General features: G+C 50.1%; 12 protein-coding genes and 1 long non-coding RNA gene across 26 annotated transcripts in view; 5 read left to right on the top strand and 8 right to left on the bottom strand.

Moving 5' to 3' along the window:
• The window catches only part of SPATA20 (spermatogenesis associated 20), a 37,492-nt gene extending 7,617 nt beyond the window's left edge, over positions 1-29,875 (bottom strand). The window contains exons 1-17 of one of the 4 annotated variants that reach the window (XM_050920500.1): positions 29,773-29,857; positions 27,900-28,024; positions 26,148-26,285; positions 25,607-25,671; positions 24,605-24,759; positions 24,303-24,446; positions 23,622-23,823; positions 23,393-23,523; positions 23,142-23,246; positions 19,998-20,072; positions 18,388-18,600; positions 17,614-17,806; positions 15,356-15,524; positions 12,818-13,026; positions 11,856-12,055; positions 11,110-11,237; positions 7,100-7,338 (exon numbers count right to left, since the gene is read on the bottom strand). In XM_050920500.1, coding sequence (XP_050776457.1) covers positions 7,149-7,338; positions 11,110-11,237; positions 11,856-12,055; positions 12,818-13,026; positions 15,356-15,524; positions 17,614-17,806; positions 18,388-18,600; positions 19,998-20,072; positions 23,142-23,246; positions 23,393-23,523; positions 23,622-23,823; positions 24,303-24,446; positions 24,605-24,759; positions 25,607-25,671; positions 26,148-26,257 — 2,289 coding nt within the window. In that variant the 5' untranslated portion in view covers positions 26,258-26,285; positions 27,900-28,024; positions 29,773-29,857 and the 3' untranslated portion in view covers positions 7,100-7,148. Of the gene's footprint in view, positions 1-7,099; positions 7,339-11,109; positions 11,238-11,855; positions 12,056-12,817; positions 13,027-15,355; positions 15,525-17,613; positions 17,807-18,387; positions 18,601-19,997; positions 20,073-23,141; positions 23,247-23,392; positions 23,524-23,621; positions 23,824-24,302; positions 24,447-24,604; positions 24,773-25,606; positions 25,672-26,147; positions 26,286-27,899; positions 28,025-28,065; positions 28,154-29,772 lie in introns of those variants that run through there. The other 3 variants (XM_050920498.1, XM_050920499.1, XM_050920501.1) reach the window with 3 other exon arrangements.
• A 9,330-nt stretch (positions 29,876-39,205) lies between these two features.
• On the bottom strand, positions 39,206-59,903 carry EPN3 (epsin 3). 2 transcript variants are annotated; one of them, XM_050920502.1, is made up of 10 exons: positions 59,265-59,903; positions 58,964-59,029; positions 52,861-53,565; positions 51,747-51,865; positions 46,330-46,437; positions 45,380-45,464; positions 44,621-44,935; positions 43,025-43,135; positions 42,064-42,294; positions 39,206-41,019 (listed from the first exon to the last, which is right to left on the bottom strand). In XM_050920502.1, exons 3-10 carry the CDS (start codon positions 53,432-53,434, stop codon positions 40,703-40,705), a joined length of 1,860 nt encoding a protein of 619 aa, XP_050776459.1. In that variant the 5' UTR covers positions 53,435-53,565; positions 58,964-59,029; positions 59,265-59,903; the 3' UTR covers positions 39,206-40,702. The 2 variants fall into 2 exon arrangements, with proteins under 2 accessions (XP_050776459.1, XP_050776460.1); XM_050920503.1 differs by lacking the exon at positions 43,025-43,135.
• Positions 59,904-65,514: 5,611 nt separating this feature from the next.
• On the bottom strand, positions 65,515-80,822 carry MYCBPAP (MYCBP associated protein). Of its 3 annotated transcripts, XM_050920494.1 has the most exons (20): positions 80,658-80,755; positions 78,756-78,847; positions 77,467-77,594; positions 76,671-76,830; positions 76,388-76,494; positions 74,818-75,001; positions 74,315-74,430; positions 73,471-73,621; positions 72,968-73,083; positions 72,669-72,784; positions 71,640-71,748; positions 71,108-71,297; positions 70,374-70,561; positions 69,641-69,787; positions 69,085-69,429; positions 68,221-68,342; positions 67,295-67,410; positions 66,602-66,735; positions 66,196-66,378; positions 65,515-65,667 (listed from the first exon to the last, which is right to left on the bottom strand). In XM_050920494.1, the coding sequence occupies exons 2-20, from the start codon at positions 78,772-78,774 to the stop codon at positions 65,566-65,568; spliced, it is 2,733 nt and encodes a 910-aa protein (XP_050776451.1). In that variant the 5' UTR covers positions 78,775-78,847; positions 80,658-80,755; the 3' UTR covers positions 65,515-65,565. The 3 variants fall into 3 exon arrangements, with proteins under 3 accessions (XP_050776451.1, XP_050776450.1, XP_050776452.1); XM_050920493.1 differs by lacking the exon at positions 78,756-78,847 and having other exon boundaries at positions 80,658-80,822; XM_050920495.1 differs by lacking the exons at positions 76,671-76,830; positions 77,467-77,594; positions 78,756-78,847; positions 80,658-80,755 and adding an exon at positions 76,056-76,212 and having other exon boundaries at positions 76,332-76,429.
• A 10,252-nt stretch (positions 80,823-91,074) lies between these two features.
• On the bottom strand, positions 91,075-105,636 carry RSAD1 (radical S-adenosyl methionine domain containing 1). Of its 2 annotated transcripts, none has more exons than XM_050920515.1 (9): positions 105,438-105,636; positions 96,564-96,697; positions 95,926-96,130; positions 95,260-95,625; positions 94,663-94,726; positions 94,333-94,480; positions 93,375-93,429; positions 91,527-91,630; positions 91,075-91,449 (listed from the first exon to the last, which is right to left on the bottom strand). In XM_050920515.1, the coding sequence occupies exons 2-9, from the start codon at positions 96,620-96,622 to the stop codon at positions 91,341-91,343; spliced, it is 1,110 nt and encodes a 369-aa protein (XP_050776472.1). In that variant the 5' UTR covers positions 96,623-96,697; positions 105,438-105,636; the 3' UTR covers positions 91,075-91,340. The 2 variants fall into 2 exon arrangements, with proteins under 2 accessions (XP_050776472.1, XP_050776470.1); XM_050920513.1 differs by lacking the exon at positions 105,438-105,636 and adding an exon at positions 98,928-99,072.
• A 178-nt stretch (positions 105,637-105,814) lies between these two features.
• Positions 105,815-111,393, top strand: LOC127032916 (uncharacterized). Of its 2 annotated transcripts, none has more exons than XR_007768951.1 (4): positions 105,815-105,878; positions 107,951-108,359; positions 109,591-109,686; positions 110,513-111,393. It is a non-coding gene; the product is annotated as an uncharacterized LOC127032916 (long non-coding RNA). The 2 variants fall into 2 exon arrangements; XR_007768952.1 differs by having other exon boundaries at positions 105,830-105,878; positions 108,094-108,359.
• A 671-nt stretch (positions 111,394-112,064) lies between these two features.
• ACSF2 (acyl-CoA synthetase family member 2) lies at positions 112,065-163,366 on the bottom strand. Its single transcript, XM_050920504.1, has 16 exons — positions 162,864-163,366; positions 150,300-150,495; positions 148,606-148,734; positions 147,474-147,527; positions 143,518-143,636; positions 142,827-142,989; positions 142,272-142,367; positions 141,725-141,873; positions 141,140-141,231; positions 140,049-140,125; positions 115,194-115,301; positions 114,918-115,069; positions 114,139-114,280; positions 112,759-112,869; positions 112,409-112,477; positions 112,065-112,309 (listed from the first exon to the last, which is right to left on the bottom strand). The coding sequence occupies exons 1-16, from the start codon at positions 162,953-162,955 to the stop codon at positions 112,259-112,261; spliced, it is 1,800 nt and encodes a 599-aa protein (XP_050776461.1). The 5' UTR covers positions 162,956-163,366; the 3' UTR covers positions 112,065-112,258.
• On the top strand, positions 127,368-138,581 carry CHAD (chondroadherin). Its single transcript, XM_050920522.1, has 4 exons — positions 127,368-128,261; positions 133,216-133,379; positions 133,607-133,752; positions 137,547-138,581. The coding sequence occupies exons 1-3, from the start codon at positions 127,482-127,484 to the stop codon at positions 133,746-133,748; spliced, it is 1,086 nt and encodes a 361-aa protein (XP_050776479.1). The 5' UTR covers positions 127,368-127,481; the 3' UTR covers positions 133,749-133,752; positions 137,547-138,581.
• Positions 163,367-176,775: 13,409 nt separating the features above from the next.
• LRRC59 (leucine rich repeat containing 59) lies at positions 176,776-185,079 on the top strand. Of its 2 annotated transcripts, none has more exons than XM_050920523.1 (8): positions 176,776-176,859; positions 178,654-178,762; positions 179,342-179,401; positions 179,978-180,136; positions 180,507-180,611; positions 181,873-181,945; positions 183,308-183,481; positions 184,286-185,079. In XM_050920523.1, exons 2-8 carry the CDS (start codon positions 178,658-178,660, stop codon positions 184,528-184,530), a joined length of 921 nt encoding a protein of 306 aa, XP_050776480.1. In that variant the 5' UTR covers positions 176,776-176,859; positions 178,654-178,657; the 3' UTR covers positions 184,531-185,079. The 2 variants fall into 2 exon arrangements, with proteins under 2 accessions (XP_050776480.1, XP_050776482.1); XM_050920525.1 differs by having other exon boundaries at positions 176,807-176,859; positions 178,651-178,762.
• Positions 185,080-186,889: 1,810 nt separating this feature from the next.
• EME1 (essential meiotic structure-specific endonuclease 1) lies at positions 186,890-196,371 on the bottom strand. 2 transcript variants are annotated; one of them, XM_050920506.1, is made up of 9 exons: positions 196,317-196,371; positions 195,027-195,892; positions 194,814-194,944; positions 192,289-192,378; positions 191,746-191,867; positions 191,306-191,444; positions 190,197-190,312; positions 188,703-188,892; positions 186,890-187,390 (listed from the first exon to the last, which is right to left on the bottom strand). In XM_050920506.1, the coding sequence occupies exons 2-9, from the start codon at positions 195,850-195,852 to the stop codon at positions 187,214-187,216; spliced, it is 1,791 nt and encodes a 596-aa protein (XP_050776463.1). In that variant the 5' UTR covers positions 195,853-195,892; positions 196,317-196,371; the 3' UTR covers positions 186,890-187,213. The 2 variants fall into 2 exon arrangements, with proteins under 2 accessions (XP_050776463.1, XP_050776464.1); XM_050920507.1 differs by lacking the exons at positions 186,890-187,390; positions 196,317-196,371 and adding an exon at positions 187,397-187,880 and having other exon boundaries at positions 195,027-195,919.
• MRPL27 (mitochondrial ribosomal protein L27) lies at positions 196,361-202,610 on the top strand. 3 transcript variants are annotated; one of them, XR_007768950.1, is made up of 5 exons: positions 196,361-196,435; positions 199,490-199,612; positions 200,414-200,481; positions 200,948-201,325; positions 201,935-202,610. XR_007768950.1 is itself a non-coding variant. In XM_050920529.1 (4 exons), the coding sequence occupies exons 1-4, from the start codon at positions 196,390-196,392 to the stop codon at positions 201,152-201,154; spliced, it is 438 nt and encodes a 145-aa protein (XP_050776486.1). In that variant the 5' UTR covers positions 196,361-196,389; the 3' UTR covers positions 201,155-201,452. The 3 variants fall into 3 exon arrangements, 2 of the variants coding, with proteins under 2 accessions (XP_050776486.1, XP_050776485.1); XM_050920529.1 differs by lacking the exon at positions 201,935-202,610 and having other exon boundaries at positions 196,361-196,429; positions 200,948-201,452; XM_050920528.1 differs by lacking the exon at positions 201,935-202,610 and having other exon boundaries at positions 200,948-201,452.
• Positions 202,611-208,182: 5,572 nt separating this feature from the next.
• LOC127032914 (uncharacterized) lies at positions 208,183-221,043 on the bottom strand. 2 transcript variants are annotated; one of them, XM_050920526.1, is made up of 4 exons: positions 219,731-221,043; positions 217,417-217,538; positions 210,453-210,551; positions 208,183-208,815 (listed from the first exon to the last, which is right to left on the bottom strand). In XM_050920526.1, the coding sequence occupies exons 1-4, from the start codon at positions 219,825-219,827 to the stop codon at positions 208,528-208,530; spliced, it is 606 nt and encodes a 201-aa protein (XP_050776483.1). In that variant the 5' UTR covers positions 219,828-221,043; the 3' UTR covers positions 208,183-208,527. The 2 variants fall into 2 exon arrangements, with proteins under 2 accessions (XP_050776483.1, XP_050776484.1); XM_050920527.1 differs by having other exon boundaries at positions 217,417-217,535.
• A 4,676-nt stretch (positions 221,044-225,719) lies between these two features.
• On the bottom strand, positions 225,720-248,302 carry XYLT2 (xylosyltransferase 2). Its single transcript, XM_050920497.1, has 11 exons — positions 248,129-248,302; positions 237,316-237,787; positions 236,441-236,616; positions 233,481-233,683; positions 232,713-232,793; positions 232,134-232,350; positions 230,612-230,788; positions 229,599-229,861; positions 229,308-229,503; positions 227,784-228,117; positions 225,720-226,757 (listed from the first exon to the last, which is right to left on the bottom strand). Exons 1-11 carry the CDS (start codon positions 248,261-248,263, stop codon positions 226,435-226,437), a joined length of 2,577 nt encoding a protein of 858 aa, XP_050776454.1. The 5' UTR covers positions 248,264-248,302; the 3' UTR covers positions 225,720-226,434.
• A 6,590-nt stretch (positions 248,303-254,892) lies between these two features.
• Positions 254,893-270,411, top strand: HEATR9 (HEAT repeat containing 9). Its single transcript, XM_050921057.1, has 15 exons — positions 254,893-254,989; positions 255,347-255,396; positions 256,595-256,764; positions 258,090-258,204; positions 258,467-258,523; positions 260,194-260,250; positions 260,883-260,943; positions 265,203-265,645; positions 266,092-266,184; positions 266,806-266,925; positions 267,453-267,526; positions 268,499-268,550; positions 269,451-269,537; positions 269,624-269,715; positions 270,123-270,411. The coding sequence occupies exons 1-15, from the start codon at positions 254,893-254,895 to the stop codon at positions 270,205-270,207; spliced, it is 1,653 nt and encodes a 550-aa protein (XP_050777014.1). The 3' UTR covers positions 270,208-270,411.
• Positions 270,412-280,283: the final 9,872 nt, after the last annotated feature.

The following is a 280,283-nucleotide window of genomic DNA, read 5'->3' as shown; positions in this document are numbered from 1 at the left end:
CGATTGCAGCAGCCGGATCTTCGACTGCCCCAGCCGTCGGCAGTATTTTGGGCGCAGGATCTTCTGCCACCTCGGTCGGGGGTGCCATTTCGGGGGCGGGACCTTCTGCCACCTAGGGCACCAAAAAAGCTCGCAGCGCTCCTGCTGAGGCGGGAAAAGGCAGTTTGGGCCCAGGCTGCCACACGTCTTGTTGGACAGGAAAGTTGCTCTGGGATCTGAGCATGTCCAAATACTGAGCAGTATGGCTGGAAGGCTTTGCCCCTCCTCTCCTTTAGATGGGGAAAAAGTGACAGTTAACTGCCAAGACGCATAATGGGCTCCACACAGAGGGCAAGAAGCAGACAGGACAGGCAGCAGCGCTGCCCAGCACATCCAGGGGTCCCAGGGGAAAGCCGTGCTGGTGCCCCAGCTCCAGCCCTTCTGGATTTGCCCTCCCCATATTCAACCATGCTCCTCAGTGGGGTTCCACAGGGCTCATGCTCCCTGCTTGCCCTGGGGAGAATGGAGCCCTCCAGCCCACTCCCTGGATGAATCTGGGACTCCGCTCCCACTTCATGGCAAGCCTGTACCCTGGACTAGCTCAATCCTCCCTGCAGGAACTCTCCTGGGGCTGGTTCTCCTTGCCCTGCACTTGGGGCAGGCACGGACACTGGTGCAAAGTGGACACGGACTGCACCCCTTGGTAGTGTTTGCATGGGGGCCAGAGACGGCCTGAGGTGCAAGTGTAACCTGGGGCTCTGTCCCCCTCTAGTGGGCAAGGGAGAGACCGGCCCCTTGAGTCTGCAACCTGCGGCCAGCATAACATCCCATCATTAAACATCTCAGAGCCTTTCACTGCCAAGTCATTCCGCTGAATCCAGCCCCAGCTGGTAATGACTGGAAGTGGCTGGGAAATGAGTTGATGGTCTCAGTCCAGTTCCTGTGGTGACCCGGGACTCACGGGGGCCGTGGAGACTGAGTTAGCAGCATTTCTCTTGTCCTCAGAGGTGGGTTTCTGCAGATCACACCAGAGGCACATGGGCAGGATGGCGTGGGGGAGCTTGGACTGCTGCTGCCTGCACTGCCGATTCTGGGCACAGTAAGAGGACGCCAGCCCTAGGGCTGACAGTCTGGCACCTTTCAGCAGCACAGTGTGTCAAAAGCCCCAGGAGCAGCAAACCCTATCACATCCATGGGACCCAGCAGCATGGAGGCATCTTTCTTCAGGCTCCTGCCTGGAGTTTCCTCGGCACTTAACCTCTCAGCTGCAGCAAGGACAGAGCTGCCTCTCTCCCTCCAGTGGCAGCAGAGACGCCGTGCCTGGCCCCTGCTCTGGCCGCAGCCCCGAGCTAGCAAGTCACAAGGGACTTCAGCTCCGATTCTTCTGCTTTCAGCCCCATTTTATCAAAATGTGAGGGGGCAGCATGGCACCAGATAAGCCCTAGTATGACAATCCAGGAGGTGCTTGTGTTCAGCAGCTCTGTCTCCTTGTCAGCGTCAATTACATGTGGACGAGACAAGATCTTTCAACCTCAGATGGGTGCAGGCCTCTGACATCCTGTCCATTATAGATAGGCTGAGCAGGGCACGGTACCTTGCTCGCTGAAGACACCAGCACTGGGAGAGTCCTTCATGGACCCTGGTCTGTGTAACTTGAGATGTTCTGATCGAAATTTTCCCAAGCTTCAGGCAGGTTGGAATCCAGGGTTCTGGTTTAGGCCCATCCCTATGGAAAACTGACAAGAGCCCCTCTCGCATCCCCAACTAGTAAGAATAGCCAGACTGGGTCAGACCCAAGGTCCATCTAGCCCAGTATCCTGTCTTCTGACAGTGGCCAATGCCAGGTGCTTCAGGGAGAATGAACAGAACAGATAATCATCAAGTGATCCATCCCCTGTCACCCATTCCCAGCTTCTGGCAAACAGATGCTAGGACAGTGGTCCCCAACCTTTTACGTGTGGTGGGCACTGGACCGAGGACTGTGGCCGCTGGACAAGCAGCCACCAAAATCCACAGAGAAGTGGCAACGTCAAGAAGCATCGCCGCCAAAATGCTGCCAAAAAGCAGCGTCATCAAGAGGCAGCATTTTGGCAGCAGTGCTTCTTGACATTGCCGCTTCTCGGCGGCATTTTGGCATCTGCTTGTCCGGCAGCCAGTAGGCGGGTGCACATAGATGCCCCAGTGGGCGCCATGATGCCCACGGGCACCACATTGGGGACCCCTGCGCTAGGGACACCATCTCTGCCCTTGCTGGCTAACAGCCATTGATGGACCTATCCTCCATGAACTTATCTAGTTCTTTTTTGAATCCTGTTACAGTCTTGGCAGTCAGAAGACCTTGGACAGAACCATAAATTCCATTGGAAAATGAAGTTCCATCAAAATCAAAACACTTCACAAAATCATGTTGATTTCATAGAAATTTCATGGTGGAGACAAATCTGGGAAAAAAGTTCTGCCAACGTCAAAGAATCCTGTTTCAGTGTTCTCAAAACAAAAAGTTTTGATTATTTACCCAGGAAGAACTTTTTGCTTCAAAATTTTTTGATTTTTAATTTTATTAGAGATTATGAAATTCAAACAGAAATAGAAACAAAACGTTTCAACTGATCTGAAATGAAGCTTTTCTTCATGGAGAATTCTGAAATTTTTGCATTTTGTTCTGAGTAGAACTTAAACCAAATTTCAAAATCTCGTAATCCTCCTGAAACAGAGTTTCCGTCCTCTGCATAGTGCTACGAATGATATGATCGACAAGTCAGTGCCCCATCCTGATGATGTCACAGTTCACTTCCTGTTCAACAGGCTGTTGTCATTTCCTGTGTGTTCTCCTACATGTCACTGTTCATATCCTGAGTGACACAAGGCTGCTGCCCATTCCTCTGCTTGCATCTCAGCAATGCCATTGGTCTCTTCACTGGCTGTGCTCAGGAACTAGCAACTCATACCTTGCTGTTCTAAAAAGCACTGAACGTTCATTTCAAAGCACAGCCTCTCTGCTGAGGCTGTCCTTATCTCTGGTTTATCAGTCAGTCAGTCTCCAGGGCTTCTCTGCTCTTTTTACTGGAATCTTTTATAGACACATGGAAAGACTCCAAAGCAAGTTATTTCTTCCTGCATTCTGCAAAGTGATTCTAGAGACTGGGATGTGATGCAACAACAGGGAAATAACACATCATGTCAGAGGCAACATTTATTTAGAAGGATAGGGAAGGAGCCTTTTAGTGCCACAATTGTCACTAGGACCCAAATGGGAACCATGCAACAGAACACTAGCTTGTAGTTTAATTCAATATCCATCAGCAAGACTGGAGTCGGATAGAACCACAAAGAGAATAACCCAAATCCAACCCTGCTCAGGCTCCTTTCTATAAGGCAGGAAAAGGGAAGGCCCCAGGAGATCAACAGGAGCACAAGAGCAACAGCTGTTGTTAAAGGATCGGAGGAGGGCACCTGCTCTGGTTCTGCTAACCGATCTCTTAAAAACAGAGATGGCTGCTGGGTTCTTCATGCACTAGTAGTTGCGGCCGACAAACAATTGGGCAAAAAATTCTCAACCTTCCTCCAGTCATCAGCCAAAAACCAACTGTGGTTTCTTACCCTGCTCCCAATCCCACAATCCTTTGAGGTCACAGCCCACAATCCTTTGACAACCCCAGTGACTAGGCCAAACATGGAATGCTCGGGCGGTTGCCAAGGAACCCACACTTTGGTATTTTAACTATCTCCACAAGTCCAGGCTCTGACATGAAACCCATTCAAGGGATCAATGTTCCTCCTGCTCTTTCTTGTCTGGTACTGTGGGGAAGGCAAACCCAAGAGGCAGGGGCACTGGAACGGGTGGAGAGGAGCGAGCGGGGGCCAGGGTCTTGGGGGGAAGAGGCGGCATGGGAGCAGAACCTTGGGGAGAAGGGGCAGCATGAAGGCCGGGCCTCAGAGGGAAGAGGTGACATGCGGCAGGGCCTCAGAGGGAAGGGGTGACATGCGGTAGGGCCTCAGAGGGAAGGGGTGACATGGGGCAGGGCCTTGGGGCAAGGGGTGGGGCAATAGAGGAAAGGCGGTAGGGCAGGTGGGGCCATAGTTCAGGCACAGGTGGCCCTCCCACTTTTAGGGAGCTTCCATTGCCCTGTACCAAGAGGAACAAGAGATATTCCCTCGCCTATCTCTGCAGTGCTGGAGTGAATGTCTCGAACAGCTGGTCTTTGGCTTGCAAAGCTCCATGCTGCAGTTGGAGGCAATTGAATTAAACAGCTAGAAAGGAGGTGAATTTCCTTGCCATTTGATTTGCTCGCGCTCCCCGGTGGGTTTGCCGTCCGAGTCCCCCTTGCAGAACCTGCTCAGGTTGCAGAGAACAAAGGCTGGCACAGCTGTTGAACAGGGAGTAATTTATTAACAGTGGCACCAGAGGACTCCGCCTCCCTCTGCCAACACAGTAGGTTCAATTCCGGCAAAGTGGGTCACTGGCTTTAATCCTTCCAAGGGAGAGAGGGAGGAATAAAGCTGGAACGGAAAGAGACCCTGCAAGCAGAACAAGGACTGGCCCAGGGCACACTGGAGCCATGGGACAGGACAGCCTGTCATGAAGCCAGCACCAGAGAGATGCTGGAGCCAGCAGGAGAAGAACAGGCTCTGGGCAACAAGGAGCCACGTTCCCTTCATTACACCTCCCCACCTCCTGTGCACGCTCTGGCATGCGGCTGGGCATGTGACTCCTGCTCAGGCATGCAGCTGAGTGTGCAACACCTGGCACTAGTGCACCGGCGTGGGGCTGGGCGTGCAACTCCTGGCACTACTGCTCTGGTGTGCGACTCCTGGCACTAGCACTTCGGCGTGTGGCTGGGCATGCGACTCCTGGCACTAGCGCTCTGGCATCCAGCTGGGCGTGTGACTCCTGGCACTAGTGCTCCGGTGTGCGGCTGGGCGTGTGACTCCTGGCACCAGTGCTCCCGTGTGCGGCTGGGCGTGTGACTCCTGGCACTAGTGCTCCGGTGTGTGGCTGGGCGTGTGACTCCTGGCACTAGTGCTCCGGTGTGTGGCTGGGCGTGTGACTCCTGGCACTAGTGCTCCAGTGTGTGACTCCTGGCACTAGTGCTCCGGTGTGTGACTCCTGGCACTAGTGCTCCGGTGTGTGGCTGGGAGTGTGACTCCTGGCACTAGTGCTTCGGCGTGTGGCTGGGCATGTGACTCCTGGCACTAGTGCCCTGGCATCCAGCTGGGCGGGTGACTCCTGGCACTAGTGCTCCAGTGTGTGGCTGGGAGTGTGACTCCTGGCACTAGTGCTTCGGCGTGTGGCTGGGCATGTGACTCCTGGCACTAGCGCTCTGGCATCCAGCTGGGCATGTGACTCCTGGCACTAGTGCTCCAGCGTGTGACTTCTGGCACTAGTGCTCCAGTGTGTGGCTGGGAGTGTGACTCCTGGCACTAGTGCTTCGGCGTGTGGCTGGGCATGTGACTCCTGGCACTAGCGCTCTGGCATCCAGCTGGGCATGTGACTCCTGGCACTAGTGCTCCAGCGTGTGACTTCTGGCACTAGTGCTCCGGCGTGCGGCTGGGGATGTGACTCCTGGCAATAGTGCTCCGGCGTGTGACTGGGCGGTGACTCCTGGCACTAGTGCTCCGGTGTGCAGCTGGGTGTGTGACTCCTGGCACTAGTACTCCGGTGTGCGGCTGGGTGTGTGACTCCTGGCACCAGTGCTCCGGTGTGTGGCTGGGAGTGTGACTCCTGGCACTAGTGCTCCGGCGTGTGGCTGGGCATGTGACTCCTGGCACTAGTGCCCTGGCATCCAGCTGGGCGTGTGACTCCTGGCACTAGTGCTCCAGCGTGTGACTCCTGGCACTACTGCTCCAGTGTGTGGCTGGGCATGCGACTCCTGGCACTGGCGCTCCGGCATCTGGTTGGGCATGTGACTCCTGGCATTAGGGCTCTGAACTGCTGCTGTCAGAGATGAACCCAGTCCAGCTGTTCACAGCTACAAACTTTCTTCTCCTTTGGCACTGACCCCGTCCCTTCTCTTCTGCCCTGTTTTGTTCAGCTCGACATGTTACCAAGTAAGCAAGCTGTCAATCAAAGGGGCAGAGACACTGCCAGCTGAATGTGACAGCTGCCATGGGGTCCAGCTGTCATGCTGTTCGGAGGGATTTATGCCTCTTCTACAGCAATCCGACAGCTCCACTCCCATCTCCAGGCAGCAACGCTGCGGCTCCTCCAGGGCCCCAGCCGGGGTGCTCAGTGCTCCTTCCCAGCCACGGCAGGGCTGACATAGCCACACAGCCCTAATCAGGAGTGATGAATCAATTCCGTTCCACTGGGAGAGCAGAACATGAGGTGAACGATGGGAAGATGTTACACCTCGTACTCACTCTCCACAGGGGAATGCCTTAAAATACAGTCACTGCTAACTGCAAGGAACAGCCACGCGCCAGGGGCTTGTTTAACATCTAAAGGGATTGCATCCAACATGCGGGTGAATGACAAACCCCCTGTCAAAGGCAACTGCTCCGCGCAGAGCTGACTGCCCTCAGCCCATAGCATGGACAGCACAACGCACTTGGGGGTGAGGAAAATGGGGGCAGCATTGGGCTCATGGGAACTCCTGGACCTTAGAGTGGATGCATGGATCTTGGTCTTGGGGGCTGGGGCTGAGGGAGGCTCTAAGGGAGGTATGGGGATTCGAATGGCTGGAAGAGGACATTAGGCTCGGGGGGAACGGGGGTGTTCCTGGCACAGGAACTGAGGGATCAGAGGAGCTTCTGGGGGAGTTTGCAGGGTTCCAGTTGAGGGCATGGGGCTGAGAGCGAAGACGATGTTGCACTTCCAGGCCGAAGTTGTGTTGCTGAATTCAGTAACCTAGATACATGTGCAATTCAGTGCTGGCAGCTGGGCCAGGTACGTCCGCCCTGGAACAAGTGTCTCTCTCTCTGGGAGCCCCGTTTAAACACACATGCTGCATTGTAACAATTCATTTCCCGGGAACGGGCTGACAGAAAGAGCCTCTGCAGCCATTTCTCTGTGTCAGGAGAGACGCCCGGGGAGTGGTATTCACGCTCCTTGCCTCTCAAGCTGATAAACAAGGCACAGCATCTGGAGGGCGTGTGGAGAAAGTAGGGCACCCCTTTAAAAGAGAGGCAGGGATGGCGGGGGGGGAAGAGTGGGTGGGGGAGAAAAAGCATCAGGAATCCAGCAGGCTGCAGAGAGCCAGCGCCAGGTGTGATGAGAGGCAGGGAAGCAGAACCAGCCTGTGTGCCCGGCGGCTGTCTGGCAGGTTGTGGAGAGGGTACCTTGTTTGGAGTGAAGACGGAGTGGACACAGCGGAGCAGATCTTTAGTATCTTCTCCTTCTGGGGCGCCGCAGATAACAACCTGTCCACAGAGAAAGGAATGCAAAGGTAAATGGAACCAGACTGTAAATGGAATCACATCAGGATGGCTCCCCACATCTATTTACACCAGCTGCAGATCTGCTCCACTGGCTCTTCTCTCTCACTAACAGGATCCCAAAGCGCTTCGCCTAGGAACCGACAGACAAACTATTCAGGGATCGCTTCCCCCATCACTGAAATGCAGCCACTTTTGGGGCGGAACGAAGCAGCTGTTTAACATCACTCAGCAAGGCTACCGCAAACATTTCGGGCGAGCCACGAAAAAGATCTCGTTCAACTGAACCTGCAGGAGGAATCTGGGCCACAGAATATAATTCCAAGATAGAATCTGGTCAGGAAACTGGAGCCACCACGCACAAAGAGCCCTTGAGGGCATCGCTGAGCACAAAGGGGAGAGGGATAGCTCAGTGGTTTGAGTGTTGGCCTGCTAAACCCAGGATTGTGAGTTCAATCCTGGAGGGGGCCAGTTGGGGATTGGTCCTGCTTTGAGCAGGGGGTTGGACTAGATGATCTCCTGAGGTCCCTTCCAACCCTAATAATCTAAGAGATCAGGGCTCCCATTGTACGTCTCACCTGACAGACAGCACCGTCAGTAGCAAAGGGCCTCTTAGCCTGGGGCTGTGGGGACACTGGTTCAGTATTGACTCAAGGGGACGGCATCCACTACTGAATCAGCAACACAGAATCTGAGGGCTGGAAGGGACCTCAGGAGGTCATCTAGTCCAACCCTCTGCTCAAAGCTGAACCTTGGGTTCCCACATGCTAGCACTGGCTTGGCTTAGCCAGGCAGGATCACCCCATAAGGTGGGGTAGGGTGTGCAGGCCAGATGGAGATGGGAGAAAATAACATAAGAACAGCCATACTGGGTCAGACCTAAGGTCCATCTAACCCAGTATCCTGTCTACCGACAGTGGCCAATGCCAGGTGCACCAAGGGAAATGAACAGAACAAGTAATCATCAAGTGATCCATCCTGTCGCCCATTCCCAGCTTCTGGAAAACAGAGGCTAGGGACACCATCCCTGCCCATCCTGGCTAATCCTCCATGAATTTATCTTGTTCTTTTTTGAACCCTGTTAGTGTCTTTGCCTTCACAACATCCTCTGGCAAAGAGTTCCACGGGTTGACTGTGCATTGTGTGAAGAAATACTGCCTTTTGTTTGTTTTAAACCAGCTGCCTATTAACTTCATTTGATGGTCTCTTGTTCTTGTGTTATGAGAAGGAGTAAATAACACCTCCTTATTTACTTTCTCCACACCAGTCATGATTTTAAAGACCTTTATCATATCCCCTTTAGTTGTCACTTTTTCCAAGCTGAAAAATCCCACTTATTAATCTCTCCTCACATGGAAGCTAAGCATACCCCTAATCATTTTTGTTGCCCTTTTTTGAACCTTTTCCAATTCCAATATATCTTTTTTGAGATGGGGCAACCACATCTGCATACAGTATTCAAGATGTGGGCGTACCATGGATTTATATAGAGGCAACATGATATTTTCTGTCTTATTATTTATCCCTCTCCTAATGATTCCCAACAATCTGTTTGCTTTTCTGACTGCCGCTGCCCACTGAGTGGATGTTTTCAGAGAACTATCCACAATGACTCCAAGATCTCTTTTGTGAATGGTAACCGCTAATTTAGACCCCATCATTTTATATGTATAGTTGGGATTATGTTTTCCAATGTGCATTACTCTGCATTTATCAACACTGAATTTCATCTGCCTGTAGTGGGGCAGTAACCCGCCTTCTGCCCTGAAGGGCCTTAAAACAGTTCTGAAAGAGGGCTGTGGCAGGGAACCAGTAAGAATAGGCTTACTGGGGGAAGTAGCCCAAGGCTGGGCGTTGAACTACATCAGCACGGAGCAGGCAGGAATCCAAGTCACTGTCATTAAGAAAAGCAGGATACCCTGGAGCGAGTGGCACTGCCTTTTGCTCGCCTCTCCTGTGTGCTTGCTGCCGGGTCAGTGTGGCCCCAGGAGTGCCGGCTCCCCTGCTCGAGAAGGCTCTCTCCCTACAGTGAATTAGCAGCCCCAGGTTCTTCTAAGCATTACAAGCGAGCCAAGCAGGGGGGTCAGTCAAGACTGACTTGATACCTGTGTACACATGCATGCGCCCTCTGCTTTCAGCCTGCTCAGCAAGGAGGAGTCTCCTGCACACTAACCTGGGGCGTGACACGAGCATATCAGGGCTCAGCAGCCTGCTCTGCCCTTTGGAAGGAATATCCTGGATAGCAATGCTCAGCCCTCACCCAGCCCTCAGCACCACCACAAGGTCTTCTGCTTTCTAGCTAGCCCACCTGTCTGCCCTGCCCCTTATTAGAGATCTCAAGGAGAGAAAGGATGAGGGGAGGGCAGGGTATCAGAGAGACCAGGGAAGGGGAGGGGCGGGCAGGGGGTAAGACAGATACCGGGGGAGAGGCAGACCAGAGGAGGAGAGGGGCGGGGAGGAGGTATGACAGAAACCAGGGGAGAGGCAGACCAGGGGAGGGGAGGGGCAGGAAGGGGGTATCAGAGACCAAGGGGTATCAGACGGACCATGGCAAGGGGCAGTTCTAGGTGGGGCCTACGTATCAGAAAGCAGAGGGACACAAGGAACTGTAGCGAGAGGAAGGCATCCAAGTCTGGTGACTGGATTCATGCTGTTTCAATTGTTCTTCACTTCCTGTCCCAAACTGCTTTGTAGTGCTGCTGAGTGCTGTCTCCCTGCTGTTGTGTGGCACCCCAGAGGTAGCTGCATGTCAGTGATGGGGAAATGACCCTTTCCTTCCCCTGCGGTAAGCAGCATTTTGGGATCCCCGTGCTATGGGCTCGCTCATCCTTGTGATTCATTCATCTCCGCCTTGCCCCTCCCCTCTCACCCATCTAGTCTGCCTACAGGCAGAGAGTAGAAAGCCTGCAAAGGACCAAACCAACCAGAAACAGATGGAGAAGCAAAGGAGTTCATGGAACGGTCACGGGGCAATTTCAGAGTCACTCCTAGTCAGTCACTTATGGTACCAGCCTAATCCGACTCCTGGGGATACACACAGCAGAATTGCCACCAGTTGTTCCCGAATGGGGAAGCCGTGGCCCGTGGCTGCACACACGCTCCAGCCAGCTAGGGGCTCCGAAGGGCACTGCTCTCTCTCCCCTCCCTCCCGGGGGCTTTCTGCGGGATGCAAGGGTATGTCCTACAGCCCTATACACCCTAATATCCCCACAGGAGCTGCCAGGCAGACAACTCCATCCCTTCCCCAGGGTACATGCCACCAGCCACAAACCAATGTGCCTCCGCTGGGGAGTGGCTGCCTCGCCACCCAGCCAGCCCAGGGCAACAAGGGCACCAGCAATTCAGACTAAGCCTGCACAGCTTCTCGCACAAGCCCCCAGCCATTCAGACACTGCCCTCCCTCACCCCTGGCGATCTGACAGAGTGGAGAGGCATGCCTAAGGACCCCTGTCTGCACAGAGAGGCTCGGTACGTAGGCTGCATAACTGAAGAGAGGAAGCCTGGCTCGTGTTTAGAGGGCGGGATTCCTGGTTTGTGGTGACTTCACCACTCTGGGACTCAGCGTTCCCCTGCTGTGGACTGGGGATGGTGGTCCCTTGCGTGGGAGCAGTGAGATTCCACGACTGCTTGTATGGTGCTCTGGAATCCACAGACAGACAGCACAGTGCATGGGTAATACTCCTCTAGCGAGGCTTCAAACCCAGCCATCCTCCCGAATCCTAACCACTCCACGGGGCAGCGGTGCCCAGAAATCACCTGGAAGAGGGCAGGAACAATGGGCCCAGACACACAGCCAGCCCTTCAGAAGCCAAATCCAGGCAGATCTCAGTCCCTCTGCCTTGTGCTGTCACTTCCCAGCACTGCGGGATTCTCCCTTGTAAGAGCTGGCTTGGAACACAGCAATTCAGCAGCACAAAGAGAGACACAATTAAAGCAAGGGAAAGCAGGAGGGAGAGACGCCGCCCCCGATCTGCCCATGACCTGCATTCGATCCTAAAGCCACTTAAGGACAAGGATGACAGGCATGTTCTTACCACCGGATTGCTTTCATCTGACTCTGCCATACACCAGGGCTGGGACAGCGCTCCAAAGAGGGCTATCTCCGTTCCGGCATCTCCCCTCCCAAATACACACACGTGCACAGCAACACTCGGGCATGCACATGCACAAACGCACACCGCAAAACCACCAGATACAGAGGCACACATGTGCATGCATTCGTGCCCAAACACACAGGCCCATAGATACACAAGCGCACACATATGCACAAATACACACAACCGTGCATAAACACACACACAAATCCAGATGCACACCCAGACACAAAGACATGTGCCTATGGGCAAGAGCAAACTCACACAGACACCGCCATCCCCTCTCTTAGATCCCCCGGCGCCCCGAACATATGAGGGAGGGGCCTCTACGCTAGGACAGAGCAGGACGTGCTGGGGGAGCAGCAGGTGAGTCTCTGACTGCAGAGATCCACTGGCCAAACTCCTTACCTGTTTGAGAGTGCGGTGAAAGGCCACGGTGGCTTGGGCCATCTCTGGCAGGGCCACGGGGATCTTCAGCAGCCTCTCCGAGAAGGCAGCCAGGATCTGCCCGGCTTTCTCCACCCACTCCATGTTGCCAGAGTAACAGGCTGCCCTGAGCAGGTTAGCAACAGCCACGGAGTTGGCACTGGGCTCCACGCCATCTTGATCTACAGGGAGACAAGAGCCTGTCAGCCAAGCCACCCAGTGACCCCTGGGTGCAGCACTCGCCATGGGGACACGGCTGCCTGGCATGCCAGCAGGACGCCGCTGAAGGAGCATGTCAGCATGCTAGGTGTCAGGGCCGGGCACCGCTCAGCCTCTCCAGGGCTGCTGCTCTGAGATGCACTCTGGGCAGATGTCTGAGAGGCTGCTGCCTTGAGACCTAGGCCACAGACAAAGCATGAAAGATCCCGGGGCTGGGAAATCTTTCCCTGGGCCCTGTCTCAACTTCACCATGGAGAGATCAAACCCAGGCTGCTTGTTAAAAGACATTACCAAGGCCCCCAGCAACTCACGGCAGCAGAGTAGTGGCCTGCACTGCCACGCTGGAGACCCAGGCTCCAAGCTGACTGGGATGGTCACTGTCTAAGCTGGGAAAGCTACAGAGAATTCCCATGATAGCCTGCAAGGACCTCTGCAACCAAGCAATGACTAATGTGACGCTCTGCATATCAGCTCCTCCTTGTGAGCCAATGCCCGGCACCACCACACAAAGCACTGCTGGAGTAGGACTCTGCTGCTTCTGGGGTATCCCACTCTCCGCTTCTTGATGAAACGATGACTACAACTAAAGAAAATGACAGCCTGGCTTCTTGTAGGTCCTACACATAAACACCACTGTGCCCAGCATGACCTTATGATGAGTTCTCAAGACTTCCTCATTCTCAACTTGAGTCTAGGGGCCCAGCCCGGCTCCACGAGGCACTTACCATCCTTCAAGCGGAGGAGCAGAGAGGAGTCCCCAGCCTCGCTGGAGAAATACGCAAAGCCTTTGGAGTCCCAGAAGAGCTCGTCTTGTTTGCGCTGGAGCTGCACGGCCCACTCCAGCCAGCCCTGGTTCAGTGAGGCCTCGTAAAGGTCAAAGAGCGCCTGGATCACAAAGACATAATCCTCCAGGAAGCCCTGAATGGGAACAGCACTGCAAAAACAGTCAGGGAAGGGAGGGACAGAAAAACATGAGATCCACCACACTGGAATGGGTCTGTGGTCCCTGTAAACACTGGAAGGCAGATGATCCCTCCTCCCGTGGAGCACGCTGCTGGGGAACACTGCCCCATGCAGTGGGGGGTCTTCCGAAGCCCAGCTTGTGGTCAGCTTATGACCTGAAGGATATTGGGCCAGATCTTCAGCTAGTGCAGACTGACTTTACTGGAGCTAAGCCAGTTTACACCAGCTGAGGATCTGGCCCGTCATTTGTAACCTGATACCCTCTTGCTGGCACATGGCCCCCAGCCATCTCCCACATGACTAGCAAAGTACCAACCTGGATATGGAAACAGATACAAAGGGCCGGATCCTCTGCCTTCACAAGGTCAGATCCCCTCAATTCCCGCTGAAATCAGTGAGAAAGGAGGGTGCTCAGCACTGCTGAGGACCAGACTGTCTCCCAAAACAGAAGCCCCAGTGCTGGGGAGGGTGAATGGAACATGGTTAGGGACCCATCTCCCTGGCCTCACATTCACACTCCAAACCGCCTCCAAGCCTGGAGCCCTGCCAGGCAAACACATGTGCAGTCCGTCCCACGCTGCAGTCAGTCGTTAGCCAGGCAAATAACCTTCCATTCAAACTGTCTTCCTCCCTGTTGACACACGCCTAATTTGTGTTTGCCCAGGAGAGCGCAGTGGCAAGGAAGGAAGAAGTGAAGGGGGGGCAAGGGGCTCATCCAGATTGTGGAGCTACTGGCGTCTGTTGTCACAGTTGTCCCATTGTTTCATCGGCGCTGCTGACAAATATTAAGAAAGTGCCCATCGCTGGGGTGCTGTGCAGCTCCGAGCGTGCAGCAGCTCCGAGCGTGCAGCAGCTCCGAGCGTGCAGCAGCTCCCTTGCGCCTGGACTCCAAGGGGGCCTGCATGTACTTCGTGAGGGTCTGTGCAGGTACCATGGCCACACTTGTATCTGATGTGCATGGTCCTTGCACATGTGTGCACCGTATACACTGACGTGTGTGTGTGTGCTCGTAGGCACGGGCACATGTGTGTGTGTGTGTGTGTGTGTGTTCACGTCTGGGCCTGCCCCTGCCTACACTCTCTGTATGTCTACACCATGTGTTGGGGTGTGCGTCACTCTGGAGGTGCGTGTAACAAACACAACAAGGCCTCCTAGATGCCAGTAGGGGTCGCCAATGGGATGATCTGTCACAAAAGCACGTGCCCCTCCTGCATAAGCTAAACTAGAACCTTTTGCCACCAGTGGGTGGCTGAGAGGGGCCAGCCACTAGAGGGAGGCATAGTCAAAGGTACGGCACACGGTGCGGGAGGCTAGCGAGGTAGTAGGGGATTCAGCAGAAGCTGTTTGGAGCAGGGCCTTTGAGTGTTTCCCTCTGGGCAGCAACTAGCGCTGGCCCTTGATAAACGGAGCTTTGTTACCGATCCTGTCCAATCTCGATCTGTGCATAGACTGGCGCTTACAGTGCTCAGCCCCAGCTGCCATTCTGCAGGCAGCAGGGGAAGAAGGCATCTTCAAATGGTAAAGATAAGAAAGAGCCGGGAGAGGATTTGACCTTAATTCCTCTGAGCTCTCTTGGGAGCCCATCTACCCTGAGCTGAATCAAGCTAACCTCAAACACAGATACGGGAAACAGACCTGCCCCAGGCTCTGGCAGCATCTGCCCCTCTGAGCAGAACCCCAGCCCCGAGGGGGCAGGCGGACTGAGAGCTGAACGGACCCACAGGCAGATGGCTGCATGGCCATACGGACAATGGACCAGACAGACCTCCGGACAGAGGGTCCCTCCAGCTGTGCAGAGTTGTCTGGACTTGCCACGCCAGCGTGGCCTGGCTGGGACCCTGCTTCTCAGTCTCTCCTCTGCTCTCTTGTTCCAACGCTGAAGCCGACCAGCCAGTCCGCGAGACCAGTGGCAACATCCTGCAGCACCAGCCAACGTCAGCCTCCCGCTCCCTGGCAGCAGGGTGGGGGGAAACCCAGAAGGGCCGGGAGTGCAGTCCACGAGGCGTGTAGTCATGGCGACCCCTTTGGCAGCCTGCAGGCTGGGCAGCGTGAGGGCTCCCAAGGGGAAGGCTGGGGGCTGTGAACGGAGTGGAGGACACTCAGAGGGACGCAAAAAACCTGCTCCTCACGGAAACCGGAGCCTAGACACCACAGCAATGGCCACCTTCCAAATGCAGCAGAACAGATGAGGCAGATTAAAGAGACAGACAGACTGACTGGACAGACAATCGGCCTCCTTAGTTCTGTGCCGATACCCTCTCCCACCCAACGCCGTGCTGAGCGACTTCTCCCGCACTCACTTCTGCTCCACCGAGCTGCCTTTGCCCCGGTAGCAGCTCCGCAGCAGCCTGCCGCTGCTGACATCGAACAGGTGGCCTCGCAGGAAGTCAGCTGCCCGCCCGGCCCGGCTGACGTACTCCTCCTTGCCGAGGATCATCCCGCTCTGAGCGAAGCCCGAGATCATCAGGCCTGCACGGGTCAGAGAGAGAACAGAGCCTCACTCAGGCTGCAACTGGGACCGTTTACTGACCAACCAGCTCCACCCCTTTGTTTAAACAGCCCGCCTGGAGCTTCGCTTTGCTGAGCTCGAAGCCAGGCTGAACGCAGGACAGGCCACAGCCCCTGACAACCAGCGTAAGCCACTGAGAACATCACATCTCATCAGAGTGGCACCTGACAGGAAAAACGCTCCGAAATGCCCCTTTGGTGGAATACGGAGTCTCTCCCACCTGCAGTACCCCAGCCAGGCCGTGCGGTCACGACAGACAAGCACAGCAGCCCTCTGACTCCAGGAGAGCTCACATGCAGCCTGATTCATTGGGAGGGAACGCCGGTCAGGACAGAGGTTACTACCTACCATGGGACCCCTGGGCTCGTACCAGCCATACACAGACACCTGGCCCCTCCACCCCCATGCCAGCCAGCAGTCAGTGCTGGCCGTGGGCTCTGATCCTAGCCTGAGACTTGAATACGTGACATCTCAGCCCCACTGCGCCACACAGACACTTTTGACAGTTTACACGGGTTAAGGAGCCTCTACAAAGGCGGCCCTGAAAACCAGAGAAAGGTTCTGCTGTCCCCTGCTGGCAAATGGGAGAAGCGTCTCGGCAAGCAGTCCTGAGTGCCCCTTCCCTGGGTTTGCTCGGTTATAACCCTGCCACTCTCAGAGAAACACTCAGGGCTGGGAGGCGGAGAGCCTCAGAGAGGGAGTATCTCCGCAGCACCTGGGAAGAAAGGCGATGCCTGCGTCAGGCCTGCAGGAGAGGCGGGGCACTGTCCTGCCAGATGCCTTCCCAGGAGGGAGACTGCACCTTGCCCATGCTCCCAGGAGGGCCTCTCAGCTTGACCCAGGGCGCTGGAGATGCCCCAGAGGTGAAGAAAGGTCACAGTCCAACAGACGGAGAGCAGAGCCCAGCAGGGACCATCAGCAGGAGAAGGGGTCTGAGGGGTGGGTGGAGGGGAAGCCATGGACAGTCAGGGAGGGGATGCCAGAGGCTGGGGAAGGGGAAGGCGGGCTAGGGGCTAGAGGGGAGGAAAGAGAACAAAGGGCAGAGGGCCGGCCGGACGTAGCCCTGCCTGGAATGGAGCCGCCTTGCTGCTGAGCTACCAGCCCACGACGTCTTGGCAGGGTCGGCTCTCGGCTGTGAAGTAACAAAGGCAGGGACCCCTCGAGCAATCGCCCCTCACCTGTGTGCGCCCAGGATGCCCCAGCAGCCTGACATACCTCCCACCCCCACATTGGAAGGCTCTGCAGGTCCCCAGACCATCCCCTGCAGGGACTGGCAGGCCAAGAGGCAGAGCCGAAGGCCAAGCCCAAACAGTGAGCAAGGGAGGGAATTCAGCCATGACCGTGGCCTAAAGGCACTGAACTCGGGGTCCAAAAGGGACTCTAGGCTCTGCACTGCCTCCCGCTGGCTGGGCCCGAGACTGCTCTACGCCCTGGGTATCTCCCCGTCTCATTTCTTGCAGCACCTCCTGGTGTCTGGGACAATTCATTCAAAGAGCCCTCCCTCAAACCACTCTCTCAGCTGATCTCAGTATCTGGATGGGCTGCCCGCTCCTGGGCAGATGAGACTATAGCAGCGCAGGGTTAGAGCACAAGGCCCCTGCTCCTGGAGTCATGTGATAACAGCCAAATCTCAGCTTTCATTTAAAAAAAAATAGTAAGCTCCTAGCCCTTGGGGTTGTGGAGAAAAGCTTGACCATGTGACCCAAGTGTGGCTGACGCTTGCCTGAGTCTGCACCCAGCCTGAAACAACAGCTCAGAGAGGTGTGAGCTGGCCCAAGCCCACCGAGTGAAGTGTGGAGCCATGTGGTGGGGGCAGTGCCCCAGTGCAGTGGGGGGCAAGGGAGGTCCCCTGTCATGGGGTGGGCCTAGGACCTCAGATTCTGTAATCCAGCCCTGGACCATGGTTACTCTCCAGAGATTTAGACAAGGCCTCTTGGCTGCTTCTGTAGCCAGAGCATTTGGGGACGCGAGCCCAGCACTGGCTGCACGTGACTCCCCGCGAGTCGTGTGCACCTTTCATGCCCAGCAATTCCCCTGAGCCCTTCTCACCGTTCCAGGACGCCAGCATCTTGGTGTCCAGATGTGGGCGTGGTCGGTGACCCCGGGCTTCGCAGAGACGCTCTCTGCTCTTCGCCAGCATCATCTTGAGCTGTTCCAGGCCCAGCCCGAACCTGGCTGCCGTCAGCTCCAGGGAATACTGCACAATCAGCACGTTCTGCCCCCTCAGCTCCTTGTGCGGGTCCTGAAACGAGGAGCCAGCAGCATCACACCTCCCACCTCATGGACCAGATGAGGCTGCACCACTGGCCAGACCTACACTCGTGCTCTCCAGGAAACTTCCTATCACACTGAGGAACAGCCAGGACGGCCTCCCATCACAAACTCAAGTAGGTGACTGTGTCCTACCCCCAGGGTGGCTCTCTCCAGGGACCCCTAGCTAGCAGTACCTCCCTCCCCAGGCCCCAGCAGCCAGCACCACTCCCCCCCCCCAGTATCCCCAGCCGCCAGTGCGGATTCCTCCCAATAACCACAGCTATCAGTGTGACTAACAGCCAATATTTCCACATGATGTCTTCCCAGTATCCTCAGCTGCTAGAGACATTTTCTCCCAGTACCCCCAGTTGCCACGTATCATCCCCTCCCAGTCTGGCTAACTGCCGATATCTCCATACACCTTCCCAGAATCCCCCTGCAATACCGTTACTTTGGAATCCTTCTCGCTTCACTATGCCTGTCCGCACAGTTCAGAGGCCAGTGTCCCCTGTGTCCCCTCCCCTCCTCCATTTCCCTCCCCATAGCCTTAGGCCCCCTCTCTCAGCTCACCTTCGCTGGGCTCACGTTCCCACCTTCCTTCACCCCATAGTGATGCATGAACACATCTGCCAGAGTCTTCCTCTCTGAAGCCCCCTCCACAGGCTCTGGAAGGAGGCGCCGTATTTCCTCTGCCGTCCACACGCAGAACGCCCCCTCCCGCTTCTCTTTGGACTTGGCTGTCGGATAGGAGTCTGCATCCTCTGCACTGTAGAATCCTCCAGCCTGAAACAAGCAGCAGCACCATTAACACAAACACGCCGGCTGGTAAGAGCTGCCACCCCCTCACCACACATGCGTTAGCGATGTACAATCAAGCCTCTGTAACTGATCACCCTGGCCAACGGGTGGCGTTGCAGTGAACAGGGCAGAGGGGTCTACTTTGGACACAGAGAAATTTCCACCCCAGCCAGCAGAAGGCGCTGCAGGGAACAGGGCAGAAGGGGATACTCCAGGTGCAGCTTACTGATATATCAGTATGGTCTGGGGATGCAAGAGATCTGGGTTCAGTTCATGTCTCAGCTTCTTGTCTGACCGTGGGCAAATCCCTAAATCTCCTCGTGCCTCTGTTCCCCCTCCATAAAATGGGGATGGCACTTCCCTCCCTACCAGGGTGTTGTGAGGCTAAAATCCATTACTGATTGTGAGGCGCTCAGGTAGGACAGTCGTGAGGACCATGGAAATACCTAGATAGGTCAGTGTGACGAACTAGGAATGTTCTTAATGTTTGCTCTGAATACTGTGTTGGTGCCTCAGTGTCCCCATGGCAGTTCTTAAGTATCTGGCAGAGCAAAGGGACAGTGCACCTAAATGCCTGACCCTCTGTCTCCTAGCAACTGATGGCCTGGGCCCCTCCTCTGCAAAGGTGCCAGCTGAAAGTGTTGGAGACAAAGGGATCAGGTGACCTCCTGGCCCGGGAAAGGGGCTGAGCAGAGAGGAGGGGCTGGGAGGGGTTGTTAGTCTGGAGCTGGCTGGGGGCAGACGTGGGGGTCTGGCTCACTGACCCCCAGAATGGACCCAGCCGAGGGGTCCGGGTCTCTGTACCTACAAGCTCTGTTTTAGACCCTGTTCCTGTCATTGAATAAACCTCTGTTTTACTGGCTGGCTAAGAGTCACGTCTGACTGCAAAGTGGGGGTGCAGGACCCGGTGGCTTCCCCAGGACCCCACTGGGGCAGGCTCGCTGTGGGAAGCGCATGGAGGGGCAGAGGATGCTGAATGCTCCAAGGAGAGACCCAGAAGGTGAAGACGTGTGAGCTTCTTGCCCTGAACAAGTCTGCTCCAAGGGAGAGGAGGCTCCCCAAAGTCCTGCCTGGCTTGGTGGGGAGCAGTTCCAGAGCATCGCCCAGGAACTCCGTGACAGTCAGGCATAGACCTCTCTCTGTCCCAGGCAGAGAGAAGCGCCGCAGGGAACAAGACAGAAGGAGACAGAACTGGCATAGACCAGTCTGTTGCAGCCAGCAGAGGTGGGGATACACAGGCACGAAGGAGCCTGGGCACCGGGAGCAGAGCGGGTTGCCCTCGTGCCAGTGACTTTGATCGCTGGCGAAGCACAGGAGCCGCTGGACGTGATGGCAGCAATGAGGCAAGTGATTCCCGCACCCGTGCGAAGGTGCTGACTTACCCTGTCGCTCAGATCTCGGGAGACGTAGAGCAGAACGTCTGCAGCAACATCTGCAAAGAAGTCATCGCCAGAAATCTGTTAAAGACACAACAAGGATTCCATTCCAGTGATAACAAAGGGAGGAACAGCGACGCTAACAAGATCGAGCAGGGGCTCCTACTTTAAAGGCTCATGCAGGGAAACAGCAGATCTGTTGGTTCAAGGATTGCACACCCAGGACTGGATTGGAGGGTCGCCGTCACACCAGGGAAATTTGCTGGTTTCTGTGAGTTACCCGAGATCTACACCAGGGTTGCTGAGAGCAGATGTCCTTTGGACGCTTACACAAAGTCAAGCTCAGAACGTCCCACCCAAAGCTCCACTCTTGCTTGTGTTTGAAACCTTGGCAGCAAAACCCTTTGGAGGCTAGCAGGGTGAGGCAGGAATCCCCATCTGGCCAGAGACCGGCAGAGCATGGCCAGAGTCCCCGGCTTCAGACAAGCTGAATTTCCTGGGATGATCTCAAGACAATAGATAGGCCAGTAATTTCATTTGCCTCCACCGCAGGTGACAGGTAACAAGGGTCCTCAGATCCATCATACTTGGGTCCTACACTTAGAACCCGTATTGCTCTGGTGAGGCCATGCACAGCCTCTCTCCTGCTGATTCACACCCGCTGCTCTGGGAAGCAGGATCCCCATGCTGGGGGAGTCGAGCTCCCAGTGGGGTCTGTGTCCACCCTCTGCCCTGTCCCTGTGGGAAGGCGTCTCCACGGATGCTCAGCTGAGGGATCTTCCCACCTGTGCCGTGCTTTTGGCTGATGGCTCACAGGTTCGATAGCTTTCCTCTTCCCCCTCTGCGTAACAGGGAGGGGAACCTCAACCTGCAGGCAGCTCGTGAAGCCAAGCTAATGCCAGCACTTTCCTCTGGGCTCCTCACTCCAGGCAGGTTGGGGGCATAAGGAATGCAGGGGCATCCTTCATGCCTGCAGCCCAAATGCATGACTCCGATGCTCCTGAGACTTTCCTGCCCCGTGCTCCTGGCAGAGGAGTTGGAGCACAAGGGGGTCCTTCCTAGGTCACATCCCAAACATGAAGTTTCCCATCCCATCTGCAGCTCTCTGCCCCCTCCCAACCCCTGTACAGTTCTCCGGCTCTCTGAGACCAGGGGTTCACACCTCTCCCACACGCTCCCCTCCCCAACCTGTCAGCAGAGAGAAGGAAGAGGATGGCGTTACTGAGCCAGAGAAAGGGTTAAAACCAAGGAAAGAGTGTTGAGATGGGACAGAGAGCCACTGGGGGGCTGGTGCAGGGAACTTGACACACGTGAGAAGATGCTGAGACACCCATGTATAAGACACCTGCTGTAACTCCAGTTCACTGACTGCTGGTTAACCCGAGGTGGCTAACAGCTGTGTACATCCTGATCTACAGACTCCCCCAGCGTGCATCAACAACCCATGCTTGTGCCCTGGGACACACACTGGTGGAGAGTCTAAGTGAGCGTTTCCGAAGGCGTTCGCTAATGGTAGTTCAGAGGGAACCGATTAACTCTCAAACAGTGTTGAGACATGTGGGGAGGGTGGAGGGACCCTGACACACAGGGGTGGAGTAGTTACTCTGAAGTATTCTGTATTCAGAGCTTCTGTATCTGAAACTGCTGCCAGATTCCCTCGGCCTGTCTTTGGTGGGAAAGGGCTGAGGATGGGCAAAGGGCTCAGGCTGGCTGGGAGGACCCAGTTCTTCCCATCTGCTCTCCGCTCAGCGGTCTGTGGGGAACGAGTCCGTGGTTCCTGGGAGAGATGCTAGCAGATCAATATTTCCATCACAACAATATCCGTTGCTGACCATGTCCAGTGAGGGCTGGGGCATGTTGGCAGGGCTGCACGGGGGAGGGGTGTGCTGCCCTTGCCGGTGCTGTACCAGTGCTGGGGACGGGACGCCAACTAGCTGCCAATTTGACACAAGTGCTGCTCTTGCTCTGCAACATGCTGGGATTCTCCAGAGCCACAAGGAGCAGGGATCCCAAATGTCATTGAAATGATCTGGCACCTAACTGCCTTCGGCGTCTGTCAACAGCCTGGCCCAGAGCTCCCTCTCATCCTGCCAATGCTTGTGCAGCAGCTTCTGTGCCTGGCTGGCACAAAGCTCAGACAGACTTCCCCTCAGTGCTATGGACAGGGACCGCCAGAGGGTCGGGTGGAGTTTTTGACTGGAGCCAGTTGTCCTGGGGATAAAGTAGAGGTCTGGGGGGCTAGTCCTGGCTCTGTCACTGACTTGATGTGTGACCTTGGCCAAGTCACTTCACCTTGTTGTGCCTTAGCTACCCCACCTGTAAAATGGGCCAGTGCTACTTCCTCACCCCCCCTCCCCCGCTTTGTAAAGCTCTAAGAGGCCCCTGAGTGTGGCATTCACAAAGTCACAGCGTTACTCTAACCAGGTAGGGTTAGGTAGCTCAGGGGCTAAGCCTGGGATCTCAGTGGGGACACAGCGAATGGAGCTGGGGAAGAGGATGTTGGCAGAGCCTGCCAGGAGGGGGAGGGTGGTGGGTATGTCCCAAGATGCTGGGAAGACGTTGCCTGCTGGCTTGGTTGGAATTCCCTCTGCCTCAGGCAGCCCGTGTCACCAGGCTTTGCTCTGGCAAGCCAGCTCTTGTTCTCCTTTCCCTGCGGAAATCCCCAGCCTGGATAATGCCATGTAAATCCAACTGCTCAGCAATGTTCTCTCCTTGCCGCCCGAGGCTCTCCTATCAGCTCTCATCACGCTCCTGTGGAACTAAACAGCCGGTTAGTGCCAGGGGAGCATCTCACCAGGGAGTCCCGGCTGCACTGCTGCTGCTCCCCATCACCACCGACATTTTGTCAGGGACAAGCCTATCAGCAGCCCCTTTCCATCCCAGCCTCCCCTCACCTGAGCAGGAGTCTTGGGACGGGACACGGAACCGGGCTGAGGCTATCCGTGAGTATGGTATCTGTCTCTCTCTCGGCACCAGAGGACAGCTGGCAAGTTTTCCAGTCCTCCCCACACCAAGCACACTCTGCAGTCTAGACTGTCCGAAATGAGCGGCTTCTTGCTGAGATCAGACCTCTGCTCAGGGGCCAATTCTTCTGAGTCTTGATTCAGAGCTTTAAGTTATCACCAGAGCCAAGAGTTAAAGTGGGCCTACCTGAAACGCCCTGGCATAGGCCACGGCTAGCTGCCCCTGATCATACAGCATCTTCTCAAAGTGAGGAACGTGCCATCTCTGGTCGGTGGAATAGCGGTGGAATCCCTGCAGAGACAGAAACAGTACACGTGCACACAGGTTGCCCCTGGTCAGCAATGCGATTATACCTCCAGGGTTTTCCTTCATGCTACCCAAACAAGATGCCTCCAAGAGCCATCACTCCAGGCCATCTAACACCCAGCCCCCGTTACCTGAGCAATGTGATCATGAATCCCACCATAGGCCATCATCTTGAGAGTGTGCAGCGCCATCTGCAAGGCCCGTGCACCATCAGGGGATGCCCGGTGTAGGGCCCAGTATGTGAACAGGAAATTTAAATTGACTGCAATACAATAACAAAGCCGCGCACCTGAGGTCAGTTCCATGCCCTGCGCTGCTCCCTTCTGCTGCGATGGCTCAGTTAGGAGACAATGGACTGACCTGGCGTGGGGAACTTTGGAAACTCTGAAAAGCCGCCATATTCCTCATCATACGATTCAGACAGCTGCTGGAAACACCTGGCCATCACCTCTGGAAAAGGTGGGGGTGAATCTTCCCCTTTGATGCTGATCTCAGCCCTGGCCAGCAGCGCTGACATAATCCTCTGGCTATTCTCCAAAAGGGCATTTTTGTTCCGCTTCCACTAGGAGGGAGACCATGAAAGAGCCGGAAGGTCAGTCTTGCCCCATCAGCAGTTCATGGCCTTTGTCCCCTCTTGATGAGGTTCCCTGTGTTATTCAAATCCAGATTCTGTCTTCAGGCCCCAGTCCAGGTCTTTGGTCCAGCACCCAATGATTCCTCTCCCCAGATAAATTCTAATCAATCTCTAACCCATCCAGAGCTCTGTGCCTCTCCCCTATGCAGAGTCCATCAGCCGGTGTTTTTTCTCACTAACTGGCCCCTCTCTTTTCCCCACATCCAGTTTGCTTGTCCCCCAAACACACATGTCCCCACTATACCAACCCCAAATCCCAATTTTCCACATCAACCCTCCAAATCAAACAATAAGTGCTAATAGCAAAAGCTAGTCCACTTCCCTGTCCCAGGTTTCTGTGCTGTATTTTTCTGATGAGGACCCAAAAACCTACCACAAAATCTCAGGTCACAAAAATGTATATATACCTGATCGGCAATTCGGAGCAGCACCGTTCGAAAGCCGACTTGGTAAATTCCATCTTCGGGAGGGAAATACGTCCCACCTATGAAGGGTTTGAGGTCAGGAGTAAGCCACACACTCATTGGCCAGCCTCCTCCACTGCTGGTAGCCTACAAGAAAAACCATGGATAAGTAATCATCTCTCGGCCATCGCTTGGTATCACAATGTGTGTGTCTAACCCAGGGATGGTGGAGAGGTTCTTTCCACACCTCTTGTCATGCATTTCCTCTTTCTTCTCATTGTTCCATGTCAGACCCACCTCCTCACCTGCACAAAGGTCATATAAACTTTATCCACATCTGGCCTCTCCTCACGATCCACTTTTATGCACACAAAGTTGTCGTTCAGAATCTTGCCGATCTCTTTGTTCTTGAAGGACTCCTGCTCCATCACGTGGCACCAGTGGCAGGTGGAATAGCCGACTGAAAACAAACACTGTCAATTAAAGAAAGGTTCCAAGCTGATTACTGGGACAAATGTCCTACTAATGAAATCTATTCACTGTGGAATACTCTCCCAAGGGGATCCCCATTCAATGGGACAGTTACAAATCGGACTGGAGAGTAAACTGCAGAGAATGAGTCTGCACTGGGGAATGCAGGTTAGGTCACTCTGTCATTTCCATTTCTAACCCCTAGGATTTTGCCCCATAGGCTCTTGTAAACAAGAAGGAGCCCATTGGATAATAACATAAGAACGGCCATACTGGATCACATCAAAGGTCCATCTTGCCCAGTAGCCTGTCTTCCAACAGTGGCCAATGCCCGGTGCTTCAGAGGGAATGAACAGAACAGGTAATCATCAAGTGATCCGTCCCCTGTCGCCCATTCCCAGCTTCTGGCAAACAGAGACTAGGGACACTTCAGAGCACGCTTTTGCCCAGCTTAAACTAGTGTCCATTTAAGGACTAGTCTGCATGTGGGAATTAACCAGAATTGATCATGCTTAATCCATTTTGGAGGTGGATTAAGCAAAACCTGAAAACAGCACTCTTGTTCTGGATTAAGTGTATCCACACAAAAAGGTATTCAGGAATAGCTACAGTTATTTAAATTCAGATCCTATCTTATTCTGGAATAACTTCTGTGTAGATAAACCCTAAAACTATCTGATCCTCACATTCTGATACCTAGTACAAGGTTATCAGACAATCTTCTCGGAGAATCTCCAGTGCCATTCACACACCAGCCTAAGACAAAGACACTTGGCCTATGGTGTAATTTACATAACCCTGCATGGGAAAACTCAGAGCATTTGCCCTTGGGTTACCTGACAGAAATATCAGCTTGTTTTCTTTCTTTGCTTTATCAAAGGCTTCCTGGCCCCATGGGTACCTGGGAGAAAAGAAAGAAAGGGGCTTCTGCCATGAGCGCTGCTGGGTTTTATAATGATACCTTTTACGCTGGCTGAGAACCTGTTATAAGATGGGAGGCAATCAGTGTGCTTGTTGTGGATAATCAAATCCTATTCCGGGCTCTGGCCTGTAGCACATGGTCACCTCCTGCCCCACAAGATTATCACAAATCTGAGCATGCACGACATGAAGGGAAGAACTCCATAGCCTCAGGGTGACACACACAATTCCACAGCATCAGGGTGATACCCAGTCCCCACCCCACACGCACCTAAAAGTCTCTAATAGAAAACTCTGGCTATACATTTAAGCCAGTGGTGGGCAACCTGCGGCCTGCAAGCCATAGGGTACCCACCACTGATTTAAGCTGTGCTGCCATCCATCCCAGATCCCACGCACCCTACCCAGCTTCACTGCTGGCAAAATGAAATGGGAGAGGGGAAGGCTCTCTCTCACCAGTCCACCGGATTGTGGGCATGCTGGAGGAGGTAGGGAGACTTCTCGTTAATCAGACGGTTGGTGTAACGATGGATGCTAGATCGGCTGCTTTTCCCTCCTGTGGCCATGGCTGGGCCCCCTCTCAGAAACACAGTCCTGTGACAAGGAACACAAAGGTTTGTTAGCATCACTCATCCCCGCAGTCGAGTAAGATACCAAAGTCCCAAGAACTGCTAAGGACTGGATCAGCATATGGCCCAGACTTCTTGAGGTCCCTGTACATGCCCGGAGTGATCCCCGGTGGGCTGGCTGCGGCAGCGTGGTCAGTCTGTATCTGTGAATGCTGCCGGTTCCTCATTGCAAACCCCAGGCTGGAATCATGAGCTGTGACACTAACCTCTTGGGTTACTGCAGGGGTCTGGGTGGAGGTGACTTAGGCCCCGCCAGCACAAAGCTAGCTCAAGAACGCCCCCAGTGGGCAGGGGAAGGAGTGTTAATGCTGCCATTGTGATGCGGGAGCTGTGTCATAGCCTAGCTGAGAGCGGCTCCTACAGCCCAGGTGCACAGCTGCAGCAGGGGAGGGCTGTGTCCTCTCCCTCCAGCCAAATACCAGCTCCTTAGCCATACCCAAGAAGGCTCCCTGCTCAGCATACACATGGCTCTTCTCCCTGCAGCCCCCAGCCCGATAGGTTGCTGCTCCTTTGAGCACACTCCAAAACGCTTCCTTTTCTGTCCAACACAGACCATCCACCTATATAAAGCTCATAACTGCCACCTCATTCTGCCGCAGGTACCTGTACTCATTCCCACAGTATGTGAGTGCCTCACAACCAGGGCCGGTGCAAGGATGTTTCACGCCCTAGGCGAAACTTCCACCTTGCGCCCTTCCCCCCGCACCCCTGCCCTGAGGCGCCCTCCTCCCCGCGGCAGCTCCCTCCCTCCACCCTGAGGTGCCCTCCCCACGGCAGTGCCCCTCCTCCACCCTGAGGTGCCCCCCCTGCAGCAGGGAGAAGTGAAGCAGCTCACTCCTGCCAATCAGCTTAGGTGCCGCAAGCCTGGGAGGCGAGAGAAGTGAAGCAGCGACACAGTGCTCGGGGTGGAGACAGAGCAGGGGTGAGCTGGGGCGGGAAGTTCCCCTGCGTGCCACCCCCCACCCTTACTTGCTGCAGGCGGCCCTCCCCGCCCTCCCCTGCCCCAGTTCCCTCCGCCAAAATGCTGGCAGTGACCAAGGAGGCTGAAGATCCGGCCGCAGCGGTCGCGGCCGAAGAAAATGGCTCCCCCCTAAATCCTAGTGCCCTAGGCGACCGCTCACAACATCCCTGCGAGATAGGGAACAGTTATCTTCCCCACTCTTCCAGCTGGGGAACCAAGGCACAGAGACTCACTCCAAGTTACACACAGTGGGGTAGGCAACTGAATCCAAGTCATAGAATCATAGAATATTAGGGTTGGAAGGGACCTCAGGAGGTCATCTAGTCCAACCCCCTGCTCAAAGCAGGACCAATCCCCAGATTTTTACCCCAGTTCCCCAGCTGGCCCCCCTCAAGGACTGAACTCCCAACCCTGGGTTTAGCACGCCAATGCTCAAACCACTGAGCTATCCCTGGAGTCTCCAAAGTCTCCAGCCAATGTCCCAACCTGGACCACACACACAACCTCCTAGCACCCCAAGAAAACTCAGCCCTCAGGATCCTCTGTGCGTACCCCCCCTCCCAAAAAAATCTCTCCTTTTACCTCCTAACTGTTCTCATAGACCTTAAAAGGCCTCACCGCCACAGCCTTGACTCACTCCACAAGGAGACCAGAAACAGGGACCTTACATTTACACAGCTACAAAATGTGCCAGGTGCTCCTCACACTGATCCAGAGACAAGATCCTCCTCTGAGTTCCCAGCCTAAATAGGCAGAAGCCAACAAAAGATAGGAAGTAACATACACAAGTAATTCAGTGAGCTGGGTGGGGTCACCTTGTCTCTTGGGTCCCACACTTTTTGTGAGGCTCATCTTTTCTCACTCAATCTTGTCATCAAGGAGACCAAGGACCTGGTGGGCCTTGTGAATGGAGTAACTCCTAAAATGGGACATGAAGGAGGAGGAGAGGATGGAGACAGGGTGGAGCAGGTCCAGAAGGGGGTTCCAGGTGTAAGGAGGGGTGTGGGAGACAGAGCAAAGACAAAAGCAAGAGAAGGGAATGAAGGGGAAGGTTAACTACAAAGCTTAGGCCAAGAGAAGACAGATAGGTAGAGTAGACACTTATATGGGGGATTAGTATCAAGTGATCTTGACATTACACAGCTTCTGGGATCAGCTCCAAAGACTGCAACCCACAAATAATCAATGCTGCACCAGGCAGATGTACAGGCATCAGCACGGCATCGAACATCCTAACAGTGAGGAATGGGGCTCAGATTCAGAGACAGGCAAATGAGGCAGCTGATCTCTCCCTGGTCATTACCAATCTGAACAGAGATCAGTGGCAGGCTGAACAAACACATAACCCCCAGGAGCAAAACTGGGTCAGATCTAGCTGTAGAGAACACTTACTCTCATACTGCGATGAAGGGAACATCTCAGTCCTAGGGGTGTCTAAGGGGAATAGGGCTATACTGGGGCTGGTGATTTTTCTTGACTGGCAGTAGGACAGATAGGGAACCTTACTGTAACCTTGTATAACCTCCACCCATTCAGTTTTTTGAATCCCCCAATTGTCTCTTGTCATGCACTCAAGTGTAGTGTTTAGCACAACAGGCCTCCTAGGGGCTGCCAGATTCAGAATACAAAACCATGCCTCATAATAACAGCAGCAGGCAGGACAACACTCTTGGGTGTGGCAGAAATTCTCTCTGGGCTAGACTAGGGGGAGCAAAAGGATCATAAACTGTCAGCGCCAGGGACAGGAGCGGTGCCAGGGTTTTTGGCGCCTTAGGTGCAGGGCCGGCTCACCGGTCCCACTGCTCTGGCGTGTCTGCGGATGCTCCACCGGAGCCGTGGGACCAGCGGACCCTCCGCAGGCACGCCTGCAGGAGGTCCACCGGAGCTGCCTGCCGCCCTTCCAAATCCTGGTGCCCTAGGCGACCACCTACGTCGCCTAAATGGAAGCGCTGGCCCTGGCCAGGGACAGACAGAGGAGAATGCCGGGCTGGACAGATGACTGCCCCCCCAACGGATCAGTACCAATGACAGACAAGGGGCTTCTCCGCCTGGGGCAGACAACATCTCCCTTGGATCAGTATCCTAGACAGAGAGGGGGTCAGACAGAACCACCCAAGGGTCAGTAGCAGCAGCAACCCAGGGTGCTCCCACCAAAACACAGAGCCACACTTTCTCCCCCGCCTTTCTCCGGGGCTGGATCAAAGACAAGCCAGGGCATCTCCCTGGGTCAGAGAACCACACGCCCCCTTGGGACGGCGCCAGACCGGGGGGCGGAGGGGGGCGGGTCCTATTGGGTCAGACAGAGCAGCCTCCCTCCCCCAATCCTGTGGGGGGGCAGGGGGCTCCCCCTGGGGCTGACAGCACCCCCCCCTTTGGATCAGTCCCGGGAGGGCTGCTCCCCGCGGGGCTGTGACATGTCAGCAGTTCCCGGACCGGGCCCAAGGCCTGGCCCGGCTCCGTCCGGGCTGTTCCCTGGGCTCGGCCCCGGTACCTGCGAGTCCAGGCGGCTCGGTTCGCTCCGGCCCGGCGGGACAGCAGGCAGCAGCGGCGGAGCAGGGGGGCGGAGAGCATGGCCGCCGCCAGCGACTCGCTCCCGGGCTCGGGCTCGGGCTCGGGCTGCGGGGAGGAGGGGAGGCCGGCAGGGGGCGGCAGCGGCTGCCCAGGACCAGGAGCGGCCGGACAGCCCCGGGCCCACGGGGCGGGACATGGGCTCTGCGCCGGGGGGAGGAGCCGGGCTGCGGCTAAGGGATCCGCCTGCCTGCACTCCGGGGGCGGCCCTGCTCAGGCTTGGGGGTGACTGGGGCTGAGTCCCCAGGGTGGGGCTGACCCGGACTCAGGTTCTGGGGGTGACCCTGGTTCTGAGTCCCCAGGACGGGGGTGACCCTGGCTCAGGCTCTGGGGGTGGCTCTGGGCTGAATCCCCAGGACAGAGGTGATCCTGGATCGGGGGGTGGCCCTGGCTCTGAGTCCCCAGGACAGGGGTGACCCTGGCTCAGGCTTGGGGGGTGGCCCTGGCTCTGAGTCCCCAGGACAGGGGTGACCCTGGCTCAGGCTTGGGGGGTGGCCCTGGTTCTGAGTCCCCAGGACGGGGCTGACCCTGGATCAGGCTTGGGGGGTGACTGGGGCTGAGTTCCCAGGTTGGGGGTGACCCTGGCTGAAATTCTGGGGGTGACTCTGGGCTGAATCCCCAGGACAGGAGTGATCCTGGATCTGGGGGTGGCCCTGGCTCTGAGTCCGCAGGAAAGGGGTGACCCTAGCTCAGGTTCTGGGGGTGACCCTGGTTCTCAGTCCACAGGACAGGGGTGACCCTGGCTCAGGTTCCGGGGGTGACCCTGGTTCTGAGTCCCCAGGACAGGGCTGACCCTGGCTCAGGCTTGGGGGTGACTGGGGCTGAGACCCCAGGACGGGAGTGACCCTGGCTCTGAGTCCCCAGAACGGGGGTGACCCTGGCTCTGCGGATGACCCTGGCTCTGAGTCCCCAGGACAGGGATGACCCTGGCTCAGGCTCTGGGGGTGACTCGGGGCTGAATCCCCAGGTTGAGGGTGACCCTGGCTCTGGGGGTGACCCTGGCTCTGAGTCCCCAGGACAGGGCTAAGCCTGGCTCTGGGGATGATTGTTGGCTCTGGGTCTGAGTCCTGGGCCAAGGCAGCTCCAGGCCTGAATCCCATGGAACCCTGCTAGGCTTTGGGGTTTGTGGCCCTCTTTGCAGTCCTCTATTCAGGCTGGGCCAGGGTCCTCGCCTCTGCTCCCGGGAAGAGCCAGATGTCCCGTTACAGGACTACATGTCAACACCCCGTCTGTGAAACTGGTCTCTGCGTGAAATTAATAAGCACCAGGTTTAAAACAAACAAAAGGAAGTACTTCATGCAACACAAAGTAAACCTGTGGAACTCATTGCCAGGGGATGTTGTGAAGACAAAAGTATATTTGGGTTCAAAAAAGAATTAGATAAGTCCATGAAAGTTAAGTCCATCATAGGCTGATAGTCAAAGTGATACAACCCCATGCTCTGGGTGTCCCTAAACCTCTGACTGCTACAAGCTGGGACTGGGTGACAGGTGATGGATCAGTAGATAAATTACCCTGTTCTGTTCATTCCTTCTGAAGCATCTGACACCAGCCACTGTCAGAGGACAGGATATTAGACTAGATGGACCGTTGGTCTGACCCGATGTAGCCATTCTTAGGTCATCACTGCTGGAATACAAGGCACAGCAAAGCCTACACTGGATACCACTTCTGGGACATTAGGCATCAAATGAGGGAACGGTGATCATCCTGCACTGCACACACAGTCAAAGTCCCTGCCAGTATTGCCAACACCAGGCATTCAAAAAGCAATGAGTCACAGCTCCCCAAACCAGGAGATTGAAAGCAATAATAAAACTGGGGGCTCTTTATTCACCTTTGTGTAACTCCAGTGTAGTCTGTTCAGATGGAGAATAACCATTAACTCAACAGAGCTAAACACCAGGGATACATTTGTGCTGGAGCCTGCAGCGTCGTAGGATGTTTACTTTTAGAGTGAATATTCGAACCCTATCAGTTTATATTCACCCACACGGTACATTTTGACTGAAGAGAACAGAGTAGCCCTTGTCTATGTAATTTCTTCACTTTTCCTGTGGGCAGCGAACTCTAATGGATCTCTTGTGTGAGGCCTTCTGCCTTTGCTGTTTCCTTCCTTCGTGGAGCAACAGATTCTAGTTTTAGAGAACTGAGGTGGGGATTTTCAAAAGGACCTTAAGCCTTGGTGCTACTACAGCATCACCCCATGGTGTAGCTTGATTGTTCCTGGTAACTCAACTCCCAGTCACACACAAATTCCTCACCCATGCGCAGTAGTGCCAGTAACGTGACTAGGCCATCACAACTGGAGGTATGGGACAGCCCTCACAAGCTTGTCTTCACTCCAAAGTTAACTCCTGTTATAACTCAAGTGTTGCCCCTTAACTTGAGTCACTTTCACACACAGAAGCCCTTGAGGCAATGGTACCACTGCATTTGAGCTAAGTTGGCTGGGCTCATCGCGGGTATAGGCGAAAGCTGGAGCCAGCACCTACGTGTCAGCACTAATACAACCATTCTAGTGTGGTTGCTGACTAGCTCCATTAAAGTGCCACTAGTCCTCCAATGCCTTCCCACAATTCCCACCCCCACCTCACCCCATACGCAGAGAGGACAGATGACTTGTCCCACAGTTTACTGGAAAAGAAGCCACAGAGTGGCTCCGCTTTCCGCAGGCCAAGGAACTGTGGGCTCTGACCCCAGAAGTCTTAATGACTCACATGAGTGAGTGCAGCGCTAGCAGGGATATAATGTTAATTCAAAAGAACAAGTGTTAATTCATAAGAATGGTCATAATGGGTCAGACCAAAGGTCCATCTAGCCCAATATCCTGTCTTCCTACAGTGCCAGGTTCTTCAGAGGGAATGGAGAGAACAGATAATCATCAAGTGATACATCCCCCATCGTAGCATGGCTGCTTTCGCTCAAGTTCAGCTATCTCGACAGAAGTAACTTGAGTGTTGATAACTCAAGATAACTTGATATCAGTGGGAGTCGGGCATGTAGGTGCCTTTGAAAATCCCATGAGGTGCCTAGCTGCCTCTTTAGATGCCTAAATAGCTTTAAACAGCTGCCCCTTAACTTCTCTGATTCATTTATAAAATGGAGTCATGATGGTGACCCACCTTTGTGCAATGCTTTGAGATCTATGGATGAAAACCACTCAATAAATACTAAGTATTATTATTTATAAGTTCTTCATGATCCTGAAGGCCAGGGAGCAATGAGCAGTTTGACCTAGTCCCTCTTAGGTTTGGTATCCAGATCAGGATGCCCTGGAATCCAAGGTCTTTGGGGAAACCAATGGAGAACTATGTTCTTGTCTATGAGGTCACAGTACGGTCCAGGAGATGTATTTGCCTCCTCTGGATGCTCATAATGGACCACAACATGAATTATGCACCTGCAGAACAGCTCTCAACCATTTGCACTTACTCCTCACTTACAATAATTTGGTGTTTCACCCAGGGAAACAATGAGGATGTATTAATAAAATTCATCCAGGACGTGAGAGAGGACAATCTACCAGAAAGTAGAGTGCAGCAGCATAGAGCATTTCACACCCTACATCACATCACACGCCAGCTCTGCGTGGCTGGTTCCTCGTTGTTTGTAGTTCCACGCCGGATGGAGGCCCAGCACTCGCTTGTCATCACGCCTAGAAAAATAACAAGGCTTGATGGGTTTATTTTGCCTTTTTTCCCTGGCCAGCATCAGCTTTTCTGAACCAAGGAGGTTGCTCCACTCCAGGCTCCTTCTGCAGCTGCCTTACTATTCAATTAACTGCTCGGCATTGATCTGCTTTTAAGTGCCACTGGATAACCGACACACCTGCACTCCCCCTTGCCCAGCTCACACCAAAGAGAAGGACTTGGCCACATTAACCTTCCCCCTGCCTCTTGTTAGCTCTTGAACATTGATTTCCTATTTGTGCGGCAGTGGGGAGAAACAAGACGCCTGCGAAAGCACAATACTGTGCTTTTACTGGTGTTTATTAATGATACTGTGGGAGGCAAAGCACATTTTTGCTAAGAGGGTTGATTCAGTGCTGCAATGGATTGGCTTCCCTCCCCCAGGCGAGTCCATGTTTGTTTGCTGCAGGATGTGAAGAGAAGATGGTCTTAAATATTTGTTGTCATGAAGGTGTGAAACAAGTAGTGCTGCTTGGTAATTGCCAGATGAGTGATCATTCTCCCAAACCCCAGTGTCAGCGCCTTGGTGAGCTGATTTGAATTTCCAAATGCTTGGAGTCTGAAGGGTACAATGTAGCTGCAGCGCCCGGAACACAGGATGCCTGACTAAATTGATTACCTGCTAAACCCAGGTAGATTGTTCCTATTTTGTTCCTGCTGTGCCTTTTGGGGTGGGGAAGGAGGGGTGTTATGTAACGCACAGAAAAAGCTTTTGCAGCAAAATACGATCCACGTGCAAAGCAGATTTCAGGACTGCAAAGGCAGGCCCCTTTAAGAGCTGGAATATATGACATTTACTTCTTCCCAAGGGGATGGCTTTTTTTTTTTTCGCTTTATGTCTTGGCTAGATTGTTACTAAAAGATCAGCTATAACAACTTGTTGCACTGACTTCTTTTCTCTGAAGCTATGTCAGCTTTCCCCCTCACCCCTCCATCCTGACCCCTTAAGAGAGGAGACGTCAGGCTCTATGTTCATTCATGGTTAGCAGTTCACCACCGCTTGCTATGCTCTGCCCCCCTGCCATGGAGGGCCCATTCCAGCCTTGGGTAACAAGGGAGGTCAGGGTCTGTGTTGGTTCAACTCTGCCCTAGAAGAACCCTTTGTGCAGAGCCCCCTAGCCACCCCTGTGCCTAGGACACGGACATGCTGGCTGCTTCCAAGAGTCATGTGGACCCAGGGCAGGCAGGAAGCCTGCCTTAGCTCCAACCAGGAGCCACCTGAGGTAAGTGCCGCCTGGCTGAAGCCTGAACCCTGAACCTTCTCCCACACTCCAACCCCGTGCCCCAGGTTGGAAACCAATCCTGCACCCCAACTCCCTGCTCCAGCTCTGAGCACCTCTCACACCCTAACTCCCTCCCGGAACCCACACCCCATACCTCCTCCTGCAGCCCAACTCCCTGTCCCAGCATTGAGCCCCCTCCTACACCCCAAACCTCTCATCCCCAGCTCCACCTCAGAGCCTGCACCCACTTCTGCACCCCAACCCCCTGCCCTAGCTCTGAGCCCGCTCCCGCACTCCAAACCCCTCAGCTCCAGCCTGCAGCCCCGCACCTGCACTCCAAACCGCTCATCCCCAGCTCCACCCCAGAGCCTGCACCCCCTTCTGCACCCCAACCCCCTGCCCTACCCCTCAGCCCCCCTCCTGCACTCCAAACCCCTCCTCCCCAGCCCAGCCCCACCCCAGAGCCCGCACTCCCAGCCAGAGCCCTCACCTCCTCCTGCACCCCAACCCCCTGCCCTAGCCCAGAGCCTGCTCCCACACTCCAAACCCCTCAGCCAAAGCCTGCAGCTCCCTCCTGCACTCCAAACCCTTCATTCCCCAGCCCCATCCCAGAGCCTGCACCCCCTTCTGCACCCCAACCCCCTGCCCTAGCCCTGAGCCCGCTCCCGCACTCCAAACTCCTTAGCCTGCAGCCCCGCTCCTGCACTCCAAACCCCTCATCCCTGGCCCAGGCCCACCCCAGAGCCCGGACTCCCAGCAAGAGCCCTCATCTCCTCCTGCACCCCAACCCCCTGCCCCAGCCCAGCGCCCCAGCCCGCATCCTGAACCCCTCATTTCTGGCCCACCCCAGAGCCTGCACCCCCAGCTGGACCCCTCAGCCCCTTCCGCACCCCAACCCACTGCCCCAGCCCAGTGAAAGTGAATGAGGGTGGGGAAGAGCAAGTGATGGAGGGAGGGGGATGGAGTGAGTGGGGGCAGGGCCTCAGAGAAGGGGTGGGGCAGGGCAAGGGTGTTCGGTTTTGTGCAATTAGAAAGTTGGCAACCCTATAAGGTAACTATATTGAAAGTCTGCTTCATGGACTGGAAGTAAAAGTTAATCACCAGGGGATAATGTGTCTCAGTGGTAGCCCATTCAAGCAGGAGGGAGTTGTCTCCCTGCCCTAGTAAGCCACCAATGTAATACCAGGCACATTTGTCTAGCCTTGTTCCACCCCCAGACTTTCAATAAAAAACCATCAGAGACAACCGCAAACAATCTAAATCGCTTGGAGGTAAAAAAAAGGAACATTACAATAGATGGGGGATCACCCTGGTTCTGTATAAAGACAAAAGACTGTATCAGTATAACACAGGGTGGGGAAAGGCCTCTGGATCCATTCACTGAGCAGAGATGGCACGGGGCAGCATGCTCATGAAAAATCGGATACTCGTTCCCGGGAAGCCAGCTAGCCAGCCCTGTACCAGACTGAACTTTGAGGGGAAAGCCTAATTTATTAGCTAGGAAAGGTAACTGTTAGTAAGTGTAGACCCAGTTTGCGTTCAATGATTTTGTTTTGTATTGCAACCATTTATTTCCATCCGTCACGCTTGTTTCTAGGAGAATCACTATCCTTTCGCAAATAAACCTTCTTTTGTTTTATTGCAAGGGGTGTGTGTTGAGGGTGGGGGATGTTAAGGTAAAACTGGCTCACTGAGACACACTGCTCCTTTGGGGCAGGGGTGTGGGATTTCTGTGAGTAGCCAGTGGCAGGGAATAGCTATCTCAGGGACTCGGGGACTGGGCTGCAGGTATCGTTAACCTGCAAGGCAACTCAGGGCTGGCGTAACCCGTAGGAGAGTGGTCGAGGGGCTGACAGGCTTAGGGAGCGGACTCCCTCTGACTGGAGGCAGGGGGTGACAAGGTGACTCGGATCTGGGGACCCCATGAAATGTCACACACACAAGTGGGATCTGATTTCGTCTTGGGAGGAATATTGGGCTTTCCATCTAGATGACATTAAACAGCCCCTCATGCTACCCAGTCACTTTTGCCCCTCTAGCGCACTATCACTGCCTTCAAGATGGGGAGCCCAGTCTGGGCCTGCTTCCAGGCCATACATGGTGCCCTCTCTGGCTCAATGCCAAGGCCGCCTGGACAGACGGCTGTAGCTGAGACTGCCTGTGAGCTGACAGCTGTTAGCCATGTTTATTGTTCCATAGGAGTAGATGGAGTTGACGTGCCCACGTCCCCCATGCAGGCAAACAACAAACCATCTCCAAAGAGCTGCCAAGGGAACGTAGCTCGGCAAGACAGCGAATGGCAGAAATACACCCAGAGCGAAGCTAGAACTGAAATCCCCTGTCTGCTCCACGGGCAGAGGATCTGCAGGCCAGCAGTGAGCAGGATGCTCCTCGTAAGGACCTCGCAGAGGCCTGGCTCAGTCAGAAACAATTCTTGTCCTTTCAGAGCTCAAGGCAGCAAGTCCCTGGCTCATTCTTTTAAAGAGACAGTCTCCTTTGCTTTGACACTGGAACTTCTTAAATGCCTGCTCGACAAACTCATCCAGAAGGCCTGGCAAAAGATACCAAGTGGGGGCAAGCAGCAGCTGAGAGGTCAGGCAGACTGGGAGTAATGCCATGCTGGAGAGAGTTCCAGGGTGGGAGGAGGATGTTCACAACTGGAGGGGAGAAGCAGAAGGGCATTTCTCAGGAATGGAGAGTAGAAAGCCCACAGCACTGGTAAAAGAAAAGAGCAGCAGTGCAATTCTCATCCCTGCTCCAGACTCTATGTGCCTCTGCACTGGTATGCATGAGCCAGAAACAGCCTGCAAATGGCTGGGGGGAAATGTCCCTGGTACAGCCACTGTAAGCATCTCTACGCGCTGGTTCCCTTCCCAGGCCTGGTGCAGGGGATGGCCCAGGAACATGGGGTGTTGCCCATTGCACCAGGGAGTCTAGGCTGCAGCAGCCCAGGGCTGCCCAAGGTGATCCCTAACTGCTCTAATTTACACCAAGGACCATTTTGTCCCTTGTAGCAGGTCAGAATTGGGAGGGTGCAAAAGTGGCTGAAAGCCTCCTGGAGGCACAGCACAGACTCTCATCCCAGATATGGGGACCAAGATGCAGGAGTTCTGGGAGGAAACCAACATCTTGGTGACAGATACTTTATAAATCCATCCAGGCACATGCATGGCTCCCATCACCATAGTGTCAACGGGCCTGTTTCCACACTGCCCTGCCCTTCGTGTGGCATTTACACTAGCATGAAGTGGGTGAGAAATGCTGGCAAATCAGAACAACAGCATTGTAAACCCACTTGGCAATGGTGTAAATGATGACCCAAGGTGCAAGGCAAGTGTGAAGGCCACAGATAGGGCAGCTATCAAGATAGGGATGGGTCCGGATCCAGAGGCCAGGCATTGCTGTGACGAGTAGACAGTAAAAGACAGAAGGGGGAAGCAAAGCCTTCTTCAAACTTAGGAAGGGAAATAAAGGGTAAAGCCCAGACCAATTTTCCTTGGAAGTCAGAAGCCCCACACCGAAATACACTGGAATATTTTATTGTTTTATAGTCAGTTCATGTTTTCCTAAGTTCGGTTATAGCCACGAAGTCTCCATTACTGTACTGCTACTGCTGCCGCTTTAGAGAAGTGTTAAACGTATGCACTAAAGAGCTAACAATTGCATGGCAACTCCCTCTTCCTTGTCCGGTCACCCCTCCCTCTGCTGTGTTAGTGTCTCAGAGTCATCCCCTCCCTCTGCACCGGGGTCTAATGGAGTTGGCATGGAGTCCTCAAAGTAAGACACAGCTGGATATTAACCTCAAACTGTCCCCACCCTACAATCCCAGCTCATTAGCCCCTCCTCCCCCACTCCAATATATTTCCCACACAGCACAGCAGTCCTGGCAGGAGGGCTTTGACTGGCTGAAACTGGGTCCAGTAGCTGAAGCTATCCAGGCCAGCGTAGGTTGTCTCAGAAGGGTTTTGTCTCTTGCTGAGTTTAAGGGAGATGGGGTCAGGCTGTGAGGATCTGCACCAAGGTCAATGAACACATGGGGAACATCCACAAAGGATCAGCATTCCAGAGGTCAGCACCCCCTGGAGAACAGTACAGATGACAGCATCAGCAGAAAAGGTTTCCAAAGACCAGCATCCAAGCAGAGTAACATCCAGGTGACAGCAGCAGAGAAACAGGGTTCCCAAGAGTGACACCCAGATGTGGGGGAGGAAGACATCTGGATAAGGCAGGCAGAGAAAAGGGTCCCAAAGATTAGCATCCAAACAGAGGAACATTTGGGTGACAGCAGGAGAGGAAGAGGATTCTCAGGATCAGAGTTCAATTATCCCCAGGTCCATGGGGAAAAACATACAGGTGACTAGCAGAGGAAACGAGAAGTCCAGTGGCACCTTAAAGACTAACAGATTTATTTGGGCATAAGCTTTTGTGGATAAAAAAAAAAAACTTCTTTAGATGCATGGAGTGAAAATTACAGATGCAGGCAGAAATATACTGACACATGAAGAGAAGGTAGTTACCTCACAAGTGGAGAACCAGTGTTGACAGGGCCAATTCAATCAGGGTGGATATGAGCCACTCCCAATAATTGATGAATGTGTCAATACCAAGAGAGGGAAAATTGCTTCTGTAATGAGCCAGCCACTACAATGTCCCTATTCAAGCCCAAATTAATGGTGTTATGTTTGCAAAAGAATTGTAGCTCTGCAGTTTCTCTTTGAAGTCTGTTTATGAAGTTTTTTCATTGAAGGATGGCTACTTTTAAATCTGCTATAGAATGTCCAGGGAAATTGAAGTGTTCTCCTACTGGCTTTTGTATGTTACTATTCCTAATGTCTGATTTGTGTCCATTTATTCTTTCACGTAAAGACTATCCAGTCTGGGCAATGTAGATGGCAGAGGGGCATTGCTGGCACGTGATGGCATATATCACATTAGTAGATGTGCAGGTGAATGAGCCCCTGATGATGTGGCTCGTGTGGTCGGGTCCTCTGATGGGTCGCTAGAGTAGATATGGGGACAGGGTAGGCAATGGTGTTTGTTTCAGGGATTGGTTCCTGGGTTAGTGTTTCTGTGGTGTGTAGTTGCTGGTGAGTATTTGCTTCAGGTCGGGGGGCCGTCTGTAAGCGAGGACTGGCCTACCTCTCAAGGTCTGTGAGAGTGAGTCAACACTGGTTCTCCACTTGTAAGGTAACTCCCTTCTCTTCATGTGTCAGTATATTTATGCCTGTATCTGTAATTTTCACTCCATGCATCTGAAGAAGTGGTTTTTTACCCACAAAAACTTATGCCGAAATAAATCTGTTAGTCTTTAAGGTGCCATCGGACTCCTCGTTGCTTTTGTGGATACAGACTAATAGGGCTACCCCTCTGATACTTGGCAGAGGAAAGGGATTTTAAGGAGTACTCCTCCTGTGCCTGAGAACATCCTGACCTCCAGTAGGTGTTGGGGCTGCAAGTCTCAGCATGTGATTGCACCTTCCATGCAGATTACAGAAGGATTCCTCTATCCCACTGACAGGCCCACGATGATCTCCAAGAGATCTATGGCGACTAGAAAATGTACCAGCATATGGTGCTGGAGAGTGGAGGGCCCTAGATAATTAAAGCCCTTTCTTAGGGACCCTCCATTTACTCTGCAGATCACGGGAATGCCAGCTGATGACAAGAGTGTCCTTATTGCCGTCAGAGGCAGATCTAGCCGTCCTTTACCCACCATGCTGGAGCAAATACTTCTATAGCACTTCAAGCAAGGAGATTCATGCTAACTGTGTCTCTGTGACCTGGGCAGGTGTTGGGTTAGGAGTTTTGGGTGAATGGTTTCCTCCATCACAACTAATGAACTTGTGCCCACAAGGCCTTTGCATGAGAACATGCAAAGATTTCCATAATAGCTGGGCGCGAGACAAGACAGACTACACGTAACACAGATCCAGAGACTTCAGAGGAAAGGGTTCATCACCCCCTGTGAGGCAGGGGGAAGAGCAGAGCCAGTCAGTGGCAACAAAGGCTGAGGCAGGTTACTGGGTAGCTGTGGAAACGGCCCTGCTCCAGCCTGCGGGAAGGCACTCATGGAGACGGGGAGGGTCATTGGCACGCTGCTGAGCGGAAGAGGGAGTGAAGCACTGTAGGTCATGGAGTTCATGGTCATTCCCATGGCCATGCCTGGCACTGGGGAGCTGGTCCTCATCTGATTGAGTGTTGGTTTGATCTGGTCACTGGTGCTGAATGGGTTTGTGGGAGAAGGTGCACTGAGACCTGTCAGGAGAAAGTACACAGCATCATCAGGGATACAGTCTACTAGATAGGAAGTTAGGGGATAGGGTTAAAGGTCAAGGCTAGTCACTGGCCACAAAACATACTGCTGTTAAATTCAACTGCTAAACCGATGATTCAGGAACATTCAGGCTTTGACTCAACCTCAGAAATTCAGACAGAAGACTGAAAAAATTAGCTTGAGAAGTTAAGTTAAAACAAAAGCCTCTGTCGTGAGTTTCAGGCTGACCTCCGTTTCCTGGCCAGGATCAGAACTTCAGTGTGGTTTTGTTTTTCATTATGATACTAAGGGCAGAGCTCAGTCACTGTAGGTGCTGCAATTCATTGTGAAAACATTCCCAAGGGTCCGCACACCATCCTTCTGTGGCCTTCTGATTCACTTCAGCTCATGAGCCACCCGAAGGTCCCACCTGTCATCCTTACATAGCCCACCAAGAGCCTCAGGGTACATCTACACTGCAACGTAAGCCCGGGGTTAACAGAACCCAAGTTAGCAGACTCTGGGTTTGTTAATTTAGGGCCTGAGCATCTACACTCATTTGTAACCCCATCTCAGGAATTACTGAACCTAGGGCTTTGGCACCTACACTGCATCGTGCAGGCCCAAGTTCAACCACCCTCATCCTAGACTTCCTAGCACCCTCCCCATATGTGGCTGCTCTAGCCTTTTGTTCGTGGTGTAGTGTGGGAAAATATGACTGTCCACCAACTTGGACAAAGAAAGCTGCCATGGGACTGTGGGATACTTTTTGCAGATTCCCAGAGCACGAGTTCTATGAGGCTGCATTTACACTGCAAAGCAACAGGGCTTGAACCCTGGGTCCCAGGTTGACTCAGGCTCGGACCCTTCATCCCTGTGGTGTCCTGGGACCCTGGGTTAGTGCAATTTGTGTGTAGACAGAATGGGGATTAGGCCTGAGCCAGAGTTTGAACCCTAGACTTACGCTGCAGCATAGACATACCCTCCAAAACTGCACAACATCCTTCAGCGGCCTTTTTGACTGGGCCTTGTGCCCCATGACCTACCTGACAAAAATGGATTATGAGTCTTCAGGGTTGCGGGGGCAACCACCAAGGAGTCCAAATTCACCAAGGAGGAGGCAGTTGGGCCAAGAAAGGACTCTGGAGTTTTACAATCTTTCCTTTCTTTATTGGGGTCAGTAAGAGAGTCTCCTAAGCCCGCAAGATCAAAAACATCTGTGTTTTTAACTCCATTCTGCTTGGTGCTGGGAATCGGGTCGCCAAACAGGTCCAAATCTAGAACAAACAGCAGAGACTTAATAGCATAACAAAGATGAGACAATGAATGTCAAGAGAACAACAGCCAGAAGTGTGGATTGCCACATGAGAGAGAAGCAGAACAGTGCGTCCTGCAGACTGAATGCACCATAAGCCAAGTGACGTTGCCTCTCTGCTAACTGTTGTGTTGTGAAGAATCAGAAAGCACACGCTTGGATTGTCTTCACAAACGCTTCTCTTTCATCTGGGACAAACTCTCCTTAACACAGATTGTTGTTGCAGGGAGTCTAGCTCAGAAGTAGCAGTCTCTGCTTCACGAAGCTGCGTCCTCTGTCTGCTCAGCGGCAGGTCGCGGCATGCATTGTTGCCAGACTCAGAAGACAAATGTCAACGGAAGTTTGCCCCAGCTGTTCCCAAGTATTTCTAGCTAATGGAAAAACAGTAGCTTGCACGGACTCCATCTTCGCCCATATGCAAATACTTTGGGATAGTTAACCCTTTTGTCAGATGTCTAACACAAAGATGAAATTGTACAACGCTATGACAGTGAGAGACTTTGGGGCCAGTAGCCATATGCCATGGTGAGTTATAATCACGCAGATGCATGCCACAATATGAAACAAATACACCCTCCCACAGAGCCCCAAGGAAGCTCACTTGCAGACACACCCGCCGACTTCCCCCAGTTCCACAGTGCCCTATTTGCCCTTCCAGCCCGAGCACCCTTGATCTGTTCAGACTCTCTTACCAACAGGGCTGGTAGGCTTGACAGAGGATGGGGCCTGTGAGCTCTCATGTTCCAGCTGCTCTGTTGGTTGTGGTGGTTTTGCAAACAAGTCAAAAGTGACATCAACTGAAGCTGAGAGGAAGAAAGGAGACAGACAGACCCAGAAGGGAAGTGAGGAGAAGGAAAACAACAGAGCAAGGACAGAGGGAATCAATTTTTAAACGGGTCAAAAACAAGGCAAGACAAGCAGAGATGGGGAGTTAGGGGTTAAGGAGAACATAGAACACCAGAGAGAGGAAGAAAGGAATGAAATAGGTCAGTGAGTCCTGAAGCTACCTGTATGAATGAGCCACCGAGTCCAAATCAGTGACCCATTGACCAACCAATGCCAGTGGACGAGACAGAGAAACTAAGCAGGCAAGGGAGGGCCCACTTCATACATGCCATCCTCTGCAGCCTGGCAGCTTCCCCAACTGTTAGTGCCTCAGAGGGCAACTGGAAGGTGTGTTCAGACCAATTGCAGACCTGCAGGGACAGGCACGCCCCATGACTCCGGAAACCCGTCACCCTTCATTTCTATCCTAAGGCCTGCCCAGAACGAAAAAAGCTAGCAACCCAAAGAAGTGCCAGTGAACTGAATTCCTTTCTCTAAAGTAAAGAACCATTGTTGAGAAATACTTAAATTCTGAGCTCAGTTGGGCAGGGGACATCTTTTGTGTTTGTACAGCACCTCGCACAGGGGGCCCTTGGTACCATAGCTCCAAAGCACAATGGCAATACAAATAATACATAAATAATCATCATTAATTAGTAACAAAGGCAAGGAAAAGATATTCACTAGGGGCCAAATTCTGATTTCATTCACATGCATTTAAATTCAGAGTCATTTCACCATGAATGTATGCTCATGTAAATGAGATCAGAATCTGGCTTCTTTTAAATATCCATTCCTCCACTGATTTCAGCCAAGTTACTGCAAGTTTACACCATTGTAACTCAGATCAGAGTCTAGCCCTAAGAAATTTGTTCTCTCAAGTATTCTTTGTCTGCAAATTTGTGCTTCTACACATTTGTGGCTCTGATTCCCCCATGTGGGCCTTACCAGCACTGGTATCACACTGTGTAGTCCAACTCTTGTAGCTTTTTTTTCCCCAGTGGGACTAATGTAAATTCCTCTATCACACACTACTGTCCTCCTGGGGGTTTCCCCTTTGGGCATTGCAAGGACTTTCACCATACACTGGACAGACCTGATCTGTGGTTGTGTTATTCTTCTCCCAGGGGGCTGTACTGTTTTCACAACAACTCTCTTTTGTGTATAGACATGGCTAACAGTGGGTCTAGGTCTCCCAGTGTGCTCAAGATTTAGGTGAAAAACTGCTACAATTTCCTCCTCGGCAGAGGGGATCAGAGTGGAGCTGGCAAAGTGGACCATCAAAGATGTTCCCTGGTAAGGAAATACAAGACGCAGGTATTGGCTGAGATTTATTAGAGGATCAGAGGAAACTGGATCCCAAAAGAAGGGATGTGATGATAAGTATAGTGACGATGTCAGCAAGAATAATCCCAAGCTTCAAGGAGCAATGGAAACTGACAAAGAAAATGTGCTTCTCTTACCCGCCCTGGGAGGACTGTCAACGATACCTCCCCAAGGATCAGCAGCAGAAGTAGCATCAGCAGAACCTTTAGAAGGTGGGGATGCCTTTACCCAGGCATCTGCTGATGACAGACTTGAAGAGAGGGGGGTCTTCTCCCAAGGGTCAGAGGAGGAGCAGGAGACTATGGGAGGAAGATCCCAAGGCCCTGTGGAGGTCTGGTTGATTGATGCTGCCATCTGGCTTAGAGGATCCCCGGAAGCAGCAGGGATTGGAGCCCAGGGGTCTGCAGAGGGGACCCAAGAGGCTCCTGCTGGTTCCACATTGGACTTTAGACCTGGAAGACACACAGGAAGTTGTGGAATCCAGGCAGGGAACCATTCAAAGGCATTGCAGAGAGAACTGAAACACAGCCAGGGGTGGGACAAAGGGGCAAATAGGTTAGAGAGGAGCAGGAGAAAGAAAGAAAAGAGCAGGTAATAGGGAAAGAAACGCGTAAAGCAAAATGAGGCCAGAAGGCAGGACGCATTTAGTAATCAGCCCATGTTTACCATTTGCAACCCTTCTTCCTTCATTTCTCGGTTCTGTTCAATAGACGGGGTGTGGTTAAAAGCTGCTATGAGAATGCAGTGAGTGAGCAGAGGATAAGGGGAAAGGGCAGACAGAGAACACAAGCAAAGATTCTTACTGTTAGGTTCCCCAGAATTGGACAAGGACAGATATGGACAGGAGAAGGTTCTGCCATTCTCCCAAGCATCAGCAGATTGAGAGTTGCCCCCACCTGGAATATCCCATGGGTCAGCTGAAACACGGGTTGAAGTTACTGGCGCTGGTCCAAAAATGTCTGCCAGCTCCGCAATAGAGGACTAGAATTGTAAGGAGAAAAAGAAACAAGTTAAGGATCAGGGATACCTGCAAGGCCTCGTCCGATATTGCTCCTGGAGTGAAAGGGGCTACTAGAGCGGTTTTTCCCAGGTAACTCCAGACATCTCCCCATACAGACACTCCCCGCTTACACAAGAGTTCCGTTCCAGAACCCTTGCGCAACTCGAATTTTGCATAAGTCGGAAACGTATACCCAACCATTACGTAAAAAACAAAACAAACCAACAAAAAACCTCTATTTCTAGCTTATGGAACTTTTTCCGTAAGTGCTGATTTGCATTAAGTCGGGTTTGTGTAACATGGGGGGCGTCTGTACTTCCTGCAGAGAAGCAACCTAACCTTAGATCTTAGAGCTGGGCAGGAATGCTCTGATCTGGCTTCTCTCTGTAGTCAAGAAATACGTCATTTAAAATCTATTTCAGCTAAAGCTTTAAGTGAATGCAGTGCTCATGCACAAAGCCAGGGGGACAGCAAGGCCAGCTGAACTCTTCTACTTATGCACAAAACAAATACAGCAGAGCAGAAACAGGGCAAGTGTCTCCCAGCCCGTTCAAGCCCATCCTGGAGGGACAATCCAGGGGTAATTCAGTTTTCCTGGTTAGGCTGCCAATGAGGTGTGAACTGTTATGAAGAGTCTTTTTTTTGTTTTTTAAATCATGCAGACATGAAGAATTACACTGAGATCACCAGATCAAGTCACATACACCAGTGAACAGCCATCAAGTAATAATCCCTTTGCTCATTACCAATCTAGGATAGATTTGAACTAGAGACCAAGAGACGGAATGTTCTGTATCTCATTATATATCTCCCCAGCCCTCCAGACCACCAACTAAAGCTTTTCACCTGACTTTTCTTCATCTTATCCTCTTCTTCCTCCTCCTCAATACCCATGTGGGTCTCTTCCAGTGCCCTCTGTAGCAGTGAGTTCTCTCCTTGGCATGCCCTCACTTCCTGCAGTCAAAATGGACAGTGCATATTGCTGGGATGTGAACGGTAAAGACACAGGATAAATGATCACTGATGTGCACTGACTCTCTGCAGAGAGACCAAGGGCAGAGGTTGCTCTGCCCAAAACTGTAATGCATTAGCCAGCAGCAGCCTTGTTTTATTTTACTGATGTACTTGCACATTTCATGATAAATCCACTGTTAGGAAGATGCAGCACACAGCTTTAAGAGCAGTGAAAGTAAGTTTACAGCCAAGCAGGCACCAGAAGCAGAAGGACTGGGGTACACCACTTCCCAGGAAGACACCAAGCAAGGCAGAAAATTGTACAATGTTTAATACTCCAAAGGTCCATTTAGAAACTCATGAAGTTAGAATCCAAGAAGAGGAAAGTGCCCTTTGATCTGCTGGGTGTGGGGTACCTTCTCATGCTCCTTTTTGCTCAGGCTGAGCGCTATCTGCAATTGCAATTCTTCATCTGTGCTGGTGGCTGGAGGAAGCGGCTGCTGCCAATGAAGGAGAACTGAATGAAATTGCTTCTTTGACCCTAGGTCTCTGTATTTGCTACCAAATTATCCCCTTTCTTGTAACCATCTTTTTTTCAATCCCTTGTCTGTTATATAGTAAGTCATTTTATTCAGCCATTTATCCATTCAACTGTTGCTACTCTTTCTTCCATTTAGATAGTCAACCATGATCTTAATGTCTATTCTTTCATCCATCCATCATCCATGCACCAATCAATGTGATCTTTCCTCCATATACTCATCAATCGGTTTTTCTTTCCTTTTCCATCCAGCCATTCACCCACCCACTGTTTTGTCTGTTCATCTACTCTTCTAGCACTCTGCCCGTCAATCCATTGCTGGAGAGGCTGGTTTAGAAGCTTCTGGGTTGAAACACCACCACCTTGAAACCACAGGTTTGAATCCTGGCACAGTTGACTTCGCCCATCACATTTTATATATATATATATATATATATATAGAGCTTCTTATGCAAAGTCTTTGAGGTGAGGCCCTAACACCAACATCCCATCTGTACTATGTGAACATAAAAGATCCCATAGCACTTTTCTTAAGTCCTCCGACTGTGGTGCCATCAGCTGGCTGCTGCACTCCACCTCAGAGGTGGCTGCACTTCAGTGACATTGTCTTGTAAAGCACTGTGGGATCCTTCAGGATGAAAGGTGGTATATTAATGCAAGGTGTTGTGTGTCCGCTAGTATTTGACATACAAACACCTTGCCACTTCAGGCTCATCTGTGCCCTATAAGATTCTGTCTTGCATTGTGTTTGTGTTTATAACTTTTGTTTAGACTTTTAGCTGCTTGACTTGTCAGGCCTCTAACCGTACAGCTTCCCAGTGACATTTCTTCCCCTTGCTGAGATCAGAGCATATCAAGGGCAGCCTTTGCAAAAGCTAAACACTTTGCAAACTGCTCAGGAGTTCAGTGGATGTTTTTGCTCTTTTATCTATCTGGGAACATCATAAGCAGATCTTCCATTAATAACACTGATAAAGAATAACAACAGCTCCTAGCATTGCTATAGCAGTTTTCTGAGAATCAGAGAGCTCTACAGGTGTTACCCATTAATCCTCAACACCCTTGTGATGACAGCATTATCCCCACTTTTCAGATGGGAAAACTGAAGTATCGATAGGTTAAGCAAAGATCTTATAGTGCAGGGGTGGCCAAATTTACTGATCCCCTGAGCCGCATACAACAATCTTCAGAAGTTCGCGAGCCAGGGCACACCTGCCAAGGCTCCAGGCTTCAGCCCTGTGGTAGGTTCCTGACGGGGCTTGGGGCTTCAGTCCCACTCCTGCTGAAGTCCTGAGCCCTGGCAAGTGTGCCCCACAGGGCTGAAGCCCCAAGCCCCCCCACCCCACTGGGCAGAAGCCCCTATCCCACCACCCTGCTGTAGGCAGACATCCTGAGCTTCCCCCTCTTCCCTAGTCTGGTAGGTGGAGACTGCGGGGAGGGACATGGGAGGCTCCGTGAATGGCACTTTGACGGTAAAAGAGCAGCATGAGCCACAGTTTGGCCACCCCTTTTATAGCGTATTAGTGGTACAGCCCATAGGACAACCCAAGACCTTACTCCCAGTCAACTATGGACCATGTTTCTTCTTTCACCCAATGATAAAACTAAACAGATTTATGTGCTGCAACAAACTCCGTCCCTCCTTCCATCTCATCACTAACTGCTGGACCAGCAGGGGTTCCAGCTTCATCCAACAGGCACACAAACAGCCCAGTGAATACTGCCACATCGCATGTTGGAAAATATTCAGATCTTGTCTTCGGTGTAAAACGCTACCACATTGGGGGCCCCATTATACCACGGATCAGTGGGAGCAGGACCAGGCTGCATTTTGACTATGTCCCTTCATGCTGACAATGTCGATTTGGTGGACATACAGTTTGGGCCCTTCTCCACTAAAAGGTCAAACATGCAGATGGGACCACAACTACCAGCGGCAACAATTCACATCTCTACAGGATCCTTCAGCAAGGCCTGATGGTCTGTGAGAACTCATGAGTGCTAAAGGAGCCAGGAACAGTGGAAGAGGGCTATTCTGCACGAAGCAGTGTGACCTAGACACAAAGGGTGGCTCTAGAATCCCATTACTTGGAGTAGGGGGCAAGTAGTCTGGGACTCTGGGAAGCCACGATTTTGGAAACAAAACAACTTTCCAGGAGTCCAAGGGCTAGTTAGACCCCTGGAAACTCTTGGATTTTAAGAGTTTAAAAAAGGAAAACTTGGCTGATGTGTCAACAGTTACCTGTGAAAAGGTGAAGGCTCACCAGTCTGCTGCTGTTCCATTGTTTAACATTGGATAACTTTGTACATATTTTGGCCTTTCTGACCATTATGTGAGGCCTCTTGAAGACTGTTGGGCAGAGGGGGAAAGAAATGTCCTCTTTGCCTCCCCCATTCCCTGGCTGTGCCTGGCCTGCCTAGATGGGTGGTTCTAATGGGCTTCTCTTTGACTGGAATGTTCCTTCAGCACTAACCACAGTAGCTTCCTTGATAAGGTCTGGGAAGCTATAAAGAGCCACATTTCTGGGACAAAAATAGGGACACAAGTTCTTTGAAGTCCATCAAAGAGCTTCCAGGAAGGGAAGGGTGGGAAATGGAGACTATTTTGCTCAGAAACAGGGATGGTAGCCTTGTAGGTAGCAATCCTATAACTAGCCAGGCACTCAGCAACTGTGGGTGCGTCTACACTACCCACTGGATCGGCAGGTAGTGATCAATCTATCGGGGATCGATTTATCGCGTGAAGTGTAGACGTGATAAATGGATCCCCGATCACTCTCCCGTCGACTGCTGAACTCCAGCTCAGCGAGAGGCAGAAGTAAAGTTGACGCGGGAGCTGTGGCCATCGATCCAGCACTACGAGGATGCGAAGTACATAATTTTAATTAGATTTGAATACGTCGACTTCAGCTATGCTATTCTTGTAGCTGGAGTTGCATATCTTAGATCGATCCCCCCACAGTGTAGACCAGGCCTGTGTGTGGCTCCAGAACAAAGAGGAATGCTATGGCCTAGAGCCAATCCTGGCACAGGGACAACCTCAACCACCAGAGGCTAAGCCAGGAGAAGGCATTTGAGAGACATTTTGGTCCAAGCTTCATTTAAATATAGACTCCAGTGAGGCGGGAAAGTCCTGACCCTGGAGGTGTCACCCAAAGGGTGGTGGTGTCCCTTAGTGGCTTTGTCCTCCTCAAATATCATCAGTATCGGTAGAGAGAGGCAGTGCCAGTTGGTGTTAATCTCAGACTGTGTGTGTGTATAAACAAACAGTCTCTGCCTGGAAAAGGGGAAGCAGATCAGCTGATAAGAGCTGGGGAAAGTACATGAAGGACACAGGCTCTAGGCTGGGATTTTGGGGCTGACTCTAAAACGATGAATATAACAGCAAGATGGGAAAGACCCATTAAGTTATCTTGTCTACCCTCCACTCCTCTCCCCCTGGCCAAGGCAGAATTGCTTTCTACGATGTCTTCCAGACCTTTGTCTAGCCTCATTTCAAATGATCCAAAGTGACTTAATTAAACACAGTCATGTGAAATGAACTTAGTGATCAGATGCACACACACTAGCACAACCGCATTCAAATGACAGCTAGAGTCACAAGTACACGGACCAGTTCTCCAGGACGTTTGCAATTCCTGGTACAGAACCCATTCTCCCCGGGGGACACAGGTTCTCCCTGGTATCTGTCAAGGAAATAACAGAATCATTCTGGGGACATCAGCATAAAAACTTCATGGTTAAAGTAATAGACTCAGAGTAATTTATACATGAAAGACAGTGGGTGAAATCTGGGCCCCATTGAAGTCAATGGCAAAACTTCCATTAACTTCAATATCATCAGGATTTCACCCAATGTATTCAGAGAAGCTGGATTACATATGAGCTGTAGGGAGTCCTGATTCCACATCTCCAGACTGGACTCTATTTACCTTCTTTGAAACCATCTGATGGCACATGGAAAAGGACCATTCATCTTCAAGACAACCACACAGAAGAAAGGATTTAGATGCACCACATCTATCTTTCTGAGACCGTTTGGAATTGATTTAAGATGTACTGGTACAGTGCACGCACCAAGTCATAGTTTCACTTGCATGCACAGGATATGAAAGGGGCAACAACTGTGCAATAAATCCTCATCATGCCACGAGATGCTGACGTGCTGTGTCTGCATGTAGCAGCCAGTGAGAAAACAATACTGTGCACGCTAGCATGGGGATTGACAGAGCCTACAAATCTCTCTCTCATGCCTTGCTACCACAATCCCATAGACTCATAAACTTTAAGGCCAGAAAGGACCATCATGCTCATGTAGTCTGTCCTGCATATCGCAGACCACAGGACCTCACCCATCCATTCCTATAATAGGCCCATAACCTCCGGCAGAGCTACTGACGTCCTCAAAACTTGGTTTAAAGACTTTAAGTTACAGTCTCGTACAGTTACATTTATTCCAGTTCAAACCAGCAAGTGACCCTTGCCCCACACTGCAGAGGAAGGGAAAAAATATCCAGGGTCTCTGACATTCTGACCTGGGGGAAAATTCCATCCTGATCCCAAATAAGGCAATCAGTTAGACCCTGAGCATGTCAGTAAGACCCAGCAGCCAGACCCCTGAGAAAGAATTCTCTGTAGTGACCCAGAGCCCTCCCCTGCATGCGTCCCGTCTTCAGCTGCTGAAATATTTGCTCACAGCAGTCCTGGATGGGCCATGTGACATTGCAGGCAATCACACCACCCCACAGGAGGGGGCTGCAAACATTACCTTCTCAGCCTCCTCTCGACTCATGGCTAGTGCAAGCTGTAACTGCAGTTCCTCCTCTCCAGTCGTCTGGGGTCTTGCCTGTTCCAGGTCTGAGGTGTGCTGAGGGGATGAGGAAGAGGCTGAGATAAAAAAAGAGGAAGAGTTCAGATTGAAAGAGGAGGAAGAAAAACAGAATCTCTGGAGCTGGGATGTTTCCAGGAGTCAATCCACAATGATCACCCACCTTCTCCGCCTCGACTGGCTTTTCTGCTCTCCCCTCATTCCCACCACCCAGCTCAAGCTACAGGACCTTCATACTTAACAACTGCCCTAAATGCTTGGGAAGCTGCTCCTAGTGTCATGGACATCACAGAGCACTCAGAGAGACAGTCTGCCTTTAAAGAGCTGGAGTTCGACCACAGGCCTGACTAAGGAGAAGGATGGGGATTGGGGTCAGAATGCAAGTGGAACAATTACCCCTCAGTGTGCTAGGAATAAAATTGTGTTTGTTGGCAGGGACCCTGCTAGCACAAGAATCTCTATACAATGGCAGGGGGACTCCACCAAATCAGGCAGCTTGGTGGGAGGATAGGAAACTATCGGAAAGTAGTTGACGCTAATATTAAAAAAAGCAGCAGCTAGAGAAACATTTTAGAGTTGCAACCTCCTAAACAAGCTCCCGGTGTTCGAGATTGCATCTGTGTGGTGCTTCCTTCACTTCTGTGTTCTGAGTGCCTTGTTTACCCATTAATTAATAATGCCTTGAAGACAGGGAGAAATTCAGACTCTGTGAGATGTAGAGTCAGAGCCTTTGCTTTTACTATCCAGAATGCCAGCTGCATATGAGGATGGCCCAGAGGAAGACCAAAGGTCACCTACCCCATGATATTAAAACAGAAAGAAAACTATGTCTGCTTCACAGTGGAGACTATTGGTGATGTGGCTAGAAAGTAACTGATATGAGTTTTGAGCCACTGCCCTAAAAGACAATGTTATGGACTGGGCTGTCAAGATAGATAAGAGCAAGCCCAAAATGTTACTTCTGAAATTCAGACTCCCAGTGATCCACTTCCTTTGGATCAGAAATACCCATGCTCTCCATACCATGCACAGTCTGTAGCACTGCAGCACTTACAATTAAAGGATGATGGAGACCCCCTCGGCCTGCCATAGTCTTCTCCATACTGCGATGTCCGCCTGCCATAAGAGAGCTGCTGGCTGCTGCTGATGCCCGTGCCCTCAGTGGACATGCGCTCTTTGGTTTTCAGGGCATGAGCCCTTTCCTGCTTCAGCTTCTCCTCATCCTTCAGCAGGCCCATGACCTGCTTGACTTTCTCCCGTACGTTTATACCTTGGTCCTTGCCGTCACGGTCTGTGTACTGGAAGTCTTTCAGAGTCTGAATGGTGTAAAGGTTCTCCCGGCACTGATGGGCCACCTTCTCTGATCCGGTTTTGATGAGGTAGTCCAGCAGGGTCAGTGCCTTGTAGACATGGCGCCAGTTCTTGCCACTGTCGTTCAGCCGCCTCCAGATCATCCCCATGATCTCTGCGAAAGCCACTGTGTTGAAGGTCAGATCTGCAATCTCAGACATCAGGGAGCTGGGTGGACCCCAAGAGTCATTGGAGGTCGCCTCACGCACCTTGATCTCTGCCTCCGAATAATTGTGCACAATGTTTTTTACCTGCCGGCGCAAGGCAGAGGTAGTCATGGCTGAGCCTTGCAGAAAGTTCACAATGGGCAATGAAGAACTAAGGAATAAACAGTCTGGGACTCAGTGGGAAAGTCACCGTTCCAGCTTCACCAGTGAAAGAGCTCTAGCTCACCAGGTTTTATGCTGATCTGGAAAACAGACAGAAAGTGTTAAATACAATCACCAGTGAAAAAGGGACCCAGTTTGCATTCCCAAAGCACTTCTGTTGCTCTCTGGCAGCACCTGCAGTAATTTTCACCTTTAATGCATATCATCAAGACATAGTAAATGTAATATGAAAAATTATAATAGTTCTATTTCAAACATCCTTGTATTTTGTGACTTAACCTTGCTACTTACTGCAGCTAAAGGCAAACAAGTTAAATTTTTATTTGATCAAGATGAATCCAAAGGAAAAATCACATAGAAAATAAATAGTCAGTTCTTATAGTTTCTCCAGATATCTCCTCTTGTATTCTGCAGAAATAGTTGGATCGGATTTTACCATGTGGTTCTGCTCCTAAAAGTAACTGTCTAAAAATGGTACCTTCTTCCCCCAAAGATCTGCTTCCTTTATGTACTGTGCCTCACATAGTGGTAAAAATAGGTGTATACTGTTTTCTCAATGGAAACACACTATGGGAGAGGGAAATGGATTCCATCCTGTCGATTCTATGCATCATCAGAATTGTTAACTAAGCTCCAGATGCATCTGCCTTTAGTCAACAGGGATTTTTATACTGCTGCTGATGTCACAGAAGGAAAAGAAAACAAGCGTGACTCTTAGATCCCAGCCACCTTTTTACAAGTAAACTCAGCAAATGAGCTTCTTTGAGAGGCAATAAATATGGAATCCCCTGCTGTTGTTTTCCCAATCACTTGTCGAACTGTGATTCTTCTCCTGGAAATTATCCACAGCCTTCTCCTGTTAGAGAACAATCAGCTCAAGCCTGAGGATTAGTGCATCAGTTTGGCTAAAATAAGAAACTTTCCCCCCAACAAACCTCTACCCCCACACTCACTCAAACTGACAATTCTCTGAGCTTGTAAGCTGGTTCTGGATCCCAGCAAGGGAAGCAGGTGCTGCAATGCACAAGAGAGCCTATTCTCACGATATTTCCTATCAGAAACAAAGGTGCTAGAGATGACAAGATTTCTGACCCAGTTCCGTGCACCCAGCCATTTTGGGTAATCATCTCAAACTCTGGAGTGCTTAGGCAAGTCAAACTGATCCTAAGAATGGTGAGGTTGAGAATGCTGAGATTTTGAGAGACTCTTTATGCACCAGAGGCCAAATCATGGCTCCGCTGAAGTCAACAGGAGCTTTGCTATTGCCTTCAATAGAGCCAGGGTTTCACCCCAGACTTTGGGTTCAGTTACAGTGCGATGCAGGAATTTTGTTCAGAGTGTATCTCCATCCTGCATCTCTGTAGAGAAATGACCGGCAGGTTCACCAAACCTCTTCCTCTCTTTCCTAGTTTCTCTCACGGCATTACTAAGGTAACCCCTTGTTCTTGGAATGGACACTGATGGGGGCCAGTAAATCTGAAGGCAGGATACACTAAGCAGTACTCCCCCTCAGGGTCTGAGAACAGGCATTTCACAGAGCCCCTGTTGCCTGAAGCACAGGAAGATAAAGCCTGGACTTAGTATTTAGTGGTGTATCAGAAACAAGTGTGGTGGTTTCAGTCCTGTTCCTGGGTGTCCACATCTCACCCGGTGCTAACTGACCCCACTGTTATCAGTTTCAGCGGAGAAGCTGAATGCAGACTCGGTCATGGAGACTGGGTTACTGTCCAGCTGCCCTGGTGGCTTCTCCCAGTCAGGCTCGGGTCATTCTGGTGCAGGAAACTTGCACTACTCTTGCCTCTCCTGTAACAATAACCTCGAGCACTTCACACACATTAACTCAATTAGTCCTCACCGCAGCAGGGAAAGGTTGCAATCCTCTGTTGACAGAAGGGATAAGTGAGACACAGAGGTCAAGTGACACCTCGCTAGCCAACGGGGCAGATCAAGATGAGAACACACAAGGCTCTGGCGCTGGCCTTGGGCTCAGCCCACCAGACCACATGGCCTCCTGCTGCCACTGTGCCTGTCCTGCAGATAGAACAGAAGCCTGCAGCACCTTTCAAGAGCATGACACTTGCTACACGATCTTTTTTAAACAAGTGCATTCCCTATGCGGGGTCTCTGTCATGTTCCTGCCACGCTGCAGCCCACCTAACTGCTAATGTTATATTCAAGCAGAGGTAGCAAGAAAGAGGCGGGTGGAGGAGAAATTAATTTGATAGAGGGTGGAGGTGGTGGGTGCAGAAAGATGAGAACATTTTACTTTGAATTTTCTTTCAAATGAGCACAAAGTATCTCTCTCTCTCTCTCTCTCACACACACACACACATACACACACACACACAGGGGTGCGGAGCAGCTAAGCCATCCTCCAGAGTCTCAGGGACACGATTTGCATGTGTAGAAAGTAACCCTCAGCCCAGTTGCGATGAAAAGACTATGCATGTTACAATCAGGTTTTCAAAGATGTATCAACAGAAAAGAAATTGGGACCCATGACTCTCCACCAATGGTAGTGACAATGACGGCTGCAGTGTAGACAGGGCACTGATGTTTTAAAACTGTCATTTAAATCTATTCTGAGTAACCTGCGGGACCCCAAGCTTCTGGAAGTGGGGGGAACAATCAGGGCAGGAGTTTCCCCTACTCCAGTTCTCTGGTGATGGAGGAACTGTAAGGATCCTGTGAGTTGTCTCCTCCTTCCTCAGGAGAAGGGCAAACCACGAGTTGCAGAGCTACCCCAATGACCTCTTGGATTGCTTGTGCTCAAGGCCAACCTTTTCTTTCTAGGCCCACCTCCTTCACTTCCCTGCTTCCCTTCTTGTGCTCCAGCTAATGTACGGTTGGAGCTCACTGCACAAGCACTGCCCGCACTGCCCCAAGGAGGAGGCATAAGTCTGACCTGTGCTAGAGATCCTCTCCCAATTCCACACTCTGACTGGGTTTGTCTCCCAAGAGTGCAGCAACACAGTAGTTTCCGTCCTCACCTCCTGGCTTGAGAGGGAACTGTTGGGAGGTGACCGCTCCCTGGAATTCAGTTGCTACATCTTGTTTTTATCCTTACCCTTCCTGAGTGACTCAGCTATAACTTCCATTAGGGAACCTCATTTTCTCCATGATGGAGTCGGGGCTGAAAATAGCTTCACGCGAACACACCCACGAAGAGCACGCATCTCCCACCACCTTCCATTAAACCAGTCATGTCCTAGAATTGCTTAGAGAACACCTGAGATGAACAGGCCCTGCCTCTGCCTGGGTATGGCCTGGTTAACCCCATGGCCAGTGGTGAAGAACAGGCCACCCACCCACCCCACCCAGCCAGTGTAGGCATCACACTCACTGAGGCAGAGAGAGAGGAATCCGCGGAGATGGCTTTGGGACTAAAGAAGTTTCTTTCAAGACATTTCCCTGTATTGATTTCCTTTCACAGTGCAGCTCAGCTCAACCCGCTTACTGTCTTTAGATCTTAGTGCGGCTAAATGTCAGTAAAATGACTGCAGAGACAGCAGTACCCGACGGGGGTAGGGGGAGACATTCACTCCTTACTGCTTAGAAACAACTGAGCTGATCAAGTTAAGTCCTTCAGGATCAAGATCAGAATTTTCCCTTCTGACTGCAACAAGGTTATTGACGAAGTTCCACCTTCCCTGCTGGCGAACACTAGGCTTTTGCTGATTAAATTCTCCCTTGTATCAAAGCCTCAGCTCGGGACATTCCCTTCTAGCTCCCAGCAGGTTCCCTCTTCAGTAGAAGCCCCAGATCCGGACATTCCCAATGTGCCAACTGGCACCAGGATTGTCCCCAGTCGGCAACGTGAGCTGTCCATGTAATTATTCACCTGCTTGCAAAACTTCCCAGAAAGTTTTCAGTTTTTATGATGTCCAGAGACACAGGAACGAAAGAAGGAGAAAAAACAAAAGTTGGACATGAGTGGCAGCACGGAGGAGGCAGAGTGTTTGTGCCTGGAGCCCTGCCAATGGTGCTAAAAGGAGTGAGTTTTATCGAACACAATATCCCCAGGAATATAAAGGGAGTGAAACAGAAACCGTGTGGTAGATAAGGCAGCACCAGGCAGCCTCATATGGAATTACTGCAGTGACCTTGAGCAAAAAGCAGTCAGGTGGGGAGAAGGACACAGTAGCTCAGCACTGAACCAAATTGCAGGGTCTCCACCAACCAGGGAGCTTTAGTGATCCCAGCAAAGGGGAAAAGAAAGGGCCTTGAGAGGCAACGAGAAAGAGACCAGAGCAAGAGGAGACAGGGAGAGAAAGGCAGGGAAGGGAGAGGAAGAGAGACAAGTAATGATTGGGGTAGAGTGGTGGGGGGCAGACTGATAGGTGAGAGAGATGAGGAAACAGAGGAAAAGACTCAGGGAGACAGACAGGGAAAGGGAAGATGTCAGCAAGATGAGGATGGGAGAAGAAGGAGAGACAGATGGGGAAGAGAAAAGAAAGATGGGAAAAGCCTTGTTAACTTTAGCAATGTGCACGGTCCTCCCTCTTGGAGAGAACGTTGCCCAAAGCAAAGAGAAGAAGCAGATGAAATCCAAACAGCAATCAGAACAACAGTGCGAGGAGTCAGCCTTCAGCAAAGGCTCCATCCGTAGCTGCTTTCCCCTGTGCCAGAGATGCTCCTAATAAACCCGCAGCCAGGTTCCAAAAGGCCATTGCCTGCCCCTTCTCAGTACGCCCCACTGGGCACCATGCTCACAGGAAAGTACCCAGCGCTGAGGGAGGGGGATAAGTTACAGGAACTAGGAAGGGGTTGGACTCTTCTTACAGCTGACAAAGATAGAAAGGGAGGAAAAGACAGAGCGAGAGACAGGGAGGGAGGGAGTCTGGCTGTGAGACCAAGGGTGAAACTTGCCAAGAGCCCAACCAAACACTCAGGTTCTGAGGAAAATCCCACCCAGCATCAAATCAAAGACAGGGGCCCACCCTGACATGTTCAGGTAATTACATGCAAGCACACGCAAAGCACACACTTACCCCCTTGGCTGTATATGCCTCCATTCAGATCTGCAATAGCTTGGGGGAACTACATAATCCCCTGGGATCTTCTTTTCCCTTCCCAAATGTCTGGAACTCCAGGTCCTTCTCCTGTGTGGAGGGTGTTTCACAGGCAGAGGGGCGCCACCACTTCAAGAGAACAAGGGACGTCCCAGGGCAGGTATCCCGAGGGGAGGCCTGAGCTGAAGTCGGCCAGCCAGCCCAGGGAAGTCCATTGTACTGAGTGGAAGTGGCCACAATGCTCAGACGACCAGTGTGACACCAGGGAGGGTGGGGGAGGAGACACCAAGGGAAAGAGTTGGGTTTAGGAGCTGGGGCTACACTTCAAGCCAGCCCCTGATCCTGGGAAGGCTCCCCTGTGCTGTTCTATCCATATGGCGCTGCACACCGTGTGAGTGAACATCCGCCAGTCGCCACCATCGAGTACCCTGGGGAGGTTGGGGGAGTAGGGGAGGCTTTGCCCTACCTCAGTCATCCTGGAGCAGCCTCATCTCAGAAACTTCAGGCCTTCCTGCAGGGGGATGCCTGAGCTCTGTTGGGAAAAAAAAAATCCTACAGCTTTGCCAAACTAGTGATGCAAATCAAAATGTGCTTCACTGCAGTCTGAGATACTCCAGCGTCCAGAACCTTCCTCCCCACCCCCATCCTCCTCCAACCTGCCTCCCCTGCTATCCAGACACCTTCCTGCTTACCACAGGATAGCTCCTGTCCCTGCCTATGGTCCCCAGACATCCCAGCTCAGCAATGCACAGGGAGAAGAGTCTTACCTCTGGCACTGGCTTCCTCTCTGGTCACTGTGACTCCGAGCCGCTTGCCCCGCTGGGCAGAGTGCGATCAGCAGACGGTGCTCCGATCAGTCCTTGTACTGTTCCCTGCCGATGGCTGTCCAGGCTTGGTGCAGGTTCAATCCCAGAGTTCCTAAATCCATCCAATGCAGGAAGGGCTACATCCCCTCCTCGCTGCTCCCCCGGGGACCAGGCAGTGTGCGCTCGGAGGTGGATGGGGAGAGCTATGCTGTAGTTATTCCCTGAGACTGTCAGAAATCTCTCTGCTCCTTGCGCACTGCACGCACGGTGTGAAAGTTGCTAAGCTGGCTGGGCAGGTCTGTCTCAGCTCTAACAGGACACAGGCAGGATTGGCTGCTCTCATTAACCCCTTCAGGTCCACAGACTTCACAAAAGCTCCCAGTTCTTATTGTCCCAGCAATGATATGCCCCTGGGGAGCTAGCAGAGAAGTCCCAGCTCTCTTTAACCCTTCAGTCGCTGTATGCAATAGGGCAATGATGGAGAGACCCCTTTGCTGAGAAATGCAGACTGTGCACAGAGGATGGAGGATGTTTAAACGCTCAGTCACTGTCCCTTTTGGCTTCGAGCCAGTCACTTTTTTTTTAAGCCAGTGTTCTACTGTAGTCCAGAGCTGCAGCTTCCTCTCGACTCTGCCAGCTGATCACAATGCCCCCCCAATGGCATCCCAGCCCCTTTTCAGTCGCCTCTGTTAAGATTCTACAGGATCTAAGTTTGGAACAGCTTCGCCCAAAGGAGCAGCTCTTCACTTTCAGTGTGTCTCATGGCCTCTCCTCAGTTGTGGGAGCGAGATTTTCGGCTTCCATCTGTAGTGTGGTGGCCCTTCCCTGAAGAACTACCAGACTCTGGCTCAGGGAGTGAAGCACTGAATGACATTCAAGAATAAGTCAGATCTCTTGCTGTCATCATCACCACCCACACACTCCCCCAGCCTTGGCCTACTATTTTAATCACTGACAGGATTTCAGGTTGTTTTTTTCAATATTAGAAATCCCTAACATTGTCTTCATAGAGAATACATCTTCTGTGCAGAGAGATTCTTGCGGGTAATCAGTAATTAATTCCCTCCCATGCCCCCTGTATATGATGCAGAGAAAGAGGGAGCTTTGAAAGCAGTCCCACGTATGCCCACTCCAAAGCCAAGTCAAGACACATGTAAGCAGGTTACTTATGCTGAACTGAGCCATGGAGCCAAAGGTTCTGCCTCAGGCTACACCAGAGAAGGTAATCTGGGAAGATACCTAACAGCCACCTCCTGGGCCACTCTGAGTCTCCTCAGGCTGACCCTCAACTCAGAGTTTGTTGCTGTCTGAAAGACAGCCTACCAGGGGAAAGGGAGGAAAGGCGTATGCCAGATCATGCTCCTGCCTGGGATTAGAGCGTCCACTCCCAGCATGAGTGGAAAAGACCACCACCAGAATCTGCTCGCATGAGCTGGCCAACAGAATCCCCCAGTGGAGATAAAGCAAGAGGAATACCATCTGGCCAGTCTAAGGCACTGTCTTTTCTTTATTTTCACTTTCTGTTTATGAGGATGTCTGTGTTCTGATGTTATATGGGATACAGTCATATGCTACCTATAAATTATTTTTCATACACCATGCTATAAATTATTAAATACTTAAAAGTAAATGCCAAAGCATGGAGGAAAGGGATCCTTCCTGCCTGACCTGTATGGCTTGGCAGCTTGGGATCTAGATCACCCATTATCCTTTTGGCTAAAGAAATGACCCTCTCTTGAGGGCTCATATTCCAATGGAAGGGCATGCATTGGGGATCTTAATAGATTTTGTCATCTGAACACAGCCAGGCCCTACAAGGGTGTTTTCCCCTGAAAGGATAAGTACCAAGCTACTCTGGACAGCAACCAAGTCTGCAACTGTAGAGCAGATAGGATGAAATGGACACTACCAGAAGGTAAGTGGAAGCCAAAAATCTAGTTCCCATGCCTGTTAGGAGAAAATGGGACACAATGAAAATGAAGGGCTGCTCCTTGCCCAGCCTGCTCAGCAAAAGACACATACCTTCAGTTCAGTGCTGTAAGGAAATATAAACTGCTCCTTGAGACAACATGCTACTAAAAACTACTAGCAAATGCTGATAGACACCAAAGGCTGGAGGAAAACAACTCAGCAAAAAGAATGGCTACTTACCATGCATTCACTGTGGGTCTTTGAGATGGTGTTGGCAGTGAAGATCCCACTGTGGGCATGCATGGGGCCCAAATGTGCAAGATCCAAGTTTTTGCACAGTGGTCACCTCATGCTCCCATGCAAGGGCATATAGGACAAAATGGCCATCACCCTGCCTCACAATGCAAAGCCTAGGGTTGCAGAGGACTCTGAAAAGTGAGGGATGGAGGGTGGGTCATGGGATCTGCACCAACTACATCTTAAAGAGCCACAATGACTGCACAATAGATAACTGTTCATTCTTTGAGCATATGTCAGTGGGAATCCCACTGTAGGTCACTGGCAAACAGTGTGCCCTTAAGATGGTGGGAATGAGGCGTCTCAGCTGCATAGCTGAATAGTGATTGTAGCACTGTTCTCCTGAGGTTAGCATCCAACCTAGCAGCTAAGTCCAGTGTGTAATGTCTGACAAAGGTCAGTGAGTTACTCCATGCTGTTGCCCTACAGATTTAGGATATTGCCACATTCCTGGAGTAGGTGGAAGATGTCACTTGAGCTCTGGTGGAGTGAACCTTAACATCCAAAAGGAGAGATACTAGCCAACTAGTAACATATTGAGATGGCATGTATTATGCTCTGGTATATTCTCTGTGATGAATCACTTGATTTTATGAGTGGCTGGCTATGGCTCCAGATAAACAAGGAGCCAGTCTGGATGGGTTTGTTCTGTCAGTGTAATAAAGTAAGATTCTGGCGACATGCAATTTCTTTTTTGGTACAGAATGAGGTTTCAGGAAGAAGATAGGTTGATTAACTGATTGGTTCAAATGGAATTCCAAGACCATCTTCTGGATGAACATAGAATGAGATTTCAACCCACCTTGTCTCTGAGTAAGGTCATAGGAAAGTTCAGCCATGAATGCTTGCAACTGACTAACTCTCCCAGCCAGAATTATGACAATTAGAAAGACTGCCTGGAGAGTGAGACAGTGTAATGAGTGTTCTGAAAGAGCCTCAGAGGGAGGCTCCATAAGATTCCGGAGGACAATATTGATTTCCCATGCAAGGTTCTCTGACCTATGGGGAAACATGTAACAGGCTTTTGAGACACTTTGATCCTGTTGGGTGCAAGATGACTGAGCACGACTATAAAGAACGATGGCAGCTAAAATTGCTGCCAGGTGGAGCTTAACAGAGCTGAACAAAAGGCAAAGTGTTTTAAATGCAATAAGTAGTCAAAGATCTTCAACATCAGAACCTGCTCTGAGTCCAGGTTGTGTTGGGTTATCACATTGAGATTCTTTCCCATTTCAAGGGGGGAAAGTCTTTCTTGTAGCCTTCTTCGTACTTTGTATCAGGATCACCTGAACCTATAAGGAACAGTCTTTTTCAGTAGTACTCAGCCAGCCAACATCCAGTGACTAGCGGGGTCTGGATGAAGTATCTGACCATGGTTCTGAGATACTGGGACCAGGCGGTCTGGGAGCTGGTTAGGAGGCCAGATGGGCATCTGTAGTCGGTCTGTCAGCCATAACTGTCTCGACCAGTAAGGAGCTACAAGAATGAGTGTGGCTCTATCCATCCTGATCTTGGATATCACCCTATGAATCAGTGGGAAGGCATGTAAGAGGCCTTGATTCTATGGCAGAAGGAAGGCATCTCTTAATGATTCAGGGTTCATGTGCCTTTTGCAGCAAAAGTTCTGACTCTTGGCGCTATCCTTGATCTGCGATCAGAGTCCCCCATCGATAGAACACTGGCTCTGTGATGAACCTTGGCAGTGATTACTCATGGTTGGTGACAGACTGTCTGCTTAGGTAGTCTATTAGATTGCTGCTGACTCCCAGGAGATGAAGAACAACTAGAGTTATCCTGGGCTGGTGACACCGCATTCCGAGCTTGGTAGCTTCCTGGCAGAGGGGTGATGAGCTGGCACCTCCTTGCTTGTTTACTTAGTATATTACAGTTGTGTTGTCTGGCAGAATCTGCACTGTTGGATTTTATAGAACACCTCGGGATACCATATAAGGTAGCCATATGACTCTGATTTCCAGGATGTTTATGCCCAGTGGAAAGGGGCAAGGCAGCTTCCGAAGGTCATGGTAGGCTCAGACATGGCTCTGGTGTGGCTCCTAACATTCCCATCAAACCTGCTGCCGCTAGGAGGATGCTGGGTGTATGACCGAGGAGGATGGGTGCCTCCTGAAGCAAGAGAGTCTCCTTCTAAGTGGGCAGTCAGCTCTTACCACTTGTTAGCTCTGCAGATAGAAGGGTGTTCTCTGCCTCTGTTGAGGCTAGCACTTGTAAGGGCTTATGTCAGAAAAGGAATTTATTCAAATACAATGAATCATCTCAGATAATACAGGTGTTACTGTGTGCACGCATATATAATATTAGCTACAGTGCATTTAACCTTTCACTCAAGAATCTCAAGGCATGTTGCAAATGTAAATTAATATAGATATTGATATATTTTCTTCATAATGCCAAAGCCTTTTCTAGTGCACAGAGTCCAGCTGCTTTAATGGGGAGGCTGCACATTTCTGAAACAAGGTGCCAAGCTGAGAGAGACTATATCCCAGCTTCCTTTGGATTTGAAAAAATGTCCTGAAGCCAAGGCTAAATGGCGTGGGTGTGGCATTAAGACATGATAAGTTTCCACAAAAAGATGCCATGGTAACTGACAGACACGCCAGGAAATCCAGACAGAGGTGGCAGCAGGGGAAACAGGCAGACACACATGGAGAACAAACCAGCACACAAGGAGAGAGGATGATCAGATAGAGACTAACAGGGCTAAGTCCTGCTCTTTTCACTCACAGGGTCAATTCCATTGATTCTGATTCCAATGGGACTAGCTCTGGGAGTAAGGGGAATAAGAGTTGCCCCCTTGTGAGACACTGATACATTGAGATGGCCAAAGAGAGAGACATATGTGAAGATCAACAAAAGGGAGAACACTATATAAACAGGAGAAAGAAAGGGGAAAAGGCAGGTGACTGAATTGTAGCACTTTTACATTGGAATCCTGTCTCACTCCTGTGTGAGATGATGATTTCATACCCAGGCAGGGGAGTGCTGCTTTTATCTCCACTAGCAACGTACTACTCCACTGAGATGGGGAACAGTATTATAAAAGGGGTCCACTTCTGCTCCTTGGCTGGAGAATTCTAATTACAGCCAGGCCGATGCTGCAGGGAAGGATGAGGATGCTCCTGCTTAATAGTGAAGTTTTAGGACAAGTCAGGTAGGAAGGCCAGATACAAGAAAGAGGACGATCTTTCCACAGGAGGCCACGTTCTGTCAATTTGACCAAATCCCTGGCAGGGATAACACAGGAGAAAAGGCCAACCCAAGTCAGAAGATTAAAGTCTCACTATGTAAGCCCTGGATTCCAAATCCTACCCTGTTCAAGCTACTCCTGAAGAGCTCCACTGTTGAGAAATCACAGGAGGAGGCATGACAAGCAGCTGTGTAGAGGCCTCATGGTGGAAAAAATGTGACCCCCAACTCTCACACACACAAAAAAAGAGAGAAACCGCACCCCCCCCGCCCCCCAGAACTGAAATAGTTACAGAAAAATGAACAGAAAGGAGCAAACTCATCCCTTTTAACTCTCCCAATTTCAATTCAGCTCCACCAGATAGAAATCTGACATAAGGAGACAGATGACATTTAAAAAAAACCATGGATTTCTAATGATATTTCTCTGTGTTGGTGTCATGATGGTTGGGTTCAGGAACACTTGGTGCACTCTCTCTCTCTCTCCTCATTGACTTCAGAGACAGGAGACTGAGAAACAAAGACAGGCAATGTGCCCTGAGCTATTGGAACTTTTCAGCTCTCTTCCACAGGCAGAATTTCTCTAGTTTCTTTTAGTCTCAACCACTTCTGAGTCTGTGACACCCCCATGCACTGAACTCTCCCGATTCAATATTTTTTTTGTCAAAATAACAGATGACCTAGGAATGTCTCCCCGGATGGATCTCCAATAGCAAAATGTGAAAAGAGGGCCATCCTGGTTTGGTGTTTTTTAGTCACTTTTGCCAGGTTCATACAGAAAAGGAGACTACACTGGATCTGTAAAAACATGAATATTTATTTCTTTAAAAAGAACAGCAACAATGCATTTTTAGACAGAAAATGCTTCACTCTCCTGCTCTTGGGCATCTCTCTTTAGCTGTTCAAACAGAAAAACCATATTGCCCACCATTGACTCCAGAAGGCCATAGACCTAGAACAGAAAACAATACAAAGACCCTTTTAATGAAAAGATAACAAATGTTGGTGAAAGGGACTGATTGAAGCAAAAGCATCTCGCTTATATACAACTCCGCCGCCAACACAATGCTTGTAATACTCAAAGAAATATCTGGATTTTACACATTTTTATCTCTAACAAGAGCTGTCTGAACTAAAGGAAAGTGTGTTTAACGTTATCTGACATAGAATTAAGTATGATGATCCCTCAAGAATCTGTAAGCATGCTGAAGAAATTCCAGGTCAGAACTGGGGCATGCAGCTGAATACATGATGGAATCATTCCAGCTTGGGGATCGGTTGACATAGCAGCCCATGCTAACATTTGCTGACAATTTGTTCATTAGGTTTTCTTAATCCGATAAAATGCTCAGCTGTGCACCTACCTTCACGCTAAACTTAAAAGCAAAGAAGAGGAGACAGCAGAGAACAAAAGCAACTGAGAAAAGGTGACAAAATACACAGGAGAACGAGAAACATGGAAAGATAAGACCAGACTTACTTCAACATAAAGTTTTTCACGGTATTTCTCAAGTACAAGGGGATCTACTGGTTCCTGGCGAGAATCTACTTGGTCTGAATCTATGCCTTCCAGTGGTGTGAATTCTTTCACCTCCCGTGTGAAACTTGGAGTTCTGACTCTTTTCTCATCTTTCCCTTTTGTCTTCCTGCTGTTTGAACGTTCCTGATCATACACAGAAAGACAGACAAAGGTAGGACCATAGCATCCTTCAAATTGCAGAGCATGCTGCACATCAGAGACAGCAGTTCATTCAAAAGAGAGGAAATCAACTCTTCCACAGGAAGATGGAGGTTTAGAAACCCAATATACACACCCTTGTAATCTGTCACATACTCTCTCAAAAACCAGTTAATCACTTTCCATCTTCTAGATTGCCACCACATACCTCTCTATCTTTTCCTGTTGACTTTATTGCTCCTTTTTTGTCCTCTTTTTCCTTTCCCCCAGCTGTCTTCTTCTCTTCTTTCTGCAAGGTTTTCCGGTCCTCCTTTCCTCCTTTTACAATCTGCTTCAGATCCACTGCAAACAAAAAATTCCAGTGATCCCAGAGCATTGTTTCAAGATCCAGTACAGAGCTGCAAATCCAATGCCACTGTGCATTATAAATGAAAATACATTGTAATATAATGTATTTTCCTCTTTCTATCTATCTGATGTTTATGGAAGCATACTGAAAATTCGCATTCGTACAATACACTGACTTCTCAGGTATAGTCTCATTTAAGGATGGACATAAGAAGCAATAAATATACAGTACGGCTAGCATGTAAAGGAGCAATAATGGTAATGTTTTTATTAGTATGGGTGAGAAATAGGCCTAAATGCTAATAGAAATACAAATACTAATGCTAAGCCAACAGGTTTCTGTATCTTTGAGAAACCGTGAGTACTATAATCTGGACTACTTTTTCTGATATATTGCCTCACAAAGGGCTCAGTGGGGGAAGTGCTCAAGCAGTCATTTCAGTTGAAGCTCAGTAAATTACCAGAAATTAAATGGAACTGAAATCCCCTTAAAAGGCCCAGGAAAACCTGCTTAAATGGCTTACAGGCTGGTGTACTCAGACTATAAATTTACCTATTTCTTCTGGAACAATTTCTACAGAAGTGTCCTTCTCAGGCATGCCGAGCAGGGATCTCAGCATTAGGGAGCGGCTCACCAGACCATCAACTGCTTCACGCCACAGCTGGAGACTGAGAAACAAAACCGTCAGTATTTGCCATGGCCAGAAGTTGTGCAGGAGAGGATTTGTATGCACATGGGGGAGGAGGAGGGGCAGGACAAGGCAGGGTTTTTGCTTCTCCCAGCATCTTGTTCTACCCTGTGCCCATGAACAAAAACACCTTAACCAGTAAGAGCTATTGCTGCTTCCAACTAACTCAATGTGCTAACATCCAAGGTCTGACAATTGTGCATAGATGGCTTCAGAAGAAATTATTTTATGAAGTTACAGCCCCCATGGCTCTCAATAGTTTGGGAAACAGAGGTCTGCTGGATCCATAAATATAGTGAAATAAGGTTTATTCCTCTTCAACATAAGTCAATGTGGCTCAGACTCCCATCTGCATCTTGGAGTTCCTGTGTCCTTCTGATTTACAGGTGAACAGAAACTTTCAGTGCGTTTACAGCCCTAAAGTAAGAGTGAATGACAGAATATGGGATACAACAACCTTTTCAAATACAATGTCAGATAAAACTGCCTGCCAGGTGAGGCCCTCATAAAGGTAACACAGAATATTCTGCCAGATAACAATCTCGGAGAATGAAAAGATCTCAAGTATTCTCCAAAGCAGCACAAGATCAATATTCTGACTTATCTCCAGAGTAAAATGGGATCTACGACTTGGACAGCTGCTATCCCTAAGGTGTAGAAAACCTTGCATGCAGAGGACTGATAGAACTCATATTGCTGGACACACTTGTCTACTCTCTGCTGGAGTTTGCCAGTGCTACTAAGCAAAGTTATTTGTATGAAAGGGCTTTTCTCTGCAATGGTAACATACCATGTTTGGTACAGGAGGTCTGACTGAGTTGGTCTCTGTTCCACACAAAGTGCCAATGCTGCCTTATTGAGCTGGGTCAGGGCCGCTTCTCGTTTTTCCTCCTCAGGGATTAACTGCAAAGCCTGATGGGATAGAAAGCTCAGTGAGCAACTCCTCAGCTTCAGAGCTAGAATGAGGACCCTGGGGATCCAAAACGGCAGGGAATGGGGAATAAAACTATAAAAGCAATGGACAGGTTTCCAAAAGTGCGCTGCAGCAAAACTTGCACTGATAAGCTAGGCAAGTCTGGACTCTTAAGTCCAAACTAACACTGCAGTGAGGGAGAGAATTGGAAAATACCTCATCTGGACCCTGTTGTGAGCACTAGGCCCCCAAGTCCTCTGATGGATAAGGAGAACTTTTCAAGCGCAAGGGAAACAGAGGGGGCTGGACCATGACCCCACCCCTCACATTCTAAATACTGGGATAAACAGCAAGCGCTTCTCTGCCATACTAAAAGCTTTAGCTTTCCAATAGCTAAATACTACTAAACACAGAACATGTACAATGTTACCCAATTCTTCTTCCTTCATCACACAGGAGCCGCAAAATCTCCCTCAGGAATCTCTTCACAAGAGAACCCAGGACACGGTCAGCAGTGCTGAAGGATGATTCATTCCCTGCTAGGCTTTTGCTGACATACTCAGTGAATCACCCCTCTCACCTCATTGCAGTGATTTACTTAAACTTCTGATACACACATGGCTTCATTCGTTTGGGAGCTGGAACATACCAGACTATTCCCAAGCAAGCAAATCTCAAAATGGTTACAGCTCCATTCCTTGTCAACCCATCACAATTTTAACAAGGACAGAGGGGTAGAACCTGTTTAAAATCCTCAAAGGAAAGGTTCCACTCTGTCTGGCTCACTTCCTCCTCCTCCACATTAATCATCTGGCTTAGGATCTCCTCCACAATACTCTTCTGGCATGGGATCTCCTCCCTAGTACTCTTCAGCTGTGGGATCTCCCCGGGAATGCTCTTCTGAAAAGCAACGTCCATAGCACTCTTCCGGCACCAAATTTCCTGTACAGTGCTCTTCTGGCCTGAGACTGGCTGTACTATGCTCTTCTGGCGCGAAATCTCCTCTTCCTCTGAAGTTGAGGGAAAATTCATGTGTTGCCTCCACAATTCATGAAGCTCCTTCACCACTTGGTGCTGATAGTGCAACTGTGACAACAGAAAAGGAAAAGATAAATAGAGAGGTGAAACAAGTCTTACTTTGAAACTATCTAGAACACCATCGAGTGCTTAAATCGACAAGCTAGACTATTCTATCTTCCTGCTTAGAAACCCTGGGATGCACCGTGTAGGCCACGGCATCATCATTCCCGAGTACTTATGCTCAGTTCAGTGTAGAATATCTAGTGGCAAACTGTACCTCTGGATTCTTTCTGTGGAATAACTCTTCCTCTGTGATGTAAGCATCAACAGGAGATAGGACTCGCTCCGGTGTCCGAATTCGATCAAGCAGCTCCTTCAGATTCTCCTTCACTATGACAGCAACTTCTCGTGCAGCCAGCTCACTCTGGGGCACCACAGTAACCAAAGAGATTTGATTCCTTGATCCCTCGCCCCCGCCACACTCAAAACTATAGGCATACATTAACATATATGCTCAGTCGCATGGACACAAATACACAGATGTATTTACATCCAATATGGTGGTCATTAAAATCATCACACAAACATCTATATTTTACAGATGTTGGCATAATTTTAAAATTATTATTTAATTTGACTTTACATAGTAGGTCATTAAACTCCAAACATACCAGAAACTAAAACTTAAAGGAAAAAAGGTAGAAGGATTTTTTTTTAAAAAAGGACAAAGTAAGTATTTCAGGACAGACATCATTAGATTTTATACAAGAGGCATGAAAATAGATTGAGGTGATGTGGAGTGCTGATGCCACTTCATTTGGAAAACCTGTATAACTACCTAATTAACTAAAACTAGAAAAGATAAACAAAAAACAAGTGCTATATCGGAGACTGATAATCTTACCCTTAGTCCCAATTTTATGGCAATAAGAACATTGCAGCACCCACATCGTACTATATTTACACATTGAGTCTGAAGCTTACATTCACATAGCTAACCACTTGGTTACCTCCAATTCATCTCTGAGGCCAGCCAACTTATCCTCATACACAGCAATACCCCACAGGGATACTTGCAGGACAGCCCCTCCTAATAACATGGGATGAGTACCAAACTCCCAGGACTCACTGAAGATTCCTGCCTTCCCTGACTTGAAAAAGAAGGAAAAGTTTCTAGTTTCTCCAGGCAGAATGACACCTAAGAATAACAGAGAGAGCACATCAGTCACCTGAGTACAAGAGTTCTCTTGTCCTGTTGAATCCTCTTCCAAATACTTCACAAATCTGCTTATTTTCTGGTGTCAGTGCCTGTTCTTCAGCCAGATATCACAGCTAATATCGACATCCATCTTCCAGGTTTACTCTCATCCATCAGATTGCTGAATGGGTTTTTTCTCTTCACCCTTTCAATCCCTAATTTTACCTTGATCTCAACACTCTCAGTACATGTTCTGCCCCAATTTTTCAACAGAAAATCATGCGGTTTTAGATATTCTACCCATACAAATTCTGGCTAGGACTTATCCTTTTTCCTCCAACCACCCTTGAAAGGGATCTTTCTCACACATCTCCTCTGGCATTAATCTGACCTGGGAACCCCAAGTAGCTTCTTAAGGAGAATCACCACATATGTTTGCTTTGGCAGTGGCCTGACTCAGATAACCCCCTGAACATGTCCACCTCACGTTTGCTTTGGCATGGGTATTAAGCCTATACGGTAATCTTTAAGAGAGCCACATCTCACCTGGTCTGGTGTTAAAGTAAAAATACTGCATCCCTTTCTCCTTAGTTTCTTCAAAGGTAACCGGCTGGGCTTGCCTCCGCCAATCATACCATATGGCAGCTGTGCCATCATTGCTTACTGTCAGGTAGGATTCAGCTTTCTCACCCGCCAAAACTTCAAAGGTGACCCGGGCAGCAATGCCAATTTCATCCTGCGTGGGAGAAAGAAAGAAAAAGGTAACCACAGGATTTGCCTTCCCATGACCAAATTAAGTGATACTACAGCTGGCTGCTTAAACTATTAGATCCAGCTTGACAGAAAGTGGTACAAGGCACCCACCAAGTTGCCACCATCAGGAGGTGGACTGAGGCTGAACAGAAACATAAACAAAACTCCCTGTCTCTGTTTCTAGATCCCTCCAAAACAAGTACAAGTTTAGCAACCACTCTATGATGTCCAGAATAACCCTGCTGGTTACACTCAATATACAGCTATGACTTGGGAAAGAAAGAAAACTTAGCCTTATCATATTTCAAAACAATTGCAATTTTACCCTATGAGAAGTGGTGCTGTTGATCCAACGAGCTGGCTGTCCACAAAACTGCAAAGATGGACCCAATACTGGTTCTGGAACCACATCCGGATAATCTTCTAAGGGATCACTGTTAAACAGAGCAATGGCCAATATTCTCTTGGGACTGTTCAAGCAAGTTATTATCAAGCACTGAGGAACAGAGTGGTAGTTTAGAACACTCGCATTAACCAAGAAACAGAGTGTTCATTTCTGATTAACCATTTCATCTGTAGGGTTCCACTGTAGCCAACAGACTGAAAACTCATCAAATCACAGAGTCTTCTGATTACAGACAGTGCATTAGACTGCAGCTTCGAGGGTCTAAACTTGAAGGAACTCCAAACATAGACTGATATTGTTACCACCAAGAATGGGCAGGATGGAACTCATACTTGATGAAATGGACAAAGATACCCGCCTAAGGAAGGCTGGGGACAGGGTATTAAGTGAAGAGGCAGTACCTATCAAAGAATGGACCAAAGGTAATGCCTACCATGGGCAGAAAAAAAAATCTGAGGAAGATGGAAGACTGAAGACACCTGAAGGAAATGCAGAGTCTGGAATAACTAGGGGAAGATTCTCCACTCTGCTTAACCTAGGGTAAAGTGAGTGGAAAAGGGTGGGCCACAAGAAGTTGGTTTCAGCTCCTTGATCCTCAGCCATGAAGCCCCAGTGCTAGTTCAGAGTCACACAGGAGCACCTCTAACTCTGCCAATGGAGAACTGCCATACCTCCTCCTCTTTCCACCTATGCTGCACCCTGGAGCACTCTTAACAAGGCCCCTTACGTTGGGATGAGGAGGGCAGTTGGTACTGGAGGCACTGGAGCTACCTCCATCAGGTTTCCACCAGTGGAGAATTCCCCCTGCCCTATCTCTGGCTTTCTTAAGGCCACTTCCCTATCCTCTGTGGAGAATCTGACCCATTCTGGATAAGGACAAGTGAGAAATCCTCAAAGACTGCTGGTCAGTATCCACAATTCTTATCACTATCATCAAACATAACTTACAGGCTCACTCTCTCTTCAGTGGTGCCTTCCTTATTTTCCTGGCACAGCTGGAAATACTGTGCTGAGACAGAAGTGAAAGGTTGCCCTTTACCAATCACTTCCAGGCCATCTAGGTCCTTCACAAAAGGTAATAGACATAAAAAAAAGAAAAAGGACATCTATTAGTTTTTCTTCTTATACAGAAGTCAGACGTAGTCAAGCTAAGCTATAGTATATCCTTTGATAAGGAAGGAGAGAAGCACAGTATGCTGCCTTAAAAAACAGTGTCTTGTGCTTAGGAGAGAGTCCACTGGTCTTACAGGGTGATTAAAATCCAGCTCCTCTAGGACGGATTTTAGCTCCTGTCGTCGATACCTCAGGAAGAGACTCTTATCCCAGGTGAGACGGAAAGGGGACTCCTTTGCAGATCTGGAACCTGTGGAATTAATCACATGTGAGTTCAGGGTTTATACAGCACATGCCTATTGGTTTCACTTTCTCCCCGACAGTTGATCTTGCAACAGTCCAAATAACCCCAACTGTATCTCTGAGAAACACAGTTCCATCAGTGTGAACTTAATCTTAGGAGTGCCCTGGCAGTGTCACCTAGGACTGCAGTAGTGCAGCCTTCAACTTGGCGGGTCCCTCCATGTGATGACTAGATGCTCGACAGTGTAAGCTGCTTCACATCAATGCCTTTCCACTGCCAGAAGGGATCCTAGCAATACGAGCCTCCTCGCAGCAATTTAAAACTACTGGCTAGTTAATCTTCACTGTTCCACATGCCTCCCCATTAAAGTTGTGCCTCTACCCATTTCCTCACCCATCTCCATCTTGACACTCTGAGGTTTCCCTACATGAGTGATAGGCTCTGGGTAGCCTTGCTCCCTCTGGGTCAATGTCATCATCAGACCAGTGAGTTCATCTCCGATACACTCAGGCTGGCTCCAGAACTCACTTCCTACATGGTAGCCCTACGGAGGAAAAAGAAGGTTGCCACCATGCAATGATAACCTGTCTCTCAGTCTCACAGGAACTAAGCAGAAGGCATCACAGATTGTTTATAAGAAGATTTAAGCAATTATGACCTCTCCTCAATCCAAATGGACACTCTGACTGAATGAAAGATCAGATGATATTAACACAATATATTCCCATTGATGTGAATCCTTTTTGTAGTGCTGTAAATACACAGCAAATGACTCCCTTGTTTTAGCCCAGGAACATTTCCCTTCAGAGCACCTTCCAAATGGGAACCTCTGCATCTAGCCCTGATGCCATTAGATCTTTGTTGTCTGGTAATAGTAATTTCTGGCACACGACCATGCCATCTCCCCAGCCTGTGCTGGTCCTTAGTAGGAGGCTCACTGCATGGCAGTGCCCCATGCACTAAAGCTCTTTAGCAAGGAGCCCACAAGAGCAGCACCAGTTAGATCTAACCAATACTTGTTACATCACCACCATTTTTAAATCAAATGATGTTTCTCTTTGAAATAACTGGAAGCTCTGTAATTCATTTCGGACCTGCAGTGGATATGGTAGATGCCTAAAGATGGCGCCTCTATGCCAGTCCCAACAGTATTATTCATGACACTAACATCCTAGCCCAAATGACCCCCTTCCACAAGACCAGAATAATCAGGACTCTGAAGAAGTGGGGCTCTCACCTTCCCATAGTGCAGAGCAGGGAGGCTCCGGTCGATAAGATACCGCTCTTCCTGGACTCGTCTGTAATCCTCTGAGAGATTCATCAGTAGTTCATTTTCTGGTTTCTGAAGAAACTCTAAAAAGAAGCAAAACAGAATCACCTTTTTTACCAACCAGAGTCTCCAGAAAATCAGCCTCACTCCTTCCAGCTACCTGCCTCTCCAGCATGGTAATTCTCTTCCAGTTACACTCCCCCCGTCAATCTGCCTCACTGCTACTTCCAGCCACAACCATACAAGCCACCAATGCCATCCTCACAGCCTGAATGTGCTGAACCACCTCATTCAGCACAACTAGGGTCTGGGGACCACTGAAAATGTGTGTATTGCTGCGCAATTATCCAATTTCCCAAATCAGCCAGGCCTTGGTTTGCCTGGGGCAGTAATAACTTACTGTGATGGTGTTTGGTTCGCACAGTCTTACATGGTGTTCCACACAATGAAGTTGTCCCAGCTTTACTCACTACTCAGAACTCTCTGCTGCTTCTTCCTGAGTGCCACATTATGATGCCAGTTCTGGAGGGCTCTGTGCTGTGACGGTGGGGCCCAGAGACACTTTCTCCTCTTCCCATCCCCATTTTTCTCTCTGTACTTCTCTAAAGCTGCCACTGTACCATCCAGATGTGAGTCTGTAATCAGCTCAGCTAACTGAACAGAAATTAAAACGTTTCAGAGTGGCAGCCGTGTTAGTCTATATCAGCAAAAACAACCAGGAGTCCTTGTGGCACCTTAGAGACTAACAAATTTATTTGGGCATAAGCTTTCGCGGTCTACGGCCCACTCCATTGGGAGCATGCAGTGGAAAATATAGTAGGAAGATATATATACACAGAGAATATGAAAAAATGGGTGTTGCCATACCAGCTATAACCAGACTAATCAATTAAGGTGGGCTATTATTATTAAATTAAAAAGTTAGATTAGCCTACCCATCCATGCACAGGCACCACAAAAACAAATGGAGCAAAGAGGTAAAGAAAAGAGCATTCTGGATTGGCACTGTCTCTACGCAACCACTTCTGTATCAACAGTTTCTGGCATTCACAGCATCACTCACAGACTGTTTAAGACTATGCTACATTGAATAGTCAGACATAAGGAAAGGCACTATCTCATCACCTCACTTCTCTATGTGCTACTCAGTGCTGGTGCTCTCAGCAAAACTGCTGATGGAAATGGAGCCTGGAACTGTCCAATTTCTCTTACTCTTCTCCAGACAGGACTTACTAGGCCTGGCATTGCAGCTACTCTGCAAGCAATTTCCTCCCATATGGGCAAACCATGTCTCAGGCCAGAGAATTTTCTGAAGCATTTTCAGTTAAACCTAAGTCTACTGCACTCGTCACTAGGACTGTGTGAATAACAGATTTTTCGGTTCACTACCCAAACAAAAAAAAAATTTTTTTTGGACTGATCCAAAACTATTTTTTTCCAGTTTCCATGGCGGTGGTGACCCTAATAACCCTGTGGCGATACCTGGGATGCAGGAAACCCAGATTCCAATCCCTCCTCTGGACTAGGGACCTGAACCAAGGAGTTCCCGCTCCTAGGTGAGTGCCCTAACCACCAGGCTATAGAATCTTACTTCTCTCTCTTTGTGACCCAATGAACATGTCAATATTTCATGAAAAGTGGAAAGCTTCAACAGAAAAGCCAGAGACTTCCCCAGAATATCCAATAGCTTGGTGGTCAGAGTACTCACCTGGGAGGGCAGACACTTGAGTTCAAGTTTCTGCACCAAAGGAGGAATTTGAACCCAAGTCTTCCACATCCATGCTGAGTGCCCCAACCAGTGGACTACTGGGCATAAGGGGGACACCCTCACCACCTCCTTATGCCACACAAATCCCCTTGTGAATCTAGCCAGAAAGAAATTTAGGGTTGAAAATGAAAAGTTTGCAAATAGCTTTGGCTCAGCTGGAAGTCCATTTTTCAGTGAATAATCTATTCATGCAAAAATTCATTCAACTCTACTCACACTCTACTTTTAGGACAGCATTTGATGGCAGCCATTTCACAACTTTATAAACCAACCTCAGCATTTCCTCTAGCTAAGGCTTCTCTCTTGAATTCCTGGAGACTTCCTAAGATACTATGGGGGAGAATCTGTTCACAGTTATCAACAAATGGTCCTTCTGGCCCTGCAATAAAGCAAGACAGACTGTGAGATCACAGAGCGCCCCATATCAAACACAGTGGACAGAAACAGTAACAGACTACAAGAATTTCAGGTTCATTTCTGGACTCTGAAAGGTCTAGCCACAGGTAGTTCTAGCAAAACCAAGAGTAACAGGTAAGAGCTGAAGTTTAACCCTACCAGAATAACTCAGTGGTCTCTTGGATGCATCAGTATCAGCAGGATATGCTACCAGGAGCTGTGCCTTCTTCCCAGCCTCTTGGGGTTTGTGTCTTCGAATGATGAACTTCCTGGCAACAGGAGTTTTCTCCCCTTCTTGGGGAAGGCGAGGAGTATGGAGCTACAGAAACAGAATACACAGTCCCAATGAGGTTAGGTACAGCACTGCCACATCTCCACCCTTCTGATCTTGCTGGGGAGGGCCTGGAAGTAAAGAACTCACCAAGGTCTGTCTCCACACTTCTGGTCCTCCTCAGGAAGGTGTGGCGTATAGAGCTACAGTTATCAAATTAAGTAACATCCTATTTTGACTCTGCTGCTTTGATGAGGCAGGGGAATGAACTCTGAGTAGCCTCCCCAAGAATTTTCTGCACTATAGCTTAGTGGCAGATGCCACCTCTTAAGTAGTTCAGTTTGGGTTTCATAAAGGTGCTATATTTTTTTTTCAAAACCATAGAAACCTTAAAAGAGACAAAATAGTTGGAAGTGTGATTCTGAACGCACCAGATGGTTCATCCTGACATTTAAGATCTTAGTATAAAATTAATCTTCCACTTTCAGCAGCTTTTTCACAAAGACTAGTTAAAAATTCTGATGATTTGACAGGCCATCAGAAATAGGACAGCGACAAGTGGAACAAGAGCAAAGCTCCTATAGTTTGTTTTGATGAGACCCGCCGCCCCAAACCCCCATAAAGAGAAAGTTTCAGTGAAAGCAGCTACTCCCTGTGACAAGGGACACAAGATTTTATACTCACCTTCTCTAGATCTTCCACCTTGATTGCCAGAGCCTGGATTTCATCTCCTTGCAGAACAGAGCTGACAGGCTCAGGCTCCTCTTGAATTGGTGGGGAGGGCTGCTCAAGTGTCTTCACTCTCTTCTTATCTGAAACACAAGCACAGAAGTAAAAACACTTTGTCTCTCTCCCCCAGGGAAACCCCTTCTTTCTTTTGGACAACTGAGAAAGCCTTAAAGGCAGTACTAGTCTTCAAAGTGTATGGAAAACTAGAACTCAGTATTGTCCGTGCTCAGCACATCATGGTATCCACATGATTTGAACATGGACAGTGGGTTTCATCTGCCCCATTCCCTTCACCCTGGCCTAGTCACAATGCAATACATTTTCAAGTAGTACCTTTCCAGCAGGCAACAACCCAGAATGGAAACAAAGAACTTTTACAAAAGTTTCCTATTTCAAATGGAAATGGAAATAGAGAACTTTAACACAGTTACACACTCAACTGCATGATAGTCCTTAAACAAAAACTCTTATCATGTGTGCATAAATATCAGATTTGTATATTCAGGGAGACATTTTTGCTGTTCATAAAATGCATATTGATCATCACGGCTTTGATAATTTGATCTGCTTATGTCCTGAGTTGTGGCATTCTCCTCATTACCTTGTGATGTTATATCTTCCTTGTCTCTCCTTTTGGTCTTAGATTGTAAATTTTTCAGGGTAAGAACTATCTTTTTGTTAGGTGCCTGACAGCACCTAATACAATAGACCCTGGTTGGGGCCCCTCAGTGTTACCACTATTCAATAAGAAATAATCCGAGCTTTAAAAGCCTTTCTCCACCTTTGACTCAAAGCAACAAAAGTTTCTCCAACCAGAAAGAAAATCAGTAGTAAGAGTCTGTCATTTTTTTTTGAGACAGGTATGTTAACATAATTAGGAATATGCAGTATTATATTTCAATCCTTCCAAACATTAAAAAGAATATCAGGGTGAAACCTCTTAATTTTATGTAATACGTATTTTGAAAACATATGAGAGCACTGCACTACTCAGAGGCAGATTTAGCAGTCTTCTCACAGACTATAATTGGTATTTGGAAATCATTCTCCCTAGGACTCCAATATTTATCTGGGTAAGTGGATTAGATATGGATATAATGTGTGTCTGTGATAAATCACTTGGATGTATACTGAGGGTAGGGCTAGCCAAGCCATCCAGACCTGCCCAGTTATTTCTGCAATCTCATTGGAGGCATATATGTTCCTTTTCTGTCACCTGCTGAAAATATTAAAGCACATCTTACCATGCACCCAATTAGACATACTGGAGTTGCTGCTACCTCTCCAACATAGGTGCAGCTTTTGGAAAATTTAACCTGCTGAGTCCTGCCTCCCTCTAAAAAAAAACAAACAACCACCTGGTAAAAGTCTAGATAAGGGCAGGCAGGGATGAGATTTTCTTTTATAAAGTTAACGCACAGTAGGCAGCTGGTAACAGTATCAGAACCACTTACTATCCCAGTTCAGCGTGTGGTCCTCAAGGTGCTGTTAAAGCAAGGTCAATTTCACTTGGATACTCCCAGGCCTATGTCCCAACAGGTCAAAGGCAGGATTGTCAAGGCAATGCAAGGTCCACTCAGACACTCCATCACCATTTCATGCATGGCTGGCGGTGGTGACAGCGGGCAATGGGAACATTGTCAGGGCTCCCAGATTGTCCCGGTGGATCTCTGGCTACACTACCTGGGCAATGGCAGGATGTGCAGCCTCCCAATGCGTTAGGGACCCCGAGGTGGTGCCAGAGCCGTGCCCCAGTGACTCCCTGGCAGTGATACCAATACCTTTTAGCTGTATGCCAGCATGGCAGGGCTCTGGAGCTGGTGCCAGTGCTGGGCCCAGGACCGGCGCTAGGGTTCTGGGCGCCCTAGGAGGACGGCAATTTCGCCACCCAGCGCGCTGGTCCCGCGGCTTCGGTGGAGCTGCCACGGTCGTATCTGCGGGAGGTCCACTGGAGCCGCGCGAACAGCCGACCATCCGCAGGCACGACTGCAGCAGCTCCACAGGAGCTGCCTGCCGCCCCCTCCGGACACCCTGGGCTGCCAGCTGCCACGGCGGCACCCTGACCCAGGGGACACCCTGGACTGCTGCCTGCCGCGGCGGCAGCCGGCAGCCCGGAGTTTCCCTGGGCCAGGGGACCCCCACCCCTGGGCTGCCGGCTGCCATGGTGGCGCCCTGACCAGGGGACACCCTGGGCTGCCGGCTGCCGGGGCGGCGCCCTGACCAGGGGACACCCTGGGCTGCCGGCTGCCGGGGCGGCGCCCTGACCCAGGGGACACCCTGGGCTGCCGCTGCTGCCGGCAGCTCAGACTCCCTCTCTGTCCCAGCAGCAGCGGCTGCTCAACCATTTAAAAAAAATTGGGGGCACTTTTTGGCGCCCCCAAATCTTGGCGCCCTAGGCAACCGCCTAGTCCGCCTAAATGGTTGCACCGGCCCTGGCTGTGCCCTGTCAGGGCCTTCCCCTGTCACTGTGCCTGGGAGGGTGAGGTCCCTGCAGAGGTGCCTGGACTGTGTCTCTGTGCCCAGGGGGAGTCCCCAGACCCCCTCACTGTGCCCAGGGGTCTCTGTTCCGGGGGGACTCCCCGGGCCCCCTCACTGTGCCCGGAGGGGGGTCTCTGTTCCGGGGGGACTCCCCGGGCCCCCTCACTGTGCCTGGAGGGGGGGGTCTCTGTTCCGGGGGGACTCCCCGGGCCCCCTCACTGTGCCTGGAGGGGGGGGTCTCTGTTCCGGGGGGACTCCCCGGGCCCCCTCACTGTGCCTGGAGGGGGGGGTCTCTGTTCCGGGGGGACTCCCCGGGCCCCCTCACTGTGCCTGGAGGGGGGGGTCTCTGTTCCGGGGGGACTCCCCGGGCCCCCTCACTGTGCCAGGAGGGGGGTCTCTGTTCCGAGGGGACTCCCCGGGCCCCCTCACTGTGCCTGGAGGGGGGGTCTCTGTTCCAGGGGGACTCCCCGGGCCCCCTCACTGTGCCCGGAGGGGGGGTCTCTGTTCCAGGGGGGACTCTCCGGGCCCCCTCACTGTGCCCAGAGGGGGGGGGTCTCTGTTCCGAGGGGACTCCCCGGGCCCCCTCACTGTGCCCGGAAGGGGAGGTCCCTGCAGCCATGCCGCGGGGGGGGGGCGCTGTGGGTCCGGTCCCAGCGCCCCGCCCCTACCCTGGGGGGTTTTGGTCCGCGAGTCCTTCTTGCTCGACTTGTTCATAGTCTCGGACACGGCGACGAGCGAGGGGACCCTGCGGCCGCCCCGAGCCTCCTTCTTCAAGCTCTGAGGCGGCGCCGCCGGCGGCTGCATCCCGCAGGGCCCGGGCAGGCAACAGGCTTGGGCCGGTCTCCCTGGCAACCCCTCCGCCACAGCCACAGCGCCTGCGCGAGTTCCTCGGGAGACAAGCTCCGCCTCCCGTCCTCTATGGTCCGGGGAAGCGAACTCCCCGCACGCAGGGATGCGATTGTGCGCATGCGCCATCCATTCAGGTGGCAGAGTGCGCATGCCTTAGCAAGCCGGTTGAGCCTGCGCGTGCGCAGTATCAGTCTCAGAGCTGCTTGCAGCTGGGCAAGCCTTGCTTAGCCCATAGGTCACAAGGGCAATGGGGCTGCTGGGGACGTTGCTCCGAGGACTGGGACAATGAGAGAGGCAGCGGTGCACTGTGAGAGGTGGTGCCCGTGCTTTGCCCCATGTCCTTCAGGAGCCACCAGCAGTGTCTGCCTCTTCCTCCTCCTCCCATGCCCTGCTGGGCTCGGGGGCTTGCCTGTCCATGCCTCAGCCTCCCGCTGGCACCTCCAGCCCACTGGGCCTTTCTGCAGGGTTGTGATTCCTTCCCTCCAGGGCAAATGCCTCTCAGCAAGGCGGCTTCCCTGCCCTACACGAGGCTGAACCTCCCCCAAAGGGGGTTGTTAGAGTGATGGAAAAACAGCGCAAAATGGAGATGGGTCTAAACCAGGCCAAGTCACTGGGGAGATCGGGCCCACAGCCTTAGTGCCTGTCAATATTCGCATCCCCTTTGACTCTGCAGTAGCTTCACAGCCCCTCAACACTCCACCCAAGGTTTCTTCTGGGCCACAAAAGAACGTTCTGGTTCTTGGCAGCTCATCCACGCTCTTGTGTGTTCCAAAAGGAGCATTCTGCTCACTCCCATTTCAAAAGGAACTTCCCTCTCCTCTCGCCTTCTCTGCCCTTCAAACAGGAAGGCAGCGTCTGGTCACAGAAACTGCAAGCACAGAATGCTATGTTCCCGCTTGGCAAGCTCTATGCGGAGGCCTTCTCAGCAGACACTTTCTTACCAGGGTTGCACACATCCTGTCTTATAGCAGCAGCGTGATGCAGCCACCACTTTTCAGTTAGCTAAAACATGGTCAATCACATTCCCTCTCTCCACACTTCAGCTATTGGAACAGTGACTACTACTCTGTGGCCTTAGGGCTACTATTAAACAGCTGAGGACAAGCTAAGAAACTAGAGAAAACACCTGCAACACATCTTATTTCAATGGGAGGGAGGGACAAAAAAATGTCCAGGGAGGGGGCAGTCCTCCTCATGTCCCCCCTGAGCTACAGGGCTGGATCCCAACATGCAATGCTTTTTGCTTTCCTCAAGATGGTGCAGTGCATGCTGGGACTTATCCTTGCTGTGGGCTGCCTTCTCAAAGTCTGCCCCATCCCCCCACATTAAAGATGGGGGATTGTATTCTGGGACCTGTCATCTCCCTGGTTTTAAAGTGCTGCTTGGCTCATAACTGATCACTGCATGCTGAGATCTTCCAGAACTGTGGAATGCACAGCACCCTCCATAATAAAGTGCCACCTGGATCACACTGAAGCATCGCGTGCTTGGCCCAGTGATTTCCCTGGGCCTGACCCTATGTTTAATTATGAGGGATACCAGCAGAGCAGATTGCAGAATTCCTGGGAGCTGGATTTGATTCACCTCTTCTTCATAGCACCATAGTTCTTGACCACACAAAAGGATGTAGCTCTTTTGTGCTCATTTTCATCCATTTTAGGCCATGCTTTAGCTCCAATTTTACCTCTCCTCAACCCATGATAACAAGGCGTTATTAGTGCGTTATGTTAAGAGATAAGAAATATTGATTTTTCAAACCAAGGTGATATCAAACTTTACACCAATTAAATTAATGGCACATTGTTTCTTTCCCTGCTTCCTCCACTGCTATTTATTGCTGTGCCTTTTTATTATTTCCATCTTCTTCATCATACATTTTAAAGGTGTCACAGATTCGGCTTTTGAGAGCTTTGCATTATATCTTACTTCCAGCACCATTTGGTGACCCAAAATATAATTGCTTTAGTTTATCTCATCACAGTGTCTTGCAACGTGGTGCTTTCCAATATTGAGAAACAGATTTAAGATAAAGCAAGAGGGTTACAGCAAATTCTTGGCGGGTTTTGATCATGTGTCCTGGGGTTCTCTGACTAATTAGTTTGGCAATGAGCAACCAATCAAGAGGCATCATTTCTGACAAATTAAAGGAGAATTCAAAGCCCAATCCTGTAAGGTGTCGAACACTGTAGTCTCCCCAATTCCCACTGAAGTCAACAACATACAGAGCTTAGCAACCCACATGAGCCAGGCCCTAGTTCATAAAACCTTTCCTGTTGAAAAACCTGTCTTCACCATGGCAGGTTTTGATACTGTCACTCCATGTTAATTTCATTTGAGAGGATGTGAGTAATAATGAGGCGTTCCTAGACTGAATGCCTTCAGGATATTTGCAGAAAGAACGAGGAGTACTTGTGGCACCTTAAAGACTAACAAATTTATTTGGGCATAAACTCTCGTGGGCTAAAACCCACTTCATCGGATGCATGCAGTGGAAAATACAGTAGGAGGATATATACACACAGAGAACATGAAAAAATGGGTGTTGCCATACCAACTCTAACAAGAGTAATCAATTAAGGTGGGATATTATCAGCAGGAGAAAAACAAACTTTTGTAGTGATAATCAGGATGGCCCATTTCAAACAGTTGATAAGAAGGTGTGAGTAACATTAGGGGAAAAATTAGCATGGGGAAATAGTTTTTACTTTGTGTAATGACCCATCCACTCCCAGTCTTTATTCAAGCCTAATTTAATGGTGTCGAGTTTTCAAATTAATTTCAGTTCTGCAGTTTCTCATTGAAGTTTGTTTCTGAAGTTTTTTTGTTGAAGAATTGCGACTTTTGGGTCTGTAATTGAGTGACCAGGGAGGCTGAGGTGTTCTCCGACTGGTTTTTTAATGTTATAATTCTTGACATCTGATTTGTGCCCATTTATTCTTTTGCATAGAGATTGTCCAGTTTGGCAAATGTACATGGCAGAGGGGCATTGCTGGCACATGACAGCAGATATCACACTGGTAGATGTGCAGGTGAACGAACCTCTGACGGTGCGTATGATGTGATTAGGTCCTATGATGGTTTCCCTTTAATATCTATGTGGACACAGTTGGCAATGGGCTTTGTTGCAAGGATAGGTTCTTGGGCTAGTGTTTTTGTTGTGTAGTGTGTGGTCGCTGGTGAGTATTTGCTTCAGGTTGGGGGGCTGTCTGTAAGTGAGGACTGGCCTGTCTCCCAACATCTGTGAGAGTGAGGGATCGTCCTTCAGGATAGGTTGTAGATCCTTGATGATGCGCTGGAGAGGTTTTAGCTGGGGGCTGAAGGTGACGGCTAGTGGCGTTCTGTTACTTTCTTTGTTGGGCCTGTCCTGGAGTAGGTGACTGGAGTCGGATATTTGGATCTTCTGCTTCTCCTCAAAGAAATCCCAACTCTAATGCAAATGGGCACACTGTCTGGCTACTTGGCTGATGAGCATGAACAGAAGACCAAATACTCAATATTCTCAAAATGGTGGGTACAAACCCCCAACTCATGACAACAGCTCAAGAACATGGCTGGAGGAAATGTCCCCTTCTGAATATTTATTTGCAATTTATTGCATGAAACAGAGCTGCTGGTGTGGATTACTCCACCATCCACAAAGCAGGGAATGCTGCCAGAGATCAATGCAAAATGCCCTTGCAAGCATTTATGTGCTACCAGGTCATGGCCAAAGCAAGTTACAACAGGAAGCTTGCTGCTCATTCCAAAGATATTTGTTTTCTGCCCAAGGCACCTAAACTGCCCAAAAAGGAACTACGTTGGCAGCCTGCTGGAAGCCCAGGGGCCCACCAATGAAGCAGATGGCATCGACCCTTCTTTATAATTTAGCGGTACAGCCGAGAGTGATTAAAGGTCCCAGCATGCACTACGTGCTTGTCAGACAGAAGGTTCCTCTCACCTGCACTACTCAGCAGCATCATGATAGACAGTTATTGTAAAAGATTCTCCAGGCAAGTACATTCATCTGGCTCAAGGGCTCATCCCTGTTTTGCTCATCCGGTTGTGGAGCAAACACCTGGAGGAAAAGAGCAGGCTGAGGCTTAGGCTCAATTTCCAGTGATGAGCACAGTGTGGTTGTGATTGACCTTATGTGACTGATCTGCTTGGTCAAGTGAAGCAGTCTTCAACTGAGAACGATGGGACAAATGTGGCGTTTGCCTTCCAATAGGCTAATTTCTGCTCTGTTCAAAATTTCCTAAGGTAACAGCTGTAGTGCACCAGTTACAGCCCTTGAATGAAACTAGGAATGTCTTCAGGAGATTCATGCTTCTCAGTGCCATCACCACCACACACATGTATGTGCAAATTGAGGCCTTGCATCTCCCTATACACAGAGCTTCCTCATGTCAAAGGCACAGAGCACTGCAAAACTATTTCTCTGCAGTCCAGGCTGAGGGAGAGTCCATGTTCCCACTTCAAAAATGTCCACCAACAAATCTTCAGCAACTAACCCAAATGAGAATTTCTTGGATTAGGCTAAAAAGGGAAAGGGAAGATTTATATTAGGGAAACAGAAACAAGTCCCCCTATATTTACCTCAGAAACCTTGTACTGGCTCAGGCTAAAGGGTTTTCAGCTCAAGGCACCTGGGTTTATGCAGCGTTTGAAGGCCTTGGGTGACATGAGTTTGGGTGGCCTTATCTTAGTCCCAGATATGCACTGTAAGTTGGGAAACCATGTCCTCTGACACTCTCTCCCTCAAAAAGAGTTGGGGCTGACGGACTCAGGTTTTTTACTCTTTCTAGCAAAGCACTCACCCTTTAATTCCAGCATATGTCACCCTCTACTGTCCCCATGGTTGTTCCCAGAACCACACAGAGCACATACTGAAGGACAAATTCAAGGATTGCTCTTATCAGCACTGATGGAAGCTTGCCAGCCCCGAGCACATTCCTTACCACTTCACAGAGCAGCGCATAGGTAACTGGCCCCTTTGCCTAAAGCAAAGCCCAAATGGCATCCAGCAGGCTGATAATGAGGGGAACGTGCCAGAGACTGTTACCATGAGTCACTGCTTCTTAGGCTCAGTGAGACTGACTCAGGGAAGGCTTACTCATGGATCTCACCTGGATGGCAAACTCCTCCTCGCTTCAGGAAGCACCAGTGGGGATTCATTTGAATCAGTGGAAGTGGGTGAAATTACTAGTTCAGCCTGTTAGGCCACTAATTAATGACAATCAAGGTGTCAATGAGGAATAATTGGGCCCTTGCACGTCATCACCTCACTGCATTCCTTTCGGGTGTCTTATTTCCCCTTCCTTAGTGAGACTGTGCTAATGCTATGTGCTTCCACTGCACCTGTCCGTTGGGGATCTCAAAGCACTTTGGTATTATCCCCATTGTACAGCTGTAAAACTGAGGCACACCATGGGTAAGTGCCTTACTCAAGGTCAAGCAATGCATCAGTGACAGTGCCTGGAACAGAACCCAGCTCTCTTGGTTTCCAGTTTCCTTCTTTGTCAAGCAGATGACGTCGAATCCCATAACAACAACTGTAATGATCTGAAACATGTTTGACTGATTGTGAATTACATTAAAAGATTTTAAAAATAATGTGCCCTCATGTCAAGTACTTCTTCTTCTGTGCCATCTCCATTACTGGAGGTTTGCAACAATGGTAGTCCATTCTGTATGGTCCTCTTCTAACCTCTTTGTGGATGAGCAGTCCTTTTAATCCACCCAGGATATTATCTCACCGCTCAAAATCTTCTTTCTCTGCCTCATGTTCTGCCATTAACTTTCCCTTCCAGTGCCCATAAACATGCACTGCTGCTTGAACCTCTTAAAATATGCTCTGCAAATCAAATCTTCCTTTTACTCAGATCTCTCACTAGCATTTGTGGAGTTCCAGTCATCTGCAATACTTTTTCATTGGTTACAGTCTATCTGTGATAAGTTTCAGAATTCTGTAACACCATAGTGTAAAGGATTGTAGTTTATTATCAATTGTTTGAATGTCCATATTTCACAGCTGTAATTTAACATAGACCAAATGTAAGTTTTTAAGAGCTGGAATTTAGTCTTCCTATTTATGTCCCTTCTCGTCAGATGTTTATTCTTCCGCGGTGTCTTCTCTCACTGACTCTGGTGTAAATCAGGAATAGCTCCAAATCAATGGTATATACTGGGATGAGTAAGAACAGCATCACTCGATGCATGCTTTTGTTTCTCATCTGCCAACAAAGGGCTCTCTTGCCCTTTTCAATCCTGATCTACAACCCACTGACATCGATGAGTCTTCCTACTGTCTTCTTTGGGCTTTGGATCAGGCCCTGAATGTGGATGTAGAATAGTTATTGGTAACAGGAATTTTCTGTGCCCATAGTATAGTAGATCTGAATGTGAATATATTGAAATTGGCTATAATGGATTTCACAAAAACAGTAATAGCAATCCATACAGTGTGCTTTCCTCAAAGGGACACGGTTCAAATATTGGCATACTGATTTTACTACTCCTTTGCATATAGCTTCTTCTCAAAGCCTCAACATTTCTTCCCCTACCAATTCTGGACGCATCTGGATTCATTTACGCCCATTAAAGTCAAGAGGATGGTGGAGGTGTAACTTAATGCACAATATTTGTCTAGTTGCATTTGGCAAACTCTGTTCCTGTTTCTCCCACTCATACTCCTACTGGAGGGGAGGGGAGCTTGCCTGATTTTGGTAATGTCCTTATTTGTTCATTAGCGTAATCAATTACATCAACGCTCTTGGAAATCACCAGGAAGAACACTATTTTCTCTGGATCCCACCGCCATGGAGGGTAAAATGTTAACAAAGTCACTTCTTTGCCACAGCATAGTGAGGGTTGATCTAGCCTTAGCCAACTGATAGGTTTTTTTAAAAGAACATTCTGCCTCCTATGGAATCCATTCAGAGGTGCCATACACCAGATGATCAGCAAATGTGAAAAATGGCATTTGTTTTCCAAATCAGTCAAAGCGAGGCCATCTGACAAGACCAACAGGCCATGCAAATTTCTTATGGGGAAGATAGTTTAACTTTGCCTAACTCACATCTGCAGGAGACTCCTCAGCAAAAGCCACAGATGGCAGCAAGTGGAATTTCCTATTAATTACACTGGACCCTCACTAGAACGCGGGATTTGGGATCCATGCACAGTACCGTGTTAACGCGGGGACTATGTTAAAATGAATTGTAATTAAAGTAATTACATTTGGGATCCATGGCCGCGACTGCGTTATATGCAAATTTGTGCTATATAGACACGCGTTCTAGCGAGGGTACGGTGTATTTCACTTCCGATCTCCCACCCTTTATCTGTCACATCTATTTAGCTTATAAATTCTTTGAGGCAGGGTCCATCTCTTACTCTGTGTCTAGACAACATCTAACATAATGGGGCCCTGATGCCAGGCATGTTTCTAAGCACTTGTGTAATAAAAACAAATAAATCATAAAAAATTCCTTATTTCTGTAGTAGCACTCAGAATTTTACTTTCTAGGCTATGTCTACACGACGCACCTTTTAGCAACACAGCCATGCTGCTACAGTCGTACCGCTAAAAGGCATGCAGTGTAGCTGCTGTCTCTCCTGCCGACAAAAAACTTCCACCCCCCAATGAGCAGCCGTAGCTTTGCCAGCAGAGAGCAATCCTGCCAACAAAGCGCTGTTCAAACCAGTGCTTTTTGTCGGTAAAACTTTTGTTGTTCGTGGAGGAGGAGAGGTGTGTTTCACACCCCTGAACGACAAGAGTTTTACCGACTAAAGTCCACTGTAGCCAAAGCCTTAGTCACTCTGAGCTAAGAATAGCAGTGGAGGATGGGAAAAGGCAAAACAAAAACATCTGAAACATAGATCTAGAATTCGCAATGCAAAATAATTACAGCTGTTCTGGCACATGGCTTACTCATAATCCCTGACACAGGACAGGCCCTCAGCTTGTATGGATGCAGAGAGATTTTCCCCATTGATTATAACAATGAAGGTGTCAGGCAAACTTCGGACCTAAATTTCTTTAGTATCTTTAATAACACCTATAAAAAATCTAAATATAGTTCATGCAGCCATGTATCTAGGGTAGAGCCCCAGGATTTAATCTGATTTTGGAACCGCTGACTGCACAACATAAACTTTTGTTGACACTGTAGCATTCTTGTCTGTGGGCCAGAAGGTCAATCAAAATGTTCCATGGCCACACAAGGACTTCTCCTTCCCAAGGCTGACGATAGCCCGACGCTGCGGAATGAAAGGGGCGGTAAATTCAAGTTGTATAAGCTACGATCCCTTCTACCCATCTCTGGGGGCACAGAACGATCACATTTAACCGGAGCGTCTCAGCTTTCACATCCTCTCTATTGAAAGCAGGTTCTATGATCCAGGACTATGTACAAGCTATTGTTCATTGCAGAACGGCTGGTGCTTTTGCCCCCAGAGCTGCTGCCTAGCCAGTATGGAATTGAATCCATTATAAAGCACTCAGAGAACCCTTGTTTGGTATTGATTCTTGTCTGCCAGGTAATCTGCTTTTCTGTTGACCTCTTCATCTTCCAGGAAGTCATGACAAATTGCAAATCAAATCAAGATCATATTTTAAAATGATTACTCTCTATTTGAACAACTGGCACCAGGTCTTGAAAACTGCATGAGTAATCTATCACGGGATCCAAATATTGACCTTACAGCTAAACTGCAATTACCAGACTAAGTCAGAGACAAACTATTGCAGGCTGGTTTATTTAAAAAAAAAAAAAAACAAGTTCTTACTCAAGAATGTAGCAATCAGAACACCCAATTAGATCAGCAAGTGTGCCCGAGCTCTTCACTCTGCATTCAACAGAGATCAGAGGAACGTGCAATAGCTGCACAGCTCTTCACCAAAGCTAGGCATAATATAATGGGCCTGAATCTGATCCAAGACATGTGGCACTCACCTCTGGGTCTCCTCCACATGGGGAATGCAAGGATCACAATGAAACAAAAGTTTCTGTGCAGTAATATCTGTATTTGCTTTGGTGTAAAAGGGAAGTGATATCTAGGCTGGACACTTGCCCTGCAGCCTGGACTAAGACTCGGCAGACTCAGGTTCTACTCCTGGCTCTGCCACTGACCTGCTGTGTGACCTCTGTTTCCGTTCCCACTTTTTGTCTGTCTGGTCTGATTAGACTGTAAGCTCTTCAGGGCAGGCACTGTCTCTTATTATGTGTATGTACAGAACCTGGCACAATGGGGCCTTGATCCTGATGGCAGCCTTTAGGTGCTACTGTCATATGAATTGCCATCTAAAGACAGGTCTCTAGCAGTGAAGCCAAGGGGTGAAAGGGCCACTGAAGACAAACTCTCCTCTTAGCACAAAGTCAGGGCTATCGCGTGTTAGCAGGATGGGGTAGGCGGGCCTTGGCCTGCCAGTGCCTGTGCTGTGGCTGTTCGGTGGGCAAAAAGCACTTCATTCCCCAGCGCTGTCACGGCAGCACTGAATTCCCTCCAGAATTGAACTGATACCCCAGGCGCTAATGCACCTGGTAGAAAATGGGGCTCAATAATGTCTTATTCTTGGCTGCATAATCTGCACCTTCCCAGCTCTCCGGCATTGGGGGAAGTGTGTCTCTGTGATACCCCCTCTGCTTGTGGCTCCGGGATCCAGGCCAGTAAGGGAAAGACGGAGTTAGACTTGGGGTGCCCTGCTTCTGTACTGAGTGGCAGCTGCCGAGCCCAGCAAGCTACTCTGCAGAGTCCAAGGGAAAGGCAAAGAGAATAACCAACAGCCTTTGCAAGGGAGCCCTTAGCTCACCTGTCCATCTTACTAAAGAACTACAGAGCTAGGCCAGGGGGACAGGGAGCAAGGCGCACCCACATGCGTTATTAGTGGGCATGAAGCAGAGGGATTCCGAAAACTCAGCCAGAATGAGAGGTAGCTCTAGCTGGTCCTGGTTACCTGCGCTGACCATGGGGAGTTCAGTCCAGAGCCTCGGGCAGGAAATGATCTGCTCGCCCTTCCACGGGGTTTGACATTGCAGTATTTCTGCTTCACTCCTCTCCATCTGCTGGACGGAGACAGTATCGCATGCTGCCTGCAGAGAAGAGACTGACTTTCCTCATTGAAAGAGCTTAAGTCACTGAGACCCACACTATTATGTATCTTTTCATTCAATCTAAAATTAAAATGCTTTTACCCTATTTTCTGCAGCAGCCACTGAGCAAATATTGTGCACATAAAAAAAAAATACCAGCGTCCTCTCTGCTATAAGCAGATGCAAAACCCACCAATTTATTCCAAGCCTGGATTCGGCCCTCGTCCTGGATTTTGCAAACCGAGGGCTCCAAACTGACTTCAGCCAAGAGCCATGTTGTTCCTTTGGACACTTAGGATCGGCCTCCCCTGCTGAAATGCTTTCCAGATTGGATGCAAGATCTGTCCGTCTTCGGGTCTGCCCTGTCCATCCAGGACTGCTGGAGTTTGCTGGGAAGGCTGCTGCTTCTTGGTTGACAGCTGCGTAGCTTCAGATCCGATGGGCTGTTCTGTCTGCCCAGGACTGCTGGAGCTGGTTGAGAAGGGTCAGCAGGAGAGAGTCCAGCACCACCAAACCTTTCCAAGAGCACCTGAGCCCCCTGGAAAAAAGCAGAACATGGATCACCCCGCCCATCAGAGAACAGGGCCTTTCCCACCGCCACAGTCCGTCCCTTACCTATCGTCCAAAAGTAGCAAGCCCTGATCCTCCAGCTCTTTCACTTCCTCTGAACTTCCAAACATGTCCCACAGGCTCAGGCTGGTGGCAAACTGCTGCCAGTGCTGGTAGGGAAGCGAGGGAGAGACTAATTGCAAATACTGACTTGACACACTTTATTGGGGCTTTGATCTTTTATTTTGTGGGTTAGTTTCACCTGCCTAATAACAAATTCCACACAAAGCTCTAGAGGGAAGGGTGTGAGCCTCTCGGAGAGGCCCAGCCTTTCTCGGGGCTGCCTGCCTTTCTGCATCTGCACTGCTCCTGCAAAAAGGCTCTCACATGGCTTTGCACCCTTAATTTAGACGGTTCAATCCCTGATCGTGCCTGATGCTGCAGTGACGGGGGCCGTGAGAAAGCTACGATCGCACAGAGAAATCAGAGGTGCCAGCTGCCTAAATGACAAGATTTGCATCTCCAGGTGCCCATTAAAAAAGGAGGCTGAACAGCAGCCCCTTTAAAACTCTGGCTGTAGCATGCAGTCCAAGGAGCCGGTTGCATGGCCCAGTGGGTAATACACCTGCCTCTAACGGACCAGGGCTGACTGGTCAGTAGAGACTGAACTCCTCCTTCACCCCTAGAAGTCAGGGCTAAAGGGTGGGAGAACTTGTCTGCCAAGTCTCACGCACCGGGACTCAGGTTCCTAGCCAGGGCTGATGCTGCACTCCCTGGTGGTAGGGATGCAGTATTGAATGTGCTGCCCTTTGGGGGGAGGCGTTAGACAGAGATACCTTCTGTCTGTCTTTGCTGGGAGTTCAAGAGCTCAGGATATTTCATGACAAAGACTAGAGACAGAGACAACTCAGGAGTCCTGGCCAATGAACAGTTTCTACCATTCAACTGTGGGAAAGCGGCTGCTAAGCACACGATGGTTCACAATCACTGCACTGTCAGTGTCTATTATTGTAAACTGCATTTCCAGTCGAACCTCAGACTTACGAACCCCTCCAGAATGGCGGTTGTTCGTAGCTCTGAAATGTTCATAACTCTGAACAAGATGTTCTGGTTGTTCTTGCAAAAGTTTACAACATTGACTTAATATAGCTTTGAAACTTTACTATCCAGAAGAAAAATGCTGCTTTCCCTTATTTTTTTAGTAGTTTATGTTTAAACACAGTGCAGAACTGTTTTTGGTCTCTGCTGCTGCCTGGGTGCATACTTCGGGTTCCAAATGCGGTGTGTGCTTGGCCGGTTAGTTCGTAACTCTGGTGTTTGTAACTCTGAGGTTCTACTGGACTTTGTATACCGTGCCCAGCAGTGTGTGATCCAAGCATGAGACTGGAATATCAAAGGCGCCACATACAATCAAATCCTGTTCTACCGCATGTGACTGGGACTGGGACCTGTATCCTGACTGTAAAGGTTTGTGGAATTACTGAATTCACCATTTGAACTTGATGACCTTGGGCCAAACTTTCAAAGGCATTGAGGCACTTAGTGGGATTTTCAAAAGCTACCAGGTACATAACTCCCTTTGATTTCAAATGCCCACCTGCATCTGTAGGCACCTAAATACCTCTAAACATCTGCCCCTTGGGGCCTTCAGCCAAGACCAGCTGTACTGGGCCAGGGGGTGACACCTTGGCAATTCAGACTAAGGGAATCCCTGGGAGAGTTCCAGAGCTGCTCAGAATCCCAACAGAGAACAGACCACTCCTTGCCGAGCCAGTCCACATGCAGCTCTTGACCAGAACTCTCCTTGGAAATGGTTTCTCTTACTGGCCCTGTCCGCTGCCAGCTGCAAAAGCTATGCTTGGAGAGTTCAAACCCCCACAGGGCAGGCTGCTACAACGAAGAGCCAGCTCTCACCTGGTGTGTGATTCCTGTGTCCGTGCGGAGCCCCAGGACCAACACCTCCTCCAACCTACAACACAAGGAGCGATGCTGGAGGGCTGCGGGGTCTCCAGAAGGCAGTCCTGCATCTGGGGCTGAAGGTGTCAGGAAGGCAAAAGGGAGCACCTGAGTGCAGGTGGGAAACGGCTGTCCACACTGTTCTCCTTCAAGGGTCTGAGACTGCAGCCCTGCTGGCAAGGCTCCCAACATCTTTCATACTTCAGCCAGCAGGAGAATGGCAGGATCGGGCTCCCGCTCGGTTAGAATCATAGAGTTTAAGGCCAGAAGGGAGCACCAGATCATCTAGCCTGATCTCCTGCAGGTCACAGGCCACCACTAGCACCCAGGGACGGCTTTAGGCCAATTCCCCCGAATCGGGCCCCATGCCTAAGAGGGCCCCGCGCCCTAAGGAAGCGCGCCTAACTTTTTAAATTGTATTCACCCAGCGGCAGTCCGGGTCTTCGGCAGCACATTGGTGGTGGGTCCTTCACTCGCTCTGGGCCTTCAGTGGCATTTCGGCAGCGGGTCCTTCAGTGCTGCGGAAGACCCAGAGCAAGTGAAGGACCCGCCGCTGAAGTCCCAGACCGCCGCCAGGTATTCGAATCAGGCCCCGCAGTTCCTAAAGCCGGCCCTGCCGGCAGCCGCACACTAAACCCAACAACCAAAACTAGCCCAAAGTCTCACAGTCCACAGGAGACCCAATATGTGCCACAGGCAGAGAACGGGCAGGACCAAGGTGCGTTAATGCTCGAGGCCCTGCAAAGGCAGGGAAGTGATGGTGAGATATACCCAAACAGTCCCGGCAAGTGACCTGCACCCCAGGTTATTGTATCTCAGTAGCTTGCAGGAAAGGGCACATGCACCAAGATGCTGAGGAGGAGGAGTCAGACACCACCTGGGGTGAGCCGACTGCTGGCCCTGCCCCAATACGCACACCTCCAGCTGGCTCAGCACAGTCCGCTTCCGGGTCCCGTGTCCGAAGGCCAGCACCTCCTTCATCCAGCTGTCCGGCTCCAGGGTCTGTATCCTGGCTTCCCGAAGGCTCTCGCCATGTGCTCGTGGCACAAACCTCCCATGAGCTCCTAGGATAAAGACAGGCATTTCTGCAGCATCCCTTCCCTGCCAGAGTTCATCACCCCCAGGGCAGCACTACCCCTTGGGTCAGAGCCATGGGGCTGTTGGATGGGGGGCGAGAGGTGGTGCCTGCAAGGGTCAGTCATCACCCAGAACCCTGAGAGGATGAGCTTCCTCAACTGGACCTCACCTGGCCCGATCCCTATGTACTGGCTGCCTTGCCAATAGGACAGGTTGTGGGTACTGAGGGCCCCCTGAAGGAGAAAACAACACACAGTAAGCTAGAAAAAGGAATCAAATCTCTTTGGATCCATTCCTGCAAGACGCTCAAGGCTTCCAGCACGGTGACTCCCTATTGGACTCAACGGGACTCACAGGTGCTCAGCACCTAGCAGGATCAGGCCCATCATGTGAGGTTCTGGGTTTATCTTCCTCACAGCGTGCAGAGTAAGCAGGGCTTTCCCTTTCAGTGCTGGGCTTCCCATCTCTCTTTTGGGCTGAGAAGACAGTGCAGCTTCCTTGCCCACCCCGGCTCCCTGCTGAGAAGGAATCTCAGCACACATTGCTAGCAGAGGGAATGCTCAGCACTTGCCCCCACTCCCAACATCCAGAGAGAGGAGTTCCCCTGGGCCCGCGTCTGCTCCCCCATATCTCACCCCGGAACACGTCCCCTGCTTGGGGAGCTCAGATCCTCTCACCAGTTGAATTCTGAATTATTTGAGTTTATTCTCCCCCACTTAGATCTGGGACACACCACAAAAGGGACAGGCTGAGGAGAGGGACTCACATTCCTGGCAAAATTGGAGACCTCGTACTGCCGGAATCCCACGTCCCGCAGCATCTCCCGGGCAGATTCATACATCTCTGCCACCACCTGCTGCTTGGGCACAGGCAGAGAGCCCCGCTGGACCTGCTTGAAGAGGGAGGTGCCCCTCTCCAGTGTCAGCTGGTACAGAGACACATGGTCATCACACAGCTGAAGCAGCTCTTCTAACCCTCTGGCCCACGAGGAAACACTCTGGCCAGGGAGGCCAAAGATGAGGTCAACAGACGTGCGGCCGGGAAACAGCTTCTTTGCCTCTTCCAAGGTCCCCAGAGCCTCATCAACTGTGTGGTTCCTCCCAAGGAGCCTCAGCTCCACATTGTCCAATGACTACAGAGAATGAGAATGACCGGCAGCGAGGTGCTTTAGGCTGCCTGGTATAGAGACGATGGGGGGCGGGGGGAAGAGGGAGCACAGGGAAGCCCCCGAGAGGGATGAGAAGGGCACGTGAGGAGACAGCAAGAGAAAGAAAGAGAGTGAAGGAGGGAGCGCAGCAGGGGATGAAGGAAGGAGCAAGATAGAGCAGGAGCCTGTGGGAGAAGGTAGAGAGTGTCCCTGAGAGAGGAGCATAGGGGGCAGCAGGGGAAATGTGCCTGAGGGATAAGGAGGGGTAATATCCTGCTCTCTCACCTGGATGCCAATGGAGAGGCGATTGACGCCCGATGCCCGGAATCCTGCCAGCCGCGAGGCACCTGCCGAGGTGGGATTGGCTTCCAGAGTGATCTCGGCATCTGCCGCCAAGGGGGCGCAGCGGGAGACGGTCTCCAGGACAGCAGCGATGGTGAGCGGGCTGGCCAGGCTCGGGGTGCCCCCACCAAAGAACACTGAACTGATCCTGCCGGGCAGAGGGGACAGAGGCCCAGAGTCTCACAGGGTGAATGGGCTGCTATGCAGGCTACCTCCAGACTCACTGCAGCGAAGGAATCCCCCTCCCACGGCCCAGGGGACACCTGCTTTCAGACAGGACATCCCCACCCTCGTACCTCACTGGACCCCTAGTGCAATGACCCAGCTTCCGCTCCTGCCACAGCGGGAAAGGGGAACAGTGTGAAAGAAGCCACGCCCAGCCCTCCAGCCACTCTGGGTCGGGTTCAAAGCTAGAGGCCGGCGCAGCCTTTGTGGAATACAGCAGGGCGGATTTCACAACCTCTGCCTCCCACATGCCCCTTTCCCTGGCGGCTGTTAGGGCTCTGGTGTAAAGCCACAAAGAACCACATTACCTCCCCTTCCCCCAACCGCCGCTCTCCCCTTTCTTGCCCAGGACCCACCTCTGGACTTGGCTGAGGCGGATCAGGGTCTGGGCTTCCCGAGTGAGACAGCTCCTCATGGACTCCTCATCCAGGCCCCGGGGGATGTACTTGTTGAAGTTGCAGTAGCTGCAGCGTTTCTGGCAGTACGGCCACTAAGAGACATGGGGAGCAGGAGTCACAGACTCTAAGGCCACAAGGGACCACTGTGACCATCCAGTCTGACATCCGGCACGACACTGGTCACAGGGCTCCTTGAATTCATTCCTCTTTGTATTATTAATATGTTTACAGGAGAACCTCAGAGTTCTAAACACCTCGGGAATGGAGGTTGTTCGTAACTCTGAACAAAATGTTCTGGCTGTTCTTTCAAAAGCTACAACTGAACACTGACTTCTTACAGCCTTGAAACTTTACTAAGAAGAAGAAAAGTGCTGCTTTCCCTTAATTTTTTTTAGTAGTTTACATTTAACACAGCACGGTATTGTACTGGGATTGTACTTTGTTTGTTTGTGCTGCTGCTTGATTGCACACTTCCAGTTCCCAATGAGGTGTGTGGTTGACTGGGGTCTAGGGTTGCCAACTTTCTGACTGCAGAAAACCCAAACACCCTTGCCCTGCCCCCTGCCTTGCCACTTCTCCAAGGCCCAGTAGCCCCTGCTCTTCATCCCCCCCCCCCCCGTCACTCGCTGTCTCCCACCCTCGCTCATTTTCACTGGGCTGGGGCAGGAAGGGGGCTCAGGGCTGGGGCAAGGGGTTGGGGGCGGGCTCTGGGAGGGAGTTTGGGGGCTGGAGGGGCGCAGGGCTGGGGCAGGGGAACGGAGTGCTGGAGGGGGTGAGGGATGCAGGCTCCGGCCAGTGCTTATCTCAGAAGTGGTGGCATGTCCCCCCTCTGGCTGATAGGCACAGGGGTGGCCCAGCAGCTCCACGCGCTGCTCTGTCCACAGGCGCCACCCCCACAGCTCCCAGGTGCTGTGGTTCCTGGCCAATGGGAGCTGGTGTTTGGGGTGGGGGCAGCACATGGAGCTCCCGGGCTCCCCTGAACCTAGGAGCTGGAGGGAGGACATGCCGCTGCTTCTGGGAGCCATATGGAGCCAGGGCAGGCAGGGAGCTTGCCTTACCCTGCTGTGCCACTGACCAGACTTTTAATGGCCCAGTCAGCGGTGCTGACAGAAGCCACCAGGGTCCCTTTTTGACTGGGCGTTCTGGTCGAAAATTGGATGCCTGGCAACCCTACTGGTGTCGTAACTCTGGTGTTTGTAATTCTGAGATTCTACTGTATTACGGCAGTGCCCAGGGATCAGCCAAGATCAAGCCCCACCGGGAGCTAGAGGAGAACTTCTAGAAAAACACCCAGTCTTGATTTAAAAGTATCCAGTGATGGAGGATCCACCCTTAGTACGTTGTTCCAACCGTTAACTACCCTCACTGCTAAATAACGTGTGCCTTATTTCTAGTCTGACTTTGTCTAATTTCGACTGCCAGCTATTGGACCTAGGCTATAGATTATACCAGAGACCTCACTGCAAATCCAGGGGAAGTTATCTTCCCAGTAAAGATGGCACCATCTTACATTCCTAATAGTACGGAAGTTAAGACCCAGAGGCTCATACAGGTCAAAGCCTTGTCCTGACTAAGGATACGTCTACACTGCAACCGGGAAGTGTAATTCCCGTCTTGGGTAAGCGGACGTGTGCTAGCTGTGCTCCAGTTAGCGCCTAAAAATAGCTGGGTGACTGTGTTGGCAGGGGCGGCTTGGTCTCACCACCTGGGCACGTGCCCTAGGACCTCAGCTTGCATGGGGGTGCTGGCTGAGCCTGCATGGCTATTTTAGCACACTAACTTGACCAACGTTAGTGCATGCACACCTGAGCTGGGCATTACCCCAACAGCTGGTCCCGTGGAGGCTTGCAGTGCCCAGGCGTCAGTCACACGCCCCTCCTCACACCTTCTAAAACTCTAGTGCGGACACAGCTGCGCAGCCCTCACCACCTGCTGCACAGGACTCGGGCCAACCCACCTGCACACCCGGACTCCAGCCCAGGTGGCCAAACGATACAGAGCAGGATGGGATCACAGGAAACGGGCTGGAGCCGCCCCACCCAGCCCGTCCCACTCCCTAGAGTGATCGGCCACATTCAGAGGGGCCATCCCTCGCCCCTGCCCTGTGCCTCAGCTCCCCTCCGCACATCCCGCCACGCACGAGGTGGCAGGAGCCCCCTCCCCGGGCCCTACGGGCACCAGCCGGGGCGCGCACACGGGCACACGCAGGGCATAGCATGCACCCGGGAGCGCGCACACGTGTGCCACGGGCATGGGCACGCGCACTCACACGGGCACGGGGCGCGCCCCCCGCGAGCTCGGGCTTCCCTGGCCCGCACTCACGTGCACGTAGAGGGCCGCCTGGACCGGCTCCGCGCGGGGCGCCTGCTGCCCCCGATGCTTCCAGTTGCGCGGCGCTCGGACGCAGCGAAGGGCCGCGGCCAGCAGCACCCGAGGGCGCCGCCAGCTCGGCGCCGCCATAAGCCGCCCCGCCCCGCCCGTCAGAGGAAGGGACCGGCCGGCTCCGCGGCTGCCCCCAAGCGGGAACCCCCCAGTACCGCTCTCAGGCCGCTCTCCTCCCGCACAACCGGAACCAGCCACCCCTTCGTCCCCCCCTCCTGTCTCCCCGTTCCCACCACCGCAGCCCGATCTCAGCCCTAACCAGCCCCCCGGCCCTACCCACCAGCCCCATCTTCCTCTCCCTCCAACCCGAACCAGCCACCCCTTCGTCCCCCCCCTCCTGTCTCCCCGTTCCCACCACCCCATCCTGATCTCAGCCCTAACCAGCCCCCCGGCCCTACCCACCAGCCCCATCTTCATCCCCCTCCAACCCGAACCAGCCACCCCTTCGTCCCCCCTGCTCCTGTCTCCCCGTTCCCACCACCCCATCCTGATCTCAGCCCCCCAGCCCTACCCACCAGCCCCATCTTCCTCTCCCTCCAACCCGAACCAGCCATCCCTTCGTCCCCCCTGCTCCTGTCTCCCCGTTCTCCACTGTTCCTAACACCCCATCCCGATCTCAGCCCTAACCAGCCCCCCAGCCCTACCCACCAGCCCCATCTTCCTCTCCCTCCAACCCGAACCAGCCACCCCTTCGTCCCCCCCTCCTGTCTCCCCGTTCCCACCACCCCATCCCGATCTCAGCCCTAACCAGCCCCCCAGCCCTACCCACCAGCCCCATCTTCCTCTCCCTCCAACCCGAACCAGCCACCCCTTCATCCCCCCTGCTCCTGTCTCCCCGTTCCCACCACCCCATCCCGATCTCAGCCCTAACCAGCCCCCCGGCCCTACCCACCAGCCCCATCTTCATCTCCCTCCAACCCGAACCAGCCACCCCTTCGTCCCCCCTGCTCCTGTCTCCCCGTTCCCCACTGTTCCTACCACCCCATCCCAATCTCAGCCCTAACCAGCCCCCCAGCCCTACCCACCAGCCCCATCTTCCTCTCCCTCCAACCCGAACCAGCCACCCCTTCGTCCCCCCTGCTCCTGTCTCCCCGTTCCCACCACCCCATCCCGATCTCAGCCCTAACCAGCTCCCCCCGGCCCTACCCACCAGCCCCATCTTCATCCCCCTCCAACCCGAACCAGCCACCCCTTCGTCCCCCCTGCTCCTGTCTCCCCGTTCCCCACTGTTCCTACCACCCCATCCCGATCTCAGCCCTAACCTGCCCCCCCTTGGTCCTCCTGTTCATACCCCATAGCTCCCCCACCAGCCCCTCTTTGTCCCCCTCCAACCCGAACCAGCCAACCCTTCGTCCCCCCTGCTCCTGTCTTCCCGTTCCCCACTCTGTTCCTACCACCCCATCCCGATCTCAGCCCTAACCAGCCCCTCTTGGTCCCCCTGTTCCTACCCCACAGCTCCCCCACCAGCCCCCCTCGGTCCCTGTTCCTACCCCGCAGCTCCCCCACCAGCCCCCCCGGTCCCCCTGTTCCTACCCCACAGCTCCCCCACCAGCCCCTCCTTGGTCTCTCTGTTCCTACCCCACAGCTCCCCCACCAGCCCCCATTTGGTCCCCCTGTTCCTACCCCACAGCTACCCCCCAGTCCCCCTGTTCCTACCCCACAGCTCCCCCACCAGTCCCCCCTTGGTCCCCATTCCTACCCCACAGCTCCCCCCCAGTCTCTCTGTTCCTATCCCACAGCTCCACCAGCCCCTCTTTGTCCCCATCCAACCCTAACCAGCCACCACTTTGTCTTCCCTTCAACCCTAACAAGTGACAGTAAACTGAGGGAAGAGGTAGATAACGCTGGAGGATATGGGTAGGATACAGAGTGACCTAGACAAATTGGAGGATTGGGCCAAAAGAAATCTGATGGGGTTCAGGCAGGACAAGTGGAGAGTCCTGCACTTAGGATGGAAGAATCCCATGCACTGCTACAGGCTGGGGACCGAATTACTAAGCAGCAGTTCTGCAGAAAAGGACCTGGGGATTAAAGTGGACGAGAAGCCAGATATGAGTCAGCAGTGCGCCCTTGTTGCCAAGAAGGCCAATGGTATATTGGGCTGCATTAGTAGGAGCATTGCCAGCAGATGGAGGGAAATGATTATTCCCCTCTATTTGGCACTGGTGAGGCCACATCTGGAGTATTGCATCCAGTTTTGGTCGTTCCTCCCTCCCCCCACTGCAGAAGGGATGTGGACAAATTGGAGAGAGTCCAGTGGAGGGCAACAAAACTGATAAGGGGTCTGGGGCACACGATTTAGGAGCACAGGCTGAGGGAACTGGGCTTATTTAGTCTGCAGAAAAGAAGAGAGGGGATTTGATAGCAGCCTTCAATTACCTGAAGGGGGGTTCCGAAGAGGATGGAGCTCGGCTGTTCTCAGTGGTGGCAGATGACAGAATAAGAAGCAATGGTCTCAAGTTGCAAAGGGGGAGGTCTAGGCTGAATATTAGGAAACACTGTTTCACTTGGAGGGTGGTGAAGCACTGGAATGGGTTACCTGGGGAGGTGGTGGAATCTCCCTCCTTAGAGGTTTTTAAGGCCCGGCTTGACAGAACCCTGGCTGGGATGATTTAGTTGGTGTTGGTCCTGCTTGGAGCAGGGGGTTGGACTAGATGACCTCTTGAAGTCTCTTCCAACCCTAATCTATGATTCTAACCAGTCAGCCCTTTGTCCCCCTCCAACCCTAACCAGCCACCCCTTTGTGTCTCCATTCCTGTCCCACAGCCTCACACCAGCCACCGCTTTGTCCCCCTGCAACCCTAACCAGCCACCACTTCCTCCTTGTTCCTACCCCTGGCTTCCCATCCCCTGATCTCAGCCCTAACCAGGCACCCCTTAGTCTCCCATTCCTAACCCACAGCCCTCCCTCCACCACTTCCTCCCACAGCGATCCCTTCCTCCTGCCATTCTTACCCCACATCTCCCTCATTCCTGACCAACCCTTTCACCCCATTCCCACCCCCACTCCAGTCTTAACCTCAGCCACACACACCCTCCCGTTCCTACCCCCACTCTTGTAGCCCTCCCCATTCACACACAGCGAAAATGGACAAGTAACCGAAAGAGCCTTTTTACAGTGTGATGGTTGAGGCTGGTTGGGATGCAAGAGGGCTGGGTGCTCAGCTGAGCTTTAGAAGGGGACTTTGGGGTAGAATTAAGTCCCAGTCTCTGAAACAACCCAGCTGGAGGTTGCCACACGCTCTGTGTGCAGCACAGACTCTGTTGAACGGCAGCACACAGAGGAAGCGGGCTCCTAGCTAGTATTGTATGGTGCCATGTGCCCATAATTCTGTGCATGACATTGGTCAGGGTGTGATAAAGTTCCTGATTGAAACCACACAGCTCGTCTAGAGAAGGCAACTTCATTTTGTCCTGGGCACGTGGGATGGACTTTCCACTCTCCTATTTTTCAGGCAACTCTCACTTCCCCAACATTTAGTAGTAAAAACCAAGCTGTTTCCTTAACAAAAAGTGTTTCCAGGTATAATTAAATGACTGGAACATTCTCAAGAGGATATTGTGTCTCATTAATTTATACCCGCTAGGCCTGGACTTTCTAGTCAGGAAACTATCAAAGAATATGGTACTTATAAAGTATGTATGCAGGCCCTTATCCTGCAAACATGACAGGTGAGTAGCTTAATTACCAGGGCAACTTTCCCTCTTGGCAGCAGCGAGTCAGTGAGTGCATTTTTCAAGCTCTGTTGGGAGGCCTTGCTGGTCACGTCCTTTTCATTAACTCCTCAGGTGGTATTCCTCTGGTATGCCCAGTGTGTTTAATTAGTAACACCTGCCTCTTAGTCCGTGCCTTTCAACCACAGATTTCAAAGTATTTTCCCAATTTACAGGTGGGGAAACTGAGGCCCAGAGAGGGAGAAATGACTTGTCTGAGGTCAAAGCTTGTCTCCCTCACCAACAGAAGCTGGTCCAATAAAAGATATTGCCTCACCCACCTTGTCTCGCTAATATCCTGGGATCAACATGGCTACAACACAGATAGCTTTTATACAGTGCTTTTCATTGGTAGATCTCAAAGCATGTTACAAAGGAGGTCAGTACCATTGTCTGTATGGGAAAACTGAGGCACAGGCAGGTGATGTGACTTGCCCAAGGTTATCCCAGTGGACCCGTGGCAGAGCAAGGAACAGAATCTAGGTATCATACGTCCCAGTCAGTTGCTATCCATTAGACCACACTGCCTCCCCACACGGCATTGCTAAGCCCATGGAGCGTGTTATATCTGTTCGCCAAAGCTCACATTAGCCTCTAGCTGCAGTTCAAGGAGTTTGCGTTGAGCTTCATATAGCTCACTATGGTTTGGGGCCTGTCTGGTTCCTCACAGAGTCTTTGCCATGGCTAGGATCTGCTGGGCTGCTTTTGCTAACAGCACGGGGACTGACAGCACCTGATTTTCTTGACCTTCAGGGCAGGGGGCAAAGCTCAGCTGTTTACTCAGAATGTTGCCTGTTGCGGGGGACTGCCTAGGAGAACTAAGACAGTGCTTTGGAGACCAGTGTTTGTGTAGACAGTGTACTGAGCTTTTCATCATGGGTGTGCTTTGATAGATCTCTAAATAACATTAAAAGGCTAATCCTATCAGTCCCGCCAGTAATTCCCACAGCCAAACAGCAGGTGGCACATTTGTAGCAACCAGCTGAACTAACAACGTGTAATTATGCACTGGTGAAGAGGGAGAGATGGGCCTGCCTTGATGAACTCTTCATTCCCACATCTAAGGGGTCTTCTCAGCGCTGTTTTGGGCTCACACGTCTCCTGCTTGGCCTTGGGCCAAAGGTGAAGTTGGAAAGTCTCACCTGCCAGGAAAGTGCATTAATATCTGCCAGGTGTGCACAGCGAAGTGAAGGCAGCAGTTGCTACGTTTGGTGCCCAGAAGAGCAAGGAGCTGGAGCATCCTTTGTGAGGAGCTACGGGGAGGCAGCACCTGCTGTGTTGTCCTGGGTTTCATTTGCCAGCGAAATCTCTTTTCAGCGTAGTTTCAAGTGAATTGAGCACTGGAGCTGCTTCAGCGTGTCAGCAGTAAGAACAAGGTAAATTTATACTGGGTCTTTCAGCTCAGTGGAGCCCGAAATGCTTTGCAAGCGTCTGAACCACTCCACCCACCATTGAAAAGCTGCTGGCCACGGGCAGCTGCCTTAACAGAGCACTTCAGCATCATACAGCCATCTTGGGCAGGAAATGAAGAACAGAGTAGCCAGCTAAAACAGCAGAGGGAGTTGGCTCGGGCAGAAGGAAAGATCCCAAACCTGGACACTGGAGCTAATTCCCCCTCTCTTACTTAAAGTGCCATGTGATCTTTAATGCCCAGTCTCTATGACTACAGCTGCTAGTAGCTCCTTTTTACATCTCATTTGAAAGATGGCACCAGCTGCAGCATACCACTGCCGCAGCCATGCGGGGAATCTGGTTTCGTGTTGGCTGAGACTAGCGCCACCAGCCAAGTTGCCAGCACCAGTTCCTGCAGCAGCCTGGTCTTACTAATGGTGTTTATTGTGCTAGTGCCTACGGGCCGGCTAAGCTATTGTGCTAGGCACTCTACAGGGTACTAGCCAGTCCCTGCCCCAATGAGCTCACAGCAAACAGACCAGACAGACACGGAGGGAGAGGTAGTGCATACAAGCGGAGTGACCAGGGGGATGGCAGCAAATGTTGTGTTGTTTGGTTTTGGTGGGGTTAGTTGGGAGGGAACGAGCTACATGGAAAGAAAAGGGAAGGGTGAGCGGTGCAAGGGCAGGGCTGGAGAAGGGTTGAGGGGCAGAGGTGGAATAAAGCAGCGGGGAAGAGATTGGGGGGTGGGTAATGGTTGGAGCAATCAGCAGAGAAAGTCCAGTTGAAAGGTCTTTGAATGTTGGAAGGTCCCTCCCTGCTCTGGCTGGTTCTGCAACTGCTCATAGTGAAGCTGGGGCCTCGATGGCTCCTTTCTGCAGTTTTTCCAAGGCCAAGTGGGGAGGGAGGTATCACATGGGTCCTAATGCCCCCAGAGTACATGTGTGAGTCTCTCCTGCAGAGTCGCAGGGATGCTGGGGTGAAGAGTGGCCCCATCTGGGCCCTATTTGACCCCCTGTTCCAAGTGCAGCAGGTCCCTACTCTGGCTGGTTCTGGCTCCTACCATCCCTCTCGTCCCAGAGCTGACCAGAACCAAACACACTTTGCTGATGCAAGTTGATGAAAGCAAGGCTGCGGCCCTCTCCCCTGAACTCACGCACATAGCACAGGCAATACCAGTGAAGGCTTCCCCCAGTTACTCTGCCAAAGTCCACACCCTTCTTGTGGGAGAAGATAAGTCACTCAATGCCAGTGTAATCATACAGAAAAGCCCAGTGTGTTGGAACAGGAGGTGAAACGCTGCTGGAGCACCAGGGCTTGTTCCTGAACCTTTAGGAAACTTACCAGGCTTTGGGTTTGTTGCTCCTGCTCTTCCCAGCTTGCTCCATGGCTAGAGTAGCAGCACAGCCTTTGCTATGGCTGAGAGTCCACCAATGCCACTGCCTTCAGTCCACTCTATCCTCCCACTTCTAACGGCTACAGCCCCAGGCTGTGTGTGGTCACATCACTGAGCCAGCCCCTGAGAGCAGCTGTGTGCTTATCTATGCTGCAAGACCGATCAGGCTGTTGTGCAACACCGATGCTGCTGGGCCGGGGCCAGAGGGCAGGGCTTTCCTCACCTCCGCCCCAGCAGAGGCCTTTTCCGGTCCTGGTTTCTAGAGACACACACATGATGAAATTCCAGCCGTTCAGTCAATGGGATTCTGTGCTGTGTCCTGCCCAGTGCCTGAGGGTCACTCAATTAGGAGGAAAGTGTCTCAGGGAAGAGGAATATGATGCTGGAAGGTATTAATGGCAGCCATCAAGCTAGTCTTTGATTTATAAACATCGCAGACACGGTTAAAGCCAGTGGGGCATCAACCAGCTAGCTCAGGGCTTGGCTACACTCAAAACTTCAAAGCGCTGCCGCGGCAGCGCTTTGAAGTGTGTGGTTGCAGCGCCAGCGCTGGGAGAGAGCTCTCCCAGCGCTGCAGGTACTCCACCTCCTCATGGGGATTAGCTTGCAGTGCTGGGAGCCACGCTCCCAGCGCTGGGGCACTGTTTACACTGGCGCTTTACAGCGCTGTATCTTGCAGCGCTCAGGGGGGTGTTTTTTTCACACCCCTGGGTGAGAAAGTTGCAGCGCTGTAAAGCGTAGCCAAGGCCTCAGGCTAAATGGAATGAGCAATTAAGTTCTGGCTGGGGTGAGAACGCTGGAGACATTTGATGCTACTGCAAGACAATTGGCTGCACCATGAAGCTTGAGTGAGGCTAAGAGTGTCCTGAGGGATTTCCCTGGGACTGGGTGCAAAGGCAGGAGCCAAGATGCATTTGTGTTGGAGGAGAAACCCAGCAGAAAGGGAGAGAGGAAGGCATGAGAGAGCCACAAGGGACAGAGCTCCTGGGGCACAGGACTGGCTGGAGGGAGGGGCAGACTTAGAAACAGAGCAAGAAAACTGCCTACTGCTGTTTGTTCCCACTGTGCTCAGGCACACAGGGCTCTGGGCAGCTTCTTGGGACATTACCAAGATTGGATCAGAGAGATACTGGCTCTGTATCAATATAATCCATGTCTCCTGATCGAAACCTGCCGGCAAGACTTGGACAGGGGCTAAGCACGTGGGCTAAAGCGGCAAGAGCAGATCCTGTTTGCTGGAGGAGAAGGGAGTAGGATGGGCAGACACAGGGCTGGCTCCAGGCACCAGCAAAGGACGCAGGGGCCTCGGGCGGCCCATAGAAAGGGATGGCACTCCAATATTGGGGCAGCACATCCGTGTCTGCAGTGCCAATTTGGCAGTGGGTCCTTCACTCCCTCTCTTCCTCTTTGGTGGCACTTCGGCAGCAGCTCCATCACGTTTTTCCTTTTTCTTTGCCGCTTGAGGTGGCAAAAAAGCTGGAGCCAGCCCTGGGCAGACACACACAACACCCCCGCCCCTGACGCTGTCTATAAAGGAGTCATGCACTGAAACGGCTGCCTCCTGCCCTCCTCACACCCTCAGCTCGTGTGTGCCTTCAGCTCCGACGGCAGAGCTGGGGAGGGGTTAAGAAACATGAATTCAGGCCGTGCCATCTTGGGCATGTGCGCATTCGTAAGCACTGCCTAGCAGCCTTGGTGTTTGCGCTCACACCACCAGCAGGATCGGTGCCCTGCACTGCCCAGCCTCCTCAGGGGCTCCACGCAGCATCTCTGGAGTCACTTAGGCTGGTGTGTGCGGCACCAAAGGTGGCGCTTGACAGTGGAGGCAGCTGTGGCCTTTGTTCGCTGAGGCACTTCCCTGGGCAGCTGGCCGGGGCACAGGGACCCTGGGAGTTTGCAGGCAGTTGGTGAGTTCCTGACCCACCTTCCCCGAGGCGGGCTCTGGCTGAAGGGCCATGGCAGTGAGATGGGTTTGTCAGAGCAGCTCCCAGCAAGAGTTGTTAGCCACGCTGAGAGGCCACCAAAAATGTGTTGCGAGAACCCCTGCTTCAGCTCCTTTTGTGCCTTGCCTACCCCAGCCCTTCTTTTGGCAAGGACTGGCCTCCCTACGGTCAGTTAACAGGGCATCACCTCTTCCTCTGTCTCCTTTCCCTTGCCCCCAACTTCCACCTCACCCACTGGTAATGCCTCCATCAGGCAGCGGAGTATCCCACTGGTTCCCATCCATGGGGTGCTGCGAACACCTTTAGCTCACCTCCCACCCCTCACCATCCACCGGGGTAGCACTAGCGTGACCAGACGTCCTGATATTGGGGGCTTTGTGTTACAGATGCAATTATACCCCCCCTCCCATGAAAAAAAGGGTCCAGAATTTTCACACTTGCTATCTGGTCACCCGAGGCGGCCCCAGCCCCTGACCCCTGCTCCCCAAGTCACTGAGTATCTTTGCTTCTGCCCTCAGTTACACCCAGGACATTTCACCCTGACTCAAGGAAGCATGGCATGAGGAAGTTTCCCAGCACCCATGGCACTTGCGTCATATCCTTTCCTCAGTGCCAGCTCAAGTAGTTGTGCGGTTGTTTTTCAGGCTTGTTCTCTTAATAGCTCTGGAGAAATTAATTATTTCTGTGGGAGAGGGGAAAAAACCCTTGAAAAAGAGAAGTTGCTGCAGGATCAGATCCGGATGCCTTCAGCCTATCTGTGATGTGACACGTCCCTCTTTGACTCAGCCTGAAACTGCTGAGGTCAGCTTGGAATTTCCTCCTGCGGGGTTCGCTCTATAAAAAGAAAAGATGCACCCAACAGCTGGAGAGGGCAAGAGAGAAGAGATGGCAGTGCTTCAGCCTGAGATCTTCGTTGCTTCCCGCCGGGTGAGTGTATGCTGAGAACTGGGCTCTGACCCCCGGGGGGAGAGGGAGACAGTGCAGGAGAGGACAAGGCCTAGTGCACTCTCCTGGCATTTGGTAATCTCAGTGTGCTCACACAGAGGGGAAGCTTCTGGACGGGGAGGGGATCTGGAGATGGGTAACAGCACTCACAGCCTTCAGCTCTAGGCCTGGGTTAGGATCCAGCTCAGGAATTAGTGACAAAATGCTGCTCCTTGTAGTGGCTGGTGGGAGGCCTATGTGGAAGGAGCAAGTGGTCTCTGTCTAGTTCCCAGGGAACAGGTCTCCACTTCAAAGGAAACAGCTTCACAACTGGCAATGACAGCTGCTGTTGAGTTCCTGATGGCGTGAGGGTCTGGGTCCCGAGCCCGGGCGGCTGCTGCACCCACCCCACTGCCCAACAGCTCTGCTAGTGGCTGGAGAACTGGGAGCCCTAAGGCCTTATGCTCCACTAATGATCTTCCCGTCCCCAGAAGCTGAGTGGAGGATTGGGCTGGGTGCGCTAGTTAAGCCAGAAAGAGACAAAGCAAGTTGTCTGTGCAACTGGGAGAATTCCTAGCTGGCTGCTGCATCGGACCCTGCCTACGGTGCCTGATTCCTGAGCTCTGCTTTCCCCACTTGGCCCTGTTTCCCTGCTACACTCCTGGTTCTTGCCTTCCTGCCCTGTCCCTGGTCTCTGAGTAGCCGAGCCCACCTCTGACCTTTGCCTTGCCTCCGGCCTCTGGTTCCTGCTCTGACTGCCCCAGTTGTGGTCAAGGGCCAGGGACTAGGACCTAGAGGTGGGCAGAGAGCGGCCCACTGGGAAGATGCTCTGGGAGGGCAGGCATTGCTGCTGCCCACTCTGTAGCTGGTCTGTAGGTAAAGAGAACTTCCATGTCTGGGTCTACCAGGCTGGCACTACAGCCTCAGAAACACTGAGGTCCACTTGCTGGAATACCTGAGCACAGATCACATGGCACCATCTCGTGGGAGAAGAACAGTGTGCCAGTGAGGGAGGGTGTTGTTAGATGCTGGCTTCAGATGTAACTCATACAAACTGGCACCATGTTAATGAGGCTCCTGGCAATGCCGCTTTGCTGCATAAATATGAAGGCCCATTTGAGATGTCCCAGGCTACGGGGAGAAAAGTGTGTGTGTGTGTGTGTGTGGCAGGATAGTGGGTTTTACAGGTTGCTGGTTTGCCGATTGTAATCAATTATTGATGTATTTATTGCAGGGTAACACAATGGTTCCTCGTTTTCCTTCTTACCGATGCCATGATGATCTTTTCTACCCTTTTGTTCTGTCAATCAGCAGGGGCCATACTACCCTAGTGAGTATACAGCGCGCTTCCATCAAACATGAGAACTGTGCCAAAAACACTGCTATGAAACGGGCCCTGGGGAGCACTCCTCTCTTGAGCTACCTCCTTCCTCACCACCACGTTCACACTGGGAGAAGGGAGTTAAAATGTGTTTCCTTTGACTGTTTGAACTGTTGGTGTCATCGTGTTGGGCCCAGGGTATTCAAGAGACAAGGTGGGTGAGGGAATATCTTTTGCTGGACCAACTTCTGAACAGTTTGTCTCTTTCACCAACAGAAATTGGCCCAGTGAAAGACATTAGCTCACTTCCCTTCTCTCTGTTTCCTGTGATGGCAGAACTGTAGATCTGCCCTATCTTTGCTAGGATGTTACTGATTTTGAGTCATTACCATCTTGGGTTATACTCAGCCCCCTTTGTGTAACACACACCCAAGCCAATGAGTTCTGTTCACCTACTATGGGAACGGTCTGACTTAGGAACTAGGGATAAAGGAGAAGTGAATCTCTGCATCCAACGCCACTGTCACAGGTTCAGTGGGGGAGACTATTCAAATCTCCTTGCCCCACAGGTGACACGCTACAGAGCAAAGTGAAGGGAGCGCATGCTGCACGTCAGCGCTCCCTGCTGGCCAAGGAATGCAGCAACAAGAGCAGGCTGGAAATGGCACGTTTCACCTCCAGTTAAATGGGTGGAAACACCCACAAATAGTGTTTATTTATTTGTGGGTGTCTCCATCCATATATACATATCACACACTCACACACACTGCTAGACCCAGAGCACTGCCAGTCCAAAGCTTCTGGGTTTGAAACTGTCATATTTGTTTTCTTTCAGATAAAAAGCAAGAACCTCAGATATTTCATTCTGGGGATCTGCTTCCATGGGTAGAGCCCACCCTACAGCTGTAAGACTTAAGACCCCGGTAAACAAACAAAGGATCCACTGACCTATCTCCCTTCTCCTGCTCTTGCTGCTCCTCCCTGCGTGTGTGTTTCTGACACTGGACTAGGGAGAAAGAAGAGGTTAAACTATCCTTGTCCCCTAGCAGAGTGTTTGGGCATTGGGTAGGCCAGTTTCAACAGGCATTAGCTTTGCCCCATCAATCCCTGCAATCAGAGCAAGAGACTGCACCTTACAAACAGCAGCGACTCTGGATTTCTACACATTCTGTGAAAAATGGGAGCTGTGAAGGGCTGACCCAGAGGCTTCCTCCTGTGACCAAATCCAGCAGTTCTGCTCTCTCTTCCACTGCAGAAATGCCTCAACTTTAACAGCAAAAAGAACTCGGGGTCCTTTCTGGAGCATGTTTTTCTCCACTCTACATTTCAGTGTGCTCCAGATTCAGGTGGGAGGAGTTCAAGGATGGCCCTAGCAGAGCTCTTTAGAAAGTGTTAGGAATCCATACGGCTCTGCCACAGCAGACGCCCAGCAAGCAGCAGGGAGACGGGAAGGTCAGTGGTGCAGGATCATCGTCATCGGTCGTCTAACTGATCTCCAGCTGGAGTGGGACATTGTGAACGGAGCGGAAGAGGAGCTTCAGCCCGCTGCCCCTCTGCTCAGTGTTTCATGGTTGGGAGGCGCCAAATAACTCCCGTAAAACCACCGTCCCAGGCACGCTCTGTCTCGTGCTTCCGATGGGACGGATCCTTTGGCATTTCTGTACCATGTCTAATGAGCTTCCTTTCCAGGCAGAAATAAACGGTTGTGAGATCAAAGAGAGTTTCATGTCATTTCAAAACACCCAAGGGAGGGCTGGGAACAGAACCAGTCCTCGGACTCCATCCCTTCCATTCAGCTGCAGGGAACAGGGCCCTAATCCTCACATGTAGCTCAGCTCCTAACCACCATTGCGTTCAATGGAGGATAGGAGCCTAAATACCTGGGAGTCTCTGGACATCCCCTGAGCGCCAAGGAAGGGCAGACAGAGGCAGAGCTTGGCTGGCTCTTCCTAAAGCCCTTTCTCCTGATCCAGATCCTCACTCTTTGGACAGCAGCAGGTCCAGGGCAGCATCATATCACAGGAAATCTAGTCCCACCTTCCTTCCGAGTGATGCAGCTACGCTGGGATTTTCTTTGCCAGGGAATTGAAGCATAGGTGGCCTACAACAGCCTCAGGCCCTTATGGGGCAGAACCTTTTAAATATTTAAACATGAATCATTTGTATTTCTTTAGCCCCGCCCACCGCAGGATCTCAAGCACTTTGCAACTCCCTGGAAGGTAGGGAAGTCGCAGCGTGAGACATACACAGATAAGAGACCTGCAGAGGCCATATCAAAGGAGTGGCAGTCAGGAGTAGAACCTAGTCATCTGGATGCCCCCTCCTGTGCTCTACCCTCCATCCTTCCTCCCTGCACTGTTCTGATTCTTTATGAAAAAAATCTCAGCTGGAAAAAAAAGGGTTTTCTTTGTTTTAATTGACAGCATCACCAGGCTGACTTCAGGTAGCCAGCAGTATAACAGGGTGGTGGGGGCAGGGATCCAGTTCCCAGCTGCTGTTCTTGGCTTGGTGTGGATGGAGAGACACCAGACTGGCCGAGGTGGATCCATTCGTGCTTCTCTTTGATCCTCCACCTTTGTGTTCAGAACAGAAGTTGTTTCTCCATCTGCTCTCTCAACTTGTATTTCTGAATCTGGAGTTGGAGCATGGAGGAGAGAGAGTCAGAGGAGTGACAGCCAGGGGAAGCTAGTCCCCGGTGCCCCAGCACCCTGGCCCAGAGGCTGTCCCTTACCTTCCCTGAGACAGTGAGTGGATATTGCTTCATGAACACTATGTACCGAGGGATCTTGAAGTGAGAGATCTGAAAAGAGAGCCAACAGCTACAGCCTGCAAGTAACAGCAGGCAGGGCATCGTCTATCACCCCTGGTTACAAAGGGCCGCGTTATGGCAATCACTGCTCATGTCAAGAATATGTGGGACCGGTTTCAGGCCTGATCCCCAGCGGGTGTAGAGGACTTCACTGACTTCCATGGAGCTGTGGCCATTTACACCAACTGGGGATCAGGCCCTTAATGTGCTGAGTTACTGAGAAAAACAAAGCAAACATGGGCACAGCCTGGGAATGGATGGGGAGATCCTACCTTCCCTTTGCAGAAGGCTTTAATTTCCTCCGCCGTGCACTCCTGCCCAGCCTTCACTCTGACGCAGGCACAGATCTCTTCTCCCATTCGCTGGTCCTTCACGCCAATCACCTGGTTGGGAGGGAGGGAGGAACATATCAGTTCTAGGAAGTGCTCGTCTCTCAAGAGTCATCTGGTCCCTTCTCTTCCCTCATGGAAGCTCTTTATCCCTCCCTCGGGTCAGTGCTCTGTCACCACCCTTGGCCCTCACTTTGGCCTCCTGGCTGAGACACTGTGCTCCAGGCATTAGAAAAGTGGACTCAGAGCAAGGCCTTCTGGGTTCTATTCCCAGGCCTTGGGCAACCTTCTCTGTACCTCCATTTCCCCCACGTGAGGTTCCCTGCCTCAGAGGGAGAGCTGTGAGGCTTAATTAATTGGGGTGCTTTGAGATCCTCAGATAAAAGGGGTTACAGAAGGCCAAAGCTTATTAATATTGTAAACTCAGTTCCCTACACAATCCCCAGCAAAACCCTACCATGGCTAAGGTTACAGGCCTACTCCGTACCGAGTTAGGAAGATCAGATCATTCCATGTAGGAGCTGGATTTCCCCTAAGTGATTCCCCTCGAGTTTGGTTGCACAATTTCCCTGTCTCCCATCCCACCATTCACCATCCCAAGCCAACATCCTGAAATTCCAGACACACAGAGATCGTGCTGACTCCCAAGACAGTGACCCAAAGCCCCGGAAAGTGCAGCCCTTCCATACTGGGGTTACTGCACTGAGAAGCTGGAGCAAACGGAGCAGTAATTAAATAACTGGATTATTTATGGGTTAAACAACAACTGGTCGTGCAGCCAGCACACCCAGGTGTGGTTTGTCTTGAGAACTGGATGATGTTCCCAGCAGATTGGGAGCGGCTGGCCAGAGCTGCATCCTACTTCTTACTGGCTAGACAAAGGAACCTTCAGTGCAGCTCCTCCCCCGGTGACTCAGCACAGGCAGAGAGTCTGTTCTGATTTCTAGGTTCATAATTTGTGGTTAATGATCATGTGCCCTTCCATAAGGCCTTCCCTCGGCGGATCTCACCGCACTTTGCAGGTGGCTGTGAGTTTAGAATGTGAGGAAAGGAAGAGTTACTCTCCGGCTTGGCAGATAGGAAATTGGAGCGCAGGGATTTTGCCCAAGCTTCCAATGAGTATGTGGCAAAGACAGGAACAGAACTCAGGAGTTCTACTCACTCTCTTGGATTTTAAGCACAAGTCACCCTCTCCCTGTATATGAAATTGCCAGCTAGGGGAAAAGCTGAGCATGGATGAAAGCAAACAGGCTCCTGACAAAGTGTCCTGGATGGCAGCATGCCCATTACCCCCACTCCACCATGCCTATCCATCCTACTCACCTGCACCTCCTCAATCTTGGGGTGAGTGTGTAGAAACTGCTCGATTTCTGCTGGGTAAATGTTCTCCCCTCCACGGATAATCATGTCCTTGCAACGACCTACAATTTTGCAGTAGCCGTACTTGTCCAGGACAGCAATGTCCCTGAAATAACACCTGAGTCAACTCCACAGCCCTCGGTCCAGATCTCCCAGCTGGCTGGAGAATGGCTCATCCATCCAATCAGCCCAGAGGGAATCTTCCCACTGTCATGTTCAGAGCCTACAGCTCTTAATCCTGATCAGCAGGTTAGACTTTCCACCATCGAGTTCGTAGAGGATGCATCCCTCTTTCTGCAAGCCCAAGAGGAGACTCCCATGCAGGGATCAAAGGGTTCCCAATAACTCTTACTTCCAGGAACCTGCATCAGAACTCAATCTAAACTGGAATTCCTTTCATTCCCCTCCCTTTCTCTACGTTCCCCACTCCACCCCACCCGCATCTGCATCTGGTTATTCCATGGAGACAGCGCAAAGATCCATCTAGTGCAGTGTCCTGTCTCCAGTAATGGTTTGTAATAAATGCTATGGGCTAAATTCTGCCTGTGTGTAAACTGGTCCGACTCCACTGAAGTTCATGGATTTGGCCATGCTGCCACTAGGGCTGATTCTGGCCTGTTACTAGAAGTTATTGCTTCCCACTCGGACACATCCATCCCCAGCCAATGCCATATACCTGCGCCCTTCCTCCAGAACCGAGGTAAAGGGGGAAAGAGCAGATTCTAGGTAGTTGCCAAACTCACCCAGTCTTGTACCATCTGTCATCAGTGATCACTTCATTGGTTTTGAGGGGGTCTTCCCAGTAGCCTAGCATGACGCAGTAGCCTCGAATCTGGAGTTCCCCGGGGCTGTCCAGAGCGGCAATCTCCCCGGTTTCAGGATCCTCAATCTTTGCCTGCAACACAAGAGAGCCAGGATCTTCAGGCACAGTGCAAGCCCCATGGAGTGAGGAAGGGCAGCAGCAGTGGTGCTCTGCTGGGGACTGTAAAACTAGGGTAGGTGGGGAAGACAAAGTTCACCTCTGTGTGGGGGAAGATGCACCCCACCGTCTCAGTTCTCTGAGAGATGCTGTCCTGTGGGAATCCCATGAAGGTGACAGGGCTGTTCTCTGTGGTCCCGTAGGCAACCTGCAAACACAAAGGAGGGGGGATATGCATCAGGGACTCTGCTGGGAAACAGAAACAGCCAAGTTCTACTGCGAAGGTGGAGGAAACTAGCAGTCAGTACAGGGGAGGACATCGGGGATGCAGAAGTTCTTCACAAGTCATGGGTCAACAGGCAAACGCTCCCATCTTCAGGTGTACGTCAGGGCAGCTCCAGATATTACTACCACCGAAGACGCTACTGAAAAGCTCCCCCCCAGGAGACAGAAGGCAAAGAACAATGAGACTGGATGCACTTGCCACGGTCCTGCCTCTGCTCCACCACAGCAAGCCAGTTTGGTATCATCTGCAAACTTAATAAGCGTACTTTCTATGCCAATATCTAAGTCGTTGATGAAGATATTGAACAAAGCCGGTCCCAAAAAAGACCCCTGCGGAACCCTGCTTTTATACCTTTCCAGCAGGGTTCCCAATCCAGCCAGTTATCCACCCATCTCATTATCGCCCCATCTAAGTTGTATTTGCCTAGTTTATTGATAAGAATATCATGCAAGACCATATCAAATGCCTTTCTAAAGTCTAGGTATACCACATCCACTGCTTCTCCCTTATCCACAAGACTCGTTATCCTATCAAAGAAAGCTATCAGATTGGTTTGACAATTTGTTCTTTACAAGTCCATGCTGGCTATTCCCTATCACCTTACCACCTTCCAAGTGTTTGCAGATGGTTTCCTTAATTACTTGCTCCATTATCTTCCCTGGCACAGAAGTTAAACTAACTGGTCTGTAGTTTCCTGGGTTGTTTTTATTTCCCTTTTTATAGATGGGCACTATGTTTGCCCTTTGGCTGCATCAAGCCCATAACTTCTGTTTGAGCTAGAGCAAATCTAATCTTGACTGGAAGACTTCAAGCAATACAGAAATCACCATGTCCCTAGGAACCTTTGCCTTGAAGGGAGCTATAGCGAATACAATAATATAATATAGCTGATTGTAAACCCTGCTAGGGCAGCATGGGACCCATCAGTCTTCAGCAACCTGATCACCCCAGGATTAGCTCAGAAATGCTAAGTGCCATTTTAAATTACAGCTTCACAGTTTGTTGGGTGACAAATGCTGCTTTCTCTGTGAATTCTGAGTCTTTGTCTAAACTGGGAATGAAAACTCCTGTACCTTAGCAGACCGGTGCAGTGTTTAGTTTTAAACAGGGTTTACAAACATTTCCAGCTAACACTCTATAAATAGTATCAGAGGGGTAGCCCTGTTAGTCTGGATCTGTAAAAGCAGCAAAGAGTCCTGTGGCACCTTATAGACTAACAGACATATTCACCCATGAAAGCTCATGCTCCAAAACATCTGTTAGTCTATAAGGTGCCACAGGACTCTTTGCTACTCTATAAATATTAGCCAGTGTGGATCAGGCAACGCTGTTTAAAAAATAACAAACCCTGCTCCAGTCTCAGCAGTGAACATTTGAGAGGCAGAGTGGTCCAGTGCATAGAACTGGGAGTCAGGATGCCTGGGTTCTTTTCCCGGCTGGGCAACACTGGGCACATCAAGTTACCTATTTGTGCCTCAGTTTGACCATCTGTACAATGAGGATAAAAACACTCACTCCCTTTTGCCATCAAATGATGCTGATAGGTTGCAAGTACAGGGCCTGATTCATCACTATGTTACTCAAAATGGAGTTCAATTGGGGTAGGACTAGAGTAGAGATCAGGACCCTAGAGCACCAGGGGAGTCCTCAGATAACAGTATTCTGTAATTGCAACCTATTATTCTATTGGTTGGGGGTAAATGGAGGGACAAAACCATTGTGTTTCCCCTGCTGGCTCTGCAGCAGTTACACAATAGTACTGGGGCTGCACAATGATGTTGGGACACCAACAGAACTCCGAAGACATGCTCATTTCAGTTCCCTTAGCAACACAGGGAGACATTCTTGGCCTCAGAGAGATGGGAGGAACCGGCTGGGAAAAGTAGTGATTTTCAGGCGTCAAAGAGGGTGTAACAAACAACAGAAAGTCAAATAACAAACCAAAGGAAGTGCTGAAGGCTCTCTTGCTGGCTCTGCCAGTCCAGCCCCCTGTGACCCAGAGGATGGATTTCATTATCCTAAACCAGTGCCAGATGTTTTGTCTAGCTCTGAAGATCTGAACTGAAGTCGATTCCAGACCCTCCCTTGGCAGCTAGCTCCAAACAGTCCTTAACTCATTATCCTTCTTGTCTCATTCAAATGTTCACTGGGGAGATGGGGTCTAGCTCTGCTGGCCTCAGCAGCTCTCCGGAGTTGCCCCTCCATCCCAAATTTTATGGGACCGATCTGGATTTTCCAGGTTGATTTTACTGCCCCACGACTTCTGGATATGTTCCAACTTGCGTTACACTGCGATGTCATTAGCCGCCAGAGCGACATCTCTATGCCGCAACATCAGGCAGCAAACAAGTTTGCCTTGTAGGACAATTCTCCAAAGTTGGCCATATTCCTGGAGATCCCACCTATCCAGATAGTCACAATAAGCTCCCAGTCTAAGCCAGCTTAAAGAATCCCCCAAATAACCAATGCAATGTCCTCGCTGTGGCATAACGGCTTTGCCCCAGAACAGCTGTTTAGACTCAACACAGGCGATTGCTGCTTTCCTGCATTGCTGAAAATCAACCTCCTGTTATTTTACTGTAGGACAAACTGCTCCTGGTGGTTTGGAGTTCAAGCTGTTTCTCCTCTTTCCAGGCCAATTAGCATTCTTGAGGCTCGTAAGAATTTCTCCAGCCTGGCTAGAGTTTCAGAAACTCCCGCTCACTGGCCAGCAATGAGGCATGTGACAGTTACTTGGTATTTTATTGACGCCTTGAAAAATGCCTTCACTATGCAACTAACCCACTGGCCTGACGGGGGGAGAGGACAACCAGGGGTGGGGGAATACAACACACATCGAGAGAGAGAAAGCACACAGAGACTGAGGAAGACAGAAAAGACCAAGAGAAACCCCTTGGCTTGGAGGGTATCTGAAGGCTCCCAGCTGCTGGCATCCCACAAGTAAAACTGAGGACAAACTGGGCAAAATCCTGCCCCTGCTGAAGTCCATGGCAGCATTCCCATGGACTTCACCTACTGCAAGCATCACTTTATTAGTCCAGAACCTTGACGATTAGATGCTCTATTAATAACCACTGTCCTGAATGTACTCGGCCCCTGGGACCTCAGGAACAGAGCTGCCTGTATAGCCTGTATGGCCACTCACCATTCGGATCCATCTCTCCTTCCCCCTTCTGCACAGCTCAGCGAAGAGGGCTGGGGGCGGGGCAGGGGAAGAGGAGACTTTGGTCCAGGACACCCAGTTAGATCACTGGTCTCGAGAGCTTTAACCCCACTCCCATTCCTAGGCACGTGTGAGTCACATTCAGGAATGAAAAGGGGAGGATTTGGGCCATCAGAGGATAGAGGGGGTTGAGGGTTGTGGCGAGGGGACAATGGGGCACTCAGTGTGGGGAGAGCAGGATGGGGGAAGATAGAAGTGGGAGATGCCCCACAACATCTGTGAGGTCCAGGCTGACTACCACACAGGCGCGTGATGGGGTGAAGGATGGAGTGAGAGCTGGGGCGGGGGGTTCCATGGCCGAGGCAGGGAGCATCAGGGAGCTGTGGAGAAGAAAAGCCGGAGGGGTGGCCGGGGATTAGAGAGGAAGGCAGCTGGGTGGGTGGAAGATGCCAGCAGGAAGCTGAGCTGGCAGAGTGTGAGTGGATGGGGTGTGGGAAGAAAGCTGCCTTGCCTACAGCTACCAAAAAGCGGCAGTCTCATGGCGGCTGGCCACTAACTGCGGGGCGGGGAGCTCTCTGTGGCAGGCATTTGAGGGTGCCCGACGCAGGCCCTGAGCCCCAGGCACTGCAGTGAGGGGTGCCCGACGCAGGCCCCGAGTGCTAGGGTGCGCGACGTGGGCCCTGAGCCCTTAGCACTGCAGTGAGAGATGACCTACGCGGGCGCCGAGCCCTTGGCACTGCAGTGAAGGGTGCCCGACGCAGGCCCTGAGCCCTAGGCACTGCAGTGAGGGATGCCTGACACAGGCCTTGGGCACTGCAGTGAGAGGTGCGCAACGCAGGCCCCGAGCCCTAGGCACTGCAGTGAGGGGTGCCCGATGCAGGTCCTGAGCCCTTGGCACTGCCATGAAGGGTGCCCGACGCAGGCCCTGAGCCCTTGAGCACTGCAGTGAAGGGTGCCCAACGCGGGCCCCGAGCCATTGGCACTGCCATGATGGGTGCCCGACGTGGGCCCCAAGCCCTTGGCACTGAAGTGTGCCCGACGCAGGCCCCAAGCCCTTGGCACTGCCATCAGGGGTGCCTGACGCAGGCCCCGAGCCCTAGGCACTACCATGAGGGGCGCCCTATGCAGACCCCAAGCCCTAGGCACTGCCGTGAGGAGTGCCCAACACGGGCCCCGAGCCCTAGGCACTGCCGTGAGGAGTGCCCAACATGGGCCCCGAGCCCTTGGCACTACCGTGAGGGGTGCCCGACGCAGGGCCCCGATCCCTAGGCACCGCAGTGAGGGTGCCTGACACAAGCCTTGGGCACTGCAGTGAAGGGTGCCCGATGCAGGGCCCGAGCCCTAGGCACTGCTGTGAGGGGTGCCTGGCTTTGGGTTCTAGATGCGGTGGTGGCGGGCACCCACAAACACCCAGACAAACCCCCTGCTGGATTCTGAACCTGTGAGTGCTGAAGGCCCCTGGAGCCAAAGCTCAATCATGACTAAAAGCCAGGTTCTTCCCCAGGCTGGCAGGGGACTCTGCAGCACCTGGGTCACTAAGCAGAATTGTGGCTGATGGAGCCAGAACTGCTCCAAGGAGCTCCCAGACAGCACACGCTGTAGTGCCCTGCAGCAGGTGCAGCATTCGCCCTGCTCCATCGCTTGCCCGTTCTCCTGGCCTCCCCCACTTCACACCCCTGCTCTCTCTTGCCACTGTGCAAGGGTGTAAACTGTGGGAGGAATCCCCTGTGCATCAACACAGAGGCTGGCAAGAATCTGTCCCTATACTATTCCCCCCAGCTAGAGACAGAGGGCCTCTTACACCAGAGTAATCCTACTGGTGTCAGCAGAGTTATTCCTGATTTATACCAGCGAGAACGCGGACTTAGAGCCGAATTCACACAGGGGACACTGGCTTATGGGACAATCAGCTCTTTTAGTGCGGGGTGTTTCAAGTGCAACAAGTTCTACGCAGGAGGATACTCTAATAAAAATAAATCACTGGGGTGGGGTGTGGGGGGGACACGACTGTCTCCTTGAGCTAAAACAAGACACCAGAACAGCCCTGCCCTGAGACACCAGAGAAAAACCCTAAATCTATATTTACGCTGTTTCTAAAAGCTGTATATTTACTGGCGTAGCCCATAAAGGCCTCTGAGGAGAAGCAGAGGAGAGTCACACATTCATAAATTACTAGGCACCAGATTCACGCTCTTTGTAGAACAGCAAATGTTTGCAGAACTGTTAATCAATTAAGCAACAGGGGAGTGCGGGATAATCCCTCCTCTTCTGAGTTGTCCCAGCAGCGCCAGTCCTGGGGGATCTCCGAGGGCCAGGGCTGAACAGTGGCCCCAGCAAAAGGAACACTAACATTAGACCCGTTGTCAACACCACACCACATACCACCCATGAGACACTGGCATGCACCAGGCAAGCTGTGAACTTCTGTGGCTCGTTGCCCATTTGCTGCCCAGTCCTTACTCATTCCCAGTCAAGGGCTGTGAAATTCAATGAGTAAATACCAGCTCCTGCCTGCTTGGCAGCAAGACACTCAAATACAAACAGCTGTGAGACCATGGGCCCCTCCCAGCAGCTGGGCACGGTGCCAGCTTGCGCAGGATGCCAACCTGCTCCAAGTCTCCCGCAGGAATCTGCTCACTGAAGCAGAGGAGTCAAAAACATTAGCAGAAAGAATTTTCCTTTTATTAAACTTTTATATGCATTGAAGTGGAACGTGAGACCAGACTCTGTTCCGCTGAAGGCAGTGTCCAGGCCCTGTCCCGCAGTAGGTGTGTTCCGACGGGAAGGCACACAGCATCCATTTAACCTCTGCTGGGCAAAATGGGCTGTCTGAGGTGTGCTCAGCACTGCGAGCCCATCCTTGGGGAGGAAATAAACCCTGCTACCCAGACCCCTTGCATCTGCATTACTGCCTGGCCCATTGCGTTCAGGTCCCCATTGTGCTAAGCCAGTGGCCTTCAAACCTTCGTACTGGTGACCCCTTTCACATAGCAAGCCTCTGAGTGCGACCTCCCTTCTACATTAAAAACATTTTTTAATATATCTAACACCATTATAAATGCTGGAGGCAAAGCAGGGTTTGGGGTGAAGGCTGACAGCTCACAATCCCCCATGTAATAAACTTGTGACCCCCTGAGGGGTCCCGACCCTCAGTTTGAGAATCCCTGTGCTAGGTCCTATACATATAGAGAGGGAAAGGCAGTCCTTGCCTCAAAGTGCATACAATCTAAAGAGACAAGACAGACACTGAGTACGTCTACACTGCAAAGAGAAGTGGGTGTTCTTAACTCATGGTAAAACAGCAGCGAAGACACAGTGACTCGGCCCTGAACTCAGGTTAGCAGCTCGAGTTCAAACCTATAGAGCTACTAACCTGAGTTAAACGACGAGCTGCCAGGTCTTCGCTGCTATTTTAACCCAAGTTAGCTAACCTGAGTTAAGAACTCGCCTTCGTTTGCAGTGCAGACACACCCACGGGGTGGGAGACAGGAGGGACTAGTCCAGTGGTACAGATGGGGAACTGAGGCACAGGGATAATGAGTGTCTTGCATGAGGTCACACAGGGAGTCTGTGGCAGAGCCAGGAATCAAACCCGGGTCTCCTGAGTCCCAGTCCAGTGCCTGAACCCTATGATTATTTATTTCCATCTATGCATTCAACCCCTGCTCTGGGAACCTCTCATGAGACATTAAAAAATATAAAGCGCAAAAATAGCTGCAAATCCAGCAGGCAATCTTCATCCCATCCCCCCGCCCCCAAACACTGTCACAGCCCCCTCCCAGAAGACGGTGGAAACAGATGGCGCTTTGCAGTTTCCCCTAGACTGAGGAACAGAGATTCAGGCTCATTGGGACAGGGATGTGAGCACATTCCAAAGCAGGGGCCTCACATGGAGAACATCCTCCTAGTGGCTCAAACGCAGCACCTCAAACTCCACTGCAAGTGAGTGCAGGAGGTGCAGGGAGGGGTGAAAGAGCAGGGAGCACAGCTATTGCAGTTGTGCTCCTGATGAGAAAGAAAGTATCAGAGGGGTAGCTGCGTTAGTCTGGATCTGTAAAAGCAGCAAAGAGTCCTGTGGCACCTTATAGACTAACAGACGTTTTGGAGCATGAGCTTTTGTGGGTGAATACCCACTTCGTCGGATGCATGTAGTGGAAATTTCCAGGGGCAGGTATATATATGCAAGCAAGCTAGAGATAACGAGGTTACTTCAACCTCCCTGGCCACACAATAGCAGACCTTAAGGTGGCCATCCTGCAGCAAAAAAACTTCAGGACCAGACTTCAAAGAGAAACTGCTGAGCTTTAGTTCATCTGCAAATTTGACACCATCAGCTCAGGATTAAACAGAGACTGTGAATGGCTTGCCAACTACAAAACTAGTTTCTCCTCTCTTGGTTTTCACACCTCAACTGCTAGAACAGGGCCTCATCCTCCCTGATTGAACTAACCTCGTTAACTCTAGCTTGCTTGCATATATATACCTGCCCCTGGAAATTTCCACTACATGCATCGGACGAAGTGGGTATTCACCCACGAAAGCTCATGCTCCAAAACGTCTGTTAGTCTATAAGGTGCCACAGGACTCTTTGCTGCTTTTACTGATGAGATAGAGCCTCTCAGCAAGCAGGCTGCTGCACTCCATGCTAGTGTCCATTTCTGAAAGGACTGACGGTGCAGCTCCATGCACTGCGGGAATCTAATCTTGCAGCGACAAAGGCCTGGATGATGATAGCAGGGTGAGCATCCAAAGAACAGCTGCAATCTCTTGGCCAGATGGAGATGGAAAAATGCTATTCTGGCAACTGCTGCTACCTGATCATCTAATAGCAGCTGGAGGTCTGATCAGGCTCCAGCTGGCGAACCTGAGATGCGCACTCTTTGCCCAAGGGACACATATACGCTCTTGGCTCTAGCGTCTCAGCCTGTGCTCTCTCATTCTCGCAGCTAACTAATTCCTTGCCTAGTGGTGTCAGACAGGTGTCTGGCCAATGGGTACCCACTGGCCTTCATCGGGGGACAAAGGTTCCCATCAGCATATGCAGCGAATTTTGGAATTTCTTCCTGTTCCTTCACACCATCGTGTAGAGCTGGGTCAGACTCATGCAACACGTGCACCACTTCAACTGGGGTTTGTGATGGGGCAGGGGTCAAAGTAAAGGCTCTGTCCCTGTTTGGGAGCTCCTTAAATCCCAGCATTGAGACAGGACAACAGGGAACAAATCTCAGAGGAGAGCTGGGTAAGAACAGTAAAATTATGAAAAATCCTTTGAATTCTGAAGTAAACTCGCTTAGATGGCAGCTGTGGCCCTTTTGCGTTTGCTTTTGATGACTATCCTTGTGAACAGTCAAGCTCACTGGCAGGAAAAGCTCAAAAGCAGCCAGTCTGCACCAATAGGCTGAGCTGGCACTGCTCTGAGCCCACTGTCTCGTTCTATAAACCCTCAGCCTTCATCTGAAAACATCTCTAGCTGTTGTGGTTGTGAAGAGACGCTCCAAAATGTCAGGGATGCAGAGATAAGGCTGCAGGGAGCCTGGAACAACAGCTCCGAAAGGTGTGAGCTGCCTCATTCATCTCAGGGAGGGGTTAACTCAGAGGTCCAGTGACGATCATCTAAGTATCATCACTGTTAACTATTTTATCGCTGGTGTGAGAAAGGAGAGGGAGGGTGACAGCTGCATGATTTAAGTGTGGACAACGCCTCATTTTGGTGCAGATAGCACCATTTGGGAGGTAGCACCTCTTTATTTCTTCCCAGCTAGGGAGCAGCCAGGCCCCAAGAGCCTAGCAGAGCCCAGGGGATATGCTCAAGCCCCACTGAGGGGGAGTCATACTCAATGAGCCCACTGGAGCCTACAGTGCTGCGGGAGCCAGAACATTTCAAAGAAACAAGCCTGAGTGGTCTAACAAAGCTACCCAAAAGCGGGGTGGGGGGGCAAGGGGAGAGGTTGAGCAGTATGGGGGCAGGGTTTGCATCATCACGGTGGCATGGGGCCAGGGTTTGCATCTTTGCATCATCACACGTGGTCCCCCCCAAAAAAAATGCACAGGAAAAATAGTAGCCCCAGAGCTAAGCGGAAAAACCATGAGCCACAAGTGGGTAAAACACCCCATGCCATCTTTAAAGGGTAAACCCAAGTCTCCCTTACTTTAAACCACTTGGCAACCCACAGGTGACACATATGGGAGACGTTTATTTTATGGGTGGAGTTTGGAAGAATATCACTATCTTTATTCTCAGTCTGACCCCTGCTGGCAGGCATGTCCATGGAAACCAAACTGTTAGTTAACATTATTTGTGGAGAAGAGGGAGAAAGTGAATGCTGAAAGGTACAATGCCAACTATTTACCCAGGAAACCTAACTCTGAGAGCTACGTTTGTCCAACCAAGGAACAGAGATATACCATGTGACCTAGGTGTCCAAACAAAACAACCGCATTTCAAATGCTGACTATGAACTGTTCACATACAAGATACAGCTCAGGTATTATTTACAAAAATTATTCAGTAAATAACTTGGAGTAAGTCTGAGAAAGCCACAGTCTGTTCACAGATAGAAAGAGAAATATGAAATTTTTGAAATTGCTTTACTGATCATTCCCATGCTGTATGAGGGTTCTCACAGTACGATGGAGCTCCCAGCCTGCACTGGGCCAGCTCAGTGGAAAGCCCGGGAAAGAATGTCTGGGGTGCCACTTCTTTAGTTGCTCCAAAGTCCTGATCAAGATTCTCAGAGAGACATTAAATCTGGTGGACAAGGTGGGTGAGATAATATCTTTTACTGGACCAACATCTGTTGCCTCACCCATCTTGTCTCTGTAATATCCTGGGACCAATATGGCTACAACAACACTGCATTAAACTAGGTGTCAGAGTGGTCAATGCCCTCGCCATTCAGTTCTGGAAACCCCAGTTCCAGTTCTTATTAGGCCACAAACAAACATGTTTTGTGGCATCCGTTTAACAGATGTTTGACCACAGAACAGCTAGCTCGAAAACCCAGGGTTCCTCTATTGTTCCATCTCAGGAGACAAGTCAGTTAAAACTCCTCACATACCGAGGATGGAGAAGAGGATCCAGGCTTTGAATGGCAGCATGTGGCCTGGTAGGACTGAGGAGTACTGGAAGAGCTGCATGGCAAGGTTTGCACCAGATTGTCTATATTACATCTCCATTCAGCCAATGTTAGCTGTCTCTACGGTTCAAGAAAAACAAAGTTCACCCCCAAAATGAAAACATAAAGTGAACAGCCTCAGTAAAATGTACATCTGCAAAACAGCAGCTTGGATGCTGTCAGCCAGTTTGCATAACACCCTCTGGAGCATGCTCAGGAGGGATGGCTAATTCCACATCTCAACAATGGAAAAACCCAGAGATCCCTGTGAATAAGCCAGTCTCTGTGTCCTAAGTCAGCCCTTGGATTTCCTCCCTTTCTTGAGACTGTCTCACCTCCATAAACACTCCGTCGGGGCTTTATAGCCAGCTTCAGAGGTGGAACCCTCAACAAGCTCCCAGTTATGTGCTCGGCTCTCAGTTGTTTGCTACAGCCAGGAACTGGCTAGAAACCAGCTCAAAATGTTCCATTTACCACCTCCACACCACAATTCCTCCCCTGATCTCTCCCTCTCACACTCAGAAAGGGAGAGAAACCTAGGGATCCTCCTACCTTCTCCCCTTAATTCCCCTCCAGGAAGACAGCAAGGGGCACCCTCCGGATCTTTAATTCACCTCCTTGTTGCTATTCTTTGTAACCCCTTATCCTGACCAAAGCACCCAGTCCCATTTCCTGTGATGCCATTAGCCTGATGTGACATGAGCCCCTTCACCAAAGTCTGAGCCATCATGACCTCCCCTCTCCCCCATCTCTGTCTCAGAAGCCCCAGGTGCTACCTGAAAACCACACCGCACCTTAGCCACTGCTCCTCAGGGTATCACATCAGCTGGGTCACAACCCCATTATTCCATTCTGGCTACAGTTCTCCCTACTGAGGCTTCAGCCAGTCTCTGCCCCCACCACGTCATGGAGGTCTCATCACCAAACGGCAGGGTGTGGTAGTGTGCCAGCCACTGTCCCCTGTAGCTCACTCAGATATCACCACGGGGCTAGCTCCCCTTCAGTCCCAGACTGGTCAGGAGGAACTAGGTTTCTCCCCACCTCATCTTTCTCTGACCATGACACATCCTGAAGTTCTCATCCATTATCAGCATTGCAGTAGCACCCACAATACACTCGGTGCTGTCCACACACTGAACCTACCCCCAACTGTTCCCAATCTCACTCAATTGTCGCCCAGGAAATAAGCGGGAGATGGACAGAATAAGGATGCCACAGTCTGTCCCTATATAACAACAGGGAAAGGTGCCTCCCTGTCTTTAAAGCCTCTGAAAATAGTTCAAGATTCCGCCCATGTTAAAATGTCACCAATAAGCACTTGGAAAACATCAGTACAGGAGAGGTGGGCCCTGTACCAGTTAGCCTGGCACTGAAGGGGGACAGGTTCTGTGTTCCTGTCGATGGCGTTGTGCACCCCTATCCCTGGACTTGGTTCTCCACCTGTGAGTCACCGAGGGTTTTATCACCATCTGTTTCAGTGGGGAGCGAAGAGACCCCCCCCAGAAGGCAGATGCGCACACTGTTTTCTCTGCCCATTTACCTCCCTGCCCCGTGGGGAAAACTGCTCCAGCCTGGTGTCTGCAGCAGAGCAGTGGAGGTTTGAAGAAGCCCAAAGGGGTTAAAGTCACACTGAGCTCCCAAATTCAGTCGCTTCCAAGTCAGTCTGGCTGCTGCCTGCGGTTTGTGGGAAGGGATTTCATTCTTTAATAACAGCATTATAAATAGGGCTGTGTTCAGTTTGCTGCAGACTCTCACTCGCTCGTCTCCCTCCTCCTCCTGCCACTGCTGCTGCTCTTCCCTCCCACACAGATCCCAGTGCTGGCCATGGATCGGTCAGTCTTCTTCCTCAGCCTCCTCAGCTTGCTGGTGTGCCTCCTCCCCATCCTCCAGGCATGCCCCTCGAACTGCCACTGCCATGGGGGAGAGCTCCAGCACGTCATCTGCGACAACGTCGGGCTGAGGAAGATCCCCAAGGTGTCCGAGCAAACACGGCTCCTCAACCTGCAGAGGAACAACTTCCCCATCCTGCCAACCAATGCCTTCAGGGAGATGAAAGGGCTTGTGTCCCTCCACCTCCAGCATTCCCAGATCAAGGAGATCTCCAGCGGCGCCTTCCGGGGGCTGAAGCAGCTCGTCTACCTTTACCTGTCCAATAACGATATCAGCGTCATCAAGATGGGCGCCTTCGACGACCTGTTGGAGCTCACTTACCTGTACTTGGACCACAACAAGATCTCGGACCTGCCCAAGGGGCTCCTCTCCCCGCTCATTAACCTCTTCATCCTGCAGCTGGGCAGCAACAAGATCCGAGAGCTGAGATCAGGGACCTTCAGTGGTGCTAAGGACCTGCGCTGGCTCTACCTCTCTGACAATTCCCTCTCCTCAGTCCAGTCCGGGGCCCTGGACGACGTGGAAAACCTCGCTGTCTTCCATTTGGATAAGAACCAGCTGAGCACTTACCCGGTGGCTGCAATGAGCAAGCTGAGGGTAGTGGAGGACCTGAAGCTATCTCACAACCCCATGAAGGTCATTCCCGACTATGCTTTCCAGTCTTTCGGGCGCTACATGGAGACACTCAGTCTGGACAACATGGGCCTGGAAAAGGTAGGCTCCTCTTCACCCTCTCTCCTCTTTCAAATTGAAACATAGGGCCTGGTTCTCTTCTCACTTACAGTGCTGTCACGTTTCTGTCCTGATCCGTACGGGTGTGAGGGAAAAGGAGAATCAGAGTCACAGTTTTGGCAGAAGGGTGAAGGCTTCACTAGCAATAAAAAAAGGCACCTGAATCTTTGAACATCCATGTGATGAATAAAAACAAGAGGACCCCTTCCTCTTGTGCTATGAGACGCTAAGCTCTCCTGGGCTCACTGCGCCCATCGGAAGGGTGATGGGTCCCGCTCCAGCAGTTGGTTGCACCACTCCAATGGGAAATGTATTCTGGTGCTTTAAAATAAAGGATCGAAGAGCTCCTAGCCTTGGGAGGTAGGGTGGGGGAAAGGAGAGGCAAGGAGCTGCTCCGTGCTCAAACGGCAGGGCACAGAGGACTGGTAGAACTTAACTGCCCTGTTTCCTGAGCTGCAGCCTGGGTACCTGCTGTCGGTTTGAAGTGTGTATGGGGGGGCGGGAAATTCCTCCAGAGGAGTTATGAATAGCAGCAGTTTCTTCCTAGTGCAGCACAGACAGGTACCCAATCCACACATGTCCATCTTCTACCTTTTTTTTTTTTAACTTCCAACTTTACACTCTATAAAGAAAGGTTTGTCTATTGATGAGCTCTCAAGAGAAACTCTTGCAGCCTTTTACAAAGAAGCCCTGTTTCTACCCAGAGAGCAGGAGGGACATTCCGGTAACCCAGCAAAATACCCCTTTTCTTCTCATGGAAAAAGTCAGGACCATAGGTAGGAGCATCACGCTGAAGAAGCTACTTGCAACAGGACCCCTGGAATACCAGGCAGGGGTGCAAGTAAAGGAGCATATCCAGCTCAGGAAGGACAGCACCTCAAAGCAGCAGTGTCCCACAATGCTTTGTTGGGATGCAACAGGATGATGAAAGAGCAGCTCACAGCATCCCAGGATATAGTGCCAAGAAGCACAGGGATGGAGCATATCCAGGGGAAACAGGATAGCACCTCAGAGCAAGGCAGTACCCCATCATGTGGTGCAGAGGGATGGAGAACATCCCAGTGAAAACGATGAATGCCTTGTAGCAACACAGAGCCAGCATCATACTGTGCTGGGGGTGTGCAGAGCATCTGCATTCAGAAGGACACAACCCAATAGTAGCAGAGAGCTGCCAAACAGTGGTGGAAGTTAAAGCACATCCACGTTTCAAAGGTAATACAGCATCCCAGAATGCCAGGCTAGGAAGCTGGAATTTATCTAGGTTGAGGATGACAGTATCTATAGCAGCACGGTGTCCCTTCGTCAATATCTCATCTCGAGATTACAGTCCCTGTAAGGACTGGTGTAATCAAACTCATTCACCTGGAAATTATCTGCTGACACATCTGTGGAAGGATTCCACAGATGACGAGCACATTGTCCTTCAGTGATGCTGCCATGTCACTACTGGGGGCACCAACTCAGATTCTATCTGGTCTCATCATGCACACATGGAAAGATACAGGTTACATGTGATACTAGAACTAGATGGAGAGACACCAGAGACAAGATGAGATTTAACTAGTCCAAGATGGTGGGATGCTCTACAGATGCAAGTGCTCTTTGTACTGTCAAGGAATTAGCTGAACAAACTGGAAGTCTAGGAATTCAGTCTAGCTATGCAGTGACCTCGTTAATCTGGAGAACAGTATCTTGGGCATAAGAATCGAATTGGACAACAAACAGATGTGGAGTCAGTTCTTTCATCTGTTTGATCAATAGGTTGCTAGCTAGAGATGAAGGGTTTAGTCACTGCTGACTTACGTGCGTGCATTGCCTGAAGTCCTTAGAGTTATGTTTATTCTCACCAGTGGTGAACTTGCTCAATGGATCAATGGTCGTTGTTTGTTCTGTATATTATCTTATGCTGCACTGCTGTTTTAATATAGTTGTCTCGGTGTAATTCTGTGCACTGACTGTCCGTCATCTTTCATACTTTTTGACATCATTTTAACAACATTCCAATATAAAAAACTACCTTTGATATCATCTCACATCTCCTGCAGATTCTTTCAGATTGGACGGATCCGACCATGTGTTACTGGTAGAAAAGCTACATAAAGGAACCATTTCATTCACCAATGTAGTCCCTTCTGGGGTAGAACACAGCAGCTCTTTAACAGTGCACACACCACTTCTTTGTATGCAAAAGTGGAAAAGTATACCAGAGCCAACCTAAATGGCAGGAGTTTAGCTAGGCAGAGCAGAATCATACAAATTAGCCAAGACACGAGGGTTAACATTCCTAGTTTTGCAAAAAAAGTGCTCTGGTCTCTTTAATGACCTACTAGTGGTCAGTAATAGAAAGGAACTTTGAGGTCTCATATGAAACATGGCACTTCCTGCAGCCAAGTGCCCTCATAACAAAGTCTGGACCATTTGATTAGTACAAACGAGAGAGGCGTGCCACCAGATGATCATTCCTATTTCTCTATGAACATGGTCCACCATGGTTGCTCCAGGGTTTTCATTTTTTCACTCTAAAGGTATGTCTACACTGCAGTCAGAGGAGTGACTGCACCCATGTGTAGACACACCCAAGCTAGCTTTGATCTAACTAACTTGAATAACAGTAGCAGGGAAGCCATAGCCCAACACATGCTGTATGAGCCCACCTGGGACGCTGGGTAATTATTTGAGCAGCTAACCCATGCTGTTATGGCTTGACTGCTATTGGTTTTTGAACTAGCTAGATCAAAGCTAGCTTGGGTACGTCTACACATGCTGCAGCCACATCTCTGATTGCAGCCTAGACACACCCAAATACATTTTCTCCTCACACTTGCCAGAAGCCTTGCATCCATGTGATCCATATGTATGTATGTGAGTCTCCCTAGACATAATGGCCATTTGATGGTGGTATTTAAAGTATGCAATGGTGATAATATCTGAGTTGCAGTCACACACACCCCCAAATACCATTCTCAGCTCCTCTTCTCTGATAGGGTTGGATTCTTCTGTGCGGTTTCAAAACTCTATAGCCACTTGGATGTGCGAAACAGTTCCAGATGAGAAACCCTGTCACTGCTGCAATGAACATTACCATTGTCACACCAGAAAAGAAAGAGATCTTAAACAATTTTGCAACTCTAGTATCGGGAAGTCCTCTCACACGCAAGGAAACAAAGAGACCAAACTCTTCTCCGAAGCTTTAACCAAAGATATTACGATAGCCATTTCTAACAGGGCTCAGGACCATATTAGCTACGTGCCACAAAAAAAGTGAACAATAAACACCTTGCATCTACATAATAACCTTCATCTTGGAGGACCCCAAAGTGCTTGAAGCTCGGAGATAAAGCACAGCAGCTGTTTAACAGCACACAAACAATTGGAACAGGAAGTGAAACAGAATGCCATATTAGATTGAAACCACAGGGGGAATGTAAGTGGTCAGAACAGAATTACCCAAACTGGAATTTGGCCAGGACATTGGCATCAAACACCCCTGCTGCACAAAGCACCAGAAGTAGTCAGGACCTTGCTTTCACATCTCATTGGAGAGACAGCACCGGGAGCAGCATAGCAGAACCTGCTGGGATTTATTCAGTGCTGAACCATAGGGGACTGTCCCCTGCTGACTTCCCAACATTACTTGCTGCAGGACTTTGGAGGTTTCTTACACAAGCACTAATCCAACCCAACACTGCTTGGCTTGTCAGATCTCACAGGTTTTCAGCCCGAGATGGCATAGCTGCAGGAGCTGGGACTCATGCTGAGGGGACGTGTCTGGGGAATGATCAGTGAGACATGAAAATACACAGATGAGTATTTGACACAGAGCTTTCTGATGGACCCATGGAGATAACAAATCTTTTTTCTCCCCTCCCCAGGGTTCTGAAAAGAACAGGGAAGTGGGAAGAAAACAGGTTTGTTATTGCCAAGAGCAGCATGCCTGTGGAGGGTCCGCTGGTCCCGTAGCTTTGGCGGACCTCCTGCAGGCGTGCCACTGAATCCGTGAGACCAGGGACCTCCTGCAGGCAAGCCCCGAAGGCAGCCTGCCTGCCGTGCTTGGGCCTGCTTGCCTAGAGCCGCCCCTGGGTAAGAGAACCCCACCTTGCAGTCAACAGTTTCCTCTATAACTAACGGGCTCCAGGGAAGTTTGCGTGGATGGGTTTGCATTTTACACAAATTCTTCCAAACTAAGTAAGACTGGGGTGGGGAAAAGGGGAGACAGCTAACAGGAGGTGCACAATTGCCAGTTTTATCTCTCCAGTACACCGCATTTTATTCTCAGGTGCGTGAACGGGGCTACATTTTAAAGCCTGCCCATAGGCCATGAACACCCAGACTTGCAAACAGCCCATCAGGGAGGGGAGGGAGAGAGGTGAGGAGGCCAAGGCACTGGACGCCTGCCCTGCTGCATCTACAGTGCTCTGAAGCCAAGTGTAACTTTCCACTCAGAGTCCACGGGGCACTGCCAAAGCCTACAGGCCCTTCAGACTCCACAAACACTCCCTCCAGCAACAGTTTCATGAGCAGGAACACAACAGGCCCTGGAAAGGTTTGTACCCAGGGAATGTCTCGGCTCACTTAGAGAGGAGGAACGTGCTTTAGAAACAAATGGGACTGGCCAGACCTCAGCTTTTCTTTGGGCTATATGGAGGCGCCTGGGGAAGGCAAGGAGAAAATGGGGAGGGGCTCGGGCTTTAGCCACCCTGAGGTGGGAGGAATTAAAATCCGTCACTCAAGAAGGAAAACACCTTCCATGCGTCTGCCTCCTGAATCCCTCTAGGGGGCCATGGAGGAGATTCCTTGCTCCTTACCCTCTCCCACTCTCTACAGCCCCACTGCTGTCACTAAGGCCATGAACACAGGCAGCCTGGAAAGGAAGGGAATGGAGAGCATCTCCCACTCGCCCGAGGCACAGCAATCAGCATCTCCCCTTGTGCTTTAGTTTTCAGATAAAGCATTTGCTGGAGTGACCACACTGAAGACTGTTCACATCGAGAACAACAGACTTAACCAGCTACCTGGGAACTTCCCCTTCAGCAGCCTGGAGAACCTCACCCTATCCAACAACCCTTGGCTCTGCTCCTGTCAGCTAGTAGCTCTGCGCAAGTAAGAGACACTCACTTCTGCCGCTGCCTTACTCAGTCTGGTGCCCACTGACCAGGCACAGGGGGAAGGTCCCGGTTAGTTGTGCCTGGTGAGGAGGAAGAGGCAATACCAATAACCTGACACTTGGTCAGTAATGCAGTTTCCGGTCTCCCCTGGCAACTCTGCCCAGGTGAGCAGTCGTCTGTTCCCTTCTGGAGCTTAGGGATTTTCTGTTTGCCCTTCCCCAGGTGGTTGGAGTCCAGCCGCTCCCGCCCTGATGCAGTTTGTGCCTCACCATCTCAGTACCGAGGGCAGCAGATAAGAGACACCGCCGCACTCCGCAACTGCAAACTCCCCACCAAGAGGCCCAGGAAAGGAAACCGCCATTAAACAGGTAAGAAACTTTTCACAACCACACCCTGTTCTTCTTCTTTCTCCTTCCATCTCACACAGACTTAAGCCAAGTCCTGGTTCCCCTGAAGTCAATGAGACTAAGGATCGCTTCCAAACCAGTTAATCCATTTACCTGCCCTGACCTAAATGTATAGGTCACAAAGCCAGAAGGGATCATTTTAATCAGCTAGTTTGACGTCCTGTATAACAGGCCAGAGAACTCTCCTGGGCTAATTCCTGTTGGAACTAGAGAAAATCTTTTAGAAAAACATCCAGCCTCGGTTTAAAATATTTCCAGTGACGGAGAATCTCCCACAACCATGTTCCAATGATTAATTACCAACATTGTTAACAAATTGTGCCTCATTTCTAGTCTGAATTTTACAAGCTTCAACTTCCAGCTATAGGATCTTGTTGTACCTTTGTGAGCTAGATTGAAGAGCCCTTTACTGCCAAAGTTTTGTTCCCCACCTAGGTACTTACAGACAGATCAAGTCACCCCTTAATCTTCCCTCTGGTAAGATAAATAGAATACATGCCTTAGTCTTTCACTATAGTAGAACCTCAGAGTTATGAACACCTCAGGAATGGAGATTGTTTGTAACTGCTGGAGTTGTGTAGCGTAGATTGACTTACCGCGGTAGTGTAGACATAGCCACAGATTTACTATGACCTTCTTACTCCCACTCCATATTCTTTTTATACATACAAAGATCACAGTTGCTCTTTTGGCTACAGCATCACATGTTCAGCTGATTATCCACCACAACCCCTAAATCCTTTTCAGAGACACTGCTTCCCAGGATAGAGTCTCCCATCCTGTAAGTGTGGCCTACATTCTTTGTTCCTAGATGTATGACCTTATGTTTGGCCACATTAAAACATGTATTGTTTGCTTGCACCCCGCTTGCCAACCAATGCAGAGTGCTCTGTATCAATTACCTGTCCTTCATTATTTGCCACTCCTCCAATCTGTGTGCAATCATCTGCAAACATAAAATTATTGCTGATGAAGTTTTCTTCCAACTCATTGATAAAAACGTTACCATAGAGCCAAGAACTGATCCCTGCAGGATTCCACTACAAACACACCCACTTGAAAATTATTTCCCCATTTATACTTACATTTTGAGATCAATTATTCGGCCAGTTTTTAATCTATTGTGTGCTGTGTTAATTTTGTATCCTTCTAGGTTTTTTTTAATCAAATGTCACGTGGTACACCAATTCACATGCCTTACAAAAGTTTTAAGTCTATTACATCAATATCATGACTTCTATCAATCAAACTTGTGATCTCAAAAAAGATATCAAGTCAGTTTGATGGGATCTATTTTCCATAAATCCATAATTCCATTGATTGGCATTAATTACTTTCCTTTAATTATTTATTGATCAAGTCCCATATCTGCCATTCCATTACTTTGCTTTGGATTGATGTCAAGCTGACGTACCTAGAATTACCCGGGTCATCCCGTTTACCCTTTTTAAATATTGGCACAACTTTAGCTTTCTTCCAATCCTCTGGAACTTTCCCTGTGTTCCAAAACTTACTGTTAATCAACATACATGGTCTAGAGAGCACCACAACCAACTGTCTGAGAACTTTGGATGAAAGTTATCTGGACCAGCTGATTCCAAAATGTCTAGCTTTAGTAGCTGCTTTTTAACATTCTCCCAAATTACTGTTGGAATGGAAATTGTTTAATCATCTATATCACCTAGTTTTTCCCCAAATATGGAACAAATATTTGTTGAACAGTTCTGTCTTTTCTGCATTATCACTGACAATTTACCATTTCCATTTAGAAACAGGCCAATCTCTCTGCTAGGATTCTTTTGCTCCTAATATACTTAACTCTGCTGGCCATAGAGTTTGCCTTCTGTCCTTTAGCTTGCCTTAACAATTTTCTACAATTCCTATCTTTTGATTTATATTCACAACTATCAACTTCCATTTTCTTCCATTTGGCTTGGGTGTACAGAATTATTTTATAGCTGCTTTCATTTCCCCTCTAAGCTAGTTTAGTTTTTTAACCAGTGTAGCCTTCTTTATTGAATGTGGCTTTTGGGGTATCTTGTAAAATGGTCTCAAACAATTCCTAACGATCATTCACATTTTTCTGTTCAAATTCTCTCTTTCAGCAGATTTGGCTCATAATTGTTTTATGAAACTGGTCCTTTTGAAGAACCAAGTATATGAGTTTGGACTTTATTCTATTTGCACATAACAAACGTGAACAAATCATGATCATTTGTGCCTAAACTACCATTAATTTTTAGTTATATGATCAAGTCCTCTTTGTCTGTCAAGACGAGGTCGAATGTAGAACTGCCCCTGGTTGGATGCAACACTTTTTGAGGCAGAAAATTGTCATCTGTAATATTTAGAAATTCTGAGGATATTTTAGTTCTGTCAGATCTCCAACAGGCCATCAGATTGAGGACCTCCTCCATAATGCAGTTTCCACACCATATAAAATACAGATAAGTGCTTATGGAGCCTTTGTTTTCTTCATTCATGGATAAAGAGATGGTGAAAACAAAGTTTTATGTAGGGTGACCAGACATCCCGATAAAATCAGGACTATTCCGATATTTAGGCATTTGTCCTAACCGACCTTTGGTTGGGACGCAATTTTGTCCCGATATTTCACGGTACTCTTTTTTTTTTTTCCTTTCTCTGCTGGCAACACTCGGTGCTTTTTTTTTTGTTGCTCCGCCGGTAACCCCCGCACCATGTGTCCTGATATTTTCTTCCTCTCATCTGGTCACCCCAGTTGTATGTCCTGAGTGCCCGAAGAGATACCAGCTCTTCTACCCCTTCCCAGAGTGATGCTATTTCTCCTGGACGGCTGGCAGATGTTATGGATTACAAATGGAAACACCAGCCATTCCAGGCAGGGCTGGTAGACTTCCACACTGGAAGTGGAAACTTCACTTTTCTAAACCACAGTGCTTAATTTAGCGTATGTAGGAGTCTCTCCCTTCACGGGCAGGAAGAGGAGAAAGCCAAACCCCCATTCCAGAGCCCTCTTCCAGGAGGGAGGAATAACAAAACAATGACGACGATGATAATACTTTGCCTTGAGATCCTCACATGGAGGGTGCTCTAGAAAAGCAATTTCCGAACATCAGTGAACTGATTCTCACAACTTGTGAGTCGGAGAATTTATTCCTGTTGTACAGATGTAAAAACTAAATACCTACAAGCTAGGCACATAGATCCATTCTAAGGCACCTAAGTAAGTGACCTGATATTTACAAGGGTCAAATATCTTCAGCTTCCAGTGCTTGCACTGAGAGTTGTGGGTGCTCAGCACCTCTGAGAGGCAAGTCATTTATTGAGATTCCCATATATGCTGATTTAAGGTGTAATCTCTTGTGCCTTTTAGGTGCCCAACTTGAAATATTTTAAGGGGGTCTGATTTCCAGAGGGAAGGTGCTCTGAGAACCAGGCTTCTTTGCAGTGTCTCAGCCCGGGCACCCAAAATCACTTGTTGCTTTTGAAAATCTAGGCCTCAGGTGTCTGTGTTCTGGCAGCCAAGTTTAAAATTTTAGGTAAGTTACTTAAGAGTCACATGGCAAAACAGTGGAAGAACTAAGATCACAGAACCCACTGGCCTGGTGTCCAGTGGAAACTGGGGTTGTTTGGCACCTCTAAAAAGGAGGTGAGGTGTCTCCCGACTCACAGTTGTGTATGCCATTCATGAGACCATGAAAAAGGCTCAAGTCCCTGTCTGCTTGAAAAACTTTTAAATGTAGATTTATTTTCTCCCTCCCCCGCCCTAACAGGCCCTGGTATGGCTTGTCCAGGTGACTGGCCAATTCAACCAATCAGAAAACTACTGACTCCATCCAAGTCCACCTGTAAGCTTCTACCATCTGTCAAGAGACATTTCTGATGCATCTGATCACCTCCAGCCTCCTCACAATCCTCGCCTATCTGCTGACTGCAGGATGGAATCCAACTTTTCAATCTTTTCTGACATCTATGTATTTTAAAAGAGGCATTTTTTTAAACTAAACTATGCATGACAATGCTAAGACAAGCTAACCTAGATCCTGCCAGTAGAACACAGTCATCTTTCCAGAGGCAACCTAAACCCATGTCCCCTGGTGTTTGTTTTCATCCTTCTCGTTCCAGTGGGATGCAAGTGAATAGAAAACCATAAGGGTTCCTCCCTCGCCCAGCCCCCGACTGCTCCAGCAGGAAAGCCATCCCGTCTCAATTCATGCAGACAGAAACCTCCTCCCAACTGAAGAGGTGATCCCTGCAGGTCAGGGCAGAGGACCACAGGTGAAGCAACGTCCAGGGTTCAGTGGGCCTGGAGAGTGAGTTTCCCTTACAGTCCAGCAGGGGGCGACCTCTCTAGGTCAGGCTGAGGTCTGCTAGTGTTGGGGAACCTCAACACTGAAATAGCTTGGAGATTGGATTCTCTTCTCACCCCGCAGGAAAGTGGTCTCACAAAGCACCTACACATACAAGGGGAGAGGTATGCACCATATCAGCCTATATCTGGGGAGCGATCTTGCTCTCAAGTCCTCCTCCTCCTCCTCCTCCTCTCCCTACCCCTAACCCAGAAAGCCTAGCGGGAGCACAAGATGACTGTGGTTTATCATCATGGATTTTACAATACCACAATTTCAACTTAACTGCATTTTTTTATCTAAAGATTTATATAAATATATATATATATATTTATTCCTCTGTAACTGAGTGTAAATGACTCTTAGAGGGATGAAAACTCCTCTTACTCTTATATAGAAAACAAATTGTATATTTTCTTATGTACATCTTCTGTATAAAGCTCTCACTGCAAAGATGAATCAACAGGTTTCCAAGTTTCTGCCTGAGGCCTGGTGACTCATGCTGCAAACTGGGTGTGAGTCCAGCTACACAGCTCAATCCAGACCCTAGTCCCCCCTTATCCTGCCCGCAGGTCCAGAACAAAATCATTTTGAAGAAAAGAGTTTTATTATCAGCCTTACTACTGTGAAGGAAGAGGTGACTCACACGTTCCAAGTACTGGCTCCCTTGTAATAATGGTGGGGAACATCTTGGGAAGGCCAAATATAGAGCTGCTGTAAAGTAAATGGCTGCCACTCCATTGAAGTTCATGGAGTTAGGTCACAGCTGAGTTTGGCCCTTGGTGTTTTAAACTCAGCCCTAACAGCTTCACACAAGAAGCAAAGCCGCAGAGCTCCCATTCCAGGGCAGTTGTCCCACACTCCCTTCGTGCTGCTCCGTTCCAGAGCGCACAGGAGGGCCAACAAAACTCTTGGTGCCGGCACGTTCTGAAGCTGCCAGCAACAGAGCAGAAATCTGACGCCTAGTCCCATGTGGTTAACCCACCACATCAGTTTGTTTCCTTGGCCTTCACAGGCAGCTTGTTACTTCCTTTAAAGCAGAACAATCAGGCTGTGCACACTCGCTCGCCTTCAAGTACTCCCAGATCTGTTTTTCAAAAAGATAATGAGGGTGAGATCTGGGGCCGACTACACAGAAAGAGACAGTGCTCCACTATGCTAAACATACTGCAAAATGCATCAGCTAAACCCTACGGGACCCACTGAATGATGGATGGAACAAGGCTGGACGTTCAGAACACCCCGTTGTTCATGCACAGGAATGAGGGTACACATGCATGCTTAGTGACGGAGTGCAAGTCCTGCTCAGACACTGTGTGTGTGTGAGAATACACAAGAAGGGCTGCAGCGCGCATGGCGCTGGATCTGACCCTCCACACGCTCAGGTTCAGAGCGTGTGCACGAATCATGCCGGAAACTGAACATGTGAGTGCCATCCATGCTGGTGAAGGGAATCAGCTAATTCAGCAGAAAAACACAACACCGTTCTGAGTCAGCCAGGTGTCTTCATCAGTGTTTATACTTGAGGATTCAGAGATAGCATGTGCAATACGGAAAAGAGAATTGGTTGCTGCAACCAGAAAATAAACAGAGACATGTCCCAGCCTGGGGTACGACCCAATGTGGCCACGCTGGGTGCAATGATCTCCCTTCTCACCGTAGCTGTCCTTGTAGTTTCCTGTGTCCCTCCCAAGATGGGTTGGGCTTCTGATCCCCAGCCCAGTTACTCCACCCGGTACCCCCTTGGAAGCCTGGAAGGCATGAGGCCTCTGTATCCCATCACGCATGAACACATTCATTCAGGGAGCCTCCAGTTCCATTGCTCTGTACACAAGTCACACATGCTCAGGTTCCTGGTTTCCAGTGGACGGTGGGGGAGGGGAGACGACCCAGGCAGCCCAGGCCCAAGCATGGAAAACGACTCACCACAATATCCCGCATATTCATCTTGGTTATAATCTTTTTCATGATCTCAGGGGGCACAGGGGATCCTGCAATGACTCCTGGAAGAGAGACAGCAAGAGGACTACGTTGGAGACTCTCCTTCCCCAGGAAATCCCACTGAAAGGGGTCGGTACAGTTAGATCTGATGGCTGACAAAGCCTTTGGGAGGCACTAGGTCCTGTCTACATGCTTCAGCATTTCCCTAGCTGTGGGTACTGATTATTCCCAAAGCACTAGCCTGGCAACAAGAGCTATGCATTTCTCGGCCTGGGTTGGGGGGTGGCCTCATTTACTTGTTAGGAGAGTTAATTCTACAGCACAGACCTTCAGGATCAGACTGACATTGCACAAGCGGAGACATTACAATGTCGATTTTCAGTGTAATCAACAGACTTGATAGGGTTAGGCCCCTTCCTCAGATAACAGGGAGTTTCAGATGTGCTACCCAGGTACTTCTAATTCACCCATCACAGCAGTCTCTGAATGCCAATGCTGCCCATAAACTCTATACCACTTGCTTCAACTGTTGCTATAGGACATTTCTATCACTGATGCTTTGGGAGGGAAAGTAAAGCTGCAATACAAATGAGCTGCACATCAGCTACCTAAAAACATGGGTAGCAATTCTAAACAAGCAGGGAATTTTACATGTAGGAAATTCACTACCCATTGCAGCACTGCCCATTGCACCCTGGGGAACGTGTGTTTGCTGCCACATGTTGGTGGATGGAGGTATGGAAGTCCAACAAGTACAATCCTTCCTGCACATCCCCTCTCTGCTTCCATAAGACACAACAGCTGGATAACTCCCCCCCTAAATCTTCAAGTCATCAGGCCATTGCTCTGAAGAGAGGAGAAGGGTGCTAGAAACATGGAAATCATGAGCAGAAGATTGTCAAGTAGGAAAGCACACCAGCAAATTAACAGGGCGATGCAAAGAGCTTGCAACACACATTTTTCTTCCTCACTAGTGATTTGCTTGCACAGCCTGGCCCATGAGCATCTGCCTGTCCAGGTGGCTTCCTCAAGGAGACCCAGCAGAGGCCAGTTACCATGGGTCCTGCTGCACTTACCTCCCCGGAGAGATGAGAGGTCATAGCTGTCGAAGTCGGGCTGGGAGAGCATGTCTATGAACATGGTCGGAGTGCCGTGTAAAAGGGAGCATCTTGAAGGGACAGGAGAGAAAAAGCAAAGTTGAGGAATCAGAGCCTGTGGCAGTAAAGCCTATGTAGCCCACTCCTCACTGTGCCTGGGTCAGGCCTTTGCGCCCGCTGGGCAGGCCTGGGAATAATGGATTTATCATGCAGCAGCAGCACCTTTGCTTTACACACAGCACCTCGGCAATGCAGCCAGCGCTGGGGTGGAGGGGATGGTGGAGGGAGAAGGCAGCTGGTTATGTATAGACTCACACCAGTCACTAATCCAAACAAGGAGAGGCCATGCCTTCCAGGCAAGAGTCAGCAGTGACGAGGGCACCTTGGGATGGGCAGTGGGGCATTTCACAAGTTCCTGGGCACGACAGGGCCAGGGCTAATGCAAACAAAAGATTATGCCTCTGCCACAGCAGGGAGGCCAGAGGCCAGGGGCAGGAGCTGCCTGCCAGCAGAGCTGAGCTAAGTGACTCCTCCAGGTGACATTCCAGGGCCCATGATCCTCACTTCTCTTGAGCCACTGCCTCCAGCGCAGCTTTCCCCTCGAAGCTCAAGGACGGGAAGATAGCGGGGGCGCCATGCACAGCCATCACCATACAGCCTCCAACAGAGCCCAGGCAGTGGTAGAGGGGGACGGGGAGGGCAGTCCGGCATTCCTAGGGGCAAGCCGAACAAAGGCAGCAATGAGGAGATAGGAACCATTGTGATGCCTGGCACACATGGGCCTAACACAGGGTTCTCCCTGAACCACTTACACCCATAGGGTAAGAATATGAGATATGGGGGCTGGATAGCAGGGGGAAGGAATTGCTTGAATTGTCATTGTGCCTCAAACCCAGTCTTGTGGAAGTGCCCTCTGCTGGCACCACCGCAGCACAACATTGCTCCATACGCCGTCCTGAGGGCTCCTCACTAACAGCGCTCTCAGCTCCCCTCACCCACAACTTGGGGGGTCTTTCGCTGCGTCCTGCTGCGGAGTCATCCGCCTTCTCCATGTGCTCGGTCCCACTACGGCCGGAGCACAGCCCATCCCCCACTGACTGAGCAGACTCACCTGCTGATTGACTCCCAGCCTCAGCCCAATCAGGTTTGCATTATTCACAATGTTTCTATGAGAGAGGGTGGCTCCCTTGGGGCTTCCAGTCGTGCCCTGAAAGACAGAGAGCATTATGAGATTCTCTGGTATGACCGTCCTTTCAGAGGGGCAGGTGCACAGCTTCTCTGTGGTGATCCCTCCCCTCCCCACCCCACAGATTTCTGCTCTGCACTTGTCCTCTAGTCTCCCTCCAGATCCGGCAGCCTCTGATCCGACAGCCCCACAAATGATATGACACAGACCAACTGCAGCTGGAATCAGAGCTCTGTGGCATGCAGGCCCCCCATCTCATCCCTGCTGTCAGCTCCTGGGGAAGGGGCAAGCCATGGGAGTGGTGGAGAAAAGGGGAAAATCCTAGATGACCTCCTAAATCCTATTGTGAAAGGGCCAGGGAAGATGGGACAGTATCCACGCAAGTGACCAGCTGTCAAGGGGAGCAGCCTGCTTAGCACTGGCCACAGGGGTCACCAGATCTGGTGTCCGTTGCAGGGCAGAGCAGCATGTGGTACCTACAGAAGTGAACTGGATGTTGATGGGCTCGTTGCAGGACAGAGTCTGCTGGACCTCTCGTAACTGCTTCATATGGCTGCTGTCCCCAGCCTGCATCACCTCGCTCATCTGGAACGTGCCAGGTAGCTTGGAGTCTAAGGTGATTACAATGGATAGGTCTGGCAGCCTGAGACAAAGCAAAATACTGTCAGCAACAGTGGAGTAAGGAGGACAGACTGCCTCGGTGCTTGTGCGCTGCTAGGGGCCCAAGGGCCCCTGTATCACCTGGACACAGGAAGCAGGAGCTGATTAAGGCAGCTTACATGGGATAATGCCATACTAGACTCTTCTTCCTTTCTCCTCTTTGGCATGCAGGTTACATGGGAGGAGCTGTGTATAACAAAGGGCACTCAGCTCCAGCCCAGGTAGGTCTAAGCGAGATCTCCTCTGTTTGCTGGGGAAGGATAATGTCTGATTCCTTACTGGAATAGGGTGCAGGTCCCAGTTGTTATCAGCCAGTGATCTGGAGTCTATTTGGTGCTCAGATAACAGGCTGATGGATGCCATAGGGTATAAAAGCCTAGACAGAGATATTTGTGTGGGACTTCTTTTCCCTTGGGTTCAGTAGTAGGTTTGTCACCCTGCAAGTGTGAGGACCCAGTGCAGGGCACAGCCCTGGGGAACCACAAGAGGATCTCTGGTGTTTCACACTCACCTCTTGCTCTTTATTCCCCCTGGACTGGATTTCTCTAGCTCAGGACAAGCTTGCTTCAGGATCTCATAGTATCTCTGGGTTTTAAACTGAGTGGGGAACACCAGGGCCTTACAGCCAACCTGTGTGGGGAGAAAGAGGGAAGTCAGGCTGGAGTGACACCCGCTGCCCAGGCAGTAATGAACAGTCCCTGGAAACCTGACAGCAGGGCACCTGCATTCACTGATGATGGAAAACCACCACACACACCTTGAGAAACCTTAACACTACCTGGGGCTCCTCCCAGGACTTGTTCGGCTATGAGTATGTGTTACAATGGCCCCTGTCTAGACTGAGCTTTCAAACTCTTCCTAGAAGGAACCTCTTGTAAGATGGCTTAGAAGCAGGGGACAGCTCCTACACCACACCAGGAGACATTTAAGGAGTCCAACTCTCCTTGTGCCTTGCTGCCCTCATGAGCAACCCCATTTCCCAGCAGAACGGTGACCCCAAGATCCCAAGCTCACACCCACCTGCAACGTTGGGTTTAATGTTCAGCATTCTAACACTTCTCTTCCCAGAGCAGACATCCCTGGTGTAGGCAGGTGCAACTCCACAGACTTCAGCAGGGCTGCACCTGTTTACAACAGGCCTGAATTTGGCCCAGAGCACATAAATTGTATGTTCCATTTAAGATACCATTGCTGAATCTGATGCTGGCAGGAACAGCCTTCCTGAAAGTGACACTGCCACTGAGGGACCCAGCGTCAGATTGAAAGCCATTTTACATCCCATTTTAGTATTGGGTTGACAGAGCTTAAAAATGGTACTGTTTACCCACCAAGGACCTGATTCCCCTCTCACTTCCACTGCTTTTACTCTTCTGCAGCCCCACTGACTTCAGCGGTGCTACTCCTGATTGACACAGATGTATATGCGAGAGGAGGCTCAAATCCGTACAGCCACATTGTCAAGGCAGGGAGCAGCGTATGTGCCCAGGAGAATTCAGCTGCACTGCTGTCACACACCGATTTGCAGGTGCAGCTGTGGGTTTCTGTTGCTTCCTGGACCCTTCGCATTTTGCTGAAACTCTGCAGTTCCTTTTCCGATTAGCATGAAAACAGGACAAATGCTACCTGCCGCCCCAACCCCAACCCCAACCTCACCACGTCAAGAGGAGGCCAACATATGCCAGTTTTAACCAAGAAATTATTTGCAAGTACTCTGTGATTTGCAATGGGAGAGAGCAACAATTGCTTTCCCTTTCGGAAAGGTCACATTGAATCCACCAGAGGCCTCATCTGTACAAGGAAGTTTGGGGCTTTGTAACTTAGAGTATGTCTACACAGCAAAGCAAAACCCAGGGCTGGTCCACACCAGCCGACTCAGGCTGGTGGGGCTGTTTCATTGTGGTGTAGACTGCCTGCGCTCTGGGACTGCCCCCCCTCCACAGGTCCTAGAGCCTGGGCTCCAGCCTAGGCCTGGAAGTCTACAAAGCAATGAAACATCCCCACATCCTAAGCAGGCCAGCTGTGGGTGTCTAGTTGCTGTGTAGACATAGCCTTTAACTCCAGGGACACCATGATCAGGGTTAGACAATTAAAGCCACAATACTAATCTGAAAACTCCAAAGCCCCTTGTCTGTAAAGGTAGTTATGTGAGGAGAGGAATTGCTACAGGAGGGTCCCTCTTAACAGACGTGGCAATGGTTAGCAGTAGATCTTTCTGTAAAGGACCTGCACTGGGAAAGCCATGATCAGTTTGTATTTACAAAGCTCTGGAAATCTGGTGCAGGAAAATGATCGAAGGGAGGAGCAGGTAGGAAAACTGGCTATTTATTATTGTGTGCTGGAAGGAATTATTCTGCAGTGGCAGGAAAAGGATGAGGCTGCTGGTGGGTTCTGTGGTGAATCTATTTCAATAGTCCAAGCCCATGAGGGAAGGGTTTTTGTTTTGCAGACTTCCATTAACAAACAGCAGCAATCTAAGGAGAGACAAGGCGCTGGCAGGAGATGAGGATAGGCAGACAGCCTTAATGTCAAAGCTACAATACCATAAATACCAGGGAACCATTTCTCCTGCCACAGCATACAAGTGACTCCCACTGAAATCAAGAGGGCATATTCTGCTCCTGACCACACCTTCGTAAACCCAGACAGATTCCATTGACCTTAATGGAGTCATTCTGAATTTACACCAGTGTAAATGAGAGCAGAATCTGAACCAAGGAGACCAAGATAAAAACAAAAGCCAAGTCCTGGAGGAGGAAAGGGAAGCTACTGTTGTCCCTACGGAGCTAATCAGAATGGAAAGCACAAAGCAAGCCAGAGTGGCGCAGATACAGGATACCAACAAAAGCTGCATTGGCGCTATGAAAACCCTCCGGTGCCAACACTCAGAGCTAACACAGGCCTCAGAATCCAAGCTCTAGAGACCACCTTTCCTTTCTCTCTAAACGCAGCCATCTGTTCCCACTCCTCTGCTCAGGGTGGGCACTAAAGAAACTTTGGGGCAGGAACAGACAGCCGTTTGCTAGGAAAAGCTCTGTCTGACTCTCAAAAGGGGAAGCCACCTTGGTGGGTTTAACACACCAGATTTAACAGGATGACAACTTGGGCCATCAAACTGAAGGGCAGGGGCTGACCATCCAGGGACTGAGGTGGGCGAAGGCTCACTCAGTGCTGCTGTGAATTCTCTATTTCAATCTCCTGATGGCATAGGGAGTGGGCTGGGAAAATCCAGACTGTATTTTGGTTCCGTCTCCTCTTGTACTAGGGTTACAGATTTCCAAACTGAACAAATTCAAAACAGGAGCGTAAGTGGCCCCTTAATCCAAGAAGGATTAATTTTATTCATAAGAGATTAAATAGCTTTAATCCCTCATTACTGGGGATTAGAAACTGGATCTTCCTCTGCATGTTATGACACAGAGCTGAGGAACAGTCCCATGCAGCTCTGGAACCAAGGCAGGCATATCGGGATTGAAGCACAGCAGCATGTGTCACGTGGGAACAGAACATAAAACATATGGACAAATGTGTAAGAGCCCAGCCAGACTGGGCAGCGCACTGGAAAATACATGGTTGGGAACAAACCTGCAGTGATGGACGCGGCTGGCACCTCCAGAGGATTTTCCCCTCTCTGGTTTCAATAGGTTAAATCCTGGCCCCACTGCAGTCAATGGGCATTCTGCCATTGACTTCAATGGAGCCAGGATTTCACCGTATGGTTCTATCATACCTAACCACTGCCACCATACACACAGAACTAACAGCCCAGCAAGGCTCAAGGAAGGGACGTTCACAGGGGATTCCAAAGTAGGCCGGGCTCCTGCAGTTACTGACAGGGGCCTACTACAGGGGCAGAGTCACTTGGATCAGTGTCTGCTCTGTGGTTTTGCACTCAAAAGCGCAGACTGGTGTTAGTTCCCAGGCGCCAGTTGAATTAGAACTGGCTCTCGGAGGAATGCTGCCCCGTCAGCCAGCTGTCACCCCAGCACACAGCTTCTGAATGATCAGTCGCTCCCAATGCTCTGCTGTCCAAGGTGAGTAGAACCGGCCCTATGCTGGACCCTCGGCACCTGTGTGGTTTCCTTAGCACCTAGTCTAGAACTGACGGCTGGAGACAGAAAGGAGGGGACGCAGGAATCTCCTTGTGGAACAGGCGAGAGGGTGGCCACAGGGAACAATAATGGAGGAGATTTACTTCTAGGCATTCACACTCCATAGGGCCAATTGCTGCACCGTGGGGCCCCCTGCATATGTGGCCAAATACCCCCCCCCCCCGCCCCCCAGCCCTGTTCTCACAGGCTGCCCCAAAAAGAAGTTTTTCTGCTGCCTGCATTTCCCAAGTGCCCTCCCTGATCAGAAGTTCTTTTGCTGGTGCAGTTCCCATGGTTACCCTCTGCCTTTAATATCGCCACATTTCAAAGTGTTTGTGGGCAGAATCAAGTGGCATTACCCGTAGGTGGCCTACAGTACCTTCTTGATCACAAACTCCAGCTCCTGGGCCTGATATGCAGGGTTCACAGACACCTAGAATGGGGAAGAGACAGGAGAATTAATCAAGGCTCTGAAAAAGCCTCAAAGATCCCATCTTCTAACCATTTAGTCTAAGAGAAAGGTGCTTTGGAGGGGAAAAAAACTCAGTGAAAACACACTTGCAGCTTCTTCCTTGTATAGGACACCAGGATTAGGAGAACCACTCAAATTTCATGTTAACTAGGGAAGCCCATTTATCCCCATTTTTACATATAGGGCCTGGAAGTAAAATTACTCGCACACGGTCAAATGACATGTCAATAGCAAAGCTAGAAATAAAATCCAGGCCCCCTGACTCCTAGCTCATGCTCAGCCCACTACACCACAGTAATTCACATTTGCAGGGACAGTCAGAATCCTTTCTGGGTAACACAAACAGTGAAAACTTCACTATCGCACATGGAACACCATAGAAGCAGTTCTGGCCACTGAAGTTGAGTTGAGCCATCAAATTTAGACTTTTGGTAGCCCACTAAGCTAAACCCATCTATTTACCCTGTCTAATGTTGTATCTGTTGAATGCCACCACAGTGGGTGATGCTGTACAAAACTTCCAGGAAGACACACTGCACGCCTTGCCCCAAGGACCTCATGATGTAAATAAGACAAAGCCCTAATGGTACTATCGGGTGATGGCTGAATCTCCGGGGGGGGCGGGCAGACATCTTAGTATATTACATTTTTAAATGGTCACTTTCTGCGAATGATTTTCATCCAGAGGCACCATGGAAAGTATTAAGGGGCAATTTTAATACTAGTTGGTCCTTTGGGGGCACCAGGACTAGATATAAAAATGTGTAGCCCCCCTATACATTCCCTCATGCCATCAACAGTTGTAAATTATGTCCCAGGGTCTCCCACTGCCTCTCACCGGCTTGGCGTTGTGCTTTTCTGGGTAATGGAGGGTCAGACTAATGATCACTGCTCAGACCTTGCATGACATCTGCTCCCACTCTTCACTTCAGCTCCCTTACGCAGCACATTATTCAACTTCTCCAAGATCTCCAGGCTTCCCCTTTGTCTCCCCCTGGCCCTAAAAAATCCAGGTGCCCAGACAGACAAGTCTCCTTACCAGGATAATTCCTGCCTGGGCTGTCGCAAATTGCATTAGAACCCACTCATACTTGTTGGGACCCCACATGCCCAGCCGGTCTCCCTTTTTCAAGCCAATAGCCAGAAGTCCAGCTGCTGCCTGGTCCACCTGCAAAACACATATGACGCCAGGTAGGGAGAGAAGTTACCTCGCAGGGCACATCAAGGCATTTCAATCTCTCACATGCTAACCTGAAGGCAGCTGAGCTTCATTTTAGCCCCCAGTTTAGGAAACAGAAATCAAGCATTATACAGCACTACTGTGCAGTCCGGCAGCTTATTGCTTGGCGCTATTTGTTCTATAAACAGCAGTGCCTAGTGGACGTACAAAGAACAGATCGCCCACACTTATCCGGTGACTGACGGCACGAGAGGCGCAAACTCAGAACATGCGTACAAAGGCAGCTAGGATTCTGGTAAATCAGACATGTATAGGTGACATCATTCCTGTGCGGTCAAGGCCTATGCATCCTTTAACTCCTACATAGGCCCTCAAAATAGGACTTATATGGTGCTGCTGGATCCATGTACAGGGTGAATTTTAATCATACGGGCTTATTGCTTACTTTGGAAATAATTCGGATTAAGAACACAATTTAACGAGAAGTCTGACCCATCTCATTTTTGAACCCTATCCACGTGAATCAAAACCCAGGCATTATATTAAGATCATCATTTATCTTGCATAACGGCAAATGTATTTCAGCTGGGGCTGGACATACACGGTCCAACTTCCTCAGTAACGTTTCATTAACTTTCTGACATTCTCTCCTTCTAGTGTTTCCAAGATGAACTAAATTTCAGTCCACATAACTGTTTATAAAATCTCTTTGTAGGGTTCTCTGTTTAAGAAATGGTATTTTCCAGGTGAGTCAGAAAATATTTTAAAAATTAGTGAGTTCTGCGAATAGGGTTTATTCTTGTAAATTAACAAAACTCTAGCAAATCTACAAAAAGCAATATCTGAACACCTTGGATTATCAAGGCCATCCATCACATCTAGGATCATTGGGCAAATCTAGTGGAAATTCCCTTCCCCTCCCACTTCCAGATGGAATATTGTATGCATATTCAGAATGCCAATTCATACATATTATTATAAACAGGCCAAGTCCTGCAGTCTTTACTCAGGCAAAACTCTGACTGATTTTAATGAGAGTTTTACTTACGTAATGACTAGGAAGCTACAGGTGCTTAGTACCTCTGAAAATCAAGTCACACTGATGCCAGTGGGATTTGGATTAGACTTCAGGACTTGCCCCAAGATAAGTCAGATAGATAGAGAACCACTTCCTAAGTGCAGTAATGCAATCTAGGACATGGATTTATTGCATTACGCATGAGTACTTCCTCTGGGCACTGCCCTCTCCCTTTGCTCTCATGCCTTACAGAGCAGCCCATGAAGACAGGGTAAGTATGCACACACACACACCTTATCACGCACATCAGATGATAAATCAACATGCAGCTTTGCTATGTATTCAGAGCCAGGATCAGAATCCAAACCAAACAAGCCCAACCTCTGTTTTCAATCCAGGGACGAAATCACTTTTTTTCATTTCTCCGATCTATTGATCAAGCCACCCACTCATACTGTGATTCAGCTGCATTGCAAATTCTCAAGGGTGGTGAGATAAAGGACCAGACTCTGTAACAGGCACATCAGCCACTCACTTCTTGTATGAATTGGGCAAACGTTTTCCGAACTCCATCTCGACAGAACACCAGGGCCTCCCGGTCTGGAAACCGATGGACTGTCTCCTCCAGGCACTGACACACGGTTTTGGTGAGCAGTGGAATGTTTGTGGTCCCTTGGATGTAGCTGTTGGTTGATACTGGTGTGACAGGGGCCGTGTCTATGTGCAGGGCACTGTAAAAGAAAAGACGAGGATCAGCAACAGCTGGGAGACAGACAGTCACTAGTAAGGTCTCCCTTTTGATACTCAACTCACACAGCACTCCTTAGGCTACTGTCCTTCCTTCTTTTTGCATCTAAAGAAGTGAGATTTTTTTACCCACGAAAGCTTATGCCCAAATAAATCTGTTAGTCTTTAAGGTGCCACCAGACTTCTTGTTGTTTCTGTGGATACAGACTAACATTGCTACCCCCTGATACTTTGCTTCTTTTGGGGCCATCTTATACTCACATTGGCTTCACTGCACTATAATGTAGATACAAAGGATTTACAGGTCATGGGACTCTCAATCCCAACAAGACAGAGGTCTAGTCACTAGAGTGTTTTGGGATATATGTAACCCACAAACCTCCTAGGCGTGGTGCTCTGTCCCATCTAGCGGCACTGAGACCACTTGGAGAGATTAATGAGTCTGTTCTACAGCCTTAGCTAACAGCCAGTTGGCTTTTAGCTCATGCAGTAGAGACTCATGCACTAAGCTCCAGAGGCCTGAGGATCGATCCCACTGACGAGGGGTCTGTTAGTGTTACATATAGTACAACAGAGCTACTAGAGCGCTGGACCACAGCCATCTATCTATGGTACTAATATAGCCCTCATTAACATAGTATCTGAGAACCTCACACTCTAATGTGTTTGTCCTCCCAACACCTTTGTGAGGTAGGGAAGTGCTGTGTGTGAAAGATATAGCAACTTATTGAATTAAGTGTATGTATCATTGTGGGCCAGGGATTGTATGTACTTCCCTGGGGGAGGGGGACCATAGCCCCTCCAGGAACTAAGAACAGTGTGTGTAGTGGGGTGGGGGGTGATTAGGCAAATTCACTCAGGTTGTAACACCTCGCAAGAGGTCCCACCACCCGGAGAGATTCACATATACTGGTTCAAACCGGATTCTCTAGAGACCACCGGACAACAAAAGGACTTTTGGAACAATAAGCTACGTTTAAACTGACTCCGGAGTGGCTTCTGGATCTAGCAAACAGACAGCAACTTCTGTTCGAGGGGGGCCCCAATCCTTTCTGGGACAGGTTGGAGGGACTTGATCTATTCCTGGGGCCACTTGTTCTGAGCTAACAGCTGTTATGGACTTGTGACCACAGGACAAAAACGCTGGTGGAGTCTGAAGGACTGGTCACCTGCCAGAAGCCTTGTTGGGGTTGGGATGATCTCTTCTCAGGTTATCAGAACGTGTGCAGGTTCTTTCATTGTTTGTAATGTTTTCTATGTGCTGTTTTCACCTTAACAACCAATGCACTTGCTTAGAAAGGGCTGCATGGTAACTTATACAGTGGGCAATGATGCTACTTATAGCCTCCAAGGAGAAGGCAAAGCAGACCTGCTGAGGCAGTCTGACTTGCTGGAAATTCACAGGGTAGGCAGGGGATTGTGCAGCCTGGAAAACCCCTGGTCTGGAGGAAGAGAGGCACATGTCTCCGCCTGAGAGGTGATGGCACAGAGCCAGAAGTCTGAGCATGAGTGCCCTAGGTGGACCATAGAGGGGGAATACAGGTGCAGTTGCCCTGTTTTGTGACACTGTTCCCGTTTTACAGATGGGAAACTGAGGCCCAGGGCAGCTAAGTGACTTGCCCAAGATCACACATGAAGTATGTGGCATAGCAAAGATCTGAACTCAAGTCTCAAGTTCCAGGTGGGCAGCCTAACCATTGGACCATCCTTCTCCATGTGTCCTTTCAACCATCCCCGCCAGTCTGGTACCAGCAGAAAAAAAACCTTGCATTTTATTTGGCCAAGAAGACATTACAAGTCCTAATGGCAGGTTCATCTTGTGCTTTCAGATCTCTGGAATGTGAGCATCAGAGAGCTGCGTGCTGACCTTCCCACGTTACTCTGGGCAGGAGGGAGGAACAAGGACATTAACCTCTCTTGTGTGACTATTTCTACCAGGCTTCAGCTCACTCCCTTGTGCATTTGCCACATAGGGCCTGATTTTCAGAGCTGCTGAGCCCCACTTCAGCCCCTGACTTTATCTGGGATAGTGGGTGTTCAGCATCCCAGATCTCAGCCTCATCTACCAGAGTGCAGACAAGTATCTTTGCTCTCCATTCTATTGGAAACAATGAAGTACCTGAGTGAGCAAAAGGAAAGAGAAGGTAGAGAGGCTGCTGTGTGCACAAGAAAGGGTGGCGGGGGGAGGGGGAAGAAGGAGAGAGAAAGCATCAGAACAGAGTTACATTTTCCATCTTTCATGGCAAACATGGAAACCTTTAAAACAAGCAGTGTGAGAGGTTAAATTCCCCAGTCATTTGAAACCAAGACACCAGCGTTAAGTTGGCAGGCTGATGCAACCTCAGCATAACTCAGGCACAAACAGTTTTCCTCAAGAGAGAACACACCAAATCATCAGCTTATGCACATGGGAGTAGTTCCATTCCAGTGAACAGAGCTGTACTGATTTACACCAGCTGAGGGTCTGACACAATGTTTATAGCCAGAATTAACACAAATTAACCTAGGCTAAAGAGTAACAGAAAATTCCTCCTCCTGGGCTTCAGCCCAGTCCCAGTCAGGATATACAAGCTCCACCGTCTGTCTCTCAAGCAGCTAAGTTACAGTCCTTCCTCTGAGCACCTGTGGAAGGGGAGGGCACGTTCACCAGGGAGCAGGTAATGTCCCTGCAATCTGTCACCGTCAATGCAGGACAAGAGTTCTGAAGGCCAGCTATACACTGTATGTACACAAGGAGTGCGGGTGCCCAAGTGGGCCAGAGATTTTATTGCTCTGATACAACAGCAGGAGCTTTTTTAATGCATTCCTCCCCGCTGAACTGGGAACTGGACTCTGGATAGTTTTTGAGGCAATAAAGATACTTTCCACCCTCCAGAGACAGAGGGATGGGTCAGAGTTACAGGTGAAAGGTCCTTCTCCCCATCCCCTTACAAGTAAACATCACAGTAGATGGCGTCCTTCCTAGTCATTAAAAGGTACCTGGATATTACAGCAATTGGTGCTATAAAAGTGTCTACGATGGACACATACCCTACCCTCAACTTCCTCCTTGCTTGCGAGGGCCCTGTTACAGAAAATTTCCCTCTAGTAGAAACCCCTGGACCCAGTTTCCCACAGAGTCAATCAATGCAGCTCCTTCAGCCAAAAGCAACCATGGGTTTTATGTCGCCTCCAATTCTGACTGCCCATTGTTATAGAGCCTGACTTTCAGAGTTGGGGGATATCTGCACTGCCATCAGAGGTATGACCACAGCACGCATAGACATATGCAAGCTAGCTCTGACTTCACTAGCTCAAACCAAGCATCTAGCTCTTGCTGCTATTAATACACACCCAGGGTCCCAGGCAGGCTTGTGCAGCCCCTGCTCCTACAGCTTCACTGCTCTTGTTATTGGAGCTGGATAGCCTGGATACATCCATCAGTGTGCATGCACAACTCCAGCTGAAACCAACAGGAGCTGGGAGCAGGCAGCACCACTGAAAATCAGGTCCTTGGTGTCTCAAGCACAAAGACAGAAGCATCCAAAAATTAAGAGGACACTCTTGAAAATGTAGCGATAGGCCTAGGAGGGGCCTCCCGGAAGCGAGACTCCCTTACTTAACCCATCCCAGCTCCAGAGGATGATCCACATCCAGCCACAGTGTGCCTAGCTCTGCTTTCTTAGAGCTTGAAATCCAAACGGTGGTTTCCCACAGGGCAGGACACTGTGCTAGTCCTAACCCATTGGTCCAGCCCTGATGTTCTTTGTGCTGCAGATATTTTGTTTGATAGGCAAACTCTCTTGAAACACTGCTGTGCGCTTTGGACAGCTAATGGCCCCTGCCTTCTCCTGTGCGAAGCAGAGAGAAGATTAACGACTACTGAGTTGCCTGGGAAATGAAAAGGTGGAAATTGCCCTGAAGTTCTGGAACAAAAACCAAGAGTTTGTAGGAGAATCCCTTATGTTGGATTATCTATAAGGGGTAAAAGCAGATAAAAGAGGGACAAAGGGGGTTAAAATAAAGCCAGATAAAGACATAGCATCTGTCTCTCAAGAGGATTCAAAGGACAGAAGGTTTTAATTAGGCAGATTAAAAACTTTGTGGGGGAAGATCAAACAAAGTGAGGCCACAATAAAGTGGCAATCTCACATTATGATCTGTGTATAACACACCACAGATGTGGACAAGCTCAGGGGGAGGAGTGTCCGGCCCTAAAGGGCATATAGTCTTGTAGCTAGTAACAATGAAGAGCAGGAGTTGCTGATCTGCTCAGCAGAAAGATCAGGAAGGAAGGCAGAGCCAAAGCAGCTGGCTGTAAAGCAGAGAGGAATGCTGCTGCTGCAAGCGTACGGGGTAGCATGAAATTGAAAGCAGGGGAACTGGAGGGCCTGGAGGAGGAATATAGGATAGAAGGCCCAGTTGCAGGAGGAAACAAGAACCTAAGCAGTAGCAGGCTGCAGAGAGAACTGAAGGGGACAATGAGGAGCTTGAATTTGATACCGAAGGAGAGAGGAAATGGTTCTTGGAGAGGGGGAGGGCAACAGAGCCAAAGCAGTGAAACAAGAAGTACTTGCGATTATTTTAACCCTTCCGGTGTAATACACAGCACTGACGACCAGAACACCTTACTTGATCAAAGGGTTGTAACGCCACCATCAAGCTGTGACCCTTCCAGATCCTTTGAGCCAACTCTGCAGCCCTTCTTCCCAACCCACCGACTAGCACACAACCACCGCAGTTCTGGGCTGCCAGCCCAGCTGCACAGGGCTTGCAATCTTCACTTCACTCCAGCTCGCCTGATTCCTCTGTTCCTTCTTTCCCATCTCCTGCTTTGCCTCTCACCCCACCCTGTTCCTGAATGAAAGAAACATCAGGAGAGAAGGGGTTAATAAATACCCATTGGGTTCATCAGCTTATGGGACTGCGGGGCGCGTGTACAAATTCCTTGTAAAACATAAGGAGACTAATGTCTTTAATGAGACTTCTTCTTAGAAAGGAAAATAGATCAGACGGAGCTCAGATTTCCATCATTTGAATCGTGAGGCATCGCAAAAGCAATATTCTGCCCAGTATTTGTCTTTGACTGGCACAGACGTGTTCTCCTGCCGCTGGAAAAACCACCTCCCCGGAGCCCATTTCTATCCTAAAACATAGAGGGGCAAGTTCTGCTATGCTCTGCTATGCTCATATTACTCAGTACAACTGACTTTTACACCCAGGACACAATGAGGGGAGGATGGCAGGTGTGAGGGAGTGTGAGAGAGAATGGAGGAGATAAAGTCAGGCCTATGTTAGTATTAACTTTTATTGTCTGGAAACTGCAAGGCAGGGCATGTAAATAAACTTGGAGTGAGAGAAAAACAAAGATAGCTGCAGGAGAGAGGAGGTTTTATAAGGAGCTTTTATTTCCTAGAAAATTTCTCCCTCAACCAAGGAAGCCAGGGTGCCCCTCTTCAGATATACAGGAGAAACTGCTACAATGTTTCTTGGCTAGACCACAACTTCAACTAAAGAGCAGGTCACTGGCTGCTCAAAAGTCTTTATTTCCAGACCCCTGTTCAGCAGCTTCAAGTAAATGGTCCAGCTGCTAAGAGCAGAGCAGTCTTAGCATTAGCACTGCTATTAGGCAGAGAAAGGACTGAATGGACTGAACTCCATCCATCCGGGCACTTTTATAGCCCACATTCACTTTAGCAGAGGTCCCTCCGGGCCAGGCTGGAGGAATATAGGGAGGCAGTGTACAGAAGGTTGCACTGAGGTGTTCACTTGATACAGGACTTTAGTCCCAAAAACCAAACCTTAGTTCCACCCCTGTGGTAAAAGGCAAAGTGATCATGGGCTTTAGTGGGAGAACTTGATCCTAACGGCTTCAGTTTCTTCTTGACCTCAGCTGTTCTGGGAGTGCCAGCTTCTTGCCTAAGCAGTGCATTCACTTGCAAAGACTTAGATGGAAAGGAGAGACTGGCTTGATCAGGCAGCCACTGCTGAACAGGTTATACAAGAGTCCCCTGCTGAGCGCCCGCAACTCCGCTGAAGACACTGGGAGTTGATGCTCAGCACCTCATAGGATCAGGCCTGAAGAGTGCGTGAAGCCACCAGCATTCCATCTCCTCTGCAGTTTCCATGGGGACTGGGTCTGAGGGAACAGCTCTTAACTGGGTGGGAGGAGGGGGAATGGCCTGGCACATATTCCAGCATCATGTGCTCAAAAGAAACAAAGGGACGCTGAAGAAAGGAGAGGTGAAGAAACACACCTAATCCAGTCCCTCCTGCTGAGCCACACCCCACAAAAGTGTCCACTTGCCCTCAGGCGGTTAGTCTATCTTCTTTCAAACATTGTTCATGCTGGCACTGCCCCATCATTTGGTGCACTGCCTCCTTCAGGAGGGGTTGGAAAGTTGGGGCTTTATGTTCTTACCCTTCTTTTCGCTTTCACCATTTCTTCAGTCCAGCTCCATTTTACAGATAAGAAAACTGAGGGGGCAGAGGGTGTTTAGCCAACATTTTCAAAAGTGGCTACTGGTCTTAGGTGCCCAACTCAAGACTCCTTAAGTCCGATTCTCAGAAGGCCCAAGCATCCACATCTCAAACTTAAACTCAGCAGCCCTGAAATTAAGGCCAAAGTTATCGTGTGTTGGGCACCCAAAAACTGAAGCAGTCCAAATCACTCTCACTTTTCCCAACAGTGGCCCAAATGACTTGCTCAAGGTGTCAGAGTCACACCAGGGATCAGAAACCAGGACTTTCTGAATCTTTGCTTACCACTAAATAGAGGATACATCTATCTTAATCCAGCTGCCCCCATGCACTGCATGGTTAACCTCTCTGTGCCCGCAGGCTAAAGCTGAAATGAAAGCAGTAGGAAAGAAAAGGGAGCGGGCAAAACAAGACTTCATTTGTTTTCATGCCTTATGAAGCGGATACAGAATCCTCTGAATAAAAAACACAGCATCTTGGTAGCTCTCATAATGTATGAGATCCTGACATTGAGAGAGACAAAACAAACATGGTAAGTTAGCAGACTGTTTTCCTGGTAGCTCCCAGCCTCCCTAAAAATGACCAAGAAGGATTATACATACAGATCTTCCCCAACAGCTTGTAGTCGAGGAGGGAAAGACAGTCTGCCCACTAGAAAGAGACAAAAGGGATTTTTACCCAACTCATGTATCTGGGATCCTTCTAAGTATCCAGCTTTCTCCAAAGAATGGAACTTTCCTCACAGCACAAGGACGGCACTAGGGAAGAGAGGACCTCAAGGTGGTAATGTTTGTTATTTTATCATTATAGCATGTTCATTCCTTCTCCCTCCACTCTCCTCATACGACTGGATAGAAAACCCTCTAGTTCAAATACAAACCTGTGTGAGCAACTGTAACACCACAGATTTCAGTGTAGGCTGAATCTGACCTAGGGTGACCAGATGTCCCGATTTTATAGGGACAGTACCAATTTTGGGGTCTTTGTCTCATATAGGCTCCTATTAGCTCCCACCCCCTGTCCTGAATTTTCAAATTTGCTGTCTGGGCACCCTAATTTGGCCTTCCCTTTTTCAATTGTTGCACAGAGCTTGGATGTTAAGGACAGGCAAGGATCCTCAGGAAGTCATGGCAACTTTTATAACATTATGGCTATGGAGTTAGGAAACAAAACGTAGAGGGCGTGGAGGAGGTAAATAGCTCTCGGAGAGTAAACTGAACCTTGTTTAAGCAATGAAAAAATCAATAAAGAGAATGATCACTCTTGAGCATGGACCATTCTATAAAAACATTTATTGCCAAGGAGGCAGCATGCATTTGGGTCACTGATCGATATTTTCCACAATTCTGGACTGAAAAAGGCTGGGCACCATTGGTTTTGTTACCCAGAGTTCCTTCAACCCCAAGCTCTTGGTAACGTCTACTCTGTGCAAGGTGGTGTCAGGAAATAAATCCTTGGAGGCACGGCCATCCGACCGATAGATGGCTGGCACAAACAGGACAACACAAGAGTGCTTTCACTTACAGCTAAACTTTACTTAGCCTCAAGCACTTACACACGTCCGCAACAAGTTAGTAAAACACCCCCAACCCTCAATAATTACCAAAACTGAGCATGGCTTTCGAGTGGCACCGTGACAGGCTTCAGCTGGCCAGGCTTCCGTCTGCCGGTGGGGACCCGAGGATGCGTCCAGAGGGAGCGTCTCTGAAGAGCCCCTCCTGAGAAGTCCAATTGCCTCAAACTTTTTCCCTTATTTATACATTAGTAATACAATGACATATCCCTTAAAGGAAACTTGCTAAACAAGCAGGGTTAAAAGGTCAAACACCTTATGATGATCAGTTGAGCAGAGATTTTTTTTTTTCCCCAGAGTGTCCATGCCTTTGGGCCCTGACATACATTCCTGGGGACACATATAAACAGACTTCTTGTTTTTCTAAAATGCATGCATCAGCAATTTCAACACTCTGAGCAGGAAGGGCACAGGGTCAAGCTGCCCTGTCTATGGCACCGGAACCCCAAACCTTCCCCACCCCCCCCAAGTCTGGTTACACTGAGGCCACTGCATGAACAATTTACGACCTGCTGATTTGGCTACTTTTAGCAATAAGCCAGAATGGTTCAGTTTGGCCTGCTAACCTGACTACTGTTAGCAACAAGCGATAGTGGTTTAGGCACTTTACTGGTTTGCCAAAATCTCCCCAAACAGTTTAAGGACTGAGTTTGGGACTGGGGACTAGCAACTCCTGAGACCTAATCCTGGCTCTTATACCAAGTTACTGTGTGGCCTTGAACTAGACAGTCTAGTTTTTCCATCTCTGAAATTGGGACAGTACTTAGTCACCTACCTCATCGACATGTTTGGGGATGGACTGGTTGACATCTGAAGACATAAAAATCACTATAAGTGTATTGAATAGGAAGGACAACCTCGGGGCTGAAGATTGACAGCCAGAAAGTCAGGGCTCTGTTCCCAGCATTGCCCCGACCCACAAATTGCTTTGTGATCTCAGAAGTGTCATTTTCACATCTGTAAAATAGGAACAATACTACTTGCCTACCTCTCAGGGGGCTGTATGGATTACAAAGAGCTTAGGACATACTTTGAGATTATAGGAAGGAAGGAACCAACATGCAAAGTATTAATTATCACTAATGCCATACTGAAATTACACACTCAAGTCTCTACACCCTCTGGCCAATGGTGAATGCACCACACAGCATGAAGGAACATTTCCGCAGGGAAGAGATGAAAAGAAAGGTATGAGTTTTGGCAGGAAGTGCTCCAATTACCTTCCCCCAGCCTCTGTCAGGGCAGGACAGAGGAGTTGATAGACCGCAGGTCTGACCTGCTATGGCCGTTCCCTGTCAGATGTGTGGAGCAAAGGAATCTGAGAGCCAGGAGAGCAGAGTGGGATGCCAAATGAAAGCACTCTCCCCGAGAGAACATACATTGCCTTAGCAACAGATTCTGGTGCCAAAACAGTCTCTGGTGTCAGATAAGGAGTCAACCTCAATAGCGGGTCCTGAAAAGAGGAGGCCCTTGCTACAGGTCTGTCTGAGGGTCAGAACAGACTCTGCTGTGAGCACAGAGCACAGATGTATCAGAGACTTAGAGATGTTTGTTCGATGTCTGCACCAAATAAAGAAAAGGCCCCACCTCCTCCTGCAGGAGCAGGGCAGCTAAATCCAAAAGTTCTCCTCCCAGGTGGGGACATGCGGGAAGCATGGCACATACCCAGGCACTCTCAGCAATGACAAAGAGCTGCGCTGCATGTATCTATCTTTGCACAGCCTCAGCCACTTCTCTACACTTGTTGATTCAAGATAAGTAGCTTTCTCTCTCAACCTCTAATATTTTCCCCTACCAGAAATTACTACAGAAAGGGAAAGGATTTGGTGCAGTGTGAATGGGCCCTGGGGAAGCAATGCATTTACGTCACCCTCTGCCCCCCGCCCCCATGTGAAGCACACGAGAGGGCTCTGGCTACTCAATCACAAAGGTTATTATTCCCCTGTCTGGCATCCTCCCCTCTGCCTGTCTGGGTAGCTCCTGCAGGCCAAGTGCACAATGGGGAAAGCTCATGGACTCCTCCTCAACCCAGTTTCCACCTGCTCTGGGGAGACTCCTTCTGCCCTCACCATAGCAGTTCATGACTAAGGCGTTAATGTACCTAAATTGAAATTTTTGGCAGGGTGGGGATGGGAAGGAAAATTCACCCCATTCTGCTGTTTCCTCATATCTTCCCCATTCTTAAAGACAGACATTTTAGACACACCCATCTTGAGTTTTACTCCCCAGAAACTAGTTTTGAACTAGGGGATTTTTAAACCAAGAATGGATATTCTTCTTAAAGATATTCTCCAATTCAAATAGGAATTAATTTAGGGCACTCCTATGGCCTGTGTTATACAAGAGATCAGACTCCGGGATCCTAGTGGTCCCTTCTGGCTTTATACTCTATGCATCCAGGACTTGGAAGTTTCCCGAGCTTTAATGGAGCCTTCGCATTCTGAATTCTGGTAGAATTTTGGCTTAAAGTTTCCACTACCCTCTCCCTTCCCGACAACAAATCTGCTCTGAAGAGTTTCAGTAAGACACCCGGAACCTTGAACCCAAACCCACCCTTATAATTACAGTCCTGGGTTGGCTTCCAGACCACAAGAGAGCCTATCTCCCCATGCAGAGGCAGCTGTAATTGCATAAGAACAGTTTGTCTGGTTTTGTTGCCCTTGAATGCACTCCCAACCCCAGCCTGGTCTCTGAGCCACAGATGAACACCTCCCTCCTGGCCCCATCTCTTGTTATAAAAGAACAGGTAGAAATTATACAGTGAAAAAGAAAATGGGTATTTCCTCCCATTTGCTTCTGGGATGAACTTTAATTTCAACTGCACTGACGGGAATTCACCTGAGTTCATGAAAAAGCCATTCCCTTCCTGCAGGGCAGGTGGGATTTGAAAGCTCCCTGCCCTTTCCCACCACCTGTCCCAGAGCCAGCTTTAAGACCAAACAAGTCAAAGAACCATTTCCAGCTCCAATACAGCAGCTTCATCTCCCAGCGAACTGCACAGGATTAACTTACCACCCAATGCCCCCTCCACCTTTGCCCCATAAAGCTTGGGGATCCACACACTGTAAGGACGCTTCCGTCTAGATCCCATGCTGCACTCCCAGGGGGCTCCTGTCAGGGGTGACTCCAGGCACCAGCACACCAACCATGTGCCTGGGGCAGATAAGCCACGGGGGGCGCTCTGCCGGTCGCCACGAGGGCGGCAGGCAGGTTGCCTTCGGCGGCATGCCTGCGGAGGGTCCACTGGTCCTGCAGCTTCAGCGGACCTCCTGCAGGCATGCCGCCAAATCTGCGGGACCGGGGACCTCCCGCAGGCAAGCCCCCGAAGGCAGCCTGCCTGCCATGCTTGGGGTGGCAAAATACGTAGAGCCGCCCGCGACAGAGTCAAGCAAAATCAGCCGCTGGGATCAGTAACACAGAATGAGCTGGAGAAGCCACTTGAGAGAGGTTTTCACATGATCATCATCAAGAATACATGATGGGGAAGGAAAGATTGGATCTGGGGCAGGAGACTGCACTGAGATGCCCTTGCTCCCTGTGAATCCCCCTGCACCCAAAGCCACAGCCTCCAGCCAGTGTTTAAAGGGATCTGAAAAAAGTGTGGGGGCGGGGAGGAGGGTCTAGCATAATCTGACTGTAGCAGGTTCTGTAAAGCAGAATGTAAAGTGGGCCCCTCACAGACCCAACTCAATTTAAAAAAAAGCCAGGTCTGTGACCCCTTATAAGCACCCCTTCCCCACTTTAAGCACGGCCTCCAGCCCCTCCATGGGGCTCCCAAGTTGTAGGGAACTGCCCAAGGGACAGAGCACCACACACTCACTGCTCTGGGGATACAGGGTGAGGAGCTCTCCCTGACACAGTGAAGGAAGACAGCAATCCGGTCCCCGTTATCACAAAGGCTGAGAACCCCTGAATTAGAAGAATCAGAGAGGGATGAAATACAGAGCACGAGAACTTCGGCAACAAATTACCTGTTCTTCGCACCCCTCCCCTGGCATCTGCCCCCTCTTCCTATTACCCCCATTGGTGCATGCCCCCGCACCTACCTTCTCCAGGCAACCTGCCCAACTGCATCACCCCCCTGCACCTGCCCGCTACCCTTCCCAAACCACCCGCCGTGCGGGGCATCTTCTTCACTGCTCAGAACACCCCCACTGCCACCCCTCCTGTCCCCCAGGAGCCCCCCTCGGGCACCTGCCTCCCCCAGCTAGCCCGGAACGACCCCTCCCCTCCCTCACTCCCCTGGCAGTCCCCCTCCCCCGATCCCTGGGCATCTCCCCTCCCTCCATCCCTGGGCATCTGCCCTCCCCCCGGCTTTACCTGACCCGCTGAGCGCCCCAGAGCCCAGGGCGCTTCCCAAGCGCAGCCAGCACCTCTCGAGCCACCAGCTTCAGCCAGGCTGCGCTAGCCATGGCGGGGTAGGGGGGGCTGCGCCCCAGAGCCCAGCCCCAGGCCAGCGGGGATAGCAGCCAGCGGCGGGCACCGGCTCGGCTGCAGCCTGGGAGGGAGTTTGGGGAGAGAGGACGGGAGGAGGCGGGTAACGCTCCGAGTGCGGAACAGCCAACGGCTTCGCCCGGCGAGGGGCGGAGCACGCGCCGGGGTGCGCGCAGGAGAGTCTGTGTTAAAGGAACTTCTGCAGGCGGGGTCTGTCCCCAGCGGGCTCCCACGCGGCCCTACACTGCCCCTGTGACTTCTGCAGGCGGGGTCTGTCCCCAGCGGGCTCCCACGCGGCCCTACACTGCCCCTGTCACTTCTGCAGGCGGGGTCTGTCCCCAGCGGGCTCCCACGCGGCCTTACACTGCTCCTGTGACTTCTGCAGGCGGGGTCTGTCCCCAGCGGGCTCCCACGCGGCTTTACACTGCCCCTGTCACTTCTGCAGGCGGGGTCCGTCTCCAGCGGGCTCCCACGCGGCCCTACACTGCCCCTGTGACTTCTGCAGGCGGGGTCTGTCCCCAGCGAGCTCCTGCACGGCCCCAACCCTCCCCAGCGAGCTCCTACACTGCCCCTGCCACTTCTGCAGGCTGGGTCCGTCTCCAGCGAGCTCCTACGCAGCCCCAGCCACTTCTGCAGGCAGGGTCCGTCCCCAGCGAGCTCCCACACGGCCCCAAACCTCCCCAGCGAGCTCCTACACAGCCCTACACTGCCCCAGCCACTTCTGCAGGCGGGGTCTGTCCCCAGCGGGCTCCCACGCGGCCCTACACTGCCCCTGTGACTTCTGCAAGCGGGGTCTGTCCCCAGCGGGCTCCCACGCGGCCTTACACTGTCCCTGTCACTTCTGCAGGCGGGGTCCGTCCCCAGCGAGCTCCCACACGGCCCCAAACCTCCCCAGCGAGCTCTTACACAGCCTTACACTGCCCCTGCCACTTCTGCAGGCGGGGTCCATCTCCAGCGAGCTCCTACACTGCCCCAAACCTCCCCAGCGAGCTCCTACGCAGCCCCAGCCATTTCTGCAGGCAGGGTCCGTCCCCATCGAGTTGTACACTGCCCTACACTGCCCCTGCCACTTCTGCAGGCGGGGTCCGTCCCCAGCGAGCTCCCACACGGCCCCAAACCTCCCCAGCGAGCTCCTACATAGCCCTACACTGGTCCTTTCACTTCTGCAGGCGGGATCCGTCTCCAGCGAGCTCCTACACAGCCCTACACTGGTCCTTTCACTTCTGCAGGCGGGATCCGTCTCCAGCGAGCTCCTACACTGCCCCAAACCTCCCCAGCCAGCTTCTACGCAGCCCCAGCCACTTCTGCAGGCAGGGTCCGTCCCCAGCGAGCTGTACACTGCCCTACACAGCCCCAGCCACTTCTGCAGGGGGGGTCCCTCCCCCTCCCCCTCCCCAGCGAGCTCCCAAACTGCCGCAGTGATCTCCCAAACAGCCTTACATTGTCCCTGCCACTTCTGCAGTCAGAGTCCCTCCCTAGCGAGCTCCCACATGGCCCCAACCCGCCCCAGCGAGCTCCTACACTGCCCCTGCCACTTCTGCAGGCAGAGTCTCTCCCCAGCGAGCTCCCACATGGCCCCAAACCACCCCAGCGAGCTCCAACACAGCCCTACACTGTCCCTGCCACTTCTGCAGGCAGGGTCCCTCCCCAGCGAGCTCCTACACAGCCCCAAACCACCCCAGTGAGCTCCCACATGACCCTAAATGTCCCCTGCCACTTCTGCAGGCAGGGTTCCAACTTCCTCCCCAGTGAGCTCCCATGCTGCCCCAGCCACTTCTGCAGGCAGGGTCCCTCCCCAGAAAGCTCCCACACCAGGCTTGAAAGGCAGTTAGCGGTGAGCCGCCCACATAACCCCTGGCACCTCCACACTCCAGTTCACAGCACACTATCTCTTCCCAGCACAGGCATGCTACCCACAGCCACCACTCCCAGGGATGGCAGGGGAAAGACTCTTTAAGAGGTAGTGTCCACAGAGGAGACAAACTCCAAACCTTCTAGATGCAAAGGTGGTGGGGGAAGGGGGAGGCAGGTTGCAGGGAGGCAGGAGAAAAAGAAAATCTGTTACCTCAGGGTAATAATTGGGCCAGGAAAATGGACAAATGAGCCTGTGTAAAAACAGATGGCAGAACATAAGAAGCGTTGTTCTATCCGTTCTGCATAAATTGGAAACTCTTTGGGACAAGAACCTGTCTTGGTTTATGTCCTGAAAAGCAGCCAGCACACACTGAGGTGCAACATGTAAGGTCAAGCAAGGCAGCAGCCTGCTTCGGTGTCTGCAGTAGCTTCAGCAACTCCCACACCTCTCACAACTTCACTAGATCAACTCCACTCTCTCCCACTAGCTTGAGCCTTACCAATTGTCCAGCCAGCCAGCTGCACTTCTGTACAGATTCCACTGCCCTTGTTCAAATGGAAGGGGGTGGCGGATGTCTCTGCCTCAGATAGACACACACACACACACTTTCTCTCTCTCTCTCACTTCTCAGAATGCTGGTCAATCATCCTGCCAGAAATGGCATGTTACTGATTTGCCTTTAGAATGGGCTAGACTGCACCAAGGGAGAGGTAATTGGCAGAGGAGAGGAGAGGAATGTCTTGGGGGAAGATTTACCCCTCCGGAACCTACTGCAAAGTCTCCATCCCTTCCTCCCCATGTACAGTCACGCACCTTGGATTATATCAACATACTCTGAGTATTTCTTGGAAGCAGCACATGGACACTTACAGCTGCTTCATCTCAGTTTGTTAGCTGAGTGGTGCTGCTGCCTCCCAGCTTGGTTCCTGTTGTGACAAAACATAATTTTCCCATTAAAACAAAGAACAGATTTCCCAGTCTGGGACATGGAGTATTGAACAAGCTAAGAGGGAAATGTTTGTGTGAGCTGGAGCAGCAAATCACTACTCCACACACAGACAGAGATCAAGGGCAATTTTAAATTAATTGAAGGGGGGAGAATAGAGAGACTGAGAATTTTGAAGCTCATTACTTGTCCTGCCACTGTCTCCTGTTCCCAAACCGTCCCTCTTCCCTGGATTCTACCCCACCATGCACAACCTGGTATCTGTTCCTTTGTTATCTGCTTCCCTTATCTGTTCTCCAAGCTGCCCCATTTGCATCCACCCTCTCCAACCCAAAACCTATTCTCCAAACTACCTCTCCACTAACATCTGCCTCTCTCCAGATAACCTTAAATTGCCTGCCCACAACTTGGCCTCTTTTTCCCGGAATCACCTTGCCCCCTTACATAACTTATCGAATGCCCTTCAGCTTCGTTCACTTTACAAGTACAGCTCCCACCTCCCAAATCGCTAGCTTCAAACATGCCATAATGATCATGCATCTCCCTGTCCTAGGGTGAATCTGGGCCTCGGAGCCCAGCTACCCACATTTCTTCACGGGGTAGGAAGAGCAGCTGGGAGCTGCACAGCTATTCCAGAAACACTGAATTATGATCACTACACCTGAGAGACCAAGGCAGATCCAGACACCCAGCCCCAGAACAGAGGCACTCAGCTCTATGCAGCACTCAGATTCAGGGAGAAAGCAATCCTGAGCCGATCACAGCAGCACTGAACCTTAGGGACAAAGGGGACTGGAGAAATTACTCTGATTGTAAAATGACAACTGCCCTCACTGGACACTGAAATGCTAGCGCCAACCAGCACCATACGGACATAAGACTTGCCAAAGCCCAGGCAGCATTAAGACATATTTAGGATAGGTTTCACAACAGTTTTTTGGAGGAGTTGGATGGGGTTCATATGCAGCAGCCTGTTTGGTATTACTGCCCCTTTCTGATTCAGTCACTCAGGCTCGCTCAGACTGAGAGGCTGCTCCTACCTTCACTTTCCTCTAGCAAACTCCGCGATCTGCTGGCACAGATCCCTTGAACTGTAGGCCTGAGTTCCACTTTATGTAACTGGAGATGCTGGAAGCAGATACCTTAAATACACGCTTTGATAAGGTAGGACAGAGCTATGTGAGGACAAGTGACAGAGATGCCATCTATACCAGCCTGCCTACATTTCTGATGGCCTCAGCACACTTAGCAATAGTAGTGAACACGTAGCAATTATAAAAATATTTAATCCTGGTGCCAGTGCTAGGAACTGAACATTTTACGTCTTTAAAGTCAACATCACATGTCAAACTATGCAAAGGTCATATCCTTAAATCAACAAATCATACCATATTCAATTGCTAGTCCATTTGGAACAAGTATCATTCACTGGATTTTGACTAAGTTCTCAAGCATCACAGGCATAAGGTCTCACCCTGGCTTTCACAAACCTAGTTACTCTTTGGAGGGCGACACCAATAGCTCTTCCAGTCACAGATCTCCCTAAGTTCTTAGTGACCAGACATTCGGACTGTTCCCCTCTAGTACGTCAACCCCGAAGGTGTGGAACCAGCCCCCCAGGTCCTAGCTCACCTTGGCATACACACTCCACACAGTTTGCATCCCAGAAACTGGCTTGGTATAAAAATAAACAACGTTTATTTAACAGAAAAAGCAGAGATTCGGAGATGAAATGGTTCGGGAAAGCAAACATATACAAAGTAGACCGAAAATAAATATAAAGATGCAACCTCAGGCTTTATACTCTCATATTACATCTAATCCCTTTTTAAGAAGTTACCTACCATCTTAAAACCATTTCCCAATGTACCCCTTAGCTACAGTGTTCACAGACAGCCTCCTGCCTTAAGGTTGTCAGGGACTCTAACCCCGTCACAGACAGCCTCCTGCCTTAAGGTTGTCCCCCAAGATCTGGATGGTCTCTAGTTCAAAGCCCTTCCATTTTAAAAGGGTTTGTGGGGGGTTTCTTTAGTCTCTATAGATATTAAAAGTGGGGGAAACGTCTTCCTTTCTTGGTTTCTGAACACCAGGGTTTTGTTTTCAGGTTCAAGCTGTTCCAACTTGCATTGATGTTCCTCCTCATTTTTTCCTGGGATGGATAAGCCTAGGTTCTTGAAGCTGGTTTCATCTGGTTGGTGAGGTAGCCCTTTCCTGCCTGGTTGCTTCACTGCCCTCTTGTGAGATGAGGCTGAAGTCACAACATACTTACAATTTTCTATATGTACAGACACACACCCCTTCATAACCTGTATACATATCTGACCTTGGCTATTCCGTTCCGTGCATTACAAGCTTTCACAAATGATCTTACTTGACGTTCTCTTACAGTAAAATAACACAGTGTGCAATCAGTTGGGTTAACTGCTTATTTTGCTGGGTTTAAACCTGCTGCTCTCCTCTGGAACTTCCAGGACCCTGATTGTTGTAGGCCTGGCTTCACATGAGTAAGAGATGAGGCCTCATTTCCTGAGTGACAGATTAGGGAGGTAAATGGATTGGCAGGCTGTAAACAGACTGTCTGTGCTAGCTAGATAAGGGGGAATGCTCAAGGAGCCACTTACAGTGGACAAGATAACGATGGATAAGATACGTCAGGAATGTAAAGATGAGATAAAGAGAAAGTCATACATGGAGAGCATATGGATGGCATATGCTGTACTGGGATTGGTTCCTGTGAAGTGCCTAAGCCAATTCCACAACGTGTAATGCAATGTATAGTAAATGTATATAAAGGAAGAGGTTTGCAGTGTGATTTTGGATGTGTGGTATGCCCTGTACCCACCCCATATGCTTAAGCCTGATCAACTCAAGTGTAGTTTGACTGTATGCCAACAAGGTAATGAGTTCGGAGGTGAGTTGAGTTCTTGGGAACCGAGTGGATAAGGTCTCAAAAGCCACCCTAACATACTCCTAAGTGGATACGGTCTCAGAGGCTACCCAACATATCACTACTGTGACTCGGATCTGCTCATCTGGAGCAGATAACGTAGAAACTCCTTAGCATGAGGGTCACAAGCGAGCATTAAGGGAAAATGGCATTGGAAGGATTAAAGGGTTTAAATATAATGACGTTAGCTGAAGAGAGAGGTTAAATCTAAGGGAGGATCCTATGGGAAGTATTAGGGGTAGACTGGGATTAGGTAAAAAAGGAACTCCAGAGAGTGGTCTGGGAGGGAAAAAAGAATGCTTGGCAGAAGATAGTAGAGGTCCATTGAATGCCATAAATAAAGTATTGGCTAAGCACAGCAAAGGTCTGTTAAATGCCACTACAATTAAAAAAAAAACAGGACCCATTGCCAGCCATAGAAAAATAGTACCTAATTTATTTCCCCAAGGCAAGGAACATCCAGATCAAGGCAGCAGTTTCACAAGGATTGTTTCTGGTGGCTAAAACTTCACAAACAAAATATGCCACCTTAAGGAATGAACGTAAAAAGCATAAAGCGCAAAGGAAAGTTGAAAAGAAGAAAAACTAAGTGGAAATAAAATCCTAAAAGGTCAAGGAGAAACAATGTCTGTTACCTATTTGCATAAATCCAAAGTAAAAAGGAATTGTCCTTCAAGGACTGTATTTAGTGAGTACAGCTTTGCAGGCCAAGTGTGCTAAGTTAAATAAGCATAAAAATAAATAAATTCTTTAAAAGCTGAAAGCTGCCAAAACAATTTGTCTAAAAATATCACGCTGGGAAATAAGTATGTGATTTTTTTTAATTAAAAGTAAGAAGTTAAAAGAAGCTTTTGCACAAATAAACACTGCAAAGTTTGGGGGTTGTGAAACTGTGAACAGGATTGTTAAGTGTTAAGGAAGAGAATGCTTGGTTTAATAATAAACCGGGTTCTGGCAGTATTATTCTGTGCAGTCACGCCTGTGAAAACCTTAGCAATAAAACAAATTATACAAAGGGGAGGTCAGGTGATGACAGCTAGTGTCACTAGGTGCTTTCTTTCCTGAGAAGCCTTTACAGCCATTCATTCTGAAGAAAATGGGCCTTTCCCAGTGAGTGTGTCTGTAAGTGATCAATTTGTGCTGGCCGCTGCAGGCAAAGGAACAATCTAATTTAAATTATTGACCTATAAACGATTTAGTCAAAATCACTAAAAAGGAAATAGGGATTTCTGTATGGCTTGACAGCTTCAAAATATACTAGTAGAAGTAGAACCTGGGGACAGGTGAGTTGGGTGTGTATGTGGGGGATTTAAGAGCAATGCAAGGGACATTAATCGGCTCAAATAACAAACTGGTTCCCCCTCCCCTTTTTTTTTTTTTTTTTTTTTACAATTTAATTCTGCCTCACAAGAGTAGGCTAGAATCAGAGCCCATAGAGGGGGTATGCCTCTGCCAGAAGCTGGAAATGGGTGACAGGGGTTGGATCACTTGATGATTACCTGTTCTGTTCATTCCCTCTGGGGCATTGGCCACTGGCAGAAGACAGGCTACTGGGCTAGACGGACCTTTGGTCTGACCCAGTACAGCTGTTCTTATGAACTCCTTGGGAAAAGTGAGGTCCAATTTTTCAGAGGTTCTCCATGTCCCTACACAACAGGGGACTGGGGGCAGAAGAGGACCAGAGGAGGTAATCAGGCAGGGGTGGTGGATAAACAGCTGTTTGGATCACCCAACCATTGATCCCCTGATGGAGACAATGATTCCCTGTGGCCCTCAAGACAAAACAAAAGGACAGAATTGCTTGAGCTCCCTGCCCCAAACACCAGCACATAGTGTAGATTTAGCCTGGAGCGGTTAACAAAGTGGTTTAGAATAACTCTTCTAAAGGTAAATAAAACTGTATCTAATCTCCCCTGATACTTTAGAAGAAGCTGCAAGTTCCAAGGATCATCTCTGACTGCAGCATTGCCCTGGGCCTAAGATGACTGACAGCCAAACCTGCAGGGCACAGTACAGTACGGCATCTGAGTATGACCTCGCCATGGGCCATATTGTGGGTCCAATCCTGCTTCAGGTGCCAGACCTCTCATTGACTTTAGTGGGATCAGGAGCAGGTTCTGTATCTGTAAGGAAAGGGCTTGTCTCATTTGCTTTGCTGCAGATTGCCAATAATTTTTGGCATCCAGACAAGTGTCCGTGGACTTTGGGTTCTGGGTTTAAATCAGGCCAGGAGCATTTGGCTTTTACCGGCAGGAAATGAGAGCACAGGTCACAGCTGCACAGCAGATCTGCCAAGTTGCCCCATTTTGAATGAATTTGGAGGCAGATTTTAAGACTTGTGCCTTAATTGGAGATAGTTAAAATCTTACTCAACCCTAGGCAAGATTTCACTCATTCATACTGTCACTCTTCTGACAGCCTTGACTGTGTGCCCTCATTTCGCCAGAGGGGTCAGTCGCAAGGATTTCTGCATATTACCTGGATTAATGTGTAACTGGGATTCACCCATGTAGGCTGATACTCTGAATGTGGGGAGGTTAGACTGACACCGAATTTATTATTATTAATTATCTTACTACACTTATTGTAAGCTCTTAGGGTCAGAGCCTCTGCAGGGCTGGCTTTAGGAAGTGCGGGGCCCAATTCAAACATTTTCGGTGGGGCCTTGGCAGGGATGACTTAAAAAAAAAAGTGGAAAAAAAAGCCTTTCATTTCTTTCATGTATTATTTACTTTCCATAACTATATAAATAAAAAAATTATATATTATGTACATTGCATCATATATGCTGTTGATTGGTTATTAATGACCACCGTTTCACATGTGTGGGTCCCCGCCAGTCCCTGGGGGCGTGCACATGTGTGGGTCCCAGCTGCTCCCTGCCCCCCTCATTGAAACAGGTGTGCAGGGTTACTGCCCTGGGAACTGCAGGGCAGCAGTGGACATGGGGCTGGTTGGAGGCAGGGCTGGGGCTGACTGGAGGTAGGGTCTGGCTGCAGGCAGGGCAAGGGGTGCGGGGTTGGTTGGAGACAGGGGGTGTGTGGGGCAGGCTGGCTTCAGGCAGGGCCGCAGGGAGGTGCAGCAGGGGTTGGCAGGGCTGGAGACAGAGGAGTGTGGGACTGGCTGGCTTCAGGCAGTGGGGTGCAGCAGGGGTTGGCTGGAGACAGGGCAGGGCGTGCAGGGCTGGTACAGGCAGCAGTGTGTGGGGGGCTGGCTGGCTTTGGGCAGGGCCACAGGGGTGTGTGGCAGGGGTTGACTGGGGACAGGGCAGGGGGTTTGGCAGGGGCTGGCTGTGGGCACGGGGTGCAGAGCTGACTGCAGGCGGGGGGGTGGGGCTGGTGCCAGCAGGGCAGGGGGTGCAGCAGAGGCAGCTGGAGCCCCAGCCCTTTAAATAGCCCCCAAGCCCCCTGCTATCCCAGGGCTTTGGGGGCTATTTAAAGGCCCGGGGCTCCCCAGCTTCTACCTGCCCCAGACCTTTTAAATAGCTGTAGGAGCCCTGGGGAACGCATGAGGGTGGCGGGGCTCCGGCGGCTATTTAAAGGACCAGCATGGCAGAGGCAGCTGGAGCCCTAGCCCTTTAAATAGCTCCCATAGCCCCTCGTTACCCCAGGGCTCTGGGGGCTATTTAAAGGGCCCAGAGCTCCAGCCAGGAGAACGGGGCAACGGGGCTTGCCGCGCTCCGGCTGGAGCTCCAGCCGGGAGAGCAGGGCCGTGGGGCTTGCCGCGCTCCTGCCTGCACTTTGGTCAAGGGAGTGGGACCACAGAAGACCCTGGAGCAGACTGCAGCCAGGGACCCAGGGTAAGTGTGTGTTTAAAAAAAAAAAGCCTAAGACGCGGGGCCCTCTTAGGCGCGGGACCTGAATCCCGGGAATCGGGTGAATTGGCCTAAAGCCGGCCTTCAGCCTCTGTGGTTGTAAAGCACAAGCACACTATGCATTTGGGATGCTGCCTATATAGCACTGACAGTTAACATGGGGCATTATCGACTCAGATAAAAATACATTATTTTTGCCCTGAATACCTTACAGTAAATATAACAAGGCTCACCGACAACAGATGGACTGCAGCTGTCGCCGAATGGTACCCATGGGAACTGAAATGACCACTCCGCTGCCTTCCAGTGAGATGGGAAGATTTTATCATGAAAAGACATGGCCACACGTGGAGAAGGAAGGCCAGGATACGAGAAGAATGGAAGACATGTTGTGATTGGTGCAATCTACATGAGAGCTGAAGGACCAATCAATCAGGGTGACTTTACAGTCAAAGGCTCCGATCCCACAAACACTTATGCACATGCATAAAGTTACTCCTGTATTTACATATTGATTTTAATAGGACTAACTCACATAAGTTAAGTAACTAACACATGAGTTAGTGTTTGCTGCGTTGGCACCAAAACAAGAGAGACAAACAGAGCAGGACTACAGTCTGAGGGCAGGCGGATGGAAGGACTATCAGTGAGGAAAGTGGAGGTGGGATTTGCTGCATGAAGCTACACTATGGGCCGAATTCTCTGCTCTTTTACAATGGTGTAAATCAGGAGTAACTCCACTGATGTTGGTGGCATTCCATGAGTGTGAGAATAGAATCAGACCACTGTGGCTTAGGGCGCTTCCATTTTTGGATGCCCAACTTGAGACACTCTCAAAGAGCCTGAATATCAGAAAGTGCTGGGCACTCACTCTCTGAAAATCAGGCCTGGTTAAGCTGCCTCTGGTTGAGCACCTAAAATCATCAGCCTCTGTTGTAAAATCTGGCTTCTGTATTTTAATTTTCCAGCCTTTATTCACACTGTGCTGCAAGGAGGGAGGATGTAGCTTGTGGTAGGCTCTCCTCAAGGCTGAGATCGGGGCCCCATTGTGCTAGGCACTGGACAGACACATCATAAGACACAGTCCCCCCCCCCCGAAAATCTTGCATTCTGCTTGCACAAGCTGGACAAAGGGTGGCCAGGAAACGGAAGCACAGTGAGGTAAAATGACTTGCCTGAGATCAGTGATTGAGCCAGAAATAAAACCCAGGTCTCCTGAGTCACAGTCCAGTGCCCACTGGTAACATTATTTAGTTACTGTGTGCAGTAGTTTACATTCTTTGGGGTAAAGAGAAGGAAAGGACTGACAAGGCAGAGGAGATATTATCAGCTCCCTAAGAAACAGATGATACAGCTGTCCAAAAGAGTTAAACTTTAAGAAGTTAACCAAAGCACAAGTGGTTGACCTGCTACATAAAGACAATCGGGCAAAGAACCTTGACCCTAGGGTGACCAGGTGTCCAGTTTTCGACTGGAACACCCAGTTGAAAATGGACCTTGGTGGCTCTATTCAGCACTACCGATCAGACCATTAAAAGTCTGGTCAGCGGTGATGCGGAGCTAAGGCAGGCTAGTCCCTACCTGTCCTGGCTCCGCGCTGTGCCCCGGAAGTGGCCAACAGGTCTCGCTCCTAGACTGGGTGGACATGGGTCTCCACACACTGCCCCCACCCCAAGCCTTGGCTCCACACTCCCATTGGCCAGGAACCATGGCCAATGGGACCTGTGAGAGCAGTGCCTATGTAACCCACAGGCCTCCTGGGTGTGGTGCTCTGTCCCATGTAATGGTACCGAGATCACTTAGGGATTAATGGGTCTGTTCTACAGCCTTAGCTAAGAGCCACATGGCTTTTAGCTTATGCAGTAGAGGCTCGTGCATTTAGCTCCAAAGTTCCCAGGTTCAGTCCTGCCCACCGACAATCAGGGTCTGTCGGTGTTACACCTGCAAGTGAGAGCAGTATGCAGTGTCACCAACTGTGCCTCCGACTAGGAGCCGGACCTGCTGGCTGCTTCCAGGGTGCAGTGCAGTGCCAAGACAGGCAGGCAGCCTGCCTCAGCACCCCCGCTGACTGGGAGCTGCCAGAGGGAAACCCGTGCCCCAACCCCCTCAAACCCAGAGCCCCCTCCTACACCCCAAACCCCTCATTCCTGGCCCCACTCCAGAGCCTGCACTCCTAGGCAGAGCTCTCACCCCCTCCCGCACCCCAAACCCCTGCCCCAGCCTGGAGCCCCCTCCTGCACCATAACCCCCCCATTTCTGGTCCAACCCTGGAGCCCACACCCCCAGTTAGAGCCCTCACCCCCTCACACACCCCAACCCCCTGCCCCAGTCCAGTGAAAGTGAGTGAGGGTGGAAGAGAGCGAGCAACTGAGGGTGGGAAAATGTAGTGAACAGGAGGCAAGGCCTTGGGGAAGGGGCAGGGCTAGGGTGTTTGGTTTTGTGTGCTTAGAAAGTTGGCAACCCTACTTGATCCAGATCCTGACAAGGCTGTGGGATGACAGCCTAGTTCACCAATGTCCCAGAAGTGCCAACTGAATCCAAGGAGGACAACTGCGATGAAGGGTTCTCTCAAAACAGGTGGTGACTTCTTGTGGCTGCTCTGGGGAATCAGCTCTCGTCCAGTCTGGCACTCTCTTCTGTCAGTTACTCAAGCTGTGACCCCTCGCTCTCCCGTCACAACTGAGGGTGTTCTCTCTTCGTGACTCAGCTCTCTAGCCAGGTCACTATAGAGTCAATATAGAGGCCTCCCCTCCGGGGTAATAAAGTATCTCTGGACCAGCTGTCCAGTGGGCACCTCCAACACACCCAGGCCCACCCTCTACACTGGGTTCCAGCCCAAGGATCCTATAACAAGCAGCCAAGAGCCACACAATCCTACCCCTTGCTGCTGTTTCCCTAGGCTTCTTCCCACCTAGCTTTCTCAAGCTTCCTTTCGCCATAACTCCTCTGGGGTTGACCCGTCTCCCAGGGCTAGAACCCCAGGGTTTATTCTCCCTCTTTGGTTTTCTCCTCCCCTCCTCCTTGCTCCCAGAGAGCAACTGCGGATTCTGTCCCTGCAGCCTCTTTCTGCTGCAAACTTCCTGGCTTTATACTCCTGGCCAACCGGGTTTCTTGTTCAGTTAGACGTGACTCTCCCTCCAGATGCACCCAGGTAACCTAACCGGCCCCTCAAACCCACATTAACCCCTTCACAGCCCATGGGGTACACACCACATCACAGAGATCAGGAAATTGAGGCACAAGCAGCCCCATGGCAAGATAAGCAGGGAGAGACCACAGAATACCAATTCCACAGGGAGCATAGATGCTAAATAATTGCCCCAGTTTGAGGAGACATGGCACTCCCTTGGATCCATGATACTTCAGTTACATCAGGGCTGCAAGGCTAGCCCCTTGGGTTTATTTTAGCACCCAGGCTTGTCATGTAAACAGAGATCAACACATGTGTGCAGAGAGATTTAGCATCCAGTATCTCATGGGCTCTCTGATTCACATGGGGAGCTCCCAGCTGCCCAGAATAACAGGGCTTGATGTATCCTGAAAAAAATGGATCTAATAAATTTAGTAGCTGGAGGATGAAGTTGTTGCTTTGGAGGAAGGACCAATTTCAGGGAGAATAAACACCTGGATTTGAGTGAGGATCTGAGGAAGATTAAAAGTGTCTCAGAAGTGACTTATGGCAGAGATCACAATGGTGACAACTGGAAAACTCTTAAAACTCTCTGCATGGGAGAAATCCCAAAGACTGAAACAGAAATTCGAGCAGAGAGTCAGATACGTTAGAGCACTGTAGCTCTGGTACAGGTTTAATAACGGGGCTTCAGAGCCCCTATCAGACACAGCTACTAAAGGGAAACAGTGTCACCCGCAACTGTGTTAAACAAAGCAGTGCTAGCAACGGCCTTCTCCTCCTTGCTCCCACCTTCACCTTTCCCCTCTCCCCTGCTCCCACCTTCACCCCCCCTTTGTCCCCCTGCCACCTGCCCCCACCTTCACCCCTCCCCTCTTGCCCCCACCTTCACCCCTTCCCTTCCCTGCCACTTCTGCCCCCCTCTCACCTTAACCCTTCCCACTTCCCCTCACTCCCACCTTCCCCTCTCCCCACTCGCCCCCTGCTCCCACTCTCAGCCACCCTCCCCCCCTTCGCTCGCTCAGCTGAGAGCCGCTGGCCCTGCAGAGGGCGCCGCTCTGCCCCTCCTCCTCCGGCCTGAGCGTGGGGCCCTCTTGGCCAGCGGGCCGGCTCGTTGGCGCTGGTGGGCTGGGGCTGAGACGGGGACGTGGATGCGGAAGTGGCTGGCAGCCTGGGAGTGGGGCCGCGCGGTGAGTGCGGGGCCCGAGGGGAGGGGTCGCTCCGCCTGCTCTGGTCGGCGCCCCTGGGGGTCCCTGTGTGGGGGTGGCCGGGGAGTATTGGGATGGGGGGGATCCCTGTGTGGGGGCGGCCGGGGAGTATTGGGATGGGGGGATCCCTGTGTGGGGGCGGCCGGGGGTATTGGGATGGGGGGATCCCTGTGTGGGGGCGGCCGGGAAGTATTGGGATGGGGGGATCCCTGTGTGGGGGCGGCCGGGAAGTATTGGGATAGGGGGGATCCATCCCTGTGTGGGGGCGGCCGGGGGTATTGGGATGGGGGGGGATCCCTGTGTGGGGGCGGCCGGGGGTATTGGGATGGGGGGATCCCTGTGTGGGGGCGGCCGGGAAGTATTGGGATGGGGGGGGAATCCCTGTGCGGGGGCGGCCGGGGAGTATTGGGATAGGGGGGATCCATCCCTGTGTGGGGGCGGCCGGGGGTATTGGGATGGGGGGATCCCTGTGTGGGGGCGGCCGGGGGTATTGGGATGGGGGGGGATCCCTGTGCGGGGGCGGCCGGGGGTATTGGGATGGGGGGATCCCTGTGTGGGGGCGGCCGGGAAGTATTGGGATGGGAGGATCCCTGTGTGGGGGTGGCCGGGAGTATTGGGATGGGGGGATCGCTGTGCGGGGGTGGCCGGGGAGTATTGGGATGGGGGGATTGCTGTGCGGGGGCGGCTGGGGATATTGGGATGGGGGGGATCCTTGTGCGAGGGTGGCCGGGGAGTATTGGGATGAGAAGGATCCCTGTGCAGGGGCAGCCAGGGAATATGGGGGAGACCTGTCAGTCTGAGACTCGCTCTTGGTCCCTTGGGGGGGAAGCCCTTGCTGGGCTGGGGCACTCCCACAGGGGATGGGGTTGATGGGACCCAGGATCGCCTTCTCTCTATGCTGTGTCTGTAAAGCCCCCCCGGCTTGAGGTGCCTGGGGATACACCCCACTCCAGCCTTTGTGCTCCCCGCCCCCTTTACCAGAAGCAAGGGAATAAAAGCAGCAAAGTGGCAGCAGGATGTGCTGGGCCAGAGTCAGGGAGCTGGGGCAATGCACTGTTCAGCATTGCCTCCTCCCCCTCTATCCAGTCACCCCCTCCACTTGGGTTCATGTTACCCCTCTTGTACTTCTCCCCTTCAGACAGAGAGCTCTCTTCACAAACACCCTGGGGACCCCAAAACCTCAACCCTCAGACAGTGGGACAAACAGAAACTTCACGATGTTTTCACTGGATTATTTCTGAGAAAATAAAACTCTTGCTCAGTCAGAAAAGCCTTGAAGGTGCATGCTGAGACACACACTAGGGATCTCTATCAGGCATCTCACGTTGAGGTTGCCAGTCCATTTCCAGCTTGAATTGGTAAAGAGGAACAACCAATAGTTTTCCCATTTGGTGGGCTGCTCAGTAACCTCTGCTAAATGAGTTGGTGGGCTGTCAATCCAGTTCCCAGTAAGCAGGTTGCAAAAACCACATCCTCAGTTAGCCTGAACTGGAAAACATTTGCACCTGGACCAGCAAGATCTGAATGGCCCAGGGGGACTAAAATATCCCTGGCCTCTAAAGGAGGTCCTTAAAGGTTACAGTTGAGGCATACTTGCAGGGCATGACAGCTGTCATTACTCCTGCTGTACTTGTTAGGTAGATACAGATTAAAAGAAAATCTGGAGGCTTGCTAAAATGTATTGGTGCCCCCTCCTCCATTCCTTGTCTTTTTCCCGTTCCAAGAATGAAGGCTCTTTGCTGAGCCACTTGAGACTCTGAATTTATCTTTCAACAGGATCATGGCAAAAGCTGGAGGAAAAGGAGTAAACCTGAAAGACAAACTTGATGGCAATGAATTGGATTTGAGCCTGAGTGACCTGAATGAGATACCAGTCAAAGAACTGGTCAGTATCAGTCTTTCCTGGGGGATGTAAGGTATTGCAGGGGAGCTTCTGAGATTACACCCGGTCTTTGTGAATGTACTGATCATGGGGGATGGAGGTGGGGTGATTCCTGGGAATGCCTTGGGCCCTGTGTAAGTTTTTTGGATTTTATCAGCTCGAGGTGTTGCCAGTTGTGCGTTTGGAAGACACACACTCTGTTTCTCCTGGTTTGAAGAAAAGGGGAAGAGAAGGATACACAATCTTGAACTCTTCCTGTCATCCTGACTTTTGGTGGTTGCACTGACCTGAAGAAGAGAAGGTTCCCAACTGATATAACAAATCTGATGGATTGTGGGTTAAACTGATGCTTTGGGTGAAGAACTTGTTTCAGGGGGAGCAGTGTTCATAAGCCCCTGAATTTGAGTGAGATGTAAGAGTCTCAAAGATAACTCAAATGGTAGCAACTGGGGAGTTCTTAAAACTCCATGTATGGGAGAAATCCCAGAGACTGAAACAGAAACTTAAACAGCAGAGTATCAAATGTATTAAAGTACTGTAGCTTTGATATAGGTTTAATTTGGTTCCTTGGCTCTTTCTCAGGGTGCCCTTCCAAAGGCTACCATATTGGATTTGTCCTGTAACAACCTCACTTCCCTACCGGTAAGATGAGAGAGAAGCTTTGTGGAGGAGGGAGGGGTCTGTTTGGAAATATCTTTGGAAAGGTACAGTCATCCTCCTTCACGGGAGGACCAGGCGGGAGTGTGGTAACTAGCAGTTGTCTTAGCTTCTTGGGAGGATGAGTGACACTGCCACCATTACAGAGGGGTCAGTATAAGTGATTGAGTTTTATTGAGATTGGCTGGCATAGCATATTAGCTGTGCTTTCTTATAGAAAATGAGAGTGTACTCAGTGAAGATTCTAGCAGCTTTCATTCCAAAGTGTTCTACCAGCTGGATACCAAAAGCACCATTGTATGTCTTATTTTCATTGTAATTATATTGCTATGTCTAACCCTGTTTAGAGTATCCACTGTTCCCTGCCTCACAGTCCGAGGGTAGAGGGGGAAGAGAGTAACTTTCCTTCATCACACAAGCAGCTCTGTAATGAGTCCAAGTCCATGTAGATCTTCCTCAGCTCCCTGCACTGTGCAGCTTACGCTAGCTGCTATATCTATTATTCCTTAGTAAAGATGATTGACAAGCTTGTAAACTTCTTCACTCCTGTTTGGGTTCTAGTCGGACTTCTGCAGTTTGACCCACCTGGTGAAACTTGATCTGAGTAAAAATCAGCTTCAGCAGCTCCCCTCAGACTTTGGTCGCCTGGTTAACTTGCAGCACCTGGACCTCCTGAACAACCGATTAGTTATGCTACCAGTCAGTTTTGCACAGCTCAAGGTAAAACCCCTCTGCTAGGCAGTTTACGTAAGGCCTTGGAGTGCAGCCCAGAGTCTCATGATTCTTCTGAAGTTGATTTCTCTAGTAAAATGTCAGTCTCTCTGCCAGCAGACCACTGTAAGCTCCAAAACGCAACTGGGATCTGCAGCACTGCCCTTGACAAAACTTCTACAGTTTTGTTACAATTAAACTCCTGCCTGAAATGTGAACTTGTTTCCCATATCTCTTTCATTCACGTGACAACTAAATAGCTCTTTGTTTCTGCTTTGAACTCTCCAGAATGAGCACAGCCTTGTTTGTGCTCTTTATTTATCACTGTGCTGTTGTGTGCCTACTCTAGCCTGGTCCCATTTGTGTTTCCTTCCTGCAGAATCTGAAGTGGTTGGATCTGAAGGACAATCCCTTGGATCCTACCCTGGCCAAAGTGGCAGGAGACTGCCTGGATGAGAAGCAATGTAAACAGGCTGCTATCAGAGTAAGGAAAATTGCTCTGCATTTTATTCTTGTCTTTCTACATGGATTCCATGGCTGTTCTTTCTCCTCCTCTTGCTTGGAGGCTCTCAGCACGGCAATTTTTAAGGTATCGGTCAGGAGGGCAATGAGGGACAGGCTAATCCCATTCAAAGCCAGTATTAATCCTGCAATGATTTCATAAGTGCCCTGACCATTGATCTAGGAAGTAAGCTAAGGAGGGTGCTCAGCCTGAGGTGGCATTAAGAATGAGCATTTAAATGTTGATCACTAGGAAAAAGATGTACTGAGAAAAATAATCCATATCCAGCTTTGCGCTTCTGAAGAAGTGCTGGCAATCTGTAGGCTTGTGTGAAGAATTACTGTTGGGAGCCACGGAGCAGGGCTGGAGCAGGTTGGAGCCTATGCTGCTGCAATTCTCTGCCATTCCTGAGGCAGGGATCACATACCCTTTTTCAGCCTTAGAAAAACCATGTGATCATGGAGCAGTGGATACACTTAGTACCAGCGCACAGGCTGCAAGGAGGATTTCTCTTTTTAATGGAGAGATTTTGTCTGACCCTGAAGCAGCAGTTTTGGGACCAAAGCTGAGACAGTGCTCCAAACACTCAGCAAAGTCATGGAAGTCTCAGTGGAGCTGCACAAAATTGCACCAGCTGAGGATCTAGCCCAATGCAGATTTTATTAGACATTCCTTTATCAGACGTGTATGTATCCTGGTAGATGACATCATCGGGTTGGGGTTCATCTCCTGTGTAGAAAAGTCAAATCAGTGTCTATTGTCACAACTTTCTTCATCATTAACGTGTCTGTTACCTCACTTTCATGGTCAAAGCCCAGTGTACTGTGAGGCAAGTTGGACCTAAGCAAGGGCTCGTGGAGTCTGTGGCAGCCTCACTTAAAATTAAGTGGTTGTTTGTATTATTCATTTTCATGTTTAAGTCATAAAAGCAGCATGGTGTCTCCTCTTGTTAAAATAAACTAAAATATTAGCTTGTCCTAGCACTGAATGACGGCGGGGGGTTTGGTAGTGACGATGCATGCCTTCAATGTGGAGCTTGTGGGGTAAACCTGAAGGTTGTGGCATCACTGTAAGAGCCACTTGGGACTCCCTTGTATTCTGCTACATAGAATTAGAAGTCAATCCCAGAGGAATGTAATCCTTCTCCCACTTAATGGCTGCATTCTAATGCTGTTTCCATATTAAGAGGATAATGCAATGAATCTGCTGCATAGATCTCATGCTGTTGTCTTGGATCTTGAAGGTGCTGCAGCATATGAAAACTATCCAGTCTGAGCAGGATCGAGAAAGGCAACGAAGGCTACAAGCAGAGCGAGGTAGGCACATGACACCCCCCACCCACTTACCGGTCTAGGCTCTTTTCTGAGTCCATTGATTGCATATCCAAACCAGCTGATTCTGCCCTTCCAGGGCAGCTAACAAAGACTGTTCCAAATATCTTGGCACCGAGGACGTACAGAATATTTGTATTGAATTGGAGGTGGAGGAAGAGGTCCCTCAATAGCCAACTGCTTAATCCTGTGAAAGGGGAGAGATGCCTGGTCCATTCTAGAGGAGAGGCATGGGCCTCTGGAGGATCAGATGGGTAACTGCAAAAAGGCCTGATGGGTTGTGGGTTCCTGATATGTCTTGGGAGGCCCACTAAAACCTAAAGGCTGATTTTACTTCAGTAGATCTTGGAAAATGATTTCCATGCTGATACACCGTACTGGAGAACTGCCTCTCTTCTTAAAGAGGATCATTTTCCATAAGCACCTTCTTTTTCTTCCCTTCTTAAAAAGGTAGTGTGGCTTGAGTGCTGGAGCAAGAGAACGGGAGTCTTACTGTTACTCACTGTGAACATGTCACATAGGTCTAGTCTACACTGACAAAGTTCAGAGCTTTAATTCACCACAAGTAGAAGTGCTAATGTAGAGAAGGTTCAGTTGTTTTACCTCAACAGTGCTAAAAAGGCATGAGGCCTTTCCATAAAGTGCTTGCACGAATGTTGTTACCATTGATGAATTATGGGTACAAACTTTGAATGTAAATGAACCCTTAAAGGAACATTAACAAACTGAAAAATCACATTTGTCTGAAAACTCTAATAGTGAAGATTACTATAGTTCAAAAGTTAGTGACAAATGTTTATTTCAATATACTTTGTGCATTTGACAATACTCGGTGCAGGGTTGTTTGTGAAACAGACTCTTATATTAATGGGGGCAGAAGAACCCTTAATTTTTTAAAAACAATTAAACTACTACTTTTCAGGGACTACTATATAAAGAGTCCTCTGTCAAACTAGGATTTCTTTAAAATTAATCCCGTTAATAAAATTTAAGTTGACAGTGTCCCTTTAACCTTTGTGCTTCCATTTTATGCATCTGTAACATGGGGACAGTGCTTCATATGTGGTATTGTGTGGCTCAGTTAATGCTTGTAAAGTGCTGAGATCTCTGGATGAGAGATGTTATTGACCAAGTGTAAGGAATGAGGACTGTGTAGATTTTTTCACTGACTCACATGAGACTGATTCCAGGAGAGAATAGATCCAAAGGAGGAAGACAGGGTGTGCATCCAACTCTTCTGGATGATAAAATGGGGCAGTTATTTCATTGCTTTATCTTCCCAGTGGGGAAGAGCAGTCATGCAGCACTTATTACAGAAGGGGAAAAAATGTTTGTGTTGGTCCTCAGAAATGGAGAAGAAGCGTGAAGCAGAGCAGCGAGCAAGGGAGGCTCAGGAGAGGGAACTCCGGAGGCGAGAGAAAGCAGAAGAGAAGGAACGCAGGAGACGGGAGTATGATGCACTAAGAGCGGCAAGGCAAGAGATGGAAACACAAGCGAAAAAAGAAAGCAGTGAGATCCCAAGTAAGTCAACTGTAGATTCAAATGAGAAATATTCACCAAGGAGCGGGTGTATTCCGTAGAGTAGTGTAACTCTTCTCATCTATATTTTGGCACAGTGTAGGAGAAATAGGTGGAAGAGAATAAGCAAGAACCTTACCATTGAAGTGTATCTACCTCCAGCTCCACCATGCTTTTAATAGTGCCAGATTATGTAGCAAGATGGTAGGAAGTAGTCCCTCGTGTTGAATATGGTCAAGGGGTGGGGGAATCAGACCACAGTGGTAGAGCTAGTTCAGAATCTTGCAACATATGAATAACTCTGGGAGAACAAGCAGAACTTCAACATATTTGCAGTTGATGGAGCTCTTGATTACTTATCTACATGATTCAAAGTTCTGCAATTGCTGCTAAGGAATATTTCCTCTGCCTCATAAAAATGAATGTACCTTAAAAATACCTGCAAAAAAGGCTTCTTAACATGAGTTTAATGCATTTCATCAACTTCATAGCTGTTTGCTCATCTGGATGTGGGCATTATGGTGGTTTTCTGAGAGATCAAAAACATCTGCTTCTTGAAAAGAAATATGTATTGTTTCATCCTTTGTGGATGGGGTCTGTGCATATGTTTAGAACTGAGGAAAGCTAGGGAAATCTGAGATGGTGTAGTAATTGTTTTCTTGTTATGGGAGAGCTAAACATGTGGCATATAATTTTACCATAAGGGAGGGACTCAGATCTGCATGTTGGATGTTTTAGGGGTACAGATTTCTCTTGATAAGTGACTTGGTCTTCCCATTCTCTTTCCTGCAATTTATATCATTACAGAGCTTTCATCAGTTTCTCATCCATCTCAGCTGCCCCGGCAGAGGCGCTCCTGGTTCCAGGCATTGTTGAAGCTGCTGCTCTTGATATTTCTGTGTGCCGTTAGTACTGTGGCTGTTTGTCGGGTGACGGAGCTGCAGCGCCAGTCTCTGTGCATCAGCGTGAACGCTCTCTATGAGAATGTGGTAACTGCTCTGCAAAGCCACAAAATTGTGCAAAATGTATTACATCAGAACTCGCAGCAATGATGCTGCTACCTGGACATGTGCATTGTCAGCATCTCTTGCCACCATTGACACAGCCAGAATTCCTATGGAATTATGTTCTGGTGAAACTACCTTTAATCAGTCAGCACTGGATTTGCTGGTCCATTCAGAACAGAGCAGAACTACTGCTTAGATCATTTTTGTTGTGCTTGTGTCTCAGCTGGTCTGCAACTCCTGTTGTTTGCTAACATTAAATTAGAACATGTTAAGACTCTCTCCCTCACTCATGGAGCAGGAGGTTGCCAGTCAACAGAGGAGTGAGGAAAGCCATAACCCATCTGGGTAACTATGGCCCTGTAAGGAGGTGGAGTATATCCATCTTCTTACTGACACTTGCAAGAAGGTTCATGCAAACCTTTGCTAAAATCAGTGGTGGTGTGGCTGTATGGTATAGAAATATACATAAGCCCATTCCAGGACCCATTAGAAGTATGTAGGATGGCTGTGTATTGATACATCAGGGTGGCGGAGTGATGAAATGCTATTGAAATAAGAATTGTCAGCTTTGTCAATATAACAGTTTTCGCAGCAGTTTGGTGTTTGATTCTGAGCTGGATATTTACATTGTTTACACACATTTGTTCAGTGCCTCAGTTCTGATTAGGAGCTTGCATGCTAACATATTTTACTATTACACCATAATGTGACCACTAACCTGAGCAAGCTAGTGTCAAAACAGCTATTCCAAGGAAAGACTTGGCAGCCATGCAGACTGGTTTATCCTGAGTGAGAGCTGGAGCAGGCTCCAGAAGGATTGTTGAAAGAGGATAGTGGTGCTACAGCTAGCCACCAAAACAGAACCTTTCACCTCCAACCTATGTTAGGGACAGTATTAATTAATGGGTGACACTAGGATAGGTGTCATGAAGGCACCTGGACAGAACCCATCATATATTAGAAGCCATTCTCCATAAAGTGTCTCAAACTGGCCAGCTTCACATTAGCATCCTCTTGTTTCTGTAGGTCACCTTGTCTGCTAGGGCCTTAGCAATATAGGATCTTGTACTGCCTTTGTGTTTAAACTGTAACAGCCTACACATTCTGGTGTTTTGTGCCCCTGAGATTCAGCACAGTTGTTCTGTTGCTGTACAGCAGTGGGTGGGATTACTGTACTCTTCCATCTCCAGTATTTAATTTCCAACAGTTCATCACAGAAAGGAAGATAAACCTGCCCCTGTGCTGTTTAATCCAGCTGGACAATTGTAATGGTACTGCTCCCTGGCTCCGTTGTAACAGAGCAGTGAGGGGGTTGCAGCTAAAAGGAAGATACACTGGAGGCTGTTCCAGTGGCACACTACTTAACCCACAGAGAGAAGTTCAGACATGGAGTACCTGACAGTTGTACCATACACTGCCACCATAATGCTGAAACAAGTGCTTGCTTTTTATCTGAATAGCATGTTATTCTGAGGTGCTGCAACTACTCTTTATGAACCATCAGTACCCCCCTTATAGGCACAGGTTGTTGCTAGTAGAGGAGTGTGTTCTACTGGACAACTGTTCTAGTGAAGTTTGCCTCATGGGAGAAAGACCTGTAGCAGTCAGCTGATGCACTGGTAACAATATTAAAATTTATATCACAGGCTAACAGTAGGACTGTCCCAAAAGCCTTAATGGCAATGCAAAAAATCACTTACTAGCTGTAGTGATGATCCCAGCATGGATGTATTAGAGAAAAATGGATATTTTCTGCTCTGTAGTGTCACAAGTGCAATAAGTTATATACAGTGCATAGCATTTGACTTTACTTAGTACTCATTTCAATAACTGCTTTGTTACATGAATACTGAAAGATCTCAGCTGCCCTCACACATGTATTTGATTGCTGATGGCTTCAGGGGAAGTGAAGTGCACATATCCAAAGGTAGATGCTCCCTAGCTTAAAGCATCTCTTGCTGCAAATAAAGCCTGTTTATTAGAGCTCCACTCATTCTCTGATCCATAAATCACACTTCAGGCCCCCATAGATCAAGCTGCAGCTGGAGCCTTTGAGTCAGTGCAGGTCTAAACTCTGTATGTGAGTGGGGTACAAAACATCTTTCATTGTTGAGGGGTGGGGGGGAATTCTTTCTATACCAGAGATAAAATTCTCCCATTCTAGTAGACTACAGGGTTGTGTTGTTTCCAAGCAAGTGTTATTAGACAGCTACGAATGAGCCAATGTCTCTCCAGTATTAGCGTTAGGTTTTTTTTTTTTTTTTTTTTAACTCACTGGTGTGGGAAAGTACAAATAGTAGCAGCTGATTTCCTTAAAGGATGACTCTGGAAATAGCTTAGCTCACGTAGAGGAGAGCTGGCCCCATACAGCAATCCTAATAGGTCCTAGAGCAAACCTGCTACATTGAAGAGTAGAGAAGATTTATTCCCAGGACAGAAAATGCAGTTTATCGCAGGCAGAAACTATCACTACAGCACTTGAGGGCAGTATCACAGCACCGTGGCCAAGGAAAACATCTCAGTGCCATCTGAAACCACCACCTGTAGAGCATTTCAGGCATCTCTGTGCCACAGGGCAGGTGTTCTCCATTGCAGGCTTCAGAAACAGGAGATTAAGTCTTTACAAGCAAGACCCAGGACTCCCATTTATTAGTTAATACACTTTTCCTCCTAGAAGGGAGATGAATACGTTTAACCAGGCAACCAGTAAAATCCATGTTTTCTTGGGCTAGCCAGTTACATTGAGAGAGAGATCAGGATGGTGAGAGGTCATCTGCAGGTAAATCCGTTTGGAGAGTTCTGGTCCAATCCGCCGTGACGTGGCAGTTACGCCATTGCCACGGCGCACAGGTATGTCAGCGAGAAGGTTCTGTTGCTCCCGCTCTGAAAGGCATCTACGATAGGCCTAAAAACAGGACAAAGGAATGGTGATTTCATCCATTGTCACATTCCTTTGTCCAAAAAGGACAGAGGGGAAGGGTTTCTTCACTGCTTCAGCCTTTCATGTTTTACACTCCTTTTATCAGTTCTCCCACCAGACCTCACTTGGTAGCCAACGGCAGCACCCACTGTCAGCAGGAATTCAATACGTACAGACTATGTGCACTGTTAGGATTGTGCCATGAACACAACTGCAACAGAAAAATGTTCAGCCTGGATACCTCTAGAACAGCCAGTGCTGCTTTACTTATGCAGGACTGGAGATACATTTTCCCTCTCTGCAAGAGGAACACTTATTCAAGCAAATGAGGGTATGAACTTTAAGACAGATCTCCTCTCAGTAGCTTAATTCTGCTCTGAACGCCAGTCTGTGACTTTCTGCCAAAGTCAGTTGCTGCAGAGAAGTCATGTCTTCTGTCATTTAAAGCCTTCGACTCAAACTGCATCAGTCACCACTGTAGAGGAGTTTCAACAAAGCCTGTGAGCAGCTTGTCTACACTGGGAGTTAATCCAGAAGAGTTATTCTGGATTAACTCAAGTGTAGATGCTTATTCCAAATTAGTTTAATCCACTTTAAGAGTGGATTAAGCCAAAATAAGTCTTGAATCAAAGCATCCACACATTCAATTCATCAGGAATAGTCTGCTTTAAATTCACACCCTGCTTTATTTCAGATTAATTTTCAGATGCAGACATGCCTTAAATCTGAAACATTCAGGCTCGAGGTACCTCTTGCCAGAAACACAATGGAAGGTTCCTTATGAACTACCACTAATTATTTCAAATATTTGTGGGAGGGGAGGGGCGGGGAGTGGGAGTGAACAGGAAAAGAGGCTGTCAGGCAGTCCCAGTTCTTCCATTGATTACTCTGCTGTCCTAAAAACAGCTCTCCTTCTTGTTGTTAACATCTCCCTCAGATGCAATCAAATGCTTAAAGTAGAGGAATTAGGAGACTGGAGTTTAATTCCTGGCTCTGTTACTAACTCATTGGAGTGCTGGGGCTGGGTTACAATCTGTGCCTCACTTTTCTCTTCTGTAAAATGGGGATGAGAGCCACCAATGAAAAGCACTATGGAAGGACAAAGTGTTTGCCACGATTAGCCCATGCACTGCCATGAGGGGACTGGGTGTTTCAAACAAAGTATTTTAAGCTGACATGGGATCAGTATCTCAGAATTAATCTCTATGAAGTTATTTAACACAAGTAACATTCTTCCCCTCATTGCATTAGTAGTTGTGTTTGCACAATTGTATCAATAACCGCAGAGCGCCCTTACCTGATCCAGAAGCAGCGGAGAAGGGTATGCGGCCACAATGGCACTGGCCATCTCCAGACTCACCCGGTTGAACTGTTGGATCTGCCTCTTCCAAACCTGCGAGAGTCCCTTCCCTGAGCGGTCCACCTTCACCCCTCTACACCACTCACTCTCCAAGTAGAAGGAGAAGCCGGTCTTCTCTCGCTCTTGCCTGCAGAGGGCACAGAAGGGAAGAAGAACAAGACAATCACAAAACTCATCTTCTGTTTCTCTCTCCAGTTGTTATCTGTTGAGAGATGCAATGGCCACAGAGCAGGGAACCCTCACATCCAGGACAGAATTGGAGAGATCAATAATATCAAGATAGATGTGCAAAATCTGATTTACCGTCCCTACAAGTGTTAGCAAGATCCTTTTATTGGGGTGGAAAATAACCAGAGCTTGGCACATTAGAAGCAGGGCTGGCTATAACAAAGGGCACAAAGGGATTCCTCTTAGCAAGAGCAGCCTCAGGCCCCCTTTTGGCAGCACAAAAGGAACTGGGTATAGGGCAGAAACTGGCCCAAATAATCTCTGCTTTTTATTTTTGATATCAATGGCCCTGCACTATGAGCAACCCTGCAACAAACCAATGCATGTGCAATCTGGGGAAACAGGATTCAAGCTGTCAAACAGACATTATAAGCAGCATATAAAAGAATTTTAAAGGTCTGTGCGTTTTCATGGATGTTATTGTGAGACAGACAGTGAAGCTACTGTGATGGGTGTGCTAGTACGGAGTTCTACTTTACACTGCTGGGGAATGACCTGTGAGAACAATTACAATAGTGTGTCTTATTTTGATCATCTGCTAAATGGGGATTCTGCCTCAGTGACATGTCTCAAATCACAAATATTTTCAGGGTGAAACATAAAAGTTGGTGCTGTAGCGACTGAATCCAGCTACAGGGCAAAGCCCTCCTCATTTACATCCCCTTTCCACCTCCAAACACAGATTGAAAAGAAAATCTTGCTTGACACCCTCTCTCAAGTCAGACTCCAACACTGACTAGAAGAAACAATTCTAGGGCTTGTAGCCCAATGCACCACCTGCTTCAACACAAGAGGCACTAACACTGTCTGCTTCAAGGCACCTCATCAATGGCTGCTCAGCACTGCCTGGTCTTTGACAATGTACCCTCACTGTGAAAAAAGTGTATTATTAACTCAGATTAAAGTAGCAATGAAGACACTGCAACTCACCTTTTAACTCAGGTTCAACCCCAGGCTGCTCTACAAGCTTTAACTCATGTTGCTTACCCAAGTTAAAGCAGAGCCACTGTGTCCTCACTGCTATTTTAACCTGAGTTAGCTAACTTGAGTTAAGAACACGCCCTCTTTTTTGCAGCAAAGAATGTACTATGCCATGTAGCACTGAAGTAAGGCTGTATGATTACTGTTCCCTCCATGCTCATGGAAATGAGGCCTCTCCAAAAGCAAGTTAGCTTTTAAAATAAATCCCATACGCTCGCTCACTTGAATGGTGCTTCAGCTACTGCTTTGGTGAACGTACTGGCAAAGTCTCCAAGTTCCTTCCAGCTCTCGAGGATTCTAACCTGGACTCCTGTGTGAAGCTGCAGATCGACCAATGCCTGTAGATATGATAGGGCCCAAGAGTGAGTGAGGTGACTTTCCCCGCCCTTCTCCAGTACATACCAGTCTCAAGTCCAATCCCAACCCTTTTTGCTTAGGGGTGTTTAGGGAGGGGACACAAACCCAAGAAGCCTCCGAAAACAGCCACACTTGATCAAGAAACCAAACAACACAAGATTGTGAAGCGACAGGGGCCTTCATAGGACTTAGTATCAGAGGTGGCAAGGTGTTTTTCGGACACTGCCCCAGTCCCTTATTACAGCCTGCTGTAGAACAAGGCGGCTGCCTCAAGTTAGCCGGCTGCCCCACCTAGGAATGGCTAGTTTGAAGCATTAAAAGATACAGTTTGGGATGTTCTAGCCATTGCCTCTTGAGTTGCTCTATATAAAGATGTACTGCGTGACAATTTAATGCAATTTAAATTGTAGCAGATGACTGTCTCCATGAAGAGGCCTGTTTTTCACCATTTACCCCATCCAGTGTTCGTTGCCACCTACTGCACACACTCTGGTTAGGGGGCTGTGAAGAATGATGGGTGTTACATCAGAGAGCTACATAAAGGGAATGACATCTGGAATTGACATGGAGGAGACACCCTGATCTCCAGGGAGGTGGGATACATGTGCAGCATTAGGGTCTTCTAGCAGCTAATCACAGATGAAAATCTCCATCTCATTCAGGCTGCCTCCCCGGCAGCAAGGATCGTGCGAGAGAATGCGCTTAGACACAACACGGCCAAAAGAGAGAGACAAAAACAAGTACCCGATTCTCACTAACATCAGAATCCCTGGGCCTATCCTGTTTCTATTAGATATGTTCAGGTCCGTTTCTCTTTGCCTATGGGAGAGAGCCGAGGTTGAAAGGCCCTACCCACAAACTCAGGTATTAAAGAGGGTTGAATTCCCCTCACCACAGAGTGGTTCTTCTCAGGTAAAAAATGCCAAATCATCGAGAGAGCCAGGAAAGGAGAATAATGCTCCAAGTTTACCCACTTCTTCCACTTTCACCCTGGACAGCTCTGGGCCAGAATCCCGCTTTCCCTTCCGTTTTTTCCGTTTCCCTTGTCCTTCTACTTGGCTTCCATTCAGCACTGCCTGCCGCAGCTTCTTCCGGGGCTGAACTTTGTGAGATCTGAAAAGAGAAACAGCAGCCCAGGAGTCCACATCTGCTCCAGCGCCACTGTGGGAATGGTACAGGAGTGCAGGCTGCTGGGGAGCTCACAGTTACCAGCTGTTCCCACTAGGAGACGCTGTATGAAACAGTGAAGGAACTCTGGTTACAGAGGCTCTTCCTGCAGTTTTTTATGTTTCAGCCTTTGCCAGTAGGAAGTACAAGTAATGATGCAGAACACCTCTGGCATTCTAGCTGTGGCCACTGCCAGCACTTATTCTGCAAGAAACAGCATAGAAATCTCTGAAAGAAGAATTCTAACCTGAAATATTTTTCTAGTTCAACTACAGCCAGTGCTAGAGTTTTCCCAGGAGCTCTCTCCATGACACAAGCTACGAAGCTCCGTAAAGTCTCTTTCGGTCCTTCTGTGCCACCCTGGACTTCCTGCAAAGGAGAGCCAGAAAATAGCATTTAAACCCCCTTTGAACCATACAGTTCAGGACAACACTAGCAAAGAGAACCTCAGGCCCCAATCCTGCAACTGAAACTGTGCAGATCCACTTGCAGAACTGGAGTCTCAGGTTTAAGTGCTGCAGTTAAGTCAAACATGCAGAGAGATTTCTGCACTCCCAAGGCCTCCTTCCAATACAGCAGCAATGGGGCGGGTTGGGGACGGAGAGCAGAAGGTTCCATCTCATCAGTTCAGAAACCTTGACAACATTGGACATTCAGATTGTTTTAAAACAGGTAAATTGTTATTCACCCTAAGCCTCCAAAACAAACCTCTGTAAAAAGAGAAATGGGTAACCCAACTGTCTGAGCAAGGCATGTTCGGACAGCACATAGAAGCCACGGGCAACCTCACCTGCCTGTAGCTGTAGATCATGGATACAAAATCCTCCAGGCGAACCAGAACCAGGATATTGGGTTCTTCTATCCAACTGCCTTCTTCAGCCTGCCCAGAGTTGAACACATACTGAATTCAAGATATTTGTGAAAGTGATCCTATTCTGATCCTAGCTTCTTGTGTACCCAGGGTTTTAGCCACAGATGAAACATTTCAGTCTGAGAGCTTGTTAATGACCCATTCCCCTTAAGTTGATGCTCCTGCTCATTGCTCACTAAAAGGAAGATGAAGGGCAGAGTCACTCTGACTGCTGATGAGTTTTACAGTGCACATATGGCATCAGTTTATTAGTAACCCGAGAGCGAGAATGTGCAAAAGGCTGGGAACAGCAAGAGACCAGTGTGGCTATAGAGAGCAGAGAAATGTGACACCAAAGTGAAGAACATTAAGAGAGCTCAGCAGAAAGAAGGGTCTGAGGACGTGGACAATTCACTGTGTTTATAAAGCAGTAATAGATAGTATCAATCTGCTTTACAGAGTGTCCCTAGTAGAAAAGATTCAACAAGGGAAGCAGCACAGTGGCCTGAAGCGAGGGGAGCAAGTTCCAGATGACAGTGAACAACAACTACCCTTCTGGGGAGGGATGAGAACAAGAGAGAGTGAGTGAGTGATTGGGGCAGTAGATGGGCACAAGGTCAGACTTGTCTATCGATAAGTCTGAATACCAGCAAAGGAATTTGAAATTGGATTCAAAGATGGCTAAGACATCAGCAAAGGTAGCATGGAGGATGGGGATGTAACGGTTTCATTTCCGGGAGGAAAAGTAGTCTGGCCAGCGCATAGCTGAGATTTAAGAAGACCATAAGAGAGGGATTCAGAATAGTCCAGAATGGGAATGATGCATTTAAGAGGAGTAAGACCAAGACAAGGCCTGGCCCTATCTCAAGGGAGAGGTAAAACAGAAAGAGTTCAGATCAAGGAGAACATTACAAGATTTCTGCCCTGGCAACCAAGGCTTGTGACCCAGGTTTATTCCATGTCTCTGAAATCACTAAAGGAGTTTTAACTCAGGAGAATGACCCTACTGCTGAATGCTTCAGAAATTAGTCTACCAGGAGCTGACAGAGTCTAAGGCCATGTCTACATCTAAAATTTTGCAGCGCTGGTTGTTACAGCTGTATTAGTACAGCTGTATAGGGCCAGCGCTGCAGAGTAGCCACACTTACAGCAACCAGCGCTGCAAGTGGTGTTAGATGTGGCCACACTGCAGCGCTGTTGGGCGGCTTCAAGGGGGGTTCGGGGAACGCGAGAGCAAACCGGGAAAGGAGACCAGCTTCGCCGCGGTTTGCTCTCGCGTTCCCCGAGCAAGCAGGTCTCCTTCCCTGCGGTTTGCTGGGTGGTTCGGGGAACGCGAGAGCAAACCGGGAAAGGAGACCAGCTTCGCCGCGGTTTGCTCTCGCGTTCCCCGAACCACCCTGCAAACCGCAGGGAAGGAGACCTGCTTGCTCGGGGGTTCGGGGAACGCGAGAGCAAACCGCGGCGAAGCTGGTCTCCTTTCCCGGTTTGCTCTCTCGTTCCCCGAACCCCCGAGCAAGCAGGTCTCCTTCCCTGCGGTTTGCAGGGTGGTTCGGGGAACGCGAGAGCAAACCGCGGCGAAGCTGGTCTCCTTTCCCGGTTTGCTCTCGCGTTCCCCGAACCCCCGAGCAAGCAGGTCTCCTTCCCTGCGGTTTGCAGGGTGGTTCGGGGAACGCGAGAGCAAACCGCGGCGAAGCTGGTCTCCTTTCCCGGTTTGCTCTCGCGTTCCCCGAACCACCCAGCAAACCGCAGGGAAGGAGACCTGCTTGCTCGGGGTTCGGGGAACGCGAGAGCAAACCGGGGAAGGAGACCAGCTTGATTACCAGAGGCTTCCTCAGGTATGCTGGGATACCTGCTTATTCCACGGAGGTCAAGAAAAGCGCTGGTAAGTGTCTATACTTGATTACCAGCGCTGGATCACCAGCGCTGGATCCTCTACACCCGAGACAAAACGGGAGTACAGCCAGCGCTGCAAACAGGGAGTTGCAGCGCTGGTGGTGCCCTGCAGATGTGTACACCTCCTAAGTTGCAGCGCTGTAACTCCCTCACCAGCGCTGCAACTTTCTGATGTAGACAAGCCCATAGCAAGCAGTTTGTGTCAAAATGGGTGTTATCTCACTAGAAATAATGCCAACAGTTAAATGGGGTGGGGGAGACGACACAGGAAGCTTGAGAAGAAAGTAGCCAGAGTTACTGGGACTGGAAAAAAGACATGAGATGGGAAAAGTAAGTCTTGGAGTTTTTAGTTACATAGTATGGAGAAGAGCTAGTGAGAACAAGTGGGAAATGAAGTTTTGCATGCCAAGGATAGACCAAAAAGAAGTCAGTCTCATTTTAAGATTCTCTGGGTAGCTCACAGACAGACACAAGGCTACCACCAGTAACTGGAGAACACCAGGCAACACAACGCCAGGTGCTAAGCACAGAGGAAGAAAAAGGTGTAAACTTCAGACACTGTGGTCCCCTACCTGAGATGACCCAGCCCTCCTCCTCCTCCAGGTGATGCTACAGGGAACAGCCTGACTCTCAATCACACAGCCACAGTTCATGGACTGCAAAGCACTGAGGACTTGCCCACCTCCTTCTATCTGCAAGAGAACTGAGATGGGTGCAAAGGTCAGGGGTTCACAATGAGGGCTGTCATTTAATTCAAAGCTGAAAGAAAAGATAAGGAATGGTACCTGGATCCAGCACCACTGTTATGTGCTTCAGGCACTCCTCTGGTCGCTGGGCCTTCAGCATGTTGGCAAGTGCCTTTTTCCTCTCTCGGTCCTGTTCCCGCTGCCCTTTCTGCACTTCCCGCTCCCTCCTCCTCTGCAACGCAGCCTGACGAGCCCTCTCTCTCTCCTCTTGGCTGTGTTTCGACTTCTTCTGAAGGGGGGACATTTCTGAACTTGCCTCTGCCACCAGAGACCTGCTATTCTGGGTTGGAGAGTCTGATAGACAAACTGGAGGCTGGTGCAAAAGTACCCTCTTGGAATCCTCTGTGGCATCATCTTGGTCACTATCTGAAATTTCCCAGGATGAGACAGGGGTTCTTGTCTGGGTGTCAGAAGCCTTTGGCAGCAACTGTTCTCTGCAGTCAGTAACCACTTGTTTGTAGTTCTGACGGAGCACAGTACCCCTAGCTTTACACACTGCATCACAGCTACTCAGTTGCTGGGCCTCAGAAAGCAGAATACTAGTTTTGGACAACTCGCTGTTCACCAATTTCCCCCTTAGTCTTTCAGACAAGGGTATTATCTCCTCATCCTCCTCACTCTCACTGCTCAGCCTTGCAATCGCATCCTTACAAGAGCTGGCTCGGTCAGAATCCCGGTTGCCAGGGAACTTTTCCAGCCCCGGGGAAGGAGGAGAGGATTCCCCTGAGTCAGAGCTGCAGATCACCACAACTCTCTCCTTTGAAGGAGTCTGGCAGCTGCTGCTTTTTACCGCAGGAGGCTGTTCCTTTAGAAAAGTGAACTTTGGCAGGTCCTCAACGTCGCTCTCATCCGACTGCAGGGCCATCGTGGTCAGTCAGTACCTCCTAACGAGCAGCATGCGGCATCTAGGATCGGGAAGCAGAGCAATGAGGAGCCGGCTCCAGTCAGTCCCCACGCTGTGGTGGGGATCCTGAAGGGGCTGGGTAACTTGGGTAACTCTGGGGACCTGGCAGCGCGCGCCCCAGAGAGGTGACTCGATCTCGGGCTTCAAGACCCAGAGAAATAAACCAATTTACAGCCTCAGGGGGCGGGGGGGGCCTCCCCCCCGAGCACGAGCCGCCAGGGCGGGTTCCCTGTCAGCGCAGGACACCCCGAGGCGGCCGTGCGCGGGGGCTGGGCGCTCAGCACAGCCTTGTCCGCGGACAGGCGATGGCCGAGGCCGCCGTGGGGAGGGTCCGTGCCGCCGCCCCCCCAGGCCACGGAGAGAACCCAGGCGTCCGAGTCCGGCCGCGGCCTGTGCTCTGACCCCGCCCCCACATTGAAAGCTACCGCCTCCGCCTCCTCTCAGTCTTGACCGGAAATCCTGCGCCGGAGGCGGAAGCGGAAGCGGAGGTGCAGGAAGATGGCGGTGCTGGGGGGTTTGGCGGCGGTGAACAGGCTGCGTGAGTGTGCGCGGGAGAGCAGGGCTGGGTCGGGGGAGACCGGCTGGGGGTAGGGCTGGAAGCGGAGAGTCCGTCAGGGGGAGGCAGTGGTGGGACCCAGGGGGCTGGGGGGGCCTCGCCCACCCTGACCTCAGTGCGGCCCGGGCGGGGGTAGGAAATCGCCCCTTCCCGCAGTGCGGCCTCCCCAGGGGTGCGTGTGGAAGGCGGGGAGCCCCGTAACCAGCCTATGGGCTGTTAGTACCGGTAGGGGCAGGGGGGCTGTTGTGGCGCCACCTGTTTGTCGGGGTTACAGCCCAATGCGGGGCTGCCTGGGCTTCAGAAGTGATGTGGGAGCCAGTGAAAGTCTAAAAGGTGCCAGGAAGGGTGGCGCAAAGAGGTGGTTGTGGACTGGGTACCTGCGGTGATCTAGCTGCAAGGTTGTACGTGTGCCCGTAGGTGCCAGATACCTTTTTTAAGCACTTTGAGATCAATGGATAAAAAACACTCTAGAAGTGCTAGGTATTATTAACCGCCATTGCCCCCTTCTTAGCTACCCCTTTTTGCCCATTGGTAACTCTGTCTAGCGTTCTCTATCATGCCTTGATCCCTAACAGAGCATCTGAAGTTAGAGTAGTCTGATGTGCTAATAGGACTAATAGAAGTGTATAGTTCTGCCAGCTCTGGGACATTAAAATCTATATGCCATGCACATCTGCCAGTTCTTATAGGTTGGGCCAGTTCTGCTGTCAGTGACATCATCGTAACTATTAAAGTCACTGAAGTTACTCTGGTTTTTACATGTCTATCTGAGAGTAGAGCTTGCCCAACGTATATAAGATCTGACATGGGAGTAGGCAGGCATATATTACATATGCCTGGTTGCATATTGACTTCCGTGGAGTTACTCTGGTTTTACACTTGGCCTGTTGAGCAGTATGTAGTATGTAATCCTTCTGCACCAGGTCAGGTTTATCTTTTTACTGTTAACTGATGAATTGGAATGGGTTCAGGTGGGCCCTTTAACATAGCAGCCTTTGTGCCCAAAAAGGAAAATCCAAGTTCTCATTTAAAAAAAAATAAAAAGTCTGTTGCTCCTCTCCCTCCCTGCCATCCATTGGATGCCCACTTCCTAATCTCGATTTCTCTTTGAAACTGGTGGTGGGCTGGGAGGTCAGATTGAGTGCTCAAGTTTAAAAGTCCTCTCTTAATAAAAACCAGAGGGCTGCTGACAGTGCATTCTCCAGGAGAGGCTCAGAACTTTTGAATTCTATCACCAGTTCATAGAGTTTGAGTAAATCCCTTGATCTTTGTGCCTTAGTTTACCCATCTATAAAATGTAAATACTTTCCTACTACATTTGATGTTATGTGGCTTTAACTGACATTTGTAAAGTGCTTTGTTGTCCTCACATGAGATACCAATGCACAGTATGATTTAAAATATAAAATAATTACATAGGAGATCAAACAAAGGAAGGTAGTTTTATTTAGATATGGATTAAATTTAATCCCAATCTAGTAAAAATACTCTGCCAGGAGTGTGTGTGTATATAAAGACATCGTGCCCCAAATCTTTGTGACTAGTATCTATCTGTTATAATTGAATTAAGATAAAATTCATCTGCTATTCTTTGAATAAGGAAATGAGACACTTGTGGTAACCCCTGTTTAGTAAAACACTACTTGGACAGCTGAATAGAAGGATTTAGAGTAAAGTGAAACTGGCTGCTGAGCATGAAAAAGAACTAATTATATCCGAGACACAAACGGGTCAGACTTTCTTGATTTTAAACATTTGAATTTATTTATTGACAATGGATTTTGTGTATTTGGCTTTTAATGGAAGAACTCTGTGATGTGAAAAGGAGACATGTTCCAAGAAGGAGAAAAACGAATCACTTACTGTAACAACTTTATTTTTTAAACCCAGACCTTGTATACTAGGGCATGTGCTTAAATTCATCCCTATTCAGGACAGCAATTAAATACGTGTTTATGTATTGTCCTATATCGGGTTCTTGATAATGAAACTGTGCATTTTTATAGACACTTATCTGGGGTTGTTAGTGTCTGTAAAAAGCTTTAACTAATACCTCACAATTTGAGATTAAGTATTAATACCCATTTCACAGATGGGGAAACTGGGGCATACAATATTTGTGATTTGTCTCAAGTTTACTAACTGAGTTAGTGGAAGATAAACTCCAAGGGTCCTGAATTCCAGTGCTGTGCTCGTATCAGGTGGCTATACTAAACACGTCAATCTCCCTGGCCACTCAGTTAGCCCTAAAAGTCACAATATTACAACAAAAAAACAGATTTCAACGAGAGGCTGCTGAATTGGAATTAATTTGCAAATTGGCCACCATCAAACTAGGCTTGAATAAAGACTGGGAGTGGATGGGCCATTACACAAAGTAAAACTATTTACCCATGCTTATCCCCCTCAGTTCCTTACATCTCCTAGTCAATTGTTGGAAATGGGCCATTTTCATTACCACTACAAACAGATCTTTTTCAGCCATGCTGATAATAGCTCCCCTTTACTGATAACTCTCCTTATAGTGTGTATGGTAACACCCATTGTTTCATGTTCTCTGTGTGTATATATATCTTCCTACTGTAGTTTCCACTACATGCATCCAATTAAGTGGGCTGTAGCCCACGAAAGCTTATGCTCAAATAAATTTGTTAGTCTCTAAGGTGCCACAAGTACTCCTGTTCTTTTTGACTGTTTCCGTAGCTCAGAATTTAAAGTGCTTGGCCACAACTAACAGCAGAATGTTTGCATTTAGATGCACTGCTTAGAGTTCTGCTACTCCCATTTAGATAGCAGGATGCTTTCTGAAGTGCGACTTGGTTGTGTGCAGGAGAGACGCAATGGGTTAAATATGAATTATCTTTATAATACATTTATTCTAAGGGCTTTTTTGTCTTTGGCTTTAACATTTGTTTTGAAATGACACTTTGAATCCATTTTTACCCTGATTTAAAAGGAAATGTAAATATTTGCCCATTTTGAATTCATTGTTGTAGATAATATTTTTTTAAACTTTTTTTATTGTTCCTCCTTTGAATATAGTTTTGGCTGCTCCGCAGGTGACTGCGATTGCAGTGCGATGCGCATCCAAGAAGAGTGGAGGCAGCTCAAAAAATCTCGGTGGCCACAGCCCCGGGAAACACTATGGCTATAAGAAAACAGAGGGTAGGTCAGTTGGTCTGTCCTGCTGCTTTATACACTCTGGAATGTGCCCTCCCCACATTGCCTGGTTATCAGGGGCTGTTACATGTGAAACTGCTGTGTATTTCTGAGTTCAGATGGGAGGGGTTGTTTGTGACTCTTTGCAAGAGAAAAAAACCTGAAGGTCTAACCAGCATTGGCTACAACAACACTGCATACATAGCCACCATTGTGAGAATAGCCAGCAGGAGGCTAGAGTGACACAAGCTCCCTTCCAGATCTGCCTACGTGCAGCAAATGAAGTTACCAATAAGAAACATGCATTGGTTCTAATTTAACTTGTCTCTGGGGAATCTGGAGGAGGAACACCCCAGGGGGCACCTGATAAGTTAAGTGCACTTTCCTCTCACACTGAGCTCAGAAGCTGGGCATTTCAAGTATTGATAAAGAGGAGAATTATGAGGCTTAGTAGAAGCCAAAGTACAGATGCCTGTAACTGAGTGCCTAACAATTAGGGTGGGTTTGCTGATGGAAAAAACTGATGTAAAAGGCAATAAAAAAAATGCCTGCAGTAAACAGAAAATGCCTTGTGCCCTCGAACTAATCTTTTCAACTGCTTCTTGCCATTACATATCAACAGCCCTGTATTCCCTGGTTGGAGCATTCTTGCACTAAATGTTTTTAGAGTTTGGGATAATTCCTCCTTAGGAAACATCCCAACCAATGCTGGCTTTGTGAGCCCGTGAGCAGTTCTCATTCTGTCAGCACTCAGGCTATAGAGATGCTTATTCTTTTGTAATCTGAATCCATCTCTCTCTGTTGCAGGCGCCTTTGTTCATGCAGGCAACACATTAGCCACCCAACGGATAATACGCTGGCATCCAGGGGCTCATGTGAGTTACTTTTTCATTTATTATAGCTCTGCACAGCAAAGTCCAGAATCCAGCCTTAGCCCTCTCACAGCTCTTCTCTGTTTCCTCAGTTGTATTCCATAAAATCCTGAAATCATTGTTTCATTACCAAATGCTTTTTACAGTTCACTCAGAACCAGGTCAGTGCATGAGCCAGATTTAGTAAACAACTGGAGAATTTTGATTATTACTATTGAAAGTTTTGCACATGAAGTTAAGGGAATCGGTTCTCATGCTTCAGAATTAGAATCTCTCTCCTCCCCACCATGCAGAATTGTCTGCAGTTCCCTGAGTGCATTGTGTGTATTGCCTTCTTTTGACACATCAGGTACTGGCCATGGCTAAAGCCAGGATATCAGACTAGTGGCTTGGTCCACTTTGTTAAATGATACATAGTGACCTAAACACCACCTCCCCTTTCTAACAATAGACCGTTCATCTCTTCCAGGTGGGGATGGGTTGTAACAAGACTCTCTATGCTCTGGAGGATGGGATTGTGCGATTCACCAAGGAGGTCTATGTGCCACCACCCCGCAGCCAAGAGACCAGGGAAGTGATCTGTCGTCTACCAAAAGGGGTGGTGCTTTACAAAACCTTCATCAACGTTGTCCCCACCAAAGAAGTGGGGAGCTTCAAGCTAGTCACCATGCTCTGAGGCTCTGCTACCTCATGCAGTAACGACTGGTGGGGTGGGACTGATCACCATGACAAACCTGGCACTCAATCAAAAAGACGTCTGAGGACTCCTCTAGGTCTGAAATGACTTGTTGGCAACTGCAGTTTCCTGCTCCTACAACTCATTGGGTGTGGATTTGAGAGTTACAAGGTAATCTGGACTGCCCTGAAGTTTTTTGGAGAAATATATATCAAACAGATGTTCTAACAGTGTGAGGGTGTATATGGAATAAATGTAGAACAAAAAGGGCTCAATAAAGCTGCCTTTCCCGTCTGGACAGCTGTGCTCCAATCCAGCCAGATATACTGCAATTTCTGCACAGGAATTCTCCAGTTCTAGGAACAGCCATTTTGATTCTCAACATTGCTTGGAATGGCTCCTTACTGCACCTGATGTACAGTGGGGATTCTGAAAAGGGAATGGGGTGTGGGGGAGGAAGTCAGTCCAAGAAGGGGAACCTGAGTTCTAATCTCAGCTTTGGTACCAACTCACTCTGTAGCACTGAGCCTCAAATTCTGCCTCAGTTTCCCCATCAGTAAAACCGGGATAACAACCACCACACCTTCAAACATTTACAAACATGAACTCTCATAACAACGTGTGTGAAGTAGGAAAGCAGCTGTTCTCATGGGACATGGGGAAACTGAGGCACAAGATTGCTGACGGCTCCGGTGTCAGGATCATTACTTAGGAGTTACAGAGTCAGCACACCTCAAGAGGCATCATCATTAGACTAACTATAATCATTGTTTCTAATAGGTGGGAGCTAATTGCACTGGGCGTCAGAGGCTGAACTGAATCCCTGTTGTCACTCCCCCTCCTCTTAATGAAAGAGTTTGCAGCATATTGGTAACAGTTAGAAGCCTTTATGCAAGGAGTTACTGCAGTTTATTGGCATGAACAAGTACCAGAAGGAGCTGTCTCCACTGTTTGTGCTTATCATCTGAGGGGAAAGTCCAGGGAGACATAAACAACCAGCTCTGCTCACATGGTGAACTCTGGTTGTACTGTGTGAAGCCGGCATCTTTGCCAGAAATTTTGTTGTAAAACTCCTGTCTGTTTAGGTAGAAGAGGGAACTCCAGGAGCTCCCTGCCCAAAAGACAGTTTCAGAGAATGAGAATAAAATGTTTTTCTGAATTAATCATGCAATAGCTTTAGAACGATGTCCAGTCCTGCCATGATGAGCATATTCAAAAGGGAAACTGCCACATTGTGGCCAAAAATAAAACCCTAAGGTCAATAGAAATATATTTTCATGACATCCTAAAGTTTCATTCCAAAGCAATTTGTCTGGATTTTGAGTCCCTCCCGTGTTTGTAATGCTCATACTACAGCATTGTGCAAAGGCAGAGGAGCTAGTGAAAAAATAAGGCCAGATGACTTCTAAAATGTTTGGTTTTAATAGTAGAAGGTATTAAACTTCTGTTCCTATAATTTCTAGCATAGTGTGCCTTTAAAAAATCCTTATCCATGCCTCCTGCCTCTTTAGATTAGTCAACTTCAAGTCATTTTTACTTCCTGGTTCTCAGTCACTGACACTATACTGTTGTCTTTAGGTTCCACATACTGCAGAAGAGATTTTTCTCTTCCCCTCTTGTAACCACCGAAAAAAAAAAAAAAAGGTGTGTGGGGGGGAAATATTAAGAAATGAAAGCCTGATTAGGTTTTGTCAACAGATTAACTCCATGTCCCCTTGACTTAGAGGAGGTGATGTGCTCACAGTTCCAAAGCTAATTTGTCTAAATTTGGAACTCCCAACTGGGCAAAGAAGTCTGTGAGAGCATCATACTCATCAGCTGAAGAGTGAAAGAGGTGTAATCCAAACAACAAAACTTCAGTCTTGTCAGGCTGCAGTCATTCCACAGCACTCGCACAGCAGACATCTTGTGATTGGACTGGCCCTGTTTTATCGACAACATTGTAAACAACATTTTAAGAGTTTGTCCTGAAATACAAAAAAGTAGTTGAAAATCTGAGTTGCAGTTACATCAGCACTGGGGAAATTAGATGATCTAATGTCCAGAATTCAAACAGCCATTTGTTTATGAAGGGGAACCGAGTAACTTAGGGTGTTATCAGCATGGTTCTACCCTTGCACCTTTCAGGGTGAAGTATCAGCTGCACAGTTTGGCACACAGCTCATGCTGTTCTGAAATGTGGCTGTTCCCTGCCTTTGTTTACAGCATTGTGGAGTAACTTGCTGTACAATCCCAAGAGTCCTAGCCCTTGCTGAATCTTTATTTTGTCGGAACTTACAAGCCTTCCTCCACATAGCAGTTTTAAATCCCCGAGGAATGTGGAGCAGGGAGCTATGATTTGATGATAGCAGCTCTAAGACAAATACATTCATTCTGTCACCTGCAGGTCAGGATTCCCACTGGTACCTGATAAGGTAAATGTTTTTACAACATAAGAAGTAGATAAGATAAAGCATTTGAGGACGAGATGCCTAGCTTCTGAGGTTTAATACTTGGAGTGTGCAGCAGTAGCTGCTGCAGCCCCACAGAGGCGTACGTTACAGTGACACAGCCCCATGCCTTTGCTCCAGAGTCCTTGAATGAGTGGACCATCAGCTTTGCTGTGCCCCCTCATGTACAACAGAAATGGCGGAGGATTATTCCATGGTCTTTGGTTAAGATAAGGTTACTAGAGTGAAAATAGTGGGGCAGAAATCCCCTCCGGTTTAGTCCACTGTTTCTGGGAGAGAGAGCTGGCTCGTAAATAGATCCTGGTATTCAATCCACCTTCATTCTTGTAGGGGAGTGCGTTGATGGAAATCTCCATTGCTTTGCCTGTGATTTGCACAAGGGGTTCTCAGCTGCGTGTGACTGGATGAAGGCATGACGTTCCATTCTGCCCTGCCAGAAGGGAGAGACAGCACAGGCCCTGCTGTCCTTGCCGCAGAAGGAAGGGGAGGTGTTCCAGGGTTGATTCCCATTCTACACAGCTGTGTTCCTTCGAGTTTGGTAGCTGACAGAGGCCTGGAATGTGTCCAGCAATCTGTGTCCATCTGGTAACTCTGACCCTGCTCCAGTTCCTAGGACAGCTGGAGGATGCCTTAGGGCTTGGTCATAGGGAGGTGGCAGCTATTAGAGAGGAAAGAGGAATCCATTATACTGAGCAGAAATATGGTGGTGAAGATTATCCCATGCTATAGAACAGGTTTACGTGAATCCTTTCACACCATTGCCACAGCTCTAAAATTAAATACTCTGGGCCATCCGTTGAACTCTTCTTAGAACAGCAGCACTTTCCACGTTGCCAACTAGATAAGCGTGCAGGAGGAGATTCTAGGCCAACTGCTGTTTCTAAAGAGTTACGGTGGAAATCCAATGTGGCTATTACAGCCCATCCCACCCACTCCTACGGCCTGTCTCCTCATCCCCAGCTATGGCATTTGCTGGTAAGTTCAGGGATCTGTCAGCGTTTCTATTAAAAGCCTTTTCTCAGGAAATCTTCCCCATGAAACAATTAATTTCCTGTTAAAATAAGATTAGCCATTACATGTTCCCCTCCCCCACCTATAAATCTCCACTTCTGCACAGAAATCAGTCTGAGGTGAGGTGCGTGGTACAGAGCTAGGAGCCAGAACGCCCACACTCTACTGCCATCACCCTCTGAGGCAAGGCCAGGGGCGGCTCTAGGTATTTTGCCGCCCCAAGCATGGCAGGCAGGTTGCCTTCGGCGGCTTGCCTGCGGGAGGTCACTGGTTGCGCGGATTCGGTGGCATGCCTGCAGGAGGTCCGCCAAAGCTGTGGGACCAGCGGACCCTCTGCAGGCATGCTGCCGAAGGCAACCTGCCTGCCGCCCTCACGGTGACCTGCAGAGTGCCCCCCTGCGGCTTGTTGCCTCAGGCACATGCTGGGTGTGCTGGTGCCTGGAGCCACCCCTGGGCAAGGCCCTTTGTCATAAACAGATAGCTAAGGGTTAATGTCTCTTTCACCTATAAAGGGTTAACAAACAGTGACCTGCAAACACCTGACCAGAGGACCAATCAGGAGACAAGATACTTTAAAATCTCGTGGAGGGAAGCCTTTGTGGGTTTTGGGTTTGGCTTTGTTCTCTCTGGGTCCTGGATGGGGCTAGAGGTGCAACCGGGTTTCTGCCAATCTCCCTGCTACAGTCTCTTATCTATTCAGAATTGTAAGTAAAAAAAGGCAGTCATAGCTACTACGAAGGGAAAAAAAGACGGTGGCGTGGAAGAGGTGAACCTCTCAACCACCCTGGAACGTCTGCAGCAGCAACAAATCAAGAAGCTGTGCACTAGCTTCGCTCCATTGTTCTCAGCCACCCCAGGACGGACTGAACGGGCATACCACTCCATTGACACAGGTAATGCTCACCCCATTAGAACCCCACCCTACCGAGTGTCTCCTCATGCCCAAGCTGCTATAGAACGGGAGATCCAAAACATGCTACACATGGGTATAATCCGCTCATCTACCAGTGCATGGGCATCTCCAGTGGTTCTGGTACCCAAACCAGATGGAGAAATATGCTTTTGCGTGGACTACCGTAAGCTAAATGCGGTAACTCGTCCAGACAACTATCCAATGCCACGCACCGATAAGCTATTGAAAAAGTTGGGACGTGCCCAGTTCATATCTACAATAGACTTAACCAAGGGGTACTGGCAAGTACCGCTAAATGAACCTGCCAAGGAAAGGTCAGCATTCATCACCCATGCGGGGATATATGAATTTAATGTACTTCTTTTTGGGCTGCGAAATGCACCCGCCACCTTCCAGAGGCTGGTAAATGGTCTACAGCAGGACTGGGCGAATATGCAGTTGCCTACCTCGATGATGTGGCCATTTTTTCTGACTCCTGGCCCGAACACCTGAAAAAGGTCTTTGAGTGCATCAGGCAAGCTGGACTAACTGTTAAGGCCAAAAAGTGTCAAATAGGCCAAAACAAAGTAACTTACCTGGGACACAAGGTGGGTCCAGGAACCATAAACCCCCTACAGGCCAAGGTGGATGCTATCCAAAAGTGGCCTGTCCCCAAAGTCAAAAAAACAGGTCCAATCCTTCTTAGGCTTGGCCAGGTATTACAGGCGATTTGTACCACACTACAGCCAAATCGCTGCCCCACTGACCGACCTAACCAAAAAGACCCAGCCAAATGCAGTCAAGTGGACTAATGAGTGTCAGAAGGCCTTTACCCAGCTTAAGGCGACGCTCATGTCTGACCCTGTGCTCAGGGCCCCGGACTTTAACAAGCCATTCCTAGTAACCACAGATGCATCTGAGCGTGGTATAGGAGCAGTTCTCATGCAGAAAGGACCGGATCACAACTTCCATCCTGTCGTGTTTCTCAGCAAGAAACTGTCTGAGAGGGAAAGTCACTGGTCAGTCGGTGAAAAGGAATGCTACGCCATTGTGTACGCCCTGGAAAAGCTATGCCCATACGTTTGGGGACGGCGGTTCCAGCTACAAACTGACCATGCTGCGCTAAAGTGGCTTCATACTGCCAAAGGAAACAACAACAAACTGCTTCGATGGAGTTTAGCTCTCCAAGATTTTAATTTTAAAATTCAACACATTTCAGGAGCTTCTAACAAAGTAGCTGATGCACTCTCTCGTGAAAGTTTCCCAAAATCCACTGGTTAAAATTTGTCCTTAAAATGTAAAAAGTCTTGTAGTTTACATACTTAGTAGTATATGTAAAGGTACATGTGTTGTATTAACCTGTTTATTCTAAAGTTATAGGAAGAAATCACCGCCAGTGAGGTTCCCCACTGTCTGTGATTTGGGGGGTGTGTCATAAACAGATAGCTAAGGGTTAATGTCTCTTTCACCTATAAAGGGTTAACAAACAGTGACCTGCAAACACCTGACCAGAGGACCAATCAGGAGACAAGATACTTTAAAATCTCGTGGAGGGAAGCCTTTGTTTGTGGGTTTTGGGTTTGGCTTTGTTCTCTCTGGGTCCTGGATGGGGCTAGAGGTGCAACCAGGTTTTTGCCAATCTCCCTGCTACAGTCTCTTATCTATTCAGAATTGTAAGTAAAAAAGGCGGTCATAGTCTTTTTAATTTGTTTTTTTTCCCATTTGCATATGTGTACTTGCTAAAAGTAACTTAAATTGTGTTTCTGCTGAAAAAAGTTTCTTTCTATTGTTTATAAGCTAAAAAACCCTGTAACTGTTTACCATCTAAATTGCAAAGATAAACCTTTTACTTTTTTTCTTTCTTTTTATTAAAAGTTTTGCTTGTAAGACCTGTTAATTTTTTTCTCCTAGTTAAGGTTCAAGGGAATTGGTGGGAAGAAGGGAAGGATAAATTTTCTCTTTGTGTTAGATTCATGCAGCTTGAATCTGTAGTAACTCTACTTTCGGTGTGGTGATTCAAGAAGTTGAATCAGGCAATCTCCTAGTGTTCCCAGGGCAGGAAGGAGCTGGAAGGAAGAAGGGAGGGGGAAGGGAATGGTTTATTCCCCTTGGTTGTGAGACTCAGGGAATCTGGGTCTTGGGGTCCCCAGGGAAGGTACTGGGGGAGACCAGAGTCTATCAGGCGCTCTACTCTAAGTCCTGATTGGTGGCAGCCTATCAGATCTAAGCTGGTAATTAAGCTTAGAGGAATTCATGCTAGTACCCATATTTTGGACGCTAAGGTCCAGATTTGGGAATTACACTATGACACCCTTACCTTCTCGTGCCTCAGGTGCTCTGCCTCACAAGATGCTAGAGGTTTAATAAGTGCATGTAACGCACTCTGCGCATGCAAACTGCCCTTGGAAGGCAGGACTAAGTGTTGTTACAGTGTCAACTGCACAGACTTTTTTGGAGACAGGCTTAATGGCTCAACCTTTAAAGAAAGAATGTCAGTAGAGGAATCCCACTGTACTGAAAGAGTCACAGGTTTCCATTCTGCTCCAATCAACCCTGGGTGTGGCAAGACCAAGAGGATGCCATTTGGTACAGCAGACTTATCCCGCCTGGGGGGCTGCTCCAGGACTGACCTCACCTGGATGTGGACACTTCAGACAGAACACTGCTTTTCACTAGTCTACTGAGCGGGAGGCTTACGGGTTCGAAGGTGAGCACCAGGCAAAGCCTCACAATCCAGTAACTTCTCAACAAGCCCAAGCAGGGGAAAAAGACATTCAACGGGAGCAGCAGCAGCGAGGAGGACTGCCAGCATAAGAAGTGGGGGGAAAGGACGACTTTGGAATCCTGTTAGATCCCAAAGTCACATTCCAGTCTTCAAACAGATGGTTCAGCCCGGCAGCCCTGTCCCGTCTCCTAGCGCTCTGCAGATGCAATGGGGAGGGATCAATCATTAACCTGCAGAAATGTAACCAGAGGGAATTTCCTGGAACCCGGGAGTGCTTTCCCAGAGAGACATGCTATCAGAGAAAGGCAACTGCAGAGACAGAACAGAGTCCTCTGCTAGTGCACTGCAGAGTGCTGTGGGATGGCCTACAGGCAAACAGGATAGGACCATTGCTGTGCTTCTGCAGCTTTCCACTCACCTCCTGGGAGGGGTCTACCCACAGTCCAAACCTCTCGGCTATCAGCTGATGGATCTCCCGCTGCCGATCCTTCTTCCGCACGCTCTCGTAGCTTGGCAAGCGGAGCTGCTCCCAGGGAGGGAGCTGATAGCTGCTGGGGGGTCCAACGCAGAATAGTTCATCTCCCTAGAAATATCCAAGCCGCCCAGCATGGAAAAACATTGTATGATCGTCTGAGGCAGTCAGCGCACCTAGTCTGCTGGGAACCCCATGGCCCAACACTCCTCAGCCCAGGAATTCTGTTCAGGATGCCAATGCTCAGCGTACCCCCCCAGAGACAGGTGTCTGTGGAACCCTGTGTCTAACGCACCTCCACCAGCACCCCATGATGGTGGTGTCCTAGAGTTCTCACTGCAACCCTGGGCCTGCAGCACCCACACCAAGGAGATTCTGGCCAGAGCTCCATGCCCAAATCAGTTCTGCAATAGGACCATTCTCTCTGGCATCCTGCACCCAAGTCTAAAGGGATTTTATCCACTACACCTAGGAATGGTCCCACACCCAAATACCCTCCCCTGCATCCCAGGATTCCCCTGGCCTCCATACCCAAAGCATCTTCCACTACATGACACAATCTCTTTGCAGCCCTGTTGTAATAACTGGGCCTATGAATTTACATTAATTGTAAATTCAAGTGTAAAAAGTTAGTAAAGTGCATAAAATGCCACAATAACCCGTAAGAGTTGCTGGGAAAAGATGCAAAATGGAAACAGGCTGAATTAGTACAAACAAAAAGGCCTCCAAGGACTGTGTTACGATCACATCTGGCCCATGCTGGGGGAAGGGATAGCTCAGTGGTTTGAGCATTGGCTGGCTAAACCCAGGGTTGTAAGTTCAGTCCTTGAGGGGGCCACTTAAGGATCTGGGGCAAAAATCAGTACTTGGCCCTGCTAGTGAAGGCAGGGGGCAGGATTCAATGACCTTTCAAGGTCCCTTCCAGCTCCATGAGAGAGGTATATCTCCATATATTATTATACACACAGAGTGTGGGACTGGAAATCAATGAGCCAAAATTGGTGTGTTGGAAATTAGGCCTAATTGCTGAACCAAATAATGAGAAGCTGGACTATTCTACCCATCACTCCCTTTTGGGGTCCTTAAAAAGACAAAAACTTTGGGAGGGAAATCAGAAGCCGTTGGCTGGAAGATGGGTGGACAGGAAGTGAGCTTTACCATCGTGCTGCAACCTCCACCTTCTCCTGGGACCGCTGGGCCTGCCTTGTCCTGACCCTGAGAATCATCCTGACGTGAGAGGGACCCAGATGACTGCCTTTTCTAGCTCTGTTGGGTTTTTCCTCCTCTCTCTGGTGTGTGTGTATCTTGTTTTGTCTTTCAAGAAAATGGTCACACTTTAACCGCTCCAGTTACGATCATCTTTCATACCACCTCAAAGGCTGTCATAAATAGGAGGGGGTCCTTCCAAAATCTGTCTGTGGCTAACGGGAAAGGGAAAAACGGATGGTGTAAAAATGGAAGCCTCACTTAGTTCTTTACATTGCAAATACTGTCACTGTCTTTCCTTTTCTGTATTTCACTAAAGGGTTAAAAAGCTTTGTAATGGTGTGTTTGCCGTGGTACTAAGCAGATGGAGGTCTCTGTATACCAAACCCTGAACGCTGTTTAAAATGTTAATGTCGGGCAGCGACAGGGTCACGTTAAGACCCTGGACTCTCTGGGCCCATTTATGCCATCAAAATTAATACATCAGCCCTCTCCCCAAAGCACTCTTACGCACCCCATCAGGGAAGACGCTGTACCCTCACCTGCGCCCCAGGATTCTCGGCAGGGCTCTCCAATTGCTGTGCTCCTGATTGGGGTCCCACCAGCCTCTGGTTACTGCTGAAGTATGGAGGAGGACAATCCTATATGGCATGAGGGGAAGGGAAAGGAAGAGAAATGAATACAAGGTGAGAGCCCATCTCTGGCATTTGGGGTGCGTGCTGGGGGTTAGTCAGGCGTGCGGTGTGCTGAACGTAGTCAGCAGATTGCTGCCAATGGGCAATAACATGTCCCTCTCTACTATAGTACCGAGAGACCTTATGGCGTGAGGCTTAGGAGAGTGTTGAAGTTGCCATCAATAGCAGTTGGAAACAGCCCTGCTTGGTTGCATTCCACGCTCCCAGCAAGAAATAATGCAGCTTTGTAAACAGTCCTGAGCTCTCCTCTCTAGGTCTTCCATTCTGTTTGGCTTTCCTGCCCAGTTACCCTCCACCTCACCCCTAGCTCAGTATATGCTGTTGTTCCCTGTGTCCACCGTTCACAAGTGTGTTCCCTTTGGCAGCATTCACACATCTGGTCAGGCCAGCAGAATTAGGGCTGGCAACAGGCTTGTCGTTTCTTGTAGGAAACTAGATGCCTATTTCTTTTAAGCCTGATGTCTACACCATTAAGCCATCGTCTCCTGGGTGGAAATATCTGGCCTCCCTGGAACCTCTGGTTCACACCTCAGCAAGGCGGACTCAACGTATTTGTCCTTACAAGGGAGAGAGGTTGAGTTCCCTGTGTGGGCCTTTCAGAGATGACTTTGAAAGCCTGGAGTCTGTTCTCTATCAATGTTAGAGACCTTAAGGCACTTAACAAAAAATAGCAGTTTTCCCTAGAACCCTTGGCCAAAATTTCTCTGCCGTTCACGCCTGCACAATGTAATGGGCGTTGCTACCCTAGGCTATAACATAATCTACTAAAATGAAGTGAAATGTGTTAATATGTGGTCTTGTCTACATGGGGGAGAAGGAGGAGATGGGAGGGGAAATGAAAAGCTTTTTGCAGTGTGTCTGATAAAGTGCTGCACGCAAGCTGCGCCAATAATGTGCACATGAAACGCCTGTTGGGTTTTTCAGTTTGCATCACATGGACCCACAGCAGCAGCTTGCTGTGAACTGAGGGTGTTGCATTCAAGAATCCATGGGCTTAAATTGCAGCAAGGAAGGTTTAGGTTGGACATTAGGAAAAGCTTCCTAAACCATCAGGGTAGTTCAGCACCAGAACAAATTGCCTAGGGAGGTTGTTGGATCTCCGTCATTGGAGGATTTTAAGAACACCTGCCAGGAATGGTCTACTTATTACTCAGTCCTGCCTCGAGTGCAGGGGACTAGATTAGATGACCTCTCAAGGTCCCTTCCAGTCTAACACTTTTATGATTCTTGAAGGGTATCCTGTGGTCTTCCGCTTCACTGCCCAGCAATGTGCATCCTGGGATTGTTTTCGCAGTGAATTGTGGGAAGCCAGGTGGCTTCAAACTTTTGAAAACTCCCATGTTTTCACCCCGTTTTCTTTGTGGTTGGGCTAGCACCATGTTCAGATCCCTGTTGGCCAGCATGGACCCAGCAATGCTCCACTCGCTGTGGTGACAGCCCCGAGTACACAGAGGCTGCTTGGGCTGTATTTCAGAACTCAAAGCCGGACAGATTTCGCTCACTGCTGAGTGTATGATGTGGCAGCAGCAGCAGCTCCTCCAGCAGCAGCAGGAGATTCGGTGGCAGCGGCGTAAGTTGGTCAAAGGTGAGGAAGAAGAGGAGGAAACTGAGCAATTGGTACTAGAGGAGCAGTTCCTGGATCAGCCACACACTGGCCAAGGCCGTTTCTGGTCTTGGATCAGAGGAAGAGGGGCACTCTGCAGACCTGGGATGACCAGCAAGAGAATTTCAGGAGGGGAGGGGGTCCTCTTTTTGAGATATGTGCAGAAATACATGGAGCTACAGCGTACCAACATGCAGGGCCCCATACCTTGGGTTTTCATTATTTGACTCTGCTGTGGGCAGGGGTGGTGTAGAGGTTATGGCTGAGCAATGCTGCCAGCCACCATTTTGAGATGAGGAACAGGTGGTCTGAGGGGAGCGGGGCAGGAATTTCTCAGGCCGGACAGTGGAGGGAAGGGGAAAGGAAAACAGGCAGATGGATATGTGCCCTCCACAGCACGGACCTGCGAATGGCAGATAGTCAGGGCTTTAGCATGGAACAGAGGCCAAGGGCTTGCATGGAGCAGTTGTCATCTTGGGAATCTAGAGGGGGGCTGGGGCAGGGGGAGCGGAGAACAGGAGCAGAAAGGAGAAGGGGGGCAGGGGCTGGAGACTTGGAATGGTTCCTAGCTCACATCCATGTAACATGACTGCAGCCATGGGGCCCCTGGAACAGACGCTAACTCAGTTAACACAGTACCACCACCACGTTGGACAGGCAGATACTTACACCCCAAAGTTCCCTCCACTCCAGAGGCTCTTCCCGCTTTGGTCCTGGCCTGAGTTGCTGGCTGGGACTCAGCTGAAGTCCTGCCCTGCAGCAATGCGGCCTGGTTTTCAGTCACAGTCCTGAGTCCCAACCAGATCCTGGCTCTCAGGTGTCATCCGTTTCGTTCTCCAATGAGCCCGGCTGTTTGGCCTTGGGGCAGGGGGTGAGAGAGCTGCAAGCAGGAGCCACAGACTGTCTGGGTTGGGGGTTGTATAAAACTGGGTAAAATCCTGTCCAGCTCTTCACAAAATTGGCAGATCACAAGGCCCCTGCCCAATGTTTTCCTTGCATCCCTTGTTTTAATGTAGACCCTTCTGAGCTGTTTGCTCTTTCCCCAGGAATGGAAGGCATCTTGGTCATGACCCCTCATGGACATCTGCTTGGCAACCTCCACAAACAGCTTTTCATGGTGGTGACCGGCCCCATTTGCTTCCTGCACTGAGGCGTCTCCCCAGGTGGTGATGAGATCCATGGTCTCAGGCCTCCAAGCAGCAACATGGGCATGTGGTGGGTTTGTGGAGTAGAATCGCTGTAGTCACAAGAACGCTGATGCACTCCAATCCAGGAACAAATGGGCAAAATCTAGCCCTGCGCCAACTTTTAAACAAGGGAGGGGTCATCCTGGGAACTTGACACCAGGGCAGGGGAGGGCACACAGGTAAACAGACAGGTCAGTAATGGTTGATGGCAAAGCAGTACAGGATAGCTTGAAGAACGCCAACAGCGATGCACAGCTGTTGTGTGCACATGACTCATAGACCGAACTAATTCAATTTGCATCAAACTTCGTCCATTTGCAAGGGGACTCCAGAGTTTGTGGTAAGTGTGGAGATAATGCGCTGTGGTGCATTGCAGTGTGCGTATGCTAGTGTTTTAGAAGCAGATTAACTCAACTTGAATCGGCACAAGCCCTGTGTCTAGTACGTTAGCATGAAATGGAGTTTTCAAATGGAGTTTTCAATCAAGTTAAGCTAGTTTGACTGAGCTACCCGGGGTGGGGAGAGAAGGGGAAGCACCTTTCTCCTAGCATAGATAAAACCAGTATGAGAGATAAGTCATTTGCTTGTTCACACAGGAAAAGTTATTTCAAAATAAGATACAGTGTGAATTTAAAGTGCAATTGTTACTCTGGAATAGTTCCAGGTGTAGACACACTTACTCCAGAACAAGAGTTCCTTTTCCTTAATCCACTTTGGAAATGGATTAAACAAAACATGAATGAGGCACTCTTATTCTGGAATAAGTGTCCACACATGTAGTGCTATTCCATAATAGCAACTGCATTTTAAATTCACACCCTCCCTTACTGTGACATAACTTTCAAGTGTAGCCAAACCCTTACTCTGGACTAAGAACATTGGCATGGGAAGCCATTCTGCAATAGCTATTCTGGTCAATTTCCCCAACAAGATGTTGGTGGCAGGGCCAGAATTAGAGCTCTGAGCAGTTTACTGTTCCCAGATATGTGCTCCAACTATTATACCCATCTCTTCCAGCAAATAACTCCTCCACACAATCTCCAGGTGAAGTGAGGAGGCAGATTGTAATTGCCCTCACTGGAATTTGGCCAAGGCCAATCACTCACACTCGTGTGAAAAGTGTCATGTGATCTTTACCCATTACAAGTGTTTTATGTTTCATCCACTCTTTGTTTCTCTTCCTGTTGGAATCAGCGTATTTATGGCTCTCTCTCCAACGTAAGCCTCTGCAGCAACGGCATTGTGGGAATCCCATTGTCTCTTAATGACTTCGGAGAAAATCTGATCCTTTACTAGTCAACATGGTTTTTTCTCCTAATTGCCTTGCCTGCAAGATCAGCCCTGGAGCTGTGAAGGTGAACTGCAAAGCAAACCAAAGATTTACTTTTGCTCTCTACTGCTTATAAAGACTATCTCACCTGGTCTATGCATACTTTTTGTCCACTTTAACTATGTTGGTACAGGATACAATTGTTTAAAAACTGAAATAGTTAAACTGGTTCAACCCCTAGTTGGTTGCACTTGTAAAGGTGCATTACACCCATACAGATTATTCCCCTTTCCCATATGACAATAAGCTATACTGATATGAAAGTACCTTTCTACCAATGTAACTGTGTCTACACTAGGAGAAGGGGGATGGATGGTATTGCTTTAACCGGAGTGGTAGAGTTAAAGTGGTACCACTTGTGTGTGTGGACAAGACCCCAGACATTCCCCTGCTCGTTTGTTTACATGCAAATATCAGCTCCTCACTTCTGCTGTCTCTGCAGGAGGACCCTGACAAAATGCATGGAGAGCTGAAGAGATACAAGCCTTGTCTTCACTACAAAAAAAGAGTATGTGTGTGTGGGGTGTCATTAACCGGATGTAGAATCCTAGTGCATAGAAGGCAGCCTGCAGTTTTCACATGAGTTAGGAGATCAAGATAAACCTTAGTCACCAACTTGACCTGGTAACTGAAGTGCAGCCTTGTCTTCACTAGGCTTTTACCCGGAGATAAGGACACACCTTTCCTATAGTGAAGACAGGGCCATATACAGACTAAAGGAATCCACATCCCCTTTTAGTAGATGAGTAAGGAGAGGTGCAGCCTCATATTTGGGGGTCCTCCAAAGATCCTCTAAGGTTCTTTTGCAAAAGATGTGACATTTCAAATGTAAACCACAAACAGCCCCACCCTTTTGTCCTTAACTATCACAAAGGAGCAGCAAAGGAGCCAGACACAGGAGGGCCTTTTGCCTTTGTGGTTCACATCCGCTCTATCTCGTTTGCATATCACCACTCTGCAGTGACAACAGAAGAAGGAAATAGAATTTAGTTCTCTAGATTATGCACAAGCCAGAATAGTATCCTGCTCACTCTCCCAAAGCCAAACTAACAGGTCACCTGATCCCTGTCCCCGCAAACACAGGGCTGTTCCTGCAATACACTGGTTTTACAATTCCCAAAGAGAGGGTTTCTCACCACTTCCTTTGGGAAACTATGACCCAGCCTAATCCATCTCAGTGGTCAGAAACCCTGGCAGCCAGGGTTCTGAATCGCCAGAAAGAGCAGATCTGTGGCGTAAGATGGTGCCATGGTCACTTTTCTCACCACAACTGCACTGGCATCTGCTTGACGTGCATAAGGGCAGCTGCTCACTACCTGTGGGGAGGAACCCATTCTCCTGGGGACTCTCCCCTGCAGGGGAATGTGGAGACTCCACAAAGAACAGGTGTGACAGGTGAGTGTGCTGAAGCCTGCTGCATACGCACATCTCACTGACAACAGGAGGCCAAACTCCATGAGCAGGAGTAAAGACGTTTGCTGGGAGCTTCTGGCTGTTCCCCTAAATATGTGACCGTGGCGCGCACCTCCTCGGAACAATAGAGAGGAAAGGGGTGAAGTGATCCAGCTGGGGTCTCCTGGCCCCCTCTGTGCCGGGAAAGTCGGCAAAGCAGCCCTTGTTTCCAGTATGATCCGCTAGCGGGAGTTCAGCCCGTGAGGGCACTTACTTCAGTCAGATTCTGACATCTGCGCCTTTCATTGTCTGAAGAAGTTTCTCTCTCTCAGTCTAGTGCCTCCTCCCCCCGAGCTAATATTCCTTTGGAGCTAGGACAGGAGAAAATTCCACTTACTGCTTGGCACATGGTCCCCAGATGCGTATCTGTATCCTCCCCTGTATGTATAGGCCTCGTACCCTTCCAAACTGCCCCTCCTCTGGAGTCCCAAGCCCTGCCAAGTCCTTCACAGGCAGGAATCAATCCCGCAGAGGCAGGGAGATGGGTTGGATGATCTAACTGGCCTTTTCTACTACCAACTTCCACGACCTAAAGCCGTCCCCTGAAGCCAGGACACGGTAGACTTGAGCAACGGGTTTCCAGCTCCGGCTGGCTCCCTCAGCACAAGCTGTGGAGCGCATAGAGGAAGTTGCTGACATGCCAGTGGCAGAGAGTGGCCCTGTCTTCTAGTTCCACTGTGCTTCACAGTAGCGTGTCCTGTGGTGGCCCTTTCCCTGTGAAGAGGAAGAGTGCAGCAAAGCCTGGCTCTGAGCACGAATGCATGAAAGACAGAGGGGAGGAAACTCTCTGTTACTCTGTGAAATTCAACTACTGCAGCTGTCGATCACTCAGAGCGTTCTCTGATACTCATCTCCTACCTCCATGATGTGCCCCAGATTGGCTGCATTTGATTAATAACTGTACAGTCAGGCAGGTTTGGGTGCAAAGGCCTCTAGTTTGGAGAGAGAATGAATGATCAGCAGAGGCTGGGAGTCCTACACTATCATTCAGCAAGACAGGACTATGAACTGGGCCAAGCCACCGTCCGGCATCACACTGCGAAAAACAAGGCCATTCCACAGTGGCTGGAAGACTCAGTCACACCAGGGTACTCTAACCAGGCTACTGCGTGGTTTCCAAATTGCAGCTCAACACCAGCCCAGCCAATCATGGAGATTAAAGCGATTTGCCCATATTCAAGTGAGGATTAGGGCACAGAGTATTAGATGGACAGCCAGACAGGTGGGCAGGATACTTACATATTGGCTGGGTCTCTGAAAGAAACGGCAGGAGCAGAGGAACTGGCAGCACAGAGGGTCCCGGTGGTATAAGAGCAGTAGCAGCACCAATATCGCCACTACAAATACAGATGAAGCAACTGCTGCCAAGATAAAAGAGAACAAGCAAGTTCACCACCCAGCCTGGAACGCCCAGCAGGTCACAACTTACCTGGATGCTCCTTAAACCTGCCCCTCTTTCACTGTCTGGCACTCCAGGAAGGGAACCAGGTGGCTGACATGTAACCATCTGCCAGCCAGTTTCCCAAGAGCAGCCTCACTCTTTTCCAAGGACATTTAAAACCCCACTGGGCAGTGGTATCTCTGTCTGCAAATATCCCTTCTGTGCAGCTGGGGCGTACAGCAGCTGTTCTGTACTGAAACGAACTCCGTGCCCACTTACCCTTCATTTGGGCAGAACGGAACCAGCCCTCATATGGATCAGAACAAGCCAATAAACCATTGCCTTTCAGCTGAGGATCTCACACCGCTTCAGCTACTGATGAAAAGCATGGTATAAGAGCTAGGTATTATTATTAATTACTATTATTAACTCTCATTCATTCCCCCAGCTCTTGAGAGGTGGGTCTTATGTATAGTCTGTGGGCATACAAGGAAACGAGATGAGCAAGTTACTCAAAGTCAAGAAGTGCATCAGCAGAAGAGAGCCAAGAGTAGAAGCACGGGGCGTGGACCCACAGTCCCCTGCTCTATCAGACCACATTCCTGCTCTACCTTTCCCACAAGGGCTCTCTCGCTCTCCCCTACTTCCATGCCTGCAACCTGGAGAGGGCTGGAAGGTGAAATCTCGTGTTAATTACACAGGGGCAAAGGGGTTGATGTCACAAGACAGGCTGACTAGCACAGTACATTAGTAGAGAACTGACACACTGGCCAGGATCAGAGCTCAGGGTTCTGTGTCTCCCTGGCTAGATCACTTGACACACAAAGCGCAGCGCAAGAAGGGGCATTTCCTACAGTCCTCCAGAGAGGTAAACAGCTAGAGCAGGACTCCTGGAGTTCTAGTCCCAGCTCTGACACTGACAGGCTGCGTGGCCTCAAGTGAGTCACTTAGTCCCCTCCCCCATCCCAGCCTCACATTTCTCTTCTGTGGCTGCAGAGGGTAATATTTCCCTACCCGGGAAGGGGGCTGTGAAATTTACCCTAATGCAGTTGTGTTTGTATAGCTCTTGTGAGATCATCTGGTGAAGGGTGCCCTACAAGGGCTTAGTATTGCTATTAAGCAGCTTTAGGTGTTTGCCAATGTAGTAGCAAAAACATGGGATTCAGGATTCGGGTCTTGGCGGTACGTTAAAGAGGGATTTATTTCCACATACAAGTTTTAGAAAGTGTAGCATTGCATCCAGTCTATCTATGGGATCTGCAACTGATTTCATTTGTGAAACATTTCAGGTGAGACCCCCCTGACTCAGAGATCACATTCCCACGTGGACAAAAGGATCCGATCTTCCTCCCTGATGGGGTCTTTATGAAACATGCCAGCTGGCCCGAGGGAATTATTTCCCGCTCCACATTTGGAGTCAATACAGGCTGACAGATCGGGCTGCCTGCCTTTTCTTTATGGGCTGGAATAGTGTGTCTCCATTTAATGGGTCACCTGGAAACCAGGCACTTCAATGCTAGTTGTTCTGAACAGTATGTGATGGACACATGATAAAACCCAGGTAAGCAGATGGTCATTTCAAGGCAGACCAATTAATGCAAGCTCATTTGCCACAAGCTGGTATAGGGAAAGGCAAGTTCTCCCCCTCAACCGGGGCCTCTCAAAAAGTCTATCAGGGAAAGGGGAAAAAAACCTGAATGTTCCCAATAGAAAAGCACCTGGTGGAGCTCGCCCCTCACACACACGCTCCATGCACATCACTAGATTTTCAGAGTTGCTGTGCACTTGTAGTTCTGATGAAGTCAATGGGAGTGAGGGGTGCTGGTCCCTCTGAAAATCCGGCTTTGTATGGGGTGGGTGCTCTCCCTCTCTCCCCCCCAAGTACCTTTCACAGCAACTCAAGAAAGTAGCATTCCTGACCCTCATTGCACAGACATGGCACAATAAGGTAAATGCAGCACTTGGGGAGAAATGAGTCCCCCCCTCCCCAGTGCTGAAGAGATGACAATGGAGCCTGGAGAGCCCAGGAAGAGGGGAACAAAAGGGAGTTTTACTCAGGGGAAGGGGGCAGGTTTGAGAGTTTTGCTGTCCTCCGCAAGGGCGTGCAGTAAGAACAGCTCCTCACTTCCCACCCCAGTGAAGGGAACACAAAGAGACAGGCCGGGTACTCACTTGCAGCTATGATGATGGCCACTACATTGCCATCCATGGAAGCGCTGGCAGTGGGAGGAGGTGTTAGCACATCGCTGGGCTGGGTCATCTCTGGCATTGCCTGGTTTTGTTCTCTCTCCTTCCGTCTCCTGGCTCCTCACACAAACCAGACGTGGTTACATGTAGAAACCCCAACCAGGCTTTGGAACAAACCCCTCTAGCCTTGGCTCAGCCACCTCCTAATTAGCCTCACTCACTTGGCTGAATCCAGTCCCTCAAAGCAAGTTGATCTGGCCTTGTTTTCTCCACAACAATCAACTCTGTCAACTGTTCCTGTCTTCCGCCATTCAATCCATTCTGTTCTCATCTGTCCTCTTGAGTCCTGCTTTTCCCTTCCTCTGATAAGCAGACCTGGGTCTGTGGTGGGCCCTAATTACACGTCTCCTTGATACGGGTGGCTGGGTTCTACTCTCTCCTTTCCTTGACCCCCGAACGTGGTTCGGCTGAGTTCTGGTGCCTTCTTCCTTTGGTAGCTTGACCCGTTTCTGGTGGATTCCAGCTGCTTTTCCCTTTCTGTATTTTGACCTGTTTCTAACGGCTTCTGGAGTCTCCTCCTCTTGGTGCGCTGCCTCTGATCTCTCCTTCCCCTGGGTCTGCTGCGTTCTGGATTCCCCTTTCCCTTCAGAAAGTTATTTGTTGTCAGCAGTGTTTGAAGTGGGCCTCATCTCCTTTCTCCAAAGAATGTTATACGGCCCGGTTCGGCTCGGAACCGGGAGTCCGTCCTTGGGGCAGCCCTTCAATAACTTCTGGGCCGGGCCGATTTGTTCCGGCACCTCAGCTTGGAGCGGGCAGCGCATCTCTCTCCCACATGACCGAACTTCAGGCGTTGGATCAGTCTCGGGATAGTCAGACTCACCGGCAGCTGACACCTCACGGCCTGAACCAGCCTCCTGGGCTCCGAGTCAGGCTCGACCAGGTACCGCCAGGCTCACGCGTAGATCTTTGCACCTTCCACCGCCTGCCCCCCCATCTCTCTTCTCATTGGCTGCTGAATCATCCCTCTGGGCTTTCATTGGTTCAAAGTGAAAATTGCTACATTCTCCCAATGGAACATTGTGTCGGCGGTTGCCGTGGAGACGCAGCACGTGGGGAAGAGAGAAGCTGTTCCACGCCTCCAGCTCCCTATTATCAATGGATTTTATTGCGCATCTTGGTGCAGCGACCAGCCTGTAGGTTAGAGCTGCACTGCTCTCCCCTTAGGTGTAATGTAGGCTCAGCTAGTAGCACCTCTTCAGCCCATGCAGGGCTTCTAGAGGAAGAGTCTGCTGCAGCTATTTTGGAAACATCTAAATATATTATCCTCCTTGCCTCATACACTTTGGCTCCCCTTTCTATAATGGCCTTCCCCAGTGCAAGCTCTGTTTAAATAACGGAGGGAAAAATACAACAAACACATGACACTAAATGTCTCACTGAAACCCACGACAAAATCTTCCTACATCGAGAGATGCTTTAAAATACCCCTCTCTCTCCAGCTGAATGAGACCCGTCAGAGGAGCCCTTAACTTATACCCGTATTGGAAAGGAAATGAGGAAGTCTCCCCAGGACTCTTAAGAGCTGCTTTTCGATGTTAATCCATCCCCCACACACCAGAAATCCTCAATGCCCTTGGATCTGAGGCTGCGCCTTTAAAGTGATTTTAGGGTTTGCAATGATGCAAGGGGCTCCCTCTGCTGGAGCTACGCCGTATGGGTTTGAGAACAGACACAAATGGTCACTGGTTAATGTTAGAACACAAGTGCTGCACAAACATTAAGTAACACGATCAGATCAGGTGTACAGGTCACTGTTTCTGCAAATGGCCTTATATGCCGAATAAGGCTGCCTACTATGTATATTATCAACCTCAAGCATTTAAAAATTGTGAGTCAAGCCCCACAAATCATGAGGGTTGTTTCTTTGAGTTTGTTTTTATAAATAGTGTGGCTTCTCCTCCAGGATTCATGTTCTCCAGCTTTTCTCCACAAACCCAAGGGCTAGAAAACTTAGCTCTCTTTTTCAAAAAAGTGAGAGGTTCACGAAATTGCATGATTAAAAAAAACAAACAAAAAACAAACCAAAAAAACCAAACAAAAAAAGAGCCATCAGCTGCTACAAGTTGCCACCACTGTAAACTCAGCCCATTCGTTGCACATAGAACAAGATTCTTTCCAAATGTCTGCAACAGATTTTGAGTTTCCCTCTTGCCCCTAGAAAGGAGTCCCTCTCAATTAGGTGGTGATGCTGGGGAAATGTCTTAAGGATGGTGCCCGAGTTGTATCTAGTCTATACCAGCATGTTTCACAAAAACTAAATACCCTAATTATTTTCCTTGAGCTCACAGCAGTATCTTGATGTTTGTAAGATGCTCCTGAGGAAGAGGAAAGAAAGGGAAGTAACAATGTCCTATTCCACATTCTCAGTATTATTTCATATTTCTATTGCAGTAGCACATAACGATCCCAGCATGGAAAAAAGCTCCATTGTACTAGGTCCTTTACAAATGCGTACAAAATCCAGATCCCCACACTGAAGCTCTTCCAGCTTAAAGCCAGCAAGCAAAACACAAAAAGAGTGGGAGAAAGGAAGATACAATCAAAGAGATGCATTTGCAGTACAAAATTAAATTAAGTGCCAATGTCCCCATCTACCCCTATCACTAGCTGGCTGGTTTCTTAGAGGTGTCACAACAGCGCTGAGTGTGGAGCGCTTTAGAGAGGTAGGACCTGACAGATCAGTTCAGGAAGAGCCTTCCACACAAGTGCCAGCATGGAAGAAGTCTTCGAGTCCAGCACACAGGGAACAGGAGTAGACCTCAGGAGACCTAGTGTCCATTCCTGGCTTGCCACAGATCTGCTGTGTGACCTTGGGCAAGTCACTTCACCTCCCTGTGCTTCTGCTTCACCTCCCACCCTGTGTCTGCCTAGTTAGACTGTAAGATCTTCAGGGCAGCGTCTGCTTGTACAAACCCACACTAAAGCACTTGGTACACTGGGGGTCAGATCTCAGTTAAAGCCACTTGGTGCTGCTGTAACACAAATAATAAAAATGAAGTCACAGCACTGGCAGAGAAAATTCACACCAGACAGCTTTTAAATCCACCCAAGAAACTTCCTCTACATCTTAGCCAGAGTGAACGTGGGCAGCATGTTTAAAGGACCAACTCTTGAACTAGTTCCCATTCAAAACCAGGAAGGAATACAAGGATACGCTGGGGCAGAGTAGGCTCGGCTGTAGCTAAGCACCGAAGATCAAGCAAATACGTGGGAAAAACACAGAAGCAGCTTTTGTTTAATGCATCTGGTGTTATTTACCCATTCAATGGGAATGGTCTCTGTGGTGCTGTTACACAGTCTGGTTCCTGAATGCTTTGAAACCATAGAGTATTTCCTCTATCAGCTCTCCTCAGACTTATTAAGATACGGTTCTGCAACAGTTCAGGCAGGCAGCCAGCTCTATGCACCCTTGGGTGTAGCAACATACAGGGTGGCTAAGAAAGGGGACATGAATGTATTACTAGGAGCCAGCACTTCCCTTGGACAAGTTCCACCTGCTGATAAACATTCAGGAATCAAGCCTCACTCCACACTTGCAAGTGAAATAGTCAGGAGCATTATTGCCAGTCTACGCTCAGGAAAACCAAGTCACTAATGTGTGAAATGACCTGTACAAGGTCCCAAGGAGTCTGTGTATGGCGCAGAATAGAACCCAACGCTACCAAGGTCCTGCCAATGATCCTCAACTCTAGGAACATAGGTTTTTATGTGGCCCTTGTCCCCACTGAATATTATTAGGGAACAAATGGTGGTAGGGAAACACTGCATAGCGTAAAATCTCCACCTCTTCCCCCAGAGGCACTCTGGGCCAGCAATTCTCATCCCACCACTTCCAAAGTGCCCAACCCCACATGCAGCTAGCCTCTTGGGATCAAGTCAGGCCTCAAGCAACGGCCAGACGCAGAAGCAGCAGGTGCCCAGGGAACAAAACTGTAATGAAAAAAAAAATCGGAGAGGCAAACAGCACTGGGTGGGTAGCAGGGAGAGCTACAAAAGGAGGCTTCCTGAAATGGGTGACTGATGGATGCTGAAACTCCCTAAATAACACACAGTGAGTTTCCAGTCTTTGAGGAAGGCATTGACAGAGGCTGCTGCGCAAAGCTGCTCCAGACTTGCATTTTCTTGTGTGCCTCCCTACAGCCTCAGTCAAGAGAATGAGCAGATGTTTAGAAAAAGGGCCTGAAACAGAGGAAGTGAGTGTCAGTCCCTCAAGGGGTTCCCCAGGACAGCAGGATGGATGGGGCCAGCTAATCTGGCTCTGGATTGCATCTCCATAGGAACCCTGGTGGCATTTCCAGGCTGCACGGGAAGAACTGACGCACAGTGCCATAGAGATACAGCTATATTTGTGGTGGTTTTGCATATTTAAGACAACTTTACATAATGCTTCTGACACAAAGCTTTCAGCGTTACCTCTTTGGAACAGGGGCCAAGCTCTGCATAGTTTCTCCCACTTATTTCCAACTCCCAGGTTTATTTGTGAACACAGAACATGTTCCAGACCAAGTCCCTTCCCAGCCATAGTGCTACTGCCTCACGTGCCCACCTAAAAGTGAGGGGACAGAGGCGGTGGGGCATAAGCACACGCGTCATCTCAGTCCCCACTGGGATCATCTGTCAGAGGGGTACAGAGGTCTCTGACCGCTGTGGGTCTGAAGAGACCCATTTGGCTAGAGAAGGAACTTATCTTACAACATGTTCCCTTCAGCACCTTCACACTGCTTAAACCAGAGCCGGGGAGATGATCAAATTAAAACCAGACATGAACCCACATCAGCCCCTCTGATCCCGAAACGCCCCAGGTTATGGAGAAACACCTGTGAGCTCGTGCCCTAGAATAGGTCACGTCGACACCTCCTAGCAGAACATTCCTGGATGCTGGGAAAGTTCGTATCTGGGACAGAACTTTGAAAAAACGGGCTCATTTCCACTGAACAGCATCCAGCTCCCCAGCTCCTTTGCAGGGGCAATACGCTGACTCAGTCGGTCCGTGAGTTCCCTCTGCAGTATAATATGGCACACAGAGGCTCACCCCCAGGGCAGAGAATTCATCTTACCCCAGCTCCCGTCACCACCATTCAACTGGGCGAATTCAAGCAGGGTCTCAGCTTTTGGGACCCACCCGCTGAGATCAGCCCAGGGCTAGGAACTGAACAAAAGGGGGGTCTTGAAAGTGGCGTGAACCTTGTGGGAGGAGGATCCTACGAGCCCCCGCCCCCCTGGCCTTGGAGGAGGATGTCACGTAGGTAACTTATGAGGCCCCATCCACATAGTGTCTGGGCAGCTTCTGAAGACTGGTCTCTAATCCCCATGGAAGAGGGGGAAGTCGCACTCTGTTTAGTCAGGCTTGCACGAGAGGAAGAGATTGGGCAAAGCTGGCCTAAGCCTTGGCTCTTCGTGGTAGAAGCCACGGCAGGTATGGGGAGAGGCCATGGATTTCTGCCAACCCGGGGAGGGAAATTCACACCGAGCCCAGCAAGTGGGCTAACTGAATACAGCTCTGAACACCCATCTGGGACAAGGCAGAAACTTCATAGGGGCGAGAGGGTTAATTCATCCTCCCACGCAGCCCCTGGTGGACCTCCCTCTAAGCCGATGGAGTCAATGGGACCTCTCAGACTTCAGCCACTAGAGGAGTGACCTGAGTGAGCTCGGGGGCTTCACTTTCCCATTCCCAAGCTCCAGCCATTGCACGAGAAACACCAGCAGGTGTGAACATTTGGCACAGTTGGCAGCCCCACTCTAGGAAGCCTTGGCACTCGGTTGCTACAGAGAACCTGCCCCATGGCGAGCAGGAGGGGAACTGACCTCACCCAGGGACAGCAAGGGGTGAGTCCCAGCAGCCACCACAAGGAAATGAAATACTCAACCCCCTCCCCCCCCGAGCCACCAAGAGAACAAAGTACATTACAGCGAAGGGGAAATGAGTCACAGATTCCCTGACCAACAAGGGCCTGTGTCTCTATTGCACTTTGCTTCATATATATTTATCTATATATTTATAAAAATACAAACTAAGGGGATAGAGTGGAGGGGGATGAGATGCAGGCATCAAGCCAGCAGCAGCTTCTCCAAGGACACCGGCAGGACAGCCCCTGTCTCTGGTGCTCCCCACAGACCCTTGTCCCCACAGTCCTCTGCCAACAATTGCTCAGGAATGTGGAAGATCAGCAGCAGGAGTCCTGATCCCGCAGAGATTCAGCCATGGACGGGGAGGGGCAGGGCAGGGGGTGTACCGGGGGTAACCCAGAACTGGCAGATCAGCTGGGTTCCCCTCCCCCCGCAACATCTGAGTCACACCTGCACGAATTCAATAAATATGCAGCTTCTCCCATCTGCCAGCGACCTCCGTGTGCCCTGATGACGGGCATTTCTGCATGGTCTCTCCGGCCACTCAGTGCCCATTCCTGGGAGAGATGGAGTGGGACTCCTGTTCCAGCACCTCCCCCCAAAACAAAACGGGAAAGTTTTTCTGCCACCTGAAGGTTCCTCTCTCTCTCCGAGTGAATAAGGTGCCATTTCACAGGATGACAGACAAGAGAATCCCCCCTGGGGCATGTGCGCTCCCCCCCACGTTCGCCGCGGGGGACGCTCCCTTGTTCCGTTTTATCTGCCCCAGGTTGCCCCTGCTACCTCAGTCGCCCATCAGGTTTGATGGCTCCCAGTTCTGATTTGGGGTCTGGGGAAAGCGAACTCCAGGAGGTTTTGCTGCACATGTCCAGGGAGGAGCAGCTGGAGGGGCTGCTCATGCAGAGATCCGCCACCGACCAGAAGCTGCTGATGCTGCTGTCCGTCCAGTCCTCCAGGGCCTTGCCCGTCAGCTGCGCATTCCGCAGGGCCTCTTTCTCCACCTCATCGGAGCGCGGCAGGTTCAAAATCCCACCCAGCCCCTGGAAGCTTTGTTCCATATACTCATTGCGGGGGGGACCCCCATGTAACCAGCTGCTGTCATCTGGGCAAAACACAGAGGGAGAGGTGATTGAGAGACAGGCGGACAGTCCCCAAACCTCCCACCATCGCCCCTTGAACATGGCAGAGAGGCGCTCACCAGCCGGTCCCTTAACATGCCACACTCAACTGGAGGAGAGACCACCCCCGCCAGACACACAACGACAGATTACAGGGATAGGGGAGGAACAGGGAGACAGGATAGGCCAGGATGCTCAGAACAAGATGGAGCACAGCATGCTGGGACTTGTAGTCTCCATTGGCTGATGCTCCACATTAACAGTAAGAGGAAGCCACAGGTCACACATGGCATAGTTCTCTGGCCCGCATTTGCAGTTGGCCATTGCATGGTGATTGTTGGCTATTTCCTCAATAACTGGCTGGGCCGTGGTTGTGTGGAGAGCTGGTCAGGACAGGGGAAGCAGGGCCTAAATGGATGCAGCTCTGCTGACGTCATGCAGCAGCTGAGAGTATGGCTCGAGATTTCCCCAGTGACAGGTGGGGAAGGCTGCGTCACAAGGTCATGGGCTCAGATCACGCCTACACAGCGAGTTACTGCGCGGCAAGCGAGGGTGTGAATCTACAGTGCGCCAGCTTGCCGCATGGTAATGTCCCACGTGGGCAGTGCAGTGACAGGTCCGGAGTACCCTGCAGTATCCCGCCCCGCCCTCCGGGGCTTTCACTGCACTGTAGTAGCGTCCACATGGGACATTCGTGTGCGGCAAGCTGGAGTGCTGTAGATTCACACTGTGGCTTGCCGCGCAGTAACTCGCCGTGTAGACCAAGCCCTAAGATCCTGATGCAGATCCGTCCACCAATGGACGCTAGGTGGCCTGTGTGGAACAGGTTTGGTGGTTTTCAGTGGTCAAGGAAAAGCCACTGGGTACAACTGATCCCATTTTGTTGCCAGTCTCAGCAGAGGCCAAGGGTCCCGCAGGCCACGGAGACTGAGCCTCCCTCCCTGCTGTAGGCGGAGCAGCCTGAGGAAGCCTGGGCTGGGCTGGATTGACTAGGCAGCCACTCCCCTTACCTTTCCCGACCGGCTGTTTGTGGTTGAAGGTCTGTGGCACCACCAGGAACTGGTTCTCTCCGAGGGGCTCCCAGAACTGGAGGAGTCGGACAGTCCAGACACCAGGGCGCAGGGGCCGATTGAGAGGGGGCTTGTACTGCGTGAACTCCGCTTCCGCCTCCACGGTGATGTCGTAGGACGTGGCGATGACGTAGGTGGGGTCGATCCAAACCACGGTGGCGGTGAGGTTAGGCCCCCGGGACCATCTCTGCATGGCCACTGGCTCGTCGAAAGGCCCAATCAGGCCTCCAAAGTTTCGGAAGATCCTCTCCTTGGGATCCCACTCCGTGCCCACCTGCAAGGGGAGAAAGGGAGAGAAGTCAGGATGGGGCGGCACCAGGTCACAGTCAGCCAGTGCATGAGGAGGCACCGGCCACCTCTGTTCTTACATCACACTCCAGAGGACATGTTCCACCGGCCTAGCAGGAGAAGACAACACAGTATCTCCCCTGCCAGCCTGGGCTGGGCCACAGACGCTGGAAGGAGCTCGAACATTCAGAGAAAGAAGCCAAACTCACAGCAGTTGCAGCTGCCAGCCCAGCCCCTTGTTAAATAGGGTGTGTTGCCTCAGCCACCCCACCTCAGGGCATTTAAGAACATAAGAACAGCCGTATCGGGTCAGACCAAAGGTCCATCTAGCCCAGTATCTGTCTACCGACAGTGGCCAATGCCAGGTGCCCCAGAGGGAGTGAACCTAACAGGCAATGATCAAGTGATCTCTCTCCTGCCATCCATCTCCATCCTCTGACAAACAGAGGCTAGGGACACCATCTCTGCATGGCCACCACCATTTCCTTTGCTGGAGAGCATGACCGTGGGACAGCACTGCCAATGGGTTTCAGGTGCCATGTCCCATTCTCCTGTGTCCTCTCTTCTGCTCCGGTAGAGCCCCCAACAGGAAACCCACACCTACCCCTGCACTGAGCTGTCCTATCCACGCTCCCTGCCTGCCTGAGAGGAGCTGTGGCCACAAACGACTGCATCAGACACTGCAACAAAGCTGCCAATCAGCTACAAACTCACAAAGCTGGGCAGCGATAGCCCCAGCCCCTTCCCCAGAGGGCTTCAGACCCCACTGCTGCCCAAGCAGCCGTTTCCCAGTCCCTGGCTCAGTATTTCCACACTAGAGTCTTTCTACTTCGTTCCCTTCCAGCGAGACGCTCCCAGATCAGAATGTATAACTTTATAAGGCCACCTCCAGCTGATCCCCTGCCCCCCTTGTTGTTAACAGATACACATTGCAAGGCCAGAAGGTCCATTGTCATCATCTAGTCTGGCCTCCCGTAAAACACAGGCCAGGGAATGCCCTGAATAATACCTAGGACAGAACTTTTAGCGAAAACATCCAGTCTTGGTTTAAACATTAAGATAAATCCAAGGTAGGCAAAATTAGCGCAAGGCAGAACTGGGGAGCTGGAGGGTTTGGTGGCTATGGAAGGGAGAGGGATGACCAAGGCTGGAGAGGGGAATGGGTAGGTGTCCTACCTCCAGGTTCTGTAGCCGGTTAGTTTGTCCTCCGTGACCTGCCAGCTTCAGAGCCCCGCGCGGCATCATCCACATCTCCAGAGACTCCACCTGCCCTGTCCCAGAGTTCTGCACCTCCTGCATCACCAAGTAACCCTGGAAACGGTCGTCATAGAAATACAGGTGCACGCTGGTTGGGGAGCCATGCGGCTCAAATCTAGAGAGGAGAGACCATTGGCACACTCACAATCCCACAGTGTGGAGGCGGCCCTACTGCTCAGAGCCCAGATCCGGGATCTCAGGGCCTCCTACCTGCAGAGTTTCTCTCCCTTCTGCACATGGGATGAGGTCACTTTCTGCAGCCCTAGCCTGGAGAAGGATGTGTACACAGTCAGGATGAGATCACTGAGCCCGCTCAGCCCATCCAGACGGTCATAGATGTTCTCCCAATAGGCCTTGAGGCCTGGCGTGTTGGGCAGGTAGTTACCGTAGAGGTGAGAGTCCAAGATCTCTAGAACTTCCTGATTCACCGTCGACTCAAACTTCCTGGCAAAGAACGTGGGTCTGGAGAGTTGCTGCAAAGAGACAGGCGTTCCCGACACCATTGGCAATGGCTAGAGCGGCAGAGAAATTGACTAGCGGCTGACAAACAGCAGCAAATGCAGCCAGTCTATTTCTACTGCACAAGCCAAGAGAAAGGCAAAGGGCCAAGGGCCTAAAACATGAATTAGACTGATGAAAATCCGTCCCACTGGAATCAATGAAAACGCTGCTTGTAAGGCAGATCAGTTTGTTTTCCAGAAATACTGCAACTCGGAGAAGCCTGTTACTGACAGGCCTTATTTCCATCGTTTAGGAATCCACAGGTGAACTCCCCTCGGAGCCCTAACGGGGCTCTGCCTGGGTGCAAAATTCTGCCTGCATGGCTCAGATGGCTGGATCAGGACCTTCGATAGCACAGAGCCAGGATTTTAGTGCATGGTTAGCAGAGATTAACTGCACTTGGGATGACTGCGTGCGTTGCTTCAGAAGATCTCTGAGACTTGCCCTGGTCTGCCTCACGTTTGCAAAGGAGACACATCAGCACCGCATTGAATAAAATTTCTCCTAAGAGCAATTAAGGTTTTAAAAGATTATTTTGCTTAACCAAAGCCTGTGGGGGACGGAAAGATGGGCTGCTGCTTGAGCATGAGATCTATTTGGAGAGGAGAGGGAAGGAAAGGGAAGGAGGAGATCTAGGACTGGGAAGGGAACTGCTTGTAGGACTAAAGAAAGGGGGTGTGCTAGGGTACAGAAGCAGACGGGAGGGAGAGTGCGATTTTCACCTGTAGCCGCAGGAAGTCCTGGGGTTTGAAGTCATTTGGGGAGCACCCACACCAGTCGACTATGTGTTTATATTGGCACTTACAGCCCAGCTTGCGGTTCCAGTTTGTCACTCGGAGGTTGTTGTCGACGAGAGTCTCGCAGGCATGGCTGTTCTCCAGGATGGTGTGGAAAAAGGACTGTGCACAGACAGAGAAAAGGGCAAAAAGCACCAGAGATGCAGCAAGCCTGGATGATGGAGATCACTGCTAGTCCCTCCTCCACACTCCCCCCACCCCAACACCCCTCCAGTCCACCCCATTGTGCCTCTTCCCAGCAGGAGGAGACTTCAGGCATCAGCTGTTTACACAGAGCTTTGTGGGTTTAAATGGGACAAAAGCCCTTAATATTTTCTGTCTGCAAACCCCTGGGATTCCTAGCTGGCTCCCTCCCACAAGGGACCCAGGGGGCAGGCTGTTCCACACTCACTATACATACATTCCCAGCACGCTCCCCCAAACCACGCCCCTCCAGCGGCTCGTATCCAGGGGTCTCGTATCATGCAAGGTGGCTAGGAGTTTAAAAAAGGGACTGGAAAAAACAAAGGCCCTTTCTTATTCAGCACATCTGCTTGTTGTGGGTCTGACTCTCCCCTGCCCCACACGCTGTGCAGCCCTGGATACTCGTGCAAGACAGGAGGGCAGCACTTCACACTCTCTTTGCAAAGGTATCAACAGCTGCACAGGTGTGGGACCTGGGTAATCAGACCCTGTTTGGTGCTTCACTGACACACACAAGCCTTGACTCCCGTTCACCCTGCGGAGCCAGCAAAGCTCCAGAAAAGCCAGCGGAGCTGAATTCCAGTAAACCTCAAGAGTTATCCCCAGCAACTTCTGTGTGGGAGCTCCCCTAGCAGGGCCTTTATTCCAGGGCTCAGGCTTTGCAGGTGCTGCGGGCAGGCAGGCAAACCAAAACACAAAGCAGTTCTGGCTCTGGGGGCAGCTCGTTGCTTCTGAGAGGTTGTTAGAAACGTGAAACCTCCCAACAGCAGCTACACAGTCTCTGGTCTGGCCGGGGCGGCTCTGCTTTCTGTGCGAAAAGGCATCAAGATCCTCAGCGCCATGAGAGCTGCTGAGCAGGGGCGGGAGGCACCTAACACAGGTAACCGAGATGGGTCAGCCACGGAGCCTACGAGCCTGCCCAGCCTGCTGCCAGTAAGAGCCAGAGGGCTTGGGGCCTATGTCACTTCCGCCAGGGCCCAATGCACCAGGGGAAGCTTAGTAATGGGGGAATGCAGGGGATTTCCAGCTGTACTTGGCTGGGTCTCCTCAACTTCCACACACAAAGGGTCTTCCAATGGCAGGACGTTAACAGGAAGCAGTTAAAGGGCTTTATCCCGCTGGGAGCTTCGACGTCAATGAGAACAGGATCAGGCCCCGAGGCAGGATAATGTCCCCAAGAGGGAGAACATGATTCAAAACGGGAAAGACTCCTGTGAAGCCAGCTCTGAGCCCCTGGCCCTGGAGAACATCCCCGCCCACCCACCTCGGCTGGCAGAAGCGTGTAGGTGTAGAACTGCCGCAGCTGGGACACCAGCTGGTCCTCTGTGTAGACCACGTACTCCACAAATCTCCGCGTCAGCGCGAACCAGTCCGAGCCGCCATCCACCACGATGCCCTCCGGGATTTGCCGCTCGCCCAGCCGCCACATGTGAGAGTCGCACTCGTGGAAGAGGCGGTCCAGGCCCTGCTTCTTAATGAATCTGTGTAGGGACGGGGCGGGGTCAACAGTGTGTGATCTCTAGAGGAACACACATTCCCGACTGCTGAGAGGTCCCCTCACTAACAGGAGCAGGGGCACTTCCCAGTGTGCGGTGACAAGGTCAAGGGCAGATCCTCAGCTGGCGTGACTCAAGGGAGCTCCATTACAGCCACCGCTGATTTACACGGTGGCTGACCCGGCTCATTGTCTGTGCCGCTATTACAGGGATACATGGAGGCAGGACTTGTTCTTTCAGCTGCTTGGTATAATTGCGCTAGTGCCCGCTTCTCAGAGTTCACCCCCCTGCTGATCTCTATCCCGACCCCAGTGCCAAGCGCCGTTCTGTCCCCACACCCAGGTTACCTGGCATTGTCTCGGCCGTGAGACTTCAGGAAGTTCTTATCTCGGTATTTGGACAGGAACATCACCAGTTCCTCATTGGTCCTGTAGGGATCAGCGACACGAACAAGAGTGTGTTAGCAGCGCTGGAGCGGGAGTTGAAGCTGCCAGGGCTAAACGCTTACACATTGAGGCTGCGATTTGCAAAGCCACAAAGCTGGCTGACAGGCACAGATGCAAAACCTTATCGCGGCGCTGGCAAGATGCAAATCCGCCTGCTCCGCTGCCTGGTGCCTAATGAGGGCGAGCAGGGGTGGGGTTGGGGTGTTTCATTCATAGGGTGAGGGATGGAGCAGGATAAACTGAGTCACACTTGAGACTCCCAGCAAAGGTACCGCCCTTCCAGCTGGACCCTCTGCTCTCCTGCAGAGAGGAACCAGGCCTGGGGCTGGAGCAAAGCTGAACTGCCCCATTCCCCCGTCGCGTGCTGCTGACCTCCCACACCCCACGTGGCTTCTCATTCACCAGTTGGCAGGGTCAGTGCAGACAGGGCTCCCCAATCCCCTTCTCGGACACGTGGGTTCCATTTAAACCCCTCGTTGTCCCTTAGCTCTCTCCTCCTTTCCCCCTCTACCCCTATGCGGCAGTGGAGATCTCCAGTGTTTTCTGCGGGGGAGACCAGGCAGGGTGCTGAGATCCCAGCTCCTGCTCCATGGTGCTACGTCAGCAAATGGCTCCTTCCCTCCTGTATCTCTTCCACCGACCCCAGGAACCCTCTCTCCCCCTGCTGACCTGGTTGGGTAGTCAGTGGCGCTCAGGTTGATGAAATAGTCCCAGGGCCAGTCCGTGATCTCCAGCAGGTCCTTCATGCTGCGCAGGTACATCTTCAGCAAGCTGGCGCCACCCCAGATGGTGACCATGCGCCAGGGCGTGACCCGGATGTTGGGGTAGTGCTGGGCCAGCTCTAGGGCCTCGCGGTGCAGGTAGTTGGAGCGCTGCAAGGGCAGAGGCTGCAGCTCAGGAACTGGTTGTGCAATTGGGCTTTCTAGAGCACTAGCACCCAGCAATGCTGGGACTCTGCACTGTACTGCCTAGCTATGCTGGGCCTGATTCGCTGAGGTGCTGAGCACCTAAAGCTCCCGCTGGCTTCCACCAGAGCTGCTCAGTGCTTCTGAGAATCCAAGTGCATCACCAAAACGGGTGTTACTGCCTCATTGTACAGATGGGGAAACTGAGGCACACGGAGACTAAGTGACTTGCCCGAGGTCTCGCCGCGAACCAGCAGCAGAGGCAGGAATAGAACTCAGGAATCCTGACTCCTGCTCAACCATTAGATCAATTTTGCCTGCTTAGTACTTCAGTCTCTTATGGTTGGTACCATGGGCCCCCCAGCCTGCCTTCATGACAAGTCTCTGCACTGGACCCTGCTGGGCCACTGAGCCCTGCCTTCTACTCCCCTGGGCACGCTCTAATCAGCAGCAACATTCGGGGCAGCTCCAAACCTCAGCCCCATGATCAGAAGCAGGACCAGGCCTTGGAGAAGTCTCGTGGTGGAGCTTGGACTTAGGGCACAAACAACTGACTGGGAGGCTAGGACAGGTCTGACAGCCCACTGGGGTCGCCCAGAAAGGATGGGAGCAACGGTCGAGTCAGCCCCTCCAGGCTCCCTGGGCCAGGGAGCAGCAAGGCGGGGACGCTGCAATAACCCCCCTGCAGCCCCAGGAGTTCTTGCCTCCCATCTCAGTGCTAAGAGCTGAGCCACTCAGCTCATTTGCGGTTGACGAGGGATGGGAGGGTGGGGGAAGTGTTTCATCTCTGGCCCAGTGTTTTGCATGTTGATTGGATTTTGCCGGGGCTGGGGAGAGGAACCAGAGGGAGAAAATGCTCATTTCCTCTCCGAGATGGGGAAGGGCGGAAGAGTCCCTCAGTCAGCTCCCGCAGGCTCGCTGGGGAAGGCAGGGTGGAATGTTCCCTCCAAGCTGACAAGACACCCGAGGGGAGTTTGGTGAGGACAGGCAGCCAGATCTGTGGAAGGGGAGCAGAGCATGGAGGGTCAGCTATGAGAGAGGCAGGGAACAGATCACTGCCCTCCCAAGGCAGGTAGGAGGGACGGGGAAATGGATCCCAGCACCCCAAGAAAGATGGGGGAAAACACAGGGGGATGGGGGAGAAATGGATCCAGCCCCTTGGCACAGATGGGGAGGAGGGGGGAAACACAGGGTGAGGAATGGATCCAGCCCCCAGTGCAAATGTGGGGAGAGGAATGGATCCCAGCATCTGGGGCAGACAGGATAGGACAGATCAAGGAACGTTTCCCATGAATTAATTTCCCGGGGAGCTGTCGTAGTCTCATGGGGTGTTCGGGGCAGAGGCGGGGCCTGCATGGCACTCTCTCTGTTCAGACATGCTCCGATCTTCATTTGCATCATGGGTTGTTCCTACACTGCTGCTTTGCTGAGCTGGTTCCTTCAGTCAGCCAGGGGCCTGCCATGGATCTGCCCACAAGAGTCTGCTTTACAAGCGATCACGAGCAAGAGAACATGGCCAGGCCTCCCTCTCCTGTAAGGTCCAGGGCACCATGTCCTGTAGACGTGGACCTCGGACACAGCGCGTTACCGACACAGGCTCCTCATCCCTTCCTTCCTCCCCTCCTCACTCAGCAAAAATGCCTTCTGCGCCCACCCCAGGTCCCCATCCTCCCCACCCTCTTCTGCACCAATGTTCCCCCACAGGCAGGATTCTGTGCTCTGCCACCAACGTGCTACCCTCACTCACCCCTGCCGTGGTGCACGTTCACCCACGGATGTCTCCGCAGCAAGGGTGCTCCTGGGGGCATCTTGTGTGACCCCTTCTAATACAGGGGGGCTCTCTGTCCTCCTCTACTGGCTAGGCTATGTACAGAGGCTTAGCCAAGTCTGTAAAAGCAGCAAAGAATCCTGTGGCACCTTATAGACTAACAGACGTTTTGGAGCATGCGCTTTCGTGGGTGAATACTCACTTCTTCAGATGCATGTAGTGGAAATTTCCAGGGGCAGGTATATATATGCTAGCAAGCAAACTAGAGATAACGAGGTCAGTTCAATCAGGGAGGATGAGGCCCTGTTCTAGCAGTTGAGGTGTGAAAACCAAGAAAGGAGAAACTGTTTCTGTAGTTGGCAAGCCATTCACAGTCTTTGTTCAATCCCTGGCCACACTATAGCAGACCTTAAGGTGGCCATCCTGCAGCAAAAAAACTTCAGGACCAGACTTCAAAGAGAAACTGCTGAGCTTCAGTTCATCTGCAAATTTGACACCATCAGCTCAGGATTGAACAAAGACTAGTTTGCTTGCTAGCATATATATACCTGCCCCTGGAAATTTCCACTACATGTATCTGAAGAAGTGGGTATTCACCCACGAAAGCTCATGCTCCAAAACGTCTGTTAGTCTATAAGGTGCCACAGGATTCTTTGCTGCTTTTACAGATCCAGACTAACACAGCTACCCCTCTGATACTTAGCCAAGTCTGTTCTGCCCCCTCGCTAGTAGACCTGACCCTTAACTCCAGCAATAGAGGCTGAGGCTTTCAGAGCCCAACGTCCAGGGTTCAGTCCCTGCACACAATCCAAGCAGGGGTGTCATTACAATTGCTTCCTACCAACCTCTGGCACATCCTCCATCGCCTGCACAGCTACTACACCCGAGTAGCTCCACCCCACACTGCAGCATGATCTTCCGCTAAGCGCTGCACCCTCCCCTCGCCCATCTCCTACCTTGTCAACATGGATGTAGAAGAAGTGCTGCTGGTGGTACATAGCCTTGATGAGCCGCTTCAGCTGGCGGATGGCCCTCCCGTGAACGACCAGCATGTACGCGATCCGCACCGGCTTGCTCACGGAGGCCTGGTGCGTCTTGCTCTCGTCCCACTGGATCACAGGGCTGACTTTCCCTGGAGGGACAGAGAGCAGATACTCACTGAGCCAGCAGCTGGGCTCAGCTCGCCCGCTTGCTGGGGGAGGGAGGGAAGCAGCCATTCCTCAAGATCCCTCTGCCAGCTGTTCTCTTACTGCAGAGTACAGAGTCCCCATATTGCTCAGCCTCGCTGTTAGCGTCTTTCCAACCTAGGGCTGCACTTTCACCTTGCCACGGGCCCCAGGGACACACCTGATCTGCCAGGAGAGCAGACTGCAATCATTCCCATCTCCACTGGGCTGCAAGGAGACTCAGTGCTAACATCCAGTGTGGCCAGAATGCTGAGTAAGTATAACACGGCCTGCTGGGATGTGTCATCTCCATGGGACAATCTTTGCCATTAACAGTGGGGGAAGAGGGGCACAAGGCAGAAACACAGTGGGCTGCATTTGTGATTTTCCTTTGTAGTGACTGAACCCACCCAGACAAAGTAGCCTCGCTGAGGAGAGAGATTCCTTAGGCGAATAGGCTGGCATGGCTTTGATTGGATTACCTCTGCAGGTATTAGTCACAGGTCAGAGGTTGATGAGACAGGGTAATGGGGCAGGACATTTGCTCTGCCTCAGATTAGGGTTGGACAACAGGCTGTGGCCCACTAACAGGGCATCTGTCCGATGCCAAGGGATTACCTTTGGGGGCACTGCTGATGTTCACTGGCAATCCTGGAGAGACTCACCTGACAACTGGCAGTGCCGGGGCACAGAGCGGGGCATCAGATTCCCTGCCTGGTGCAGGCACACCACGTTGGCGATCTCCTGCTGGCACTGCTTGGTGCTGGCTCTCGCTAGCGCCGACAGGGCGTCTTTGCCCGTGATCTCACACTTGGGGGCGAAGCTGTTCTCGGTGGGCTGGGGAGCCCCCTCCACGCTGCCCGTGTCGCCGTGCTGGAAGATGGCCAGCTGGGCATCCCCACGCAGCTCCGTCCGGTTCCTCCTGCTCGAGTCGTCCCGGGCTGCCGGGAGCCTTCGCCCAGGTTTGTGTTTTGTGGTGACGGCTCTCACCACCTTGGCCACCAGCACTCCAGGGCTTTCCGGGCGGCCCTTCCACCGCCCATGCTTCCGGCTCGCGCTCCCCCGGCGACCGGCGGAGCTGTCCGAATCTTTGGAGCCTTCGCTGTTTTCAGGCAACCTGGCCTTTTTTTGCCGTCCCTTTTCCAGACACAAAACAGAGGGAAAATGTTAACTTGGGTATCACCACATCTCTAGTAACACCTTCCTTATTGTTAGCAGCCGCAGCAGCTCATCCTGCTACAGAGCCTTCCACCCCAGCACATGCTACAGACACGTGCTTATCTCACCCCCTTGCAAGGCACTGAGACCTGGGTCATTCTGCAGCACGGACGCAGCTCCAACTGCACGCCCTAGTCGAACATCTGTGTAGTGCAGCGTGGATGCTTTAGCAAAGCTGCAAGGCCTGGGGTCCCGCAGCTGGAAGCCAGGTGTACAACGCCATGTGGATGCTCAAGCCTGGGCTTGAAAGCACCAACTTAACAAAGGCGGGTCCCACAGAACTGGGTTTACAGTGCTGTGTAGACATACCCCTAGAAGGCCCCATTGTGCAAGATACTGTACGCACTCTCAGGGCAGGCACACATGACAAACGTGCACTGGCACCGCTGCAGCACTTCTTGTGAAGACGCTCTAAGCTGATGGAAGATTGCTCTCCTGTCGGCTTAGTAACGCCGCCTCTGTGAGAGGCGGCAGCTGTGTCGTCGGGAGAAGCTCTCCTGCCAATACAGAGCTGTCTACATGGGCAGTTAAGGTCCGTATAACTAAGTTGCTCAGAGGTGTGGATTTTTCACACCCCTGAGCAATGCAGTTATACCTAAGTAAGTGTGTAGTGCGGACCCGGCCTCAGCGAGAGACGCTCCCTGCCCTCAACAGCTTACAATCCAGCTAGCCAAAGAACGTATTATTATCCCCACTGTACAGGAAGGGAATGGAGGCTCGGCCAAATCACACAGGGAGCCTGTGGCAGAACCGGGAGTACAACCCAGATCTCTCAGGTCCCAGTCGAGTGCAAACCCACAAGCCCACCTTTTCCCTCTGAGCACTACCACTACCACAGCTTTGCACATAAATAGCAATTGCATTTTCCATGTGCTGTACAGACATTACTCATCCCCTACAATCCCGTCAGAAGGGAGATGTGGCCAGGGAAGGCAGGCATTCAGGAACCGCTGTGGTGGACACACTATAAATACATTGTGGTCTCAGAATTGGCATGCAGAGCTGAGAACCAGCAGGCGTGGATTTTGTTCCTAACTAACACTGCCATGACTTCCAGGGGAGCCTCAGGCAAGTCAACTCTTACTGTGCCTCAGTTTCCTCAGCTCTTACATGAGATTAGATTAAGGTTTCTAACCATCAGAGGAGTGGAGTTCTGGAACAGCCTGCCCAGCGGAATAGAAGGGCAAAAAGCCAACCTTGTTTCAAGACTGAGATGGATACATTTACGGGGATGGTATCACAAGACTGTCTACAATGGCATATGGCCCATCCGAGACTGCTAGCTCCAGCAGCCAGAGATGGACACTGGACGGGGATGGCTCTGAGCTACTGAGAATTCTTTCCCAGGTGTTCAAATGCAGCTTTCACCTACATGCTCAGAGTCTAACTGATCGCCATAGAAATCTTCCCCCAGGGCGAAAATCCCTCAGGGTCTCTGCCATTCTCTGCAGCATGGGGCACGGTCACTTGCTGGTTTGAACTGGAGTAAATGGTGGATTCTCTGTAACTTGAAGTCTTTAAATCATGATTTGGGGACTTTAGTAACTTTGCCAGTGGTTAGGGGTCTATTACAGGATTGGATGGGTGAGGTTCTCTGTCCTGTGTCACACTAGATGATCATGATGGTCCCTTCTGACCTTAAAGTCTGAGTCTACATGTGGATAATACTAACGTGCAGTGTGGCCCTGGAGATCTCCAGGTGCAAAGCCCTGTCAAAGGGTTATTAATTTACCAATGGGCTAGAGGGCCAATTACTTGATCTCTGTGTCTAAGGTCACACACTGTGTCCACGCTGGATCAGAACCCACGTGCTTTAACTTCACTTCCTCGTTTGTAAGCTAGGCTCTCCAGCTGCTTTGAAAATCCCCAGAGCAAACTCTCCCAAGGAGCCAAGCTGATGAGTAAAGGGTGATGTTAATTACACCGAGTTATTTCTGCCACGCTGGCTGATTAGCAGACATGATTTAGCCTTGGGGAGAGGAGGGAATTGCTCCCGGAGGCAGGGCCGTTTGATGGTAAGAACAGGGGATGAGGTGTCAGGACTGGGAAGCCAGAACCGCGGCAGACTCTCTCCTTTACAGTATTAGCTGCCGCCAGAGTAGACGGACCACTGGGCTGATCCAGCAGGGCCATTCCCAGGTGAATGCTAAAGCAGCAAGATACTGCAGGAGCCATCAGGTCTGGAGAGACTGAACAGCATTTGAAGGCTGGGGGGCAAGCGTGGGGCAAGGTAGAGGGATATCAGTGCAGGATGCGGACGGGGGAAACACGTCTGTTAGCAACACTTCCTGTGCCAAAGAAACGCTGGACTGTCGGTGTACACCGAGAGCGAGAGAGAGAGACAGAGAGCGCAAGTGAAACAGTGACCTCCTAACGCTCCACCATCGAGCTCTGCTGTGTTAGGAGAGTCACAACTGGACACACTTTCCTTGGCTACCACAGGCCAGAGAGCTTTGCTGAAGCCTTTTGGCCGGAACATGCTGAATCTGCAGTGCCTGGACAATGCCTCAGCTCCACCCACAATGGTAGCTGCCTCAGCATTTGACAAGTATTGATTGCATCTCAGAGTAAGGTCATGAGCTCAAGCCTTGCGGATAAGGGCATGGACAGGCAGCCTGAAGTGCTGCAGCTGCCCTAGTTCCGCCAGTCCCTGTGTGACCCCACAAGGCACTGCTTTGTATTTGAAAAATTACCCCAATGCTGCATCTCCCACCCACAGAGCTAGGTGCTACAGGACAGGAGACCCAGAATACAGTGGGGCAGCTACAGTCACAGGGCGTGTTGCATGCTGATGTGCAGGAAGAGCATTGCTGAACTGATGCATTGGTTCACCACTGGGGTGAGAGATCTAACAAATTACTTCATGCAAGCAGTGTCCTTCAACAGCTTCCTTACTTGGCAGAGTCCGGTACGAAGGGCCAGCCCAAGGGAGATCGGGGGGCACAAAGATGGGGGCTTGGAAACCCGAGCAGCTTCCAAGACCTGGCTGTGCACACGTCAGTTCCTATGTTAACTGAAGTAAAGCCCCAAGGTCTCACTGGATCAACAAACCACTCTGCTTCTCTAATCAGCTCTGTGAGCGAGACTGCTCCTCAGCCACGCAGGGATCACACGTCTAGTGAAAGATCAGAGGTGCTGACCGACTGGTCAGTTCTAACACGCCTTTGTCGGCAGTGCTCTTTCAGCAAGATGAGCATGACAAGGCTTAAAACTTCTCCATCTCCCACTCCAAGCATGCATCACGGAGAGCCCAGAACGGGCAGAGAGAACAGTTCATTAGTCACCACGCAGGACCATCTGTTTGGAGAGTTAAAAATCTGTTTTCTCTGCACAAGAGTTACAGGAGCGGAGAGTCCAGGAGGAGAGTGACAAGCGAAGAACAAACATGTTCCACATTCTAGAGCTGGCGCTCAGGCAGAATTGCTTCCAGGAGGCCAGAGAAAGCATTGGCACCCCGCAGGTGGCGAAGGAGATGCACCTGGAACTGGCTGGGATGAGGATAAGGCAGGGGAATGCGTGCAGGGCAGGTTTCAGAACTCCTTGCCCAGACTGGCTCTAATTTTCCTTTTCCCCTTCAAGGCATCAGGAGCAAAGTCATTCGGTTTACTCTGAGATCTGAACTCCCAGCAGCATCTGTGGAAACATCTCTGTTCTCAGTCATGTTCCCTTCACTCTCCCACCCCCGGGCTCTGAGTATCACCTTCCGACTGATTATGTCCTTCAGGACAGAGCTGTTTTTCATACCATGCACACTGGAGCTCCAGTGACATGGCCAGGGGAGGGGAGATGTTGCTGAGCCTATTTCTGCCTCTCCTCCTCCTGTGCTTTCAGCACAGACCACATGAAATGCCACCACCTAGTTACAGTCGGATTCATCTCTCCCAGAAGGAGCCTGTGGTCTGGCCCGCGGCTGACGGAGTGAGCCCAGCTCTCCTTCCCAAAAGCAGAAATAAGAAGAAATGCCCCTATCCTTCCTTGAGGGGCCAGTTAATGAACCCAACAGTCCCTAAATACTGCACCACACTGAAGCGATCCTTCCACCCCAGCCAGGAAGTGAAAACGAGATTACTCCAGTCATGTCACTCAACTGTATTTAAAACTTCTGCAGGACTTCTGCACAGTTCCCAGAATGAGATCCTGGTCTATGCCCCCCATCTCCACCAGGCACCCAATTTCTGTACCCTGCCAGGAGGTTATTTCCCTATGATCTCCCCCACCTTCTGGATCTAAACTTCCTTCTCATCAACACACCCACCAGCCTCACAGCATGTAAAGGAGCAGAGTGCTTGGTGCTGTAGTACATCACGACCCGCCATACCAGTGAGACCGGTATGACGACAGGCTGACAAAGGGACAGTCTCTCAGGCATGTTTCTAGCAAATCTCTTGCCAAGGACTCTACATGACACCTACAAACTCCAGAGTGGCATGGAAACTGCCCACAAGGGACTCCCCTTCCCTTCTCCAAGGGACTCTCCTTCCCTTCTCCAGAGCGACAAAAAGATACTGACGTGGCAAAATGACTAAGGAAATAAATATCTTGTTTCAACACGGTACTTCAAAGGATTGATTTTTCCTTGTCTCATTCCCTTCGGATCATCCTCTGTTCCTGGGAGAACAGGAAAAGGGATAATCACTCTGGTCCCCTTTGTCTGTTTAGCCTATTTGCATTGTAAGATCTTTGGGGCTGGGATTGTCTCTTATTGTATGTGTATGTACAGCACCTGACACAATGGGGCCCTGATCTCAGTTGAGGCCTCTAGACACTACTGGAATATAAGACGACAATTACAGCTCTTCAGTCTTCACAAGTCCTGGTATCAGTAGTACAATTGACTTCTGCCCCTCCTGCTTCTGAGCCTGCCTGCTTTGAAATACGTACCCCACGAGGCAAGCTAATATTGGATGAGGACTAAAGATCCACCACAGAAGACATTTACTAGCTGGGCACACCTGCTCTGATAACTCCCCAGATTCCAGAACCTGCACAAAACTCACATTCCTCATCTGTTCCACAGCTTGTGGGTTCTGGATGCTGAACGATTTGCATATGGTCAGAGCAGGGGAGCAATTCAATTCTGCTCTGCATTTCTTCAGGTCACTCACAAATATCTCATGAGAATTGCTGACAGCTGCTGATGCAGAAATATTCCTAGAAAGGGTCTTTGCATTCTGAGACTTAGAGGAAAACGGTCAGCTTGGAAAACCATTTGTAAACACATTTCCTCCCCTGGATTACGAACATCACTATTGTTTAAAGAAATGTTTGCTTTCAAATTTAATTTACTTTTCACTACTGATGACAATTTATTTGGTACATTTCCTTCAGTTTAGGCAACAAAAACAGGACTGGTCCATTTTGCTTTCTAAGCCTCCTGTGATGTTGTTGCATTTGGGATACAGCCACTACAGGGAAAGAATTAAACACAAAGGCAGGAGCAGGGGGTTCACTACAGAACTAAAATCCAAAGCCGACATTTTTCAAAGCCATCAAGGGCATCTGAAAACCCAATTCCATTAATGTATGTGACTCTGAACCCCTGAATCTTATGCCTAAAATGGACTCCGCTGTGTCTCTTTAAAAGCAAGCTCTTTGGCGAAGATCTGCGCGATTGTTATAGGTGCACTGACAGAGAAGGACATTTTAAAGGGAGCCTTGTCCTGATTTCACTGTGCTGGGTGTGAGACAAATACCTTGTTTAGTCAGAGCCTAGATCCATTTGGATTGAGGATTATCAAACCGAAAGGGAAGATTAAATAAATGAATCAGACATAATGGACCTTTCCCAATCACATTTCCTCCTCCGCATTTATAAGGATATTCTGTGGCTTACCCAATCCTTCCACACATTCAAGCCTGAACTCTCCTACAGGGGCTGCCCTGCTGTCGATCTGTATGCACACAGTCCCCGGCTAACTGTACGAGAAATGTGTATGTGCGTCCAAGGGCAGACTGTGACTTTAAGAGTAATACTTCAGCTGCATCTGCACTGCAATTTGGAGGAATCCCAAGTAAATATAATAATCCAGAGAGCTGCGTGATGCCCATAGAAGGATACATACTTGAGTGGGTTAGATACTCAGTGGGTTGGGAATGTGACAGGGAGCTTTCCAGGGAATAGGAACAGAGTACAGGGCTTTTCATCTCAAAATCTCTCGTTTGTACGCAGCCCAGGCTGTTCAGTGGCCCATGTGAAAGGAGCTGGTCTTGGCCCAGGTCCTAGCAGACAGATACCCACATCATGACAGTCATCTCTGCAATCCCTTGTGGCTAGGTCCTGCCTAGAAACCAAGGACTGCACATGCTATGGAGGCTGAGCTAACTTTTCAATTTACAGTTGTTCCAACCCGGGGTTGAGAAATGCAGGCAAGGTGGCCTGGAGGAAGCTGTCACTGCTGCTTTCAGCACTGTACGGTACCTGCTCTGTGCATAGAGCCCCTCAGTGCCCACAGCTGTCAAACCGTGCCTTCCATGGGCGCTGCAACTTCAGGGTGGGCAACAATGACAAAACCGTACTCTGGGTCTGATTGGAAAAGGTAAGCGAGACAGTAAATGCAGCGGCCATCTAGCCCGAGTGGGAACAAAGCCCCTGAGAAGAGGTCCATTGGCTTCCTGGGTGACGTGGGGCCTTCATACCAGGGGGCTGTGCTTTATCGGTTGCTTTGGACATAGACAGGAACTGAACACCAAGTGGTTATGCTGTAGCATCCCTGGGATCAACAACAAAAGCCGCTGCCCTCTTGTTCTCCCCAGCAGAAGCCAACAGACAGCCAAGGCCTTGGCTCATTTGGGCAAGTGACTTTGAGGTTAGGGCTATTTCTCTCCCTGGGTAAACTCTTTATGAGAATGACTTGGCCGGGCTGCTCTCCTTCCCTTTTGCCTACACAGCCGCCCACACCTGCACCCCTGCCAGTGGCCGTACTGGACCTGTGAACAGACAGATTCAGTAAAAGCCAGCGATCTTGTTTGCGCATTGAGTCTCTGGCTGAGGCCTCCCCCATGTTCCGGATTTAGAGTCTCCTTGTTATCTGTGTGACACCTTCTCTGAAAAACAGAACAGAAAGAGCTGGGAAGGAAGGAGAGCGGAAACAGACATCAAGGGAAGATTCCTGCCAGAACAACCACAGCTATAAGCAGCTGCTTTGAGAGCAGCTAGATGGCACAGTGGGTAAACTCAGACTCATTTTGGGAGACATTGGTTCACATTCAGGCTTAGGCTGCAAACAGTTCGATTCTTGCGGCAGCAATAAACAGCAGCAGCCCCAGCTGAATGCAATGACCCCTGAGGGCAAGGATAAGGCTGACTTGAGTGACTAAAAGCTCCAGATGCTCCATGGCATTTTAAGGACTAGTGTCTGCCTTCGAGTCTCCAAAGCAAACTACAACTGGCAGATGCAGGCAGGGCCAGCAATACTGGGACAGAACATTCATTGGCGACTGGGAGAATGAAAACGTTCTAATTGATTAAGCAACTAGGACCCATACTATCTAAGCCCTTCAGGGATGCAAAATTGGTTGGTAATCTTAGGAGCACCGGATCTCCTGGAAGATTTCTGTTGCTTCCAGCTTTGCCAGAAATACCCTGGTACTCTGGCTCCTCCAGCGCCAGCCACAGTCAGGAAGTGCAGAGGCGTGTGAAAATGAAAAGCTATTTTTTAAGAAAAGTTAACTGAACTTCTCTGGAACCTGCTTCAGGTTTTGAGCAAAGGCTCAGGACGGCTTTTGCTTCCTCTGAACTAGATCACCTGTCCCCTAATATCCATAACACCAGACCAATGAGCCAACCACACCTCACATTTCCAGACAAGACGACCTGGGGCATCAGCAAAACCTGCCAATTTCCCAGTCTGAATTTTGGAGAGAATGTATAGGAATGAGGCTTCTGGAAGGAATAGAGACTAAACATTTCTTTCTGGAGAAAGGCACAGGACAGACAGACACAGGCTAAAGATTTATACGATCTGAAGAGAAACCAGAGTATAGGGAGCTCTCAGAGTGCTTTACAAACATTAGCCAGTTGAGAAGAGAGAAAGTGGCAGAGCCAAATCTGCAGCTCAGGAATTCCTGGCTCCCAATTCTGTCCCAATCTCTCCCCTCCTCGCCTCCTAATGTCTTAGTATCATGGGAGATTTTTCTCTTTCACTAACATTTATTCTATAGCTTCAATTAAGTCTTTCTGGGCCATAAGGCTCCAGAAACCACTTGGTTTTCTGGCATGTGGAGATGATAATGCATGGTAGGTGCAGCACATGAAGGGGTCTCACTTCCTGTCCACTCACTCATCAAGTCAACCAGCATCACGCACAACAGGGCACATGTGGCTGGGAATGTGACAATTGTAAGCCATGCTTACCATCCAAAAATACTTTGCTCCATGCATCTCTCATGTACCATTTCAGATCCAGCAGCTATTTCTGCATCTCTGCCCAGTGCCCAAGGACAGCTGACCACGTCTTTGCTAGTCCCATGAAAAACTGTAGAATCCTGGAAAATTTCCCCTCTGCCAAGCACTAGAAAAGGCACAAAATCCATTCCCTAAAGAAAAAAAGTGGAATCCTAGTGCCCCCTTCGACTTTTAAATTTCTGCTATCCCCAGAATGCTGTTTGCTGTAATACAACAGCAGTACACATGCATGTTCCCCAGCTCACGCCCTTCATCCTTGGGGCACTATACCGTTCTTCAGCCTGCCCTCCCTCAAATCTCTCCCATCCCAGATTTTACCACTAAATCATAGCAGACGGGTCCTCCCCACAGTGAATTTAGTACTTGTAAAAGGTGTTGGATTGACAGGCCTGGACAGACAACTTCTAATCAGCTGTAAAAGAGGGACACAACAGACAGCAAGTATAAGCACTTTCTCATGTTGACCCAGATATGCTTCAGCCTTAGATCTAAAGGGGGAAGAGGTTCCAGGCCTCTCAAATGAGACGGCCCACAAGGGGCTCAGCTGTCAGGCAGACCCTTGGCTGTGAGAAACTACACTGAGACCATCACCTCAATCACAGGTGTCTGACAGAAATGGGATTTAGTCGCAACTGACCTGATCTGGGTTTGACCAGATATAACAGGCAGAGACACACTCCATATGCTTGTAATAAATAGACCCATCTGAATGAGTGACCCAGAGGTCAAAACCTTCATGTGAAGGATGAGACAGTCTGGTCCAGAGAACTGGCTTCTATTCCCTGCCAGCTCAGCACGTGACCTTGGGCAAATCACTTCACCCGTCCTTGCATTAGTGTCCCAGTATGTAAAAAGGGGATGAGGACGCTTACTTGGATTCGTAAAGCACTTTGACTGTCTCAGATGAAAAGCAACATATAACTGCAAGGTATTATGATGCCATCATGATGCACACTAATATTCTTCCCCAGATGAGCCTCTCAGAACAAGATTCATGGTGAATATTCTCTTTGCTTGGAAAATGTAAGATTCCAACTAATGGTATATTAACAACCCTGGTCTTACATCAGAACCCTGAGTTCTGACAGTTGCACTACATCTGATCCTCTATATCATAATACAGGGCAATATTTCTCCGGATCAAATCTTAACTTACTGTAATGTCCCCCAGATCCTATTGCACCCTAACACACACACACCCCATGCCAGACTCTCTGTACTACCCTCCCCAGCCAGGTCCCCACCCACTTACCCTAATTCACTAAAGCACCCTTCCCCCATTTCACACTGTCAGATCCTAATACACAGCAGCAGCACCCCATCTAACCCCCCAGACCTAATGCACTAAAGCAAGTTTCCATACTAGTCACCCTAGATCCTAACGCACGGTCAACCCCCTCATCAGAGCTCCCAGACCCTGATGCACTGTGCCACAAAATATTAGGATGGGGGGGTACTAGACATTTCCAGTTCAGACACCTCCATATTCTAATGCACTGTAACATCTAACCCACCTAGACCATGGCATTCTAACACCCAACCCCCAGCAGCCTGATACAATCACCCCACGCCAGACAGCCCTAGAGCCTAACGTACTGCAGCCCTCCACTCACCCATCCAGACCCTACAGTGCTCTCTTCCCCCAGCAGACAACGTAGGTCCCAATGCACCATCTCCCCCCACATCAGCCACCCCAGTGCCTAATGCACGGTCACCCCCCACCCCTGGCCCTGATGCACAGCAACCTCACCTCCAGCCCCGAATGCACCCCCCACCCCGTATTTGCCCCGACCCCGGCTCCCCCAGGCTTCGCCCCATTCCCCTGCCCTCCTGCACGAGCCGAGCCCCCCCCTTACCTCGCCGTGCTCGTCCTCCTCCAGGCTGCTGAAGCTCCACACCACCAGGCCCTGGATGAGCAGGATGGCCAGCGCGGTGGCGATCGCCAGCCTGTAGCGGCGGGCCAGCTTCTGCACCCGGGCGCTCGCCACCATCTTCCTCGCGGGCGGCGGCGGCAGCGGGGCACGGGAGCGAGCCAGCCCGCCCTGCAGACGGCGGGCACGAGCACGCACAGCGGTGGCGGCCGGCGGGCGCGAGCACGCTGGGGGGAGGGGATGGGGGTGCATGTGAGTCCTCCCCCAAGGCCTTAAAGGGGCCGGCGAGTCCTGCCCGGGATCAGGCTCTGCCGGGCGGTGTAGCCAGCCCCGGCGGATACCCGGAGCCCCTGGCTGTCCCAGGGAGACAGGGCGAGTTAGGGGCTGGCCCAGCCCCAGGAGGGCCCCCGCAGCCTGGCTGGAGCCATGGCGAGTAACGCGCCCTGGGGGGCGACAGCCACGTGGCGGTGCCGTGGGTCACCCCAGGGTGAAACAGCTCCCAGAGCTCCAGTGTAATCACAGGGCGATGTCACCCGGCCGCCCCCTCGCCTGCTCCTTGCTGGGCTCCGGAGCTGCAGGGTGTCTTAGCCCCATAGGGGCTGGAACGAGGGGGGCTGCTGCACCCCCCCATCATATACAGGGTTTACAGTATGGTTCGATGGCTCTCAGCACCCCCACTATATAAACTGTTCCGGCACCCCTGCCTAGCCCTCCTTTGAGACGTGTATTCCTTATTGGATAGCAGTGCAGCTAATTGCACCCACAAAATAGGATCTGTGTGGGATGCTTTCTGCATTGACTCTTCCTCTGCTTATTCCTCCCTGGCCTCTTTTTAGTAGCCTCTGCAGGCTACGGCTTGTGTGGAAAGATCACTGACCTCCCTCCCACCTATCTACCTCCACTAGTTCTAGTGGCATCTACAGAATAGGGTTTATAGCCAAAGGTCTGTAGGATGTGAATTCAGTTCTTTTATGCCCCCTCTATGTGGCTTGGTTTAGCTGTGTAGACATTTGCTTACAGACTCCTGCATGTGATTGTAGGGACTAACTCACCAGCATGGCACATGCTACAGACGGTAACAAACTCTGGCTGCTGTTTCCCCAGTCCCTGCCAGGCTTTTGGTTTGAGCATGGTGGCTCCTTAAGGCGGCCCCATATTTGTAGTAGTACAAGTCCCTATGTACCATGTGTCCAATGACTTAACAAAAATGTCAGAACACAACTCCCCCCCGCCATCTCACATGCAAGTGCTTCTCTGCTCTCTTTCCTATCCCTGCTTCCTCTTTATCTCTGTTAATATATTTTAACTGTAACTGACCTTGACTGGACACAAACTGGAGGTGGAAGGTTCCCTACCACAGCCCTCCCACTCCAACCACCAAGCCAGCCATTCACTTTTCATGTGTTTTGTGATGAGACTAGAAATTAAATATTTAGAATCTCACTTTTCTTAACTATTGCAAACCAAACTGGAGCTTAGTTCTGACCTCACTGGAAGGGGTAAGCGGATTCAAGTTTGTCCAAAATCAGCCAGGTCTCACCTTAGTGAGGAATTCCTTCTCAGGGGAGTGGTTCTTCCATTGGGAAACACGCTACAGATCAACACATACAGTTATCTGTGCTTGGAATAAAAAGCCCAGCATAACATGGATTTTTACAGATCAGTAGATATCTTAAAGCTGAATCATCCCCTCTACTTTTAGCCCCTGGAAGGATGAAATGGGTTGGGGTAATGGCCAAGATTGACTGGTGATTATGTAACAAGGGAGAGAAACTGGAGCAGCAGCATCTCCCCCATGAAGCGGAGGGAGCTCCTTTATGAGATCAATAGGTTCCAAGGGGGATGGAGCTGCTGTATATGGATCATCCCCCTCCCTGCCATCCCAGGGCAGTACCTGTGCACTTCTTCACCCACTGCTGACACTGGCAGCCCTTACTTCCTTGCAAACCTACTCCATGCCTTCTACCCCCTCTAATGGGGGTGGGTATGTGCACTCCTGGGTGAGGGGCAATGCAAGTTTGGCTCCTAAGGGAGCTATGCTGCCTGAGGAGGAGGTAAATAAAGACCAACAGAGAGATGGGTCTTCTGCATGGATTTTCCAACCCCAGATTGGTGGCCTGAGAGATATGGGATTTTTCTGCAGATCTTGGGCTACCTTTGGGGTTGCAGGGCCACTCTGTTCCTCCAGAGTAATAATGACCAATGAGCAACAGAGTTGACTGCAGGTTAGATCAGGAGTCTGGAAGCAGGGGCGGCTCTAGACATTTCGCCATCCCAAGCAGGGTGGCATGCCGCGGGGGGTGCTCTGCCCGTTGCTGGGAGGGTGGTAGAGGGCTCCAGTGGACCTCCCGCAGGCATGCCTGCAGAGCGTCCGCTGGTCCCGCGGCTTTAGTGGACCTCCCGGTGACCGGCAGAGCACCCCCCGCAGCATGCCGCCCCAAGCACGTGCTTGGGGTGCTGGGGTCTGGAGCCACCCCTGTCTGGAAGTCAAATTCCTGGCTCCATTCCAGATTCTGCTCCTTGCTGGAACAATCTGTCAGAAATTTCTGAAGCGAACATTTCCAGTATGGGTAGATCTCCCATGAGCTTTTACTTAGCAGGGCATGGACTGGTCCTCAACCACTCTGAGGCCAAATGCTGCAAGAGACTTAGTCAATTTTTCCAATTATTCCCTTACCTGCTGTTCATCAACACCTCCTCTGACACAGTCTTCATTACTCCTGTGCTTTATTTTTCCTGTTAAGGAACAACTTTGACAATCTACCAATCAGCACATCTGTCTAAGAAGCATTCCCTCTAGGGAATTTCCTAATGAACCTACTGAACTTTAGTTCAGCAAGACACCCAGCTAGTGGCCATTAATTTTGAAAAAAGTCACAAAACCCTATCACAACCTTTTGCAGAAACATGTGCAAATGGCCAAAACCCACAGAAATATTCATGAGAAGCAGCTTGTACAACATAGAACAAATCACAGTGTTTAGATCCAGTGGGCTGGATTCTCCTCTCAGTCCCATCACCTTTGTACCAGGGTTAATGCCACTGAAGTAACTCCCAGTTTCCCTTGATGTAGATGCAAGCAGGATTTGGCACACAGTGTCTGAGTCCACAGCAGGATGGCTTCAAGGCTAAAGGGGCAGACATGATATCAGGGAAGAGGCAGAGTACTACAGCCTCCACAGGAGAAGCCCAGAGCATAAAATGATGCAGTCTTCATGTCTCTAAGGAACCCAACATGCCACTTGTTAAAGTGCGTAACAGCCCTCCTACAGCCATTGATCCTGTTTGCACTGTGCATTAGAGAAGCATGGAGTGTAGGGATCAGAAGTGAATGGAGCATCGACTTGTGACTGGATTCTTGCAACCATCCCCTTTGCATACCAGCACCCTCTGCTTGCTGTGTATTTTGTTCTGCTTGATCCTGCCTTATTTGCACATTGCAGCCTAGATGCTATGGTGATAAGCATATTAGATAGCAAGACATTCAGGCATCTCCACCATGGTTTCTGACATTGGCATTCACTTTCCTCTGCTGTCTGCTCAAAATAAGAGCACTTGGCCCATATACAGTTTACTGGGTGGGTACAAGATCACTGAGGAAAAAAATATATATACATGCACACTGGCTATTGAGAATGTGATTGATTTGGAGCTGGCTATACATGATGAATCCTGCATCTGATGTGGGTGCTTGTTGTTTACTGTATGCATTGTGTTAATTCTGTCAGGTTTTCCAGGAAATGCCCCCAGGAAGTGGGATGGTGCTGGATAGTCACAGCTCTTGGCAAACAATGAAGAGATTCACATTGGTCCCTTGCACGGCCTGCCAGACAAACTTTGCCCAGGAGAGTTCAACCCCTGTGAGGCACGGGGAAGAGAATGAAAAGCCTCATGAGGGTTTAAAAGATACAGACCCTCTCCTGAGAAGGGCAGGCAATTAATAGGGAAACTTAGTCAGACCGTTGGAGAGCAATCTGACCCCCGCCCCCCAGTCTTTAAAGGCCAGGAGTAAAATAAGCCTACCTAAACCTTTAGGTAAGAGATGCAGACAGACTGAGTGTTTTAAAGAGTCCTTTGCTCTTGTTCTGCTGTACTGCCACTGTTAAGATTTGTTTTAAGGCAGCAGTTTTGGGTCACAGTTCCTAAAGGGGAAGAACCACAGGTAGCCAACCCATTCAGACTTGCTAAGCAATCACAGTCCCTACACAGAGGGCTGGGCCCAGTCTGAATGTGAGACTCACAGGATTCTGCCCCAGAAAGGTAAAGACTCTCAGGGCCCAAGACCTGGCAGGGTGCACTCAGAAAAGATGGGGCCCAACAACAGAAGCCAAGAGTGGTTGCAAAGCTAGTCCCAGTTGTGGGAACTGAGCACTGACAAGTCTGGCCAACAAGAACCTGGGGTTTCAGGTTTACTTACCAGATTTTCCTTTTCTATTATACTCACTGTTACACAAAGCAGCAAACTCTCATTACAAGCCCTTCATACAATTTAACAGTCTATAAACAGCAAACAAGGATATTCTGCACCAGTGCACAACTGATATTCCCAGCACTCCCTCACCTCCATTCTTATTAGCAGACACCTGTTGCTTTGTTTCTGAAAGGAGCCCCCAGTGCCTTAAAGGGTTTGATTCTAAGTAGGCTCGGCTGCAGCTGATTTATTCAGGTGCACATGGACAGCTTGGATTTAGCCCCCATATCTTTCCACCATCAGTGGGTGTGGCTCTTTTCCCTATGAGAATTACTGGGGTGGATCATTGCTCTAGGGTACTGCTTTCATTATGCTGACAGACCTGTCCTCCTGCTTACAAATACTTGCTGATTTATGGTTATGCTTCTCTGGTATCCTGCAACAGCAGGCTGTCTCCAAGGCTAACGTATGGAAACAAGCCCTGACAAGCTTGGTTTGAGAATAATTATGTCAAACAAAAGCCCGTCTCAGAGGTGTTATGGTAGGGTTGTTAAGACTCTAGAAGCCAGGCAGGGAGCAGGGGGAGAAAGGGAAAAGTGTGGGAGAGGCGGAGTGCCATTAACAGAACCCCTTTGGAAGAAGCTATTTCCAGGGGAGAAAGGAAAGGAGAGGATGGTAAAGCACAGGTCAGAGAGAAGCTCTAGGAGAGGTGATGTAACATGTAACCAGTCACCTCAGGAGCCCAGCTGGGTTGCTGGACAAACAAAAAACTCTCTGCCCTGGGACAGGGAGAGAGCTTGGAGGAATGCAGAGAGATGTCCAGAGGGGTTGCGATGCAGCCTGGGATGTGAGGCTCACGACCCCATACAAAGGCTTGCAGCTGGGAGCTCCAAAGAGGAGTCGCTCTTATCTAAGGTGTTCAGGTTTCTTAAGCGATGTTCTGTGGCACAGGTTGGGGGCAGTCTTAAGGGTGTCGTGTTTCCACAGCCCATGCCTGGGCCTATTGAAGTCACTTGTAACTTTGCCCATCCCTGACTTCTCTGGGAATTGGATCAGAGCCCATGTTAGGCCTGTTCCTGTTTATCCAACTTCACCGTGTGCTTTCCTCTGTACTGTGCCAATACTCTTCTTTGCTTCAGAGCTAGAGCTGTAGGCTGGAGACTCACTGCCCTCAATTAGCCCCTTGGAGAGACATGGACTGGGCTCTGACCTGGGGGAAGCTGAGTCAGGAGAGGGCTAATGAGTATCCTGATTAGGGCAAGAGAGCCTGCTGTCTCCTACTGTGAGGGGGGTGCGGTGATGGGGCTGGTGAAAGCATGCATGAGAAGCTGGCTGTGTTACAGATGGGGGCCTGATCCTCCCGGTGCTCTGCCCTTAATGCAGTAATTTGCACCAGAGCAAAGCAAGTGCAAAGTGGGTATAAAAGGCTACAAATCCTCCTTGTAAGGCTCCCTTATTTCTGTTACAGAGTTCAAGCAACAGATAATCTCCCCATGCTGCAAGTTCAACTGCTGCCTCTGAATATGTAGGCGGCAGCAGGGGGCAGCAGTGATTCCTCTGCCTGCAGAACCAAGCTGCCTAGGGGCCCTGATGTGCTGGTGAATCAGGCTTTTCCAGCACTCTGATCAATAGGTTTGTCCCCACTGATGCCTACCACATTCCTGGACATTTTGGAATCGATCAGTTTTGGCATTCCAAAGCTGTTGCAAAAAAAAGAGAAATGCTGTTAGAACGTGCTTCTCACGGGCCATTATTCCTCTTTTAAACACAGAGCAACTGAGTTGCAGAGAGGTGCAGCTACTTGCCCAAGAGGTTAGAATTCAAGGGTTTACAGTCCCATGTGTAATTCCTAGACAGTGATGCCTCTAAATGTCTATATTCTATAGATACCATTGTATTAGACCCCCTCATATTGGCAAATGACAATGGGAGCTGTGAGAACACATCCAATCTGATAAGTATCAAAATCCTAGCAGTACCATGCCTCCGTCCCCTTGCTTTGACTGCTCCTTGACCCCTAGTTATTTAGGATCTTCTCTTTCTCCCCTATCTGCTATTACTTGCCTACAACTTTTGCCTGCATGGTGCCTGGAAGAGACTCTGCTGGATGAGACTAAGGAGGTGGAGGAATGTGATGATGTCATCATAACCACTGCTTATGACATCATCCTAAGGCCATCTCTGAGGAATCTTTCCTGGAAGTGAATCCCCAGCAGCATTATGGGGTCCCGTCACTGCATCCATCAGTTTCCTCTCCCACAGCATAAGCCTATGGCTCACTAGATCAATGGCAGGGATTTCTCTGGAACTGCTTTGAGGATCCCAGAGAAGATTAGAAATGAGGGGTATAAAGATGCCCTTAAAGAGGCTTCAAGGTGCCGGTAGCTTAAGAATGCTGTCCTGGAGCCCCATGACTGAGCAAGAAGAGACAACAGGTGAATTACAGTGTTGGGGAAAGAGCATGGATGAGACCCAAGGTTGTTCTGTGAAGAGGTGCTGGATTTCCTCTGTATAGATAAACAAAGATGAGGAGTAAATTCCCAGGGCTGGACTATGCCAGGGATGGAGAGAACCAGTGTGGTCTTTCACGTGTTAGTCTTAGCACAAGTGTATTTGCTTAGCTACTTCATGTAATGTATACCTTTGTCACTTCCTGTGGGGATTAGCTACATTAGGCTGGAGCAGGTGAGGACTTGAGGACCAGGAAGTCATGTGATCAGTCTTGATGAGGGGTGGGAAGAGCCCAACATCCACTCCCTAGCCTGGTAATTTAATATTTTTCCTTTTCTCAGCTGACAAGAAGGAGCTGGAATTCAGGGTATCAAAGCCCTCCTACCACCAGGTATGGTCCTTGTTGCTGCTCTTGGTGCCTGCTCAGATCTCATGGTTGCAGAGAAGGGAATTGGCCTCAGTCATGGGTCTCTTCCTAAAGTTCCTTCCCTACCCACAGGAAGAGTTCTCAGGCTTCCCTCCTGGTAGGGGCTGGAGCAAAGAATAGTGTACCAGTGAGTCTCGTTTTCTCCCATGCAGTGATAACACCATGGGCGCAGACTTGTTTGATTAGAGGGACTGACAGGACTCCTGAATTCCATTTCTGCCCCACCAATTTCCTGCCCCAATTATATGCTGAATGATGAGCACGTTATTTAGCTGCTCTGTGCCTCAGTTTACCTGCACCTAAAACCTGTAGTGGTATTTCTAAAGCACCACAAGTGTCCAGTGCTTCACAGATGCAGAAAAGAGATGTTTTTACCCCGAGAAACTTACAGGCTGGGTAGACTTAACACAACAAGGGAGGACAAACAGAAGGAGCATGTGGGGCGAGGCGAGTGAGAAGGACACACTATGATGGTAAAAGATCACGAGGCAGGCTTTGGTATCTGTCTAGTGATTTACATTCAGCTCTTAATCATGGGAACAGAGCACCTGTTAAGTTTACATCCTAGTAGTGTCTCTTAAAATATATATCCGTGGCTGGTATATAGGATTTGTAGATACGGTAAGGTAAATCCTCAGCTGGTGGGAAGAGGTGTGGTCCCACTGGAAGTCAACGGAACTCAGCCCTCAGTATATCTATGTAGGCTTATAATTTTAAGCAAGTAAACTCTGGCCAGCAGGCAGGAGTGGATGATCCACATTTGAGATCAGTGTGGAAAAGCTGACTCAGAAAGCGAGTCCTGATGAGGGATTTAAAGGAGGAGACTGAAGCTGAGAGGTCCAGAGGATCCCAGATGGCATTCCGGGCAGGGGAGACCATGAAAATGAGCACAGCATATTCCCTCCTGAGGGTATTGGGAGAGTTAGAGTTAGTTATTGTCTGTAAATTGCTCTTAGAGCCTCAGGCGGAAGGAGTTTATAAAAGTGCTAAGTATTAAAAGCCCCAGTCCACAGTCACAGATGCAGAAATATTGCACCAGCCTGTGAAATATGTTTCAGACAACTGGGGCTGTTTGCTTTGTTCCTACAGCTCAACTGGGCATTTTCATCCTGGTGCTGAGATCGATTGGGGGTTTATTAAACAACATTCTCTCCTTCCTCAGACTCCTTGTGAAATTCTCCCACTTCCCCCATCCGTGTGGAGGAAAAGCCCCCTCCAGCATGGCTTTAACCAGCCTTCCATAGTGGAGCAGCCTGGGCTGACTAGCCGGAGGCAGCGATCTGCATACGAGATTATGGCCCAAAGGAAGAAGTCAATGATGGAGAAGAAAAAGTGAGACACACAATGCAGGTTTTAACTTTCCAGCAGAGCTCAGTCTATCTGCCCTGTGCTCTGGACCCATTCCAGCCTGAGCAGTTACATTCTGCCTGTCTAACTTCCCCTTGCGGTTCCAGCGTTCTTCACATACTACCAAGTGCTCTCGCAAGCTAAGAACAGTTAGGCTGGGTCTGTACTTAGAGAGGAGACCCCGAGGGCAGGGTTTCTCAATGCCCAGTCCCTGAGCCCAGTCCAATGCCAATTGCTGAGCTATCCTTTACCCAGCTTAGGAAGGCAGCAAGCCAGCCCCTGGTATCAAAAAGGTTGAGAAACACTGTGCTAGGGAACTGCTATCCTGTGGTTCATATGATGTTAGTGACTTAGGGTGTATCTACACTGCAATGTGTGCCTACATCCTGACTGATAGGGATGTGTTAGCCAAGCCTGTCTCCCCAAAGCCACGTTGCTGACTGAGCCACACCCTCCAAACCCCATATACCCATGCCCCACACTGGTGCTGCAGCAACACAAGTTTGCCATTAGCATTCCTGGGAGCGTAGTTCTTAGTGCCTCAGCAGCTGGAGCCTTTCTGGGGACTGGTGGTTGGCTGCCGTGGGAGAACTTGGTGGGTAGCCTTCTTCCTTCGGAGTCAATACTCCACCTGTGCTCCAGCCTGGCATTAAGGGGATCCAGAGTGCTGCTGCTGCTGCTGGTGGTGGCTGCTGGATCTGATGTGAAGCCAACATCCCTGTGCGGTTAAAGATCCCAAGGTTCTTCTGGCAATTGAACAGATGTTAATGGAACACTTGTCCAGTCAAATGTGCCCCCTAATTTAGATGATGTTTAGACTTGAGAGCTTACAGAAGCACAGCTGTACGGATGCAGCTGTGCCCCTGTAAGATATCTTGTGTAGCCACTCTATGCTGATGGGAGAGAGCTCTCCTGTCAACATAATTAAACTATCCTCAACGAGCAGCAGTAGCTATGTCGGTGGGAGACGCTCTCCCATTCTACAGACAGGAGTGGGGAATAAGACTTCATTTTTCTGTCTCAGCTATTTACCTTTGGGCAGGGACTCTTTCATCATTATGAATGTACAGCACCTTGCGCAACAGAGGCTTGATCTTAGCCTCCAGTCACTGCTTCCCATCTGAAGATCATGGATGTGTCAGATGGGATGTAATTAGGAGCTCTGCACCCAGGACAGGTATGGATTTCTGCTGCATAGATCATCCAGATACCATGACTCCATAAGCCAGGTGTGAAACACAACAGGTGTTACATGTGCTTGACATTCAGAAGAGAAATAACCTGTGATTTCGCCTGTTCTCTGTGGCCAGGCCTGACTTCCTCCTCTCAAAGTTGCTAAAGTCCATCCACAGTTTATACCCAGCGAAGATTAAATGGAAGGACACAGATCCTGGGATCAAGATGCTACAGCTGGAAAGGATAAAGGTCAGGAGCTAAAACTCATGATTTACAAAAGGGGTGCCTGCCAGGTCTCCCTATTCCAGTCCCGTGTCTTAGCCACCAGACCTTCCTTCCTCTCCTTACCAGTCACCACTAGTTCTTGGTGGTGCAAATGACCATGTTGCACCTGGGGTACAAATACTCCACAAAGAAGGGATAAGATGTTTTGCAGCATGTAGCTAACATTTGCAGGAGGGCTTTGAATCCATCAACACATCAGAGATCTCCTGCCTTTGTGTGCCCACAGGAGCTCATGGAGAACTTGGCTTCTTCTGTGGAACAAGAGCAAATCTACGCTGCTCAGGTGACGTACAGGACTTCATTCATCACTGTCTAGAATGTAACTAACCTCAGTCATGTTTCATAAACCATTCCAGCTGAGTCTGATAGAAGCCATGGCTGGAGCAAATCACAAGCCTCCAGGCAGTGAGAGGGAGAGGGGGAATCATAGACGTGTAGGACTGGAAGATACCTCAAGAGTTCTTCTAGGCCGGTGCCCTGCACTCATGGCAGGACTAAAGTATTATCTAGCCATCCCTGACAGGTGTTTGTCTGACCTGTTCTTAAACGTCACCAATGATGGAGATTCCACAACCTCCCTAGGCAGTTTATTCCAGTGCCTAACTACCCTGACAGGAAGTTTTTCCTAATGTTCACTCTAAACCTCCCTTGCTGCAATTTAAGCCCATTGCTTCTTGTCCTATCCTCAGAGGCTAACGAGAACAATTTACCTCCCTCCTCCTTGTAACAACCTTTTATGTACTTGAAAACTGTTTTCATGTCCCCCCTCAGTCATCTCTTCTCCAGACTAAACCAAACCAATTTTTTCAATCTTCCCTCATAGGTCATGTTTTCTAGACCTTTAAATTGCTGTTGCTCTTCTCTGGACTTCCTTCGATTTTTCCACATCTGTCCTGAAATGTGGTGCCCAGAACTGGACACAATACTCCAGCTGTAGCCTTATCAGCGCTGAGTAGAGCCCTGGAGCTCTCAGAACTTCTTTCTTTGTGCCATTAATATAGATCCGATTGCATTGTAATGAAGTTGCCAGTGCAGGTGGCCCTGAGACAGGGAGATCCCTCTGGTGGCCCTACAAGTAGCACGTAAGATCATTCACCCAGCAGGAGTTGGCAATTGCTAGGTTCCCCCCAGCTAGCAGGAGAAATCCCAGGCACAAAGACAGGCTGGAGGACTCAAATTGAACAATGTGTCAATCAACAATCCACAGAAGACCGCCCTTCATAATCATTAAATAACCTCCCTTACCCCCACGAGGCTGGAAGTATCGTTATCCCCACTAACAATACTATTTCCATGCTCAGAATCCCTCCTACACTCGTCTCATTGTGGCTTAGCTGCAGTAACTCACAGCAATTACCTGGGGAATGTCCACACTGCAATAAAACACTCGCCGCACCGTGCTCTCAAAGCCCTGGTCAATCGGCTGGGGCTCGCAGAGCTTGGGCTGCAGGGTTAAAAATTGCAGTGTAGATGTTCAGGCTCTGGCTGGAGACCAGGCTCTGCGACATCCCCACACCTTGTGAGGTCTCAGAGCCCAGGATCCTGCCTGAGCCCAAATGTCTACCCTGATATTTTTAGCCCTGCAACCTGGGCCCTTTGAGCTGCAGTCAGCAGACCTGGGCCAGCCACAGCCACACTGTGGGTCTTTTATTGCCATGTAGACATACCCCTGGAAGCATTCTCCAAGGTCCTAGTAACTGCTGAATGTTACCCCACTCCCAAGGCTTCTACCTAGGCCACAATGACTGCCAGGAGACCCTTGACTCCCCATCCCCTGGGTCTCTTGAGAGACCTGCACTGCAGTGTGCTCATCTCAAGGCTGCCGTGCCGTCGTACTGTCTGTCGTCTCTGATTTCACACTGGGCTGGGCTGAGTGCCATTGGGCGTTGGGTCAGACGTCTCTAATGATTGCTCCGACCTGAAGATTTATGTCTCTGCCATTTGTCTCTTTAGGCCCTGGGCTGCCTTAGGATCACTGATGAGTTTGTGCTGTCTGCACTTCGCAACATCGTAGGTATAACCCATAGGGACATTCCTTCTCTTTATAATGTGTTTTTAATAAAGAGTTTAATAATGAGCTTTAGTGCCTCCTGCTGTCACTGCATTACCAAGAAGTAGGCCTGACCTTTTCCTCCTCCTGAGAGCAGACTCATGGCTAAAGTGCCATTCACACGCACTCTGCTGCTCGTCCCATAATGGGGATCTGGGTTGGAGGAATGGACTCATGGCACTCACTGCAAAGTCACGGGATTGACGCGGCTGGGATGGGAAGGGGAGGCGCGCTGTGCAGGAGATGATCTGAAACTCAGGGCCGCGGGGAGGAAGATGGCTCAGCCAGCATCGCTTATCCACAGCATCCCTGAGCTGACGCTGGATCTCCCAGGCTGGTGCGCGTGCTGCTCTCTGGTGACTAGATTAGTCCAGGGTTCAGGACGCGGGAGAGTGATTTATCAGGGAAAGGGAGACAGCAGACCCGACGGCACGGAGACTAGATTTATTAGGGTGGGGAGAGATTCAGTCATTGGGATAATGATGCCCAAATTAATATAGAAAGCTTGTGTAAAAAAGTTAGAACTGCAGGGGTAGGAAGTGCGGTGCTAAGTGGCTTTTGTCCGGCCTGCTAAGGGGAATCTTTTTTCTAGCTCCAGGTATCCAGGAGTCAGCCCGTGCGATTTGAAGTAACTAGGACCCTGGTTTTATTTGGTGAGTGATTCTTCTAGTCATTTTTCCTTGTCAATGCAGCAGCTCCCAGCTCTCTGACCCATGGATCGGGGAAGGTAGTTAGACGCTGCGGTATTGGCCTGTTGGCACCTACTGGGTATAAATCCCTCTATATCGAGAGGAAGATCTGCCTGCTCTTTCATTCCCTCTGATAGCATCAGTCTTCACAGTCTCAGGCTTTCCAGTGTAATACTCAATGGTTATAATACATATCTGTAACCATGCAAAGGAGTGCCGCCCTTTTAACTTGCTATGCATGCTAACGAAGCTGTGTGTGATGTCGGTGAAGTGTCTAATGATGTTACTGTGCTCTGCAAGACAGTACAGGGCCAATGCGCCCAGCCAAAAAACGTAGGTAACTTAAAATTAAGATTGTTACAGTAAGTAATGTCAAATCATGAACACCAAGAAATGTTCGCTTAAATCCAATCAGCAACACTTAACTATTGCAAAGGTCTGGAAATGAAAACTTACAGCAATTCCAAGATAAAAACAAACTACATTAAGATGGGGTTAAGGCTGAGAGTGTGTGTCAGTAAATTAAAGATATAAAATATAGGACCGTACCTGGTACTTATTGTGCAACCAAGCATTACAAATGTAGGAAATTCAGTGGTGGTTACACATAAAAGAAATGCACAGTTAAGGCACACAACCTTAACTCTGCCCTGGAGTGATGCCATACTATAACCTTATGTTTGAGCTATGTTTTATTATAAAGACACATTTAGTCCCTAAAGTCCACATAGTTCATATATGCAGTGACATGTGAACATTCTAATTCTACACTGACCCTGAAAACGTAGCCACTAAAAGCAGAGTACAGTACTTCAGCCTCTGAGTTCCAGCAAGAAACTTTTTAACAAAGGCCTATTTCCATACACACGGCACTGATATCTCTATAGCAACTACAGCTGCCTGGCACCAAGCTCCAGAACAATACCCTTCAAGGTCTGTTGCACACATACCTCTTCTAACTGCAGAATGGTAACATTTTAATTATTAGATTAAGTAGACATCACATAAAGAACAGCCTGGTACCTAATACTGCTGTGTAACTAATATATCTTCCTGTTACCGCGGTGAGAATACAGGAGGTGGAAATCAGCCTCTCTCTGGTGGAGAGGATTCAGACCAACTGTGGCTCCATCCCTGTATCCATAGAACAACACATAACAACTTGTATTATTGATCCTTCTCACCCAGCCTGTCCTATGTCATACCACTGTTTTAGACGATATTTCTGAACAGCCCATTTTACCAGGGAAAATGAGTCTGAACTGTTATTGAAATGAGATCTGCAACTGCTGTGTAAACATTTCTGTTAGGAAGTTACAGGGCTGAAGAAACATGAGATATTAGTGTAATTGTGCAGAGACCAACTTTCATCTACTTGTAACTTGATTATCGTCTCATTAAATTATTTGGCCTTTATGGGCAAAGTTTTACTCTGCCCTGTCTCCGATCAGCCATGTTTTTCAGCTAACAGTGCTTTCCCTCTCCGAGTTTAGAGAAGTGGGGATAAAAATTGGGTTTATAATTGAACTCTGATTTCACCTTTCACTCTGGAGAGATGAGTCTCTTTGTAATACATGGGGTAGAATGGTGCAGTTGCCTAAACACAAGGGCAAGAGCCAGGAACCCTTTTTAATCCCATCATTGACTCCTTGTATGATTTTGTGCAAATCATTCCTGGACTCATTTTTCCAGTCTGTAAGATGGGGATAACATTTCCCTCCCAGAAGTGTTGTGCCTGTTAATTAGTTATTGTCCATACAGTGCTTTGAAGATGACAACATGTAAGCTGGCACAGACTCACCCCTGGAGGTGCCTCCTGCTGGTCATCCTCAGGAATTAGCTCTTGGACCCAGGAGCACCCTCTGCAGGCCGGTGATCCACTTGTTATTGGCCCCCATGTCCCTCCCAGGACCCCAGTGCCCTTATCCCCATGTTCTGCCTCCTGCAGTACCCCACAGTCTTACTGGGTTTCCCCACCCCAGGGGACCCCCCCCCCACTCCCTATCCCCACATGACCTCAGTTGTGGCTACTGCCAGTCTCTGTTTAGCCCCCATGCCCTGGGGCAGATTGCAGTCTATCAGTCAATCATCACAGGCAACAAGAGGTTTGGACTGGCTGCCTTTACCCACCCTCCAGCTGCGCCCCTGCAAGCCCAATACCTAGGAGGCCTAAAACTAGGCCCTGCAGCATGGGGAGTTACTGGCCTGGGGCTTTCCAGCTCCTAAGGCTTTTCCTTTTCCTTGCCCCTAGGTGAGTTCCCCAGCAGCCAGGCCTGTCTCCCTCTCCAGTCAAAGAGAGACTGCTGCTTCTGGCTTCCCTGGCCTTCTTATAAGGCCCAGTTGCCTAGTTTGGGGCATGGCCCCTTTTGCAGCCACTTCCCCCAATCAGTCTGGGTTTTACTCCCTTGCCCAGCCCCAGCCCCCTGCAAGGCTTTTCCAACCCCCTTCCGGGTTGGAGCGGGTGGTCACCCCACTACACAACAGCTATGCAAGTATTAAGTGGTGTTAAGCATAGAGGTGTATATGTGTGAATTTGGGACAAAGGCATGTGGTTTTTTTTTTGTGTGGATCAGGGATCTGCCACAAAATTCTCAAGAGGCAAAGAGAAGCTGGTTGTGACTAGCCATCCGTAAAGAACATAACATGTCTTACGCTTTCTCTTTACATATACTCCATCCAGTGAGGCCTTATCTCTGAGACCAGGGAAGAGAGGTTTAGGTACCTCAGGAACATCTCTTAGGCTAAATAAATTACATTATATGCATGTAGAATCCTTGATATTGTATCAGTCTGTGGCTCCCAGAGGTCTGTTCCAGGAGACATGAATAGGCAGGTGTAGTGATGGGGTGTGTGAATGCCGTGGTACCTGTTAGGGGGAGTGAGGAGAGCTGTGGACTAGGATGTGGGAGGTCTGCAATACAAAGGGTCATGGGGCAAGATCTGTAGCAGAGTTTCTGCTAGTAACAGGGGGAAGCCGGAGAGCAGGATGTCAGCGGGTGAGGGAAGAGCTGCTGGAGTGGGTTAGGAGAACTTCTTCAGGGGGTTGAGAGGGGAAGCAGGTGATCTTATTCGCTCCAGAATGTGAGTCCTGTGGGCCTGTGTTACAGCCCCTGGTGCTGTTGCACAGGTCGGGGTCCCTGCCCTCACACCTTCCTATGGCTGGAGCGTTCGTTGCCCTGTGGGACTGAATGGGAGGATTTCTCCATTACTGTGTTACAGAGAGGCTGTGCTGGCTGCGGAGCCGCACATCAGAGCAGGGCCTGGGAAGTGAGCTGATGCATCCTTACCACAGGATGGCTCTGTGGGATCAGATCTGGCTCGGAGACTATAACCCGGGAGCCAGTGGGGGGCTCAGAGCAGGGCTCCTCCCTTCCTGCCCTTAGAGAGCCAGGACAGGACAAGCCGTGCTGCTTTTAACTCCTTGCTTGCCAAGAGCACAGAGGGGAATATGTGTGCATAGAACCTGGCCAGCTGGTGACAGGGCACGGAGATGGGTGGAGGGACTCAGGGAAGGATAGGATGGATGGGGGAAGGGAAGGAGGGATGCAGAGAGAACACAGAAGGGGCAGGAGGAGTCTATGTGTGGAAGAAATGTGCAGGATGATGGCTCTTCTCCTTGAGGGGATCCCTGAGGAGATCATGCAGGGGCCTCATCTGACTGGGGTTCCCCCGATGCAGACTGGGCCCACGATAGGAGGGAATTGTGAAAGGGGCCAGCCTTGAGGTTGGCCTGTTCCCTCTCTCTGGTGGCTACTGTTTAATTACAGAGAAAGGCCTGAGCCACCATGTTTGGCTCAGGTGTGAGTGCATTCTGCCGCTGGGCCCATCTCTGGAGAAAAGTGATACAAGGAAATGGGGTCTATGCTGCCAGGCAGGCTTGGACTGAAGAGGAGAGAGGCCTGCATCCACCAAAATCTGACAGGTTCCCTGGGTTATCTCTAGCCTTCAAGCCGAAGCCTCTCTCCACAGACAACACCTCCCCACCCCAGGCTGGAGAGGCTCTTGTCTTTTTCCTGCTCCTAGGTCCTTTTAATATTCCTGCACAAGGAGCCATCCAGAGCCTACTGCATCAGATGGCTCATGGGCAGCAATCAGCAGTGTGCCATCCTGCTGGTCTGCTGAGTTTACCCCTGGCACCCAGTTCCCAGCGAGCGGCCAGCTGTCTGAGCTCTGGTGGTCAGAGTCGGTCATTGCCTTCTGGTTTTGTGCTGTGCTTGGGGCAGGTTGCCTGGATGCCACTGTGGTGAAGGAGCTGATCAGACACCTGAAGAAGGGAAGCCCGACTCAGAGAAAAGATCTCCTCGCTGCTCTGGTGGTGGCTTTGCACGCGTGGGCTGCAGGACCCGAATCCAAGGTCCCGGCTCCTGCTGAAACTGGACCAAAGGGCTCAGGGTCTGCCTTTTCCTGGTGCCAGTACCGCCAGCCCCAGTATGAGATGAAATGCAGTCAACACCACTGCTCTTCCTTTCTGTCCCAGCGGAGTGTGGTGGGTGCCCGGGCCAGGCTCATTGGGACCCTAGAGCAGCTGGCAGCCTCACAGGACCGCACAGATGACTTGGTCCTCTTGGGAGCCACCTGCTTGGTGTATCTGGATGCATCCAATCCCGCTGCCCTGGAGGCGCTGCTGAGGTGCCTGACCCAGGAGAACATGAAGAAGAAAATGCAGGTGCGGATCTTGCCTGATCACAGATGACTCCATCCTCTCCACTTCACTCCAGGGCCACCCATGAACCTTTCCCAGCTGCTTTGCCCATTGGTTTCCATTACCTGGGGAAGAGAAAAACAAAGGCAGGGTTGTCCCAGACTGTTCCCTCACCCACGACCTGGTTCAGGATGGTGATCCAGAGACACCACTGCCTCGAAATCTCTCAGTCTGTCTAGACAGGCACATCTGCTCAGCTGTGCCCCCCTCTGCATTCTCTGCAGATGTGCAGCTGCTCCCCTCCCAAAGGGTCTCCCTTTGCCAATAGTTGCCCCGGCTTTGTATGGGAGAATCTGTTACAGTGCAGAGTACAAAACTTGGGGGGGAAGGTGTTATTGATACATGGGTTTAGACATGGGGCCCAAATTCTTCCTTGGAGTCTGTGACCCTTCTCTCCCGATTCCCTGCAGGCTTTGCTCATGCTGGTAAAGCATGTGAATGTTGTCCACGCTGATATCATCCAGGCCCTTATAGATCAGCTTCGCCATTCTCCAGTGTACAAGGTAAGGAGGCAAAGCTACCACCATCCTTATTCTGTGGGAGTGGGGACAGGAATGCTAACCCACTGCCAGTGTTTCTTTCCCTCCCACTCTGCCCATTTCCATGGCCCTGTATTCAGGAGCCCCACTGCCAGCCTCCAGGTATCCACAGGAGCCTGGTTACTCTGGCCATGTGTCCAGTGTAACCTGGCCTGTCCCCACGTCTATGTATCTTTATCCACATGCTCTAAGGGTCATGCCTAAAATCTGGTTGCTGTTGTCCTGGTGCCTAATTGCCCAGTGGAGCATCCACATCTCCTAGTCTTTTGTAGTCGGAGAGACTCTTGGGTTCTCTTTTAGTGGGACTCCTGAAGTGGGCCTCAATTCTTCCTAGGATGGCACCACTTCAGCTCCCCTTCTGGGCTAAAGGCACAGCAATGCCCTCTCTGGCTGGTGGCACTGCCAGCAAGGATCCCTAGCCTGAGCACTGGAGAGACGTGGAGTGACCTCACTTGTAACACAGAGCCCCTCCTGCTCCTCCCTCTTCCCCAACACGTGCACACAGACACTTCCTGCTTGTGTTGCACGGAGGGCCTACGACGAGTGGCTGACCCAGCGTGATCTCTTCATGCTGCTTCCTCACAGCATCGCGCTGATGCCGCCAATTTGCTGAGCACCATTGGGCTGGAGCCAATCCGATCGGAAGGCTTGGAAGAGGAGGTGTTCCAGCTGCTGGTGGAAAAGCTGCACCAGGAGCCGTTTCTGGTGAGGCTCGGGGCATGGAGGATTTAATCACAATGAAACGGAATAGCAGACTCTCTTTCCAAGAGAGCGCATCAGGGTCATGACCCCCAGGCTTTCCCTGCTCCAAAAAAAGGGACATTCATAGAGCTTTTACCCCAACTACCTCCCACTCTGATGGGCCATCAGTATGGAGGATGCGCTAGTGAATTCACTTCCATTTAAACATGAGCCCAAGATACAGTCAGGATCCAAAATCCAACAGTATTTGAATCTGGTGTTTAGCCAGAGACCAGCCAAGAGGTTTGGATCCAGATCACCAGAACCCAGAGCCAGGTTTTGGTTCAGGCTAATCTTAGTCGTGATCTTATTGTTCTTCACTCTGGATTCATGTGAGGTCAACAAAACACTGAAAAGATGTTGGGGCTGAGGCTGACCGATAAAGACTCCCCGCATGTGCACACACCCCACAGCCCCACCTGCTCTGAAATGTTCCCACCGCGGCCCGCACTGCGTCTCTTTTCCGACTCACATCTCTCTCTCGTTCACAGGTAGTGAGACAGACTGTGGCAATGACTGCGGCAGCTCTGCAGATGAAGGGGCGAATCTGGGATATTGTGGAGAAGTAAGTGGCCAGCAGAAGAGCCAGAGACCCAGTTCTCTACTGCTTCTGTCCCACCATGCGCGTTGAATAAAGCCTAAAGGCCGGTGGCGTGGTCTGGGTTGGATTCCAGGATATTTTCCCTGGGCCCACATCTTTAGGAACCTGCCTGCTACGCTAATTTTCACTGGCTTGTTCATGTCTCTCCTGGTTCCCACAGTTCCAAGGCTTAGCCTTTCCTCCAGGCCGGATGGCGGCTAGCAGTGACTGGCAGAAGCCCAGGGAAGGCACAGACATGATCGCTTGGGTGGGACAGCTTTGGCCCTCCACCCAAGATCTTCCTCTTTCCCCAGTGGGTGTGTGGTGAAATTTAGCCACACCCAGAGTTACAGCACAAGCCCTCAGGTTTGGGGCTGGGGAAATCCCTCAGTTTGCTGACATCCACCGTGATTCAGGGAAGTTTCACTTGGGATGCTCTGAGACCACTTTCAAGACACGCCCCTCCCAAGCCTCTCCTCCCAAAGGGCTTAATGTACAGAGCAGCTACCTCCTCACCTGCTCCTAATTACCTGGTTAACAACAGTGGGAGGAAAGGCTACAGCTTAGGCCAAAGGGGGGTGGCTGCCAGAGAGGCTGGAGGCTACCCCAAAACAAGGAGCCACCTAAGGCCTGGACCCAGAAACCCCACAGAAAGTGGGCTGAGATTGCTGGAGACAGCTAAGTGGATTTCTTCTCCTCCATGCACAAGGCTGGGGAAAGGAGCAGACTTTCTCAGGCCTTTAACTCTCCACTATAATCTGAAGAGTAGCCAGCATAGGCTGGAAAACCAGGGGTTTAAAGGTCCACAGTGGTCCCTTATGCAGAGAGGGTGGGATCTGCATCCCCTCACAGTGGCGGCAGAAGACAAAAGCGTAGTGGGAGTGGCTCCCTTTAAACCCTGTGGGAGGGGAGAAATAGCCTCATTTCTGTCCAGTAATGCTGTGTGCATCGTGGCAGGCAGCTGAAGGAGAAGAGTGAGGTGAGCCGAAGACAGGCTGTGGTTTCCTTGGTAAGTCACGTTCTGTCCTGAACCACTAGATGTGTTAGACAAGCATTACCTTAGAGACAGTGTGTGGGTGATGGAGTGGGCTGTGTGATCTCTCTATGGGCTGGATCCCCACCTGCCTTGTGTTTCCAGCTCCAATCCGTTCTCTACTTGCTGTCAAGTCTATTCTGCCTCTCTCTGCCTTTCTCTTAGGTTCCTCAGACTAGAGCTCCACCCTCCCTACGTTACTTCCTTTAACTTGGGAGCTATGCATTAATCTCTTGGTACATTGCCGCCTCTTTATCTTGGCCTGCAGCCTGTCTGCTTTCAGAGCAGCTCAGCTGGACCACAGCAAGGCCGAATGACTCCAGAAATGGCCTGTTGGGTTGTGGAGCATCCTGAGGGTACAAAATACAGCCTAGGCAGCTGGCTAGTGAAAGCTGTTACCATCCAATGGCCGGTTGGCTGGCTGTTCATTTTCTGCTGGACACTGTCCACACCTCAAACTGCTTCCAGAACTGTTCACCCTCATTGACAGAATCCAGATATTGCCTGGACATGGAGATGGGCTGACCCCCTCGGCCCTGGAGGTGATTCCTGGTCAGGACTGAGGTGTGTTGGTGGAGCAACGTGGGGGGATCTTGCACAGATGCAGCCCTTGCTGTAGTTGTTTTGGGAACAAACAGAAGACTTTGGTCCCCAGAGGTGGCCATCTCATGCCTCATGCCAGCATTACAGTTACTCATTAAAATAGCCCTGGTGTAATGTTACTGTGCACTGTAGACTTGTGCCAGTTATAACCATAGGGTGGTGCCTAATCAACCTTGGAAACGAATCGTCATGTCAGATTTTTTTCAAACCACTCTGGATTTTGAACTTTCAAAATGCTCCGTGACGCTCTGCTTCCACATCTCCTGTCACTAGGGGGTCCTTGGTCTTCGCAATAAGCATGTGTTCTTTACCTTGCTGGAAATGCTGGAGGTGGACAGCAGTCTGGCCGTTCGCATCCAGGTTAGTGATGTTCTCCAGCGATGTGTGTGGTTCTTGGTGTCCAGGAGCAAAGGCATCACTTGTGTGCATGTCACTTCTCACTGCAGGTCATTAGGACGTTTTGCACCTTGGGAATGAACAATACGCACGTGCTGAAAACCCTGATGCTCAAGGAACAGACAGATGGGGCTCTAGCCAGGTACAATGCAGATTGAGGGATCGGAGGTAATGACCAAGGTGGGTTGAGATTTTGGGGGGTGAGGTGCCACAGGGGTTGATTTGCTGGAGTTCTGCAGCAATGCTTCTCAAGGTCACCTCTGCCTGTTTTGGGGTGGCTAGGCAGGTCTGTGAAGCACCAGGATTGAAGTGAACAAACTCAGCTGGATTGAGCTAGATGAGAAATGGGCAAGGCATATGCCAGCTCAGAAGAAGTCCATGTTGCTTCAGGGAACACATGAAGGACAGGAAAAGAGTGGCCCAAAGGCAGGGTACACATCTCCGCGGTGTGGGTAGAGGACTAATCAAGGACCAAGGGAGGGAAATTCTCCCCAGTGCCCCTCCTTTCCATCCCAGTCACTCATCGTTCTGTTTTCTCTCTGGTTTTAGAGAATGTGCGAAAGCTGTGAAGATCCTCCAGAAGCTCCCTGGTGCTAGAAGAGGCTTGGAGCATCAGATCTCTCAGCTCTCCTGAGGCCCCACTGTCTGGGAGTGGCCTGCTGCTGTGGGAGCTCAGAGGGAGTAGCTAACGTGGAGAGAACGCAGGGGATTTAAAACACCAGCTCTGTAGTCAGGGGTTCTTCTGGACTGTGTGTTTTGCATCTTGTCTCCTAAGAGTGCTGGGAGATTGGAATATTCAGGGGTGTATGTGTAATAATATATTTTGTGTGCGTGTTCATTTGTAGCGTGTGTTTCTCCATTCCTAGAGGCAGGGGGCTGGCCTCTTGGTAACATGGTCAGCAGCCAGGGTCTCTCACTTGGCAGGACCTAGTTAGGACTAGAGTCTGCTACCCACACCCATGCCAGATAGTACCTTGCTACTCCAATTGATTTCAATGGGACTATGCACTGAATGAGGTGCTACTCAAAGGGAGTAACTGCGGGGCATAGAATCAGCCCTTCATTTATCAATCTGCATGTGAACGGGACCCTCGGATCCTGTGGCAAGTGGCTCTGTCTGAGAACCAATATGGACCCAGCCACCTGCCAGCCTGGAAGCACATGTACAAATGCACCGCCTCCTGGACTGGTGCCACCATTGGCCTGGCCCCGTGCTGCTGGCCTGGTGGCGCTGGTGCTGCTGGGCAGGCCCTGCTCCTACAGGCTGGAGGTGCTGCCTACAGGGACATGAAGTTGTGGTACCAACTTGGTGCCTCTGCTCTCCCAGGGGCTGAGGAGAGTAGCTTCCCAGAGTCTGCAGCATCTCCCCTTGCTAGCCAGGAGGTGTGAGGGCAGCTGATGAGCGTAAAGCTTATGTGCATCTTTATGAGGGCTACATGTTTCTGGGGCAGACTGCTGAAAAATGGGTCTGTGTTCAGAAACTCAGGACACCTGGCCACCTTAAAATTCAGAGATGACATCCAGGCGAGGGTCGTATTGCCAGAGTCTGTAGTGCGAGGGGGGTGAGGGTGGGGGAGCACTAAACACGAAGCATACGCAGCATGAGGGAGAAGCTGTTCTAAAAGAGACCTCCCAGGGCTACTTATTAACATCAAAGAACTAGTCCAAGTGCTTTGCAAACAGGGGCGGCTCTAGGTATTTTGCTACCTCAAGCATGGCAGGCAAGCTGCCTTCGGCGGCTTGCCTGTGGGAGGTTCCCTGTCCCGCAGATTCGGCGGCTTGCCTGTGGGAGGTCTGCCTAAGCTGTGGGACCAGTGGACCCTTCACAGGCATGCCGCCGAAGGCAACCTGCTTGCCGCCCTCGCGGCAATTGGCAGAGCGCCCCCTGTGGCTTGCCACCCCAGGCATGCACTTGGCATGTTGGTGCCTGGAGCCGCTCCTGTTTGCAAAGTATTCACTGCAGGGTTAAAGGCAATCACATCCCCCACTGCAATGGAGTGTTCCACTGGGAAGAAACCTCCAGCTATGCCCTCATTAAGTGTTAGACTCCTCCAGCCCTGAGTGGGGGATATTAAATTAGCTGCAGCCCTGAGCACTTCACTGCAGCTGTTACATTTTCTTCTTACGCAACTGTGGGGCTTGATTTCCTCATAGCTGCTGCCAGGGTTCACGGTATTAGGAAGGATGTGGGTTTGGCCAGTGACAGAAGGATCTACTACCATATACTCTGGGCTGCTGGCTACTGCAATGTTCTCAACCTCCTGAGACAAAGTTGAGCTGAGTTCAGTACAAAGAGACAGACGCACTACGGAGCCCACCTGAATCAGACCATAAGTGCTGCTGTTGGGCGGGATGCTGGGCTGGAAACGAGTGATCCTTATGGGAGCCATCCACCTGATGAGGGCAGTTAAAAGCTGCAAGAGATTTTAAAGGCAAGGAATTTCCTCATATCATAATAAAGAAACTGGTTTGTCAGGCAGCTGGTCCTGGGTCATAAGGGGTTGATTTGCAGCAAAGGGCATGTGCATAGGTTCTTACACACCTAGCTTAAATAAATATGGATCTGCCCACAGGACTCAGGTATTTCTATCCATCCACATGCTGAGTGGATTGGGCTTCTGATTGAAGATACAGCCATGTAGCAGTTCTCAGCAGGGTGGCCCTAGAATCTCACCATCCTCAAAGAACCCCTAAATCCCTGCCCCCTGTGGGTCTGAGCGATGGTTAAATCCTCCAGGCAGCACACAGTGAAAAGGCAGGCACGATTGTGCGCTTGCATTGTGCTTGCCATACTACAGTTGCTTACACAACTCATCCAACTGTTGCCCATGCATGTACCTAATTTGTGTGCACAATTGCTGCATTGTTCAGGCAAATGCCACGGGAAGATTTGGAAAGTCCAGTCCATTGTGATTCATAGGTGGATAAAAATGCTGATGACATGGGGGGAAACTGACATAAGAGCTTGTGATGGGGTGTAAAACCCTCACACTGGGCAACAAGGGGTTAAGGTATTATTTTGGGCTCAGTCAGCCCAGCCCTGCCACACCTGTAGCAAATGCTCCATCTGCTGGAGGAATTAAAAGACAGCAAATTAGTTTATTTGGGTGCCAAAACTGGAGGTAAGCAGGTCTACAGCTCATAGCTCCAGCAGAGCAAAGCCTAAAAGGCTCTGGCATAGCTGTGCATAAGGGTCCTCCCTTCCCTCAGGGAGGACCCACCCCAGAGATAACTCAAGAGGGACGTATCCTGTGGACCTTGGATATTGGTAACCCCCTCTTACTTATTTGGTTTGGCTTTCCCCATCAGGGGAAAGCCTGGAACTAAGCTGACCAGGAGGGGGAAAAGGTTGTGGGGGGCAGCCTTAATTTTTGGTTGCTAGACTACTGGTAACCTGGGCCCTGGGTTGGAGCCCAGTGGAGTGAGAGGGCTTGGGCTTTCCTCCCTACAACGCCCTTGGCAGTCAGGGGTTGTAGTCATGACTACTAGGCCATGCTCCCCAACCAGACCCCTGGGTGAGAGCTGTTACAGGGCCACTATATAAGAACACTTCAATATAAACTTGCACTTATCATCTAACAATTCCCCTGTGCTGGGATGACCTTCCAATAGTGAGCTCAGCTGACTTTGGGGCAGGTTTGCTCTGACGGAGGAGGACAAAGATACTATACTGCTGGGGAGACTCTTGCCCACTGATCTTAATAGAGTCCCCCTGAATTTACACTGGGGTGAGTGGAGCATTGAGCCTAAGGTGTTCAGTTCCTAGTGCATGCTTCTTACAATAGAAAGGTACATTCCCTGAGCCCTGCGGGCTGGTAATAGCAATAAGCCACAGTGGGGGCTATATCAGTGAGTTACTGGCAGCATGAAACCAGTTACACGCCCAACACGTGTACAGCAATGGCCTCCATATGCACTCTGTTGTGGCTTGCTGTTCTATTTCACATGTACTGTCACCATGGAACCCAAGTAACCAAACTGTTTCCTGTGTGAATCTGAGCTTCTCCATTCTGCAATTTCTCTTGTTGGAAATGGATCAGCGGGGTGCTCTGATGCAATTCAGTAAAGTTATGGAGAAATGTTCCCTGCTGAATTCTCCAGCATCTCTCACGTGATGTGAGTTCCTGTGGGCTGCTGGGCTGAGAGCCCCTGGGACAGGTAAGGAGGCAATTGCTGATTTAATAGCTCCCCAGATTTAAATTGTAAGACTCATCTGCAACTCTAGATGCCAACCCAAACTCCATCTATTAATCTGGTCGGTGACAATTTTCCCTTGCCAGACACATCCCTTTAAACTAATCTTGTTCTTCTCCTTAGACTTAGTGCAGATGTAGCCTTCTGAACGGAACCTGACTTGGAACTGCAGCTAAAGCTAGCCACCCAGCACAACAGCCTAACTCAAAATGAGCCTTAATTGTCAGCAAAATCACCCATAGGAAATGTAGTGCCCGATTGCACAGGAGTGGTCTGATGCACCACAGCTTACAGTTGCTGTGCTGGAATATTTGGGGAAATTACTGCAGAGTAAGGGCTGGTCCCATGGGACTGACTGACACAGAGATGACCCAACTGTATCCATATATAACTAATCCCAGGCTGATCAGAGCTGAGATGGCTCACCGAAGTTCTCAAACCATGCTTCTATGTAATGACATATTTAGTGCAGAGGAAGTGAAATTCTAGGAATGCAACAAATTCAGGGCCAGAGTTTGGTGCCTCTACTCACATTGAGTAGCACCTTCCTCCATAAATAGGCCCTTTGAAATCAGTGATGAGCTACTTGTTGAGTGAGGGTACCTGAATCTGGCCCTCCTGCAGGGATGTAGGCTGAACACCATCACAGGAGATCTTTACAGTTGTGGACAATGTTGCACATGGTCACTCAATTATGCCAGACATGCTCTTGTCTTTCTGCCTAGCTAATCAGGATGTGTGATGTGGTGTACTCCCCATACTGGCCCTGCAAGAGCTGAATTAGGACAGGTGCGGCCCCATCAGCCAGCTAGGCTGGGGGAGATTTAGGCTGGTGGCAATTAATTGGAGAGAAGATCACCTGTGAGGGACAGGCAGGGCCTCTACAAAGCCAGAGAAGGGGACTGCAGGGAAATAGTTGTCAGTCATTCCCTGGGTGGAGAGAGTTTAGCCTGGAGAAGGTAGGAGAGAGCTCAGGGAAAGACAGCAGGGCTCAGGAGGGAAGAGACCTTGGCTTCTGATTAGACTAGAGGGTCCCTGAGCTGGAACCTGGAGTAGAGGGTAGGTCCCCATGTCCCCCAGTGTCAGGTTCTTCATAGTCACTGGGAATGTGTAGTGGGTGTGATTGTCTCTGATGGAGACTCTGCCCTGCTTCACCTCGTCTGCTGACCCTGTGGTCTTGCTTCTGATGCTGCTGGAACAGATCAGAATTCCTGCTTTGCACCAGAATTCTGCACAATCCTCTTAGTCTCTCTCATACCATCACAGCACAGACACTGATCTGCCTAAGGGGCCTTGTGCTGCCCTGAGACCTATCACTGTCCAGCAGCCTGCCAGAGACAGTGAGAGACGCAAGGAATCACTTCTTTCTAAAGAAACACAAAATGCCCTCAATGCCCTGGGGAATGTTGTGGTGACATCTGAGCCTTTGACATGTGTGACCAAAGGAGAAGAGCTTGGCAATGTTGAGAGATGGAGGGACCCAAATCCTTGCCTGTTGGGCAATAAAAACCCTGAGTAGACAATCACTCCTCCTCCCCCGCCATCCACACAGTCGAGAGCAGACATCCATTACTCTTCCCCTCCTCTCCGATTCCGTGACGTGAAACTGGGTAAGTGGGATCCCTGGTTCCTTTTTTTCATGCTGGTTGGAGACTGTTCCATCATCACTAACTCAAGGGAAGAGAGACACTAGTGGAGTTCCCACTGCCAACTCCTAGTTACTGAGCCAGAGAGAAGTATCTGCTCTGCAATGAGAGAACATCCCATTCTTCTGGTGACTGGTGCTTAGAGCTATTGCAGAAAATGGGCCTGCAGGCTGCTGCCCTTTCTGGATGTCCCTAGACTCCTGCTGACAAAAATAGAGCATTGCAGGAAGAAATCTGTGGGCAAACTCTTCATTGCCAAACAGAGAGACTCTAGGACCTTCTTGTTCTCCCCTGCTGGGTTAGGACGTTTTGGTGACCTTACAAAGGTAAAGGGCCAACCTGCAGTAAACTTACCAACAAGTGCACTCTGGAAAATACTCCTAGTGAATGAGCAGCTTTGGTTCCTGCATAAACTGTAAGAAGCAGGTCAGCTGACACATGGCCCACCAGAGAAGCAGGTACAAAATCCCAGTCTCCAGGAGCAGGGCACTGGGGCTCCTGCAGGTTTATTGGAAAACTCTAGGACCATTCCTGGAAGTTCTCTTCCATTCTCAACAGCTGATCTCTGATAATACACACATGTGGGTGTGCAACGGGCCCGAGGAGGAACAACGCTGCCTGTTTCTGCTGGTGCATACGCAGCTCATGGCTGCCTTACCTGGGAAAAGCATCCAACCCAGAATGGGGAAAATCCTCATCGTTCTGCCTCTCCCCACAAGCTGGCGGGATGTCAACTCCAAGTGAGTCTCTCTCCAGAAAAATCTTCTTTATTTTGTTAGTAGGAAGAACTGGGCCCTTCTTTCTTCAGTAGGAGTTTGCAATGAAACTCTGTGGCTGTCTAACCACTTCGTTCACTGTGGGTTCTCAGTGTCCCAGCTGCCTCACTTCTCTTGGGAAAGGCTGGGAGGGCAGTAACTCTGACTGAGGGCTTGTCTAAACTACAAAATTAAGTTGACTTGAGTTAAGTTGACATACAACCACTGCAGTAATTAAATCGGTGGTTCATGTCTACACATGCTCCTTTTGTTGGTTCAAGCACATTGTCACCAGGGTCACTTCCACTGACAGAAGTGGGGCATTGTGGGACACTGACAGCTGGAGCCCTGCAGCCCTGGGGCTGACAGCCTCAGCTCTAGGTACAGGGCTCCCAGCTGCCTCCCCTGCTGTCAGTGCCAGGGCAGGGGCTCAAGGCTGAGAGCCTGGAGGACTGCTCTCAGGTTGTCAGCTCTGGGGGTGGGAGAAGGGCTCAACATGTTAGCCCCATTCAGAGCTGACAGCTAATGTAAGTAACGGTGTCTACACAAATACAACATCACCCTAACTACGTTGACATAAGCACTATGCTCTTTGTGGAGGAAAAAATCCACTTGGCAGGAAATAAATCAATGGGGACACAGCTCCTCCGTCTGATAAACGATTGGTACAAACGAGTGTTTTCATCCCCAATGCATTTGTATTGAGTTTACAGCACACACACAAAATAGCAATAGTGGAGAGCACCCCAAATATAGTTACCCAAAGTCTGAGGTGGTGTCCAGCGGCAGTAGCAGGTCTACAGTGGCCAGCCTTCCTCCTAGCCACTGGAAAGATTTTTGTCAGTGACTAATCTTCTTAAAGGTTTCAGAGTGGTAGCCGTGTTGGTCTGTATCAGCAAAAAGAATGAGGAGTCCTTGTTGCACCTTAGAGACTAACAAATTTATTTATGCTCAAATTTTGTTAGTCTCTAAGGTGCCACAAGTACTCCTCATCCTTATAAATCTTTTCATAGAAAATCTCTAATAGGTTGATCGTTTCCCTAGCAACGGTTTTAAAAAAAACAAAACCTCTCAATTTCTTTGTATCAGTAAAGCAGCTCTCAGCAGAAAACAACTTATAATCACAGACACCTAGAGCCAAGATTAGGGTGACCAGATGTCCTGTTTTGGGGGACTTTTTCTTATATAGGTGCCTATTACCTCCCACCCCCTGTCCTGTTTTTTCACAGTTGCTATCTGGTCACCCTAGCCAAGATCAGTTCTTCACACTTCCTTTCATTCCTATGAACCTGTCACTTTCTTATTCTCACTAACACACACTGGTGCTGTGCAGCTGTTTTGTCTGCTCTGCTTATAGCTAGGTCAAATTATTCCTGACTACGTGGTGTCCTCGCTTCCAGCTTGTAATGGCTAAGTATACAAGATGGCTGTGGGTTATGTTAACATCCTGTTTTGTAACAGGAAAATTCCAATGAAAGATTTCAGTTTCTTCAGTAAAATTCAAAATTAATTTTTTTACTTTGAATGGATAGTTCAAAAGAAAAAAGAAATTTTAGTTTTGCTTTTACTTAAATGTCATTTTAATTAGGTTTTTTTTCCCAAAAAACCCAAACAAATGACACTTTTAGTTGAACAAACTGTTGATAGAAAATGAAAATTCTTGTTTTGAGTCAGTTTGAAGCTTCTTGTGGGAAAACTGGAGAAGTTCAAACAAAGTCCATTTGAAATTTTTCATGGGGACAAATGTCTGTTCTGTGACCAGCACTGCTTTGCCCTACGTCCACCTATCACATCTTATCCGTAGTTGGATTGTAAGCACTTTGGAGAAGGGATAGGCTCATATTTTGTGTTTGTACAACTTTCAGTGCAACTGGGCTCTGTTCTTGATTTGGGCTTCTGAGTGCTGCTATATCAGAGATAATTAGCAAAGAAAAACTATATTTAGTGGCAGGTAATATGGCATCAGGACACCTCCCCTCCTATCAAAACCTTTAAAGCATGGAAATGAAAAGATGTCTTTTGCATTCCTTTCCACCTTCACATTGCCTAGAACACTGCCAATAATACACTTCACTTCCATCTCCAAGAGGTACCAAGGATGTGATATGTATCAAACTTGTATCCTAATGCAAAACCTTAAGAGACCTCATATGCTTTTTTTAAAAAAATAGGTTGTATCAAGAGATCAGCATTGCTGACTGTCACATGATTCATGCACTTGAGAAGTTATTTTTGCTTTAACACTGCTGAGGGGTTCTTAGTTTATGAAACTAATTTAAGCCCTCATGGCATGCAAATATCTATCTAGATACTTGTATTGACTCCTGTGATGGGATGGACTAGGTCTGGAGGACCCCTGCTGAAGACTTCATGGCCCTGCCTCCACCTCCTGCCCCCCGGCAAAAAAAGCAGAGAAGTCTCCAGGCGGCCTAGAGTGGCTGTGGAGAAGTAGCCAATCAGAGGGCTGCTGGATCAACCAGTCAGGGGCCCCTAGGGCCATAAAAAAGGAAGCAGCAGAGGCAGAGCAGTCTGTTGCCCAGAGCTTGAAGATGGAGGGCTGGGTGCCTGGAAGAGCAGCAGGACCATGGACAGATCATTGTGGACAGGCTGGACTCAGGGAACTGAGCCCAGAACTTAGCCAGGCCAGGTTGAAGACTGAGGCTAGGCGAGGGCTTCCGTGAGGACACCAACTGTGAGTACTGAGGGTACGTCTACACTACGGGATTATTCCGATTTTACATAAACCGGTTTTGTGAAACAGATTGTATAAAGTCGAGTGCACACGGCCACACTAAGCACATTAATTCAGCAGTGTGCATCCATGTACCGAAGCTAGTGTCGATATCCGGAGCATTGCACTGTGGGTAGCTATCCCATAGTTCCCGCAGTCTCCCCCGCCCCTTGGAATTCTGGGTTGAGATCTCACTGCCTGATGGGGCAAAAAACATTGTTGCGGGTGGTTCTGGGTGCAGCCTTACCCCTCCCTCCGTGAAAGCAGCAGACAACCGTTTTGCACCTTTTTTCCTGGGTGAACTGTGCAAACGCCATTGCACAGCAAGCATGGACCCTGCTCAGATCAAGACCGCAATCGTGGACGTTGTAAACACCTCGCGTATTCTCGTGCAGTCTAAACCAGGCGAGGAGAAGACAGCTACGGCAGTGCAGTGACGAGAGTGATGAGGACATGGACACAGAATTCTCTCAAACCGAGGGCCCCTGCGCTTTGGAGAGCCTGCTGGTAATGGGGCAGGTTCTAGCCATTGAACGCCGATTTTGGGCCTGGGAAACAAGCACAGACTGGTGGGACTGCATAGTTTTGCAGGTTTGGGATGATTTCCAGGGGCTGCGAAACTTTCGCATGTGTAAGAGCACTTTCATGGAACTTTGTGACTTGCTTTCCCCTACCCTGAAATGCCAGAATACCAAGATGAGAGCAGCCCTCACAGTTGAGAAGCGAGTGGCAATAGTCCTCTGGAAGCTTGCAACTCCAGACAGCTACTGGTCAGTCGGGAATCAATTTGGAGTGGGAAAATCTACTGTGGGGGCTGCTGTGATGCAAGTAGCCAAAGCAATCATTAAGCTGCTGCTACGAAAGGTTGAGAATCTGAGAAATGTGCAGGTCATAGTGGATGGCTTTGCTGCAATGGGATTCCCTAACTGTGGTGGGGCGATAGATGGAACCCATATCCCTATCTTGGCACCGGAGCACCAGGGCACCCAGTACGTAAACCGCAAGGGGTACTTTTCAATGGTTGCAAGCACTGGTGGATCACAAGGGACGTTTCACCAACATCCACGTGGGATGGCCGGGAAGGGTTCATGACGCTCGCGTCTTCAGGAACACTACTCTGTTTAAATGGCTCTAGCAAGGGAATTACTTCCCAGACCAGAAAATAACAGTTGGGGATGTTGAAATGCCTGTAGTTATCCTGGGTGACCCAGCCTACCCCTTGATGCCATGGCTCATGAAGCCATACACAGGCAGCCTGGACAGTAGTCAGGAGCTGTTCAACTACAGGCTGAGCAAGTGCAGGATGGTGGTAGAATGTGCATTTGGCCATTTAAAGGCGCGCTGGCACACATTACTGACTCGCTCTGACCTCAGCCAAACCAAT

Source organism: Gopherus flavomarginatus, chromosome 12 (assembly GCF_025201925.1).
Source record: "Gopherus flavomarginatus isolate rGopFla2 chromosome 12, rGopFla2.mat.asm, whole genome shotgun sequence".
NCBI lineage: Eukaryota > Metazoa > Chordata > Testudines > Testudinidae > Gopherus > Gopherus flavomarginatus.
The sequence above is the reverse complement of the archived record's forward strand: the minus strand, read 5'-3'. Positions and strand labels throughout refer to the sequence as shown.

Coding starts and splice junctions, on each gene's coding strand:
- EPN3 (XM_050920502.1), bottom strand. CDS start 53,434: ATGACTACCTCTGCCTTGCGCCGGCAGGTAAAAAACATTGTGCACAAT. Junction 46,438..51,746: donor GTCGAGAGGAGGCTGAGAAG/GTAATGTTTGCA, acceptor TTTTGACTGCAG/GAAGTGAGGGCATGCCAAGG. Junction 41,020..42,063: donor TCATAATCCATTTTTGTCAG/GTAGGTCATGGG, acceptor TTCTCCTGACAG/GTCTCAGTGCACCTTCTCCC.
- MYCBPAP (XM_050920493.1), bottom strand. CDS start 80,793: ATGCAGCCGCCGGCGGCGCCGCCTCAGAGCTTGAAGAAGGAGGCTCGG. Junction 75,002..76,387: donor TAGCTAGAGGAAATGCTGAG/GTTGGTTTATAA, acceptor ATTTCTGTTCAG/TTAGCTGAGCTGATTACAGA. Junction 69,788..70,373: donor GCCTCAGAGATGAATTGGAG/GTAACCAAGTGG, acceptor GTGGTGCCCCAG/AGTGAGCTGGCTGCACGAGA.
- RSAD1 (XM_050920513.1), bottom strand. CDS start 99,065: ATGGCGGCGCCGAGCTGGCGGCGCCCTCGGGTGCTGCTGGCCGCGGCC. Junction 95,626..95,925: donor GCCTCTCCATTGGCATCCAG/GTGAGAGAGCAG, acceptor CATTCTCTGTAG/TCATTGGACAATGTGGAGCT. Junction 91,631..93,374: donor ACACAGGAATCACACACCAG/GTGAGAGCTGGC, acceptor CTTCCCTACCAG/CACTGGCAGCAGTTTGCCAC.
- CHAD (XM_050920522.1), top strand. CDS start 127,482: ATGGATCGGTCAGTCTTCTTCCTCAGCCTCCTCAGCTTGCTGGTGTGC. Junction 128,262..133,215: donor ACAACATGGGCCTGGAAAAG/GTAGGCTCCTCT, acceptor CTTGTGCTTTAG/TTTTCAGATAAAGCATTTGC. Junction 133,380..133,606: donor CAGCTAGTAGCTCTGCGCAA/GTAAGAGACACT, acceptor GCCCTTCCCCAG/GTGGTTGGAGTCCAGCCGCT.
- ACSF2 (XM_050920504.1), bottom strand. CDS start 162,955: ATGGCTAGCGCAGCCTGGCTGAAGCTGGTGGCTCGAGAGGTGCTGGCT. Junction 143,637..147,473: donor TGGAGTTTGTGATCAAGAAG/GTACTGTAGGCC, acceptor CTCCCCACACAG/GTTGGCTGTAAGGCCCTGGT. Junction 142,990..143,517: donor GGGGGAATAAAGAGCAAGAG/GTGAGTGTGAAA, acceptor GCTTTGTCTCAG/GCTGCCAGACCTATCCATTG.
- LRRC59 (XM_050920523.1), top strand. CDS start 178,658: ATGGCAAAAGCTGGAGGAAAAGGAGTAAACCTGAAAGACAAACTTGAT. Junction 179,402..179,977: donor ACAACCTCACTTCCCTACCG/GTAAGATGAGAG, acceptor TTTGGGTTCTAG/TCGGACTTCTGCAGTTTGAC. Junction 180,612..181,872: donor GTAAACAGGCTGCTATCAGA/GTAAGGAAAATT, acceptor TGGATCTTGAAG/GTGCTGCAGCATATGAAAAC.
- EME1 (XM_050920506.1), bottom strand. CDS start 195,852: ATGGCCCTGCAGTCGGATGAGAGCGACGTTGAGGACCTGCCAAAGTTC. Junction 192,379..194,813: donor GGAGGGCTGGGTCATCTCAG/GTAGGGGACCAC, acceptor AACTCTGGGCAG/GCTGAAGAAGGCAGTTGGAT. Junction 187,391..188,702: donor CTCCGCTGCTTCTGGATCAG/GTAAGGGCGCTC, acceptor TCCTGTTTTTAG/GCCTATCGTAGATGCCTTTC.
- MRPL27 (XM_050920528.1), top strand. CDS start 196,390: ATGGCGGTGCTGGGGGGTTTGGCGGCGGTGAACAGGCTGCGTGAGT. Junction 196,436..199,489: donor GGTGAACAGGCTGCGTGAGT/GTGCGCGGGAGA, acceptor CTTTGAATATAG/TTTTGGCTGCTCCGCAGGTG. Junction 199,613..200,413: donor TGGCTATAAGAAAACAGAGG/GTAGGTCAGTTG, acceptor TCTCTGTTGCAG/GCGCCTTTGTTCATGCAGGC.
- LOC127032914 (XM_050920526.1), bottom strand. CDS start 219,827: ATGCCAGAGATGACCCAGCCCAGCGATGTGCTAACACCTCCTCCCACT. Junction 217,539..219,730: donor GGCCATCATCATAGCTGCAA/GTGAGTACCCGG, acceptor TTATCTTGGCAG/CAGTTGCTTCATCTGTATTT. Junction 210,552..217,416: donor TTCAGAGACCCAGCCAATAT/GTAAGTATCCTG, acceptor CATGCCATATAG/GATTGTCCTCCTCCATACTT.
- XYLT2 (XM_050920497.1), bottom strand. CDS start 248,263: ATGGTGGCGAGCGCCCGGGTGCAGAAGCTGGCCCGCCGCTACAGGCTG. Junction 237,788..248,128: donor AGGAGGACGAGCACGGCGAG/GTAAGGGGGGGG, acceptor TGTCTGGAAAAG/GGACGGCAAAAAAAGGCCAG. Junction 232,351..232,712: donor CACGGCCGAGACAATGCCAG/GTAACCTGGGTG, acceptor GTCCCTACACAG/ATTCATTAAGAAGCAGGGCC.
- HEATR9 (XM_050921057.1), top strand. CDS start 254,893: ATGAGGGGTATAAAGATGCCCTTAAAGAGGCTTCAAGGTGCCGGTAGC. Junction 255,397..256,594: donor CAAAGCCCTCCTACCACCAG/GTATGGTCCTTG, acceptor CTCCTTCCTCAG/ACTCCTTGTGAAATTCTCCC. Junction 265,646..266,091: donor ACATGAAGAAGAAAATGCAG/GTGCGGATCTTG, acceptor GATTCCCTGCAG/GCTTTGCTCATGCTGGTAAA.